Genomic DNA, 288358 nt, shown 5'->3' with positions numbered 1-288358 from the left:
TCATTCTGCTTCTGACTTAACCAGTGTCTTATACAGTATTTGCGTTGTGGATATTAAAGTGACCCCAACATTCTTATATATTTCTGTTTGTGGCTCTCAGTGGAAAGATTTTGGACACTCCTGCTTTAGACTGTTAAGAAAACAGAGGTTGTATTTATTTAAAACACATCCATCTCTCTATCTTCTTCCACTCTGGGGTTGAGTCAGGGTGGCACTAGGCTAAGAAAATCAACCTAGAGGTATCTCTTCCTAGCGACATTTTCCAGCTCCGAGTCCAAGGTGTTTCCAGGCCAGAGGGGTATATATTCCCTCCATTGACGTCTGAGTTCACCCTGGGGTCTCCTTCCTGTTGAACATGCCCAGAAGACCTCTGAATGGAGGCACCTGGTATCTCCTTTCTGGTTTCAGGCTCAAGGTGGAAAGCCTAAATGTCATTATGTGCTGCTATTTTAAAAGTTTTCAAACCATATGAACTGTGGAATATCAGGCATATCAGGCCATATTTGAACACATTTAGGTGGAAAAGCTACCATCAGGTAGCAACAAAAAGTCCAAACAAGTGTTCCAGTCATCAGAAAAAGTCACACCATCTTTGTTGTGGTTGCACTGTGTACACGTTAGCAGCCGTAAAAATAACTTTGTATCATCCCTGCGAGTATCGTATGCCTTTGTGGCGTAGAGTTCTCTGGCATCCACCCGAATCTATGTTTATTTTTACCCAAAGTGTTCATTACATAGAATATCTGATGATAATAAATGAAATCTCAGTTGGAATCGCTGAGAGCTAAACAAGGGAACACTTCCCAACAACAAAGACATTTGGTTTGGCAGCAGCACACATGAGAAATTAGAGCTCACACTCTTCCTGCTCGCATACCTCTGCAGCTTTTCCTCCTCTGCTTTCAGTGTCTTGTTTTCTCAGGCTTGTGAGGAATAAGAGACATCTGGGGAGAGCTGGGTGCACGGCAGACGCGGCGTTGGAGCAGAGGAGGCTGTATTTGTTTTGGATTCAGGTCATAGATGTGGTTTATGACAGCTCTGCTTCCAGGCATGCGACATGATAAGACATCTAATGAGTTTCAGGCTACATGAATGGCAGACGAGTCGAAGGCAAAGAGGAGGGGATGAGTGGGCAAAGTTCGCTCGCATGGCTCTGGATGTGTTGTGAGTTTGAAGCAGGATCACAGTCTCTGTTGCGTCACGTCTCTTTTTGTTTTTTCACTGGCAGGGATTTTCTTGTAGGCATGATTTCTGATAAAGGAACCCTGCTAGATTTAGAGCAGTGATATTTTGGGTACTGTGTTTGGCTGAGAGCAGCTTGGAGTATGTTGCATCATCCACCATGCTTTTTTCTCATCCACTGTCTGTGAAATGAGAGCAATTGTGACTTCAAAAGAGTACCACATGCATTTTTCCAAAAATACTATGGAATGACCCAACAACCTTGACCTTTGACATGTGACCTCTACTGTAATTTTACTTTTATTTTATTCAATTCTTCTTTGCATAGCTGCTCAAGCTCTGTCAGGTTTGCACAGGGATCAGGTGTGAACATCCCATTTAAAGTCCAGCCACAAACTCTTTATTGAATTGAGGTCTGGGTTTTGACTCGGCCACTCCAGAACTTTCACCTTGCTGTCTTTAAACCTTTTTTGTGTAGCTTTCTCTGTATGCTTCGAGTGAATGTCATGCTGGGAAGTAAATCTTCTCACAAGCCGTGGTTCTCTTGCCGACTGTATTACGTTGTCCTCTTAAATTTTGCTGCATCAATTTTACCCTCTACCTTTACAAACCTTCCTAGGCTGGCTGTTGAGAAGCATCCCACAGCATGATGCTGCCACCACCATGCTTTACAGTGGGGATGATGTGTTTGTGGTCATGTGCAGTCTACAGCAAGGGTGTCAAACTCAAGACCCGGGGGGCAAAACTGGCCTGTGGTGCAGTTATACCCGGCCCACCAGATCATATGATATTTTTATTAAAACTGGCCCACCAGTATGAAGTCTGCAGATTTCCTCCAGTATAAAAACTTAACCTGGATGATTTATGATATCCTTGTTGAGTCTCAAAAATGAGAAAAAGTAAACAGTAAAAATGATCTGATAGAAAGTCAGGAACGTTGGAGAAATTTGTGTTTTCTTTGTATTTTCAATTGTGCATCTCACACTAAAAGTTATGGTTGTGAATGTTTATTTCAAAGTGTAACCTTTACATTTCATAACTTTGACCTTTTCTCTCATATTTTTACCTTTTAGATTCATAATTTTACATTTTAGATCCTGTTTTGACCTTTTAAAGTCATCATTTTGACTTTTATTTCATTTTTTGACCCTTTTCAACTCCTAACTTTGACTTTTTTTTTAACTTGTAAAACTCATGGTTTTTAATCTTATTTCAGATTTTGGTTTTTAAAACTCATGAATTTGAAATTTAGTCTCATATTTTAAACATTTTAAACTCAGGATTTCAATGTTTATTTCACATTTTGGTTATTAAATATCAAGAGTTTGAATTTTTTTCTCAGTTTTGCTGACCATTTTAACTCCTAACTTTGACTTTTGTCTAAAATTTTTTCCTTTAAACCTCATGATTTTGAATTTTATTTCATACTTTGACTTTTAAAACTCATGATTTTGATTTTCATCTTATTTTGACTGTTAAAAATCATGGTTTCAGTATTCTATCTCATATTTGGCCTTTTAAAATCATTATTTGACTTTAAATGTCATGTTTTTTTACCTGTAAAATTTATAAGTTTGACTTTTTATCTCAGATTTTGAGTTAACTTATCATGTTGACCTTTTAGTCTAAGAAGCATTTATGTTAAATGTTGACCTCATTAGCCCCTCAGGTTAGACCCACATTCAGAATCCGGCTCCTGCTGGGATTGACTTTGACACCCCTGGTCTATAGCGTCTTGTTTGATGGCCTTAAAGCACCATTTTGGCCTCATCAGACCAAAGAACTTTGTTCTACTTGACCATGGAGTCTTCTACATGACTTTTGGCAATAAAACTCAGATTTAATCTGAGTCTTGGTGGCCTCTCTCACTAGTCTCCTTCTTGCACGGCCTGATATAGGCAGATTTGCACATGTGCTAACTTCCTTCTTTTTCTTGATGATGAGTTTAACTGAACTCCAGGGAATAATAAGTGTCGATCCCCTGACTTATATTTTTCAAAAACCTTTGCTCAGAGTTAATTGGAGTGTTCTTTTGTCTTCACGGTGTAATGGTAGCAAGGAATACTGCGAGTTAACAGTACAAGTAGTTGGCTTTTTTGAGTGTGTTAAATTTACTTGTAGAAACCACAGAGAAATAAAACTTTGTCTTTATTGGATAAGTTTGGATGAAATGGCTTCAAACATTTTGAAGTCTTTTAAATCTCTAGCTGTCTGTTTTGTTTCTGCTCCTAAATGTAAAGCTTTGTAAGAATGGAGCTCTCTGCGGAAAATTCATTCACATTAGCTTCATCGCTGTCAGACTTTACAGACATCACCATGAGCTGCTTTATCATGATTTTCTCTGGGATTTATTCCACAGGTGTGATTTATTATCCTTTCTTTAACTTGAGGATATCCATGCTCAGAATGATTTCACTTCACTTAATAAAAGTATTACTGTGGCAGTAAGAAGGTATGCTTTTGTCTTTGCTTTAGATAAGATCTTACTTGTCTAGACTTGAGTAACTGAACCTATAGTGTAATTTCGTGACCGCCTTGTCAGCTGTCAGCCTTGATGGATGCATTGTGCTTTCTACCAAACGACGAATGATGCCTTCAGCTGCACAAAAACACTTTTCAATCAAGGCCACTCCAGTAAAAACCAACCCATCTCTCCCAGGGCTCTTTTATGTCCGACTCTCAGGTCCTCGACAATCACCGAGCCGGCACATCTCCCATTATCCTCAACACAAAGACACGCTGAGGTCTCGGTGAGTGAGAGACAACCATCAGAGAAACACAACGGCTCCATCCATCTGTTGTGACCTCACACTTTCACGGAGAAATAAGGTGATTTTGTCCAAACGCTTGGGTTATTTTGTTGTGTTTGTAGAGGGAGATTAAGGCAGTGCAAAGTAATGTTTGGAGCTCACTGTTAGATTTCAGTGCTTTGCGCTGGTCGGATTCTTTCAGGTTAGAAATGGGACAGGAAAGGCACAGGTGAGGGAGGAAATCACCTGGAAATAGTCACATTTTGAAGCTAAACATGGGCGTAGTCTCAGTGATGTCACCCAGAGGTGTTATGAAGCCAAATGATGGTGATGGCTGTATCCGATGCTGACTCTTGAGGACATAAAATTAAGATTAGGCAGGCCTGAAACCTCCCAGCAAACTCTTCATCAAATCAACCACATCCTAAACTGTGTAAATGTGGGCATCATTTGAAGGGATATTTCAGGGTTTTTTAAAAGTTGGGCTATATGAGGTAGCAGTAGTTGTGGCATCAGCCTCCAGTGATTTCAGTGAGCATTGGTCCTTTAAGAGGGACTCGCTGGTTGTACCCAGGCCCGCCCACAAATTTGTCTGGGCCCCTGACAAACCCAGAGAATGGGCCCCCCAATTTTAGAATCTTTTAACCAGTTTTTGGCACCTTTTGCCATTTTCCATCCATTTAAGCACCTTTTAACTTTTTGGCCAATTTTTGCCTTTCTTGACCCAGTTTTGTGTCTTTTAACCAACGTTTGCGACGCCCCCCTTTCCCGTCCATTTTTTGCCCACTTTTGCCTTATGTTACCCCACTTTCCACAATTTTCCCAACCATTTTCACACCTTTTGGCAGTCTGGGACTAGTTTTACATCTTATAACCAATTTTTGCCACTTTCACCATTTTCCCGTACATTTTTGTTGTTGTTGTTGTTGTTTTGCCTCTCTTATCCAATTGTTGCTGCTTTTGATCTGCTTTTCACCATTTTCCTCCCATTTTTGTCCCTTTTCACCTTTATCGACCCATTTTTGCTTATTTTATCCCATTTTTGAAACTTTTTAACCAGTTTCCACCATTTTTCCACCCAACTGTTTGCTCCTTTTGCTACTGTTGACCCAGTTTTTTCCTCTTCTATCCCATTTTAGCCACATTTGCCCTTCTTGAACCAGTATTGCATCTTTTTTTTTTGTTTTGTGTTGTTTCGTTTTGTTTTGTTTTGTTTTGGTTTTGTGTAATATTTAATTTTGGGTCTTTTCGTGCCTTTATTACATAGAGGTGGACAGTGGATAGACTCGGAAACAGGGAAGCGAGTGGGGAGAGATATGCGGGAAATGGTGCCACAGGCTGGACTTGAACCCGAGCCGCCGCATTCATGGTGCGCCTTAACCACTCGACTACCGGCGCACCCCAGTATTGCATCTTTTAACCAATTTTTTTCCCTTTTCCCAAAAATTTTTTCCCTCAAAGTTATTTCAGTTCCTGGGACTTTATTTTCTGACGTCATGACGTTTAAAAACTAGAAAAGCACTCAGAGAGCGCAGACCTCCACCATTAGCCCTATCTCCCAATAGTACAGAATCCTTGAAAAAATTCCTGGATCCAGACGGTGATCCAAATCACTCCCAAAATCTAATCAGTTCTTCCCTATGCCATTTCTGACATTTCCTGAAAATTTTCATCAAAACCCGTCCATAACTTTTTGAGTTATGTTGCTAGCAAACAAACAAACAAACAAACAAACCCTGTCGATCACATGGCCTCCTTAGCTGAGGTAATAAAGTTCAGTTTTTTGTTGCTTTGATAAAAGTGGGTATTATTCAATTAAACATAAAATATTGTTATCACGGATTACCTTGACAATGCACAATAGCCTTCCTGACCTCCATGGGCCCCCCATTTTGCTGGGCCTCAGAAAGGTCTCCCCCTTATCCCCCCTTGGTTGGCCCCTGTGTGGCTCTGGTTGTACCAGCCAGGAAGCTAGGCTATAGTTTCTCCCCAGAATTTAGCGAGTTTTAGGTAAAAATGGGCCACAAAACGATGTTGGCTCAAATGTAGGTACTATCAAAAAAATTCATTTCTAAGAAATAAAATACTTCAAAAGTTTTCAACCGTGCATCTGTTATGCGATACAGCCTAGCTTCCTGGGGATACAACCAATGAGTCCTTAAAAAAGCAATGCTCACTGAAATCACTGGAAGCTAATGTCACTTCTCTTGTTAGATAAAAATACAAAAATACTGAAATATCCCTTTAATATCATCAAATGGATTAATCTGGGATGAGTTACAGTCATGAAACATAAGTGTGAGACACAAAAGTTTTTTAAAAATATGATTAAAAAATCAACATGATGATATTAGTTAAGGTACATCATCTCCATCTCATAGTTGTGACATATTCCCACATGACTGTGACTTCTTTCTAATTACTTTGATTCATTTAAAACCTGGGCATACTGTGGGAAGGTTTTCATAAGCCAGGCTATGTTTCTTTTCCTTTTTTAACTCAGAGAAAGGGCGTCCAGAGATCAGGGCTTACATCCAAAAGTTCATTGCTCCTGTACATCAGAGTTAGATATACTATGGATAGTTTGTACAGCAGGTTGGCTCTGAATCTCAAGAGTTGCTGATTGATTCACATGTTGATGTGTCCTTGGGATGAACACCAAGCCCCAAATTTCTTCTTTTTTAACGGAGGGTTGTTTTTTCCCCAAGCAGCTGCATGATAAACAGCAATATAGTCGATAGAAATGATTCTGGCAATACGTTGTGTCAGGGGAACATCTGGTTCCACTTAAGTTCTTCCAAGTGACGTTGTTATTCAAAGAAACATTTCCTCATTAAATCACTTTTCCTCATGTGTTTATTGCTACTACAGGAAAAGAAAATTTATACCAGAGTGAAGAAGACGGCACATGAACTCACTAACATACTTAAGTACAGCTTAGATGTACTGTTTGTTCCTTTTCAGCCTTAATGCATTACACAAGAGCTCAGAGAGTATGTATGACTACCAAAATCCGGACTCAAAATTGTAAACACGCTTTTACAATACCAATTCCAAAAAAGTTGGGGCGCTATGTCAATAGAATCCAAATGCAAGGCTTTGCAAATCTCATTAGCACATATTTTATTCACAATAGAACATACACAACATATTAGATGCTGAAACTGAAAAATACCAGCTCAGTTTGAATTTGATGGCAGCAACTAACTCAAAAAAGTAAGGACAGGGCCATGTGTTATGTGTGGTGTGAGTTGGACCCAAAATGCAGAGACAGATGCAGTTTTAAGGTTTTAATGGCACAGGTAAAGGTAAGAATCCACAGGTCCGGGGAGTGAGAGTCTTCGTGGGGGAGAGAGTGCTATGGTTCGGCTGCAGGTGATCGGTAAGTGAGGCACTGGAGGAAAAAGGGAGAGACATGTTAGAATAAATCCACAGGTAAGTACACAAGATAAATCCAAAAATGTTCACTGGAAGCATGAGTTAAACTTAGTCTAATAGTAGTCTTCTAGGAGGCCGAGAGCTGAGAATTACCACGGTGAGTAGTCAGCGAGACTCTGGCACAGCAGAGAGTTCTCCAGGTCCTCATGAAGGGAGACTAATTGGGTGATACGCCACAGGTGCGATACTCTCCGCTGTGCCGTGGGGGATGGTGAACCTCAAGGGAAGCATGTGACAAGTTACCGACAACAACACAGGAGCGACTGGAAGCCGGAAACCGGAAGTCCACAAAAATAAAACAAGATTTTCACAACACACCACACCATGTCTACCATTGTGTAGCATCTCCTCATCTTTTGACAGCAGCCTGTAAACATCTAGGAAGTGAGGAGACCAGTTGCTGGAGTTTTAAGGGGGGAATGTTGTCCCATTCCCTAAAAGAGTTGTTGTCTGGATGGAAGCTTATGTTGCTCTAAAACCTCTCTACACTTTTCAGCATTGATAGTGTATGTCAGATGTATAAGCTGCCCGTGCCATAGGCAGTAAGGCAACCCAATACCATCAGAGATGCCCGCTTCTAAACTGTGTGCTGAGATTCACCTGATCACAGAACAGTTTTCTTTTTTAAATGAGCTTTTAGAGACGGTGGCGTTTATGGGTTGTGTTCACATATGGCTTCTTCTTTGCATGATTAAGCTTTAACTTGCATTTGTAGATGGCATGGCCAACTGTGTTGACCGACAATTATTTCTAGTGATGTTAATTTCCAGTATAGTATCATGCCTGTTTTTAATGCAGTGCTGCTGAGGGCAAGACGATCATGAGCATCTAAAACTGATCTTTGGCCTTGGCCCTTGGGCACAGAGGTTCCTCCAGATTCTCTGCATCCTTTTATGATATTTTGTACTGTCTAGTCAAAGTCTGAAATGCACCTTTTATACCCAGTCATGTCACTGACCTGTTGGCTGTCAAACCCTTTATTTGCAAAATGCTACTAATAGGAAATGTGTTGCTGCCACCAAATTCAAAATAAGCTAATATTTTTCATTAAGTTGTAAAATGTCTCAGTTTCAACATCTACTATGTTGTTGCAGATGATGTCACACAGCAGCGGAGAACTCCGCTTGGGAGGCAAGCAGTGATTTCTGCATAGAGAAACACTACCAAAAGGGCCATGTTTTTATTTGTGCTGTTTATGACTATGCCAAGCATGCAAAGTGTTAAAATGCCAAAATTCTTAATTCTAAAGCCACTTTTGTGTCCCAAATATAGTGAAACATCCAGGCAAAAAAAAAGAATTACAAAAGCTTTTAATGAAGCCTGGATGACTGGAGTCACACAACACCCATGCGTGGCTCAGTAGAGCTGGATGTTTTGATCCCAAATGGCTCCTCATATGTCACCAATTGTGGCTTTAAATGTGGTCTAAATAAGGACAAAATATGGAGGAAAAGAAACTGTCACTCAAGCCACAGTGGCTAATATTAAAGAGTCGTTTTGCAGCACAGGCTTGTTCGTGTTGCTTACCCCTCAAGGTTTATCTAGTTGATAGTATATCACTGCTTTAATTGAAGGCATGTTTGTGACAAAATGAAGATTTCTTATGCATTAAAGGGCTCAGCAAGCCTTGTAGCTCTTCCAAGACTCCTCTAGGCCATTGGTTCCCAACCTGAGGTCTGGGACCCCCTAGGGGGGATGCCAGAGATCTCGGGGAGGTGCGAGGCTTTCTCTGTGCTGAGGTTGTCAAGATTAGATTGGCATATATCAACTAAGATCATTGCAAACCTTTACTTAAATAATTTATGCTGTAATAAACATACAGAAACCTATTTTCTTTGGGTTTTGTCTGTGAAACAACTAAAACTGATGTTGATTTTTGACAGTAATCAATCACTTTTAATTCCTGTGGGTCTTGGGGGGGCTCCAGGAACAAAGGTTGAGAATCACTGCTGTAGACTCTTGTCTTCTTTCATGCAGACGATGCTAGGAGGATCGTCTCAATGAAGGATCGTGATAATAGACGCTAGGAGGTCTGCAGGACTGAGTTATTTGTGACATACTGATCGCTCCACACCTGGTAAAATTGGTTAAACTGTTGAAAAAACACTTTATTCTAAAGTATAGGGATCATTTTCAGTGTATGTTGAAAGAGATCCTTTTAGAGCTGTAAAGTACTAACTTTTCTTCGTTCCCAGTCATTCCTGATGGCTGCCCCCACTTTCTGACGCCCAGTGGACATTTGGGATCATGTGATTGCAAACAACCAATGGTGAATATAATTTTGGCTTATGAGATTTACATATCATTGCACTCAGCCTTTATATACATTAACAACAGTGCCCCAACTTCTTTGGAATTGGGGTTGCATGACAAAATTAGAACTTCTTTCAGTACTGTGTACCATCCTTCTGTGTCACTCTTGTAAAATAGGGACTTAATGGTAAAATAAATCATTTATGTATTATCAGTTCACAGCTAACCTGCTCTAAACTAAAGAGTTATAAATTATGATTGATCACAGTATTGATTGTGTGTTTAAAACTTTGCCTACATGGAGGAAGGGGGGAGTCTAGTTTAGACCCACTGAGCACACTAAGCCATCTGTATAACTCAGAGTTGTTGCTCATCGTCAACAGAAATCCTCGATAACTTCTCATAATGAGATTTTTCAGACATCATGAAGACAAACATCTTAAGGATTCAAGCAGATTTCCCTTTGTAGCGATCCGTCTGCCTGTGGGCCGTAAACACCAAACTGGGGCGGCTTAAGACTAAAATGGGAGGATTTTTTCTGACTCATTTCCCAGGTGCTGTGAGCGTGGTGGCAGGAAGTCTTTTTTGGAGGACATGTACTCATTTTGTTCTCCTTCACCATGAATATTGAGCAGGACTTATCAGCCTCCTCGCTGTGGTAAATCCTCTGCACCTGCAGCGCCGGTCTCAGAGCGGCTCTGGTGCCGCGGCGCTTTGATCCTCCTCACCGACGAATCAGCGCAGCCAGCGACCTTGTTTTTAGTAGTGTTGGTGTGAAAATGATGAGCTATTTACATTCACTGTGTGTGTGAAGGGGCATTTGTGTCTCTGTGTACCATCTGTGCTATGAATATGTAAATAGTAAACAATCACCACTGAGAGCTGAGGGCTTAAACATGCTTTATAGACCGCTGGCTGTTTCTGCAAACTTAACGCATGTTTGAATTTATGTGTATGTGGAGAATTAATAAGCAGGTGTGCTATGATGTTTAAGGTCATTATAGTCTTTCTTCTCATCTGTTCTGGGGCTTTACTTTACATTTCCTCACAGCAGGGTCTCACAGAAAAGCTGTAGGGTCTCTTTTGACCTGGGAGGGCTGACACACATGAAGAGTTTGGCTGTTTTAAAGCTGGTATGTATGTGGTAAGAGTATCAATGAGAGGACTACATACAGCCCAACAGTGACCACACTTTTTTGGAAGCTTCCCCCGTTCAAATCCTCCACTGACAATTCAGAGAATCTCTTTATCCATACTTATAATCCTGGGAAGAATCCAGCCAGTTTGCACCAGACTGCTGTGGTGACAAGGGAGTGAAGCCGGAAGGGCAAAGCTTTAAATATAACTGCTGATCTACACTCCAACTGGTGGCATTTCCTCATGGAGCCAGCCTGGGGAAACAGACGGGGAAGGTTGCTTTAATAGATCACTTTCTTTGACTATGCAAGGGATTCTGGGTTTGGCAGATGCAAAGAGAAAGTGCCTGATTGCATTGTGCCAACTGTGAAGTTTGGTGGAGGAGGGCTAATGGTATGGGGCTGTTTTTCAGGGTTTGGGCTAGATCCCTCGTCTCCAGTGAAGGCCAATCTTAATACTTCAGCATACCAAGACACTTCAGACAATGCTATGCTTCTAACTTGCACAAAGCAAGGACTATAAAGACATGGTTTGATGAGTTCAAACTGGAAGAACTTGACTGGCCCTGACCTTATTGAGCACCTTTGGGATGAACTGAAATAAAGATTGCGAGCCAGGCCTTCTCATCTAACATCAGTGCCTTTTCTTATAAATGCTCTACAGAATGAATGGGCAAAAATTCCTACAAAAAACACCCCAAAATCTTTTGGAAAGCCTTCCAGTAAGTCATTACAGTCCCAGCTGGTGAAACAGTCAGGCAGCTTAAGACTTTAGTATTAAGTATACTATTGCCACAAAGTTGGAAGCATAGCATCGTCCAAAATGTCTTAGTATGCTGAAGCATTAAGACTGGCCTTCACTGGCGATAAGGATTCTAGCCCAAACCCTGAAAAACAGCCCTATACATTATCCCTCCTCCACCAAACTTCACAGTTGGCACAATGCATTCAGGCAGATGACGTTCTGCCAAACCCAGACTGACCCAAACATAGAAGCGTGATGCCTAACTCCACAGAACATCATTCCCCTGCTCCACAGTCTAGTATCAATGTGCTTTACTACAGTCCATCGAATGCTTGGCATTGGACTTGTTGATTTTTTTGTGCTTACATTAAGGCCAGTGGAAGTTCTGAACTTTTCAAGCTATGGATTTAGCAGAGCGTTGGCAACTTTTACCCAGTGAGTGGCTTAGGAGTTGTTGACCCTGCTCTTTTACATGGTCTTCCCTTTTGTGGCTGAGTTGCTGCTGTTCCTAAATGCTTCCACTTTCTAATAATATCAGTTACAGTTGACTGTGGAATATCCAGCAGGGATGAAACTTCACATAGCGTTTTATTGCAAAGGTGGCGTCCATGACAATACCACACTTGAAGTCATTCAGCTCTTCAGAACAACCCTTTCCCATGTTTGCAAATGGAAGCTGCATGACTGAAACAGCCAAAATATTGCAGCTCAATATTTTGGGGTTGAGATTATGCCAGCATAACTAACACCATGAAATAACACATAATCCCTTTATGTTCCATTAGCTTCAGTACTTTTGTGGTGCCAGTTTGAAAATGGCAGCATGCTAACATAATGATCTTTAACCTCCTGAGACCTGCTTTTTTGTTTGGAATGCATTTTTAGTGTCCTCCATTGATTTGGGATAAGTATCACACAAAACAAAATTTCTTTACTTTTAGGAAGCATTTTCACATATACTCTGATTTTAAAATTTTGGTGTTCTGATGATGGACCGCAAGAACTTTTTAAGGCCAAGTAAGGCAACTAAAGTTCTTGAGGTTCTGGAAAATATCCCTGACATTACTAGAGATTTTCAAAACATAAAAATTCCCCCATATGCCCCCAAATTTTCAAGACATAACCAAAAATATCTGTAAAAAAAAAATAAATAAAAAAAACCTCTTAAAAAGCCAGTTAAAACCCCAAATTCCCTAAAGTTTGCTAAAATGTTTCAGCATTTTTTTTTTTTTTTGCAAAGAAAAAAAAATCCATGAAAATCCACAAAATTTCAAGGCAAATTCCCCAAGAATTTACAAATAAATTCCATGAAAAAAATTCCAAAATAATTCTCTAATATTTTTACAAAAATCTAGGAAAATATCATCAGATATTTCCTTTCCCAAAAAATAAATCAAACACTCCAAAACATAGAAACATATGATATCGCCCAAATTTTAACAAAATTTCTGAAAAATTTAAAATAAAATTCCCTGATCATTCCAAGCAAATTATAAAGACCTCTGTGTAAATTCTGGAGAATTATCCCAAAAATCCAAACAGCAACATTCATTGATATCTTAAAAGAAAGCCAAATTGTAATGTCCTCACATGTGTGTCAGGGTCTCAAGAGGTTAGAAGTGAAAATGTTTCATGTTATTCCTTTAAATCAGCATTGTAATATGGTTGATTTGAAATAGGATGCTATCTGTTTGTGCTTGTATGCCGAGCATTTAGCTTAACCTCAAAGAGCTGCCAGCACAACTGTAGTGTTTCAGTGTTGCTATGCACATAAAAGTCATGCAAAATTGGGTGAAATAATATAGTTTATAATCATCTTGATGAAATATACCTGAGTCAAGAACATTCATCTTACATTTAACCTTTTTTTATTGCTAAATGACCATGCATATTGAATAAAATAGAATTGGTTCAAGAGCAATTAATCGATAGTATCATGAATCTGAATATGAGGGTGCAACAAACTTTATGCTATAAAGGAGGCGGCTGGGGTGGAGGAGGTTAAGCTTTGCCAGAAGCAGCGTACATCAGCAGCATTAATGCAAGCAGGGATTAATGAGAAACATCATATTTAAATGGACCAGAGTGTTAAAAGAAAGAGGTATGATTGGCTGTTGTAGCTGGGAGGTGATAATTAGGATCAGCTGGCTGTCAGCTGATCACGGCGTTCTGCATGAACTAATGCTAGGCTTCATTTGTTTTGTGACTAAGTACATAAGTCTTTTTCAGTCTAGTTATAAATCCAGAATTGCCAAGTGGCTTGATAAACCTGAAAACAGACAGAAAGGCTTGATCAGTTAGTCAGACATCACATTTTCTTCTTATTCACTGTCAATCATGTAAAAAATCCACTCCACATGTTGTGAAAGCTTCTAGTTCTAACTTTCAGTCTGTTTTCCAGGATGCAGCTCCATATGTGAGCGCCTGTTTTCCCTTGTGGGCTCAGCACAGCTACAGAGTAAAGTTATCTCCCTATAGAGCCTCTCTACCCAGCCAGCTCTCTCTGTCTCTCTCACACAGACACAAACACACATGCATGCACACGGACTGAGAAATATTCAGAATTTTCCTCAGATCCATGCCAGCGCTCAGGCAGAATGGCTGGCATGTGTTTGAGGCACGATTCTGCAGAACATACAGGCCTTGAAAGAGCTGCCAGGAGCTTGGTTTTGCATGTGGGATCCTGACGCATTGCAGAGAGAAAGCAGCCTTGGACATGCCTCTGTGCTCGCAAACAAACACACAGACACTCAGAGATGCACACCAATTACACAGACGCCGATTCTCATGATGCTCTCTCGCCATGCTCTCTCCACATTTAAACAGCCGTGCACTCAGCCCATGTATTAGATGGCGCCCTGCTTGGCAGAAGAAGAAAGGTGTGAGCAGAGGGAATCTGGAGGCTGTATGTTCTATCAAACAGCAGCATTAGTATGCAGAAGAGCCTAGAAGCCAAAACACAGGCCATCAAGACGCTTCTATAGCTGCTTGAAAAGACATGAGGGCCACTTAAAGGTGGGATACGACCTCAAGTGTCCTTTGGACTTGAAAGGCTACTTAGTGCTTTTCCATGTGATATTCTAAACATTAGACACATTTAAGTGGCGTTCACAAACACACGTGGTAGCCAACGACAGCAGCGACAGGCTCATCTGTGGAGATATTTCTCCCCTTATGAGCCAGGTAGCCACACCAGAGGGGAAAACAGTGGCATATGTACAAAAAAAGATATAAAAATTGCACTTATAAGTTTATTTCTACTGCAAAAATAAGGATTTTAGACCACTACAGGCTGACTCTGGTGACACTTTCACTTTTGGTTCTTAACATGATGGAGGGGCTTGGGTTTATCTAAAAGTTAGCAGCTACCATTAGTGGTCTGCAAGGCCATTTATACAACTGTGATAACTGTTAAACAGGCTTTAACAAGGAGGATAAGGAACATGAATAGCTGAATCCTCAGAGGGTCCTTCAGTGCAGCTGAACTTTAAACACAATGGGGAGTACTTGTAAATCAGGATGTAGCCATGGTCTGAACAGGAGTAATCTATTTTACACTTAATCAAATAGAAATATGACTTTGAGAGTTTGATCTACAAAAGTAAAGTAATGTATTCATTGTAGAAAGCTTGAAACCAAAGACTGGTCCTCAGTCATGTGTTCTCAAACAGCTGATTTGATCACACCTGAGTACTTAAATCACAAAATTTTGTGTCAGCCTTCTTCAACCTGGGTGCTGTAGCACCCTGGTTGAAGAAGGCTGACTTGAAGATGATGATTGATAATGACTATAATCAAAATAATCTAATTTGTCCCTTTTCTTGACATAATTTCAGTGTCGTATTCACACAGGATTACACTTATCTGTGGACCTCTGATAATTTGATTACCCCCCTGATGTCAGTGTTTGGTTTGGTGCATTCACACAGGATAAGTAGAGTCTGTAATCTACTCAAGTCTGCCGCCATTTCCTCTTCTTCTTCTTCTTACTATTATTGTTCAATCAATCAGTCAAACTTTATTTATATAGCACTTTTCATGCAAGAAAATGAAGCACAAAGTGCTTTACAAACAGACAATTAAAGTATGACCCAACCCCCTAACCCACCCATCCCACAATCCATACACAGCATTGGCAAAATGCATCATAAATAAAAGACACTAGTAGAACAGGAAAACTTATGTACCTGGAAACGCCATCTTAAAGGTTTAAAATGAGTAAACACTGGAGGTTAGTTTAAAGTGTAAAATTAAAAATATCATAAAATAGAATAAAAAATAAATTGAAATGAAGTAAAAAATAAATAATTAAAGGGTGCTGTAATGAGAATAAAAACACAATATGCTCAAACAGGGAAAAAAACAACACTTAAGAAAAACTTGGGGAAAAACAATAAAACGAGGATAAACTACTAAAAGATCATTCTGAAGTTAAAACAGAATCAGATAGAACCTAAATTACTAAAACAGATTAAGATGAGTTTATTAAATTCAGGTTAAAGCCAGACTAAAGAGGTAGGTCTTGAGTTTGCTTTTTAAAACATTAACATTAGGCGCAGCCCTCAGGTCTTCAGGTAGTTGTTCCACAGACGGGGCCGTAGTGATAGAAAGATGCCTCACCGTAAGTTTTTGTTCTAACTTTGGGAACTGTTTACAAAGAACTTCCTGAAGACCTGAGGGCTCTACTGGGCTTATAGGGTAGAAGCAAATCAGATAAATAAAGAAGGGGCAAGACCATTGAGAGCTTTAAAAACCAGTAAAATAATCTTAAAATCTATTCTAAAAGAGGCGGGTAGCCAATGCAGAGACCTTAAAATCGGTGTAATGTGATTTCTCTTTCTGGTCTTTGTCAGCATCCATGCACCTGGGTGCTGGAGGAGCTGGAGCTGTGAAATATTCTTTTTAGGTAGACCAGCAAGAAGAGCGTTACAATAACCTTCTCTACAAGTGATAAAAGCATGGATTAATGTCTCTGCATTGGCTTGAGAGAGAAATGGTTGCACTCGGGTAATGTTCTTTAAATGATAAAAAGCTTTTTTGTGATATCGCAGATATGTGGCTCAAAACTAAAATCTGAATCAAATAAAACACGGATTAAAAGATAATGAGTTTGCTGACCAGTTTCTCTCTTGTCCCCTGTACCAGTGACTAAAACCTGAGTTTTGTCCTGGTTGAGCTGTAAAAAGTTCTCAGCCATCCATGATTTAATATATAAAATACGTTAAAGTTACAGTTGTTACTAGTATTATTATTAGTAGTAGTTGTATTAATATAATAATTATTATTAGTAGTAATATTTTTATTATAACTAGAACTTATAACCATTATAGCTTAAAGTTAATTTAAAACAGCTAACACTGCGTTTCAGTACCACATTTACATATTTCTCTTCATAATGACCGAAAGCATGAGATCGCGTATACAAGCAGCCGCAATGAGTTTCCTCTGGAGGTAGCTGGGCTCAGCCGGGATGAGGAGCTCAGAGATTTGTCAGACAGAACGTTCATCCAATCACCTTCGGATTTTTTTTTTCCAAAGACTCTGCCCTCTCCTTAACGCTGTCTAAGGAGGTTTACCATCTGGCATGTCAGGTTATTCGCACAGGATTAGTATTACCTGTAGACCTCTGTTAATGCTGACATATGGTAGGTGTACAACATTACCTCTGCCAAGGAGGTTATGTGATCGGTTGGGTTTGTTAGTTTGTTTGTTTGTTAGTTTTTTAAGAACATAACTCAAAAAGTGACATAAGGAAGAACTGATTCGATTTTGGGAGTGATCCGGATCACCATCTGGATTCAGGAATTTCCGAGTGCTTTTCTAGTTTTAAAAATGGTATTCCCTCCCTAGCCCCAAACTAAAAAGCCAGATCCAATTTGATTTACAAATTTCAATAACGTCACATTAACAGTACAAACAAAAACTTCAAGGATGCAAAAGAAGGAGGCACTTTCTGCTCTGACACTACCCAGAGGAAAAAACACAGGTACTAGACTACAAAACTAAACCAGAATAACAAATGATCCAAAATGCAAAATTTTGAAACATACAAACTGAAGTGAGCAACACTGCTGCTGTCAGAAATGCCACCAGAATGTCTGCAGGCTGCCATGTTTGAAAGCCAGCTACTCAGCCTGGGAGCCAATAGCGAGCTAGCTCTCCAATCCTGCCAGCCCCACTACACTCTCCACCTGGGAGTGAGGAAAGATCCACGCCACAGAACACACTCTCACAGATATATGAAACATATGGGGGAGGGGCAAAAAGGAGAGTTTGATAGTGATTAAATGCAGAAATCTGAGATTGACCACGATTAATAGTGAAATTCCACTATTTTGCGTTGAAAACTTTTTTCCCTTCATTGATATTTACGTTTTTCAACTTTCTTTATCTTTGCACCAACAACTTGCAAATGCAACCCATTTCCAAAAAAGTTGAGGGGGTTTTGCAACATGTAAATAAAACAGAATGGAATGGTTTGCAAATTTTAAAACCTGTATTTGATTCACAGTAGCACCTAAGAATTGCAAATAATAAATGCATCCATGCTGACAATCAATACCATTGCCACATTTTCCCATAATTTCCATTTATCTTTCAGCAGAAGATGCAAAAATCTATTTAAAAGGAACATATCAGCTGTTAGAGATGCTTTTTTCAAACACACTATTTCCTACTAAAGGCTCAGTCCACGGGTAAATTGGAGTGGTGTTCACTTTAAAGTGAACTGGGATCATGTCCAGGTTTCAAACTTCACACTGGTGCTAGTGAAACACTACGAGCACACTCTGTGATTATGTTTTATTTTGAGTGAATTGTTCCTTTAATGTAATTGGACTGCAAACAAAGCGGTTGCTGCATAAATTCAAGGTGGAACAGTTCGTCCATGACCGGCCAGTAGTAAACAAACGAAGGACTCAGAGTGAATCACAGCGAAGGGGGGAAACTGTCGCTGCTGGAGCTCTCACACAAACAATGAGTCGATTTTAAATCAGTGCCGTTGTTTTCTGCGCTCTGACCCTGGACACAAAAACACCGTCTGTAGTGTTTGTGATCGTTTCTCGCTCTGTTTACCATGATCTCTGTCTCCATGGACACACAGGCACATTGTGCACATACACTGACAAACACTATGGATGCCTCCTCGCAGCACACAGCGCTCTGTTTTCTGGGATTGCAGCAGGCACAAGGCGTCACACTGAGGCATACGTGCTGACGGGTCACTTGATCTCATGATGAAAAGCTCGGCTTCAGAGAGGCTTCTGATGTAGAACCAGTGAAATTTAAAAGAAACATTTGTCTCATTGAAGATTTGTGTTTGATCTCTTTTATTGTCACCCTAAATGTTCTCTAATTTACACAGAAACAGATTGTCTCCACACTTTCAAAGTCCTTCTACTGGGAAATAAATCACTAAACCGACTCCATGTTCTTCAAACATGTTTTCACACGAGCTGTCATGCTGAACAGATGAGAAAATGTGTTGATTTTAAAGGGGTGAAAATAAATCTAAATATATCAGCTGTCAGCACACTGCTGAGTCATTCATCAGATATTTCAACAGACATGTTTACCGGGGGGGCAAACCTCAGATGGAGGAGGAGCAGTGCAGATTCAGTCCTGGGACTGTGGAGCAGCTTCTGACTCTTCACAAGGCTTCTTCAGGGAACATGGGAGCAAAATGACGGGGCCCATGCATGTTAGCAAAATCCATTGTGAATTTAATCTGCAGGAACCATATTTTATTTTTAACCTGAACAATAATTACTATCATCAGGGAAAAAAAATTTATTCTATTAATGCTGCAGAACAATATAGGCTTTTTCAGTGTAAACCCCTTTACTTAAAACTGAATCAACGTATTTTATATATGATGGCAATGAGCACCGTAAACTAAATCATTTTGAAAGTAATGTCAGATAACAGGATGCCAAAATATAAAGTAGAAGAAACTGTGACAACTTCAATGTAAAAGTTATTAAATGATTGTGAAATGATGCAAAAATGGGCAACAGTATTAAAAAGTGGTTTGTAAAAAGTGATAAAAACTTGGTGTGAAGTGGCAAAAGAGTTGTTAAAATTGGTTTAAAAATGCAAAAATTGGCAGAAACCGGTAAGATGATGCAAAAAAGTGGCGAAATGGTTTAAAAGTGGCAAAAAGTGGTGAAAATCTAAAGTTTCAAAAGGGTGGTGATAATGGGTTAAAGGTGGAATGAATAGGTTAAAGGTTGCAATAAGGGGCAATAATCTGTTAAAGGTGACAACACAAAAAGGGGCCAAATAAGGAAAAAAGACAGTGCCCCAAAAAAGTGGCAAAAATGGGTCCAAGTCACAAAGTCCCGTCTTACAAACAAATAGGTGTTAAAAGTAACAAAAACGGGGTGAGCATAAGTTAACACGGCAAAAATGGGCAAAACATTGGTTAAAGTGGCAAAAAAGTAGAATTGGGTCCAAAGTTGAAATTAAGTGCTGAAAATGGGTTAAAAGTTGCAAAATTTGTTAAAGGTTGCAATAAGTGGCTATAATTGGTTGAAAGTGGCAAAATTGGTTGAGAGGCAAATATTGGTTAAAAGTCGCAATAAAGTGGTTCAAATTTGTCAAAAGTGGCAAAAAAACCAAACAAACAAACGGCAAAAATTGGTAACAAGTTGCAACAAGTGGCAAAAATTGTTTAAAAGAGGCAAAAAGTGTTAAAGTGGCAAAAAGTTGTTCAAGTGTTTTACAAATGGAATAAATGTTGCAACAATAATCTTTGCAAATGGCAAAAATGTGCAAAAATCAGTTCAAAGTTGCAAACAAAGACAATGTATGCAAAACAGTAGCAAAAAGTGCCCCAAAAAGTGCAGAAAATTGGTCCAAAGTTTAAAAAACAATGGCAACTAGAAAAGCACTCGGAGAGCGCAGACCTCCGCCACTAGCCCTATCTCCCAATATTGAAGAATCCTTTAAAAACTTCCTGGATCTGTCCCCATGTGCCCCCCACCACAGTATTTGCTGATTACTCCCTCCATGGTGGGGTGGACACGTGGTGAGGCAAAGCATTGGCTTCGCTGCGAGTTGACTGTCATGACGGAAGCATTGCCTGCCGGTGCCATCAGATGCACAGAGAGTCTCACCCATGGTCTCACCAGACAACTGTCAGTCATGGCAGAAAGTGAATATTCCTCTGTTCCTCCCAGCATTGTGAGTATTCTCGCTACAATTCACTGTCTTTCTCTCTGTTAAGCTCCGACTCATCTCCTCGACCTGGCGTGCGTCTTTCAAACTCTGTAAACTCCAAAACTTTGAATAGAAACACACCCACAAATGCTGCTGGGATTGAAGTTACTCATGTCCGCCATCTCCTGGTGTAAAGTGGTAACAGCGCAGACCTCTGCCATTAGCCCTATCTCCCAATAGTGCAGAATCCTTAAAGCATTCCCAAAATCGAATCAGTTCTTCCTTGTGCCATTTCTGACATTTTCTGAAAATGTCATCAGAATCCGTCCATAACTTTTTGATTAATGTTGCTAACAAATGAACTAAGTAACAAACAAACAAACAAACAAACCTACCCAATCACATAACCTCCTTGGTGGAGGTAAAAATGGGTTAAGAGCGGCAAGAAGTCTTTAAAAGGACTAAAAGTGGCTAGAAGTGGACAAAATGAGTTAAAAACAGAAAATAAGTGTTAAAAGTATCAAAAAGCTGTGAAACTGGGTTATCACAGCAAAAACGGGTGAAAATTGGTTTAAAATGGAAAAAATTGGGTTCAAGTTGAAAGTTGGGTCCTGAAATGGGTTAAAATAGGAAAAATGGTCAAAATTGGCAACCAAAAAATGTGGCCAAAAAGGGGCAAAGAAGTGCCCCTAAAGGTGGTGAGAATGGGTCAAAAGTTACAAAAACGGGGGGGGGGGGGGGGTTAAAATTGGCAAAAATACTCAAAAACAGGTGAAAAGTGGCCAAAATTGTCTAAATGGTCTCAAAAGTGTCAGAAAAAGTGGGGAAAATGGCAAAAATGGTGCTGAAAATACACCTGACATATATCTGGAGCAGAGTGGTGCTTCTGGGGCATGCTGGAGAAAGACTGGAGCACGTGCAGTGGAAAAGCAGAGACTGACTCCTAAAGGAGAAAATTTGCTCTGGCACAGATGCAGTATGAGGAATTTGGAGGTTAGAATGAGCAGTTCAGACATGCAGAGGGAGCTCAGAGTAGAGTAGATGCTCTTTTTGACTCCTTTCAGACCAGGATGATCCTGGTCGCCTCCATTTGGAGGACATCTGGGTACGTCAAACTGTCAGGAGACTCCAAGTCAGACCCAGGACTCGTTGGAGGGATTATATATCCAGTCTAGCCTTGGAACATCTTAGGTTCCCCCAGGAAGAATTAGAAAATGCTTGGGAAAAGAACATCTGGATTGACTTGCTTGGCCTGCTGCCACCGTGACCCAGTCTTAAACCAGCAGAAGAAGGCGGATGGATGTTTCCTGTGGCTGCTCTGCAAATCTGTCCATGACTGACACCTTCTCAGCTTGTGTTAAACTTTCCTTAACAAACTTTTAACTCACATAATCGGGGAAGAAACCTGCACTATTATCCTGAGTTGTTTACAGAGGCTTCAGCTCCCAACAAAGCTTTAGAATAGCTCCATGTTTACATCTGGTTATGGGGTGTATTAAAGATATTTGCTTTATACGAGGTGTTTTTGCGTATTCTGCTATTTTCCTGCATAGGCCGAGGACAAATGATGGTCTGGCTATTACAGTTGTTATTTGTATGCATAGGCTCGCATGATTGCACCACTTAATGGCGGGAGCAAACAATGCAGCACACAGTACAGTAATGTGAACACAAACAGTCCTGTTAGATTCGCTATTATCAGCCTCTGAAATCTCTCCCCGCTGCTACATCCAAGTGTCCGCTTTTCCTGATTATAGACAGACTCACTCTGAAACATTATCCACGAAGCTGCAGCTCTCGTCCACTTTTCAATTATGGTTCCATTACCAGCTCTGTGGCAACACATACATTACTGCAATTGCACCCTGAGAGGTTACACAACCATCTTTTCTCTCATTTTGAATGTAAGATATCACGCATGCTCTTTGAAGGGTTTTTTTCTGCATTAGACATGTTTTACAGTTCAGGTCACACGTCTGTCAGCACAGCTGTCACACTTCTATTTAGAATCTGCTGGAACAATAACACTTTAGAAAGTAAATGTATTATCTACCAGTCAGAGCTGCTAATTTAATATTCGTTACAGCAGGTGAGAGACAGGACGTCAGCTCTGGGTGTATTCTGGTCTCTTTAGTTTTATTTCAACAAGAAAACGTGTTAACAGTAAGAAATTTAACTCACATCACCAGAGTCAAAATAAAGGCTTTCTTTATTTTTCATTAGGCAACATTTAAAGGTACAACATGTCAAATTTTGGTGCTGAAATGCCCAACAAGGACTGTAGCATCCACTCCTCTTGGCGGGTGTTGTGCCCATTCTTTCTGTCCAGCATTCATGAGGGCAGGCACTCATGCTGGACCTGAAGGCCTGACTCGCAATCTCCGTTCCAGTTCAACCGAAAGGTGCTTGATGGGGTTGAGGTCAGGGCTCTGTGCAGGCCAGTCAAGGTCTTCCACTTAGAACTCATCAAACCATGTCTTTATGGTCCTTGCTTTGTGCACTTGGGTACAGCCATGTTGGAATAGAAAAGGGAATTCCACAAGCTGTTGCCAAAGAGTTGGAAGCATAGTCCTAATTGTCTTTAAGCATTAAGACTGGCCTCCAGGAGATAAGGGGCCTAGCCCAGACCCTGAAAAACAGCCCCGTACATCACCATTATCCCTCCTCCATCAAACTTCACAGTTGGCACCCAACCCATCTGACTGACAGAGAAACGTGATTCACCATTTCACAGAACACAGCTCCACTTTACAACACTCCATCCAGCGAGAAGTTCAGCACTCTTTAGCTATGGAATCAGCAGAGTGTTCTACGCACCGTGCGCCTTATGGCCCATTTATGCTCAACGTTAAACACAGACCTGGATATGGATGGAGCCTTCTGTCCGTGCTCCGCGTTCATTTCGTCTGTATTTCTACACGTTTCCATAAAGCTTACGGATACGGGCCAAACAGAACAGTACCACCGGAAACCGTGGGGGCAGTGTTGCTGTCACTACCCGATATGTAGCTCTAGTGAGACACGAAGAAGAAATAACAATGGCAGAACTTTTTGAGGAAAAGTTGTGCGAGTTGGTTAGAAATGCTGCCTCTGTTTTTGTCTTTTATGCGAGAGGTACATTATCAATACCTCCTCCACAGTCACTATGTTTGTTTTTGAGTTTGTTGTTGTCATAAACTTTTGACTCATTGGCTGCCCCCCCTGGTGGATGTATTGGGTAACATCCATGCCAACGTAAAGGATACGTGGAAGTATGTGAGCAGTGACGGTAACATCATTTGAAAAGGACGTATACATTTTCGTACATAAAGGGAGTATAAATGGGCCTTTAGCAGTCCCCGACCACTCTCTGTGTTTTTACCTGGTCTTCCCACTCGTGGCTGAGTTGCTGTTATTCCTAAATGCTTCCACCTTCTAATAACATCACTTAGAGCTGACTATGGAATATTCAGCAGGGAGGAAATTCCACTAACCATCTCATTGCAGAGCTGCATAGTGGAGCAGGGGTTAGCACTGTTGCCTCACAGCAAGAAAGTTCCTGGTTCTCTTCCTGGTCATGAGTTTGTAGAGTTCACATGTGCATGAGTGGGTTCTCTCCTGGGTACTCCGGCGTCCTCCCACCACCAATGACATGTTTGTTCGGTTAATTAGTGACTCTAAATTGGCCTTGGGTGTGACTGTAAGCATGCCTAGTCTCTGTATGTCAGCCCTGCGATTGACTAGTGACCAGTGCAGCTTGGATAGGCTCCAGCACCCTGCGACCCCCAACAGGATAAGCGTTGTAGAAATGAATGGATCTTATAGCAAAGGTGGCATCTATCATAGTACTACACTTGGAGTCACTGAGCTCTTCAGAACAACCCATCCAGTATTACAAACATTTGCAAATAGAGACTGCATGGCTAGGGGCTTTATGGCAAGGGGTCTAAGTGAAACACCTGAAACATGGCTTTATTCTCATTTCAGCTTGCATGTTAACAAGTAAAGAGGGAGCGATCCTGTACCCACATCTTACCTTTGCAAGGTGGCCTGGATGAAAAAGTTTGAAGGGTTTATGGCCTTTCAAATGGGGGTTTTCCACAGGCATACTCCAAACTGAGCTGCTCCCAGAGTGCCTGTGAGTCATAGGCAAGATTTGAAAGATATGGCAGGAATCTGATATCATAATTATATGCTGTTGCATTGCATTATGACCCTTTTGAGCAAGTCATTTTAAAAATTGCTCGAGGCAGAATTGATGACTCCTGATGACATGCCAGGGACTTGTAGGGTCTTCCCATTTCCCAGGAGAAGATTTCACTCCTTATAAGTCTGGTTTAAGGGGTATGGGCCAGAGATGTGTTGAAGCTGAGCCCCTTCAATCACATTTTTGTGAACGTATCAGATCTTATATTTTCTTTTTTCTCTCTACAGAGATAAAACCAGTTCAGGTTATTATCTCCACTGCTCAGACACGTCTTGATAAACTCAGTCCCTTCAGGCCGCCGCTTCCCTCCCTGCAGAAATGTAAAACACTGATTAGAAAACACTCTCCTTTAGAAGCTGCCATTAACAATCCACCTACAGAACAATGCATGCTCATGCATTATTGCAGCGCTCATTTCCAGAGGGAGCGTGTGAGTGTTTTAACAAAGAGTAGTCAATAAGTTAAAGATGTTTCACCCTCTGTTCTCTGCGCTAATAATGCAGGAATAACAAACCCACAAATCTGAACTCAATTATTGAGCATCTCTGCCAAGGGTTTCTATATTTTTCTCTATTTCGTGCACTAAAAAAGAATGTTCTGAGATATTTATCGTCCACCCAGAGGCCGTTTTTATAGCACAAAAAAGCAAAGAGGAAAGCTCGTTACTGTTTAGGAATATCAACTAAATGCACAGACGGAGGCTGCTGCTCAGGATCAGCGCCAACAGCACTCTGAAATAAAGCATTCCTTTTGAAACGTTTCACTGAAGAAGACATTCTCTGTGTGCTTTAGTTGATCCCCAGCCACGACTCTTTTCTTTCCTTTGTTCATAATTATTTTCCCATAAGCCCCTTCCACTCTTTTTAGCCTTTCCTACACATCTTTTTCTCCATTAGATTTATTTACTCGCTCCTAACTTCTTTCCTCGGGTGCTTCTGTGCTTCCACGTGTCCTCTACATTGCTTTTCTGGAGGCCAACACAGACCCCTCTCCCTGAAAATAATCCTGTCAGTCTCAGGTCAATCCACACCGGGATCATGTCCAAGCCAGGATCTATTCAATGTAAACTTTGTTTGACTTAGATTGGGCGCTGCACAATGGGGGGAAAGGAGCACAAATACATTTGGTCTCATTGTTTATGTGAGAAGAGAGAGAAAGAAAAGCATACATTGATATTCTGGCAGGAGAATTTAAAGAAAGCTGCACATATTGAATGCAACTGGAAACCCAAAATATACAAAAACCTTTAAACTCCTGAACTCCAAACCTACTCATCCTTATGAATCACCTCTCTGTGCATGCATACACTCCCTTATGGGTAGGTTTGTATTTGCAGCTTCTACATTTTTAAGATTTTTCACATTTTTTTGTGTTTAAATGCTGTTATGTGTATGATGGAAGTAGTGCACAACTTAGACTGCCTTATAATGCTTCTGCACCAGTGATAGCTGAGGCCAGAGGTCTTGTGTTTAAGGTTGTACCTCTATGCATACATCTGTACGTCCATCAGGGACATTCTTTTGTGTTGTGATGGATGTGGTATGTCGTTTAGCATTGTCTTGCTGAAATATGTAACCCACAATTTCCTGATACAATGGCTGCAATGGCTTGCCATTCATTTTGACGTGATTCCATGATTTTATTGCTTTCGCCATAGGTGAGTACATTATGAAGTTAAAAGGTTAATGTTTGCTTAAAGGATGTGTGGTTTCATGCAAAATTCTATAGCTTTTTACCTAAAAAATAAACTTATCCTCCTCAATAGTGCCGTTGTAGCTCTGTGGCCCACTGACCTCCTGGTGACCCTTTGCTCTCACTGCAGGATGAGACATAATGCTGATGAAGTGATGATTTATGATCGGGAGTCCGTGCATTGTGTTGTATTTTGAAAGAACTGGATACTCTACATTTTTGACTTCCTGTTTGGAGCCTTCTGATTGATGAGTGTTGACAAGGTTTGGCAGCTGCTGGCCCTGAAAATTAACCTGCAGCATATCTCCAACAAAGTGGAGTGGAGTGGCTCTTCAGGGACGCTCTGGATATGCTAAGCAGTACGATTCACTGGCAGATGTATGTGGAAATGGAGGTAAGGCCTTCCCTTCACCTCCGCCAAGGAGGTTATGTGATCAGAAATGGCATAAGGAAGAACTGATTAGATTTTTGGAGTGATCCGGATCACCATCTGGATTCAGGAATTTTTCCAAGGATTCTGTACTATTGGGAGATAGGGCTAATGGCAGAGGTCTGCGCTGTTACCACTTTACAACAGGAGATGGCGGACATGAGTAACTTCAATCCCAGCAGCATTTTGGGTGTGTTTCTATTCAAAGTTTTGGAGTCTACAGAGTTTGACAGAGGCTTGCCGGTCGAGGAGATGAGTCGGAGCTTAACAGAGAGAAAGACAGTGAATTGTAGCGAGAATACTCACAATGCTGGGAGGAACAGAGGAATATTCACTTTCTGCCATGACTGACAGTTGTCTGGTGAGACCATGGGTGAGACTGTCAGTGCATCTGATGGCACCGGCAGGCAATGCTTCCACCATGATAGTCCAACAGTAGCGGAGCTAATGCTTTGCCTCACCATGTTTTCACCCCACTGGGGAGGGAGTAATCTGCAAATGCGGTGGTGGGGGGCACATTGGGATGGATCCAGGAATTTTTTAAAGGATTCTTCACTATTGGGAGATAGGGCTAATGGTGGAGGTCTGCTCTCTCTGAGTGCTTTTCTAGTTCCTGGATGGGAGCATATGCTGCTCTCAACATCTATGTACTTTTCAGCATTGTTAGTTCCTTTCCAGATGTGTAAACTGTCCATGCCATATGCACACTTGCAACCTCATACCATCAGAGATGTAGGCTTTTGAACTGTGTGCTGATAACAAGCTGGATGATTTATCTCGCCACAGAACAGTTTTCCATTTTGCCTCAGTCCATTTCCAAAGAGCTTTGGCCCAGAGAAGACAGTGGCATCTAAGGATCATGTTCACATATGACTTCTTCTTTGCATGATACAGCTTTAAATTCATTAGTCAGCTGTGTTGACAGTGATTTCTGGAAATGTTCCTGAGCCCATGCTGTGACACCTGAGGGCCCGATGATCATGAGCATTAAATACTGACCTTCAGCCTTTTGCCTTGAACACAGATTCAAAGAATCTGTGTTCATGAACTGCTGATGGTTGGAGATTCAAATAGATATTTTACATTGCGGAACATTTTTCTGGAATCGTTCCACAATTTTTTGATACAGTTTTTCATAAACTGGTGAACCTCACCCATCTTTACATCTGAGAGACCCTACATTTCTAAAAGGCATCTTTAATGCCCAGTCATGCTACTGACCTGCTGTCAACTAGCTTAATTAGTTGCAAAATGCTCCTCCAGCTGTTTTCCATTAGTACCACTTACTTTTCCAGCCCTTTGTTACCCAGTCCCTACTTTTTTGAGATTTTTGAAATGAGCTCATATCTTTCAAGTCTAAATTTGCAGATTAGAAATGTTGTGTTCTGTTGTGAACAAAATAAGGGTTATGAGATTTTAAATAATTGCATTCTGTTTTTATTAACATTTTACACTGTGTCCCAGCTTTTTTGGAACAAGGAAATACTTGAAGACCTACATGGTCTAAACATGTTGTCTTCGGGCCTTTTTGAATCATTCATCAATCATCAGGCATGATGATGGTGATGATTAGCAGGCCTCTCCTTCAACCTTGACTCGTATTGTGTCGTCTCCATTAGAGAGGCCGTGCTGCATAAATGTTTGCTCTCCTCACTGTAAATATTCTGGAAGAGTCCGGCCCAGGAGGCCCACAAAGGTTGTTTGACAGCACTTTCCTTCACTGCGGTCATGTTTCCATATGTTGCCTGTTTAAAAAACGCTGATGTTCACGCTCGGTGGATGTTCCCGACATGTAATGAGCAAAACTTCATGGTTGACCAGCAGGGTTTGGCAGCTGGTAGGACATAAACAAGCTGTAGAGCTGCAAACATTCAAACACAAATAGGTTTTCATGCCTAAGTTTGAACAGTCACACAGAGAGGATATCTCTCACTCATCATCGGACTCTTTCATACATGCTGTGAAATCGCTGCTGCAGCCACAGAGAGAGACGATTTATGTCAGTAATAGGATGATGTATGAGGATGAAATGTAATGTAATCATTTATACAGAGTTTTACTCTGAAGCTTGTTTCTAAATGGAAGTGTAGGAAAACTACAAGTCTGGAAAGTCATGAATCCAATTTTCCAGGTCAGGGGTACCAAACTCAATCCCAGCAGGGGCCAGATTCTGAATTTGGGTCTAGCCTGAGGGCCTAACAGGTCAATATTTAACCATAGAGTGTCAGCCTATATGATTTTGAGATTAAAAGGTCAACATGATAAGTTAAAAACTCAAAATCTGAGATAAAAAGTCAAACTTACAGGTTTTAAAGGTAAAAACATTACACTTAACGTCAAAATAATGTTTTAAAAAGCAAAATATGAGATAGAATGCGGAAACCATGATTTTTAACAGTCAAAATATGAGATAAAAGTAAAAATCATGAGTTTTAACAATCAAAATATGAGACAAAAGTCAAAGTTTAGAGTGAAATGGTCAGCAAAACTGAGATATAAGTCAAAATCATGGTATTTAAATCACAATTTGAGATAAAAGTGAAAGTTAGTAGTTGAAACGGTCAGAAAAACTGAGAAAAAATTTCCAAATCCTGATATTTAACAATCAAAATGTGAGATAAAATTTGAAATCGTGAGTTTAAAATGTCAAAATATGAGACTAAATTTCAAATTCATGAGTTTCAAAAGTAAAAATCTGAAATAAGATTAAAAATCATGAGTTTTTAAGGTAAAAAAACGAGATAAAAGTCAAAGTTAGGAGTTGAAAAGGGTCAAAGCATGAGATAAAAGTCAAAATCATGACTTTAAAAGGTCAAAATAGGATTTAAAATGGAAAATTATGAATCTTGAAGGTAAAAATATGAGTAAAAGTCAAGGTTATGAGATTTAAAGGTTAAAATATGAAATGAACGTTCACAACCATAACTTTTAGTGTGAGATGCAAAATTGAAAGTATAAAGAAAACACACATTTCTCCTATGTTCCTGACTTTTTATCAAATCATTTTTACTGTTTACTTTTTCTCATTTTTGTGACTCAACAAGGATATTATAAACCATCAGGGTTAAGTTTACATTTTTATACTGGACTACTGCAGACCTCATACTGGTGGGCCAGTTTTAATAAAAATATCCTATGATCTGGTGGGCCAGGTATAACTGCATCACCGGCCGGATTTGGCCCCCGGGCCTTGAGTTTAACACCCCTGTTCCGGGTGGTCTAGACCTCCTGAAGAGCTTCTTTAAAGATTTTATCAAGGTTAACGCCTCTGAGACTAAAAATGAAGCCAAAACAGAAGGAAAAAATCTGTAGTTCATCAAGTTTCCACTTGACTGCAGAGGCCAGAAGTCACATGTTCATAGCAAGACTGTCAGATCACTTTTTTTGTTGTTGTTGTCACTATCAGGTCATGTTTTATGTTTTTTTTTCACATTACATCTGCTAGTTTGGCTGTTGGTCTGTCTACTTAGCTCTGTAGTGTACTTAGACCTCCAGTAGGTGTCAGTGTAACCTCATAAAGGAGCACAAAGTCATCCTTATTCAGTCAAAAACATGCCTTTACTTCCTTTGTTCAACAGAGCAATGCAAAAACTTCCCAAGGAGCAATGCAACAAGAACTCTAAAAGTGAATTACACAGTGTCATGGTTCTTTAATCACTTGTTCATACATGCAGATAACACAAAAACAAACAGAAGGAGAGGTTAGCCTCTTCATCACGCTAAAGTAAGTGCAACTTGTCTAATAAATTAATGGTAACAATGAATACATGATTTATTCATTATAAATTGCCAAGAAAATACATTTTATCATGACATCACTACAATGGTTGTCCAGGGCTCTGATTCTGTCTGTAATACCTTAAATATGTCACCATTCAACAGCCTGCCATCTTGTTTTCATCCTGGTGGTTTGAACATGGATTTCAACACTGAATTCAAATTTTTGACTAAGAGGACTCAACAAAGTCTAATCTGCAATTTCCACATAGGACAACTGCGCCGCGCACTGAAGCCCGCAGGTTTGTTGCGATTGAAGACGAGTGACCTTGGCCACCGGATGGGTGTCTAGAGTGCTGGGTTGCGGCGTGCAGCCCTGATCATGAGTTCACACATTAATACTATGTCAACAGCGAATAATTTTACATTTTGGTTTTGATTTATCATCCATTCTGGTATAAGTCCATGATTTCATTGCTATCACCATTGTATGAGTACATTAGGAAGTTAAAAGGTTGATGTTTGCTTGAGGGATCTGTGGTTTTCTTCTTCCTAAACTCTTCCTCATCAATGGTGCTGTTGTAGCTCTGTGGCCCACTGACCTCTCAGTGACCCTTTGCTCTCTCTGCAGGATGAGATGTAATGTTGATAAAGTGATGATTTATAACTGGGAGTCTGTGCATTGTGTTGTATTTTGAAAGAAAGTTATTCTACGCTTGTGACTCATGCTCTTCTTCAGACAAAGAACATGTAGGCTCGAAACATCACTCTGTTTTAAGTGTTAATGAAAACCTGATATGAGAGCTCCTTGGTGTTTTCTCCTTGTCTTCTATATTGCTTTTGGATCCTGCACCCTATCCACTGATGTGTGTGTTCTACCTCTGAAAATAGACCTGCAGCATATCTTGAACGAAGCGGAGCGGTGTGGCGCTGCTGGACTGGAGCGCGGACAGTGGAGATGCTCTGATAGACTAGAGAGGGAGTGATTTGCTCCACAGTACAATTTTCCAGCGGATTGCGCATGTACATGAAAGGTAAATGCAAGTTTTCTGAGAAGTTGTTGGAGGTGTTGGAACTGAAGCTGGGGCCAATACTCTTCAACATTTTGCAGGATTTTGCACATAAAAAACAGCTTCTGGCTTTTGTTATACTAGTGCATGGTCTGTTAATGTTAGGACTGCTAGCATCTCAAGGAAAGTTTCATTTGCATACTATAATAACAAATATGTTCTGCATTTTCTTGACTATGTTGTCATATTTTTATTTTGTAATATGCACAAAGCTGTGTGACCGATTCAACCAGTTAGAAATTGAAGATGCAATGGGGTCCTGAAAAGGTCTGTAAAAGTATTAAATCTGCTGTTAGATTTTCTTTCCATATCCTGAAGATGCTCATTTTCTTGACACTTCTGTGTGGGCATTTTTCTCAGCCATAGACACATACAGTAATAGGTGACTAGCAGTAGCAGTTTAGTGCAGAGTATAGGCATCCACTTATCTTTTGGTCTCCATAGAGTATACCCATTTCTAAATGCCCTAATGCACATCATTCAGTAGTATGCTGTAATTCATATTCATATATATAAATTTAACCCTGGGCTGCCCATGTACATGGGGCACAACCTAACCACTAGACCAGGTACTTGTTAATTGGCAATCAGAGGCAGAGTAAGGCCGGTCAGTGTGCTTCTCTATCATGCTGCCTAGGCTACTTTCTATCAGCTTGCTTCAGTAATCTTCATTTCAAAATGACCCTTAATACTTGAAGACAAGTAGCAGAACTTTAGTGCTAATTTGCAAAAACCAAAGACCTCTTTCCCCTCTTTCAGGCTGTTTATTCTTTGCTTATTCGGCTTCTAAAGCCACATCACTACACGACTATGTAGAGGCACTGAATCTCATCTACCAATCATTTGTTTTAAGAAACTGATCGGCTTCCGGTCCCTAGTTTTCCCCTCTGAAGTATTTTATTACAGAACTTTAGAAAACTTTAAAAATATATTATTATTACTATTGTTATTAGCGAGATACTGATTTAAATAACAGGCTTTAAAAACTGGAACATTTAAACATGACAGGAAAAAACATGAATTTCCTGAGTTGCCGAGGCGTGCTTTTTAAATCAGTGCTGTTACTTCATTCGTAGTTTGTGATTACGCTCAATGAAGTGTAGAACAAAGTGGAGTCTGAGCAGAGCATTTATATGATGAATTATTCAGTCCAATGGTTACTTCAAGGAGACAACCTTGAATTCAAGTTCATGAGCTGAAATGAAAGCAGCAGAAGTGAACCAACGCTCTTCAGAGAGTCGTGCAGATGGTCTCTGATGATGCTGGGCTGTGTTGATGTATCTGTGTTCATTTGATTCTTAAGAACTTCACTGCTGTTGTGTTTATCAAAAGGCTGATGAGGCTCAGAACCTGCAGAAGCTTTGAGACTGTAATAATATCTTTCTCTTTGTGTCCTCCTCCGCTTAAATCTGTCTGCAGAATGCAATCTGCAGATTTCTTATTTTTTCTGTTTTCATCTCCAGCCTAGCAGTTGATTGGTTGAGCAGTGCCACGTGTGATAGTGCTTTTGAAAAGACAAGAAAAGCTTCGCCACTTATAATCGTCAATCATTACAAGGCATCAAAATCAGCCCTGTTTGAAAGGGAAACTGGTTCTTATTTAAGTATTTACAATAGGTTAAGATGCAGGGGGAAATATACAAGCAACATCAGTACGCATTGATTATGTTCTGTCTCTATATCACTGCCGAATCATCCACATCTGCATCAGGATGCATCATGAAAAAGATGATTTCCAACACCTCTATCACTGACTCTTCATGCCGTATCTCCTCAGACTAGTTGTTCCAAAGTCACGGCCCTGCTGAAAATCACCTGGTCACCCTTATTTTCAAGTCATGACTTTGAAGTGACCTCATCAAAGAGCAGCTTTGATATCTCCAGAAAAAGTGAAGATATGCAGTTATTAATGTTGCACAGCCCTTGTGCACACTTTTGATAGCATGACTTCGTTATTTTGAGCTCAGATTTGTCTTCAAATTTTACAACAGTTTAAAGAACTTTAGTGCTCAAACCTACCTCCTTGAGTATAGATTTTCTTTGCTTGTGCTCAAAACCTCTGCTTGCTGTCAGATCTTTAGTTGTATTTGTATTGAAAGCTTTTTCCTTTCATTCAGGTTGCTACTACTCGTTTCACGGCCACTCTGAATTTTCCCTGTGCATGTACAAAACTTTCTCTGAATGCATACAGAACGTTCTGTGCATACACAACTTTATCTAGGTTATCAACACTTTTTCTGCACATGTGCAAAGCCTTCTTTGAGTGTACACGAAACGTCAATCAAGGAATTCAGTAGGTTCTTTGCAAAGGACTTCCCGATGGTGGAGAACACCCCAGGTAGTGATTCCCACATAGGGAAATGCTACCAAAAAGGCCTTTATTAGAACTGTTTAGGACTATGACAAGCATTCTAAGTGTGAAACTATTAACATTCTTAATTCTTAAGATATTTTTGTGTCCTGAAAGTAGTGAAATATTCAGACAAAAAGTGAGGGGAACTTTTTTAAAAATTCTCAGCGCAATGGCAGAAGGCAGGAATTTAAAAAAGCCTCTGTCTAAAGCTGGATGAGCGCTGTCACACAGCACAGCACTCCAGTCTTGGTCACTGCAACAGGAAATCCATCTCTTTAAAGAGATCCAGTTTGCTTATGCTCAGCTCTGTGGAGCTGGTCGTTTGGCTCCCAAACGGCTCTTCATATGGTATCAGTTTAGTTTTTTAAAAGTAGAATAAATACAACAAAGGATGGAAGAAAGGAAACTGGAACTCAAACAGGAGCTAGCTACTGTGGTTAACATAAGAGAGCTGTTTGGTAAAACAGGCTTGTTCAGGTTTTATTTAAAGGCATGTTTATGACAAAATAAGGATTTCTGTGGAAAGAGCTCAGCTGGCGTCTTGGCTCGGTCTTGTTCACCTTCATCTGGATAGATGACCCTCTAAGCTAGTAGGTCTGCTAGACTGAGTAAATTGTTTTACTGATTGCCACCATCCAGGTAAATCTAATTTAACAATTTACAATTTAACCCATTTATGCCAGTATAGCCCTTTTTTACTACCTTATGCCATGTATGCCACATTTTTGCCATTATTAACACATTTTTGACAATTTTTGTCTCATTTTGATAAATTGCCACTCTTTAACCCTTTTTCATGACTTTACCCCGACATTAATGCAACATTTTTGCCACTTTTAAGCCATTTTTGATATCTTAGGCCCCTTATTTCCTTTGCTATTCTTTTCTTGCCACTCTTTACCAGACCATTTTTTCAGTATTTTTGGCAATTTAAACCCATATCTGAGACTTCTCTTCACTTTTGCATTTTTAACTAATTTTTGCCATACATTTACCTCTTTTCATCACTTTTCTCACCAACTTTTGTACCCATGTGCCTCTCTACAAGCTATTGTCACTTATCACCCTTTTTTGCCACTTTTTAACTTAGTTTAACTACTTTTTTCAGTCATTTCTGCAACACTTGTTGCCACTCTTTACCTGTTTTTGCTTCTTAAACCCCTTTTTACTACCTAACCTTGCCATTTTTGCAACATTTTTGCCATTCTTAACCCATGTTTGCCTCATTTAAACCCATTTTTGCCACTTTGTCCCTTTTGCCACTCTTTAACCCCTTTTCATTACTAAACCCAACAATGTATGCAACAAGTTTGCCACTTTTAACCTATTTTTGAAATATTTTGCCCCTTTTTTACCTCTGTTATCCTTTTCTTGCCACTCTATTACCTAATTTCACATTTTACCAGGCCATTTCTGCAATATTTTTGGCACTTCTAACCCATTTCTGAGCCTTTTTTTGTCACTTTGTGCCTTTTTAACCCATTTTTGCCATACTTGAACCTCTTTTCACCACTTTTCCCACCGATTTTTGTCCCTTTGTGCCTCCCCACAACCCTTTTTCAAGCATATCACCCATTCTTGCCACTTTCCAACCCCTTTTCACCACTTTATCTAGCCATTTTTGCAACATTTTTTGCCACTATAAACTCTTTTTTTTAACTTTTGACACTTTCAAACTGATTTTTACCACTTTTTGCCAATCTTGCCAATCTTTAACCCTTTTTTTGCCACTTTAATGCCAATTTTTGCCCCTTTTTGCAACTCTTTACCCCATTTCACTACTTTATAAGGCCATTTTTGCAATATTTTGGGCATTTAACCAATGTTTGATACTTTTTTGCCCTTTAACTGTTTTTTGGCATTCTTTAAACCTCTTTTTACCACTTTTCTCGCCAATTTTAGCCCTTTGGTGCCTCTCCACAAACCATTTTGTCACTTATCACCCAATTTTGCTATCTTCTAACCCATTTTCACCATTTTATCAAGCCATTTTTGCTACATTTCTGCCAGTCTTATCCCATTTTTATTCTTTATATACACGTTTACTTATTAGATACATATAAAACACCCCAAAAACCTCATTATCTTATTTTAGTTAAATGAAACGTTTGTGTGTCTACTCAGGGCTACATTGTAAGATTTCATCTCTGTACTAGACCGTACTCCAGTGACTGGGTTGTCTGTCAGTAAACAGGGTCACTGTGTGGTTCGCCTGGCGCTGCACGTGGCGTGTATTTAAGGTAACTACATCTCCCTGTCACACTGGGTCTGGCTAACAGGCGCTAAACAAGCTTCGCCTCCATGATGGAATGAGGCTCTTGGCGCTGTGCATTTCAAAGAGTTCCCCTCGTGACTGGCCGTATCCATTCGGTTTGCGCTCTGCAGGGATTTTGCCTCCCACATTTCCTCCCCGTCACTGCGAAAAGCAGAGGAAATCAGTCTGTGCCGGTGCTGAGCCGCAGCCATAATGAGATTTGAGGGACATCAAAGTGCCTCTCCTTTGAGGAGGAAAAATAGATGGGATGAAAAATAGGCCTGAAATGCAAATGTCCCACTGCGATGATGAACATGAGTCAGCTTCCTCAGGAGCGCGGCACAAAGGGATGAAACAGGCGCGGACAGCTGAGGAGTTTGCTAAATGAGTTAGGGGATGTGTTTCAAAGATAAGCTGTTTGTGTCTAAATCCTGATATAAATCTTGTTGTGATGAAAGGCTGCAGGGGGCTCCAGTCAAAGAAGGGATGCCGCGCAGAATCAAATATAACTGAAGGAGGAATCGGAGCACGCCACGGTGTCACAGCCGAGTCAGTCCGTGCTCTTAAAGAGCGTGAATGAGTCTGATTTCTGATCACTGACCTTGTTATCAGGATTACAGGGATTAGAAACACTCTGAGGTTAACACTGCATCATCATGACTCCAGCTGAACCTCAGCTCTGCTGCCATGGTAACGTGAAGAATACCATTCAGTCATACTGTTGAATCATGGGACAATAAAAGGGACTGTAATTTAGTGAGCATAATACATGCTTTGCTGTACATGAGGATCAGTATTACAGAGACCTTATGAGAGACTCAGATGTTTGGACACATAAATAATGCTCCTGTTTTCTTTGTGTCCTCTAAAACCCTATCTGCTCGAAATGACATTCAGAAGTACCAAATGCTTTCAAATTGTGTTCCTGTCTAGACTGTGCTCATGGTCTTTCGTTTATTATTGGATAGAAGACTCAATATTTATCTAATAAGCCTCATACATACTTGGTTTAGGCCCAAAATATGGCCTTTGTTAAGTTTTGGCTTTCACTTTGCATTTTGGCGCCCCCTGTACAGCATCTTTCTGTTCTACTCCTGACTTGTTCATATCCAAGGCCCAGTTATCAGATGCCTCTGAAGGTAGTCTAGCTAGGTTTTCCTATGCTGTGAGGTGCGTTTAGAGTAGGGATGAGTACCAAAATCTGATACCATCATGGCACAGTGCCTACATGTCTGATACCCACCAAACCGAATCAAAACATAGATTTCGGTGCTACATTTCAGTACCTCTCAACACCAACACAACCCCCCCATCAGTCCAAATGAAAAGCACAAAAAGCCTTGGACTCAACTGAATTCATGCAGTCTACACTGGTTTTATTTCAGCAGAGCATGATCGTCTTCGTTTCCTTTCACTGCAGAGTAATGTCTGCTCTGCTCGCATGTGTCTTTATGTATTTAGTAGATGAAAATTGACTGAGTCTTTGCTTTGAAAAGTCATAGTATCTCTTATCCTGTGCCTAGCTGGCATCTTTTTAAGATACCTCTCTCAATTATTTCTGGTACCAAGACAGCTTTGACTCATGCGCCTCTTAAGTATTTAATTGATTCATGTGAGCGTACTGCTCTTAGAGTGCAAAAATAGTTTTTATGGTGCAGATCATTTTGATTCTGTTTAAGAAAATCTCTTTATGGTGATTTGCATGGATTGTTACTTGTTTATACTCATAGCAGAGGGAGGGATGGAGAGGTCATCGATGAGTGATGGCCTTAAATGAAGAAGAGTGCAGTGCTAAATGAAAAACAGTCAAAGTAAATCATATGTTATTGTGTCTTATTTAATGTAGCAGTGCAAATGAGTACAAAGTTTGTAATTTTAGGCCTGTCATATCAGTAGTGCATTCTTAGATTTTTTCCTTAGCTATAAATCTGAATTTAAAAGAAATAAACTTTAGTAAATGGCAGAATCTTCTTTAAACTGACTGAAAACAAAATTCATCTTAACTAATATTGGTTCATAAGTTGTGATATCCCAAGAAAAACAAGTTATATAAGTTGAGATTTGAGAATTCAGCCTTAACGTTCTTATCACTAGAAAAAAGAGTAAAATAAAACACATGGTTGTATGTCCTATGAAGGCTTCCATACTGTTATACATGTAAATGCATCTTGGACAGCATTAATCTGCCCAGTATTAGTGTTTATTATCTCTGCTGTTGTCCAGAATAATGGCCAACCCCACAGGATTTCCATCTGTATGATAATTCAGTTCTTTTTTTTTTTTTTTTAAATTGGTGATGAGGTGTACATGCATACAGTAACAAGAAGACAGAACAAAAATAGACAACCAAAAATCAATCAAGTCAACAAAACAAATATACAAACCAACAAACAAACAAACAAACAAACAAACAAACAAACAAACAGTAAAAAAAAGAAATGAGTAAATAAAAAACAAGAACAGACGTTATTATGGCATCGGTGTTGAATAATTTGTGGTGTGGTAAGGTGTCCTGGCTTATACATTACATATTATTCCAATTTTGTAGGTTAAGGGGAAAGGGGGATGGCTATAAAGAAATTATAGTTGTCCTTTTATGAGAATAACAAAAAAAAAAAAAAAAAAAAAGGGGGGGGATTACTAGACAGCTAATTAAATCAGGAATAATAATTAAAAAGAACAAACATAATAATAGTGATAGACAAAGAGTAACAGTAAATTAAATAATGAATAGAATTTAAAAAATCATAATAATATTATGTGTAATTGTGTACACGTATACCTATATATATAGATATATATACACCATGTATATACATACACACGTATCCATACAGACTTGCACTTACGCATTCACACACCATCACACACGTTTTGCGTTGAACAAAGTTGTTCTGATTTTTATGAAAACTTTTTTACATAATTTTGAGCCAAGAAAAACTCAGTTCTTGTCTTTATGCCCCTCCTCATTATTTATGTATTTATTGGTTTGAGGGAGGATAGTCTTTTTCTCCACATATATATACAGTGCTAAACAAATTTATTAGACCACCTGTCATATTTGTGTCAGAGACCATCCAGCATCATGAAATGCTTTAATGCGGACTCTTTCATTTTCAGTGAGCTCTCCACGTTTTACCATTTTGAACAGGAATGAGGAATTTCAAACTGAATTTACCCAAATTTGAGTCTCTGAGACTGTCTCTGAGAAGTTAGAAATGAATCAAGCATAACATTCAACCACTACAACTCATTTTTCTGTTCAGGAATGCAAGTAAATAACTATAATTTGACATATTAATCAAGAAATAATAATGTGCTTTACTATTTTGTCAGTTTTTTTGTAAATCAGTAAATTTTAAAATTCATTGATAACAATAATAATGATATTTTAGCATTAAAAATATCATTTGGTTTAAAGAGCTTCTATATATTGGTGTATTAACCATTGCAGAAACATAAAAAATGATTTTGGTAATTACCAGTGCTGTTAATTTAGGGCAGCTGTGGCATAAACCTCACTTTGGGTGGTGGTCTAATAAATTTGTTAAGCACTGTATATAAACAATATGGCTCTTGGGTTGAACAAGGTTGAGTGCCACTGCTGTATGAGACACATAGAGCAGATTGTTGCCAGCTGAGTGCAGCTTAAAGAGATAAGGAGAGGGACCAGAAGTCAGAGCGTGTGAATGTGACTTATGCTGTAGTCATGACCAAAGAGAGGAGAAACAGTGATTGATAGCTGGTCGAATTAGTAGGACAAATGTTCAGTTGAAGCTGTGTTTGCAACAGTGAACATTCAAACTCTGCAAAACTAAAGCTCCTCAGTGTGAAGAAGTTTCAGGACAGTGTTGCATTGGTTGCATTGGCCGACGCCGTTATGCTCTATTTTCATTCCATGTCATGTCATGATCGCTGATTTGCATATGCAACTCTCAGAAAAGATAGTAAGGATGTGAGATGGCTCACTCTGAATAAATCCATCCACTAATTTCCTGTTGACTTTTGTTCACAACATTGACAAAAAACGAGGTAACATTGTAGGTGCAAGGTTTTCTTTACACCTGGAAAAATGGTGGACACAGTCTTGCTCCTTTGCCTTTTTCTTTGTTTTCCAATCCAGCTGCCCCAATTAAAATGTCTTAAAGTCAAGTAGCTGGTTAGCTTTGTACTGGGATTAAATATGTTAATTTAATGGTTTTCTGAGGAATTGAATCAGAGAAATTGCATTAGCAGAGCTGCTGGAAAAGCGGGTGGCCACTGTTGAGCTATTACGAATATTCATGGATGTCCATCCCAATGAAACTTTTAGGTAAAAGGCCTGAAAATCATCAGCTCTTCCAGAAAAATTGCCCTTAAATGTTGCTCTAAATCTGCTTATAAAAGCAGTGATAGCTAAGGACCTTCATTCAAACTGCTGTGAGGAAATGCCCCATTACTCTTACAGGTACTCTCTTTAAAGTTATTGAAATGTGAGCGTGCGTGTGCAGGTTAATGGGCTGTGCAGGAAAAAGACTGGAAGCCATTTAGCAAGCAGAGTAGAATAACAGGAAATATATAGGGAAGTAAAATCTGCAGCACATTGGTAGGAAATAAGGAAGTGTACGCTTGCTGCATGTATTTTGAAAGCATGCTTTAAAGAAACTCTTCTTATATGATTTAAAGAGGTCTCAGTGCGTGGTGAGGTTTCTAATGGATGGGAGGAGAGCTCAGGGATCAGCAGCAGGACCACCTGGGGTCAGATTTATATGAAGCGCATGCCTACGTAAAGCATGCATGCATCGTTTCCCACACATGTGCTGCTGCTGAAGATATCAGAATGTGTGGAGAGATGTGGGAGCTTCACATGCTCTCAAAATCAGTAACAGGCTTTCAAAGCCTTTAAGGAGGATATATGATGGAGATGAAGAGTAAAGGAACAGGATGATTTCTCAAGTCAAACTCTTTCAGACAATTTTAATAGTTTTTACTATTAACAGAATAATTTGTAGAATATATTTTATTTGGACTTTTATTCCCTGTGTTAATAATGTCGTCACTTTATCCTTTACTGTGTGGCATTTTGCAAAGTCTGTTTTGATTAGACAGCTATTAATAAATCATTGATTACATGTCTGACATTTGAATGATGATGATATTACTGCAGACAGGAAGGATGGATTAATGATGCTCTATGCAGTGATGTGCAATCACTTCTCTAGAACAGCTACAATCATAAGGCTGAAGAGTATAAGGAGTAAACAACCCAAGGACAACCATGAAGAGAGAAAAAGAGGAGAAATTTCTCTCTGAAGGCCCGTGTTTTGCAGCAAAAACATGGTTTGTTGAAAAGCTAACTTGCAAAACCTCGATATTTACCATTCTGATCAATGCAACATTGCTTCAGTAAAATTTAGACTGTTTCAAACTTTAAACTCCCTTTTCTGCTTAAAGTGTGAGCCCTAAAGTATGAAATTGAACTGAACCATTCAGCTAACACTGCTGGACTGAATAAACATGCAGTGACCTGAAAAGAACAAAGATTTGGCAATGCAGTGTTAACCCCTTAACGCCTGTTGTCGCATATTTGTTACATACTTTTATGATACCTCTATCTAATCAATATGCTCAATAAATTACTCAAAAAACTCCTGAATACAATCTGATAAATGGTAAAAATGCCCTCAAGTGGATTATCAGTTACCAAAAACACCTAATGAATGAAATGAGATACTAAAAATATATATGTTAAATTTTTGGGAAATTTTGATTTTTTAAAATTTCAGTAGAAATTTAAATGAACATTTCAGTTCCAAAAAATTTGAATTTTCTGGCTATTATTTATGTTTTCAGGCTTTAAGGGGTTAAATAACATCTAAAAGACATACAATGGTTGTAGTATAAAGATACATGTGTCTAGAAAGTCCAGTCACTGCTTGATCGTAAACGTAAGGTTTTGTAAAATGTGCTATATAAATAAAGTGGATTGGACTGGATTGATCAGTATTCCTGACTACCATTACACCATGAAGACAAAAGAACACTCCAGGCAACTCAGTTATTGAAAGGTGTAAGTCAGGGGATGGATTAAAAAAGATTCCAAGGCAGTTAAATCCATCATCTAAAAATGTAAGAAATATAGCACATGTGTAAATTTGCCTAGATCAGGTCGTGCAAGAAGGAGACTAGTGAGAGAGACCATCAAGACACCTATGACTACTCTGAGGGAGTTACAAGCTTTGAGACCAAAATGGTGCGTTTTGGCCGTTAGACTAGACATCAGACACTGCACATCACCACAAACACACCATCGTCACAGTGAGGCATGGTGTTGGCAGCATCATGCTGTGGGGATGCTTCTAGGCGGCTGGCCCTGGATGGCTTGTAAAGGTAGGGTGTAAAATGATTCCATCAAAGTATAGGAAAATCCTTGAGGACAATCTAATTCAGTCTACAAGACAACTAAAGCTTGGGAGAAGATGTATTTTCCAGCAAGACAATGACCGGAACCAAACAGCAAAAGCTACACAGAAATGGATTAAAGACAGCATCTGCCCCCACAGTAGTGTTAGTTATTTTTCCATGTTTTTAACGTAGTGACGACATCTTGTGGCAGTCAGAAGCATTATTTTCTACTCTCTCGTATTTTTACCAGCACTTCCTGTCTAGTAGCATCAGTGTTGCCAACTTAGCGACTTTGTCGCTATATTTAATGAGTTTTCAGACCCCTCTAGCGACTCTTTTTCAAAAAAGCGACTAGCAACAAATCTAGCGATTTTTTCTGGTGTTACTGGAGAGTTTTGGAGACTCTGATGTGAAAGCACGTATCGTTGTAGCGCCTCTCAGTGAGCAGCGGTTGCTGCCGTAGGCCCCTCCCCATCCCAAAGCACTGACAGGCAGCCCACTCCTCGCACAGCAGTCCCTCTCAGCTGCGGTCAGAGCAGGAGATGCTCACGCCTCCATGTCCAGACAACAGATTAACCGCGCTGTGAAGGCGCCTTGATCGTTTTTTTCTGTTGTCTCTTTTTGGTCCATTTAGATTTTTAATGAAGACTGTATACAAAAAAAATTGATTTGTTGTAGCCTCTTAAGTGCACCATAAGGTTTAAACTAAACCAAACGTAAGAAAACTAAAGTTCTAAGAAAAATTGAATAATAAATAAATAATAAACCAAAAATAACATTTAAACTAACTCTGCCAGAGTATCTCTTGTGTCATTTTGTCTAGCCCAGATAAAGGAGGGTTGGAATTGTGACGTTATAAAATCAGAAATCGACAAAAGCAAGTATATTTGTAGTTCTAGACATAATAAGGGTCTTATTACTCACTTTTTGTCTCTCTCGTGGTGTTTTTTCCTTTCTCCAACAGCGTCCATTAAAACAATATGGACGAATATGCAAATTAGGTGATGACATCATTTAGCGACTTCTGGCGACTTTTAGGACAGCCAATAGCTACTTTCCTTACTGAGGAGTTGGCAACACTGAGTAGCCTTATTGGTTGATTCTGTGGTCTGTGACTGCTCAGTCGAGCTTAGATTCTTTCCTTTCTGCATGCTGAAGCAATGTCTGTAAGTATGAACAATGTTTACAATGTTTATGTCGTCTTACCTGCTATGTTTTGTAAGTTTCTTAAAAGTTGTGATGTTAATTGAAGCAGCTTGTGGCTAACAGATATGCTAATCCTAACACGCTAATAAGCTAGCGCTACCCAGCTAATAGGCTAATCTTGGTTGATTTATGTCTCGACATGCCTTATTTTATTTTTGTGTAAAATGTTAATGGAACTGTTTGTATTTTTGCAGTTTCACGGTCAAGAAAGAAACATAGCACGACGTAAACTTCATGAAAGTCATCTTCTTCTTGTAGAGCTCTTTGAGGACCGTTTAGCTGGTGGGATAACTCGCATTGGAAGCTAGTGAGGCCTGCACAGTGAGTGTTCTGGTTTGGCCGAGTCAACGCCCAGACCTTAAGTCCATTCAAGAATTTGTGGCTGGACTTGAGAAGGGCTGTCCACGCCTGATCCCCATGCAGACTGCCAGAGCTTGAGCGGTTTTGCAAAAAGAAAGAATTGAGTAAAACTGCAGAGTCCAGATGTGTAAGCCTGATTGAGACTGTGACTGCAGCCAAAGGTGACTCTACCAAATACTGACTTGAGGAGGTTGAAAATTGATGCAGTCACTTATTTTACCTTTTATATTTTTACCTAATTGACAGTACTTTGTAGAAATCTGTTTTTTGTCACAAAAGTCAAATTATATTGTTTATTATTGCCTTATAAAATCTATACAGGGTGGAAGCATTTTTCATAGTCACTTCATTGAAAGTTACTGTCACAAAAACTGCTAAAAGTTAACTTTAGTTCGTTTCATCTCCCCTGCTCTTACCTCAAAGTTTCCATGACCTTTTGAGAGTCCTCTGGGGACCCTCTGAAGAGTAGGGACCCCCCTTTTAAAAACTCTGATCTATAAGTTCTTTATCATGCTGAATGTTTCACCAAAGCAAAGCCTGCCTTTAAGAATAAAAAAACAATCTCCTAAGTCCCAGCGTGCTCTGTAGTGGATTAATATGAATCGTCAGCTAACCTTTAAAGCAGTGGTGTGTGGATGAAGTAAAGAACAACATGTTGCGTTCAATCTGCAGACGGCTCCATCGTGTGCTGGAGGAGGTTCTGGTGCCTTTAAGCTGCAGATGGACTGATCCATTATTCAGAGCAGAGCCTCTCCAGTATCAGCCTCTGACAGTCATTTGTTTGATTAACTCTCACTCGTTTGCATTTGGACAAAGGAGGTATGCTGAAAAAACCTATGGGGCTAATTAGAAAGTATAGCATTGCGATCTAAAGCTCCTTTAGAAGCTGCACATTCATATTCAGAAAGGCTTAGACAGCTCATTGGTAGTCGTAGTTTTTCTGCAGGAGGATCCGCTGGAAAATGTCACAGGTGCAGCCTACCATTAAAGGAAGGGTTTGTTGTTTTACCAACAAAGTAGCAACGCAATCAGTGGAAGGTTCCAGAATTCAGGAGCACAAGAGCAGGAAATCAAGTAAAATGAGGAAAAGGTGTGACCTTTTTCTATAATGACATCTTTGAATCTGTTGTTTCATCTTCTCTCCTCTTAAGTGGGATGATTCAAGGCCTAAACAAGAGGGGTTTTTATGTAGAGGTTATTGTTTTACAACCCCAATCCCAAGAAGTTTGGACATTTTTAAAAAATGTAAATAAAAACAGCATGAAATGATTTGCAAATCTCATAATCTCATATTTTATTTACAATAGAACATAAACAACATATCAGAGGTTGAAACTGAGTCATTTTACCATTTCATGAAAAATATTAGCTCATTTTGAATTTGATGGCAGCAACACATCTCAAAAAGTCAGGACGGGGCAACAAAAGGCTTAAAAAATAAGTAAAGACTTTAAATATCCTAGCATCTACAGTCCATAATGTCATCAAAGCATTCAGAGAATCTGGAGAAATCTCTGCACAAGGGACAAGGCCAGAGGTCAGTACTAGATGCATGTGATCTCTAGGCCCTCAGGTGTCACTGCGTTAAAAACAGGCATGATTCTGTGGACTCAGGAACACTTCCAGAAGTCATTATCTCTCAACAAAGTTCACCGTGTCATCCTTAATGCAAGCTGAAGCTGCATCATGCAAAGAAGAAGCCATATGTGAACACAATCCAGAAATGCTGCTGTCTTCTCTGGGCCAAAGCTCTTTGAAAACTGACTTTTTGGAAACCTGTGTCCTGTGGGCTAAAGAGGGGAGGGACTGTCCATCTTGTTATCAGTTCTAAAGCCTGCATCTCTGATAGTATGGGGTTGCATTAGTGCCTATGGCATGGGACATAAGACACTATCAATGCTGGAAAGTAGGTAGAGGGTTCAGAGCAGCAAATGCTCCAATGACTCCGATCCTAAACCACATACCACATCTTTCACAACAGCATGGCTTCACAATGGAAGAACTGGCCTGCCTGCAGTCCAGACCTTTCAGCAATAGAGAACATTTGGCACATTGTAAAAGGAGAACTCTGGTAAAAAGACCCAGAACTGTTGAGCAGCTAGCTCCTACATCAGACAAGAATGGAACAACATTCCTCTCCCACTTCCCACACATTAACAGACTGTTGTTAAAAGAAGGGGGGATGCTACACAGTGGTAAATATGGTCCTGTCCCTACTTTTTTTTAGATGTGTTGCTCTTATAAAATTCAAAATGAGCTAATATTTTTTATGAAATGGTAAAATGTCTCCCTTTCTAGAATCTAGTCGTGTATTCTGTTTTTATTTACATAGTGCTCCAACTTTTTTGGAATTGGGGTTGAGATCTTGCACCTACTGTAGCATTTTGAAAACTAAATATAAGTAATATATTAGCAGTTGTACTTTTTTAACCTAGTCCACATTATATTTTCTTGCCAGTTTGAATGTCAGTTACTTTCTGTTAACTGACGTTGTTTTTATAATAAAATTACAAAATAACAGGAGCTGAATTTTGTAATCAATTTGATAAGATTTCAATAATAGCTGGTTAACATCCAAAAGAATCTATCAGTGGATTTTGCTCATTTGAATTTGACTACAATGATGCATTAGAAATAAGAATGACAGTGTGACTATTGAATCTTATTTTAGCAGCAGATATGTTCATGTGTTCCACTTTCTCATACATTCAAACCCAAATAAAACACAAGCTGGATTTTATTGAAACATTTTTATTAATACATTCATCATTTGATTTAAAATTCAAACTAAACTTAGTTAAAAGTTCATTTTGCTACCTGCAGTGATATTTACACGTCCTTTCTTTACCTTAAACACATTACATGCCATGAAGTGTAATCTCACATATAACCGTAGTTTAGTATGTAGTTTCACACAAAGCCCTATGAATGAGCTGACTCTGCTTATTTATGCTCTCATAGATATTTACACCAAAAAATTGACCAACCCTGTAAATGACTTTCAGAAATATAGAGTGTAGGAGTTAACATGCTTAGTGATAATATCAAACCTCAATCCCAGATCTCCTTGTGAAACATCACAGGCCATTGTTGCATTTTTATGTTATATAACAAGCCAAGTTGCATCACCACCCTAGCAATAGCCCGATACATGTTTCCAAGTTGTCTCTCCTTCTGTACATGAAAGTCTTGCAACTGTGAACTAAAGATGTATTCTATGTAGCAGGATGGTTCAGGTTTCTTGAGGCCTTGTCCTGATGATCTACGGCTCTAACTGCACTGTGATTTTCTGTTGTAATACTCTCAGTGGCTCTGTACTTAATGTGTTAAAAAGAGGATATAGTCGCTGAGAGAAAGTCTGAAAGAAGGTATAAATGTTTGTGTTGGTCTCCAGATCAGTGAAACTCAGTTTCCCTTTGTTCCAGTTCAGCTTCACTCTGATTCTCTGCAGCGGCCTCTTTACAGAAAGGACTTTATCTACATTTGGTGGAGCATATGCTCTGTATTTACCATCACTAAACCATATATTCCAGTAGCCCTTCAGAATCTCTCCTGTTCTCGACACAGACTCTCCCATCACACCCACAGCCCAGTTTGCATCACTTCTAACCTCAACGTCCCAGCTGTGAGTCCCTGAGTTGAAGCCTTCAGATGCGATGACTGCTGAGTACACCTCAGATCCCTCTGGGTTCTGCAGAAATTCACTCTCTTCCCCTTTGTTTCTCAGACTGGTCAGATCATTAGACACAATGATGTTTGATCCTACAGTGTTTGGATCCAGAATCACTGGAGAGTATGTCACCATCTCCTTCATCTTGTTCCAGATGTCAAAGGTCAGGTTGCCCAGGTGTTTGGCCACATCTATCAGAGCTCCTGAGTCCAGTTCTGGATCTTTCATCAGGTGTTCTTTCGTTCTTTCTGCTAAAGGCTTGTAGTTCCGCAGGATTGTGGCACTTCCACATTTGAGCTCTGCCTCTGTGGTTTGAGCGGTTAATGAAAGAGTTGCTATCTCTAAGCGCAAATCAGAAATCTTTGTCTTTATCGTTGCACTCTTCTGCGCCTCCTCCCTCTTCAGAGCAGCAATCCTGGCCTTCTCTTCCTCATCTAAGAATGTATGAAGTTTCTTAAACTCCTCTCTGATTTGTCTCTCTGTACTTTCAGCCTGAGCTCTGATATGATCTGCCGTTCTATCCCAGTCCACCTTTACTCTCTTTAAGTGCGCCACTTTGTCCTGCACAGGGTTCAGGTATTTCCTCAGCTCCTCCCTGTAGTCGTCTGCAGCCTCATCGATGGGTCGGAATCGATGGTTGGCGTGAGCTTTTGAATCACGACAGACAACGCACAGGGCCTCTTTATGGTTCAGACAGAAGAACTTCAGTTTCTCTGAGTGCAGACTGCACAGCGCTTCAGTGGCCTTTTCTTCCAGGGAAAGTTCTAGTGAGAAGGATTCACATAGATTCTTTAATGCCAAGTTACGGGGAGGGTCACCTGCTGAAGGTGCTCTGCACACAGGACATGAGTGACTCGAATCACCCAGCCACCACCTCTCCACACAGTCTTTACAGAAGCTGTGGCTGCATGACAGCAGAACAGGATTTTTGAAGATGCCACAGCAGATCGGACAAAAAAAATCCATATCAACACAAGAAAACTTAGCAGCCATTTCTGAGTCCTTCTTCAAGTCTCTGAAAACTCTCATAAGCAACAAGGCAAAGTCAGTTATTTCACTTTTCCCAGGTATCGCTCTGCTCCTTATTTTTCTCCATGCCAGTTGAAGTCGTTGACTTTATATCCAGTTTGTCGTCTGTGAGAGACTGCAGCAATAAGCTGCATTTCCAGGTTCATATTTCAATCATCATAAAGAGGGCGGGTGACAACACCATTTCCCATAAAAGCTTAATATAAACTGTACCAACCAGTTATAGGTGTGTTGTAACCAGAACATTCCACTGTTATTGCTCACCAGGTATTTTATCTGCTTTACATTATCTGTTTTTGTATGTGTTTTTATTCAATATATTTAAAGTACACACATCTTATACAGTAACTAGGTAATAAATGTCCTTAAGTTAACATGCAAATTCAATTCAATCTGAGAACAAACAAACAAAAAAACATCACAGTTGCAGGGAGAAAAAGTGGGAACTTGTATAATTTGTACATACAGTGAAGCTGCACAGTGTGTTTACCCTGTTATTGTTTTTATAAATCATCATGATCAATCTAAATAAGCTTTTTTGACAAACACAATTACAAATATATCCTCTTTAATGTCAGAGTGAAAATAGATTTTTTTCACAGTAATGTCGATTAAAAAAATTTGTGATGTAAAATAAGTGACTGCATAGGAATATTCACCCTCTAATTCAACAGAGGTCTAGCCAGTTGGTGCTATAGTCTCACCCTTAGTGAAATGGGGATCACCTGCGTGTAGTGAATATGTCTTAAGTGGCTGTAGTGTAAAGACACCTGTGTCTGGAAAGTTCATTTTGTGGTTAATCAGTATTCCTGGCTACCATTACACCATGCCTATAAAGGAACACTGAGCAACTCAGTGAAATGGTTATTGAAAAGTATAAGTCATGGGATGGATACCAAAAAAAAGACACTTCAGTTCACAGACAGTTCAGCTAAATCCACCATCAGTGGAGGGAAGATGGCACACATGTAAATCTGCCTAGATCAAGCCGTCCTCACAAACTGAGAAGGGGACGAGTGAGAGAGACCACCAAGACACCTATGACTACTCTGAAGGAGTTACAAGCTTCAGCAGCTTCAGCAGCTTTCACCAGTCAAAGCTTTATGAGAGAGTGGCAAAGAGAAAACTCAGATTATATCTGGACTAGAGTTCACCTAAAGACATGTGGGGGACTCCATGGGGAAGTGGAAGAAAGTCCTTTGGTCTGAAGAGCCCAAAATGGTGCTTTTTGGCCATCAGACAAGATCCATCACCACAAACACCCCATCCCCACTGTAGAGTACAGTAGCGGCATCATCATGCTGTGGGGATGCTTCTCAGCAGCCGGCCCTGGAAGGCTTTTAGGTAAAATGAATGCAGAAAAGTGTAGTTAAATCCTGGAGGACAGTCTTATTCAGTAAACGAGAGAATTACAGCTTGGGAGAAGATTTATTTTCCAGCAAGACAATGACCAGAAGCACACTGCTAAAGCTACACAGAAATGGTTTACAGGTAGCAAAAAGATTGCTGTCTTATGGATGCATGCTGCATGCGACACACAAACTTTCCAGTGATCAAGAAAACTCTCTTTCACTCCATTCTGTAAGGAAATCTTGATCTAGAAAGAGCATAGGTAACTGCCTGCTTATTTTTAGAGTAAAGGTAGCAACCAAATGCTCATCATTTCGTTGAGCAGACCTAGCATGACTCATTGAATGGTTGATAAAGAGTATTAAACATTTGCATATGTCACAGTCTTCTTTTCAACAGTTAAAGATCTGTGATTCAGTTCAGACAAAATCTTTCCCTCCACTCCTCTGTTCTTTAAATTACATGATACCTGAAATCATTCTGCATGTTGCTGTGGTCTATCACTGCACAGAAATATATGATCACCAGTGTGTAATGCCCACAAATGAATCCAAAATAAATATATATGAATCTAAAGTTATTTAATCAGAACTAATGCTGTGGCTGAATGTAAAAGGGATTATGCAGGGATTACATCCTGACAATGTGAGCGTTATGATCTATATGCAGGTCAATACAGTATATAGGATCAGAGGTACAGGAAATATAAGGGTTAATCCAGTTCATCACACAGAGATTGTGTTTTCATTGTGTTTAATCCAATTTGAAATCATGCAGCCAAATGGAAGCAAATCTCTTCTTTGTGTCGACTGTGACACTTGAATACAGTTTAAGAGGGGTTTAAGCATTTAAGTCCAAGTTTACCATCACAAATATAGACAGAATATACTCAGGCTGAATGTGTGGAAGAATTCCCCCATCTGCTATCTAAGATGAGTCACCATCACCTCTGAGGGAGATGTGTTGGAACGGAGACATTTTACCACGCCATAGGCATTAATGCAAACCCATACCATCAGAGATGCAGGCTTTTGAACTGTGCACCAATAACAAGCTGGATGCTCCCTCTCCTCTTTACCCGTAAGTTACTCTGGCTGCACCGCGCTCAGCGGCACAAGGTTTTGTTCCCGCCAAAGGTGTGCAACCTCAAACACTGGAGTGTGTCTAGTGAGCTGCACGAAGCAGCGCAGCCGTGATCAGCTTGAGACACAAGGGCAGAGATCACAGAGGAACTGCAAGTTCAAGCAGGAGTGGTATGTAAACATTGGATTGCCTTTGCGGCATTGATTTGCCATTCATTTTAATATGACTCCATGATTTTACTGCTTCTGCCTTGGGATAGTACATTAGGAAGTTAAAAGGTTAATGTTTGCTTAAAGGACGTCTGCTTTCATATTAAATTCTGGGTTTTTTATCGTTTAGTTGTAGTTTAGTGACCCACTGACCTCCTGATGACCTGTTTCTTGTGCACAGGATAAGACGTAATGTTGATATTGTGGTGATTAACAATCAGGAGTCTGTGCCTTGTCTTGTATTGTGAAGCTGGCCTGATGTGTCGCACGTTTTTCCAACTGTCTGGGTTGGTCTGCCTTATGTGGGTTGATGCGGTTTGGCGGTGACAACACTGAAAACAGACCTACTGCGTATCTCCCACAAAGGAGGGGATGGGGCTTCTGGGGCTTGAGCTAAGGCAGTGGAACTGCTCCAATTGACTAGGGAGGGAGCGAATTGCTCTGCAGTGCATTTCCCCAGTGGATCATGGTGCGACCATTGTATGTGGAAATTGGAGGTTGGTCCACAGGACACAGCATCCATGGTTTCCAAAAAACCAACAAATTTTGATTTATCTGACCACAGAACAGTTTCCCATTTTGCCTCAGTCCATTTTAAATCAGCTTTGCCACAGAGAAGACCACGTATTGTGTGCACATTTGACTTCATCTTTGCATGATATGGCTTTAACTTGCATTTGTGGATGACACAGCAAACTGTGTTGACAGAAAATGATTTCTGGAAGTGTTCCTGAGCCTGTGCAGTGATTTCCTAAGTCTTTGAATTTTACATTTTTCTGAAATTGTTTCACAATTTTTCAGACACAGATTGATGAATCTCTGCTTATCTTTACTGCTCAGAGACTCTGCCCCTCTAAAATGCTCCTTTCATACCCAGTCATGTTACTGACCTGTTTCCAGTTAACCTAATTGGTTGCAACATTCTTCTCCAGCTGTTTTTCATTAGCGCCACTTTTTTTGCAGCCTTTTGTTGCCTTGTCCCTACTTTTTAGAGATGTGTTGATGCCATTAAATCCACAATATGTGGATGTTTTTCATGAAATGGTAAAATATCTCAGTTTAACCTCCTATATGTTGTTAATGTTATGGTAATAAAATATAGGTTTATTAGATCTGAAAATCCTGCATTCTGTTATATTTACATTTTACACAGCGCCCCAGCTTTTTTGGAATTGAGGTTGTAGATCTTACTGCCACTCAGGGTTGGCACTGTGTGTTCCTGCAGACATTTGCATACATTCATTCCAATATTTGGCTTTTTATTTCAAATGTACCTGAACACTGAGGGACAAGAAAAAACATGTGAGCAAACACTGTGGCCTAAAAGCAATTAAAAATGTTTAAAGCAATTAAACACACAATCACAATGTCACAAAGCTAATTGAAAGTAAATTAAACTTTAATTGCAGTCTTTTTTTTTTTTTGCTGCATTAGATATTTTTTTTTTCAGTTTTGCCGTGCCGATACAAGCTTGCAGGCAGTAGATTTTAAAACCACCCAAACTGAGAAAAGTAATCACCATGCATGCAGAAAACACCAGAGGACAATTAAGCCGTGTTAATATTCCCACTTTGATTTAATTTAAATACTAAGGCTGCAGTAATGGCAGAGAGCAGTAAACCCAAATCACTTTCCAGATGATGCTTCCATATTTTCCTGCTGTCTGTGATGGGACCAGATCCATATAGACGAGCTATTATCCATCTGTCCAGCCCTGCACTCCATCATGCATCCGTCCCTTCTTGAGGCCAGATGTCCTTTCCATGGCAACGTCCTCCAGCTCCTTTACAGCCCCATCTCTCTCCAGGAATAACGTTCACTTGGACCATACTGAGCTTTATGACTCGCGTCCAGTGCCAACCCTCTGTGCCAATGTTGGAATTAGAGTGACATTTATAACACACTGCCAAAAGTAAGGTTGGGCTGGAGGATGGGCGGTTAATTAATGTGCTTGATTGGACACTTGAGGCGGGAGATTGGCAGCACTAGTGTTGGCTGTTTTTTTAATGTGTAATAACAATAAAGATGATCTTTTTCCAAGCAAGTTTGAAGGCTAGGGTTTTTGTCACAGTGTGGCTCTGTCACTGCCAATGCTTGTTGGATTTTTTTACAACTTTTGTAAAGACCCAAATTACTACAAGGACATTTAGATGGACAGCCAACAAATTCATTAAACTCAGAAAATGGATCATAGGCATTTTTTATCAGAAAGCAGTGGGAAATCTTTCAAATCCTATATTATATGCTGCCATAGTTTGTATAAACATTCATGTTTATTAGAGTTAGGATTAGCTACAGATACATGCAGCTACAGCTAGTTGTTGGTCAGTTAGAATAACACTTCTGTCAAATCAGACAGAGAGGGAGGATCGATTTATTGATTGTGTCATAAATTTTAAAAAAATGACAACTGGCTCAATATGCAACAGTGATTAGGACAACTTTATAGCTCTGTACATTTCATACCTCTGTTGCATTTTTCTTCCGATTTTCCCTCCACATTCATGCAGTTTGACTTCAAGGTCAAAGCCTGGAATGGAAACTACAACCTGACACATCATATCGGCTGTTTCATATATCGATTGCATGCATATATTCACATTCATCTGAGAAACTTCCTAAACAAAGCATTTGGCAAGGGCAGGACTTTCTCATAAGGTTATTGGATGAATGTCCTGCCTGTCACGTTCATTACAGGCCAGTCAGAGCCACAAGACAAAGGCCCCGTTCACACGGAAATGAAAACGCCATACTGCCGTTTCATTTTGGAAAAGTTTTCTGTAAAGACGGGATCGTTTCAGGAAATATCCGCATAAACACGGAACCACTGAAACGACTGAAAACGCTGTAGTACACATGCCAAGCCTATATGTGGCACTGTAATGCTACCACGGAAATGCGCCAGAGTAGAAGAAGAGTATCACAGAAAACTAACACAAACTTCCATTTAGTTGCCCTTCTGGTTGTTCTCCGCGTTGGATTTAAGAACATATGGTGTATGCGTTTCGCGGTGGTGGTAAAGGAGCATTAGATTTTTCTGTAAAAGCCACAACAAGCTCTGTAGTTTCTGCAGCACGAACACAACCGTGTAGTCCGCTATTATTGTTTTGGCCTAACCCGCGCAGGTGCCTCAAGGGCGCTACGCTGTGTGTGGCGTAATCGTTTCAAGAAAGATGCGGATAACAGTCCACACGGAGACGAAACGGTATTTGTTTACAGGTTTATGCACTCTTGGACCCGGTTTCAAAAAGTATTGTTTACAGTCCCCCGAAACGCCGTTTCCGTGTGGATGAAACGCTGATCCGACAAAAAAACTTGTGCGTATACACCTGAATTCGTTTCTGTGTGAATGGGGCCAAAATGAGGTAGTATGCATGCACACCTCCAGTAGTAACCCGAGTTCATCAGACAGGTGCTGTTGCAGGTTAGGAATTGTGGAGCATGTTGTTGCTGAGGCCGAACACTAGAATTACAAAAACATCTTTTCAGTCTTGAAAAGCTTCCAGTGTGGTTCATTGCTCTTGTTTTAATAAAGAAATATATAGCCCAGTTCTGGCATACTATAGCTACGTCTGAGCTAATTGTTACATCAGCAGCAGCCTTTTTCTATACCAGCTTACAACTAAACCCACCAAAAATGATCACAAACCTGTCGAAACAAGTCAGGAGAAGAGTGAAAACATTCTTTCCATCATGAAAGCTTTCGGTGCTGTTCTTTGCTTTTAATTCAATAAAGAAATATGTTCCAGTTCTGATTAAACTGTATCTACATCTAAGCTAAGTGCTCCACTGGCCGCAGCCATTGCAATCAGCTTTCATTGCAGCTAAACCCTGCTAATAGCTACTGCCTCCTTCTCCTTGAAGGACGCTGATTGGTTAGGTCCATTTTCAGACCCGGCACATTTTTATCAACTGGAGCTTTGCAAGATGAAACCTGATGACAGACGTGGAATCTGGACAGTCGATTGGCTTTACAACGTTATGGGAACTATGGAGCATGCTCAGAACACCTTGTCTATTTTGGGTCTTATAATTGCATGCCTCTGTGACGCTGGAGTGGATGTTAAAAATTTAATCCACCAAAGGATGCTGTCTCTCCCAGAGCTACACAACTCCTTTGGAGCTTCTCCTTACATCCCATATAGACTGAAGAAAGAATGCTAGTTGTCAATCTCTGTGCTCAGGTGAGCTAACATCATAGCCACACTATGAACAAAAGTATTTGGCCACACCAGGTTTTTCAATCTGACCTATTGCCGCAAAATCAAACACTGTTCTCTTTTTGGAAGTCAGATATGGAGTCTTGGTTGCTGGGAAATTTACCCCCCTGACCGCCTTGTACCAACTGTCAAGTTTGGTGGATGAGGGATAATGGTATGGGGCTTCCAGCAAAGGGAAATCTTAATGCTTCAGCATACCAAGACATTTTGGACATTGCTATGCTTCTAACTTTGTGGCAACAGTTTGGGGAAGGCCCTTTTCTATTCCAACATGACTGCACCCCAGTGCTCAGTGCAAGGACTATAAAGACATGGTTTGATGAGATCGAAAGTGGAAGAACAATACTGGCCTGCACTGAGCCCTGACCTCAACCCTATCTTGCACATTTGGGATGAAGTGGAATAGAGATTGTGAACCAGGCCTTCTTGTCCATGAATGCTCCACAGAATAAATGGGCACAAATTCCCATAAAAACACTCCAAAAACTTGAAAACTGTTCAACACTGCCCCCGAGAATGGTCGTGGTATTGCAATGCTTGGTCCATTGCCATAAACCTCAAGAGAACGGCAGAAAACGGACAAAATGAATGCCGAGTAAATCCACAAGCATTCCAAACGTAGAACATCAATGTGCCTTTACAGTAATTTTAACTTCTCTTCTTTGGAAATCCTTTAGTAAATGTTTTTTGGTGGTTCAACATGACAAACCAGGTGACTGTTAGCTTAAATATAGAACAGATTACTATCTTCCAGCCCCCATAGGTAAGTCTAAAGGAAATTCTGAGGAGTTGCAGACCCATAGAAAGTGTGTAACGTGCCATTAAGAAGTCTGCATTAGAGGCCTCACAGATTTCATGATTTGGAAGACGGCACAGAGCACTTACAGTTCTCGAGCTCCAAGTCTGGGAGCCTGTCAGAGAGGAGTTTGGGATTCAGCCTGTCTGTATTTTACGACAGTGGAGCTGCATTTAGAGACCTTCAGTGGTCCAACAACACATATCTGAGACATTAATGTCTTCAACACATGTTGGACACATTTACCCTTATACAGAGGCTTCATTTAAAAAGCTACCCATTAATAACAAATGTAACAATAAGAACATGATAAAAATATCCATGTTAAAGATGTAATCAAAGAAGTTTCAAAAAGATCTCAGTAATGGATGTTGCTGAAAGGTGGTCCTTGAGGTAAATGAACGCACAATGCTTTCATTCGATTCATGCATGCTCCGCAGCTGTTTTGAATTAATGTAGCTGCATGTAAACAACAGGCTGGATTAGATCATTGGCCATGAAAGAGCTGACCTGAAAGGATGTGGTCTCTGTACATGTAACTGCTCTGTGAGGACATGTACTTTTGAGCTGAGAGGAAAAAAACACAGTCTGCTGTCCGTGGAAACACAACAAGGTTGTAGAGAAGGCCAGGTTTGGAGAACACACATGTGACTTTTTAATTGGGACGGAAGAAGCCAAATATTATCAGCAGATTAGTTCAAAGAGGAATTTTCCACAGACAAAAGACTGTGAAGTCACAGGGCAAGTTTCTCTTCAAGGCTGTAACAGAAAGAATGATTCCTGCACGCCATAACTCTTTCAACATAGTAAACAGCGTGTGAGGACTGTATTACAACGTAACTGACAGAAATCCAAACCAAGTCCAAAACTCATGACCAGGATTTTTATCTGAATTTAACCTTAAACATACTGTGTTTTCCACGAACAATGTAGACTAAAATTCACAAATGCCAGATGCACAGTTATATTGTGTTTTTGTGTTCAATGTAAAATGTCACAGTAAAAAAAGCTGTTGTAAATGATGCTAATTATCTAACCACAAGATCATAATTTCATATTCAATTTACACACATTTCACCACTTGATTTTTCAATTCACATACAGTCTAATGCTTCTTATTAATCTAATTTGCTTGTATCTTATTGCACAAAGTTTCAAATCAAATGCATTTTAATCGTAAGAAAGTAAGCACAAGCCAGACCTATGAACAGGCATTAATGACATTAGAGTATAACGGGTATTTCTTTACCAGGTCTTGAATTGCTGCACTCCATTTTCCAAACCAAGTCTCTGCAGACCGCCACACCCAAATATAAACATGAAAAATCTGACCAGTACTTACCATCCCACCTCTTCTGGACTCTTAGACAAAGGATAAAAAATGTGTTCATCAGGTGATGTTTTTAGGTAAACAAAATGTTACTTTACAGCTAAAATAGCATTAAAATTAACCTGTAACCTCATAAGGTTCCATGTTGCTCACTGGCGAGTCCATCTTGCAAAGCTCTTGTCTGAACCGTTTTGGCCCGGTTAGAAAGTGACAGGACAGAGGTCTAGCCAATTGGTGCAAGTAGTCACACAGTTAGTGAAAAGGGGATCATCTGAGTTCCAGTCACTGGTTAATACATATGTATTCCTGGCTACCATTACATCATGACAACAAAAGAACACTCTAAGCAACTCAGAGAAAATGTTATTGAAAAGTGTAAGTCAGATGATGGACACAAAAAATTCCAAGGCACTGAGCATCCCCTTAAGTTTAGTACATCAAGAAATGGAAGAAATATGGCACGTGTGTAAATCTGCCTAGATCAGGCCGTCCTCACAAACCGAGTGACCACACAAGAAGGAGACTAGTGAGAGAGGTCACTAAGACACCTCTGACTACTCTGAAGGAGTTACAAGCTTCAGCCATACAACAACATACTAAATCTGGACTAGAGTTCACCTAAAGGCATGTGGGAGATTCCATGGTCAAGTGGAAGGAAGTTCTTTGGTCTGATGAGATTGATGGTGTTTTTTGGCCAACAGACATGGCGCTATGTTTTGGGAATACCAAACACTACACATCACCACAACCACTCAATCGCCACTGTGAAGCACGGTGGTGGCAGCATCATGCTGTGGGGATGCTTCTTAGCAACAGGCCATGGTAGGCTTGTAAACATAGAAAGGGACAATGAAATGAAATCCTGGTGGCCAACCTGATTCACTACGACTTGGGAGAAGATTTATTTTCCAACAAGACAAAGACTTGAAGCATACAGCAAAAGCAACACAGAGGGTTCAACTTTAGCATTCAAACAACTGTCTGATAATCTTAACATTACTTTTTATTACATTATTGCAGCCATTAATGACACTTCTTCTTTCCTTACATACAAAAGGATTAAACTGTGCTGCTATGAAATGTCTAAATGCTAACATAAGCTGTGCATAACAGTTGATTGGATATTTAAAGCCTGAGAGCCTTCTGTATTTTCACCAACTATTGGCCTCAAGTTAATATTCTGTTAAGAAGCAATGATATAATAAAACCTGTCAGATCTACTTGCTATTCTAAACCTGGAATAAAGCAAAACAAATGCATCTGACCTTTCCATGTAGGGACCATGTTAGATGTTTTGACCTAACTGTTGGTAGCATGACATGTGAAATATGCAATTTTCACAGTGAAATTTGGCTTAAGCACCTTTGATTTCCTCTTTTATTATTGCTTTTGACCATTGAAGATGTACAAAGTGGTTAAGTGTGAACAAATTTCTCATATTCCCTGTGTCTGTACAACTTAATATTTGTAGACAGGAAGTTCAGGATCACAACAGCGATTCAGCTTCCCCTCCTCAGTGTTGCCAGAGGAAAATAAATGCTCTGTGGATATTGCAAATTGTGCAGCTGAGTCCCACCTGCATAGCTGAAGATGCCATCCCCCCCTAATATTCTGCAAATAATCCAAAATCTCTTTTGAAGGCCAGTGATGTTTCTCATGTTCACAGAAGAACCCGGTGGGGAATCTGCTCATTTGTGTCCCTCTTCCTCCCTAATTGGTATTCTTTTGTGTTGTCACAGCAACCGAAATGGAGCCCATTTGCACTCCAAAATCCAGCAGAGGCATCATCACTGTAAGTCACGCATGTATGCATTCGACGAGCTATGGGGAGAGAAACATGATCAAAAGCAGAGTTAACTCATTAGCATGCTGGAGTTCTCAATATGTCTTCTTTTTTTGAACTTATACGGTGGAAGCGCTTTGTTCTTGAGAGGAGACTCCTAGAAATCCAAGTAGGAGTTAAACTGTGCCAAGCATGTCATCAAACAGCATCTTCATGTGTAATGTCTCCAGTCTATACCCTCCATATAGAGACATCTGAGTCCAGTCCAAGCTCTCACTCACACATAAACGCTCCAACGCTGATAATAGCAAATGGAATCTTTCATGTGTGTTGCAGCATTTGCACTTAAAATGAACCTTTATTCTCTTCCAGCTCCACCATCTCTGCAATTGAAAACCATCAAATGTAAATGTCACACTTCTGGGCATCCGGAGCCGGATGATTGTGTCCTTCTCACAGCTGGTGATTTCCTGCATATTTATCTGCTTGATTAGTGGCAGAAAAATCTGTTTGGAGGCTTCAATCGTCACATGTTCGCTCAGCACTGAATTTCTCCTGAGATTGTGCAGAGGAGGCAGAAATCTTTTGAATCATAACATTATTTCATACAGTAAGCCATGCCTGAAGTATACTGGAATTCACTCCTAATACGATGATGAAAAAAGGCGATCACTTTGCCATATGTTGAGAGATTCCTTGGCTTCATTAACCTCAGGATCCTCGGCCTATTTGAGCTTTTATGGTCATTTTGTAGAGGGAAGGAATGTTCCCGTTTTTACAGCTGTTTTTGATCTTATTGATTTCGATCAAAATAAGTGGATCATATTATCCAGCAGGTTTAAATGGGATGAAGATATGATGACAAAGGAGAATAATATCCACTTCAATCTTTCCATTGATCTGTCTGTACATTTATTGATTTCTTAGATGCCATTAAATATGTTGAACGATGCACAGCAGCCTTTGTAACCGCATACAGAATCAATATCATATACTGCCACTGTACTGTCTTTAAAAAGACTGAAATGTATCGCTTTTGAGTGCCATTTTTAAAATAATAATTGTCATACTGCCTGTGAAATGGTATGCCTAGACTATGTCTTGTTTGAATGCTGGTATCGGTATAAGGCCTGATACTCCTCTCATAACTGAACAGTATGTCTCTTGTTTTATGGAGTAACTGTTTCAATTAAATGATATCAGCTATTTTGTTCATATATTAAGTTTTCTAAGCATTTGTCAGGAAAAACTATCAAACGTTTGCTGGTGGTAGCTTCTAACTTCAGCTGGCTACACGCTACATCAGTGGTTCTCAACTGCTCTAGTCCTGAGACCCACCACAGGTTCTATCATGACAAATGGAGACACAAATTTCTGGTGTATTTGTCAGTTATTCGGTTGAATAAAGAAATAGTGCTGTTTGGATTGATTACATAAACTTACTGGGAGAAATCCCAGATAAAATCAAAAGAATTTACATGAAAATTGCCCAACACTTCTTTTGAAAATCACAGAAATTGAGAAGATTTCCGAAAGTTTCTGAAAAAAATCCTAGATGAAATTAATAAGAATTAATGTGAACATTCCCTATCACGTCTTTTGAAAACCCAAGAAATATTACCGGAGAAGATTCCTGAAAGTGTCTCGGAAAACTCCCAGATAAAATCAATATAAATGTATGTGAAAATTCCCCAACACTTCTTTTGAAAATCCCCAAAATATTACTGGAGACAATACCTGAGAGTTTCTGAGAAAACTCCCAGATAAAATCAAAAGAATTTAAATGAAAATTCCTGAACACTTCTTTTTTAAACTCAAGAAATATTACCAGGGAAAGATTCCTGGAAGTTTCTGGGAAAATCCAAGGCAAATAAACAAAAAAGTTTGTGAAAATTCCATAACACTTCTTTTGAAGACCCCAGAAATATTACTGGAGGAGATTCCTGAAAGTTTCTGGCAAAAAATCCAGGGTAAAATCAAAAGAATTTATGTGAAAATTCCCGGACTTCTTCTTTTAAAAACCCCAGAAAAATTACTAGAAAAGATTCCTGAAAGTTTCTGGCAAAAAATCCCAGATAAAATCAATAAAAATGTATGTGAAAATTCCCTAACACCTCTACTGAAAGATCCAGAGATATATCTGGAGAATATTCCTGAAAGTTTCTGGGAAAAATCTCAGATGAAATCAATAAAAAATTGTGTGAAAATTCCCAAACCTCTCTTTTGAAAATCCCAGAAATATTACTGGAGAAGATTCTTGAATGTTCCTGGAAAAATCCCTTATATAATCAATTAAACTTTATAGACATTTTCTGAACACTTCCTTTGAAACTCCCAGAAATATTACTGGAGAAGATTCCTGAAGGTTTCTGGGAAAAGTCCTAAGAATCTCTTTTTCCTTGTGAAATTTTCTTAAAATTAGGAGGAAAAGTCTCAGAGAAGAGTTTTATTGGAAATGCCCAAAGAAAACAAAAAACGATGGAAAAACTTACCCTTTTGGGGAAAAACTACCTTAAAAATCAGAGATGAGTTTGGGTAAATTGACAACAAAATCTTTAATAATTCAGGGTAAAATATGCATCTGTTTGTGCAAATGCATCAATTTTATTTCCTTTGTTGTCAAAAACTTAAACAATGGAACTTAAAAGACCTAAAGACAAAATTGCAACCCACTAAAAACAGCTCCGTGACCCACTTCTGGGTCCCGACCCACCAGTTGTGAACCACTGTGCTAGATCTTACCTGATTTTAAATACTTGGAACCACAGACATAATGACAATTATGGATGCACTTGATGATTCAGATCACGTACCTGCTGTTTGTGGTTAACAGTTTCATGGTGTAGAGTCCACAGACGTCTCTGAAACATGCATGAAGAAAGACTTCAGAAGCAAACCAGATATATCAGATGGTCGATGTTCTCAGCTGGCTGACCTGGCATGTATTTAGCTGCAGTCAACAACAATACACAAGGAAATGAATGAGGATGAAACCCTGGCTGAGATGAAGGCATAGCTGTGTTTAAGTTGTGAGCTGTTAATGTACCCAGCATCTAGTCTCATTGGCTATTGCGGGTATTCTTCTGTTAGCAGCCCAGCCAGGAGTCATAAAAATCAAACATGTTTGATATTTAATGTTCTGGACTAAGGGTGGCTCAGGCTTGATCAGGAGCAGTATTATGATTGCGCTGACACCACACACTAGAGGATTTGTTTGGACATATAATTGGTTGCAAATCAGGTCATTGAGTTGTTTGGGGGGCATATTCTATTCACAGTTGAACATAAACAACATATCAGATGTTGAGACTGGGACATTTTACCATTTCATGAAAATTATTAGCTCACTCTGAATTTAACAGAAGCAACACATCTCCAAAAAGTAGGGACAGGGCCATATTTGCCTTCGCAGCCCCCATTTTTTAACACAGTCTGTAAAGGTCTGGGAAGTGAGGAGAATAGTTGCTGGAGTCTGGGGAGAGGAATGTTGTCCCATTCTATCTGCTTAGTAGTCTGGCACCTTCTTTGCCTGATTTTTGTTTTATGATGCTCCAAAGTTTTCTTTGGATGAAAGATCTGGAATGCAGGCAGACCAGTTCAGCAACCGGACTCTTCTACTGTGAAGCCATGCTGCTGTGATGGATGTGGTATCTGGTTTAGCATGAAAGCATATGGTGCACTAAAACCTTAATATACTTTTCAGTATTAATAGTGCCCTTTCCAGATGTGTAAGCTGCAGCATGCCTTAGGAACTAATGCAACCCCATACCATCAGAGAGGCAGGCTTTTGAACTGATGCTAAGCTGGATGGTTCCTCTCCTCTTTACATGTAATTTCCACATATACTGGCTGCACTGCGCTCTGCAGTGCTCTGGTTCTACACCGACTGAAGTTGAGCAACCTTGCACACTGGAAGCGTGTCTTGAGTTCTGCACAACACAGTGCAGCCCTGATCAGCTTGAGACGAAAGGGCAGAGGTCATGGAAGAACTGCAAGTTCATGCAGAAATAGTATGTCAACAGTGGATTATTTTGTCCTTTTTGGGTTGTTCTGCTGTTCATTTCAACATGATTCCATGATTTTATTGCTCCTGCCATATTATGAAGTTAAAAGGGTACCATTGTAGCTCTGTGACCCACTGACCTCCCAAAAACCTTGCCTGTGCTGCAGAATGAAACATAATGTTGGCATAGTCATTTATTTATTTATATTTTAAAGTTAACTGGATACTTTGCATGTTTTTGATTGGCTCTATGTGGATTGACGCGTTCTTGTTTGATGGGTCTGGGATAGATGCATTATGTGGTTTAGCAGTGTCTTGCTGTAAAAGAGATATCTCTCTCTCATTGTAGCTCATCTCCTTAAATACAGGCTAAATAAAAACATGCAAAGCCTTCCCTAAGAGAGACCTTATCTAGGTGGGAGCATATGTTGGTCTAAAACCTCTGTCTTCTTTTCATCCTCATTCCATGGAGTCTATTTGTTGCATTGTGCCAAACAGTAACCTTGCAAAGCAGATGGATTTTTCACTGGCGAATACATCTTGCAGAGCTCCCATCTGAACAGATTGGGCCCTGTAAGGAAATGACAGGACCAGTCAGGACTATGAGACAGTACTTTCAGGCACGGCGGAGTCATGATATAAGCAAGCAGCAGCAAGAGGCTGGTGCAATTATGGCAGAAGACATTAGTGTGGATGCTGTTAAAGTGCCAGTTTTATCAGAACGTGACAACATTTCCTCGTTAAAGGAAAAACAAAGAACAGCAGTGAGTCCTTTTCATTGCGGAAACAATGTCTTTGCTTTTCTTTCGAGTCATGACCGGATTCGGCAAGAGTCTAATCATCGTGTTTTGTTGCTCTGATTGTGCTGAAAAAATGTGACATACAGATCGATCATCCAGTCATGCTCCAAGTTTTTTCAAAGGCTCTGCTCTTTCGCAAACATAGTCTACGAAAGGTTTTTGTCAGGTTCGCCAAACAGAGGATTTCTAGAAGAAAAAAAAGAATCTGAAGATTCTGTATCTCATTCACTTAAGCCAACATTGAATTTTGGCCTTTTTTGACCAAAAATATACTCGATTACACAGAACAATCTTACCATCCATAGCACTGTGTGGTCAGGCTTCCTTGCCAATGCCCTCAGTGCACTCTCCTTAAAGGGGAACGGCAGACTGAACTCTCAAGTGGTTGATAGATGAAGCATTACCAGGCATCTTGCACAACCTCATAGTGCAGGGAAATTAATCAATCTTAAATTTCTCATTTTGAGCCTCTAACAATCATGAAAACAAAATAATTGTGATTGAACAATTATAGGCCACATGCCATGTGCTTGTTTAGTTCTGACATTTACTGTCAATGTTTCAGTGTTTGATTTTTTTTTTTGCAACAAGAATACATCCCCAACACTTAAAAGCATAGTTTATTTCCTATTATTTATTCATCATAATCATCTTTTACATTGATATTTATATCCTTTATTTTCATACATAGCTTGTTTTTACAAAGTTTTCTGAATGTTAACACTGAAATAAAGGATTTGATGTAAATGTTGTAAAAATCAGTTAGTAATCATGTTTGATAATTGTGAACTCAATATCAGCTTACATAATTGTGATTAGCATTTTTGCCATAATCAAGCAGCCCTACAACACACTTTAAATAATTGAAATATCCCTTTAAGTAGTTCTCTGTAGTTTAGTCATAGCATGTGTATATAAACCACTAATTTGGTTATCCTAAGATTTTTAAGGTGTATTTTTTGGGCTTTCTATACCTTCACTGATAGAGAAGGGTAGTGGATAAAATTGTAAACATGGTGGGGGAGAGGCGTACAGGCCGGACTTGAACCTGGGCCACCTGTGTACATGGGGTGCAACCTTACCACTAGGCCTCATACTATTTTTAATACGATGATAGAGATGGTTTGCTACATTTTTAGTTATTCAGGCCAGATGGCATAAATAGTGGGTGTCTTGATAAGGATGCATTTTTGAAACACTGACATATTTCTGCAGGTGCACGGTCTGAAGTTACTCCTCTGGGTATTGGCTGAAATGATGCTGAAAATATCATCAGCAAAAATCATTGTGCCAGTAAACTAATTGATTAATTGACCTACTTTTCATCACTGAATCTAAATATTAGAAATGTTGCACTGCACTCTTCCTTTTATTAACTTTAATGGCAGATGCATATTTGGTTTAAATACAAATCTATACATTACTTGGGAAAAAAAGTTTTATTGCAGCATCAAATCCCCAGTCGTAAGCCTGCACTTGATCTGTTATCTGCCATTTACCTCATGCAAAGTGGACTGATCTCACTTTTCCACGGCAGGGAGGAGGAGGAGGATGGATGGAGCATGAGCACACTGGTAATGAAGTCGATAAATAAGCACAGCACAGGCGACTGAAGCCAGGGGATGTTCCGCATTTCACTTGAAGACATGTGCCTCTGTGTACAGTGCATGCCTTACAGTGGAGCTCCTGTAGAGAGCAGTAGATGGTTTGAATAACAGTCTGGCTGTACTGTACATCAGCGGAGGGAGGAGCGAGCGTGTAGTATTTCTTTTTTGGTTCTTTCCCTCCTGTCGTTGCAGCCCGTCCAAACGCTACTGTAAGGAAGGCAGCAGAAACGAGGGGACAAAAACTATTATTTTCACCAAAAGGCTTTTGCAGGAAAGAGGACGGGGAGCTGAGTGAGCAGAGGAGGAGGGAGATAATCTGACAGTGCGAGGCGGAGAAGAAGCGGAGCAGCGTAGCGGAGTAGCCGGGCTCGGAGTGAGTGAGTGAGGGGGGGACGTGGAGCCACTCAGAGCCGCAGAAATTGGAGGAGCCGTGCTGACTTTCTCCCGCTTCATTACCGCCTAATGCCCTCGTATCCAACCCGGAGCTGGTGTTCACACCGCGTGGGGGGAAACCGCCGGTAAGTGTCGTTATCTTTGAGTCTGTGGTTGTGGCGGTGCTAGCTTGGGTAGCCCGGGCTGCTGCTGCTGCTGCTGCTGGTGGTTTGACAGATCGGATCAGCAGCCAAGGCACACACCGTGTTGGGCACAGCATTGAGGCTCTAACCTCGATTATCTGCAGCCATTCTGCCACCATTGTTGACGTTACCTTATGCTGAGTGGTCGCTGTCAGTGTTGCATTACCGGATATTACTGCATAGCGGTAATGGTGCCCCTTTCTCACGCTGTGTTGTGCATGTACTATCATGTGCTGCACACAGGCCCGAACTTGGATTTATGCCTGCTGCACTCTGGCGCGCGCATGGTCCAATCACGCATGCACACGTGCACATGCTCTCAGATAGGGTAATCGATAAGGATCTTTAGCTATAATACACCTGTGATACTCCTCCTATAGACTGTGATTCAACCAACTCACTTGACCTTAATTTGCTTTCCTTTACATGGTTTAGAAGTGGTTTTGCACACTGACCCCTTAACATTTAGCATCATAACCGTGCTATTGCTAAACTGACAGGGAACGGGTCTATATGCTATTTCAGAATACTCAATTAGTCGTTCATTTATTAGAAACTTGATATTTCTCATCAGCTGTATCTTATAAATTTAATTCTGGCATTATATTAATCAGAACACCGTTGCAATGAGGTATAACTGCTGGTTACTGTAGAGCTTCCTAATGCTGTTTGCTTGCATTAAACGACGAAAAAATGGCAGTCGGGATATAATTTTTTGTAATATTCAAAGTCATTCATTCACAAAAACGTGATATTTCGTATTATCATCCTTTATATTAAATTCCATAATTTTATTTACCAAAACATAATTTCGATGTGATGCAACTGCCAGCTACAGAGTGACTGTAGCACTTCGTAACGCTGTTTGCTAGCTGCTAGTAAACAAAAAAAGACAAAATATCGAGGACAAGGATGTTATTTTTGAATATTCAAATTAGTTCATTAATACAAAATGAGTATTTAACACCAGTTTTAACTTATGAATGTATATCTTATTTTTTATTTACCGGAAGTGCAACGGCTAGCTGGAGGGAGGCTGTTGCACTTCCACCTGCTTTTAGCTAGCCACCGTTACTTGACAAAAGAGTAAGAAAGAATTGGCGTCAGCTGACATAATCTCAGCAGTAGAAAATGTAGATGCTAATGACTCAATTTAGCATCTTTTGTCTTAAGAAACAGTCTATTTTACTTGACATTTTTGAGCTAATTTCTAAAGTCAGTTCTAGCATAGTGCAATGCTACATTTGCCAGCCCGTTAGTGGCAATTTGCATAATCTATTAGCATCAAGCTAACAAACTTAGACATGCATCCTTTTTCAACGGCAACCCTGTTTGTGATAAGAAGTGATGCTATTGCACAGCTGGAACTTGGTCTATCTGTGGTTTGTTTTGAGCAGTGTTAATTTAGTTAACTAAAACTATGACTAAAAATGTTCATCAACAGCCTTTTTTTCCATGACAAAAACTAGAGTAAGACTAACAAAAATGTATCTGTGATGACTGAAAATGACAAAAACTAAGTTTAGTTTTCATCGGGATGACTAAAACTGGACCAAAATGTAATATAGTGTTTGTCGAACATTCACAATCTGTGATACTTCTTCATTGTGGGTAAATGTCTCAAAAACACAATGAAGCTGTAGCTATTCTGCCTCTCAGCTGTAGAAAACAGGGACCCTAGGTTTGGCAGGGTGCATCGAACACACTACCATGACTTGGAACCAGATTTAGGCAAGAAAATAAATGCTTGGACTAAAAGTAAAGACTAAAATATGAGGACTTTTTACAGACTAAAACTAGATGAAACGTTTGCGTTTTTATCAACTAAAACTACACTATGACTAAAATGACTAAAATGTGACTAAACGTAAAATGCATTTCATTTGAAGACTTGAACTAAAATTAAAAATAGCCGCCAAAATCAACACTGTTTTGGAGCACATTAAGAATACAGATGTTGATGGATCTGCCTTAATCACGCTGATTTTTTTGTCTGGTTTCCTCCATGTCTTTATTTTGTTGTCATGACTCTGCTTTTTCCTTCCCGTGCTTTTTCATGGTTTGTTATCATCATAACAATGAAGGTGAATGAGCCTGCATGTTAATTTGCATATGAAGCGATAGTGAAGTGTGGGCTGGTTATTCTAAGGTTTTTTTTTTTGAAGAATTACCAGTGACTTTGCTTGAAATGACCATCCCTACTATAGGTATAATGAAGTATATTTTTAATGCATACTGACCCCCTCATTTTAATAGTATTAGCATTACAATCATACTGCTCCTACAGCGAACAAGAAACCCACCAAAAGTCTACTTGTATTTGCTCATTTTCTTCTGCTGTCTGAAAATTGGGTCATTAACATTCATATAATCCATGCATCTCTGGCAATATAGCAGTGCAGCTTAGTTCTTATGATGTGCACAGACTGGCATTTAGAGTTAATGAGTCTATTTTTGCTTCCTGTTAATAATCACTGTGTCATGCAGCCCAGATGACACTGTCTGATCTTGTCTGTTGATGTGTGTTGATCAGAATTCGCCGGTACCAGAACAGAGTGTCCTAGAGAGGCTTAATGCGCGCTGCATCAAAACAGTGAGGGTTGGGGTTTAAATTACCACATACGCTAGGACCCAATGTACAGAGAGGATTGTTTTGGAGAAACATCACAGGCTACGGTGCAACTCAGTGCAATCGTGCAGTTTTTGTTCAAAGAGAACACTTGACAAGGAAGTTGGAATGTTTTCATTTTAGTTAGTGCACTTCAGTTGGTTATAGAGTTGTCATGACACTAGATTTTTTATTGATATCTTCTAGTGAAGATCAAGCAATATCAAAAATGGTTTTGATACCACAACAACATAAACAGAATAAAATGGCATCCAGTATTGGATAGTTTTTCTGTTCTCAGATTAAAAAGAGGAAACGAACTAACTCCAATGTTTCCATACAGAATTTTAAAAATATAAGCATGAGTTTCCCTGCAATTTTTGCTAGACTCATCCCTCTCCTGCACAGCTATCTTATTGAATAGATGTAGTTTTGAAAGGCTTCAATACTTTTGATGCTATCAGTCATTAAACAGGAAATATTCTGTTGTTTCAAAATACTTGGTACAGAAAAGAATCCCCAGCACTATTGGGCTGATATTTGCCTTTAACAACAGAGCTTTACAATGGATATATTTTCCAGTATATATGTTGATGTTAAAGGAGGGATTTCACATTGTTTTTGCAACATTCCCTCTATTCAACTGTCTTCAATTCTTCCGGTTAGGGATGCACCAATTCATTGCTTTAACATTGGCATCAGCCTGAATTTTCCCAATCAATGCATCTGAAATTTCAACATTATCTGCATCACGGCTACAGCTAAGTAGACTAGGATCCCTGACAGGATGACTCAATAACTAGGGATGCACAAGCTTGGATTTTTGCCGTTATCTGATACAAATTCATTTTAGCAGATATTTAAAGAAACATATAAATGTAGAACAGGCCCAGAATTTCAGTCCCTAAAAGATGCTGTAAACTTTAAAGAATGAGGATGGACAGAGAAAAAACTTTAACTGATTTAGATGTCTTGATTCTTTCTTAAACTCCAAACTTATTCGTACATACTGCCAATTTTTACAGCTGATATAGGCCAAAACTTACAGCCAGATAAATCATTTTTCTGATATTTACCTATACTGACATCATGCCGATGATGTTTTGCATCCCTATCCCTGTGTTTATTTTAGGCATGCATGCACCTGTTGGACATACTCCAATCTGCTTTCATGGTCAAATGTGGAGCAAATGTTGCTATTGTGGATGTGTTACACCAAAGGAAAGAGTTCAAAAATATTGGCATGTATTAGCAGTCAACGTGAACATCTGTATTGGTATCAACCTAAATTTTCACAATCAGGGCATCTCTAGAAATATTCTCAAATAGCTTTGATCGTTTGAGGAAGTATTGTGCTACTTCTGCACCGGCATTTTGGTGCAAAATTGGTGAGATATTCGAGGAGAAAGCATCTAATGCCATTCCCGCTTGGAGGTTAAATTCACCAGTATCCATATTTGCAGTCCAGCTATTTTCCCACCCTTGAGTTAGTGTTAGTATCATTTGCTTGAATCCCTTATCTATCCCACTCTTATAATAATGAAAGATAAATACTAAAACTTGCCAAGAAAAACTTCCTCTTTAAATCCTGGTGTCTGAGCGCACAGACTAGCTGCTGACAGGCTCTCCTGACCCTTAATCATTCACTCAGACCTTGTGAAAATCCTCGCCGCAGCATAATCCTGGTGCATGATCGACTACTGCACATCACTAACGGTAACGGTGACAGTGGGTGCCGTGGCAGCTGCTTGTGCATGGAGGGCCTGCACTGGCACATTACAGCGCTGTAATAATTAAATCACTCAATGTAACCGCCTTTTGCTCACAGCCTTTTCCAGGGTCTCCAGTCTGAGTCGCTTTCACAGTCCTGTCTTGTGCTGTAGCTGATAGAAAGTGACAGTCTAAGAGCTGTATGCTTTCGCAGTTGAATCCATCAAGCTGGCAACAGAAGCATTCCCTCTGGCACGCTGGAGCTTACTTTAAAAGGCAGAGTGTATGGATTTTCCATCGACAGGGTGGAGATTTAAATCATTTGGACTTGTTGATGTCTAAATTATTAGATTTTGGATGCCATTGAAAACTTTTTAAATGCTGCTTTCTCATTTTACAGTAGTGGCCCAACTCATCTTTCTTCTATGGGAAGTAAAAAGCACATAAAGTCATGGTTTTAGCTCTGAGTGACCACAAAGAAGCTATTAATCCACCATTATGGATAAATAGTGTTGCTGCCATTGTGATGTAAATGTATGTAATGCTAAACCCCTGCGGAGTCTTTAGATTTGCACAGAAAGGGGCTGAAATGTAAAGATAATTTATGTCACATCAGCTGGTAGGGCCCCAGATACCCACCATTCATTAATCATTAGCCATCAGTTTAAATCGAGTGTTCTCTCCCTAGGTTGATTATTAGCCACGAACAAATCTGCCGTTCATGTATAAACATTTTCTCTAAGGACACACAAGGGAGAGTGGGCTATAAGGAGGGGAATGTGGATCATTTCAAGGCAATTCTTTAGGAAATAAAGTCATCAAAACATGAACAGGTTGTTTTCTGGTGCTTACACTTTACATTTCCTTTTGTTTTTAATGGTTTTCTTCATACAGATGGGCAGAAAAAAGGGAAACATGGCTGCCTTTCTATGTGGCGTGTCGGTGTTGTGTATAATGCAGACGATGTATGGGTGTAGCCCGATGTGACCTGGTCTATATAGTCTTTCTGCTCCCTCCTCCCCTCCCTGCTTCTCCTCTCCTCCTCTCGTCGACTCCCTCCTCTTGCCCCTTTTTCTCTTCTCTTGTCGTCTATTCTCGTCTCCGCTCTCCTTTCCTTTCCTCCCCGTTTCTTTTCTCTCCTCTTCCTCTCGGCTGGGGCTCCTTCAGGGGGCCAGAGGTGACCTTCTTCGGTCTCTCCCAGCAGCGAGCACCCCAGTGGGCCTCTCTTTTTGTGACCCTGTTTCTGTCTGTCTTTCTTCCCGGCCTCCTTGCTCGTTTTCTCTCTCTCTCTCTCTCTCTCTCCCCTCCCTCCCCTATTTCTCTTCTCCCATCCCCTCCTATTCCCCATGGCGGGGCAGCAGCGCTTAATGCTTGGAAACATGCAGTGTTCACTTATATAACCTCGGCTGTGCAGCTGATGTCCTGGTCTGTATCTGCTGTAAAATGATGTCAGAGCTGTCTAGAGAGGCAGAGGGCATGCTGGGTAGGCCAATATGTCAGGAGCTATTCCTGAGCTGAGCGCGGTGAGAGGGGTGATCCTAGGATTTGCCTCCCATATCCTCCTTTTTTGACTGGAGAAAGGCGGAGACACGTCTGCTTAAGTGTTTGTTTTGAATGCCTTTTTTAATAAAGCACGTTCCCTTGTTGGGTCTTGGTTTTAGGCTGTGGTTCTCAAACTGTGGGGTGCAACTTGAGACATGACAAGGGGGGTTAGATAGGGGTGTGGCCAGGAATTTTCTGGGTCTCCCTGAAATTCTGATTGGCCACCCCAGGTGCCAATCAGAAACCATGGTTGGATTGCTTCCCTGTCAGAAGCGGGGGTTGTTTAAGATCCTCCTTGTGCCCCCTCCAATCTGAAACAACTGATATCACCATGCAGTTTGGCTAACCACATTCTTGTTCTGCTGAAAGGGAAACATAAGATGTCTCTTGTATTGATGCTAAGTTGCAATTTGATGCTTACACTACTTAGCTTATGTTACAAAATAGCGAAATGGCCGAAAAATAGCGTTATGCAAACATTCAGTTTCCCACAGATTGACTCCCCAATAATTGTAGCTCCATTAAAGCTGAGTCAATTCAGTGATAAACATGCTGTTTCTTATTCTACATCTGAAAGATGGTTGGAAGAAGAGGGCTGTGACTCTGGTTGTAGTTAAAGAAGCACCTGTAATTACCCTGTCCACTCATTACTAATAGTAGCTCCTTTAAACTCAGTCAGTTCAATGATAAATAAACTATTGTGGAGAAATTTTTCCACATACCAGCATTTCCCACAGAGTTACATTGGGGGTAGAGGGCAGAGGGGCTCAACCCATCCATTTATAGGTTTGTTTTTTGTATTTTTCTTCTCTTTTGACAGTTATTCATCAGCAGTATACTTTATAAAGATGCTCAAATAACATGACTCGCTTTTTGAAATGTCTTACTTGATATTCAGTGATCTTAGCAGTGGAGCTTTATATGTGAAGGCTTCTGTTAGAGTAAAGTGTTGTGCAGCCATCATCCTAGAGTGCAGGGGTACAGGATAATACCGGCAGCATAAAGCTCCAGAAAATGTTGAAACAACGGCATATAGAGCTTAATTTTCACCATGGGATATCACAATCTCAATTAGTGCGCTCACTGGAAGAATATACATTTTTTTTTTTTAAATAAAGGGAAAAAATGATTGGCAGTTATACATGGGTGGCTGTAAGTATACCTGGGCGGCCCAGGCAAGTATTATCTATATGTGGGAAACACTGTCAGTGAGTTGAATTAACAATTTGATTGATGCCCACACTCTTTAACTTTGGTGACGTAGAAAAATTGAAGTTGCATTTTACTGTTATGCTCTGGAAAGATCTGGCTTGTGGGGAATTTATTTTTATTATTTATTTAATTAATATTTTGTTGCATTATTGCTCTGGTTTAGACTCAGCTTACATACATTTACATTAACCGTGAACATTTTATGTTTATGATTTGTTATTAAATGTAACTTCCTGTATGTTCTTTAGCATTTCTTTGATTTAATCATAATATATTTTGGATATCATTATGCTTTTCTTTAGGATTGCCCAATGTAGGATTTTTGCTGATATCTGATATTCTGATATTTACAAATTAATTTTAGCCAGTACTGATGACCATGCCGATGTTTGTATGTACTTTAAACCTAAAACTTCAACCCTTAAACTGCACAATTTTGAAGATAAACAAATTAACATATTTTAGTCCTTAAAGGACACTTTAAAGGTTAAGGAACGATGATGAACAAAGAAATAGACATCAGCTGGCGTTGGTCTGTTAGTCCAGCCTAAAACTTTACAGCCTGTTGCTTTTAAATATTGGCTAGATTTTTCATATTTTGATTTTTACACTAATATCTGCTGATACTGATAACATGCAACCTACTTTAATTTAATTTTGTGATTTTATAAAATTTCTGTCAATGGAAGCTTTGGATAAGCTCATTCTGTTTTTTTTTCTTTTGCATCTTCATGTACTATGCATTATCTGTGCCAGTGTTTCTCAAGTGATGGGTCGGGACCCAAAAGTAGGTCGTGGTGCAGTTTCAGTGGGTTGTGAATGTTTGTCAGAAAACAGTCAATGATGTGGGGATGCCTTAAACGAGCATACATCCATATATATTCTGTTGTACCCAGTTTTGCCACGATAACAAGAAAATGTCTGAAGTTTTCTCAAGATTTCTCAAGGTTTCAACTTCCTGTTATCTTTGGATGGAAGAGCTGTATTTTTTATGATAATATGTTAATTTCTCAACAGCTGCAGAAACAACCAAAATGTATATATCACAGGAAATGTAGTGAAATAGAGCATGTGTATGCATGCATGACCTCCCTGGATTCTGTATGGTGCACTTCTTAAACATTTTTCCCGTCTATTTGTTCAGTCACCTTTTATTCCACCCGAAGTCACAACTGCTTTTTTCCTAAATAAATGTGAGTGGTTGAAAGTTTTTGGAAGTTTTGGTTGCAGTTTCTCATCATGGTGGGTCCCGAGGCTAGACCAGATGAGAGCCAGTATCTGTCCTTTCTATTTGGTGAAGTTTGTCTCACAGGAAGTAGCTTAGCAATGGTTGCTATGACAGGATTCTCTGAAAGGTGGGTCAGTGGAACAAACAGAGAGCTAACAGAGGGCCAATTAAGTTGAGAGGGCAGAACTGTAGTCGTGTTTTTATGTCACTTTTACAGGTAAAAATACGCCATTTTAAAGTTAAAGAATAATGAAAGTGCAGCCCTTGTTATAAAGTTTTGATATTTTTGAAAAATTTTAATGTATTTATGATTAACATTGATTAAAGCATAAATAACTGCTTTTCATTCTCTTGTTTCCACACCCATTACAGAGAGATGAATGTTCATGGTATTAATGGTATTTAAATAAAGTTAAACTGGGCCCTTTTCATCACCTGTGTTTTCAGGTGGGGGGTGTTCCCCTCCTCCCCCGGGGCATGTCAGAAAAAGTTTGAAAGCCACTGCTTCCAGGATCATCTTGGTGTCTTGTGGCTGTAAATATTGTGTAGGAGGAGCGTCATTATTTGCATGAACCTCACGCTAAATCCCTCAAGACTTCCCTTCTACCCTGACTGTGATTTTTCTGTCAGCTGTCGGGTCAGAGAGGTGACATATTTGCAGCTGATTAGCAGAGGTTAGCATCACATTTTTTCCCTCATAAATGCACAATAAACTCCTGCTTGTTTTCCTCCTGCCCTTATTTCTGCTTGACCTAAGTTGACTGTTGCTCATGCTATAGGAGCAGGGCCCCAAGGCGCATCAGCACGTCGTCTGTGTTTTTCCCTATGACTAATTAGATCAGCACCCATATGCTATAGACTTGTAGGTTGGTTCATAGGATCCATTCAGCCAGGGCGAATGCAGCCAACCACAAAATGTCATCTGATCATCACGGGTTCCTGCACTGGAACTGGGCTAATAGATTTTGTGGCCGTGTACAGTATAGCTTGTGTTTGTGAACATACTGCCTTTAGATGCATGATGACAACAAAGCCGTCTTCATCAAAGGGCTCTTGTATGGAAGCTTTTGATTTCATTTGGATTTATTGCGTGACAAAATTGGCCTCTTTCTGCCCATGAGGTTGCTCTTTGTCTGAGCATTCATACATTGGTATTATTTTTACTCATTAATAGTCCAAATACAATCACGCTGACCTGCTGATTTGGGTGTCTGAGAGCTGTCGCATTCACACAAACATCCTCTTGTTCCACGTGATCCAGTCCTGATTGGAAAGTCAAGCATGTGCAGCTCGTTGCAGGGAGTCTTCAGTGCTTATTCTTCCGCAATCATGCAAACTGGCAGCTTGTTTTCTTTTAGAACTTAATCTATCATGTACACTACAAGTGACAAGGATGCATCTGTATCTGTGTTTCGATTGTCATATGAGTGACTAAACTGCAGATCTAAACAAGGTCTGACAGCGTCTGGAGGCAGCGTGACCTTTACATGGTTTGTCCACCAGAGAGCAATGAAAGGTTGATGACACTGTTGTTATCAAGCTGCTTTTTTAAGTGCTTTCTTATTATAAAAATCCAATGTGCCTGAAAATAAATCAGCCCTACTTTTTCATACCATCCTGTAATTTAGGCTTTTATTCATTCTGAAGCAGGGTGAGCATTCAAGCAGGTGTTTTTAGGCTGCTGCTGCTGTCTTATGCAACTCACTAGCTCACACTTCTCCCACTTGGCTGCCTGCCTCTGTTTGTGATGCTGGAATACATGAGTTGTGCTGCTTTTAGGGAAGCAGAGGCAATGCTGTGACTTAATCACCCAATGTAATAGATGGACAATGTGCTGTGTTTTAAACAATTTGGTGAACCTGATAGATTGCACAGTTTCAAAGAGTTATTTTCTTGGAAGAGGTGTCCATTTTAATGGGGTTATGTGGTCAGAGTAGTCCATTTTCTTCATGCTGATGTCTTTATTTGCTTTAAAGTCCACAACCAGTCATGCCACAGTCTTGGATGCTCCTGGGAGTGTAGGCTCAAATCCAGGAAAACAAATTTGAATATAACTGAAAGTTAAGAAAACATCAAAATAGTTGAAATTGAGCACTTTTTATGCAGTGCATGTTTCTGGTGTCTGCTGGTAAACCATGTGAAATAGGTCTGCAGAATGTTGCAAGTCTTAGCAATGCTGGTATCACTGGCTTTCAAGCCTCCTTGTAAGACATAGATGTGGCAAGTTAGCTGCCCGAGGGCACCATCCGGCAGGAAGGAGGATTGACACAACTCCAGTCGTGCTCTGGATGGCTTTGCATTTTACCTGGGGCATGGAAAAATGGTTTGCTTTCCTTAAAACAAGGAGAAATTTCATGTGATTTAAAATCATACATTTTAACTATTATTTTTTAAAAATATATTGTTAAAATGAGTTCAAACTAAAATCAAAACGTAGTTAAGTGACATCTGTGCTTAAAAGCTGTAAAAACTACCTAAAATGCAAGTTTTGCACATGATGCTCTGTGCAATAGCATGCACTTTATCCCCCTATAGGGAAGATGGGAGTCCCTGATCTGGGGGTTCACGGCTATAAAGTGTGTGAACCCCTGGCCTAGGGTACTGTCCAGGCAGGTAGCAAGTTTGCCACAAGTCCCTGGCCAAACTGTGGATGTCCCAAGGGACTTAAAACAGTAGGCAAATTTCCAGATGTATAACCAGGGGTGAGAAGGACTGGGCTAAAGACATGCCATCTAGCTTGACCTTGACTACCGAGGTCCTGGGTTGTGGCACATCAGACCCTGTGTTCCATCCTGTTCATGCCTAAACTTAGGCACATGACTATAGTTTCAGAGTTATAGAGGCACTGAATTAGCCTAATTGATCATGATTAGGGTCGCCAACATTGAGACCAAAATCAGGATTTTATTTAATGATAGTAACTTAGTAAGTTGCACGTTGATGTGCGTGGAGAAGAGAGCTGAAGAGAAGCAAATTAAGCAGATTTAAGACAGTTTAAGAAAATGAACACTATGGGTGGAGCACTGATTGTAAACACAACAAAAACCTGCTCTCAATCATGTTTGATTCCACTACAACCAACGTAGTGATCGGGATTAGAAGTCATCGTATTGCTTTAACTGACACTGTTGTAAGAGTGTATCCGGACACAGCTTCAACTTTTTCTAGATCAAAATAGTGCCAAACTATACTTTTCTTATGTAATGCTATCTATGCTATCTATTTATCCTTGTTTACATCTGGCTAAAGAGTGTTATAGAGCCCATGCAATGCCAGTGGAGGGCAGCAGCATCACAGTTCAGACAGAGCATTTTACTGGGATTGTTGGCTTGCTTGATTGAATATTTATTCTAGTGTCAACTATCCAACAATTGTATGCTTGGTTGCTTAGTTAGCTTATTGAATACATCCCTTGCACCAGTACTAAACCTAGCAATGCAGAGATGCATCGGATTAGCCTCATTAATAGCCAGGACAGGCTGCACTGACAAACATCAGCCATTGACAAATAATGTGGGCATGGAGTGATGTGACCTGTTGAACAAACTGATCTGTTCCAGAGGTGTTAGCCCTGATTTTAATAATCAGTCCATCTCCACTTTAATTGTCTGCTGCTTCAGATGTGAATCAGTCATCCTCCTCCATTCAAAGCAGCCCTGGTAATATCCAGCCAATTTTGTTGTTTGTCCTTGTAGTTAAAAATAAGAAATCTGTGTTGAAATTGGCAGGATAAAATGTAGGTAGATAGCTTAACGAGGCATATGCTTACACTATGATATATTTTTATGTGAAAGTGAATAAAATATTATCATGCTGTGTTCAGATGTAAATTAAAAGAGCGAAAGTTTGGTTTCAGTGAGAAAATTGCATAAATACAGCTATTTAGAGGTGATATTTGACATGAATGCTCTGGCTGTTTGGTGCCCTGACATTGAGATTTTTAGCTATATATAAGGGTTGTTGCACAATAATCCATTTAGCAGGAATAAAATGTCTTTTTAGCCAAACTTATACAAAAATATTGGACGTATTAATAATTTGCCGCACATTAGTTTCTATTCTAGGTGACATTGCGTTTCTTTTCTCATGCTCATTTAGCTAATAACCATGGCATGTGACATTTTAATGAGGTTACAACAACAAGTCAAAGGCCATGATCCTCTCTGAACAATGTCCCCAGTGTGTGGCACTAAGTCATGTTAAAGAATCAATACCCTGCTAATGTAGCTAATGTGTATTTGTTTTCATTATTGATCAATTAATGTAGAAAATAGAGAAAAATATCCATGACAGAATCCCAGAGCTGAAGGTGACATCTACTGTTTATTTTTACAGGAAGCCCATGAATTATCAGCCTAAAAGGATATCAGAAAAAGAAATACTGTCATTAAATGATATGTCTGAATTAGCTCAAATAATTTAACTCAAACCGGAGCCTGACCACATGCAATCACATGCAATCTATCGAGTTATTACATATTTAAAAAAGTAGGCCAAGTCAGCTGACACCTATTTATACCCCAGTAACAGTAAAAAGTAATGTGCATCCTCCGTTCCCTGCGCCATGGAGGAAATTCCACGCTGTTTCCTGCTGTAAAATCTGGCACACAGAGTAATGAGTGTGTCCTCGCTGGCAATACAACCCTCATTAGCAGAGAAGAATGAGGCTAACCTTTCAGTGTGATGTTGGAGCCAGTTTGTGTTGCATTCAGGGGCCCACGGAGCTGCGCTACTGATAAGCATGCTGTCATGGTGAACACGACAAGAGATTATCAGCAGCCGTCTTCACGCAGGCGAATATGGGGACCTGCTGTCTTCGAGATATTGTAACAACACCCCCACACACAAACACCCCCCCCCCGACACAGAACACGCTTGACACACATGACATGAGATGTGGGCCAGCTTGCTCCGAGTTTGTGGCTTTTTTGTCGTGTTGTGTTTCTGTTTTACCCCTCCCTTTTGTCTCGTCCTTATAGATTAGGTTTCAATTCTTTCTTTAGTCTCTGGGTTTGTTTTTTTTTCAATTTTGTCTGTTGAGCTGTGGTTTCCTTGCAGATGGTTACCAGAAGCCCCCTCCTCCCTTTTTGTCTTTACTTTGGAACTGTGCTTTTGGAATTCAACCTTTACCACAAATATTCCCATTACCATATGGAATGTTTTTTGTCCATTGGAGCAGGTTGGCATGATTTCTGATACTCCGACATTTTTCAGCACATTTTAAAACAATAATCTCTGTTAAGGATGTACATGTCACATCTTTCATCCATCCATATATTGCCTTCCATTTGTCCCGGGTTGTGTTGCAGTGGCAGCAGCAGGCAAAGCAAGTCCCAGACATCCCTCTCCCCAGCAGTGTTTCCCAGCTCCTCTCTGGGGATTCCTTGGTGTTCCCAGGCCAGATGGGATATACAGTCCCTCCAGTGAGATTTCAGTCTGCCCAGGGGTCTCCTCCCAGTTTTGCAGGCCCAGAAGACCACCACAGGGAGGTCAACCAGAAGGCCTCCAGCTTGAACCGCCTGAACTGGCTGCTTTCAATGTGATGGCACTTCAAGTTGAGCCCAGCCACCTTCTTGCGGAAACTCATCTTCAGCCCTCGTATCTTTGAGTTCATTCTTTCAATTATTACCCACAGCTCATGACCATAGGTGAGGGTTGGAACAAAGAGGGACTTGTAAATCAAAAGCCCTGCCTTCTGGCTCAGCTTTCTCTTCACTCAGATAATATTCAAGTCCTAACAAAGATGTCACATTAAACTTTGATTCCCAGCCTAAAATCCGGGCACCCCTAGAGTGGGTGCTCTGTCTGCTGTGTGGCTGTCAAAATCAGATTCACAAATATATTTTTAAATTATGATGAGATGAATAGTTTTTTCTTAGATCTCTGGGCAAGAAATAGGATGTATAGGCTGGTTATGTTTTATCAATGACCATACTTAAATTAATGTTTTAATTATTCCATGTGGCTCCTGGGGAAGCTTAGTTTTTCTTCATTTGAGTAAGTAAAAATAGATAAGGTAAGCCAATATTATTAGCTATATCAGCAGTTGATACGCTATGTTAGACTTTGGAAATAAATGGACAATGCCCGAGTGAGGTCAGCTGTTTGGTTACTGAAGAAAGCTTTTGATGCTAATCCATGGTGGTGGCTACTTTGATAAACTGATAAACTAACTTTAGATCCACCTAGTAACAGACAAAGAGGTGGAGTTGAGGTGGATTTTAAGCCTCCAGACAAACAGCCTGCAGACAGCCCCTAATTTGCATAACTCACATCCTTATGCAAATCAAAACAGATGTTTATTAAACAAAAATAACCCTCTGTACAGAGAGCCCACAAAGACATAACCAGTTCAACTAAAATTGTTTGAAAAACCAGGCTGTAACCAGGTGTATTTCTGCTGTAAATATTGACATTTTAACATGAGTGTGGATGCGGCTTTGGTGCTTTTGCAGCCAGCCTCTAGTGGACACTTAAAGAACTTCCTTTTTTTTTTTTTTTTTTTTTTTTTTTTTTTTTGCATTTCTGCATTGGCTTGGTTTTTGAACCATGGAGGTTCCTGCTTGGCTCAAACTCATGGTAAATCTGTGAAAAACTGGTTATTTTATCCACAAACAAACAGAAGATTACAGCAGTGGTTTATGGGACTGATGCATTAAAATGATCAATATGAAGCTTTATCAAAGAAATTGAGTAATTCAAAAAGTAACAGGTAACAAATAAATGTTGAAAACATCTAAAAGCTGACCATTTATTTGTGCTAAAAAGCATGGTGGTTGAAGTTGAGTCAATAGACAGAACGGTTGCTATTGGAATGAAATAACGTGACCCCAGTGAGAACCAACATGGCTCTTCTCTGGAGGGTAACTGAATAACCAGAGGGCTTTATTTTGAACTCACATTATGCAACTATTACAAGCAAAGGCAACTGTAGGTGTCAGGCTTATGCAGCTGCTTTGACTCTGATGTCAATAAAAAAAATACAAAGATCAAGAGGTGGAGTTGTGCAGCAGCTTGCCAAACCGTCAGGAGTTGGAACAAGTCCATCCAAATTTCCTCATCCATGACAGATTACAAAACAGAGGGCAATAAACCTGAGTCTCTCTCTGTCATAGCCAACCATTTATCCAGCTGCTAATTCATGGGTATTTAGGAGATGGAGAGGTTTGTCATTATAACATACTAGTTTAGCTAAAAAAAAATGAGTTTTATATGAAACAGCAGCAGTGGAAGAGCATTCAGCCCACTCTGAGGGGGAATTAAAAATATTCAGTACTCGTGGCTTTTTCTCCTACATTATTGAAATGCTGACCTATATACTCGGCATGTTGGAGGAGCAGAGTGGCCATAGAGGAGTTTGGGCCTCTGCCAAATTTTTAATTGTAGGGTTTTATAAGCATCTCTTTGCTCTGAGTTATTCATTACCTCAGCAGATAATATGTTGAAGAGAGGAAAATTTCCAAGTGGAAGTGGTGTGATGGACTTTTTCCTCTTGCAGCTTATCATATGCATTTATTGTCTCAGCCAATAAAGCAACTGAGCGCTTTTCTCTGTAGACTCCAGCGATAAAAGGATCTAGGCACACACCTTGCAACAAATGAATGATCTACAGTAAATGTTAAAGCTGCAATAATAATCAAAAAAGTTGATGTAATTACATAAGATAAAGCTTTAAACCAAATTAATTTTGCATTCCACCACTGGGGGCTTGGCACTGCTCATCTTCACCCACCTCCCTGTTGCTTACCAGCTGAACTGAGCTTAGCAGCGTGTTTATTCTTGACTTAGAAATGGCGAGTAGGGCCACATTTTTGGGGGGTTAGGGGACTGAGACTGGGAGGATGGAGGAAGCTAAGGCCACAGATTGGCAGCTGATGGCAGAAAATAATCATGATTTATCAAAAGTAAGCTGCGCAAAACATGAAGGAGATACAGCAACAGAAAGGCAGCTTCTTTAGAACAACCTAAGGCCTGGTAGACTCCTAAAGAGTTTTAAATTCAGAACACCAAATCTTGCGCAAAAAATGTGACTTAAGAATAAGCTGGCAACTGGCAAAACTGGTAATAAGTGTGGCAAGCTGTGAGCTAACTGCTACAAACATTATGGTAGCAGTTTTTAGTCTAGCTCTTCTCTTTGTCTGATTGGTTGTGGTATGTTTTACTGCAGTGCTTCCCAACCTTTCTTTCTTCGCCCCCCTCCCTACACTTAACCGAGAAAAGCTGAGCTTCCAGGAGACCAAAAAAATCAGCAGAATACAAAGCAAATAAAAAACAGAAGAGATGCAAGGAAATTAGACCATCAAATCAGGGATATATATACTGGACACAAGATCTGAGTCATTATGGTGATAGAATACTGTTTGTAGCATAAAACCAAAGATGGTTTAGAATAGGTCAAAAAAGATTCAAGGAAGGTTATCTCAAGAAACTTCATAAAGAGGGCGTTCTAGACCGTAGTCTTTGATGTATAACTAGAAAGACCCAGTGTTAATCACTATGAGATCAGCATTAGCACTGTTTAGCCTGGTTACAGTGGCTAGGAAAACCTTGAAATGGGGAGGGACAACAAAACAACAAATTCACGGCTATCATGGCCATAGATTTATCTTCCATTTTGGAGGATATGGCTTTAATGCCAATGATGATTGTAGGAATATGTGAAGATTTGGCAATAAAAACCATGTTTGACAGAAATAATGCAATATTAGCATTTGCAACTAGGATGATAATGGAGTAGCAAGAATGCTATCTTTCAGAGTGTATAGTTTCTCTTGATTAAACTTGTATAGTATTGATGATAGAAGCAAAGATGGGGTTGGTAGATGAACCACCACCTCCAAGATCTTTGCCCCAAGGGTATTCTGGACCCCAGGTTGGGAACTAATGTTTCACCTTACAGGTTGAATAAGCTCGTGTTGTTGCTTCAAATCAACAAGTTGGTCCTCTTTGACGTCTAACAAACTACACATTTACAATCAAAAGCCATGGCTGTGTTTGTTGTGCTTCGTCATTCAGTAAGACTGCTTCCTGATTGGCTATTGCTCAGAGTTTGTTCCCCCATACAACAGGATATCATATCACATCAGAGAATCTTTGATCGTCCTCTGAGCCTATCAGGGAGGATAAAATTACTTACAGGAAAATTTGACATAATATTAGAACCATTCGATAATTGGGCTTTTGGTGACTGGTTTATAGGGGGGTGTCTGAACCAAAATTGGCACAATTATCTTGTAGTTTGTCCCCCACTTTAGAAGCAACATCTGGCGTCTTCATGGCATTGGCAAACATATTATATCTGTCAGGAAATGTTTTAACTAAAGAAATTTGGCTTTTCTCTGGAAAACTGCTTTGAATATATGAGCTAATGTTAGTATTTAACTCTGAATGATTATAAGAGTAGCCAGTGTTATAGTAATCCAGACATTTTAGAGAAAATTTTCTACCAAATTCTGACTTATAGTTTGGAGATAACCATTTTGAAGAAGCAACCCCTGTCTGTATGAACATGGATTTATTTTGGCTTTTTATTGACCTAAAATAGTTGCAGTAATTGAAAATGAATCAGCAGATTTGCAGTAAAAAAGCATTAGCATTGGTTAAAGCCTTTCTGCCATTGAAAAATTAAATATTTTTGGGTTTATTCTTGCACAGTACATTTGGCAGACGTGTAAATATAATCTATTTCTGTTGAATTCAATCCTTTTTCTCTTATTAATAAATTCTCTTGTCTCCACGGCCCACAAACAAACTGACTCATACTCACACATCCATTCCTCTGGGGAACTCTCATTATAAACTGATTATCTGCCGCCCCGGAGGCACAGATACTGAAATCATTATTGCCAGTTTAATCTCAAATCCACATGAAGGGAATCCCTCTGTTCGCCACAACGCCTCAGTGTTTATGACACAGTAAAAAAAAAAACTGCTGCCACTTTATTGTCTTGGGAACTGGTTGTTTAATACGTCTGCAAACTGTGTAGTGACTTAATTTCGCTCCCACTGCATAAACTGCGGCAGCTCTCACAGAGAGCGAGTGAAAGCAGCTGAGTGCCAGCGAATGTGGGATGGACTCCTCCTCGTAAAGTGCTCCGCTTTGCCCTGGCAAAAATAAACCTCACGGGTCTCGGTGCCAAGTATTCCCGTTGATGAAAAGCCAGTTGTGAGTGGCCCCAGTTGTACCCGGGCAGAGCCAAGCTGACTGGTGTTATTATGAAAGAAATGCGGCTGTGTAAAACGGCCTACTCTCTCCGGCCATTTTTACAAATTATTGTTATTTTTCCTGGTGAGAGGGCCAAAGAGAGAGAGAGGAAAGAGCAGCAGATGGTAACTACATAAATGGACACATTAGGGCTGTTATTCCACAAATCGGTTTGTCTTTGGAAAAAGTGCTCTTTGTTTTGCGCTCCTCCCGTGTGCTTCAAAGACATACAATATATTAAAAGTACTGTAAAGTGTAATAAAAACAGGATTTAGGTCTATTTGGCCGCCTTATTTGATGAGGCTTTTAGTTATAACAGCAGCTTCCTCCTGGGTCGGAAAATCTCTTGATTTAGGTCACATGTCTACTTTGACAGTGGTCGAGTCTCTCCCCCTGTCTGACCGGGGCAGGTGTGTGTGTGTGTGTGTGTGTGTGTGTGTTGAGTAGTCCCCTGGCTGAGGAATTAGACTTTGGTTTATGTTATGGCTGTCTGTGAGGTGAAAGATCACTTCAGAGTTTAGCTGAGTTTCTTTGAAGTGTGAATGACAGTAAACCACACATGGCTGATCCTCTCTGTTTCTGCACACTAAGCACTTTAATGTTTGAGGAAACTCACTTAAGCTGGCTACACACTCTTCAAATCTTAACCGTTTCTAAGAGAAAAGGACAATTTGAACTAATTTTTCTGGCACAATCCTCCTAACACACACCAGCAGTGATTCCACAGACACAAGATCTCACAAACAAACATGGAGGACGATCAACATCCTTACCTGGCTATTGTGGGCAAGGCCACTGATAAGGGGGGATAAAGGAGAGAGCTCTCTGAGGCCCTACCAAATGTGGGGGGTCACGAAAATCATGATCCATTGTAAAGTTAAGCTGTGATAACCAAATTTTGTTTAACCTAAATAATAATTCCTCTTATAAGAGCCAGAAAAAAGAATTTAATTTATCAATGTTGTAGAAAATATAGCCTTTTCAAGATGTGAACTCCTTTTCTTTAAACAGAAGAATGGGCACATTTAAATAAACCAGTAGGACAGTTATGTCAGGAATCAGGATACCAGAGAAAAAGTTAAAGAAACTGAGACAGCTTTAGTGAAAAAGAATTAAATGATTGGGTTAAAAGTGTCAAAAAATGTTTAAAAAGGGTAAAAATGGCAAAAATGGGCTATTATTAAACAGAAAAAGTGGCAAAAATGGATCAAAATGGTAAAAAGTTGCAGAAACAAGTTAGAAGTGGTAACAAGTGATGGAAATTAGTTAAAAGTTGCAGAGAATGGTGAAAATGGGTTAGAAGTGTTGCAAATTCCAAAGGAGGTTAAAATTGGTGAAAAAAAAGAAAAAAAAAAAGTCCAAAAGTTGAAAAAAGGCAGCAAAGTGGATTAAATGGCCAGAACAGGCTTATAGTAGAAAAATGTGGCAAAGTAGGTTAAAAATTGAAAAAAAGACAAAAAATGGGTTAAAAGTGGCAACCAGAAATGGAAGAGAGTTAAAGGTGGCAGACAGTGGTGGCAAAAAGGTGTTTGAAGTGGCAAAAATGGGTTTAAATCACAAAAAAGGAGATTACAAGTGGCAAAAATGTGCTAATAGCAGAAAAAAGTGGCTTAAACTGGTCAGAAGTGGCAAAAAGTGGGCTATTAGTAGAAGAAGATGGCAAAATGGGCTAAAAATGACTAATTAGGCTGGAAGTAGAAACAAAAACAGCGGTATAAAAAAAGGGGTGAGAATGGGTTAGAAGTGGCAATATTTTTCTAATCATCGAAAAAAAAGGTGATAAAAGTGGCAGAAAGTGGCGAGAATTTGCCAGCAGTGGCAGAAAGTTGTGAAAATAGGTTTAAAATGGAAAAACACAAAAACAGTAGAAAAAGGAAATGGGCTACTAATAGAAAAAACATAATAAAATAGGTTAAGAATGGCAAAACCTGTGGCAAAAATGCATTTGTAGAGGCAAAAGTGACATAAATCTGTTAAAATAGCAAAATGGGCTAGTTTTAAAAAAAAGAGGCAGAATGGGTTAAAACTGGGAAAAATGGGCTAATAGAAAAAAAATGGTGAAAAGAGGGTAAAGTGGCAAAAGTGGCAAAAATGGGCTACTGGAAAAAGGTGTTAAAAAGAGGTGTAAGATGTCACAATGGTTTAAAAATGGTACAAAAATGTGGTGTTAATAGGGAAAATTGGCAACAAATGATGAAAAGAGTTAAAAGTAGCAGTAGGTGGTGAAAATGGGTTAGAAGTGTCAAGAAGCGGTGAAAATAGGTAAAACTTGAGAGTCAGTGGCCTTAACATCCAAACCTGTATGAAGAGTGAATAAGTCATAAACCAATGTCATTTTTCTCTCTCATGTTAGTCTGAGTGCTTTATGTTGGAGTGAACGTTTCGGTCAGATGGATTGGAGCTGCCTTCATGTTACAGCTGAGAGTGCGTGGTGGGTGGATGGACATAAAGGTTCACAGGAAACACAAGTGAGTCATCGTTCAATGGTAGATTATTGATCAATCTACCAGCCTTTTTTAGGAAGTACATTGATCTGTTGTCTGCAAAATGCTCAAAGCAGCTTCTCAGTGCCCATAGCAGTATCTCCAAACAGCTTCTTTTCAAACCAACATTTCCTCAGCAGGTGCTTTTGACAAGTGAAATGTCAAAAAGCAAGCACAGAACCACAAAACGTTTAACTTTTTTCTTGTAAAGCTGTCAAAATGATTAGTCTGTTATGAAAACTTGAAGGTTGTTTGATTGATTGTTCAATAAAATCAACCATTTGATACAGAATAACTCAGCTCTGCATGTTTTCACCGGTTTTTCAAGGCTGTGACGCCAAGGCGTCTCATGATGAATCCCCCTCTTTGTCACATTCTCTTTCTTTACACATTGCGCGTCAAACCTGTGAAGACAAAAATTCACTGTAACAAAAGCTGTTTCACTTCGCCCATTTTTCTGTACCCCTGTGGACAGATAAATGAGCAACATCCTCACCAACAGAAGCTTCAGCACATTAGAGGCATGATTCACCTGCAACACGTAGCTAAAAGGAGGCAAAGTGACCTTTTTAGTTCCATAGCAACTCTGCAGGCTTCACATGCTGACTCTCCCCATCCATATGGATTTAACCTTTTAAACCTGTTATTACAAACTCCCGCTGTGCAGCCCAGCTCAGAGCCATATGTCCAAGATTTGCTTCTCATATGTGCAGATTTAAGGCCTTCCTTTATATCAGTGGTGGTTATATTTAGGATTTAAGGTGGACAGCATTGCAGTTTGGGAGTTTGGAGATTAAACCAGGCACATTTAGAATATTTTCTGACATTTTATCAGCCTGAGAAGCAGACAAATCTGTGAGCTCATGTTATATTTGCTCTGGCAGTCTGGTCCTCCTCCTGTTTATACTTATTTCCAGAAAACCAGGTGCAGCTCAGCCAATGAAAACCACTCTGTAATATGGGTGGGTTTCCTAATATTATAGATTTGAGACTCATTAGTGTTTTTGACTTGTCTGGTGTAGCAGCTAATGCACTTTCTCCTGCATTGTGTGATGAACCAGAGGATACTGTCAGTTTTGGCACCAGTTGGCCGTTTATTCTGATAACAACAGAATCATATTTGGTCTCTTCAGCACTCTTGAAGCAGTCTCTTTGCAGTCTGGCCAACATATACAACATGTAAATTAAAATGGTAAGTAGCAGCAGAGTTATATTAATCATTAAAACTTTGCCTGCCCGCTTAAAGCTTATTGCTGGTCCTTCAATTTTTTGATAACCCAACCAATGGAAAATCTGTACACCGTGTTCCAAATTATAATGCAAAAGATATTTTCTTTGATTTTCCTAAATAGTCGATGCAAATGACCGTCAGTATAATTTTCAAGTCAGCAAATGTTCGAGCATAATTCAGATTTTATCAAACAAACCTCTCAATGAAAACGTTTTTTTTTTTTTTTTTTTTTTTTTCAAAAATAAAAAGCTCGAGGTGCGCCGGTGGTCGAGTGGTTAAGGCACGCGCCATGTACACAGGCGACCTGGGTTCGAATCCGGCCCTTGGCACTATTTCCTGCGTGTCTCTCCTTGCTCTCTTCCCTGTTTCCAACTCCATCCACTGTCCTATCCAATAAAGGCAAAAAGGTCAAAAATAAATCTTTAAAAAAAAAACAAAACTCAAAATGCATTGTTCCAAATCATTATATACAGAGTTTCAAAACATTTCATTGTTTGTAAAGAACTGAAAATGGTCATTTGTTGAATTTGCAGCATTAGGAGGTCATATTTACTTAAATCAAAAGCTATTTCAATCAAAAACAAGGCCAAGTTACACGTGAACATAGGAGCCCTGATTTGATATCACCTTCACAATTCTTGCATCCCTGAACCTGTGAGTTTTTAGATTGTCATGCATAAAGATAATTTTGCTACAGAAGGCATGGTTCTTCTTTTTGTACCGTAGAAGAAAATAGTCTGTCAGAAACTCTATATACTTTGCCGAGGTCATTTTCACACCTTCAGGGACCCTAAAGGGGCCTACCAGCTCCTTCCCCATGATTACGTCTCAACTCTGCCACCTCCCTGCTGCCATCGCAGCCTTGTTGGGACATGGTGGCTGTCCACCAACCATCCACTGCTCCAATCATCTGGACCATCCAGGGTTGCACGGCACTCATCAGTAAAAAACACTGTTTGAAGATGAGTCTTCATGTATTTCTGGGCCCACTACAACTGTTTCTGCTTGTAAGCATTGGTTAGGTGTGACTGAATAGTAGCATTATACGCGACTGCAAGCCTCTGGAGGATCCTACACCTTGAGGTTGGTGGGATTCCAGAGGCACCGGCAGCTTCAAATACCTCTTTGCTGCTTTGTAATTGCATTTTAGTAGCTGCTCTCTTAATCCGATGATGGCAGAAACCTTCCTCATTATGCCTTTATCTGCACAAACCCGTCTGTGCTCTGAATCAGCCACAAATTTCTTCACAGTACGATGATCACGCTGAAGTTTTACGTCAAAAATCTAATGTTTTCATATCTTGTCCAAGGCTTTGCACTATTTGACGCTTTACGGAGAGATCCTTTTTCTTTCCCATACTGCTTGAAGAGAAAAATCTGAGAGTGGCAGCTTCACAAACAAGCAGAAGCACCCTGAAACAGAGGCAAGTAATGACTCTATATCTAGTTACATGACACTCTCATCAAAGCCTATAGGCTGTTTACACAAAGTTGTCCGGTTCCGTTTGGCACAGCACAGGTCAGGTCAGGTATAGGCCCATATGCCGGTTTGGCCGCATCACCCTTGGTCCTGTACTGCTCTGGCCCCTGGTCATCCTCAAGGCTCATACCTGACTCTCCAGGTATCCTCCCAGCTGCCCCCTTCTGACTGACCACTTTCTTCCACGTACAAAAAGAAGAACCGTGCCTTCAGTAGCAAAATGATCTTCATGCATGACAATGCACTCTCTGTGTCATTGGCTGCTATGGACATTAAAGGAGAGAAACTCAAGGTGTGGCCACCATCCTCCCCTGACCTCAACAGCATGTGGCTGCCCCTGGCATCTCAGTCTCTATCGACTGCCCTGTCTCCATAGAGGCAGAGATAGAACAAAAATAGATATAAAAAAAAAAGATGTCATATTGTAAAGATTAAGCCTTAAACCTGCTTAAAAGGAAAATATATTCAGAAAACATGCTGTGTTTAAGGAGAATGATAAATAAAATGCATGCCATTTGAATGCCAATGGTTATATTTTCATAATAGACTATGCATCACATTTGTTTTAATTATTAAAATTGAAGCAATGGAGTGATTTTTAAATTTGTTCAGGGTATGGTTTGTATAAAAAAGTGATTACTGAATCAATGAAGGGGAATTTGTTTCAGCTCAAGGTGTGAAACTGGCAAATAATCAAACGTGTAGCTGCTCTAGTGCTGGCAGTCTGCCCTACAAATACAATTAGATTGAATTTGTGTCAAAATGCCTGCTGCACGAGTGCATTTTTTTGTCTTACAAAGATGCTGAAATTAAGCTCCTCTTAGAACAAATCTAATGTAGCACCAACCAGCATTGACTGACTGACTCCTCCAGCCCACACGTAACCTAGATATTGTGATCCTTTTTTTCTGTTTTTGTGCAGCATTCTTTGAGGCATTTATTCTCTGGCTCGGATTATTCCACCTGAGCCAGGAAGAGCGTTTCATGCGTACCTGTTAGTGTAGCCAGCCAAGTGCAGGGATGGAGAGCACCGCGCTGGGAGGTCCAGAATGCCAACTTAATGCCAAACACCCTCAGGCTGTGTTTTTATGTGTGCGTGCGTTTGTCTTTGAAAAAGCATGGAGAGACTTTCTGATTTGGCAGCTGTGCACATTCCTCGTCTGAGCTATCTCAACTGCAGCCAATCAAACAAAAATCTGGCATACAGTAGACGTTAAGTCGATTCAGTTTCTCACTGATACTGAAAGAAGCTCGGCTGCCTGCATGTGTCGACATGTGGAGAGAGATATTGTACGACTCCGTGATATATAACGTTTAAAGATTTAACAGTATATTTCCGAATGAATTATAGGGTAGCATAATTGGTATAATTATGTTGATGTTGATTTTAAAAAAGCAGATTCCAGGCCTAATACTCAGAGAGAAGAATGCTTACAATATGAACCACTCAAATTAATACGTTCATTTAAATATTGATGTTGGGGGTGCAACTTTAGCTCGGTTGGTAGATGTTTTAACTCAGTTTTGAGGCTAAAATCCTCAATGCTCTGGTCACAGGCTCGATTCCCAGTCTCAGCGCATGTTTGATGCCTGTCCTCCCCTCGCTCTCTTCAGTCCTCCTCTCAAAATGAAGGGAAAAAGCCAAAAATCGTACAAAAATTCTGCATTTGTTGATATATGAATATTTAGCTGGCATTTAGCTGGATATCAGCCTATTGGATATCCAACATAGAGAAGCAGCTATTTTTCTCTGCAGTATGCTGCATATGTGCAGATCGTTGTGCAATTGGAATATGTGGAATTTGAGGGTTAGTTTGCATATGGCAGAATGACTGAGAGGGGTCTGACTGTAGACTGCATCTCTGATGGCCACTGTCACAGACTTTCATCTGAGTGACTGTTTAACTCAGAAAGGTGTATGTACAATGTATTTTCAGTTTTAGATTTGTTTTAGATTCAACTTCATTCATAAACAGTATAGTTGGTTAATGAAATAACACATTGCAAATCTAACAAAGAAACATTTAATAAATACAACTGAGAACAAGGTCAGATACGGTAAGGTCAGTTACGTAAATGGTGACTTGCTTCAGCTTCGAAGCTTCGAAAGTTTTAGCTAAAGCTAACATAGCTACACTAGCTACTTAATATCACTATGTAAGCTAATGTAGCTAGGTTTGCTTTAGTAGCTAACAAAGCTACGTAGATAAAGTACCTATACAACTGATAAAGCTACATTGTGAGCTTAGCTTTAGCTACGTTAGCGACGTAGCATAGCTAACAGAGCTATGAAAGCTACATCTGCAAAGTTGGAATGTTTTCATGGAGGAAGAGTTTTTTTTCCCCAGTCTCCATAAAATGTTTTTTGGTCAGGTTTTTGAAGGTCAGGTTTTTGGCTTTCAGCTTTTGCTATCCTGACCCTTACCTTAGCCCTTACCATAGGCCTAAAGAAGGTTTAATATGATTTTATTTCATTTCCAATTCAAGATAAAAGGCAACTTAGCTGAACAGTTGTGAGAAGGACCATCAGAAATGAATGGGTGGCCGCCAGGCTGTCTTGGAATGACCTGACAGGAAGTCACTCAAGGAAACGAACACAGTGGGCCAGTTTCAAACTTAAACACCACGTACAGCTTGCTGATCCTTTATCTCATCACTAAATCATCATAGTATCATAACAGGAAGCAAATGGACAGCTAATTAACCCCATACAGACAAAAAACATGCATGATCTAACTGCTCTGAGCCGAGCTGCACTTCAGAACAGATTCAGTGTGTAAGGATGCATGTTAGTCAGAGCAAAACTCCTGCTTGGCCAGAATGCACAAGCTGTGAGTTAGACACCCAATATTTGGTCATTTATGGTTTTTGGTTGTAAAAAAAAATTACAAGTTACATCCTGCAGACTATCTAAATGACAAAAATAGGTTGGCCACTTTTGGCTAAGTGGGTAGAAGTGGTGTGGTGGTGCAAGTGGTTGCTTAGTGGGTGGAACTGGTAAGGAATGAAGGAGAAGGGAAAAATAGCATTTGTCAAATGTTGTTGCTTTTGCTGTGCCGGTACAGCACATCATGAATTGCAGACACGATTTTTGGTCCACATTACCTTGCTAACCCTAAGCTTACTATGTGCATTTGTTTGTGTGCAGGACAACGGCGTCTCTCTGCAGCGTCTCCATGCGTTCACTGTAGAGGACAGGCTCATGTTTCCTTTGACATAGCTGGCCCGGACAGCAGGAAACTCAATAGGCAAAGTGTGAGGCAATCACCCTGTGATTAGTGTTCAGCACCCCCCACCCCACCGTGCAGGAGCTGAGGCCCCATCAACACTGCACACACAAGTTTAGGGAGTTTGCCACAGTCTCTATGAGTGCTAACACCAGCAGAGGCCCATCTGATAACACCACATACATGCATGTGCTTCACACATACGAGCTGCTATACTTAGTTAAGATGTAATCACTCCAGCTTTTACAGATCAACTGTGGAGAACACATGCTGCATTCGATGCTGTGTGTAATAACATACATTAAGATGTACACAAATGTAATTGCAGCTTATTTTTCTCCTGACAAGTCCTCTGTTTGTGCAGCTCTGTATAAGCTGTCTCAGATGACTGTTTGGTGCCTTGTACTAGGCTTGTTTAATACAAGATGACAACAAGCGGAGCAGCAGTCTCTTAAGTTTGGAACAACTTTAGTTGTCAAAACAACTCTGTCATGTTTGTCTGGGATTTCAAGAAACACTTTTATATTAGTTTCAGACTGAGATGGGGATTTTCTGTGTTATAACTGAACAAAAGGGACTTGTTTTAGGGAGGATAGATGGCTTATAGGTTTATGGATCTGTCTGATTACAGTGAGCATGCAGGGAGATGTAGTCCTTCACATTTGGTTTTAATAGGAGTGCCTTGATCGTATTTTCATGCTGCCATTTCTAATACTAATCATCTATTAGTGAGATCAGCTCATACAGCACATTTTTAGTGTTTTGATATATCAGCTTGGTCACTTGGCTTTGTAAGCCTTAACTGAAGCTAACTTAGCTATGCTAGCCACATAAATAATAGGGGTGGTTGTAAACATCAATACAGTATAGTATTGCAATATTTTGTCTGGTGATATATCATATCATCTCATCCACCAAGTATCATTTTTTTCCAAATTAATTGCAAATATGAGCTTAAGTCTATGATAATGGAAAAATAAAATCAATCAGTCAACAAACACGGCAGCACGAGGGGAAGGACACTGGGAATGCAAGCAGGGCATGAATGAGATGACACATGAGGTTTGCAAGAAGTGCTACATGGAAATGAAATACTGTGGAAATACAACAACATGAGGGGAAGACTAATGCTAAATCAGCTAAACAGTTAAAAAAAAGTATAGCTAATCAGCTAAACAGTTGAAAAAAGTATATATATCGCAACATAGAAGGTATCGCAATACTTACTGCATTGCAAAATCTTTAAAATCCCAATAACATTGAATCGTGACCCAAGTATCGTGATAACATGGTATTGTGGGGCCGATAGTGATTCCACCCCTAATAAATAATGTTACTACATAGGCTAATGTAGCTAAGTTAGCTTTAGAAGCTAACATAGCTATGTAGATAAAGTACCCAGACAGCTTACATAGCTACTTTGTGAGCTTGATTTAGCTGCGTTAGTTATGTAGCTACATTAGCTTTGTAGGTCTGTTAAATATAGCTAAGTTAGCTTAAGCATCATACAATTTAGCAAATGTAGCTAAAGTTAACTTAGCTATGCAGATAATGTAGATATGATCAGTACCTATATAGCCAACATAGCTGCTTTGTGAGACTAGTTTTAGCTACATTAGCTATATAACTACATTAGCTGTTATGTGTAGCTTAGTGTTTTGATATATCAGCTGGGTCACTTAGCTTTGTAAGCCTTAGCTAAAGCTAACTTAGCTATGCTAGCTTGTAATTAATTTTACTACATGAGCTAATGTAGCTAAGTCAGCTTTATTAGCTAACATAGCTACATAAATAAAGTTCCTGCACAGCTTCCATAGCTACTTTGTGAGCTTAGATTTAGCTGCATTAGTTATGTAGCTACGTTAGCTATGTAGGTCTGTTATATATAGCTAAGTTAGCTTAAGCATCACGAGATTTAGCAAATGTAGCTAAAGCCAGTTTAAGCTACGTTAGCTATATAACTTCATTAGCTGTTATGCGTAGCTTAGTGTTTTGATATATCAGCTTGGTTGGTCTACTTAACTTTGTATTGCACTGAAACCTCCTGTAGGTGGCAGCGTAACCCGATAAAAGGAGTTAAAAAGTCATTCTTATTCAGTCAACAACTCGCTTTTACTTTAATAATTAGTTTACTTTATAAGGATGATTGAGTCACACACTGTGTTCAGTTAGGAGAATTAATTGACACTATTAGAAATAGTCTAAAAATTGGCCCATATCAGCCCTGTTGACAAACATCAGCCTTCGGCAAGTAACCCTCTGAGGTCTAAGCACTTGCTGTTGAGTTTTTACTGTGTTTTTATTAATATCTTAGTCATTTAACGTTGTACGCCAAATACTTTCTTAAACAGAAGAATCTCATCTTTCACTTCCCTCACTTGTCATCTCAAGTTATTCACAGCTGGAATTGAAGGGCCAGTAAGAGAGCAATGGGCACATCATCACCTCTCACTGTGCGTCATTGGATTAGTCCTTTGTCTGTCAAACTTTTCCCAACCAACTGACACTCTGGAATCCCTAAGGCCCTCCCTATGACAGTTTTTGCAGGAGAGGTAAGGCCAGAGACTGGAGCGAGAGGAGAGAATTAGACCTGTTGATCTCCAATGATGGAGAAGTGTTTGAATGTTGCTGAAGCCTTGGAGCAAATGCTGAGAGGCAGCGATGAAGATGACACAGTGAAAATAGTATGACAGACATTTATGCTCAAAAAATGATATGACAAAATATCATTTTAGACATATTTTCTGCTCTTATCTATTATTTTATTCCATATTCCACTGCTTCTGTGAAGCTAAGACTTTGGTAAACCGATTTCAAGTGCGAGAGCAATTCGTCCACAAGTTAAGGTGTGTTTTCACAAGAGATTCAAACATTTTCAAAGATCGGACTACAAATTTTAGCATTTGGGCTAAAATAACTCTTTACACAGTCCTCTAGACCTAAGTAAGCATAAAGCTGAGACTGTCCTTAAAATTTTAATATAAAATTTATCATTGGGTTATTTGCAAGTACTTTAAAACAGTGAATTAAAAAATAATGTAAAAATGAAGTAAATACCCTTACACCTCAGAGGTTAATGTGGCATGAATAGATAATAGCAGCTAATGTTTGTCTGTTGAGTCTTGTCACTTTTATGTTGGCGTCTGCTCCATCTAACTGCTGATTCAAAATTTTTTTTAAATTATTAACAAAATCAGTCTTAGCCCAACTGTCTGCCTTAACAAGAGTCTCTAGTGCTTGAGCCCCTCCACAGATGGAGGTTGGAGCTCTGAGAACAGAACGAGAGACGTTACTTTTTGCAATTTAAGAAGCTGAAAGGATAATGATTTGATGTGCGCTGCACCTTCATCATAAACTCTATATGTCAGTGATCATCAACTGGCGGCCTGGGGCCACATCAGGTCCCCCACATCAGAGTTGATGGTTATCTTTCATGCAGACAGTTGAAGTTGCTGCTTTCGATTTGATTCACACTACTGGTGTGCTTGGTACTTATTGACTGTCAGTTCAATTAGCCTATATACTATATTTACACTACACTGCACAGACAGTGCTTCTGTCAGCCAGGGTGTTCACCAGGGTTGATCTGTTTTGGTGATCTGTTACCAGAAACATTAACTCTGATCTACAGGTCCCATGCTATCAGTACAGTGCAGTTTTGATCACTGGATTTGCAAAAGTGGGAGATTTTAAGACATATTGAAGAGCTTTTGTGAACAAATATAGGTTATGACACTGATATTTACATGCAGAGAAAGCCTGTTTACTGATTCATCAGATGTTGCAGAGTTTGTTTGTAGCATAAGCTGCTGCAAACTCAAGAATGCAATGCCAGACTTAGGCTTGTTTTACATACAACAGATGTGCAAACCTTCTGTCCAGCATCCCAGAAGCTTTAATGCTGATGTGGTTGGTACTTTTTGAAGGAAGGGTGGGAGAATTTGGTTATTTTTTAGGGTTCTTCATAAGGGATATCTCAGGGGTAAACCAGTCCAAACATCCAGTATAAACTCTTGTGAACTTCACTGTGAAAAAAGTGTTTTCTGTGCCTTTATGCCAGCCTTGTCTTTTGCTATTTGATAACTGATTGGCTAATAAAAGCCACACTTCAGCAGATGGCAGAAGTTCACAAAAGGGTGAGGACCAGCATTAATAGATTTGGCTGGACAGACTGACACGCTCTCTGAGACGAGTCTCCAAACGCTGCTTGTGTTCTCTCAGTCGCGTCCCTGACCCTTGTCCAGGTTGGACGGGCTCCAGCTGGTCCCCGGCGTGAGCTCTCCCTACTTTCACATCTGTAGTCTTCCTCTGCGCCAAGGCAGGCAGCGCTGACCATGCTGACCTTCTGTTTGTTTTTATACGTGAGAGAGAGAGAGAGGGAGAGCTTTGGGCAGATAAAATTAGCACGAGCAGCTATCATACAGGCAGAAACTGTACGTAGATCATGTGTTGGGGAGTTGATGTGTTGTGCGGGTGCTGATTTGTGTTGGGTATCATGTGAAAGTGCGTGGTTTACAGTCCACCGCTCCCTCTTTTTATTCCTGCATGTGTGTGTTACTGGGCTGAACACGTGTGTCGGCAGACCCTTATCTGACCCGGGGGGATTAGCTGACCGAAGGCGACCCCGCTCTCCTCTGACCCCTGCCTGCTGCAGCCCTTCCCCTTGTTTTTCCACAGATTGTCACTTAAGCCGTCTGCTCTGCTACTGTAATGCCAGACTGTACAGCAGCTATACATTAACTTAAAGGAACATACCGTCTGTTTTTTTATAGCTTACTCATCACATGCAGATCTTATATTCTTCAGCTTCCTGTTAATCATTCCCTTTGTTTAACCACGAGTCATTTATAAGCTTTGAAGCTGCTTCTTTCATTTATATTTTAGATGTTACAATTATGAGTTTTTCCTTTACCTGATTTGACTCAAATCTGTTCTATATATTTATTTATGTTGTGGACAAAAGTGGAGCTCATCCTACCTGTGCAGGACTCCAATTTCACAGACCACTGTGCTGTTAATGACAAGTTATGGGGCCTGCATGTGAACATGCATTGTAAGCTGTCCATTGAAACGATTTCAGATGAGAATTCATGACTGCTTTACTAACACATCTCTAGTTTTTGCAGTCTGCATCTGTCTCTTAGTTACTCAGCTGATACTACTGAACCTCCCGCTGTGCAGGGGATTATGGGTTGGAAATGTAAAAAAAACCCAACATGTTAGCTTGCACACTTTAAACCATGACAGGGTTTTAGTTCAACGTTGTTTTTGTCATACTACTGATGATTTCAGACATATTTTGCACCGTATCAAATTGTATTAAAGTTTTGATATTTCAAGCTGTGGAAATATACCATCTTTACAAAACAGTACACTACATGTTATGATAGCATTTTAGGTTAATTGTGATCTTCGCTAAAGCCATTTAATTAATACACTACTGAAAATTTCGAGGCGATTTCAGGCAGTAGGGAGAGTCTGGCCTCGGCTCTCCTGCCTAGAACTGGGGACTGTTTTTCCACTTCAACCAAAAATGCAATCAGTGTCTTGGACTTGAGCTTCAGCTGCATTGATGAATCAGAGGTGACATCAATGAACTGCTTCTCTTGTGCTAAAGACATCAGCTGGTCTTGCTTAGCCATGCTTTGCTGTGCCCCCCATGCGCATCCCATTGCATTGCATCTCATAGTTGCACCACACTGCATTGCATTGCAAACCGTGATATTGTATTACAGTGTATCCCAATGTGTCTCATCTCATCTTAATGCATCGTATCACATAGTATCAAATGGTATTAGATTTTATTGTTTTACGTTATATATTGTGTTGTAATGTTTAAAGCGTATTGTTTTGCATCATACTTATTTAACTGCATTGCATCTTAGGTGTAGTATGGCTTGGTATGGTGTAGTGTCCTGCCATATTGTTTTGAATTGAATTGCATAACCCCTGAAATTTTGTGAAATTATCTGCATTTTTGTGTGAAAGCGCTAAAGCACAGGTGTCAAACTCAAGGCCTGGGGCCAAACCCAGCCCATGGAATAGTTAAATCAGGCCCACAAGATGATCTCATATTTCTGTTATACGTGGCCCATCAGTCTGAGGTCTGCAGATTTTCTCAAGTATAATAATGTGAACTTATCCTTGTTAATTTAAGATTTCCTTGTTAAGTCATAAAATCTGAAAAAGTAAGGAGTAAAAATATTTAGATAAGAAGTCAGGAATGTGGGGGAAAAAAATTAAGTTGTGTTTTAATTTCACATTTTCAATTTGGTGTCTCACAATTAGGACTCAAACTTAGAATTTTGACTAATTTCACATTTTCAATTTGGTATCTCACAATTAGGACTCAAACTTAGAATTTTGACTAATTTCATACTTTTAGCATTTCAACTCATAATTTGACTTCTCATTTAATATTTGAGCTTTAAAATTTTATAATTCTAATTTTTTAGTAATATTTTGACCTTTTTAACTCAGTATTATTTTGTATTTTACCTCATTTTAAATACCAAACTTTGACTTTATAATCCCATTGTTTGACCTTTTAGACTCACAATTTAAAATTTTTAATCATATTTTGACTTTTAATGTCATGATTACAAATTGTATTTCATATTTTGACCTTTTAAACTCATGATTTTGACTTCTTTCTAATATATTTGCCTTTGAAAAACATTATTTTTCAATTTCAGTTTCATGTTTTAACCTTTTTGAACTAATAAATTTACTTTTCTCAGATTGTGAGCCTTTAAACAGATCTTTTTTACTTTTTAAATGTCAAAATAGTTTATCATCAGTGCAAATTTTTTATTTATTTTTTTCATATTTTGAAACAAGGTTGATCGTTTATGGTTAAAAAGGTGACTCTGTTAGGCCCTCAGGTTAGTCCTGAATCAAGAATCCGGCCCCTGCTGTGTTTGACATTCCTGCACTAAAGAAAGCTTCTTTATTTATGCTTAAATCTTAAGATCTGTGCCTGTGACCCTCCTGCCTGCACCCTGCAACAAATGGAAACACGTTTTGATACCTACAGCTCTGAAGACCTGCACCGAAGTGTAAAAGCAAAATATTTTGCTAGGGAAAAAAAAACTTCCTTTCCTGGATTCTTTGTGTCACCTGAGTGGCTGTCACTTTAAAATTCCCTTGCAGAGTCCTGAAAGATAACCTGTCACTGATAAGATGTAGTTAAAACATGCAGGTACATGCTGTAACCACACATGGTTAAATATAGACGGCTATGGAACACTCAGTGAAAATGCTAATGTGAACCCGTGCTACCAGGGGAAATTTCCCCTCATTATTGTGTGTAATTACACTTAAATTCATCCATCATCCCCGCTTAGTGCGACTCAATTTGAGCCTTCAGAAACTCCTCATATATGCATAATTATCATTTTTGCATTTAACAGTTGTGCCAACTGATTTTATTATTAGGGACGAGCACGAGTGTATTTCCAGCGAGTGAATAATTGATTATTGAACCATCTCTGTTGGAACACAGGCCCCTTATTATGCATAGTGGAGAACATATAGAGCACATGTGCCTCCTGTAATGGGTACGAACGCACACAAAAACACAAAATCTCATAAAAACCCACACACTGAATATAAAATGTTCAAGCATGGCATGCTCTAATGTGCTGTTCTAGTTCTTTCTCTGCTATACTGTACATGTGGGTGTTTGTGCGTATATGTTTGAGGTCTGATTGAGATGCACGCTCCAAAAAATCTGAGTCAGAGAGTTTTTTTTTGTTTTTTTTTTTTTTTTTACTGTAGATTAGAGAAAGGAAATTAGAGAGGAGAGAGAGTGCGCAGAAAAAATGGGTCAGACATCTGAGAGCCAGGCATTCCTTTTTTTCTGCAAAGGGTGTCAAGACATTATCCAATTGCACCTCTTTTTCTTCTTCTCCTTGCTTTCTTTCTCTCTCATGCATTATATTCTCTGCCCTCCCTCTTTTCCTCACTTTCCCCAGCCAAGAAAAAGTGCAAAGAGAAGGGAGAGTTATTATGCCTGGCATGTCTGCAGAGGACGGGCTTTAATTTGGACGTCGCCCAGCTGATCAATCTCGGCATTGGCTCGGTTTCAGCGCTGCGTGTGTGTGTGTGTGTGTGTTTGTGTTTGAGACCACATGTAACAGCTAAGCTTTTAAAGTATGCAAACCAGCAGATTGCTCTAAAAAGTAAGGCACAGCGGATTAATCCCGTGTGGAAATGACTTATTTTATACACAGCGCCGTGGAGAAACAATGAATTGGATTAGAGCTGGAATGGGCGTTAATGAAATACATGCTGAAGCCGTCTTTAAGAAAGTCAAAATAAAGGAAATGAAGTTTGTTCTGTGAGAGGAAAGTCTGCACAGGAGCGTCACTTCACGTGGAAAAATGGAGTCCCATAGGTGGCACGCTGGACCAGAGCGACGCTAATGTGTCACGGTAGATTGTAAGCTGATTTGGAAAGGAGCTCTCTCTCCCTGGCAAACGCACACGTACTCTGATTTACACTTAAGTAACTCAGGCTGATTTGCATAATATGCAAACAGATGGATGTGATTCAGCGGGCGGTTTGGCACCGAGTCAGCCAGCCTGTAACATTTCCTGTTTGAGGCCTTTCTCTGGCATGAAGAGCACTTAGCCCACTTCTATTAGAAAGGCCTGGTTGTAGGCATGACAGCAGCCGTCAGAAACAGACTGCAGCCCGACTCGGCTAAGAAATCATTCAGCAGTGCATCCCCTGCAGCAAGAATATTATTTAGTGACGGCAACAAGAGAAACACATTGGTTTGTTCTTTCTGTGCTGTAAAAAGGTTAGGGCTGATGTGAAATGGCAGAATAGTGAAAATGCCTGTTTTAGTTTCCGTCAGCCTGAGGGGACACCCTTAAATGTCTTGTTTTCTTGAACTGATAGTCGAAAAAATGCGGAGAAATCAAATTTGGAGTGGCACAAAATGAAGTGGAACAGGAAATTCTTGCATTTTAGAAGCTGGAATGATAATTTTTCACTATTTAGGCTGGAAAAACTACATAAAGGATCCAAAATTAGCATGAAATACAGGACTAAAGGCAAGACAGCTCACAAAACCAAATATACAGCGCTACAGACCAGAAAAAAGCAGAAAATCTCCCCATTTTAAGAGCTGAAACCAACAATTATTGGAGCTTTTTTGCTGTGAAAACAACAAAACAATGAATAAATGGTCAAAAATAGCAACCAGTTAACATCTTGAAGATGTTATTAGTGGAAAAAAGGTATAAATCAGCATCTAAAGCAAGCAATTATTGGATGTTTTTGCTGGAAATATAACAAAACAATAAATAAATGTTCAAGAAAAACTGCCAATCAATTTCCTGAACATGCTTTAATTGAAATTGGAAAAATCTTCACATTGAAGAATCAAAACAAGCAACTATTGGAGCTTTTTTGTTGGAAAAATCCAAAACAATTAATAAATGGTCATTAAAAGTGGTCAAGTAATCTGTCAAATAAACTGTTGGTAGAATAAAGGGAAAATCCTCACACTTAAGAAATGAAGCAAATTGGGGCTTTTTTTTGCAACAAATCAGCAAAACAATTGAGAAATAGTCAAGAAAAGCGCGAGAGAAAGTAGACCTTTTCACATATGAGATATAAAACAACCACTTTTGGAGATTTTTTTGGTGGTAGAAAATGGTAGAAATCTTCACTTTCCAGAACATAAACCAACACTTAGTGGAGCTTTTTTTAGTTGTAAATTTTCGAAACAATAAATGGCCAAGAAAAGCTGCAAATAAATGTCTTGAATATGCAACTAGTTGATAAAGGTGGAAATCTTCACGTTTAAGAACTAAAGCAATAAATCATTAAAGCTTTTTGCTTTAGAAATTACAGAACAATTAATAATTTATCAAGAAAAGTTGCCAATTAATTTCTCAAGTTAGTTTTGAGTTGAATTGTTACAAGTCTTCACATTTTTAAGAGCTGAAACCAATAATTATTTGAGTATTTTTGTAAGGGAAAAACAAAACTGTAAATAGCTGGTCAATTAATGTCGTTAATATGCTGCTAGTTTAAAAATCTTTAAATATATGAACTGTAGAAAGCAATAATTGGAGCTTTTTTTCTGGAATATAAAAAAACAATCAATACATTGTGAAGGAAAGTTGTAAATTAATGTCTTGAATTTGCTTTCAGTCGAGACAAGGTAGATTATTGGAGTGTTTTTGCTGGGGATAAAACCAGAAATGCTGACATTTTAAGAGCTAATACCTTCAGTTATAGGTTTTTTTTTGTTGGAAAAATAATTAAATAGTATTTTCACATTTATCAACTGAAGCCAGCAATTATTGGGGGTTTTGGGTGGAAACAAAAGTCAATAAATAGTTAAGAAAACTTGCAAATTAAAGTCTCAAATATGCTATTAGTAAAGAGAAGCTTCACATTTAAGAACTGAAGCAAGCAATATTGGCACTTTTTTGCTGGAAAAAACTAAAAAACAATCAATAAATGGTCAAAGCTGCCAGGTAATGTCTTGATTACGCTATTAGATGGAAAATGGTAGAAATTCTCACATTTAAGAACTGAAGCAAGGAAGTATTGGGGATTGTAGCTGGAAAAAAACTAAGTTAAAAAATAGTCAAGAAAAGTTATTAATTTCTTAAGTATGCTATTAGTAGAAAAAGGAAGACACTTTCACATTTAGAACTGAAGGAAGCAATTATTGTGACTTTTTTTGCAGTAAAGTAACAAGAAAAAAAGGTCAAGAAAAGTTGCCTTTTAATTCCTCAAATATGGAATTAGTAGAAAAGTCAACTTCTTCACATTTTCAAACTGAAACAAGCAGTAATTGGAACTTTGTTAGTGGAAATATTAAAAAACAATAAATTCATGGTAAAGAAAAGCTGCCAAGTAATTCCTCCAATGAAAAATGTAGAAGTCCTTACATTGGTAAACTAATACTCACCTTTTTTTTTTTGTTGGAAAAAAACCCCAAAAAACGTTCCATTGTTGCCTTAAAGTAGAAATAAGTGGTGAAAATATGTGAATAGTATAAAGGGCTAAAGGTTAAGTAGCTTACAATGGGAACACAATGCAGCAGAGAAAAGCAGAAAATCATTTTATTTTAGAGGCTGAAACCAGCTTTTTTGTCTTTTTGTTTACTTTAGAAGAGAAAAAAAGTTTGACAGTGGTATCAAAAAGTCAACGATTAATCTAATTATTCTGGCCAAAAAGGAAATGTAGCTAAATATTATAATAATAATAATGTTTAAGCAGTTCACAACGAGAATAACACGAGTCCTTATGGTACACTGTTTGTCATTGGTCGCATGAATAAATACTTGCAGATGTAACAATGACATCAGGAATCTGTTTTTCTTGTGCAGAATGCATGTAAGGAGGATAAGCTGACAAACTGTTGAACAACTGTCAACCAAAGCAAAAAGAGAAAGTCCTTCATTTTCAGAGCTGAAGCCAGACATTCATGAGTGTTGTTGATGGAGACTGACAGACTGAAAAAGCTCTGACCGTGGTATAGAGTAGTGGCTTGTCCTTTATCCTTGCAGCCTTGATTGAACAAAATCAAAAGAATATGACAACAGTACAGCTACTATGCAGACATATACTATATATAAAGCTATATAGCAAACACAACTAATGATCCTCATTCATAATGGTACAAAATGGATAAAGAGAGAGGATTCTTACAGTTTTGAAGCTGAAGCTAGTCATTTTTAACTGTTTCTGCCGGGTAAAGGCTTACGATATAACGGGTATGAAAACTCAGCCCTAAAGGTAAGGTAGCTCACTACAACGGGTTTTCAGTTTATACTGATGTCAAAGAGCTGAACCCAGCAGTTATTGGGACTTTTCTGCTGGTTTAATACATTTGAATAAATGCCTCCAAATAACTGCCAATTAATCTCTTTTTACCCAAAATAGAAAATTTGGCAAAATGTGTTAATAGTCTTGCAAAGTCAAGCAGCTCACCAGAAAAAACACACAGTGAAACTGAGAAATCTTTGCAGTTCAGGAGCTGAAATCTACTGTTTTTGCTACTTTTTTCCATAGGAATGTTTCTATATATTTCAAACCGTTGTAAAGGAGTTAGACTTTTTGCTTTTCAAAAAAATATGTGAAAACATAACTCAAGATATCTCACAAAACCAAGGACTTTCAATTCACAATGGTACAAAACAAAAGAAGAGAATATTCTCCTTTGAAAAGCTGAAACCAGTAAATATTGGATGTTTTTGTAGTTAAAAAACAAGTAAAACAACCAATAAATGGTTAAAGTGTCGCCAATAAATTTTCTTTTGCTTCTGTAAAAATGTGGCAAAGCATGTTTTTACTTAAACACGACTAAAAGTTTGGTAGCCGACACCAGAAACAAAAGTACACAAGAAGAAAACTGAAATTTATCTTAAGAAGCTAACACCAGTCAGTTTTTAATCCATTTTTTGCTGGGATTAAGATTCTGACAGTGGTCTGAAATAGAAGCCAAGGTGGTTTTCTTGTAGCTCTAAGAAAGGAAAATGTGGAAAAGTAAAAATTGAGTTAATAACGTTAGTTCAGGCAGGCCACGGACTCAGGCATTGCCATATATTTGAGATCAGCTGATCTCAGGCAAGCCCTCATCAGCTGACTGCCAGCTGATTGGCTCTAAGCATGCTATTCACTCATTGCACTCTTGCTGCCATATTTAAACTGCTCTAGTCCAGCTACGCTTTGCTGCTTCCTCTGCAAGCTGCTTTTTGCAGCCCTCCTCCACCCCAGCTCCTCCTCTATGCTTGAATCAGTGTCATTATGTTGTCATTGATTCCTGCTCTGCTCTGGGTTTATTGCTGCTTCTCTTCCTGCCTCCCTGTTGGCTGACGTTATAAAAATTAGTTCTGTATCATAAAACCAAAATAGTGAACTTTTTATTATACATAATAAGTGGGAAAGTCCTGTATCTTTACATTTTTGGAGCAGCAATTAAAGGGACTTTTTGCAAGGCAAGTTTATTTATAGGACACCTTTCAAATGAGGAGCAATTCAAATGGCTTTACAGAGTTAGAAAAAGAATATTTATAACATTTACATTATTTCAGACAGTAAAAATATGCTTTAAAGCCCCCTGAAACAATCAATAAACAGTAAAAAATAAGTGAAGCTGCAAATTGATTTCCTTTGCTGTCTTAAAAGAAAGAAAAAGTGGCAACTAATGCTGATATATCTGGACTAAAGGTTATGCAGCTCAGATACAATACTGTCATTGTTTTCCTGTCATTATTTGGTCCAAGACAATTTTAAAATACAGTATTAGTTTGATGTTTTTTAAAATGCGAAGCTTTGACAAACGACTCCTTCCCAAACGTCAGATTTGTCAAAAATGATTAACAACAGCTGCAGTCTGGTTGAAGACGCTGTCATCCTACAACAAAGATTTCTTTTTATTGTGCAGATTATGCATCAAAGTCAAACTTAAAAACATTAACTCTGCAGGACGGGCGTAGTAATTTGTTAGACGTGAAGTGTCAGCTCACAGAGAACAAAAGGAACAATACTTCATTTAGTATTATCCAGGAATAAAGGCTTTTTTTGTTTTTTAATTTTGATATAGTTTTATGAAATAGATGATTTTTGGAGCTTTGGTACATTTAAATACAACTGATCATTAAGAAAGCAGGGATTGAAGGGCTGAATCTTCTTTACTAGGGCAACCGATGTTCTGATTTGCTGAAACACAATCTTCATCAGCAGTTATGCTTAAAACTGGAGCCTTGTGGTGATGAGGTGAACCAACAATGTGTGTGGATTTAGCTGCAACTCCTTTATTTTGATGTCTTTTCTCTCATAAAACCTAATCATATGGTCACATCCAATAAAGCACAAACCTCACCTTTTCTGTAGCTTGTCCAAGAATGCAGCCTGTAACTGCCATTCCTTCATTCTTGCCTTTATTCCACTGCTCTGACTTCTAAAGCGATTTTCTCTGACTGCTGGATTCTTATGACTGTCCTTCAGGGTTTGCCGTCTTAGAACATGACATTTCGCGACACTGTTAAATGTTAGCTGCTTGACAGATGATTTTGTTCCCTGTCTGTTTCTGCAGTAAAGGTCTGTAGATGCTTTGAACCCGTTCACACTCTGGTCGAGTTTCCATGGCAGCAGAAAAGCACATTATGTGTCCTCAGACAGATTAAAAGGAACTTGTTAGCTTAGCTACATAAAGGTTCAAGGTTCATGTATTTATCATTCTACAGCACAGGGTTGCACATGCTATTTAGAACCCATAAAACTAAAGCCTCTTTAAAGGAATAGTTCAGCTATTTCACATTTTATCAAAGCGAGTAACTTGAATTCTTTAGGGACTACAGCCAGAGTAGGGGTAGCCTAGCTTAGCATGAAGAAAATAGGCCAGAGAAACAGTTGCCATGGCTGTTAAAAAATCTGTAAATAAGTTGGATGGATATGAATATGGATATGGATAGTATGGATTTGAAAACAATGTAATTACAGTCCCTGTTGGTATAATGGTCAGGTGGCCAAAAACTTTTGTCCATATAGGTTATATATTAGTTTTTATAAGTATTTTAGAGTAGTTTTTAGTCCATTTGCAGATAGAAGCTAGGTACTAGCTCTTAGCTTAATTCCCCTTATTCTGTTTTGATAGTTTTTCTTTATTATTATTGCTAACAATGATAAACTGGTGTACAGACTAAACAAAAGGAAAATGAGAAACAGAAAAGTGAGCCTTAGTTTTGTTCTTCCATGTACACATTTTCATAAGATCTTTGCATGATTTCGCCCATCTGCCCAGGAACTAGACAGCTAGTAGCAAGTAGCTAGCTAGCTATCTTTGCTACGTTTGTGCTTTTCTCTTAGTTTTTAAAAACTTTTTTATTGACTTTAGCAGCAACGTAAATGACATTACAAAGGTGTCCTGATTAAACAAACAAACAAGAAACAAAAAACTTTTTGTGTTTTTGTGTCTCAACCAGGTGACAAGCGAGCAGAAAGCTAGCAGCTCGCTATTTTAGCTTTTAGCTCCATTCTCTTCGTTGTATTTGGATTTTTTTACCCTGTTTGCCTGTGGAAAAACATAAAAATGGTAACAATAAAGTGTGTGAAGATTAAACAAACAAGATACAAGATGAATACGCTTTAGTTTCTCCCTCATACGGGCTAAGCTAGCTGCATTAGCTTGCCTTTATCTAAAATTAGGCTAGATATTCCCATACTCTTCTTGTTTTGATTAACTGAGCGATATCAGTTTTCCCTTTCCATGCTTGTTAGGACATAAATAAGCCTCCTGTGAAAATACATACCCATTTTTATTGAAAATGTGTTGTGTTATATATGTATGTAGTCTTAGTGGAGCAAAGGTAGGAAGTTGTCAATGCAAATAATGTGATTTTGTGCCACAAGGGTGTTTCAGATGAGCAGCTAGTTAACCTTTGACTCATTTCATTGCAAGTTCAGTGTACTTTAGATCTTCCAAACTATTTTCTAAGTAAATACCTTCTCTGTATCAAATTTAGCAGAAATGAAGATTGTATTAGCTGTACTTTTAGGCTAATAGAGACGTCATTACTGGCCTGTAGGATGAGATGTTTTCTCGTCTTGTTTTCTGCATGGTCTGTCATCTGAGTTGTAAATGGGCTTCAGTGAACATCTAATTTTCTTTAATGCTTTAAAAACCTTACTGTGGTCCCTATACCTTAATCTGTAGTCACCATCTGCTTAACCTCACAATCATGCTTCGGCCTAACAGTGTGGCAGTGTGTTGTCGTGCACTGAAACATGTCACAAGACTGGAGCTCATGTGTAGGTGGTTATGAAAACAAAATAATGCAGCCTCTCTCTTTAGGGCTTGATAGAGTGATGTTTATGGTTTTTTTTCTCCTCTATCTGAGCAGCAGATACATGTGTTTACTTTCTCATTTTGCTGCGAGGAATAGCTCGCCTCTGTGCCTGTCAGTGGTGATATTAATAAAGGAACTCCTTTCTATCTTTTATGATCTCATTTCCCAGCTTATCTCAGATTTGCTTAGACTGGAATAATGAGGTTTACTTGTGTTATTATTTTAAGACTGTTAAAACATGCTGTTGTCGCTATCAGTGTCACAAAGATAAATGTGGTGTAAATTGTGTAAATGTAAACTGCAATTATTTTGGATTAGATGCAGAGCAGGGCCGGGTTTTATTGGTTTTGCTTTGAAAAACAAACCATGAGTCATGGTAAGAGCTTCTTTTAGAGATGTATGTTGAATTTTCACACTGAAACCTCTACATTAATTAAAAACACAACTAAACCTATGCTATATTTTTTTTTAGGTGAGTGCTTAAATTAGTTCAGATATTTCCAACTGTTTTCAGTCATGCCTTGACAGACTTGACATGTTTATTCTTGCCAAAGAAAGACTACGTCAAAGACTACCATAAGGAAGCAGGAATAGGAAGCTGCTGTTCTGCTGCTGTATCTCAATCATGATTTGTGTTGTCTGCTTGTAATGAGTCACCTCTTTTCTCTGCTATCAGCTGCATGTTCTGTTTCCCAAGATTGATTTGTAAGTCCGTCCCAGACACTTTTTATTGTGTGGCCCTACTAGACATTTTCAATCCAAGTAAAGCTTATTTATGAAACAGTACATCACTGTTGTTATCTAATAGATGAAATCCACATAAGTTGGGAGAAAAGCCGTTAAAATTGCCCTTCTTAGTCCATGCTGAATGCTTTGCAAATAGCCTGCATTGCTTGCAAGAATGCCACATTTAAGCAGCTGTTCTCCCTCATTTTGGGGAAATTCATACAAGTAAGAAGGTGTTGTACAGTTTTTATTGGTTTTGTTTTATTCTGTAAATTTGACAGTCTAATTCATAGCAATATCAGCTTGCACATATTGTTGCTGTCTCTGATTTATTTTTTTATGTACAAGCTGCTTTAATTGAATTGAGTTTCATTAAAGTATAGTCCTCAATTTACAGGAGAGTTACAAAAAACCTGAGCCAGTGGAGGTGGATGGAGCTGAGCAGCGCATCGCTACTTGACCTGGTAATGCTTAGTGGGGACCGAGGGTCTGGGGGTGGGGAGATGGAGTTACACAGGGACCTTGGCTGATAGCATGTACAGTAAACATGCAAATGTCATGAAACTGTCAAGCTATGAGCTTGTTGTAGACCCCAGAAAGAATAGCATCAGCAATGCAGCAGTCAGAGTGAAACCCAATAAGTTTGACCAAACTTAAAGTCCCTGTAAAGTGATAAAAAATAAAAAAATAAAAAAATCTGTATTTTAGGTTTGTTGTATGACAGACAACTGTGTTTTGAAGCATCAGGCCAAGTTTCAGTCATGAAAAAAAAGTTTATAAATTAAGCCTTACGATGATGAAAATTGAAAGTAAAAGTTGCTTTAAGATGGTGTAAGCGTGTCCTTTGAATGAGTTTAAGCCACGCCCACTAACGAAAAATATGATCCTCTCAGATAAAACAAATACTTCTGATCAGAGCTCAGCTGCCTGGCTTTGTACCAGAGCAGAAAAGAAGTTGGGAATTGAATTTACTGTTTTCTGGCACAAATACATCCATTGGCCATTAAAAGAATAACTTCACAATGAATAGAAACACAGCGTGTAACTGACTGTTAACTTTCAGTGATGGCAGAGACATCAGCTAACAAACTGTGCTGAGATAACTGAGATGATTTTGTTTTCACATGTTTACAGCAACCTTATTCCAGCATTTCTAGCTGGCTTCGAGGAGCAGTTAGGCTAAGGATGTGCACGATTAGCTGGCAAACTACGGCTCCTTTAGTTGGCATCTGAATTCTGAGCTGCTTAAACTGATTCACAGTATTTTTGTAATCTTTTCAAGCCCACAGTGTCAGTCCAATACTCCATCCCTCCTGCAACAGAGCCACCTACCTCTTGTAGCCCATGTAGTCAGTCTTAATGACAGCTATTCCGATGTAGACAACTGCTAACTGATAGAACTGATAGCATCTTGTGGGCACAGTGTGGTTTAGCACTATTTCAACTGTGGAAATGGCATCAAAATTGTCCAGAGGCTGTCGGGTTATACTCAAATAAACCCAAAGCATTAAGTGGCGATACTCAGCTAACCTGCAAAGAGGACTGAAGGCCACTGGTGCTAGCACTGCTAATGTTAGCCACATTCTGCTAGTCAACTTCACATCGTTACTGTGCAAAACTGTTTTTCCGTAGCAGTGTAAAGTTGGTTTAAAGAAAGTATTTATATGACTTTAGGCAAGTCAGCTCATTTTCAATACAAAGCCAGTGTAGTCCAGCATTTTCCGCATTCACACCATCAGTAAAAAAAACTCTTTTCCCCAGTTTTTTTTTGTCACTGCACTCATAGAGCTCTCTGCTGACAACAGTACAACTTCTAACAGATAACTTCGTTATTGTCACTGCTTTCATTGACCAATCAAAATTAAGATGATACGGGACTTTGGATAATGATAGAAGAACAATGGATCCTTGTCTTTTCAAGGGTAAATGTGTTTAAAACATGGTTATTTATTTTTCAAACTGATGTAGACATTTTGGTGGAAAGTTGTCTTGTCCTGTCTTGATAGAGAGCCCCCTGGTGGTAGAATTTACATCCTAGAACCTATCTTGAATAACAGACAATTTTATCCAAACCAGGACCCTTTCGAAAAACGAATAAGAAAAGAAGCTTTTAAATCTGGCCAGACTTTAATGGCAGATTTTATAACCCGACAGCTTTTGTTTGGGATACATTTCGGTCTTTACCACAAAAGTATTTAGGTTACGATACTTTGCCCCGGCGCTGAATAAGAGGCTTTTCACATGTTGCCTCAGAGCAGCGCTGAATCCTTAATGCATGTTCCCTACTTGCAGTACTAACCTGTTCAGCTCTCTAGTCTGGTTAAATTAAAACAGAACGTACGCCGTAGATGAGTGCTGTCAGGGTTAACCCTGCCCTCAAGCAGCTGGCCTTCTTATCTGTCCCGCCTGTGTGGATGCATATTTATCCCTCCCCGAGTGGCTGAGAGCTGGCTTAGCATATGGATTAGCTCGGGAATCAGATGCATGGCCACACTGAATCTCCACAGCTCGGCGGTGATGAAAACAAACTAGTGCTGGTGTTAATTGAAGAGACATTTACCCGAGTACTTCACCTCAGACCTGGTGTATGATGGAGTTCTACCTTTCTCAGTGCTCAGATAAATAGTCGTCATTAATCTTCCTGCCACTGGAGTTGATTTGAAATGAAAAATCCCTCTGAAGAGCATATAACCTCTCCTACATTAGGACCTGTAATAGGCTGCAGTGCATTGAAAATGTGTGGTGGTACTTACTGTGGAAATCATCACAGATAAGTGGTTGGAATCAAGGGTGGCATATTTTCAGTGTTTTAATGTTTACAAGTCCTATAGAATACGATACATGAGGTGGATTGAAGCATATAGTGTGATTAGATCAAGGTTTTTTCAAAGTTGGGTCCTGACCCCCCTGGGCTGGTCATAGAAACTTTTAATATGACTTTTCTAGAGCTAATTAATCAGTGTATGCATCATTTATTGAAAGAAGTACACACACTACGGTAGCCAGTCAGAATCGAGTAGCCCCATTGAGTGCTAGAAAGTTTCTGTTCCACCTTAAAGTACCTTCTTTTCAACTTAAACAAAAAAAGATAAATGCCAGTAGAAATGACAAGACTATTTATAAATAGTGTAATAAGTAAGACTGTATTTAAAATGGTTTATTATTTATTGAAAACTTTCAGAAGTACTTGAATAAATTGAATATGTGCCATCATTGCATACCTTGCAGGAGGATAGTCCCAGTGGAGGGTAATGCTTTATTGAAGTCCTATCATGGCTAAATTCAGGACCCTCTGGATTAGATTAAACTCTCGCAAGGTGAGATTTACATCAGGCAAGAGTGCAAAAGGAACAAACGCCTGGGTGCAATCTGATGTAAACAAAAAAAATACAGCCCAGGAAAACAGAAAACCATACAACAACCCAAATAGAGCATAAAAATGGCGTTAGGGATGGCGTTCCCATCTTACTCTGTACATTTTCTGCTATTTTGACAGCATTCATCAGCAGTACTAACACAGCTGCACTAAAATAAAATGACTCACCTTTTGAATTGATATGAAAATGGGTTATTGTGAACGTTGTCATGGCATTACAGAAGAATAAAGAGCCTAAAGGGTATGAATATATAAAAGACAAGAATGCTGTGTTTATTTCCTGTGTATTTGTTGTGCAGCAAAGAGACAAAGTTTGTCCACATCTACATCATAAATCAGTTCTATAAACCTGACATCTGAATTTCTTAACCACTGAATGTCTTTTGTTGCTCTTTAAAAATCCATCAATGGTTGTCTCATTAAGATGGCTGAGAATCAGTTTGGACCATCCACCCTGGTGCCATAAGCTCATTCAGTGTAACTGAAGAATTCTAATTTACTGCATTGATCAGACAGTCTATTAATTGGTTTAACCATGTCTTGGCACTTGGCTCTGCATTGGACTGTCGACTCATTGGCATGAGCCGTCTCTTGTTACTCACTGATTGGAACATCTTTTATTGGGACTTCTTCAGTCTTTGCAAATGTCCAGGATTAACTGCTTAGATTTTGGAGGTTGTAGGTTAAAGGTCAAGCCTCACATTCATCCCATGTTTGTGACCGTGATATCTCAAAAACACTTTTAAGGGATTTTCTGCACTCTTTGCACAATGTCCACTCTTACCCAGGGATTAAATGATTGGATCCTGGAGGTCGTAGGTCAGGGAGAATGAACTTCATATATTATTGAGATGCATGGTCAAGGTCAAATAGCACTCTAGCCCTTCCTAATGGTGCACCAGTACACTTTCTCTGTCCAGCTATCGTATGCATCATGGAGGCAGTAGTTTTAGTTTCTTTCAAGCTGCGTCAAAGTAAAGAGACTCAACACATGAGTATGTAAATTCATGGACATTGTTGTGTCGCACAACATAAAACCACAGCACATGTTTAAAGTGAAGTAACATTCCTGGTAGTTGCTTAATGCTTATTTAAATTGTGCAAGACCCAGATGAAATAGCAGACTCCTGGCACTGAGAGGACTTCACAGTTCCAGCCAGCTGGCTTTAATAAACCAATGTCCAGTCTCATTACTACAAGAAGGGAAGTTGTAGCTTTCCATGCCTGTAAATGTCCCTTTTGAGTTTGTAAGAAAATAACCAGGAAAACATGTGAAGTATTAAGTCAGATACACAGTCTAAAATGTAGTAATGTGATGACTCAGGGCCTTTGTCTCTCTGTGTGCATCCAAGAGGAATCAATTCATTATCTCCTCAGTGTGAGGTAGGAGTGGCCTCGGGTGCACCGCCTGCCAAGCGAGCTGGAGAGGTGACAGTGTCATGGTGCTACTTGGCTGAGTGTCATCAGATAATGATACAACCTGGGAAAATGATCTGGCATGGTTACCTAATAATAGCTTGGGGTATTTAGGTGCCAATCAGAGTGAAAGCAAGCGTGGATGGTGAATGATCGGAATTTAATCAAATTGAGGATATTAAGAGTTGCATTTGCATGCTGGATTTCTGAGGCCCTAAAGAAAAGAAACGACATGTTTGGATGTAAAATGGACGATATTAGAGAAAATTTTATTTGTCTTTATGATAGAAGAAGTAATAGTTTAACTCTTTTGCTTTTGTTTTTGAATTAGAAATGCCACAGAAATACTGCCCTCTCCTTCACAGTTACTAGTAAGGTTGTCAGACTTCCCAGTGCATGTGTGCTTCTCATTACTCCTTCCTTTAAAATGATAAAACTAACATTAATTATCATGATAATTCTTATGCCTACCATGCTTTGTGTGTGCATTTCAAGTGATTAAATAAATTCCTTTTGTTGCCTTAAATGGTAGCTACATCCGAATGATGCAAATAGTTTTGTTTCTGGTTTGCCTCCTGAAAACTGAGTTATTTAATTTGATTCAGGTCTTTTCACCTTTTTTGTGAACCAATCACTGCCTGTCATCTTCCTTAGCCGTCTTGCTTTTCATATGTGCTCTGGCTCTCTCTGCTCCTCACTCAAATTAATGTGAGAGCTGCTTTGGTGAGAGGAGCAAAGTAGAGCTGCACATTTAACTGAAAAAAATTTGATCAGGATTTTTGCCTGCACTTGATCAAAGAAACATGGCAGAAATGAGTTAATCTCCTCTAGAACAGTGGTTCTCAAGCTTTTCAGTCCGCGACTCCCAAAATAAAGGTGCCAGAGACCAGGGCCCCCACTGTGCCTGAAGGTGTTTGAACACAGCCATGCACATTCTGAAATAGTCATGTGCAAACAAGACTGCCCATAAGGGGGTTTAAAGGGGAGAGCTTTCTGGGGTCCAAACAAACTGGGGGACCAGGGAGGTCAGCAAAATCATGGTCCATTGTAAAGTTAAGCTGTGATATCATAATTTTAACTTGAATAATAACCACTTTTATCAAATAAACATTTTTTTTATTCTGTTGTGTCATAGTGAGTAGCTTTCTTCAAAATGTAAATCCCTCTGCTTAAAATCAGAATTAAATGGATTGAAAATGGAAAAAATAGGTGGAAAAGGTGATGAAATGGGATTTTAAAACTAACAAAAATGAGTTAGAAGTGGCAAAAATTACATAGAAGTGGCAAAAATAAGCACAAAATGTCAAAAATGGGTTAAAGTGGCAAAAACAGATATAAAAATTAGTAAAGTAGGATTAAAATATGGCAAATATGAGTTTAAAGTAGAAAAAATGGGTTAACTGAGGCAGAAAAACAGGCAGCAATGGATTAAACTGCCAAAAAATGGGCATAATAAACTGTGAAATGTGGTTAAAATGGGTTAATATGGGCACAAAGGCAAAAAAGTGGTAAAAAAAAAAAAGTGGCTAAGAGAGGCAATTATGGGTCAACAGAGGCAACGATTTGTGGAAAATGGCAACGTTTGGTTTAAAAGTGTCAAAAACAGGCAGAAAAAAAATTGGTGGAAAGGATTTAGAATGGACAAAAATGGGTTTTAATTGGCAAAAATGTGTTAAAATTGGTGGGAAAAAATTAAAACAGGTGAAAATTTGGCAACATTGTTGTAAAGTGGCAAAGTGTAATCTAAAAAATATTGTTTTTTTTAAGGCATCTGGAGACCACCCATTAGTGTCTTGCGATCCCCAATGAAGTACCAACCCCAAGTTTGAAAATAACTGCTTTAGAAAACTTATATATTTTTGACCATAACAAAGACTAAAAACGTTTGTTACTTATCTTTTTCTACAAGGATAATTAGAATGAAACTAGCTAAAATAGATCTCTGATAATAAAAAGTCTGACAAAAAGTAAGTTTAGTATTTGTAAAGGAGACCTAAACCTACTCAAATGTTAGTGTGAGACTGTTGGACTGTTTACATATAAAATCTAGGTCAAAATTTTCATTATATTACTTTAAATTTATTGAAGTATTGATAATGTATAAATAGTTTTATATATTTTACTTTTTTTTTAATTTTACAATATTTGGATTTCTTTTCACTTTACAGTTTGGCTGAATAGATTAGTCCAGAATTAACATGTGACCAGTGATGTTCTTATGCATTTCCCCCATCTCATCAAATGCACAATATAATTGTGTTTAGCCGACTGGTCCAAAATCAAACAAATGTATTCTGTAAACCAAATTTACACTGCAACAGTAAAAAAACATCACACTGTAACAATGCAGCATTAGCAGTGCTGGCACTGCTTCCTCTTTATCGTTTCTGTATGTTAAAGGTCATGTCCTTATTTTAATTTCATCACACAATGGTTCGTTTATCACTAAGTATAACTTGACACAACCTCTGGAAAACTTTATAAGCTGAAGAGATTATGGATTTATAACAATTCCCCAAATAATCTTTAATAAAAGACAAAAATATATAAACAAGAGAGGACCAAGAATGGAACCCTGAGGCACCCCATTGGCTCTATGGTGGTTTTCATATGAAGACAACAGGCGATTCACAAGGAAACAGTTTATGAATGTAATATTTTTTGCTATAGTTAAGTTACTGCCAGGATGTTTTATCAATCAGAAGTTAATTTTCGTTCCTTCAAAATAAAAGCACCTTTTTAAAAAATTTCTATCTATTTGGAAAAGCAAGATATTACATTTTCCTTTACATTTTTACATAGACAGCACTGCAGGCTTTCCTAGGTTCACCTCGCCTCCTTCTTACTGGGAGTTGGGACGGCGTCTGATAAAAGTCGGAAAGTCCTTCAACATGTGCTTCCTGTTTTTATGTTTTTAAACATTCAGTCCGATCAACATGAGAACAGAACCAAAGGAGGAAATGGAGTTGCTCCTTGTGAATGTGCAAGGATCATACATCAAAGATAAATAGTATTTGAAAAAAAGACATGGTTAAAGTGTTTTATCAAATGTATTAGGTAGGTTCAAATAAAGTCAGATCTTTCAGGTTTTCTGTGCTCAGTCCATTTAGACCAGATGTACAGTTTTTATCCATTCCTCAGTGGTGGGTGGTTCCACAGAAAGCACCTTTAATAGGGATAGGAAATGGAGTTCTCCAAGCGACAGACAGTAGAGAAGACTAAATAAAAGTAGTCTGAAGAAGGTTGCTTACAGAAGCTGTCAAATTGAGTACCATTAAATAAAAGTGCCATAGAAGATCACAGATTTTATATTTGAGTATGGAAATTGTGGAACAGTGAAACAGTAAAATAAACCAAAAATGTTCCTCAAATCAACAAAATAATTGTGATTAATAAATGTGATCTCATTATGGATGAAATAGCCATGAATTTAGGTGAAAGTCATGCCCAGCTTCTGCAAAGGAAGGGAGAGTGTGCTCAATTTACCACACATGACAGAAACAATGGTAAAATCCCGGCTTTAGTAGCCAGAAACTGGAGGCCAAATCAAAGCAGACGTAGTGATTTCAGTAGTGTTACTTGTTTGTGCTGATGTCAGCCGCTTTTGTAGGCTGCTCTACCTCCTGATATTCATAGCGAGGATTCCTGCACCACTGACCCTTTTAATTTACACTCATGTCTTTTTAAAGTCTGTTTATAGGATGGGAATAATTCAGGCAATCCTCTTTGAATCAGCCCTTTGTTTCTGTAACTTTGTGAATTTTATTGCTGATGAGAAGCAGGTGTTTTATCGATTTGGGGACCATCATGAGCCAGCAAGACAGCAGAGAGTAACAGACACTACAAACACATGCGCTTATTGGAAAGATTAGATTTTGACAGCTGCGTCCATTTACTTCCTTATTTCCTGTAGATTTGTTACAGATCTGAAGTTAAGAACTCATGTAGCTGCAGCAATCTTGTATCTGTGAATGTTTCCAGTTCTAACAGGCAGATTCTGCTCCTATGTGGTGTTATTAAATGTGGTGTATAATGGTTTTAATGTGCTGCAGTAGGCATATGTTAAGGACAGGGTTATTTTCATCTCAGCTTGGAGTTCGGGTACACTTTTGTTTCTATGCAGGTATGCACGCTCTCTCTCAGGAACAATGGATGTGACATTTAAAAGCAATTCACACATTTATAAACGCATCTTCACCTTGGTATTTGTTGAGGTGTGACTGTTAATTATTCGCTTTAGCTGCCAGGTTTGTGACTTCCTGATTTGACGTATGAGATTTAATGATAGGCAGAGCTGCCTTCTTAATGTGGCTTGAAGTTTTTTTATCATGGCACCTCTGCTGGAAATTAAAGGCCTTGTTGCATGAACAATAAAGTATCCAAAGAGGGAAATACCTGTGCTACATGGGGCAGAAGTCCCTTTCTATCAGTACATTGCTCAACTGATACAGAATGTAGTCCTTGACTGTAGAACATATAGTGGGCTTCTTACTGGGGCTCGGTGATAAATGGACCACTTTGTCAAGAAACACTTAATAAATTCTCTATATTAGCAGTTTTTAATTTGCTGTCATTGCTAATATTTATATTTGGCTGTTCTGGGATCCCCCTGTGCTTCTACAAGCCTATGTGGAAAGCATCAAACAGGAACAGAACACACCCCTGCTCCTCCTGTGCTTATAAGGAAAGCCCCAGGCAGGAAGGGAAGTCGCAGGCATCATAACAACAGAATGGAATTAAGTTAGATGAAGCATAGAGGAGCTGGGGTGGAGGAGGATGAAGCAGCTTGCAGAGGGAGCAGAAAAGCACAGCCATGCTAGAGCAGTTTGACTATGGCAGAATGAGTACAAAAAGCCAGTAAAATAGCCAATTTAATAGAACAAATCAGCCTGCTGTCAGCTGATGAGGCTTGTGTCAGCTGATCTCAAATATGGCGGTGCTTAACTCCGTGGCCTGCCTGAACTAACGCTGTACGCTTTATTTTTTTAAGGTACTTTAATGCAGTGATACTCAATGGGTAGCTCTTGAGACACATTGGCTCTTTAGTGATGATTTGTGGCTCTTTTATGTCTTCATTTCTGTTATTATTCCTACAGAAAAACCTTTAAAAAGGGAAACTTTGACCTCAAAAATTATCCACTGCGAGCCACATAAACCAGTGTGTTTCCAACACTTAAACAGTAAGCTTCAATTGTCAACCCTTATTTATTTATTTTTTTGCACATTTTCATGGACCTTATTTGCAATTTTTTGCCCCTTTTTGAAAAATTTTGACACTTCTGATAAATTTTTGTGGCTATTAGCAGATTTTTGCCACCTTTTTTTGTCCATTTTAGGCACATTTTCCCGTTTTTGCCCTTTTTCACCTCATTATCCTCTAATTTGCAATCTGTAATTTTTCCCCCTTTTTTGTCACTTTTTGCCCATTGAAGCTGCCTTTCACCATTAAAGACCATTTTCCCCATTTTTGATGCTTTTTGCCTCTGTTAGTCACTTTTCACTCTTTTTTTTGCCATATTTTTGCCGCTTTTTGACCAATTTTGCCACCTGTAACTAATTTTTTTGTCTCTGCTCACCCATTTTTCCACTTTTTCTTCTTTGCCACATTTTTTCCACTTTTTAACTCTTTTTACCACAGAGGTTGTGGCTCATACAAAGATTTTTTTCAACAGTTTTGCTCTTTGGTTGAGCAGGGTTGAGTGACACTGCTTTAACGTATGTTCAGATGAGATATAGGGTGAAACACTACCATCTTTTTGATAAGGTTGTATGTTGATTCCAACAAAGAAAAGAAATCCTCAGGGAAACCTTCACTCCTCAATAGTTCTACCCACTTTTCCAAATGTTTCCAACATATTTGTGTAATTTAGGCAGTTCTTGCTCTCTTTCGGTTAAAAATGTGGCTTCAGATCATGACATTTCTTTTATTTTTGATACCACTGGTCATTAGAAAAGAGAGACTCTCATCATTTTAAACATACGGTTTTCAAAAGCGTAGAAAATGTTGACAATGTCAGTGAATGGAAATGCTGCCGGTGATTTTGTACAATATAGAGATAGACGTGCAGAGTTGACTGCAGTTCTTATGATTCTGGTTGTGACATCCATTTGTGACCTCTCTCCATATCGCCCAGCCCTAGTCCATACTATAAACTCCCTTTGATTCCTGTTGCCAGCCTAAGCCTTAAGTTAGACACTTCATTTGGCTAAAGGATTAGACTTCTAAGCCTTTTAGTGGTAAGCTGGTCACATGAAAATCTAACATCAGTTTGCATTGACAAGAAAACTCTGCACCTCCTCTGGGGATTTCCATTTTCCTTGAACCTAGAGACTCCTCCAATGTCATCCCTGACTTGGCAGTGCAAGCATGCATCAGTGGCCATGCGGATTTCCCCCTGCAGGGCTGTGGCTATCTGTAGGATTTGGCTAACCTCTGTCTTGCAGGATCACTTTGTAAGCCCGCGGACTGTTTGGCCTGGTTTGATGTTTTTCTTTTCTTGGTAACGATTTGAGAAATTCACAGATTGTCTCTTCTTTTTTTTTTCAGATTTCTGTGAGATCTACGCTGAGGTGAAAGCTGCAATCAAATGTAAAGAAAACCTGGGGTGGAGACAACCAAACCGACTCCCAAGGTAAGAAAAGAAAAAGACAACAGTATAATGGACGAGCCAGATGATGTCAATACTGCCTATAATTCAACAGTGTTAAGATTTGGCCACATGGTTAAAACACCAGTACGGCTCAAGATATACTTGCTGTTAACTATCCAGATGCAGGATGGCTGTCACAAATCCATCCTGCATGAGTTTGGCACATCAGCTGTGCACATCCTCAGAAATTAACATGACAGGGACCTGAGATGCAGCATACATGTCTGGTAGAGGCTATGCAGAGAAGGAGGAAGTGTAGAATTCAACCCGGCAGGAGCTGAAAGTGTTCAAGACAAACTGATAATCAAGTCCTCAATAACTTATCAAAATAATGTGCCACTGTCACCGACTGCAGAGAGACAAATATACCTATCTATAAAGCTAGTGACAGATATATTCTGTTTAAGAGTTTACATTCAAACCTGTAAAAGTCATAAAATAAGATCAGTGTTTCAGTTCAACCAGTGACTGTGTTAACTGGTGACTTTCGGCTGTGGCTGCATTTGTCTTAGTTCAGTTCTTCATTAGATGCATTTCTAACGAGTATATTTGGACTTCATAATGAAAACTAAACAAAAGGACGCCATCAGGACTTCATCAGCTGCTGTAAAGGATTTTATACAGACAGTTTTTTTCTGATCTGTAATCAGAGAAAAAATGTAATGCATCTAAACTTAGCACACTGAATCCGATGCGTTTATTTTTCAATCTATTTTGGAAATTTTTCACGAGACAAAAAAAGCAGTGAAGATGATTTTTTTGGCTCCTTCTCTCTTTGAAAATGCAAACAAAAACACTGGGTCTGTCCAACGTGATGGAAACCTTTTTATAGGTGATTTGCATAAGCTTATGAATCACAACATTGTTCCAAATTGAAGAGATTGAGTGCAACTTTTCACCTCAGTCTCTTTGTAATGTGGCTGTGTGCTTAATTCTTGTCTTTTCTATGATGTTCCATGGTTGACACCTACATAATGTATGGGCAAGGCATGCGATTGAAGAGAGGGAAGAGAGAGACAGAGATAAACAGGGCTACAGCCACTGCTCATACTAGTCGACAGGGGTGAGAGAAAAAAATCAACTCAGTTTGTTTTGATTCACACCTGCCAAGCATTCAATTATTTTCTAATTAATTACTCATATGCACTGAAGTCTGTGATACTGAAAAAATAAAATTGTGCTTTTCCCATCCACTTGATGATGAGATAATGTTTTGTTGGATAGCATGTTTGGTGTAGTTGCTAAAACTGACATGCTGGCTGGCTTGTTCCAAATGCAAAGGTTTAAGGTTGGAGATCCAGCTCAGAGTGCTGGTTTCAGATGTCTTGGGCGTTGTTTGGAGTTTGATTGAATTGGACTTGTTAAAACTATGAATGGCAGCCAAACTGAGCGAGACAAACTCTGGTTAATCCACATCTTTTTAATCTGACTTCCTCAGAAAGCAACATGTTTGGGAAGGGTAAGTTGTGATCCTGTCACGTCAGCCAAATTGTGACTCAAAAGCCCTGAAAAATGATCCTCAGGCACAAGTGTAACCCCTGCTGGAGGTTGACATTTCTGCTGTTAAGTCACTCAGTGTTACTGCTTCTGCACACATTAATTAACTGTGAACCTCCATCAATGGGATCAGTGCGTGTATAGTTACAGTGATACCTCTGTAGTGTCGTGAAGTCTAAAGAATGCAGGGGTGGTGGGGTTGGTTTTATTTTTCCATGCTGGAGCACAGTGTCTAATTTCCACAGGTGCACATATCAAATGTGGTGTCAGCAGGAGATCCTGTATGTGCAGTACATTTGAGCTATACAACACATATGTGCTGCTCTCTGGTTGGCTTTTGACCCATCATGACCACCTAGTAATTTGGAAAACTGTCAAAAATGCTATATGGATTGGTGCAATTTTCAAATGTCAAAGGCTTCAAATTTTCCTAGATGGCATATTAGCACAAGCGTGACGTGCATTCAGTTGTAGTGCATGCACAAGGCAATGCCAATGCCACCTCTAAACCTACCAGCCATGGTGGCATGTTAAAAAAAAGTTGAGTAACAGAAGGATATGTGACAGACAACAGCTCGTATTGAGCACTAGTATCTTCAGACTTAATCAGTTATAAATATCAGCAGAAAATGTCATGTATGCTGATGATTAATGTTGTAACATCTGGTGATATGATATGCTGATATAATGTGCATCCCTACAGGATAATAATAGCAACAAGAAGCTCCCTAAAAATGATTGGAAGCCTAAGAAAACGTAAGCATTAGATAGGTGGTAAACCTATCTCTGCTTGGGTGACTGCAAACATTTAAGTCCCCACTTATTATGTTCTTTATATACTTTTATATGAAAGTGCCATATCAGGACATGAGGCTTTTCAAGTAGTGAGTATTGTGATTAATCAGCTAAATGATAAAACAACTGGTTGGAACCATAGTTAAAAAGGTGGTTAACCCATTTCTGCTTTGGTGACTGCAAACATTGAAGTCCCCACTTTTTGTGTTTTCATTTACTTTTATATAAAAGTACCATATCAGGAAATGGGGCCTTTCAAGTAGTTAGGATTTTGATTAACTAGCTAAACGACAAACACATGGCTGGTACCATAACCACAAGGTGATTAACCTATCCCTGAAATTTTTTAACTAGTTTCAAGCAGTCAATCCAAGTCAAATGCTTTATCTAAACTCTAACACAGCCATCTGCACCTATTGCTCCAGTTAATGGCTAACACTTTGTTGCCATAATGCTCCTTAGCCTGATGTAAACAATAGCAAACTGATAGCACTGATAGCATCTCATAGGAATAGCACGGATAGGGCTGTTTTGATCTAGAAAAAGGGGATAAAGTTGTATGAAGGCTAGGCTATACTTCTGTATGATTTAAGCAGGAATGCAGTGCAAGAATGTGGATGTTCACATGCAGATTGGATCGAAGGCTGGGGGATACTAGTACTGCTAAGATTAGCCACATTCTGCAAACAAATCCATATTTTTTCCTTTTACTGCTGTGATCCCATCATACATAAACAGTGCTCAGTTTTATGAGCTAAAGATCATGCATCATAATGCATCACAGGCTTGTTTTAGGTGAAGAAGAGGGGTTATAGCGACCAAATGTGCCTTTTAACGTCAATCCCTTTTAATACTGTAAAACTGCAAAACAATACTGTTTCTGCAAAGGGCAGAAAGTCTACAGTGATGTTTTTTTCAGGTCATATGGCCTACCTCTGATGTCAGGAAACATATAATCACATCTTGACATCGCCTCCCCGCTGAAGAAAAATCCATCAGACAGTACGTTTTGGATCTCGGGCATGTCCTCCTTCAGCTTTTAGCAGCAGAGATACACGTATCCACATCCTCGCTCTCTAGTGTAGGACTGAGAAATCAAAAGAAAGCAAATGGAAACTTCCCCAAGAGCACTTTCTGGCTCTGTGTTGAACTTGCACTTTCCCCCTTCTTCATCGTTGCTAACCCCGGGCTTACATGCTGTGCCGTACTGACAGCTCACACCTTTTGCTGCACAGCGGTTTCTTCACATATTGCTTTCCAGGCTTTATAGAAGTCTCCAGGTTTAGATGTGCACTGTGTATGTATAAAGGTGAGGTAGAGTACAGCAGTTTTTGTTGGGGTTTAGGTTCGGTGGGGTATTGAGGAAGGAATCCACCTTGCTTTCAGATTAAGGAGATGATTTGTTGGTTTGGGAGGCATTTTTAAGAAGAAGGCAGCTGGACATATAGACTTCACAACCTGGAATGGCTGTGAAAAGCATCTTAAATAGCTGTAAACATGATAAAGGAACATGTAGCACTCTGTCGTTTTTTTAATGCTGCATTTTGATAGGCAACCCACCCCAAATAAGGCCCTAATTATAAAGAGAAATCAGAGATAAAGTTTGAATAAAAGTCAAACAAGACATGCTCCAATCAGAGATTTTATTTCACCAGATAAAAGCCATCGCTCTGTTGAACTCCATGAACCACAGACCCATTCGAACACTAGATGTTTGTGAGTGTTTTTTTGTGCTGTTGCCAGCTCTCCTTGGCAGAGCTCACCTGCCTGCACCGAGCCAAGTTTCATTTTGCCCTCCGGCAGGTTACACAGGGCAGAAACATGTTTCTCCTGGCTGCACATATTCTCGTCTGCAGAGGTTTTGTCCCTAGACAATCACCTGGATCAGTTCTTCTTTTATACCTCTTACATGGCTCTCAGCTTGAAGCCACAATGGTTGTTTCTGGAGCCTGTGAAATCGACAGCTACACATAAAGACGCTGAAACAACAAGTAATAATAATAATCTGTCATCAGACGCTTTTGTTTTTTGGAATGTGTCTCACGCCCTTGTCTGTGGTTTTACAGTCAATTAAGCATTGAAGCAGCGATGGAGCCAATTGGTTTAAGAAGTCACTGTGACTGGCTGTGAAAATCTGTGCAATAAAAAATAGACACAAAGGGAGACAACCGCTAATCTTTTCATCTACCTCAAGCAAAGCAGGCTGCCCAGGTGTATTTATGGCCTCCCACATATACTCACAGAGCATTTGCTAATCTCTGTTATTTGCATAAATTTGCCATCTGAGATCCATAAACTGGTTGCAGCACTCACTGTCTAACCCTCTCTATGTGTAGTAAAAAAATCTGACATATGCTCTGCAGGTGTCCAGAAAGAGAGAAAGAGAGAGAGAGAGAGAGGCATCTGCTGATGCGTCCCTCCTGTAGACTCATAGATGGAGGTGGGAAATTTCATGTTGAAAAAGAGCCTTCTGTTCCCTCTTTATCTGTGTTGTATTGATTGAATCATCTTCATATACTATTTCTACATTGCTTCCCTTATTGACCTCCTTTTAGAAACATTTTCTCTAATAGAAGAAGCTACCAGAGTTGTCACAATGCCAGACTTCTGAATTTCAATGCCATGTGAGTAAATATGAAACAATATTGATACCTGCTTCCATACCACAGCCTTAAAAAATGTCAGATTTTCATGCTAAACCTGTTTTTTTGGGATGTACAATATTATTGCCATGATGTCCATATTGGCAGATGGTAACATTTCTGCTGATATATGTAGCTGATATTTCATTTTTTTTTTAATCATATATTGGTTGACACTCAAGGAGGCCCTTTGTGAGCCCTGAATATTTTGAATTAAGCCCCAAAACGTAAAACCACTACGAGGCCGTCTACTTCCCCTCTCCTCTAAGCTCTGCTGGACTCGGTCCCTCTTTGCACAAGAGACAAAACAATGTGCATATAAAGGTATCATTATAGCTAAAATGAGTTTGGAAATATTGGCAGAAATCCAATATTGTGCATCCCTAGATTTATTGATGCCATAGATTTGCTTAGCTGCTTAAGAAACTACAAACTGAAAAGAAATGCCTCAAAGTGGTACAGCTGCTGCTCCTTTGCATTAATAGGAGCCAGCTAAGGCGGATCAGGCATCTGATCAGAATTCCTCCCTTTGGAGGTCTTTTAGGCATTTCCAACTCTGGGGAGATCTTTCGTTAGACCCAGAACATGTTGGAGGAATTTATATTCCATCAGACCTTGGGATACCTCAGTATGTGTGGGTTGATTTGACCTGCTGCCACTCTGACATGGAGAAGCATAGAGAATGGATGGGTGGACAGATAAAATTAGCTGAATAAATTCACCCTTGGTATGTGTAAGGAGCCAGAACTTAAATCAATGCAAACCTAAAATGAAATATTTAATTTAAATGATCATTGATAATCCAGAAGAGGTGTATGAAAGTGATTCTGTTTTCGGTTTGTAATGTGTAATTTCCTCATTTAGGACATTTTATGTAAGTCAGCAAGAGTTCAAAAAATAGGCTAAAAAGATTAAGTGTTTGCTGTTTTGGATCAAATAGATAGCTAGGTAGAGGCTGTGATGAAGGGTGGAGCAGAAATACTTACAGTGAGTAGAGAAGGCTGCCTCCTCATCAGCAATCAAGTAGAGCTCTGTAGCTTCCTGCATGCTTGTGTGGAGATGTCGACTAGGGATGCATAATATTACCGGTATGATATCTGTATCAGCAGAGATAAACCTAAAAAGTGAGTTATTAGTATTGGCAGATGTGAAGCTTTTCTGCTGATATTTACAACAGATATTTTGCCTTAGAATCTGCCTGTATCAGCCAGAGATGTTTGCTGTACGAACAATAAGTCAGTGGAGTTTTAGGCTGAACCAACAGAGCTAGCTGGTCTTTTTTCATTCATCATTCCCAGCAGCTTTGGGTTTGAAACCAAGACTTTATGTCTGTTTCATGTGCAAATGCTGGATATTGTCTCGTATGAAGTAGGTGGTAATAAAAAATATAGAAATTTTGAAGGTTTTGACAACCTTTGTTGCTACCTTATTGAACTATCTGTGGTAAAGCAGATGGAAAATGCTCTGCAGAAGCTTGTAAATGTGCACTCTTGCTTTTCTTGCTTCTGTTTTCCTAATGGCAAATCCAGACTTTAGATACTAGCTTGACTAAGACTCATCTCCTCTCATTTTTAAGTAGATTTCATCTGTATTTTAAAGGATCCTCCATCAAAGGGGACCTGAGGCCTTTGTCACCCGCACTTCTTTGATGCCATGTTTGGTGTTACAAGGCTTTACACCCTCCTCTGCAGTGACAGCTCCATGTATCTGTGCAGATCTATATTTGCAGCCTCACACCATTGACATTTATTAGGCACAGCTGATAAAATCTGCTGCCATTTGTGAGTTTCAGCAGTGGAAGTGACTGTCAGTGCCAGCTCTAGATGAGCTGTCTGCTACTGTGACTGTTTTTGTTTGATGGTCTCTGCCCGTGTAACGACACGGTTTAAAAAAGAGCCTCGACCCGTGGAGTGTGGGAAATATTAGCATTAGCAATCATTCTCTCTTTTTCACCAGCTAGTCCATGAATCAAAACAAAGTGGCTGCTGTCACAAGGATGAGGGGTGAGCGAGGCCGCCGCTGCACAGACACAAACATCCCGCCCTCGTGCTTCTCAGGTGGCACTGAGAACGAGCCGAGCGTCTCCCTGCACAGCTGTCATGCCCATCAGGAGAGCCGCTCACGAACACAAGCCCACCCCCCACCTGGATGCATAAAACCCAGGCAGACTCACATAATCAAATGGACAAACATGTACAAACATCCACATGCGCGCTGACACACGGAGTCACACACATTTATATTCATACAGAGATAATCTCTGAGCTCGGCTGACATTTATCTCCAAACAGAGAGCGCTGTGGCCCTTTAAAGCAGCACGGACAAACTGTGAGTGGGCTGGGAGCCAGACGTTGAATCACTTTTATTCTCCGACAGTTTGACTCACCACCTGGCCCGTGGTAATCCCAGCGCACGCTTTTGGACAGCTCCCGTACTAAACCTCAATTTCAATCTGAGTGAATTGAATTTCTCAGATGGCCATTCAAGCTCTGCCCGGCACTAACCGGAAGAACTAAGCTTTATGAGCGTTAATGCGCTGCTGAGAGAGACACGGTGACATTTCAAAGCAAACCATTACAGTCAGAAAGATGTGGATGCAAGCTGTTGCTGTATTAGAGCTGCCTCCTCCTCTGTTTGTGACATTTGAGTAAGCAGTCTTCTTGGTAATCAATAAACAAACTTAATAACCTTCATCGTGGCTCTCTCATGTCTAGACTCAACGGAGGAGCGCCAGTTTAGTTTCACTTCGCAAAAGCTAAGGATTAATTAGCATGAGGCTAAGTGACATTTCCAGGAAGTGAGGAAGCAGTAACTGAATTATGACATAGGCTAATACCTGCTTTAATCAGTTTGTCACTTTATTCCCAGCCTACTTTCTCTATGATGAGTGGCTCTACCCGGCATGTTTGTTTGAAGAGATGTAGGGGCTGGGAAATTGAGATAAAGCAGTGGTTCTCAACTGGTGGGTCAGGACTCAAGACTGGGTTGCATAGTGTTGATTTTGTCGACTAAAACTAGGACTAAAAATGTTGGTTGACAGGCTTTTTTCAAAGAGAAAGACTAGACTAAGACTAGTAAAAAAAGATCTTTGATGACTATAAATGACAAGAGGTAAATTTAGTTGTCATTAAGAAGACTAAAACTAGTAGAAAATCTAATTTAGATTTGCCACACACTCAAAATCCACAATATTTTTTTCACTGTCAAAGTGCAATACATCTGTAGCTATTCTGCCTCTTAACTGTAGAAAGCAGGGACCCCAGGTTAGGCAGCGTGCATAGAAAACACTACCATGACTTGGTAGCAGATTCAGGCAAGAGAATAAACACTTGGACTAAAAGTTATGACTAAAATGTGAGGACTTTTTATGGACTAAAACTAGACTTGAATATTTTTGAGTTTTCGTGGACTAAAACGGACTAAAAGGGTAGAACTGACTAAAATGTGACTAAAACTTAAAGGCATTTCATCTAAAGACTAAGACTGAGTCTAGGGATTAAAAATGGGGGGCACTGGTGGCCTAGTGCACACCCCGTGTGACATTCGAACCCCAGGGTTTGAATGTCACTCCCCCACTCTCTCATCCCTGTTTCCAATCCTATCCACTGTCCTCCATTATCAATAAAGGCATAAAAGCCCAGAAATAAATCTTAAAGAAAAGAAGGAATTAAAGATAGCAGTTGAAATTTCAAAAATGGTTGTGGAGCTTTTTCCAGTGGGTTGAGAATTTCGTCTAAGAAATTGGACTTTTCGACAATATTCTAAGAATTTGAGATTGTGAGTTTTTGATTTTGTCCAATCAAACAGTCTTTGCGTATATAGCGCAATTTTTTTAATAGACGTTATCTCAAGATGCTTTATAAGAACTCCTGGATTGCTTACAGCGGTGCTGGATTTAATGCCATCTAAGGCGGTAATGTTGCTAGAAAAAGCCTCTTGAAAGTGTTTGGAGCCGAGCACAATAGCCTCAGTCTTGTCTGAGTTAAGAAGCTGGAAATTTCTCCAAGGAAGGAAAAATGGTTGGGAACCACTGACCCACAGGAAACATATAAAGGCTTAAAAGAACTGGTCCAAGTACAGAACCTTGAGGAACACCATTTTTGCAAGCTGTACTTTGTAATCATCAAGATTAGAACAAAAAAAGTATTGAAATATTCACTGTGAACTTTTTGTGGATGTGCCTCCTGAGTTGGGAAACCTACTTTACTGCCAGATCCAACAACATTTCCGAATGTTAGCGACATATTTGTGCAATTTAGACGGTGCTATTTCTTATGTAGTTATGAAAAGACTGAATACCATTACATTTCTGTACTTCTAAATACCACAAAAAATTAAAATGTGGAGTCTTCATCTTTGTAAAACACATGGTATGTGTTTTCTGGTGTTCTGACAATAATGTGTTATTTCTCTATTGAAAAAATATAGCGATAAGAGTTTTTATGTCCGTTCAATCATAACATGATTTCCCCAGCCCTACCAGGTTGAATCAGTGTGTCATGTTGTGTTTGGCCCTCTTCCTCCATGATGAGTGCCTCTACCTCTCCTGCCTGTTCTGATGGGACATCGCTCTGCTTCCCGCTGCATGGTTTTATAGCGGCGCAGGATAAACAAGGTGCAGCTGTAATGTTAGGTTGCAGCATCGCAGTAAACGAGTGGGTGGTATTTTATGAAACTGTGCGGTTTCTTGGACAGCTCTCTCATTCACAGAGAGGAAGTGGTTTTTTGCAGCCTCTCAGCAAAACACTTAAACCTGTTCCTCCTTTTTGCAGCTCTCTATTGACACTCTGTTATTTCATTCACTCTCATGCCATCAGATTCAGATGAGCATCCCAGGCATTAAAAACCGGCTCTGTCTGGGGTCAGATGGGAGGCTGAGGCGGAAAACTTTCAACCACACTTGGCAGAGAGTAGAAAGTGTTTGTGGGTGTGATGTGAGGTTCATGACTGTGACGCTCATGACTCCTCAGAACTGTTTCACTGGAGTCGGAGCTGCTGCAGAGTGCAGTGATGAAATTTAATTGTGTGTGATGTTTCCAAAGGTTGGAGGTAGTTTGCTTTCAGGAAACATTTGCGTTGTTTCTCATCTGCTGTCCTTTAAATCAAATTTGCATGAATCACTTCATGTAATGCAATTAATGTACACAAATGGGTTTGAGCAACGCAGCATTTGAGAGGCTTTTACTGTCATAAATTTGACATTTTTGCTTTTAACTCAGCTGAAACTCCTTTCATGCTAGGGGAAGGCTTTAGCTCTGAAAGAACTTTGTTGTATCTGGTGAAATATTCTAAACATGTCCGCAGAAGTCAAATTTAGTAATGATAAACGAAAGTATTAAAAATTCATGTGAATTGCTGAGTGTTAACATCATGTTTTTTCCAGTTTAGAGCTTTTTAAATCCACTTTATATTAGATGTTTTCTCCAAAGTTCTTCTCCTAGTTTTGTATCTAATTAACAGGATGATTGTCAGTTTTAGCTTCTTTAAAAAATCAGCTCAGGTTTGAGCTCTAGTCCTTCCTTTTTCAAACTCCTGAGTGCAACTTTAGGGTTGGTCATTTTCGACAATGCAGAGCGCCACATCACTTGTCACTTAATTTTTTCTGCAAGCAAATAAAAATACTTTTAAGCTCTCCCACTCTCCACCATACACATTAACTCATAAACATAAAGTATGTTGACTTACACAGAAAAAAACATGAAATGTATCAAAACTGATCGCACCCCCATCCTTAACCACTTCCAGAAATCGGCCAACTGTTGCAGGAAATCCACAAAATCCTCCAATTCCTCTAACACAAATTTTGGCAGAAAATTCTCAAAAGACCCAGAGGTCTGTTTACATCCCTGCCCTGACCACATTTCTCGCACTAGCAACATGAAATTAACCTGACTGCTTCATCAAAACCTTGTGATTCTCCCAGTACCACCTGTGTAAGGATGGCAGTTATAGACTTGGCACAATGAGGTGAGTAGCAGAGGCAGTTTTCAATTCAAAGTCCCACAAAAAAATCCCACTGAAATCAAATGAGTCTCTCATTTCTCTGGTAAGAAGTGGTGACTAGTAGGGGCCAACTGAGATGGCTTTTCAGGGGGGCTAATGCCAATACCGGTATTAGGGAATAAAAAAATTAAGATCACCGATATATCGGCTGATTTAATTTTTATATAATACTCAATGTTAACTAGGTTAGCCTTACTTCATCTGGCTAACATAAACAGATTAGCATGACGGACACAGCAGGGCACATCGTGACTCACGGACAAGCGGGTTGAATCGAGACATGAAACTTATGGAGTTATTAGTCTGATGAATACTGGATACAAGTGTTAACATCGGCGTCTGTTGACCAACTTTTGACCGATTCAGGAGTACATTTTCATGGGCTTAACAGGCACATTAATCTGTCAGGCCCTAGTGACTAGAAACTTTCCCAAATAAACTGTAGATTAAACACCACATACATAAAAATACCTCAAAATGGAGGTAATCTTGTCTTGTTGGTGTTAAACCAGGAACAAAATCAAAAGAATCTCCTTCTCCACCAGAGATCAACCAACTGTAACAAGAAAACCACCAACTCCTCTATATGCAGAACTTGGTCTATAACCTACACCAGAAGCCGGTACTTCCTTTTGAAACTCTCATTTAAACCCACCTTTAAGCTGTGTGTTAGCAGGTAGCGTATCTGCTGTAGATCAGTTGTTAACTCTAAATTTACCTGGAAGTCGCTGTAAAATTTGCCCAAGCAGTGCAAGATGGCATGCATTGTTTCGATTCAGCCTTGTTAAGCACCCCCCTGGGATCACTTTAAGCCCTCCCTAGGGGTCTTGGACCCCACTTTGGGAATCACGGCTCTATGTGATATTTGCCTGTGCATGTGTAATTATTGTTTTCAGACAAAAACTCCATGTGGTTTATTTTGAAGGTATAATGCGAGACTCACAATGACCCTGTGGTGTGGAAAAGATTAATAAAGGCTGTGTCTGTGGAGTGTGGTTAATTTCCTCATGAGGAGGCAAGGGTGAAAGGCATAAAAATAACTATGTACAGTAGAAATAATCTACTTTAACCTTCACTTTATGGTCCCTAAGGGGGCATTTGTTTGCAGTCAGGTGGAAACAAGAAACATAAAGACTCAGACATAAAAAAGAACATAAAACATTAAAAACCTAAATTCAAGGGTACATCAAGCGACTACAGGATGTTGAGATAGTATAAAGCCATCATAAAAATCTTTATACAACCAAAATTAAAACCATGATCAGCCTTCAGAGTCAGAATTGTTTCTCAACACTTTTTTAAAAAGTGGAAACTTGAACTGATGCAACACATATTCTTTTTTAGGTTCAATACTGCCAAAAGTACCAAAGTTTTAAGACAAAAAAACATGTGTACAGTCAAATTTTCAGCCCAAAACAGTCGTGAGCGGGAGACGAAGTACTTGTGAAAAACAGGGTGGTGGTATCGAGAATAAAATGCTAATTTCTTATAAGGCCTTGGCACTATAGCCTAAATTTATTCCAGAGTGTTTTTTTTATTCAGTCTTTATTTAACCAGACAAACCTCATCAAGATTAAAAAACACACTTAATCAAGTATCCTGGCTAAGACAGCAGCAATTAGCGGAGTGTCAGACCAACAAAGTAAACAGAACTTAAGATATGTAGTCTAAATGCATTAGAGATAACACATTCTAAAAGGAAATTTTGTCACATTTGTTACTTAATCAAATCATCTGAAGCCGGATGTACCTACCTCCAAGTCATTTCACTTCTTCTTCAAAATGTCCATTTTTGCCCTTTGTGGTAATGGTATTGCATCACAGAATTACAAAATTAAAAGAGAGAGATGCAGTCTCTGGGAGGTATATCCCCACTCCTCCTAAAACAAGCCTGGTGGCGTACTCAACTCAGGTCTGAGCATAAGATCACAGAAAATTGTTTATAAGTCTCTCGGTGTTCCCTTTTTTATCGCAACATATGTGATTTAAAGTTTCATTTCTCTCCTGCTGAGGTGTCAAGCTGCTACTGAGTCACAATTCCTGATGTGGGGGTTCACAATAAACTTACTCAAGCATAATAACAACTACAGACTTTTATTGTGAGGAACTTGATGGAAAAAGTGTGTTTATCATTGCTTTAACTTAGCAGAGGTGTGGCTGAGTGTACGGAGCTACAGTGTTTATAGCTGCTTCTCTGACTTTGTTTGATGCTGCTGACCGCTTCTTTGACTCTTCTAATGCCTAAAACAAGTGAGTTGTGAGTTAAAACACACCTTTAAAAAGTTAAACCACTTTATACTAATTGCTGCAGTGCTGGACTCAAGACATACTGAGTTGATCTGTTGCAGCACACAGCTTGTTTTAAAAACTCAGGAAGACCAGTAGAAACACTTGGCAAAATGAGTTCAAACGCTGCATATCGCTTTCACTACAAATAAGAATCTTAGAGAGTGGACAACATATGTTTTACCTTAATGCTGAGCTTCAAATTGACTACACTAACACAAATGAGTGATGTTTGGCTTGTTACTTAACTACTCTAGCTGCATTTCCATTAACATTAGAAATGCACAAAATCTAAAAAACGCAAGAAGAAAAAAAAAACTGGAACTGGAAACACCTGAATTTTGAAAAACCTAGCAGATATTGCTAAAAACTTTCTATGCTCTCGGTCATTTTCAGACATTTTGATATAGAAATACATAATTAAAGTGCTATGGAAACACTTTTTCCAGGTTTACACGTCATAGGACGTGAGGTATGGTGTAACATGACCAGTTTACTCTGAGACAATATGAGTGGAGGGAAGAGGAGACCGAGACTTTTCTTAACATCATACTTATATCCTTATCGTGGCTTTTGCAATACATATAGACTTTGCCTCTGAACTGTCATCCGTTGCCTTCCTCTTTAGTTCAGAAATATCAAGGCAACCACTGTGGCTATAAAGCGCAGTTGTACTTAGTCAAAATTGAAGAAATTTTGCTTTTATTTTGTGAAAAACTGTAATGAAAATGCAGCTACTGACGACTTGACTCGGACTGAAGTGCTGTCTGTCACATATTGCTCTGCTACGCTAATGGCAGCATCGATTATCCTTAGGTTAAACACAACAGCTCAACATATGCATTTAAACCGGAGATGACAGTATTGGAAAAATCCTTTTCTTGTCAGATATATTACCAGTGATGGCACTCTTTTCATTCTACCATCAACCACTTTGCTCTGAAGTAGTTAGAAACACACCAACACCTCTGCACAGATGTGCAGGAAGGTTCAGGATTTTGTTTTGTGCAGAGGATGTGCTTATTTCTGCTCCGTCTCTGCTGCAGCCACTGCACAAATATTTAAATAACCATTCTGCAAATGTGTTTATTAAGCTTCTTTAGCATCTTATAATAAAGCAAATGCATACACTTATTAAGTTTCAATGAGAATTCAAAGGAAATACTTTCAGAATACCCTATTTATTGTTCAGACGGTCTTTCCAGTGTGCAGGTTGGAAATCAAAAATGACTAGATAAACAGTTTTGGGTGTTCAGGAGATCATTTTTGTTGCTCTGGGATAGAAACAGGTGAATACTGGTTAATTTGTACTATTATATTATTAAATTCAAAATTCTGGCATATATGGGCAACACTATCTCTAAACTCGTTCAAACATACTGTCAAATGTATCTGATACTATGCCCTGCATCCTTTACCCTTGGCATCCTTTATCTGACAAAATGACGCCATAACTGATACATCTGTTGTAAGCTGATCAAACCAGACTTGCCGTTGTTTGACTTCAAAACCTCACAGGGAACCTTAAACTCAAAATTTATGTGTTCAACCTTCAGACAAGCATCAAAAATTCATGCTGGATTTTGAGTACACAATCAAAATAAGAAGACGTGTTTCTTCAGCCCTGGCCTAGTTATTTTAAATCTTCAGTGCCTAATTGGACAGGCTTCACAGATTTATTGCTCGTCTCTGGATCTTTCTTATCTTTCTTACAGTTTGTCATCACATCACTTCTATAAAAATGTGTATTTCAGGCTGTACCAGAAGGGAAGTTGTAGAAGATCAGATTGAATTATTGATTACAGTGTGATGAAATGACAGCTGCAAGGAAATTTGCTGCCTGAATGCTTCGACCTTTTGCCTGTTTGGCATCCCGTGATCAAAGTTTATAGAAGTCAGAGTTTAATCGCTGAATTCCTCAACAGGCTCTCTGAAAATGCAGCCACCGAGGCAGCTCCTGTCAGACCGCCAACTGGATATCACGGCGGGAAACAGATATGATTGTATCAATCGTGATCCAGTTTCAAACTCACAAAGAACGTCTTCTTTTTGCAAACCAGACTGGACACATTGTTCTGAGTTCACAAGTTTCTCTGGGCGATCCTGTTTCCCATGAGTGACCGTTAGTTCCAAACTCTTTTCAAAGCTCTGACATTTTAATGCATTTGCATACTGGACCGGCATTAACAGTTTGTGCTGCCCTCCAGCTCTGTAGTCCTCTGCATGAAATGATTAATATCTTGTGTTTACCTGCAGCCCAGCCGCTTGATGTGAGATAGCAGGATGTTTGCATAGACTGTCATCAAGTCAATTGAAGCCACAGAGACGTTTAACTGCTCCCTGCAGTTATCACTCTACTGCTGTGTTTGAACTTTAGTTGGCAGTTACATGTTTGATATGACTGCAGGGATTATGTAATGTAGCCATTTTTAATTGCAGGGTGTGGTAGGAAATTGGATATGGATGCAAATGTTACACCGATGTGATGATTGCATCCGAGTGAACTGTTTGACAAGTAGTGTCACCAACACTCCAACATTTTTATCTGTCGTAATTGCTGTCTTTATTTCAGCAGCAATAAAAGCGTCTGTATGAAGAGCCGCTGATAACACTGACAGAAGAGGTAAATGATTGAGTTTTACTCAAATGGCAAGTTGGATGATAGATGCAGTATTTCAAGGAAATATGCACAACATTAGCAGCTTCCAGTAATGAAAACTGAAATCAGTGCAAAGGTGCAAAAGTTCCTTGAGTGCCCACTGAAGCCTGGCTGCACAAGCTGCAGAAGTTACATTCACATTGAATGTTAAAATGCTAGTTTTACCACAGAAATAAACATGTTTACATCCTGGTTGAAGAAAGGATTATGGTCAGAATAGCTGATATCTTTATAGGCACAGACTTTACAATGGGTCCATTTATTTTCTGTATAATTTGTCTGATTTGGTTTCAAGAAGGATATGAGTTATGGCTAATTAGAGGCATCGCGGATGGCTTCAAGCCAGTTTGATGTAGATATTTGGCAGTAGACTTGACAGTAAATGGACTTGAGCTTAGATGGTCCTTTTCTAGTTGTTTGAATCGTCCGACAACTAGATTCCCCAGCCTTCTGGTTGAGAGATGACCACCTCTACAGACTGAGTCATAGCCTGTTTCTCTGTGGGTTCAATGGTTTGTATGAGGCAATGTTTTTAGTATTGCATCTGCTGTGGATTGGCTTTAAAAGATGACTTCAGTAACCAAATGAGTGATATCACTTAGGCTTGGTCCGATGCTTTATGCAATCTGTGGTTGTGCTGGTGGTGGTGGTGGTTGTTACCAGATTCTCAAATGGAAAAAGGACTTTTTTTGCTTGTCTTTCATCATGATACAGTGAATATATCCAGACTTGTAAGTCTGAAAAAAAGAGCTCACAATATATATAATGTAATGTAGGATAATAAAATAATGTCCTTAAGTTCATTCTGCTTAATAAATCCTGAACTAACAATCACATTAACCATCTAATCACTGCTTTGCAACCCTTCATTTGCGTGATTTTACAAGCAAGGATCAAGCAAGATTTGTCTATTTGTAACAAGTCTATGAGAGGCTACGTCCTACTTTTTCTTTGATAAGGGATGCTAAAAAGCAAAGTTTCAGTTGCAGGACCACACCGCAACCACACCTCTTCCTGCTTTCCTATAAATTCAAACATGCACATCACCACCCCTCTTATTCTTGTATTGTGCAACCCTCCCTTCCACCTCTTTCCTCTATTTCTGTCTTCACACTGTCCATAGGGCTCTTTAAAGGGGGGTTTGTCAGATTCCCTTCGCTTCCCCAAACCATCGCCAGCAAATCTCTAAAACACTTCTCAAAGGAATCGTTCCAAAATCATCACTACATAATGGTCAATTGAATCCTGTTGATGGTGTGGTCCTAGTGAAATTCGATAAGTGAACTTGTGCCAAGACGTGACACAGGTTATGATGAGTTGAATAACTTTTGAACCATAAATATCCGCTTTTACTTTTCTTCCCTCTTGAAGCTAGCCATTGTGCCGTTCCAATGATGCTATCCATGTGAGTAAATTCTTCACTGAAGCTTTTCTGGCGAGCCTTGAACTTGGGTGACTTTTCAGGGATTTTAAAGGTTAAATTCACGCCAGTAAATCTGATATTGAATGTCTTTTTACCTGTTTTTAAATCAAGTTTTGATCATTTCCACAGCTAGCAGCTAATGCTAGACGGCATATAATCCTCCCAGAATGCTTTGTGACATCGCAGTGTGACAAACTAGGCACGTCTTGACACCTAGATCATGAAGGAGATGCCCTGAATAAGGGAGGGACAGTGAAACCGTGATGTGGCCCTCTGTGTCACTTCAGACAAGAGCTGCTTTGAAATGGCTCAAAAAAAGCCAATACAAAAAAAAATGCTCTGAGTTTTTTTTTTTTTTTGTAAATTTGTGAGTATTTTGAAAACTTTTTGTCACAGAATGGTTGTTTTTCACTTTTGGTTGCCAAGATAGGGGAGAACAAGTTTGTGCGAAAAAAGTATCAGTCATTATTGTTTCTGCTAAGTTTTTCTTTTGTCTTTATAGACCTGTAACTTGTTTTTAAAGTGACACTGCTGCAGCACACATATTCTGAAAGCCCCGGTTGTCCTGGAAAAATGATGTTTAGAGCTTGACTGCATCACAGGGTTGATGTTGTACCAGCTTTTTAAGACAATAAGGCCAGGCGAGACAAAACAGTTTAGAGCTCCAAGGGTTTGATTCTTACAACTGGCTCACATGAATGTTGGGTGTTGAAATTCATATGTAATGTCAAACAAGATAAAAATGCATATTAGAAATATATCAGACTGACCAAATTGCTATCCGAATGAGAGTAACAGTGCATTAAAAATTGAATCCCAAAATTATTCTTATTTGTTTGCAAATGAAAAAAATTAGGTATATATAATATAATTGGTATCATTTTTGCAAATATTAGCTTTAAAGTTAAGCTATTATATAGTATACAGTATAATACAGATAGATATATGCAACCAGTAAATCAGATCTTAATACTGGCCTCTGAAGACTGTAAATATATGCAGTATGTACGAAGCTTATGGACTTCGTCTCTATATTGAACTAATTTCAGTATCAGCCGTAATAAATTTGGAAAAATTTGCATACCAAAACTGGCAAAAATCCAATGTTTTGCATCCCTTAAATAACTGACAGTCCATTTTTTTACGATGAACCTTGGCAGTCAGGACTGAAAATCTGAGGCACTCTAGTGTCATATAAAAATCCTTCAGAGTTCATAAAATAATCATACCAGTAAACACAGAACATTTTATAAAAGACATATTGTAAAACTTAGTTATTATTTCGACAAATTCTACTAAGGGTTTAACTTGAGACGTATAAAAATATGTTGTCTGGAGTCTGTTTGGCTCTCTGTCCTGATAAATTGTTTGTAAGTTCAGTCTCTGCCGCCCTAGTTCAACAAGTTCTTCCCTTTGTCATTGAGCTTCAAAAAAGCCCATATATCAGAGAGTATCTGACACCCTGACTGATGACTGTGACACAGAAACATTCATACCGCTGTCCTCTCATGTGTAGCTAAAGATTGTGCAAAAAATACTAGCACAGATTAAGGTCAGGTTTTCATTTCATTCTACACAAAAATGTGTCAGTATTATTTGATTATTTTCCAAAAAATCTGAAGTGCAAACAAATAGCAGAAAAAGAGCAGATAATTTCACCTTAAAGATGAAAATTAATTTGGAGAAAATCTATCAAAGTGTTCTTGAGATATAGCTTTAGCAGGGGATGAATATGATGCCCATTAATATTAAGCTTTTTCGTAATCTAATAATTTCATTCTTGAATCAGTGTGGCTCTTTGGGCAAACTTTAAAAGACAAATCCCCAGAGAGATAACCCTAACATATTGCCTTCAGCCATGACTGTAGCCTGTGTTTAGGAATAGTTAAAGAATAGTACAGCATATCTGCGTTGGGTTCCTACATTTGGATCTGTTCATAGTGTTTACAGCAATAGATACGGCTCTTGTGAGTGTGTTTATGTGGTTGGTCATGTGAGCAGAGCCTGATGAGTCCCTCTTTATTTCTCCCTATAAGATTTGATGCTAAACACTTAAATCTGTTCACACTTCAGAAGGTCATGCTCATGTCGCATATCTTCTGTAATAACATGGGATCTAAAGCTGCTGTTTACCACAGCTGTGTTTATGTTCCACATATATAAGTTCTACCAGAATTCTTCATTACTTTTTTGTCCCTCTCTCCCTTCTTTGCGTGCCTCCCCCTCCTCCCTTTCCTTAATCTTTCCTCGAGGCGGTGTCAGTTGAGGCGCAGAACAGGTGCAGCCTGGACTGATATGAACACAAGTCGCTGCTCTAACAGTTGGCCCCCGCTGCCTTATATACAGTATGTAATGCACAGGCCAGGCTGCTGCTGCACCGCCATTCACGTGGAAAGAGAAAACAGATTCAAAGTACTCAACCACGCCAGACGCCTTTTCTTGTTAAACACTGCCCTCACTGTGTTTGCTGTCCCTGCCAGAGTTCAGCTGTATAGGATTATAGATAAAGACGGCATGTATGGCTCAGACTAAGACCTTACGGTGTCTTTTACCCCAGGCTGAGGACAGAAAAAGCTGCTGGTTTACAAGTTTAATGAGTAACACATCAGTGAGGATAAGTAGGACTGTACAGTATGTCTTAGTTGGAGAGAAAGTGGGTCGTTTTGCCGTTCACGCTCAGAGGGAGGACATGTAAGAACATGCTGGCTCATATAGTTCTATACTGGGGGGAGTTTATGGCTTTATATATGGTGTGTATGTATCTGTTGATCTGATAGTGCACACTCAAGCAAACGCAACCAAAGCTGAGAACTTGATGACTTACTGATAAATAATCACCCTATTCACAGGGAAGCCATGTCCCTCCAGAGCCAAACCGCAGTAGTAATGCTGATTGCTGTTGTATTGTTGTTCTGTTATTGTTTGCCATTCACAGTATCGGTGCATTTCACAAATTACATTCACATGGCTGCTTCATAGTTAACCAGCAATCAAAAAGACAATGGATATTAGAAGTATGATGCAATGACTTGGTTGGCAGATGGCCTGATGTGGTTCCTTTCCTGCATGTCATTTCCCCCTCTCTCTGCCTGTTTCCTGCTCTTTCCACTATCCTGAAGGCATAGGAAAAAGCTCTGAGAAAAAGTTAAAAGAAACCATACAACATGATTGGCTTTAGACAACAGCTAATGTTAGCATTTAGCCTCCTCCAAGTGAACTTGATGGAAGCGAACAGTAATTTTAGTTAAAAAATGTAATGAATACAAACAAAACAAAGTAGATTAATGTTAACATGAAATGATATAGCATAGATATTGTTAGCTACTTAGTCAACTAGGGTCTTAAGTGTAACATGTACGCAAGTATGAAAACTAGAGTTGACTGGAGGCTAACTGCAGCTGTTGTGACTCAGCAGTTTTTACCAAATGATTCATATGCTAGCTTACCTTCCCACATGACAAGCTAACCCATATGTTGACAGCTAATGATAGTTTTTGTTGCTAAAAGTTTTATAAGAACTTAGCTGGTACCATAGAGTTAGCCAGTTTGATGTTATACCTTGAAATGTTGCCCAACATTCTACAAGATTTGATAGCCTATTAGCTAGTTGAGGCTTACTTACAATAACAGTAAAGGTAGTTAACGATGCCATTGAATACAAATTAAATAGAATGAATTAAAGCTAAAATGAACTAATTTAGCACAGATGTTGTAAGCTTCCAAGTTAACTAAGGTTTTTAGTCAAATAGTTACAGCTAGTTCCGTAACATTAGCATTTAACCACTTTCTCGCTTACACTTCTGTTAGCTAACAGTACAGTTAACAGTTTTTTAAATGGAGATAGCTGGATGTAATAGTAACTATTACAGTTTAGCTGTCCATGTTAGCTAATGATGAACGGTTATCTTTTTACCATTAAATCTGACCAGTGTGCTTTTAACAACCAACTTTAAAGAGCCAAAACAGGTATTTAGCCAATTCTTAGCTAACACTATCATTAGACAGTGTTACATGAAACAATGGGAGAGGCAAATGGTCCTTAATAACAGTTAATATTTACTCAGTTGCAGTGATGTTAACAGTTGAAAGCTCATTTTAGCTGGAAATTGGTTAAAGGCTCACATTAGCTGTTATAATAGGCTATAGCTGACTCTCTGGATTTCATAAGCTATTAGCTTCATGCTAAGTAAGAATGTTAATCTTAAACCAAATTGCTAACAAGAAAAGTTGACTGCAAATATGACTGGTAGCTAGCTAGCTAAAACTACTGATAGCACTGAATCCCCTCCAATCTCATCGTATTACAACACTCCTCAGATTTAGCTGCCCATCTAGATTAATTAGCTTAATGCTGAGTCACAGTGTTGAAATATTAGCTCAAAATGCTATCAATAAAAGTTAATAATACTGTTAGCTAGCTAGCTAAAACTAGTGCTAGCTTTGAAGTCTCCCTGATCTCATATCATTACAGCACTGTTACAATTTACTTTTCACTCTGGATTTAGCAAGCTATTAGCTAAATGCTAAATTCAATGTTAACGTTAAACCAAAATGCTAACAATAATAGTGACTGTACATAAATGTTAGCTAGCTGGCTAAAACCAGTGCTAGCTTTGTATTCCCACTACTCTTTTTTTAGTTGAGAACCCAACCAAATGCTACTATTAGCAAAGAAGTAGTTGAAAGTTGACTATGGCTTGGTATAATGATTAAAACATGTTGTTTGGATTTAATAAAGGATCTCATGCCCCTCGGGATTGTCCTGCTTTTTAGTTTTAGAGTCCTAAGTGTGTTGTCAGAGAAAAGTCGGCTGTGTGAATATGCATAACTTTAAATCTCCCTTCTACACAAGAAGCTTCTCTGTGGGGACCTCTCTGAGATTGAAAACAAAGGCTTCTATAGTTGGCATGTTTACTATGCCCAAATTGCTATAAACATGGTTACAAAGCTCTGGATACAGTGAATTTATCCATAATGAAGACCAGACTCCTGTTCCTAGAGGGGGGAAAGACATATAAAGCCATATAGAGGGAAGAAAACACAAAGAAGAGAAGAAACTTGACAGACTAGAGGGAAAATAGAGCAGAAATGGCTTCTGAGTGCTGGTGGTGGGCAGCATTAACCAGTTTAGAGTGGGCATTCCAGCTCTTTTGTTGTCAGACCGCAAATATTCCAGTCTTCCCGACTCGCTCCTACTCCTCTGCCACAGAAATAAAGTGAACTTTGAAGGACTCCAATAAAGGCGGGGAAGAGTATTTAACGCCTGGGGTCAGAAACGCTGGCTGGCTACACACAGTGGACACTCTTGTGGCTCTCCACGTGGTCCAGACTGTAAGCTGTACTACGACTTTCTGCACAGTCTGGTTTGAGTTTTATGCAGCTGTGAGGGAGAGATTTGGAGGGGTTTGGTCTCCATGCTATTAAAGGCAGACGAGGGGAGAATCAAGATATTTAACATAGCAGATTTATTGGACCACCTCCCTACGCATGCTGGTTAATGCATGCACAAACATGCACAGAATACTTAAATGAATGTTTTCCCATATATATAGTGAGAGAGGACAGGCACAGGAATGCACCTACTTACCTTTTGTACTGTATTTGGATGAGTTCCAGATCAGTGAACCATGCTCTGCACCTTCTCATTAAAGATGCATTTCTGTAAGCTGTCGGGCTGGTTTCAACATGCCATGTTGAGCTGAGCTATATTGGTACATTTTCCCTCTTACTCTGAGGCCAGAAGTCTAGTAGAGTTTTATAGAGCGATAATAAAGTTTGATCACATTCACACTTCTGTTTTATTGAACTTGACAGTTGGTTGAACATTAACTGAGCGCAGGCATTAGAGCCTGAGTGTGATTATGAATGATAACAGAGCGATGCAGAAGCCTGGACTGAGAGTACAGGTATGACTCATTTCAGTCCCAAAAAAAAAACGGCAAAGTCTCACTCTGCACCATTTACTCATTTGAGATAATATCTATGCTCTTTTTGTGCAAAGTCTGGAAACTGTATTTGTTTAACTGATAGGCTTTTAAGGTGGTAAATGCAGGAATCGTGAGCAAAAACTAGCTTTTATTTTTCCTGGCAGACCTTGAAAAACCCAGAGAGGAGCAACTAATGGATTAATACTGCTAAATGCTCCAATATTCTTTTATTGAACAGTACTACAGTGATGAACAGCCTTCCCCTAACCCATGCACCAAATATTGTGGGAGTTTGATCAAAATATGACTATGATCTTCTAATTGGCATTACAGTGCCTGAATGTGTTATTATGAGGGGTTGGAGGATTGAAGTGTCTGTTGCTGCAGCTCAGAAAGCCAGTACCACAAACTTTATTAAATCAACACGCCAGATGGATTTGTTTCACACATCCATCTGGGAAAGTTTCAATAGGAAACATTTGAGAAAAGGCAGAGGCTTTGAAAAAAACTCAGAGTGTGATTGTATGAACGTTCTTTCACATCTTTACGGGCCAATCAGAGCAACAAAACACGTGACCTAGCAGCTATCAAGCTGCGCGTCGCAGCTACGGGGAATAACGCGAAACATGGCGACTATAGACATGTAAGTACTCGACTTTTGTCGTTTTTGAAAAGAAAACAACTCACTGCTGTTCTTTGTTCTTCTTTTAATGAAGAAATGTTGTCAAGTTCTGATAAAACTGGCGCTTTAGCAGCATCCATGCTAAGCTTTTGCGTCTTGTCACTTTCTAACCGGGCCCAAACGGTTTAGATGGGAGCTTTGCAAGATGGATTCGCCAGTGAAAAACAAGGAAATGGGCATATCCATCTGCTTTGCAAGGTTAAAACTTCATAATATTTAAAGCAACATTTATTCTGTTTAAATTCATGTAGAAGCTGGATGGTTAGCTAGCTAAACAAAGTGAGGTAAGGTTGCATTATAATAAGTTTAAGACCAGGTTGATAAAACTGCAAGTTGGCAAAGACAAATACAGATTTCTTCTTCTTTTCTACAGATTTCAAACAAAGAAATTATAGGTTTTGGCAAAAAGCTTGAATGAGGTCTGTTAATTTAAGAGGGAATTGGTTTGTTTTCTTGGCAATGTCTTCATACTTATATATTAGTTAAATTGTATCATTCCATATCCTTCCTTATTGTATCAGATCACAATCTATCATGTAGTATCTTAATATATCATTCTTGTATTAAAAAAGCATCTGGTTGTATTGAATCTCATTGTATTGTAACAAAGTATTGAATCATATTGCGTTGTATCTTATTGTATATTGTATTGTATTGAATCACATTGAATCACATGGAATTGTATCGTATCATCCTGTATTGTTTTTTTTTTTTCGGGCTGACCAATAAATCAAAAACTAGATCAAATCGCAGTATGGCCTGCTGCAATTTTCAAATCACAGATGGTGCAATACTTCTGTAACCAGAAATTTGTGTCAAAATGCCAGTTTTAAACAATTTTTGCAGCAGAGATGTTATGCATTACATATCATGCAATCATTCAAGTGCCATTTTTTAGAAAAGTCGACAAAAAATCTTCGTTTTTGCACTTTTTTCTCATTAAATATGAAAATGACAAAAAAAAAAAAACCTTCAACACAACAGTTCAGATCTATATGACTAAACATAATCAGAATTAGTTTTTTTTTTTTTTTTTTAATTGTTCAGCCCCCGTTTAATCTAAATTGTGTTGGTTATAATATAGAATAACTTATTGCTTGTGTTTGTTTGAAAATACATTAGATGAGGAACTTAAGGAATAATTGCACATCAAATCGCAATCACAATAATGGGGAAAAATTGCAATTAGATTATTTTCCCAAATTGTTCAGCCCTAGTATTGTATCATATCATATTGTATTGTATCATAATGCATGCTGACATATCATATTGTATCACATTGTATTGTTCTGTATCTTATTGTATTGTATCATATCTTACCATATCATAAAGTATCTTATTGTATTGTTTTGAATTGCATTGTATCGTATTATATTGAATCGTATTGTATTGTATAATATCTTATTATATTTTTATCTGTATAGATCATATCATATCGAAAAGTATCTTTTTATATCAAATTTGCATTGTTTCCTACTGTAAAGTATTTTATCACATCGTATAGCGTCTTAAAGCATCTTATATTGTATTGAATTGCAGTGAATCATAAAATGAAATTGTATCGTATCACATTGTATCAAAAAGTATTGTATCATATATCACATTGTATTTTGCTGTGTTGTCACTGCATTGCATTACTGTACAATTTTTCTTCCTTTTAATATACATGGTGATTCTATAAAGTAAGGAATACTGAATGTTAGAAATAATGGTGTTCCATTCATCAATGTAGCTGTAGCTTTAACATGCCTTTTAAACTAGTAAGACAGAAAAAAGTTAAAGATAAAAAGCAAGATTTCAATAAAAGTAAAAATGGAGTGCTGGGAGTTAAAAGCTGTTCTCAAACTTTGTTTCCCCATTTCATTGACAACCTAGCTTCCATTATCAGACTAAGAGTGCCCTAAAGTCCTTGAAAAGCGTGGGTATTCATCTTTGAGTGCATTGTTTGACCCGCTAGTATTTTATTTACTCTGTACTTTAGTGTTATTTTCACTGTTTCATCTGTTTGATCTCGCTCTACGCTGCCAGCCGAGGTGTTATCTCTATTACATAAATTGCCCACGTGCCTTTTGGCAAAGCACCTCTTGTGGAACCTCTGCCAAGTCTGTCAAGGTTAGTTTAGCTGAAATTGTGCCAGTGTGGTTTGACACACCTGCCCGTGCACATGAGAGACTGTGTGTTGATGTGTGTGGCCGTGTTGTCAGAAACTTTGTTCACTATTTGGTCGTCTGTCGGAGAGACCAGCAAGATGGAAATTCCTTCACTAGAGTCTATTTTTGCATACTTTTAAGCTGTCTTGCATTGTTTGACCTCATGCAATCCGGTTAAATGACTGAAGACAGACTGTTTACTACAGCCTTTGTGTTGTTTGTTTTTATCTGTTGGTTGCATAAATTTAAGAGATAGAGAGCTGTAATGCCCTAAGAAAACCTTTGATCCCATTATACATTACCTCAGTCAAAGCTTGTATCAATCAGACGCCACAATGTCCTGTGACCATCACCCTCACCTTGATGGCATTTTGTGTCAATACGTGTTTGTGATTAGGGATTACTACTTTGAGGCATTTATTTGAGCTTAATTAGAATTGCCTATCACTTTTGAACAATAACTTTGCTTGAAATGAGCTTCCCTGTCTGATATATCTAAATCAAAAGTATCACCCCACAGAAACAGTAGCTCTGGTTTCTTTCCTGGCTCTTTGTGTACTTTGGCTGATGAAAATAAGCTGCTTTGTTCAGTAGGTTGAGCAATGCCTGGGCTGGAACCAACAAATATTTTCAGTATTATAAAACTGCTGTGTCAGCTGGATTAGGCCAGAAATCATTTAGTCTGTTAAATGTCCAAATTATGCCATAATTCTGTTGAACAGCTTTTTGTGTAGCTAGAGTTGAATAAGTAAGATATTTAGTTCTGTCCTGGGTCTCTCCAGCTTTCCATAGAGGCATTATAGATTGTCTCCTAGGCTATGATACATATCCTGATACAGACCATGATAAGACACATATCACAACACACAGAGATTTTGTATAATCATCAAGACAGACACAGAATTCACAACAGCTGTCATTCTTTATTATAGAGCAGTGGTTCTCAACTGGTCTGTCCTTGGGACCCAACAACATCTCCTAAAATAGGAAGCTTTCGGACCCAAATTTCCAAAAATGTTCAACCCTGCCAATGACCTTAGATAGAACAAGGCCTGATGTAACAAAAAGACAAGACATCACATATTTAAAAAGCAAAACTGATCCTTTTTTTACCCTGTTTTCATGATATCATGCTTATTGGGCTGTATTTCAGAGATCTTGAGATTTTACACATTGTTCATCCTGATGAAAACCGACTAAGGTGTTGAGATCTTGAGAAAACAACCAAAATGGCTCAATATTTTAAAAATGATGAAAATTAGAACATATGGATCCATATGTGGTTAGGGCTTTAATATTTCATAGACTAAAGTCACATATATATTTTTATATTTTTTCCCGGCACACTTTTGAGACCTACCAGACGCCTTCCCTGACTCACTTTTGGGTCTGGATCCAGCAATTGAGACCCACAGATGTAAAGGATAATGATGATTTAACACTTAAAATCAGGTCTTCAGAAATCCATAAAGTAAGTCAAAATATTAGGTTTGTATCCCTCAAGGTAGTAATGAAAACAAGTACTGAAATCTTTAATTCTTAAACTTGAAACAACCATTTTACTGTCTTTCTTGCTTTTGCTTTTGAGTAAAAAAAAAAGTTTGTTTTTCACTTTACCCCTTAAATGTAAAGCACAGCTTTGTCCTGTTCCTGTGTAAAAGTTTGAAAAAATGTGACTTTTTACTGTCATTAATAAGGTTGTTCCCAGGCCACTGTTTTTGTATTCGAGTAAACATGCATTTAAATTGCATTTAATGGACTTGTCTTAAGTGTAGAAAATGTTCAGGAAACAGGCAAATTCATCACAGGGCTGTTGTGGTCGTGGGTGTATGATGTGAGGCTGGTATGCTGAGTAGAGTGTGGCTAAAGTTAGCAGCTAGTTACGCCATTTCTCTTTGCAGAATAATACTCTGCTTAATTTGCAAGTTTAACCCTCAACAGCCTACATATAACTTTATTTTTAGTTTGTAGTTCAAAACACTGCTGTGCTGCAGTGTTAGTATGGCATGCTTAATGCTAAGCTTCTCATGGTTACTTCCTGTAGAGTGCTGTAAGGAATGCTCTGGAAGGAGGGCTTCATTACAGATTCAAAAGAGCATTTGACTGGGATTTTTGGCCCCCATTTAATTAAAAAAATAAAAAGAAAGATTGTATATTAGTTTAACACAATTTCAAATCTTGCGCTGGCTAATTTGAGATCTGAATTTAGTCATTTAGCCTGTGCACAGATCAGCCCAGTGTAACTAACCTAGCTGTCGTTGCTACCTGCTATTCCGTCTGGTTTCTTGTCATGCGTAGATGTAGGTCAGCCGTGTTGCTGCAGTGTTTTACCTTGTTTTTGCACATCTTGCATAATGCATGACTCATGCCTTACTCAAGACTTTCTGGTGTTTAAAAAAACAGAAATACTCATGTTTATTGCTTTCTGTCTTACTGGCAGTAGACAGACTTTGTCATCTATATCGGTTTGTTTTTATCTGAAGTGTTTGCCACATCGTGGAGTTCAGCATCTGCTGCCATGTATTGGTTGCACTGTAAACTGCACTGTCAGCAAAGTGTATCTCCTGACTGCCCTTACAGAATTTCTGGCCTTTGTGCAATATCTGTATCAATGCACAAACCAGAGCACAGGCCTCTGGGACACTTTCAAGACATTTTAAAAATGTGGCAGACCGTGCATACAAGGACAGATAGAAGTGTAGATTTTAATGAAATGACTTTTATTTTTGTAAAAAAAAAAAAAAAAGTTAATTGCATATTTTGAGGCATGCTTTTGGTTCCATTGTTCTTTTAATGCTGTCTCTTTGTAAACCTCTTCTGAGCGCCTCTTTTCATCAGTATGTGTGTCCGTGTTTATAATAGGTGCTATATTTAACTCTATATGCGTCCTCATCTGTTTGTTTCTCTAAACGTGTTTGTGCGTCCTTGTGTGGCGTCTCTGAGTGCGTCCTCGTGTGTTTATTAGTGTCTGTGCGTCCCAGGATCTCAGCTAATGTGTGTGCGTGCCTAAGGCTGTGCGAGTACATTTATGTATGCATCTAAGAGTGCTGCATGTGTGCTTCCTCCTGTCGGGATAATTCCAGCACTCTCCATACACTCGTGCATGCAGCAGAGGGAGACGACTGCAGAGGCATGCCTGGGGATGTGGTCAGACGAGGCCTGTGTTTTGTGGAACATACTGTACTAAGCTGTGCTGCTGCAGTAAAGGTGCTATAAATAGAAGGTGCTGATAAAGAGGAAGAAAAAAGGGGGGCTCGGAGCGAAACAGACTCACCAAGCCGGTTCCTGTTCGAACGCTCAGTCAGTGTGAGTGCAAGCCCAGACTGAGCTAAACCAACACTCAGGTGCAAACAGTGTCCAAGCAAGACCTGAGTTAAAAGAAGCAATATTCTCACATTTACTCAGATTTATGTGTTTGTATGTGGGTCAGGGTTTGGGTTGCAGGACGTGATGTATTTATGATTTCATCAGGAGAAATCCGTTAAGTGTCTCTTACTGCAACCACATCTGACACCATCAGGGAGGTCGAACACAGAATTATGCCTACAAGTAGAACCTAAGCTTTTTAATGTGAATATAAAAACAGACTGGCATGTTAGTGTTGCATTCATTAGTGTGAAATCTTGTAAAATGATAAGTTTGATTACGTTTTTCTGTCCAAATTTATGTGACTGTAGCAAAGTGCTCAACCCTAACTTTGGCTTTCCAAGGATCGGGTTTGGACTCAATCCAAAGTAGGCATTTGGAAAATCTGCACAAATCCAATATGCATAAATTCATACTTGAAAATTGGGACTTATCAAGGACAGTCAGACCCAGTTTAGAATGAGCTGCCATCAAGTGGTGCTCATTAGCTCTTTGTTACAACATGGGAGGTTAGGACTCTATAGGCTCAGCGCTGAGGTGGTCAAAGTCAAGAGAGCGTGGCTGCAGAGAAATGGCAACATGGACACCAAAAGACTCGCTTTTTAATGCCAAGGCATGTTGACCTGCATTTAAGATAAGGCAATTTGGGTTAGCGTTATTTTTACAACACGTTTTACATGGAAACTTGTATGCAGATTGTTACTGTGCTTGACTATTTATATGGGGCTTTTGCCTTTTTGCAAACTAGTTAGAAAGACAGTGGGGAATGAAAAATCAGGTCACAGGTTAGACTTGCACCCACGCTGGCTGCCTCAAGGACAGCCTCTGTGCATGGGCTCCCCAAACTTAACTGCCAGGCCTCCAACGCAACTGAAACAAAACTATAATTTCTTATCATCCTGTACAGTTACCAAAAACATCAGGGATCATGCCAAATATTGGACTCTAACCCGCTGGAAAGTTTCTTAAAACAAGACTGCAAGATCTCAGGCACTGGATGGCTTACCCATAAGGTTGAAGACCCCATGCATAGAGACAGTCATCGTTGAAGTGAGTGCCCCAGGCTTTATTGACTGGGATGGTCCCAGCTGTTGCATGGATTAGTGCTGGGAGTACACTTAAAAAAAAGAATGAATAACATTTATTTACCCTGTCTGAGTTCCTCACTGTAACGTATTAAACAACAAAGATGGTCCGGTTGTGTGTATATACATATCTTAAAGTTTTAAAAGTAAAACAATAGAGTGACACCATTTCTTTATTTATAATGACGTCATGCCAGAATTGACAATTTCAAGAACTAACAATACAAATGTGCTGTGCAAGAGCTACAGGCACCCTGCAGCACAACCTGGAAAACCCCCTGGATACACCCTTGCCTGCATACAAGGGATACACCCATGCTTTGGCTCAACACTGGTATCTGGAATATCCTTCCTTTAACAAACATCTGCAACAAGTAAGGCATGAACAGACATCAGTTGCAGATTTTTATTTATTGTGTTGTGTTGGTCCTGGCCATCTAACCTGTTGGACAATCTCTGATGTTTTTGTGCGTGGGTTCTCTCCAGGTTCTCCGCCTTCTCCCACCATCAAAAAAATGCTAATTAGGTTGATTGGTGATTCTAAATTGGCCATATAAATGTGAGCATGCCTGGTTGTCTGTCTCTATATGTTAGCCCTGCGATTGACTGGTCACCAGTCAATTGCAGGGCTAACATATAAATGTGCCTGGTTGTCTGTCTCTATATGTTAGCCCTGCAATTGACTGGCGGCTAGTCTAGGGTGTACCCCGCCTCTTGCCCAATGACAGCTGGGATAGGCTTCAGCCCCCTGTGCCCCCCCCCCATGTACCTAAGAAAAGCAGAGCCCTCCAGGACCAAAGAGAGAAGAAAAAGCGACACACTGCCACCAAAAATCGACATCGATTTGAGTTGTTTTACCTATAAACCCCTACAGAAAAAGCCTTGGCATGCTTTTCTGCTCAAAAACCCTTTGTATAAAATACTTAATAACTGCTTGATCATGGTTTAAGTCAATATTTGCAAATCTAATTTTGGGTCCAGAGCAGACAAAGCCTCACACCCCACCCCCAAGATCTTTGGCACCCTCCCTAAGGGGTCCCAGACCCCAGGTTGGGAACCAATGACTTAGGATGCATGATCAAATAAAGAATGTAGGCTGTTTGAAACAAACAGTATTCCTGCATTATAAAGGCTACATTGGGCTACTGTAAAGGCTGTTTTGACTGTACTGAAGCGTTTTGCATTCACAGATAAATGTCTGTACAGCTCTCTGAGGTGCAGGGGTGCTAACTGATTACATTTACTCAAATTACTGTACTTGAGTAGGTTTTTTGGGGGGTACTTGCATTTTTCAGAGTACATTTTGTAATCAGCACTCTCACTCCTACTTAAGTAAGTTTTAACCGGAGTAACTGTACCTTTAATTGGAGTACTATATTCTTGTACTTTTCCAGCCTCTGTTGACTACACAGTAGCACATAGCGAGAATGATTCCACATCACAACGCAAAACAGCTGATGACTGCTGGGGTTCTTTTGCTCTTATTTGTAGTGGATTGTTGTTATTTTTGGTTTGAGACATACATGCACCATGGATGAAGTTATCCACTGAGCCGGAGTTCCCAGCTGTGACTTTAGCTGTACCTTAGGGATGCATTTTGTACTATTATAAACACTTTCAGAGTGTTCAAAAGAAGTCTTTATAAGTTTGATTAACACTTTAAATTTTGATGTATATTTACTTTGTTATAGAGGTGTGACTTTACCCGAACAACCTAGTTGGAGATCTATTTTCCTGTTGTTCTTGCCAGTAAGGAAAAAAAACATTTTACTCAGTATTCAGTACTTTGAGTAAATTTTAACTTAGAAACTTTATACTTTCACTTGAGTAGATTTACAGACTATTTACTTGAGCACAATAGTGTGATACTTTTTCCACCTCTGCTGAAATGGCACACACTTAGACGCTTGTAAGAAGCCTGAAAGTGGCATCATCTGTGGATAAAAAGATTAACTGAGTGAAAAAGGTGCAGAGAATCTGAATGTGATTCTTGACACATTTAAAAGAGACTTCATAAATTAGCATTACTATCATGTTTCATTGTTTCATTTTAGCGGAAGTAGCACACACAGGTAAAAGAAGGTGTGTTGATTTCTAATAATATTACATAATTAAGCGCTGTTATACAATCGTGGTTATCATTCTTGGAAGTGTGCGTGACTTTGTAGCCTGAGGTGGCTCTGATCCCAATCAGCCTCTCTAGGGTCTGCAAGTAAAGTCAAGACGACTTCATGTAGACTAAATTTGCCAAAATCACAACTTTCCTCGAAACACCTTACTATCCATACAAAATATACAGTTTTTCCCAGAGAGCCTGTGTTGTGTCGTGTCATGCTTTTCATTAAACTCCCCAGGATAAATGTTTATAGAGTTCAGCCTGTACAGTTGCTGAGAGGTCATTGAAGGCCGTCTGGTGACTCTCTTTCCAAAGGCGAGGTTTCTGATGGCTGAGCAGGAGAAATGAGAGTGGTCTTGACCCAGTGGTGGGTGAATCATTCTAAGGAAGGGGAGTTTTGTAGGTTCAAAAACAAATTGTTTGCCCTCTGATCCAGCAGGTTATAATGGAGCTTTACATGGATGGATGGAGGCGAGGGGAGAAGTGTTTGCTTAACCTTAAAGGTGAAACCAAAAAGGATGGATGAGGGGAACTGTAGCTCCCCCACTCATGGACTTAAGATTTTGTTTTTCAGGCAACAAATAAGGATGATTTCTTTCTATTCCTTAAAAGACATTCAGTCTGTCTTTTCAGCAGTTTATTGCGTTGACCTAAAGACAGCTTCATTGGTGTTTTGAGGCGCCTTACATGCCCACTTTCCTGATGTGTATATCTCTTTTTTTCTGTCTATTCACTACATGAAGAGGCTGAATCCTCAGCTGACACCCTGCCCCCTTTAAACAGCACGGTTACCTGGTTTGTGACCTTGTTTTTCCTCTCTTCTTTCTCTCTCCTGTTGTCTCAGTTCACCTCCTTTCCTCCTGCTCTCATCCCTGACCCTGATCTCCCGTCTCCACCATTATTTTGTCTTGTGCTGTTCCTCCGTAAAACTCCTTCAAACGTCCTCTGTAACTCTATAACAACACACAGGGATACACAGCCACACATGTGCACGTGTAAAGCAATGGTTTGGCTCCATGCACACACTGCACCCCCACCGTTCCCATTTGGAAACCTCCCGTTCCCCTCCATTCCCAGAATCCAGTTTCACCATAGCAACACCAGCATGTCTGCACTCACACAGACTGACACACACGGCGACACACATGTACACACAGCTATTTTATATTCACCACATTCCCTTTTTTTCCCTCTCCATCTTTTTTTATACCCCAAGCCTGAACTGGTTTTTATAGCCGCCCCCCTCCCTCTTAGTGTGTTCCTTCAGGAATTTTGGCTCGCGTTCAAAAATTCTAAATGAACTACAGGCTGCTGCAGCACCCTGGGCCCCTTCAATCCACGTCTGTCACCCCACATGTTGACCCCGGGGAGCGTTTGTGTCTGAGGGGTGAGGGCTGACAGTCAGGCCACGGACAACCTGTCCAGAGAAGATTTGCTGACTGTTAGATAGGCTTGTACATCTGCCATTTTACTACTCTTTAACTTCCTGTTTGTTTCCTGGGCAGACATAGGGGAAAACAATTGAGAGGGGAAGTTTCAGATGCCATTTGTTTTGATTAAAATGCAGAGTTAAAGTGTCAAGCTTGGGTTAAAGTGCCCAGGTTAAAGATAGTTATCTAGAAAGAGGTTGAAATTAGAAGAAAAGTAGAAGTATCCAGAAAAGTTAAAACTAAGTTAAGATTACAATGCATGTTTGATTTAGAGTAATGTTGAGGTGTTAAGATTGATGTTAAAATGTGGTCGGATCTGGATAAAAGTTGAATATATCAACAATGAAGTTTAAAAAGTAGCCGGTGAAAGACCATAGTGTCTAGAATATAGTCAGAGAATACAGAAGAATTTAAAGGTGCTCAGAAGCTGCTAGAATAATAGTACAGTATCTAGAATGAAAGTAAAGATCCAGAAGAAAATTAAGGTATTTAGAATAAAGGTAAAGCGTCCAGAGTGACTTTGAAGTATTAAGAACAACATTTAAGTATCCTGAAAGTACTCTAAGTTAACAGAAAAAGTCATATGATCTAGAATAGCTTGGAATTAACCAGAATAGAATTGATTCATACAGAAAAAAGATGAAGTAACCAAAAAAAGTTGAACAAAGTTGCCGTATAATGAATATAGTTGACGTAACCAGAAAGAGGCCAGAGTATCCAGATTAATGTTTGTGTATCCAGAACAGAGCTATAGTATTCAGAATAAGGTTCAGATATCCAGAATTAAGTCAAATATTCAACATTAAGTTGATGTATCTAAAGAAGAGTCAAATTATCTTGCAAATAGTTAAAAAGTTGATAAAGTCAGGTTATCTTGGGGACAAAGGTTGGAAGTATCTACGATAAAGTAAAAAAATAAAATGCCAGATGAAGACTAAAGTGTCCAGATTATAGTCAAACTGTAGAGAAATAGTTAGATAACCCACAATCATTTAAACATCCAAAATAGAACTTAAGTGTCCACAAAAAAATACCTAGAGTAAGGCTGAGGTATCTAGAATGAAGGGAAACGATCCAGAATGACTTTGAAATATCAGAAACAATGTTGAAATATCCAGAAAGTAGTTGAAGCTAACAGGAAAAAGTCAAACTCTGTCTAAATCTGAGCTGAAGTATCTTACAAATAGTTGAAGTAACCAAAGTAAACTAAAATGATGTAGAATAAATATGGGGTATCCAGAGTAAGGTGAAAGGTTATTGTCTAAACCAAGGCTCAATTATCTTGATTTAATTCCAACTGTCCAAAGTGAAATAAAGCACAAGTGCCTGGAATAAAGTAAAGGTTGCTGGAATAAATATCAACATAAAGTTGGTGTTTCTGGAATTCTGCTTTAGTGTCCAGAACAGAATGAATCTGAAAATAAAGTTGAAAAATATCTAGAATGAAGTAGAAGTATCCAGAAAAAAATAAAATGTAAATGCTTGGGAATTTCTTAGGAAGATTAAAGTATCTTGATTAAATCAGAGTCCAGAATGAAGTCTTTGGTGTCCAGGATGATGTTAAAGTGTCCAGAAAGAATCAGGTCGTATCAGGTATGGGACCAAATGCTGGTTCAGCACTTCACTGCATCAACTTTGGCGCTGTACTGCTGGCCTCCTGATGGCTATCGTCCAGGCCTGTCCACTGTACACAAGGCGCCAGGTGCTCGTAAAAGTGCAGCTGCCATTCACCTATGCACGTCAGCATTAGACACATGGTCTTGCCAAAATACCCCCAAATGCACCAAAGGGACAAAAAGGATTCAAGCCAGCGCCTTTAGCGTATCAGTCAATGTTCAGGCCTCAGAAGACGATAATAAGACCAGAAGGGCCATGGACCGAAAGACTGTGGCTTGCATCTGCATGCTTTGATACCAGGAACAGAATGATGTCAAACTATCCAGACTAAAGTCAGAGAATCCAGAATGAATGAAGTGTCCAGGATTCAGTTTTTTAGAAGTGTCCAAAATAAGATGGTTGTGGGTGCCAGTTTAGCTCAGTTGGTAGCTCAGACGCCCATATAGACAGTTGTCATCGATAAACTGGCCTCTGTGCTGTTTGGTGTATGTCTTCCCAGGCTCTCTCCCCCATATTTCCTGTCTCTTTAGCTGTCCTATCAAAAATAAAGCCAAAAAGCCCAAAAACAATATTTAAAATAAAGATGAAGTATTCGGAGTAAAATGTATGCATCAAGAATGGCAACTCACAATGAGAAAACTTGTTTTAACCTATTATATTGCATCATATCATAACCAGAATATATCAGATTAAGTCCTTTCCTGAACAAAATCTACCATCTTCCAAATCACTGTACAATCTCAGATTTGCCACTTAGTCATAGAGAGGAGTGCTTAACCACCATCAGATAGTAAAACTGAGAAAGTGTGCCACATTTACAAAAACAACCATGTGACTTTTGAGATATTTCTATTCTAAATCAAAGCCAAAAGAAGATTACGCTGAGTTTCTATTTTCAGAAACTTCAGTACTACATTTTGCTTTAAAGGAAAAGCAACCTTTTTAAAATTCTGGGATCATAAAATACTCAAAAAGAGCTGGTGCGTGTTTTGTTGTTTGACATTTGTCTTTGCATTCAACTCTCGCTCCGTCTTCATCCTTGCTTTACATTTTTTCTTCTTGTTTTAAAAAAAAGGCCTGGAAAGAAATTTGCTCTACAGATGTTGTCTCTCCTGGAGCCCAAGGCACGCCGTCGAATAGAGTATTGCTTTCCCCCTGTGACTCGTCTGCTATTCCCTCCACCTCTGCATGACCCCGATTTCTCATTTTCCCATCGACTCCATCTCTGCTTTTCTCTCCGATGCATCACATCCATGCTGATTGACAAACTGCCTTTAATTGATTCACTGCGCTGGTGTGGTGTAATGCTCAGATCTGCAGGGCTCTGTCAACGTTGGGTTTTCTCTGTGCTGCTGCTTTTATGTGGCTTCATATACATAAAGCTAGCGTGTATAGGGCTGTTTTTTTATGCATGTGTGAGATGCTCGTATGACAAGCCTGCTGCATATTAGCCCAGTGATTTAGAGAGTTTGGCTTTGGCGCCAACCTCATCCCCCTCCTGTCTTGAATTGTTCATCCTTCTATATCTCTGGTCGTCCATTGTGTTTGGTCTGTTTTGAATTCTCAGTGTGGTGGCTTTTCTGAGCACATGTGTGCAGCGGATGTGTTGTCCTTCGTGTTCACAGCGAGGGCTGACTCTTGCTGTTTTGCTGAAAAGTGATACTGATACTTTCCCTTCTTTTTGTGCATTATGTCATTGCAGAAATGCACCTGTAAGCACTTAAAGTACAGTTTGTTGATAACTATTCTCATCTGCATTCATAAATAACATCATAATAATCCCCAGGCACCAAAACAGAGTACAAAAAAGACAAAAAAGCATGGAGATTATGATTACCATAATTTCAATGGGGTCCCAATCCTGTTAATACACGTGGCTCTATATGGCTGTGCATTAAATTAGCATTTCACAAAGGCTTCAAACATATTTAGGCTGCAGGGGATTTCAAACAGAGTTTGTATGGCTTGAAGAGCTTTGGACATCACAAGTCTTCTTTCGAAGCACATCCTTTGTTACAGTGAAGTGATCCTGGTTTCTGTTTTCAACGACTAAAGCTGTCCTAATCCACCCATCAGCCCCCTCTGTTCCCAATCAATTTACAGTGAATGCAAACTTCAATGTGTTTATCCAGTGTAAGCCCGGCGGGTTCTACGTAGGAAGCCAAACATGAGTAACAGTCCTCTTTCTAACTTGTTTGGGAATCACATTTTTTTCCATCATTATTGCATTAGAACTTGTCCCATTTGATCTCCAGTCTAACGGCCCTATAGAGCTTATAGAAGTGTGTTTGTTTGTTTGTCGGCTTTGCGCACAAAGACAGTCTGTTTCCAAAGGTCTGAATCACCGCCCGCATCCCCAATTTATTCAGCTTTTTCAAAGAAGTCTGGTGTTGTGCTCATCGACGTTTCCCCCAGTTGGTGAAACAATTGACAAATTCAAAGCCTCGCAGGCAGGACGGAGAATGTGGACAACGACTTCCTACTGTACAAAGCTTGCTATCAACAGCCAGGAAAAATAGGGTCATTTAATGACAGCTGAAATAACAGCTCAACCCTTCACTCAACTTTAATACTGCTAGCTACAACAACCACTACTTTCTACTTTAAACTCTTAAAAAGAACTAAGAGGTTTAGTGTTGTGTTTATTGACATTTCCACCAGCCAGTGAAACAAGTGTGATATCTCAAGCTCTGAAGGCTGAACAAAAGGACTTCCACTTAATAGCTAGCAACATACAAGCCATAAAAACAGGCCAGTACAAAAGAAATTCTTAAATTGAATACATTACAATTCTGGCTTCTTTAAGCATCTACCACTTCAGTGCTAAGTCACAACTCTGAAACTTACAATAAATTCCAAGGGCAAGTAAAACCCAATAAAAGCTGCTAGCTTAAAATGTGTTCAAAAAGTGGCAAGGAATTTTTAGGGTACACGAACAATAAACAAAATAAAATATTGGGATTCTAGCGCTTGATATACCACCAAGTAGCTAACAAAACTATAACTACCACAACTACTACTATTTAGGCTAGCAGTAAACAGCTTTCTTTCAGATTAGCTGAATGTTGCTAGCTTTGCAACCTCTTATCTTTAGCCATCATAAAACCAATGAAACCAGGGTTAAAACATATTGGGTTTGTCCTGAAAACTGGGTGGCATTGTAGCTTCTTAAGCCAGCAGTTAGTTAAGTACTGTCCTTTTCTGTCAGCTGAATGTTGCTAGCTAAGCTAGTTACATTACAAGTATAGTAGTAGTAGTAGTAGTAGTAAGTAGACTAGTAATTAAGTTGACAACATATGTTGAAACCTATGAAAACAAGGAAGATGGATGGTCCAGGACACCTTTGAGAGAAAGAATGGAAAATTTCCATCAAGAAAAACCCAAACAGAGTTTACATCTTTCCTGACAGGGATTGTCCAAAGAACGGGGCGCTCAGAGACTGAAAGGAGGATAACACAGAGCAGCATGACACCAACAGCCGGTGGGGAGGAGGTAGAGACGGCATTGTGGGAGAAGGCGGAATAGGGCAAACAAGCCGGGCTGCAGGCTAGGCTAAGAGCAGCCCCAACCAAACCTGTCATCCCTCCTGGTGCTCGCTCCCTCACCAGCAGGATGGATGAGGCTGCGGATTTCTAAGTGCCGCTTGAACCACTGTTTGCTGCTACAAAGGAGACTGCCAAACGTAATTTCGTTGTGTTTTTACAATGCAGTGACTATCTATCTATCTATCTATCTATCTATCTATCTATCTATCTGTTTGCAAATGAAGACTACATGGCTAGGTGCTTGATTTTATACACCTGTGGCATTCATAATTAACAAGTACTGATAAAATAAACACTTTTGCCCATGTAGTCAAACATATAATAGCATTAAAAAAGCAAAACCTGAAATTTTCGCAGTATTGTTTACAAAATGACATTTACTCAGACAAAAAGGTATTCCTTTTGTGGAGAAATTAAAAAATGACATAAGGTGAAGGTACTTCTACACAGTGTGGCAGTCATGTAAACACAAAAGCCTTCCTGCAGGCAGTTTTTTAATCTTACTTAAGTAGGTACTACTTAATAGAAGTAATTGCAGCCTTTTATACGATTATGTAACTGCACAGCCTGACATGATTGCGATTGCAATAAGATTAATTGTGCAACACTAGCTTCAGTAAAGAGCGATTCATTATGTATTGATTGATGATATATGATTTGAAAAGTGCAAAATAAAGGCAAAAGTCCCATCGATAAAGTTCATTGAAACTAGATGGCAGTTGAGCGGTATCATTAGGCTGCAGTGACGCCTCTTACATTGCAGTTGAAGCTGTTGCATCAGACAGTTTGAAGCCCTTTAGCTGTTCTGCGACCTCACATTTGAGCAATAATGTATTCCCGCCAAGTACCACAGAATGTCCTCCAGGCCTGTTGTGGTTGTTGACTTATGTCTTTGAATAGCAGGCTGTGTTTAAACATCTCAAATTCTCTTGAAGACATCACAAGACTGAAACGCTTTTACGTCTGGCAACTATAGAGCTATTTAATATTCTAAAAAAGAGCACACAAAAGAGCCACTTGTCGTTCTATTTTTAAGGAAACTTCTAAGAAACTTTAATCAGATATCAGTCAGCTGTAATACATCGTGCACGGTTATAAATCATGATTGCATTATCTCACTTTATCAGAGATTTGATCTTAAAGCTGTCAACTCTTTGGTTCTGCGAGCACAAAGGCGAGAGTACAGTTACGCTACAAAGAGTGTGAACGTCCTGGAGACACTGGATACAGCCAAAACATTGTAGCTCTTATGTAAAAGCATTAATTATGAACCACATCAATGCTCAGTCTTCTTTCTTCTTTAAAAAGCTCCTTTATTTGGACTCTTATAGGGCATTATATTAATCTGCAGCTAGAGGAATCAGTGGCGTTGCATGGGTGAGCAGCACATTTGTACTTCATATGGTCGCTCATGTGATCTGCTGGTTTGTTAAACATTATGAGTCATCTACTGTACTGCTCCGTTACCAAGGATACCAACTCAAAAGGGACCCTTCATGCAAGATTTCTCCTAATTTAAGCTTTTCTTTAGGAAACGGGATGAAAAGACTAACCCACAGAATCATAGCCCTTCCTGTGAGCTGCATCTCTCTTCATCAGGCGGCCGCTGGTTGACTGCTGCTTTACCTTTTATCAAGTTTGACACAGTGCTGTATTTGTAGTAGCTGTGAAAGCAAAAAGCAGCACATGTATACAGTCAGAGAAAGTTTGGCAGCCATCAGTCGTAGCTTGAGTCTGCCAGTAGCGACGCTTTTTCTAGCCGGCGCCCGTCTGTTCCCCCGCCAAACCTCTACTCCACTGTTGTTGTGAGTATCTGGCAGCATAGAGGAGAGGAAGGAGGCGGGAGTTGGCCTGAACTTATGACAAAGTCAAAGCGAGTCCAGATCAGCTGCGACTAAGCTCCTGAGTGTCTCTGAAGCAGCCACAGCGACTGGGAAAGTGGAAACAAATACGGCGGAGTATTTACTCCTGAGTTTATTTACTGTACTCCTGTTTGTTTTGGTTCCTTCATGCGTAGACTTTGCAAGGTCCTTAATACAAATTCAAACACTGCGGTTGAAGTTGTGACAGGAAACGCTGCACAATGTGATCTCAGTGATTGTATTTCCCACTGTCAACAAGCCTGATTCACATTGCTCTTTTCTCCTTTCACTAGAAGCAAAACTCAGACTTAGTTTTCAATTCTTAGGCTTTAAACTTTGAAACGCTACAATAGTTCTGCTTGGCCAGTGCTTTTATTTTTCATTTACTTGTTGTGGAGTCACTTTTACACACTTTTTTAACATCTTTTAAACCTAAATATGTTCAACTTAAAGCAAAAGAAAGCCAGTTGAGCATAAGAGTGAAAGATGGTGAAATCTGATCATAAATTAACAAAATTTAGAAATGATTTTCCATTTCATTTTGAAGACTTTTGTCTGCAAAGAACCACAGAAAAAAATGTGATTAATAATGCCCCAAGGTGACTAATTCCAATCTGGCTCAATGCAGACTTTACCCGTTGTAAAGTCTAAAGTTAAGAAAACATTCAGAAACAGTCAAAAACTATTTTTACACATGCAACCCAGAAATACTGTGGGAAATGTTCAGAATATCCTACCCTGGAGATTCCCTGCATTTCATATTCACACTTGCACCTCACAGGAGAAAGTTTTGGGCAGTTTTCCTATTCACACTTTTTCAAAACTCTTGAAGAATTTCAGAATTTTCCTGGGTGAGGTGCATGTGTGAATGCAAAAAACAGGTTTTACACCCTGACTTTACCCTTAAATTTTCCTGCTACCTCTATTGTAACCCCCCCCCTTCATCTCATCATTTACTGACTGGCTGACTGAATTTTCATGGCATGTTACCTGGAAAATTACTGGAAATTTCAAAGTTGCATTTGTGAAAAAGACTAGGGGAAAATTATGAAATTTTAGGGTAAAGTCAGAATGAAAAACTTGCTTGTTTGCATAAACACATGCAGTTCATCTGAATAAGCTCAAGAAATTTTCAAGAGTTTGGTGTAAGTGTGAATAAGGCTAAATTGAGAGAAATTAACAGCCAATATTCAATGTGAATTTAGTAGACCATGTACATTTTGTTCAAGTTATATAAGCAGGAGACGTGACAAACTACACAATCTCTTTTTTCTGAATCAAAATACTGCTGACAGCGCTGCTCCTTTGAGATGCTATTCACAGCTTTCACCTGATGTCATTTTATGATATCTATTTATATGAAAAGTGTCCTATGAGCCGCCTAAGGGTTATACATGACAAGAACATGCATTTAAATCAACATGTTAGTTTTTTTGGGATTGTCAGTTGATGTAAACATCCAGCATTTTGTGGAAGCGGAGAATAAAATGCCTAGTGCTGCAGCTCCACATAGTGATCAATGGTTATGTGACTGAAAGGTATGAATTGGTTCACTGTGCTTGTCTACGTCTGGGTAGAGGAGCATTAAGGCATGTCAGTAGCAAAACCTTGAGCTACAGTGGCTATTAGTGGCAGGCAGCTGCATTATTGTTTAGAGATAACATTTAAGCAGGATTGGGCGTCTGAATTCTTTAAAGAAGTATTAATAATCCGTTAAACTGACTTGTTTTTCTTATTTTCTTCTGAGGGTGCTGGCTCTGATTGTGTTGCCAGGTAATGCCTTAAAAAGCCTGAATTAGACACAAAAATAGACCATAAATAGTTGCAAAGTTATTTAAAACCTTAAAAGTGGAGCTCAGCGTTGGTTAATGCAGGATATGGTAGTCAAATGCCCAGCTGTGATCAGCTGACAACCAGCTGATTCCATTAATCACAGCTCTTTCTCTCAACACAGCAGTGCATTTGAATATGTCATCCTTCTAAGTAATCTCTGCTTTCATTAATGCTCATGCACCATGATGCTGCTGCTGGCAAAGCTCAACCTCCTCCACCCCAGCCTCCTCCTTTATAGCTCAAAGCTTGTTGCACCCCTCATTGAGATTCATGTATCCATCCATACTGGAGTTTCTAGTCATGCAGTCACTGTAAAGTCAATGCATGCTGCTTGACTAACCCAGGGAGCATCTTTTGAGCTGAGCCTTCTCCACCAAGTAAAACTGTTTATCTGTCTGAGAGCGTTCCTGACTGATTTAAGGTTATTGAGATTTAGGGAGCAACTTTCAGCTACTGCTATAGATTTGCAACATTTTTATCTTTTATTTTATTTTATTATTATTAGTGCACCTTTAGGTGCTTCATGTCCATTAAATCTGTGCAACTAGAGATTGCCAGTTGTTCAGATGACACACAGGCGATTTTGGTTTATGTTTAATGTTGGTTTTAAAAAGGATTATAAAACAGCAATCTACAAATTGCAGCACGTCCTGTTTACAACATACTTCTTAACACTACATTATCACTAGCAAAAAGTAAAACCTGGTGATGCAAAAGATGAAAGATCCAAATTTATTTTGCAGAAGCAGTGAAATTTGAAGCTGTTTCAGCTTTTTTCAGGATGTTTTGAAACTGAGTCATGTTAGCAAAAAACTACTGCAGACAGTTATGCTTCTCCTTCCTATTCTAGGCTGTGTGTGGATTAATGTTGTAATATCATCAAAGAGCATAACGTGTAAAGGCTTTCTATTTCCAAAAGAAGGAAGACTCTCACTATGTCTGGATTAAAACTGGATAATAATAGAGTGTAGCAGATATATATTGAATGATCTGGTGTTGGTGCACACGTAGAGCTGTTTAGTCAAAACATGGACGTGTTAGTGATCCCTTCAGTCCATCTGCAGACGTCAGACACATTCACTCTCCATCGCAGACATCTTCATCGATCAGTGAAGCATACCCCCTGAAATGTTGAACTGCTCCTTTACAGCAGGTGTCTCAGGTGACTCAGCATGACATTTCCTTTCGTCCACCCCTGGAAACCTTAAGCGATAGAAAAAGCCTTCCTCCCTTCATTTAAATGCTCACATCGATGGCCTATAGCTGATTCCATGGGAGGAAATGTGACTCTGATTCTTTGATCCTCTTTTATCGAAATGTTAGGCCTACACTAAAATGCCACGGCTCTCTGAAAGACACACATAGAGCTCTGACACAGACGTACACTCGATGAAGATCTCGGTGGTACAGAGCCGCCGGTGTCGCCTCTCCGCTGGGGACAATGCACTCCCACATCAGAGTTCACAGACGACCAGGCAGTGAGGTAGACGTGCTCCTTATCTGTGTCCTCAGTCTGAGAGACAGACAGGATTACTGAGTCTGGGTCCACAGCACAGAGTGCAACGCCACGGTTAAGTACATAATGTCCTGTACACGCTATACTGTGAACAGCAGGGCAGAATGCAAAGCTGGATAGAGGCTAAAACAAATAAGGGCGTGTCTGCAGCAAGTCCCGCTGCAGAATTCAGCTTTTATTACAGGACATGAGAAAGGAAAAGTCTTATCATGGAGCAGAGCTGCTTGTGTTGAGCTAACACACAGCAGGGGAGCTGGGTAAGATGTTATCTGTGAACTGACGCAGGGTTTCCACATGTATAAGAGCGTTAGGCAAGACTCTTAAGGTGGAACGACTCAGGAGCTGCTGACTGCTTTCAGTACTGAACTGTCTCTACTGGTGTGTGCTTTAAGGGATGCTTGAGGCTGGATTTTTGCAGATATGGCAAAATTTAAAAAGAGCATTTTAGCCAAATCTGATATAAACGTATGCAGGACGGCATGCATCTGCAAAGAGAAACTTAAACGTTGCAATTACAGAGGGATGCACAGCCGACTTTCTCTCTCTCTCTTTTGCACACGCTCAAGATAGCAATCATATCACCATCACAATGTTTGTGGGAAACAGCGTATATTATTTCACAAGCTATGCCATCAACAAATGCTTGTGAAATTAAAAGCCTATCTATAGACATGCATTGCAAATGATCAGTGGATATAAATGCTGTATTGTGTTGCATCTGTTTGTGTGCTGTAATCGCCCATCTACAAAAAAGCATCGATTTAACAGAGCATATTTTGCCATTACAGTCTAACTACAGTGATTGACATGTCTTCCACCTGTACTTTTCCCCCTCTCCTCTCCTCTCCTCCACTCCTGTCTCTGTCATCCTGTTTCTGTTCCTTTAACTTCAGTCTCTTTCCCTGCCTCCTCCACTGCTGTGTGCTGCTGGATCTGCAGAGACACATAACAAAGCTCGCACATGCAGAAACATGACAGAGGAAAACCTCGTAGGGCTTACATTACATTACATGCCACCACTGTGCACTTTCTCGCAGAGAAAAATGGAAACTCTTCAGAGGGAATACATACGAAAAAATCCAGAATAACACACTGAGCCGTGCATGGATGTGAAAGAAGTTTGAGGCTTGCAGAGGCTTCAGAATCTGTGTGATATTATGTGTGTGCTTCCCCTGACAGTTGGATGTTTGTATCATAACACAGTACTGGTGCACTGATTTACAGTGGAATAAAGCTCTGTGGGAAGGCCGTCCTTTCCTGTCTGTGTTAATATTACATTAGCATCTTGCATTTTGCCAGCAAGGCTTTATATAATTAAAAAATGCTTAACTTTCCCTTACATTCATTGTTTTTTCTTTTAGATAATTATTTTTTCATCTAATTTTCTGATATGAATGTACTGAACAATATTAACCAAACATGGCAGAATAACATAAAAGAGGTTGAAAATCTCTAGTTGTTGCCAACATGTTTTTGACTTAATGCTTGACATATACTGATAATTGGGTGATTGGAAAGATAACTACAGTAAAAGAGAAATAACTTTTCCCAAATCACACATGAAATTATCTGTATTTACAGTTCTAATGCAGTTGAATCCATGTTTTCAGTCTTTTTTATAAAAATATCTTGTATTGATGTCACCAATACTCCTGTATTTGGAAAGCTAAATGGCAAATAGTCATTTTTACTTTCTTGTTTTCTTTCATTTTAGAAAACACAGGAATCTGCTGATGCTTCCAGTACATTTTTATGAGGATTAATGGGTCGACTGAGGTGCGATTAGATTAAAGATTCAATAATTTATTGTCATTGTCAGGGAAGGAAACGAAATATCGTTTAGAGCATCCAAACATTGTACAGTTTTGATGTAAAGTGCGAATAGTCCCATAGACCCCATGAATAACCACCGTGTAAACATTAGCACAATAATGACATTCAGTGCAGCACATAAGTAATAAACAAGAGCTCCGGGCTGCTGCGTCTGTGCGCGCCGCCATCTTAACATCCAAAGTTAATGCTGTACATTGCTTTGTTTGCATTTAGGTTTTTTACGGCTTCTACTCTCTCGAGCATCCCTCTGCTCTCACAGTTATGAAATAAGAACGCCCCTGCTCCTTTGACCTATAAAAAACTCCCAGACAGCGCCGTGCAGAATCCGTTTTTTAAATTCACTTCTGTGACTTTCCTATCTGTTACAAGTTAATTTTTTCTGTGTTTAAGCTAATTTCAGACCTTTTGATTAGGGATGCATGGTATTATTGGTCTGGTATCGGCAGATATCAGATATTTTGCCTGTGTATTTCAGCATATATCGATTGTAAACCTTGTCCATATAAACTAATAAATTAGTGGAGTTTTAAGCTAAACCAACAGACCTATGTCAGTTGAGGTCTTTTTCTTTATTGATCCTCATTCTTTTAACTTTAAAGTGTTTTTAAGGACTACAGTTTGTTTCCTTCACCATCTTAAAACCTTCAAGTGTGTCCTTAGGACTGAAATTTCTTGTTCTAGAAGTACAATTAAATATTGGGATCAACATTGTTATCAGCCTAAATGGATCTGTATATACCAGCATATTAGATATCTGCAAAAATCCTATATGGTGCATCCCTACTTTGGATCAACCAGAAGCTCCTTATTTCTTTGAAAATAAATGCAGATTTTTATCCAGACAGGAAGTAAAGTGTGCTCTCTTAATGCTGCTGCTGCAACCAGTGTTGCATAGTGTTTTTTTTGCCATTATCCAATATGCTGATTTGTACAAAACAATTTTAGCTGATATTTTAACATAGTTCAAACCATCTGCCCTTAGACCACATAATTATGAAGTTTGAGGTTGAGTAAATTCACAAAATTCAGTGTTTTAAACACTTAGGAGTGTGAGGAATGATGATGAATAAAGAAAACAACATCAGCTGAAGTAGGTTTGTTCGTATAGCTTCAAACTCCACTAACCTATGTGTTCATATGGCTGATATTAAAAAATGATATAGGCAGACTTTTTAGTCAAGTATCAGCCTCTAAGCATAATAGTAATTATACCACTTTAATTTGTATAGAACCTAAACACAAAGGAACACAGCACGAACAAGAAGGCAATCAAACCCAAAACAGCAAGAAAACGCATACAGAGGTTAAAAAAAAACAAAAAACAAAAAAAACAACAAAAACAAAAATCCCAACATAATTAACCAATGGGGGTAGAGATGTAAGGCCATGTAGAAAATAAAAGAAGTTTTAGAAAATAAACAGAATAACATCAAATCAAATAAAAATATGTTAAAAGGTCAAAAACAAAAGGTGAAAAGCTGCAAAATAAAACCATTTAAAAATTATTTAGCTGTGTTTCTTACACAGAGGAAGCAGCTAATGTGAAATTCCTGAAAAGTAAGAATGCTCTTACATCAACCAGGGATCATTGAATTTCAGTGAGTCATTTTGTACATGCATTCCTGCATATTTCTTAATGCTAGCAGTCTTTAACACTGTATATAATAGATTAAAACTCCTGAAATGCATCTGTTTGCATTTATTTGATTTCCACATTAAGACACCGGTAAGAAGACTTGACATCGTAAACATGTACTTAAAGACTTTTGTTTTGAAATGCAAATTGCATTATGTAAAAATTTGGCATTTTAAAGCCCTTACTTCAATTCAAGCTTTCAGCTAAAGCATACATACAGTTACATGTCACATGTTCTACCTGTGTCTGTAAGTTCAGTCTGCAGAGCCTCAGCTCAAAAAAACGTGCTTTATATCTCTTTACAGTTCTCTGTTTAGTTGCAGTTTTTGCTTCCTCTTGCTGTTCACAGTATTGTATCCCTGCTAGGATGTTGTAACAGTCGATCTATCTTTTTTCATTAGTGGGAGCACAAAAGAAAAATCAGTAATGCTAAAAGCAGTAATGTTTGGGTAACACTTCTTCAATACAATGAAGCCCTCTCTCTCTGTTGTGTCAGAATACTGAAGCTGAGGCTTTTTCCTCTTCTTTCACAGACATTTGAACTCCTAACTGCTCTTCCTGGCAGATAAACACTCAGCTGTTTCATCACGGCCTGACATTTAAATGACGGCACAGATGTGCTGCTATCACTCTGTGTGTTTTAAGGCTCAGCTGGTGTGTATTTAGGATTACGGTTTCATATCTCCTGTGTCATGTTTGCTATCTTTGAGCAGGATGGTCCCTCTGTTCTTCGCCTTGTTGAACGGGGCAAATGTTTTTTAAGCATTTACAGCTTTGAGAGTCTTTTGTTGTCTCTTTTCCTTCTTTTTTTGTAGGAAGTTGCTGGCATTAAATCCTGAATTGGCATTCATCTTCAAATAACAATCAGTTTCTTGGGTTGAATTAGATGTGCACTGATTGCATCAACTTATATCTGTAAGTTAATTCAATATTTCTTGGAAAGTGCTATGTCTAACTGGAGCTCAATCTTTTAAATCACACACTCTCATGCTGAGGTTTTATTATTCAAGTTTTCCACTATAATCTAAGAATATTACCCAGATACTGATCGTTGTGTTTTCTTGGCTCTGGCAATACAATCTTCGTCTTTGTGGGCCAGATTTAAAAGAGAAATGAAAGCTGGCAGAGCTAGCTGCTAACTCTAGCCACACTCTATCCAGCACACAGTGCCTATGAAAGTATTCATCCACTTGGGTGTTTTACCCTTTTATTGATTTCATTAATCAATCATGGTCAATTTCATTTGGCTAAAATACAACAAAAACTCCTTGAATATCAAAGTTAAAACAGGTTTCTACAAAGTAATGCCAATTAAAATAAAAATATGTGATTTAAAATAAGTGGCTGCATAAATATTCGCCCACTTCAAGTCAGTATTTAGTAGATATACCTTTGGCTAAAATCACAGCACTGAGTCTGTGTGGACAGGTCTCAATCAGGCTTGCACATCTGCTGAATTAGTGTTTGAGCTTTCTATTCAAGTCTAGCCACTAATTCTCTATAGGACTGAGGTCTGGGCTTTGACTCGGCCACTCCAGAACATTCACCTCGTTGACTATAAGATTGTCCCGCAGGATTTTCCTATATTTTGCTGCATTCATTTTACCCTCTTCACAAGACCTCCAGAGCTGTCTGCTTGGAAGCATCCCCACAGCATGATGCTGCCACCACCGTGCTTCACAGTGGGGATGGTGTTTGTGCATGTGCAGTGTTTGGAGTCTTGTCTAATGGCCAAAAAACACCTCAGTTCAATCTGAGTTTTCTCTTTTTGCCACTCTCCCATAAAGCTTTGACAGGTGAGGAACCCGGGCAACAGTTGTTGAGTTTCTCCCGTCTCAGCTGCTGAAGCTTGGAACTCCTTCAGAGCAGTCATAGGAGTCTTGGTGTCCTCTCTCACTAGCCTCCTTCTTGCACGGTCTCTTAATTTGTAAGGACGGCCTCATCTAGGCAGATTTACATGTATGCCATATTTCTTGGAGTGTTCTTTAGGCTTCAGGGTGTAATGGTAGCCATGAATACTGATTAGCCAGTGACTGAACCTTGCAGACACAGGTGTTTTTACAGCACAATCACTTGAGACACATTATGTTGAAGTATAAGCTCTCCTGGTGCTTTCTTTCTCAGTGTTTGTCTTTTTTCTGTTTATATCTTCAGCAGAAAGGAGGAATGTTTTAGTTTAGAACTAAAGTGGAGATGAGGCAGGAAAAGCAGCTGCAGATGAGCCGGAGACGTTAACAGTCACAGATAACATACCCGTAGCCACATGTGACATCATGTGGTGAGTCACATGGTTTCTCAGTGTTTTGTGTGGCAGACTGCATAAATGATTTCAACCGCTAACGTCTAAATTTGTCTTATTGTGTCATGAAACACCATAATCTGGATGTTGAGCTTGAACGTGGAACAGTGGCAGTGTTTGTGATTATGCGTGTAAAGACGTACATGATGGTATGGTGCATTCCCGTCGCTTATTTATGGAAATGCATGTGATTGCACGGGGAGAATAACTCATGTAGTTAAATCAATGTGCGCTGTGGGCGAGGCTACTTCTCAAAGGTTAATGAGACTCATGAAATTACAGCCGTTAAAGTTTGAATGTTAAACTCATCATGTGGTGAAATCTGCAGCATCAGACGGCTCTTCATGTCTCACGGCCTCTCATCACGTATGTTCTGAAGGCATTAACTAAAGAAGTGGGTGCAGCCGCGGCCCCTGCAGCGTGCTGGGTTATGTTAATGACATGGCTGCACAAAGCAACTGTCTGCTTTAATTATGGTAGAGTGTTGGGCTCATGGCTCCTGCTCCCCTTTTCTGGTTCTTTGATATTCCTTCCTCTTCTTCCTCGCGGTTCCTTCCTTTTCTCAACGCTCCCCCAATGTGGCCTCTTTGATTTCCCCTTCCCCCGCACGACATGGAGAGGTGGACTAATCCTCTGAATCAAATGTGTCACCTACTCTAAGCAGGAATGAATAGGCCGTAGATTACCACTGGACACTAATCGCATTTGGGCTCCATGATGATAGCTTGTGTTCTGGGCTGGGCGTTGGGTCCGAGGCCGGGTGATTTAGTGCATGTCCTCGCCCGTGGCGGGGCTCAGCTGTTGTCATGCACCTGTTGAGCTTCCTGCTTCCTTTTCCTTCCTGGATTGAGGAAGGAATCTCTGTGTGGGATCAGGAACACATGTCATATCTCTGACTGATCAGTGATAGTTAAAAACAACATATTTGTACCTCATAGTTCTTATATCTCTTACGCTGGCAGTAGACAATCCTCCAGGACCCGGCGGTGACTGTAACTTGATGAGGTCATGACTTCATGACTACACTCCTTTATTTTACTGATCTACTGTATTAAAACTACACAAGCTCAGAGCTTTCTGCAGGCACTGGCTGCTGGCCAAACAGCTGACTAATCACTCAATTACTGCCAGCTTTCTTTTTCCTCTCTTTGACTTAATAGAATAGTTCAACCAACAAGTCCTGGCTCATTTTTCCTTTGCATTTTATTATGATTTCATTATTTTTACATGTTTTGTTATGTTTATGAAAGATGCCTGTCCATCTCCGCCAACCCGACTCTAAGCACTCTGTGCAGAAACAGTTGATACCGATGAAGACCATCTTTCTGCAAAAGGGTCCAAATTTCTGCTTTTTGGAGAGAGTCCATATCCCTGGATCCCCGTATACCAGCTACTTTTTCCCATGGACTGGCCTCTCCATATGTCTGAAACCCCCGCTTTATGAAAAATTATTCAGTTATAAACCTGCACACTTAATAGAACTGTAATCACAATCACAAAATTGACCATCCCATCATCTAATGCAGTGTTTCCCAACCTGGGACCCAGGGGTGCTGGGCCCTGTCTGCACTGAGGTTGTCAAACTTAGATGTGCATGCTTTCTTTGTAAATCATAATAAGTAACATGATGTATGACTGTGCGTACATGCCAGTAAAAAATATGTAAAAATTAATAGGATCTTTTAATTTTTGAGAAAAGTCAACTTTTTTTGACATAACTAAAAACAAAAAAAAAATTGCAAGTTTAAAGGTCTTACATTTTGACTTTTAAAACTTAAAAATGTCAGGTTTTCAACATGTAACTTTACAACAGTATGAAGTCAAAAATTTACAAGAAACTAAACTGCAACCAGTGGTTGGACAAATTTCAAATTTTGGCTTAATTTTAAAACTATTCGAAGAAACATGTCCAATGGCAGAGAAAATGAAAATAAATGATTACTGTTTTTTCAACGAAAAAGTCTACATTTTTTGAGAAAAAAACTCACAATTATTAATATTAGAAAGTACTGGGTTTTTTTGTAAAGATTTGTTTTTTGGCCTTTTCGTGCCTTTATTGGATAGAGGAGGACAGTGAATAGACTCGGAAACAGGGGCGAGAGTGGGGGAGAGACATGCGGCAAAGGGCCTCAGGCCGGATTGGAACCTAGGCTGCCCATGTACATGGTGCGCGCCTTAACCACTCAAGTACCGGCATGCCCTAAAAGTACTATTTTTACAGGAAGAGAAGCTCAGAATTTCAGATTCGTTACTTTGTAGGGAAAATCTTAAAATTTCTTAGTTTAAGAAATATTAAAGGGGACATTTTATGCAAAAATCACTTCTTTAGGCTTTTCTAACAAAAATATGTGCCCCTGGCCTGTCCACAATCCCCTCAAATGCCAGAAAAATCCATTCCCTTCCACCTTCTCTTTCTCCACTTTTCTTTTCTTTTGGTCTTGAGGGGCCCTAAAGAGAGGTGATATACTGACTACTGATCAAATAACAGTGTAGCATGAGCACACGATGAAACCAAGTCAAAGCTGCACTGAATGAAGCAGTTTCATGTTAAAGTCTGTGTTTCAGGTGCCACATCAGGAAGAGCTGTTCTCCATGCACGCGGACTATCATCCTCCCAGCAGGAGGTCTGGGCTCAATTCCAACCTGTGGCTCATTTCTTGCATGTCATTGTCAACTCTCTCTCTCTTCACTTTCTTCCCCTATCCATACTCCCATCATGAAAGGACTAATAATAAAAGTGGGTCTTGAAAAGGTGGAAAATGTGTTTTTCTGATGCTTCTGTGGCCATAAAACAGCATAGTCTGATCTTATGTCATCAGGATAATAGTGTGAAAGTTGCACATTTCTAGGTAACTGAGGGTCCTCACAAACATGAAGAGAGCTGATCACAGGACCTATCCATACATCCGTGCTCTGGTTATGATACATGCTATGAAGCAGCGACTCATCTTTGGCTTAAATATTCATCTGATTTGCTCATACGCTGTGAAGCTTCCAGATGTTTCAGTCCATTTTGCACAGGTTCACTCCCAGTCCTAAAAAACATAGCAGTGTGCTGCTGTTTTACATTTCTATGCTCCCTTCTTGTGATTGCAGCCTCCTAAACACCTGAGGTCTGATAAAAATGTCACTTTATTCTAATCGGGGATATAAACTTCCTGTTTACTGCAGACTTCCACTGATTAAGTTACTCTAAGATGCAGCCTTGCTATTAAATTTTAACGTCTTGTTTGCAGAGCACCTTTAACTCTCCTTGTTCTCTTTCTTTGCTGATTCTCAACAGCCATGTATGATGATGAAATAATGATGGTGGATCATAGAAGATTATGCTTAAAATCACTAATAGTAAACATACAGAGAGTTGGAGTTTGTGAAGAGCTGAAGACAGATGTAAATCGAAAAACAACTGTTCTGCATTATAACGACGGGAGGAAACCTGCCATGAAGAAACGCTCTGTTACCGACTGCCACTAATGTTAACAGCATGTCTGAAAAAGCAAATTAAAATCACTCCAGGCTGTACGTGATGAGTATAAACACGGCCTGCAGAATCTATAGGCACGGCATGCTATTTGCAAAGCAAATTTCATACACAACCGCAATTCAAAGAGCTTCAGGTAACATGTTCAGGAACAGGTTCACTGGAGTTTGCGTGGTGCTGAGTGCTGAAACATGAAAGCTTCTCTATATGTTATCAGATGAATCAACATGCAAAGTAAATGCCTTCTTATCTTTAGGATCATACAGTTTGGAGTCTGTCGTATGATCAGCTGGCATGATTTATAAACCATGTTCATGTTTGATGGGACATAAATGACGGTTATGTTGACATATCACGGGATTATGTGCAGAAAGCCAGACATAGAGCAGCCTATCAGAGCTTTCCTTTTAGTTTCAAGAAACTTAAAATGCCGCAAATACGTCTTATTCACTGTTTTAACTTTGCATAAGAAAATGATTGTTTTGCATCATTTAATCACAACTCTAGGACCAATTTGGTACCAATAGATCTGGACCCAGAGGTGACTGTATTTAAAATAGAGTCTGTGCATCTAGTATGCCATTATCCAGAACAACAAGCTCCCATTGTAGCAACTAAATTGGTCCGCATTTTCCATATTTGCATCTTTTCAATACTACATGCTTTAGGAGGGAAGAGGATATCTCTTGTTTTAAAGAACTCTTAAGGATGTGTGTGACGAGCAACCCAAAGTCCCCCAAACCCTCCTGTAGCTGGCATCAGAATGACTTTAGTTCAACTAAATATCGATGTTTCAACCAGTTCAGTCAATCCCAGATAAAGGCAAGCTAACACCTTTCTTACATTTGCATTAATGATGTGTTTTGGATATTTGATACCAAATGACTGGTCTTCAGCTGACTGAACTTGGATCCATTAACAGTATGTCTTCAGTGGAAACCGGATAGGGGAACCAAACTGGCCTCCCCGATATTATACAAACAATAGCTAATACATATTAGCCACAAACTAAAAGGCTGGCCATGCTTTTTAAGAGCTTTTCTCCCTCAAATTGTCATAGAAATGCTTTTAAATATGATATGCATGTCCTATTTGGCAGGAAAAACGTCTCATAGGGTACTGGTTAGATTGAAATGACAACTCAATTCAAGAAGACAAGTTTGAGTTTAAATCTGTTTTCTTTTTTTCTAGTTTTTATTGTTGTGAAGACACAAAAAATAGTCCTGCTTGATATTGATTTTTTGGTAACACCCAATATGCTGCTATTTCCAATTCATCCAAGTGGATACCGTTACTGAGCGATGTTGAAATGCAGTTCAAACCAAAAATTTGAGTCCTTCAACACACTTTAAAGTTTACAGAGTAAGTTTGAACAAAGAAAAAGACTAGGGTCTGTTAGTCCTCCTCAGACGTGTTACTTACAGACAGTTTTATAAGCTGATATAGGCCAGTGCTGATATATTAGTTTTACATGATTGCAGAAATGTTATCTGCTGCTATGAAAAGCAACTTTTTGAGCTAGTAACTGCACTTCCCACATCATACCAATAATATCCCTATAATAGTAAAGGCTAAATGGCACAAAATAAGAGTGGTGTGGTAACTTAAAGACCATCTCATGATACAGAACTGAGCTAGATAAATCAGATCTCTATAAAGAGCCAGAATTCCCCGTATATTTGTTGCATCTTCAGAACCAATTTGGTCTGGACATGGGCGTAGCACAGAGGGGGAAAAAGGCTACTGGTTTCCCGGGCCCACAGTAGAGAGGGGCCCTTGAGCAACCTGCAATGAAATGTGTGTTTTTTATTTATTTATTTTTAGTATTTAGTGTCATTATTGAATCAAAAGTGACTAAATGAATCAGTCAACAGACTGAAATTTGTATCAGATCGAGTAAAATACAACACAGGGGGCCCCTGCTCCACCTTTTAAAATCTCCAATGGTATAGTCCAAGTAGATTTAATTCAAACACGGTATAAATATTATGGTTAAAAAATAAATTTAAATGCATAGATATTTGTAAAACTGATGCAACATATGTTGCTTGGCTAGCCGGTTAAGGGGGGCCTGTGTAATATTCTTTCTGGGGGCCCAAAATCCCTTGCTACGCCCCTGAGTCTGAATGAAGGCAGCCAAGACTGTTCCACTATGTCGTCTGACATGTTGAATATCAAACTGTTTTCAGTACGTAATGAGGGGCTTCGACTCAAAGCATTAAGGGTTCCCACTTGGTATCCAAATGCCCAAACTGGATAATACCTGTTCATTTAAGACCATTTAAGCAGGGAAAGATGTGGCAAAAATAAATAAATAAATAAATAAACAAATAAACAAACAAACAGCAGAGCAGGCATCAATGCCAACAGAATGGTATTGATTAAGCCAGAAGCAGAATAAAGGAGGAGCTGGGGTGGAGGAGGGTTGCAGGTATAGCTACATAGCCAAAGCAATAAAAAAACCTCATGTAGCAGTAAACTGCAGAGCCCTAGTGTGCATGCATGCCTGCTAGTGTTGGGATCATTGACAGTTTATCATTTTAGTGATTTGTTTACAAAATGATCATGTTGTGTAAAAAGGACTTAGAAATGGCAATTTATAGCACATACTTAACAAAACAAATCTTGCAAACATCGGCTCATTTTCCTGATTCTCTGCAGTCTATCTCTGCAAACCAGACACGCAGCCCTCTGATGCCAGAAAATAACAGTTTTTAACGCCTTCCTCTTTGGTTTCACCCTCACAACTTTATGTCCCAATTGCCTTACAGTAAAAAAACGTTTATGGTTGCAACTTGAGACCTAAGGATGTTTTATCCCCTCGATCTCACATACAGCCATGTTCAGATAAGGATTTCTATAGCTGCAGCTTCCTTCCTCTTTCCTCACCCTTAGTGTCCCTTTTTACTCCTCCTCAGCACATATTTTATGTCTTTATGCACATGCATCGCCGAGGGCACCCAGCAAGGCTATTTGTGGCTTGACCAACACTAAATTTTCATTTTGACAAGCCCTGTCGCATTGTCTCCTCGCTGTTTTCCGTGGCCTTCTCACCCCTACCGGCACCCCCTCTCCGTCTCCTTGAACCATCCAGCTGTGCGGCCTCTCATCAACGAAGCCTTGTGTCCCTCGTCTCTTTGGTCTCAGCGTCTCTCTATCTTCTTCATTTCTCTCCTTATGGCCACCCTCCTCTCCATCCCTCTTAAGTCATCTTCTTCCTGAGTGCTGTGCGTTTTACGACCGGTCGTATACTGAGTCCGGTCTTTCACCAGGACCAAACAGCCGCCCTTGATAGTGACACTGTGAACACCACTTTTCCTCTCCTCCAGCCTCAAAGGAACACCACAGAGATCACCAAAAATGTATTTCCTTAAAGCTGTGTGAGGTTTGAAGCACACATATCTGTGTTTTGTGCGGATAAATTGCTTAATTCACTATTACACCCCATGCCCACGACTTTAGAATTATTTCCTGATGTTTTAACCTACAGCCCTAGCTTTGCATGCATCCAAACCCAGAACATATTTTGTTTTGAACTACATTAAAGCTAAAGCAGCATTAAGGGGCAACTTTTTGTCCCTTACTTACATCAGTTCCATATGGGAAACCATAATTCCCCTAAAAAAGTGCTTACATGTGTGTTCTGTGTCATGCAGTTCCCATCATGTCGTGGTTCTTCAGTGATGATGCCTTCACTGACTGGCAGGGCAGACCACAAATTTGAGTTACACAGTAAAGGGCTGTTGTTGAAGGCAGCAGCTTTTATGTGTGTAGACGGCTTCATACCTGAATGTCAGTGTACTCCAATCTTACCCTCATTATGTGCATCAATCTTGGAAAAAAAAAAACATTTTTAATGACTAATAAATACTAAAATAGAAACTTAGAATAGACTGAAGATAGTGTAAAATGTCTGAATGATTTTATTTGCAAGAAGAGGGTTTGAAAATGCATTTATTGCTTAACTTGAGAGGTTCTGCTTGTCTTTCAAGTATGAATGTGCACCTTTATAGCATCCATACGTAATCAATGATACTATCTTGTGATTTGAATTTTCCCAAGATACCAAGTTTTCTCTCAAAAAGCATTTTCCCCACATTTTTGTAACTCCACAGTCAGTTTTGATGGTTTATACTACCAATTGAACTGATGAATTCCTGAGTGCATGCTTTACAGAATTAAAAAGCTGTGCAGCAGTGCCTACAAGTACCAGGTTGTAATGCACACAAGCAGCCTCAGCCTCAACCCCACTCTGCTCCACCTCTTGACCTGTGTACTCTGCCCAAATAAACTCTGCTGAACATCTGATTATTCTGTCAGGGGTAGTGCACTGATTGCAATGTGGTTGAAGTCTGACAATAATGCATTAAATAGTTATAATTGCATGAATTGCATGCACACTGTAGTTAAAATACCAGAACTGTATGTATACAAGTCACCTTAGCATCTTAAGGACACTGTTGTGCCTTTCAGTGTCTCATTTCACTTTAAAAAGTCTTGCAAGCAGCACAGTGGACAAGTCAGTGGTAGCATGCCACATGTTTGATCAAACATTTTCCTTTAATACTATTATTTTTAGCTATTTCCATTCGTTTTCCAATCTGTAGCAAACTCCTTTTTCCCTGTGGTTAAGCTAACAATGTTACTTTTGATTAAAGGTTCATTATTTCCATAAGAAATAAAATGCATTTTAATTGAATAGGAGGTAAAATGACCTCAGCTTCAGGCAGAAAAACGTACAAAGTAAAAGCATAACAAAGAACAACTGCTGGATGTCGGTTAGTCATTCTGTACATGCGCTCCTGCATGTAATTTAATGCACAATAGTGGTATTTGACAGAAAAAGCCCTATAAAGCTGTCTCTCATCTTTAAGCAGAGGTTTCAGACCACACTGGTGTAGCAGTGCAGCACTCATTTATATCATAAGTCTAAATGTTGGCATAATCAAATACATCTCTTTGACTTCAGTAGGAAAGAACTGCTTCACATTGTCAGTTTTGACCTAAAATGTGTATTTAAAGGAACAATAAGTAAATTTAAACCTACAAACAAATGTGATTAAATGTGATTGATTTTGAAAATCAATAACTTAGCAGCTCTATTGATTGAGCTTGGTTTAACACAGTAGAAATATCCTGGTCCATTCTTTAAAAGTACATTTTGGGATGCCATTCTGATTCCTGTGTTTTATTATAGTTTTGTATCAGCTCTCCAAACAAGACAGAAACTAGAAATCAAACCTAAAGTAGCCTTGGGTTATTTAAGACAACCTTCTACTTGAAACAACTGCATTTATTCAGCAAGAAGAAAAGGTTCTGCAGCTGAACCAAGGTGCTCCCAAGAGAGGCACAAACATCTGCAACGACTTCAGGAGTTTTTTTTTTTTGTCAGATCTTGTACCTAACTGAAAAAGAAAGGTTGAAAGATTGAAAACAGGAGTGAAAATCTGTGGAATTTATGCCATGATAAAGCTCAGACTGATCAGTAATTTACTCAGTGAGGACTACCAACCGTGACAACTGTTATCAGTCAAGTTAAACAGAGGTTTGTTTGTTTTTGTTGTCAAACAAAGGAAGTGTTTTATTGGATTCAAAGTTGGTAGAATTAAAAAGGAGTGTATAAAAGGCAGCTGAAGTGAAAATACTTACTGTCGTGTTTTCAGTTGCTTTAGTGCTGAAGTCGAAATGGGGGTCTCTATTTTTTTATTGATGATATCAAGGCTAGATGTTGGTGTAAGTTCTCAAGCTCATGGTTACTCTGGAATGATCCAAGTCCTTTTTGATTGCAATATCAATACGTTTTTTTTTTTTTTTTTTTCAAAAAATATTTTAAATGGATTTTTTTTTTTTTTTTACAAGACAAATATACATATAAATATAAGAGTTACAGACAACATCAAACCAACAACAATGCTCCTCTGTTTAAACAAGACAATCTGCTGCAAGAGAAAGTGCAATCAATACCTTTTTTAATGATTTGGTTAAAGATATTTTTACTGTGGACAAATTGTTTAATTGGCCACATATACACAAGATTTGTTTCACTCTGTTTTTAGATTTTTTTCCCATGGGGGGTCTTTTTGCTTTTATAGGACAGAGCAGGACAGGAAATGTAGGGGTAAAGAGTGGGATAGGACGTGTACCAGTGCACCAAGTTTTGTTTTAAACAGAACTGTTATATCTACTTTATATATTGCCCTGTAAAAACCAAGTTTCAACCCCTAACAACTTTATTTCATCAAGTTTCTTGCCAATTAATCCATTTTTTGATTGTTTAGGCTGCTAGCGGCAAACACTGTCCGACAGTTATGGATTTTTTTATATCTCACAAGCTTTGTGTTCCAAGCAGCAGGCTCTTCCATTGTCACTTTATGCTTTCTCAAACTGTGCACATCTTTATACTTAGAGGACGACCCGAATAGCTCATAATAGAGAGGAACAGAGACAGAGAGCCCGTGATGTGACCCTCTGTGTCACTGCAGACAAGAACTGCTTTGAATAATGGCACAAATAGAATCATTACAAAGAAGCGCACAGTTTTGAAGATTATTTGTCACTAAGTAATTTTTTTCACTTTTGGCCCCCACGAGATCAAAGTACAAGTTTGTGCAAAAAAAAAAAGCCTGAGTTATTGTCCTTTACTGTGTGTCATACCTAAAAATCTTTGATTTATTTGTTATTTTTCTTTTGTCTTTATTTTGTCCCATAACTTTTTAGAAAAATCAGTTGACATTACTGCAGCACACATATTCCTAAAAAATAGAAAAAAGCTTTGACAAAATGGTTAAGCTTAGGGCTTTGATAATGTGACTTGTCCAAGCTGGGTCTTCATAGCGGTACTGATAAGCTCACAGATGACTGATTTTTGAGTTTTAAAAGCCAGAGCCAGGTCCTCATGGAACCAGAGTTCAATCATCCCCTTTCAGAAGCATATAAATGGGGTCATCTCATACTTGGCCCATTGGCGGTTCAATCCCTACCTCCAGCGTTGTGCAAATTGAAGTGTCCTTCAACAAGAAACTAAAGCCTAATTACTCCTAAAAGTGTGTGCATGTGATGTGATAAGTTGGAATGTGATGGGAAGATTGGCACTTTGCATAGCAATGTCTGCCATCAGTTTATGAATATGTGTTAATGGGGGAATGTGACATGCAAAGTAAAAGTGCTCTGAGTGGATTGAAGACTAGAAAAGTGCTTTATAAGTGCAGTCCATTTAGAATTTTAAAGAGCTATGGCACTCTGGTCAGGGCTTTTTCTAGCTGGACATGGCTGACATTTAAACTTGAAATGCAAATATTTTGCTAAGATGAATAATGAGTATATATTTTGGGGCTTACAGTTCAAGATACATAATACAGTCCTGCAGAAAAACAAAGGGAAAAACCATATTGCAAACTTCCATCCTCAAGCCAACAGAAATGGGTGCTTTTCAGCCAGTCTCACTGCGACTTTCACACACATTTCTCTCTTGTTGTCTTCCTTGTGCTCTCTTGCCAGACGAGTTTGTGTCCCCTCGGGCTGCTGGCACTGGTGCTCATAAATTGCTGCAATTGTTTCACAGTATTTTCTCATCGTGTTTTTGGGTCCTGAAGGTTGTTGGTGTTCTTTCTTCTTCCAAAGAAGATCAAAAGGGGCTTTGGCTGTTAGATCTAATTTAGTGCTTATTTGGGCAAAGGGAGGTGGTCCTGGGTTTAAGTGCAGGAACGCGCAGGTGGCGACAAGCTGGATTAAAAAATTAAGTTCTACTAAGGAGCCTTGTCTTCCTGTGAACTCTGCAAAGCCATTGGCAGAGGATCAAGCCACGACACGTTAGTTTCGAGCCCCTTTCCACAGAAAAAGGCAGCATGAATATCTATGATGCAATGTGAAGTCTTGGCGAGCATCCTTCCTGAAATAAAACAAGTTCCTCTCTTTCAAACTGAATTACTGGTTGATCAAAACCGACCATCAAGTTAATCTCTTCTACTTTAAGAGACTTTTTCAGTTTAAAAGCTGCATTTTAAAGAAAAATCAAAGTTTTTCTTAAGGCAACAGACATGTCTAGAATTCTCTACCAATCCTATGGTCGATTATGATGGTTAGCTGAAATTGCAGGTGTAATTGAGGCCTTTGTAAGACGCTGTGACACTTTGAACCCCCAGAGCAAAAGGCTCTTTATGACTTACCATGTTTAGTATTGCACGACTCGGTCGGCATCGTCAGAACACACATATCCCTGAAGGCAGAACAGCAAGTAAGGATCTGATTTTTTTCCATCCACCATCACTCACTGCTCTGACAGGCCAGTGAATTCCCCACACCCCCTCCCAGACTGCAGTTCAAAGCCTTACGTTTGCCACCAGAGAGGGGGTGTATCGGTGAACTTGGGGCCCACTGCCAGAATTTACCCTCAAGATGTTTTCAGTTGAACGCCCTCTGAAGTGGGAAGACTCTCTCTGCTTCTGTTTTAGACTTCCTCACACCCACAGTGAGTATTTTATCTGGTGAGATCGGACTATCAGTGGTTTAGATTTGGCATTTTTTGACACTAAAAAGGAAGCAGTGGAAGCTCAAGTCATGCAAAACATCCCTCCCCTGCAGTCAGCATCAAAGTCTTGAGAAACGTAGGCTTTCCTGCCTTTGCTTGAGTGTCAAAAGTGGCACTGCCTTTTGATTTGTACCAGCTAATGATGGACGTCATAATGTGGTCTCTTACAGTACAACACTGACATCTTATAACTCTCCTCAACAAGGGCTTGCGATGAGATTGTAAGAGCATCATAGACTGTTGAAAGGCAGGATTTACAGTTTTCTTTGAAAATGTAAAGATGTGGCAGTGATGTTTGGTCTTGGAGGAAAGGCTTGGTTAGATAGGCATCAGACAATCAGTCATGGTAAGCACGAGACCCAGCCTTTGATGCCTGTTATCAAAGCCTTGCCCTCAGTCCTTCCTGGAACACCTCCAGGCTGATTAAGAGTTATAGGATAATAAGATAATCCTGTTTAGGGGTGTCTGTACATTAGATGGAAAGTTGATATGTACCAGACTCTTAGGGGTTCAAGTTTTCCCTGTAGATCAAAGATGCATGCAACTAGTCCTTCCTTGTCCATCCTTGAATTTCTCTATTTACCAATTCCTTTCATTGATCATCAGTAGTCCACTTTATTCATCTATAAATCCATACTTTGCAATGAAATACATACATGCATAGACTCCATTATCTTGTCTGCCATCAGCTCATTAATCCACCAATCCTCTAGTCCTAAATCTATCCATTCTATATTCATCCATTCTTCCACAAACCATCCATCAGTCCATCTCTTTGTCCCCCATTCATCAACCTTCCATAATCAGTCACTGTAAACTATCCATTCATCCACCAATCAAGCCATCTATCCATCCACCCCACTGGCTTTCAAATCATTCCCCTCCATCCATCTGTCAACCATCCATTTATCATCCATCTATGACTTACAAATCCTTGGATTTCTTCCAATCAATCTGCAGAATTATTGTTCTATTGATCGATCCACTGGCAACCCATAGCCCACCCATCAGTTCATGGCACATCCTCCAAGGACCATATTTAATTTCCATCCGTCTGTCTATCCGTCCATCCATACTTTAATTTACCAATCAGATTCATCCTGGTCCATCAATCCATAAAACATCAATTACTCATAAATACAAGGATTTATTCCAATCAGTCCACAAATCATTGATCTGTTGGCAATCGATCAATCCGCTGGTCGTCCAGTGACTGCCCATCAATCCATGGGCCGTATTTACTTGAATTCTCTTCCGTCCGTCCATCCATCCATCCATCCATCCATCCATCCATCCATAGAAAGCATCCATGTATCTATACTTCCAGGAACATCAGTCATTCCTAAAACATCCATCCACCAATAAAGCCATTCATCCATCCATCCAGCCATCCATACATCCAATGGATGAATGGAAACAAATTGGTGAACCATCCGTACATTCTTCCAAAAACATCCATCCATCCATCAGTTCACCAATTCATGGATGTCTTCTTTTAGCTCATGGATTGCCAAAACCATCCATCCTTCCATCCATCCATCATCCTCTTACACTGTCATTATTGAATAATGGACTTCTATTATCCTATCTGTGCAAACTCGCTTTCACTCTTGCTTCCAGACTCATCCTTAGCAGTACCTTAAACTTAGCCATGTGCTTAGCTATGTGAAACGGAAAGAATCTTAAAGAAGCCTCTTCAATCTTACAATCCTCACAAGTTCACACGTTTCTTCAGTCTCTTGTTTTGTTTACTCAAACTTCCTGATGTCACGTTGTTCAGAGGAAGAAGGAAGTTGCCTGTTTAGAGCTTGCTCAGCCTGGTATACATGATGTATACCATGAAGCTTCCTCTCAAATCTACCTCTTAAGTCATTTTTTAACTGAGTTGTTTGTTTTGGGGTATTTTTTTCTGACAAAAGCAAATTTGATGACACCAGTTGTGAAAAATTGTTCATCATATACTTGGGAACATAATGTGACTGTGCACCAGTATAGGCTTTGATACAGTATATAAGATTTCTATCCAGTCAGTGCAAATATAGCACCAGTATGTGATCTGATGCCAAGCTGACCCTACTGAAATTTAACTTGACATAGGACACTGATCAGCATAAAACACTCACATGTGAGAAGTCTGCATTCACTTATACCCTATATGGCTTAAGCATCAACAGATAGGAGGGAAACTTATGTTTTTCTATGAAAATACAGTGGAAGAAGCATTATGCATAGAAAAAGTACAAATTTAAGGGCCCTCTTGCAATGTACTAACTGACTTCCATGATGCTAATACTAGTACTGCTTCTTATGCATAAATGCCTATCTAGGAATGGCATTGTAAATCAGATCAGGATATAAATGTTATAGCATATGGCAGTGGAAGTGGACTTACAGTAGGTAACCCTATGGTGGACCCTTTATTTCCCTCTGCAAAGGTACAAAAGGGAAAAGCCTGCATGGTTAGAATAAGCTCTCCAACATGGGTGAAATTGTGCCCTTGTAGACTGAAAAAAAGTTTGACAATAATCCTTAAAATTCTCAAGACATTCGGCCAATCAGCAGCCGTTGACAGGCAGAAAATTTCTGACATTTTCATACGTCAGCTGCTCCCCAACAGTTTCATGCAAACACCAGCTGGGTAATTCATATTGGTTTTTGACAACCCGGTGCTGGTTAACCACCTGTCAGATTCCTGCCGTGAAAACCAACACTGCATGGGGACTGAGAAATTCATCCCCTCACAAATGCTCCTCTTCCTCCTCTCGTTTCCCAACACTCAAATTATACTATTGGTTAGTCTTGTCTCCAGCAGGAGGGCATCATATGACCGCTTCTCCATTCAGGCTCCTTATTGTCTGCCCAGTTTCCACTCACTGCGAGCTACCTCTCTCCCTGTGCCCTGTCTTTTTTACCCATGCAGGTCTTCAAGAGAAGAGCCCTCCAGCTAATTAGAGACTTGCCAGTGGAATTTCACTCTGACAAAGGAAGCTATTCATGTCGGCAGGATGGTGAAGAGGCCGCACTGGCAGCGGCGATAGTGTTGCTCAGAGGAGTTAGCGAAATGAAGAGACTTCACTTTAAAGCTTGCACTCTTCTCAAGATACTGGAGCTCTCCACTCAAAGCAAAGCTGCTCAGTCTCCAGGCTCTCAGCTCGACTCTCTGTCCTTCTGTTTTGCCATCTATCATCTTCTGTTGCTCTGCAGAGTGGAGGGGTTAGATCGGACTTGGCCCCTGTCACAGACTGTCAGCAGAGAGGCTAAATAGTTGACCTCCCATCTTTACATGTTGTCTTCAGTGAGTTGATGCAGTGTCTTTGTGACATTTCTGACCCATATCCCTTTTTCATTTCAGACAGGAGTACAAAGCACAGACGAAATCCATTTAGCTGTTAATCCACAGTCTGTCTCATGAGGTCTATAGAAGAAGTGGACATCTTATCGGTTGGTTTTCTAGCATAAGGAAGCTTTGGGTTTGGCTGTTGTGTCTCTTCTATCTGAGCTATTTGGAGCTGAAACTGACCATATATAGATGTTTCCCTCTGAAAATGCTCGATTTTCTTTTTCCTTTTTTATTTCTCCAGCTTTGATATTATTCCAATAAAAGAAAGAAACCATACACATTAGATAAAGGCACATCTTAAAAATTATCAGTTAAAGTTAAACCCCCTCAATAATTTATTTCAAAAAGTTAAGTCAACACATTATTGAAGTTGCTCCAATTAAATAGTAATTACATAGCAATGTTAGAGTAATAATCTAGTATTTTTTAAGAATAAGGTTGTGATTACATAAGAACTTGAAATTTTACAAGCAATAACAGGGAAATCAGTGAATATTCAGACAGTATTTACCTAATTATAATTCATTAAATATAAATAAATTCCTCATAACAGTGTGGTATGTTTTCTAGTAATAAGATGAAATTTATCCTAATGCTAACCATCTAAGCTCAACCCTCATCATGTGGCAATTCTCTGGTAATTAAGTGGCATTTTTTCGTAACCCTAATTGTCTTAGCCTCACCCCTAACCCTTGTAGTGTTGTGGCAGTTCTCTGGTAATTAGGTGGTATTTTACCCTCACCCTAAGTCTCTAAGCCAAACCATAACCCGTGTAATATTATGGCAACTTTCCTGTAATTTGGTGATATTTTACCCTAACCTTCTATGCCTAAACCTAACCTTAACCCTCCTACTATTGTGGCAATTCTGGTAATTATGAGGTAATTTACCCTAACGCTCTAAGCCCAATTCTAACCCTAACCCTCCGAATATTGTCTCAATTCTCTGGTAATTAGGTGGTATTTTTCCCCTTACTCTCTATGCCTAAACCTAACCTTAACTCTCCTAATATTGTGTCAATTTTGTGGTAATTATGGGGTTATTTACCCTAACCCTCTATGCCTAAACCAAACCTTTACCCTCCTAATATTATGGCAATTCTGGTAATTATGAGGTAATTTACCCTAACACTCTATCCTAATTCTAACCCTAACCCTCCTAATATTGTGTCACTTCTCTGGTAATTAGATGGTATTTTACCCTAACCCTAACTCTCTAAGGCTAACGCCTTACCCTAACCCTCGTAATATTGTGGGAATGTCCGGTAATTAGATGGTATTTTACCCTAACCCTCGTAATATTGTGGGAATGTCTGGTAATTAGATGGTATTTTACCCTAACCCTCGTAATATTGTGGGAATGTCTGGTAATTAGGTGGTATTTTACCTTAACCCTCGTAATATTGTGGGTATGTCTGGTAATTAGATGGTATTTTACCCTAACCCTCGTAATATTGTGGGAATGTCTGGTAATTAGGTGGTATTTTACCCTAACCCTCGTAATATTGTGGGAATGTCTGGTAATTAGGTAATATTTTACCCTGATACCAACTCTCTAAGCCCAACACCTGACCCTTGTAAAATTATGGCAATTTTCCGGTAATTCGGTGATATTTTAGCCTAACCCTCTATGCCTAAACCTAACCTCCTAATATTGTGGCAGTTTTCTGGTAATTATGAGGTAATTAACCTCAATACTCTCAGCCTATTATGGAAATTCTTTTGCTATTAGGTGGTATTTAACCTAATCCAACTAAACCCAATCCTAACTCTGACCCTCCTGATATTGTGTCAGTTCTCTGGTAATAAGGTGGAATTTTACCATAATAACCTTCTAAGCCTAACGAGTAACCCTGGTAATACGGTGATAATTTTTGGTAATTAGTTGGTATTTTACCCTAACCCTCTAAGCCAAACCCAATTCCTTGTAATATTATGGCAAATAAAACTTAATACATGCACATAAAAATGACTGCATTTGTCTGGTTTATTTATCTAATACATTATATATAACATATCAGAGAAGGAAAATAAAGACAGTATCATTTCAGCATTACTTTCTGGTGACCATGTTAGCAAGCAGCTTACAGATTTGATAGACAACACCACTAGCTGTATAAATTCCTAAACAATACTCGTACCTATATATGCTAAGAGAAAATACTGAAGTCCTAAAAACACACAAAAGAGTCGTCACCTTCATTCTGTAGAGAGAGGGGGTAAAGTAACACTGCCAAAGACTGAATGAAGAGTTGCATCAGCTGCATCGTAAAATCCTGTGGCATTTGTGGAGTCATGGTCTGGTCAATCTGTTGCTTAGAATTTAACGGCTGGGAAACAATGAGGAAATAAAGTTTATTCCTCTGATTTCACAATTTTTTCTGTGTAAAGGCGTTTAAACTTTTCTCCATTTTGCCTTCAGAGCTTTAGCTTTTGAGCAGTTTTACATTGATGCCTCTGTTATGTTTTGCAAGCATCTTCGAGTGGATACCAAAACCAATACTATTATATTTTCTTTTTTGTTAAATCAGCTGCTTTAGCAGTTGGTCGGTCACTCAGCTTCCTCTATTTTTCTGCTGCTTGCCACAACGTTTTTTTCCATCTGCTGACAAACGCAGTGAGATGCAATCACAGCATGGTCAGGAAGAATAAACTTTCCCCATAAGTTTCTTATTTGAAAATCCCGAAAATGTGCCACATCCCTGCGCATATTGATGCTATGATTTAAACTTTCAACCACTGTGACAGAAAATTACCCGTACAGCTCACTCCTAGCATGCATTTGATGGTATGTGTGTGGAAAAGGGGATGAAAAAGCCACGGGTGGGTTGCATTTCACATGCCACATGGAGGGAATTCCCCTCCGTCAGAACATAAAGAATCAATTTTCTTGTAGAAAGGCTGCAGAGGGGGGGGTGACGGAGGGGTGGGCGGCGTGAAGAGTCTAATGGAGGAAATGCAGAAGCCTCTAAACATGACTTATTTTACAGATAGATAGACCAGAGACTCCTGAAAGAGCTTTATAAAGTCTGATGGATTCAAAGAGAAGCTGAAGCCAGTGCCTGAATCCTTTATTCTTTATCGGACCTACAGGGGACGGCTATGTTGTTACTCAAAGAAGTATGGTTGTGAACACTCATGATATTTTACTTTAGAATTATTCTCATGAAGACTTTATGCATCACAATTGCTACTTTCAAGTCTTCTTTGATGGATCCTTAGATTCAGTTTGTGTATTTTGGCTCCTATTTCTAGGGGAACAGAAAGTAAGGTTCACATAAAAGCTTTATTACTTAAGGCTAGAAATATACAGTCATGTTCATAAGTTTTAGGCATGTAGGGCACTTCATCTCAGGGCCCAACTCAGGACTGGCTTGACCCGGAGCTTGTGGCAACCCTACCTAGGGCCCTATGATTACCATGTTAATTGAATCGCTGACGGAATCGTGGAATTGGCCGATAAAAACAGAATTTACAGTTTAACGTGGAAATCGCGGAAATTGAATACATTTGACTGAAAATGCTGTGTTTTTTAGAAAGAGGAAGGTATATCAGAGGAATATGTTCAGGGGCTCACTAAAGTGTGGCACAGCTTGTGCCTCACTTCAAAAACGCCCACCCCGCCCCCTCCTAAACAATAGCAGCATGTCAAAGCAGCTGCACGAAACACCTGCAAACATTACTTAACACGTGCAGCAAGATCAGCCGTGAAATTTCCTCGCTCCTGAATATTCCACAGTTAACTGTCAGTGGTATTATAACAAAGTGCAAGCAATTGGGAACGACAGCAACTCATCCACGAAGTGGTAGGCCATGTAAAATGACAGAGCGGGGTCAGCAGATGCTGAGGCGCATAGTGCGAAGAGGTTGGCAACTTTCTGCAGAGTCAGTCGCTACAGACCTCCAAACTTCATGTGGCCTTCAGATTAGCCCAAGAACAATACATAGAGAGCTTCATGGAATGGGTTTCCATGGCCGAACAGCTGCATCCAAGCCATACATCACCAAGTGCAATGCAATGCTTCAGATGCAGTGGTGTAAAGCACACTGCCACTGGACTCTAGAGCAGTGGAGATGCCTTCTCTGGAGTAATGAATTGCGCTTCTCCATCTGGCAATCTCATGGACGAGTCTGGGTTTGGTGGTTGCCAGGAGAACGGTACATGTCTGACTGCATTGTGCCAAGTGTAAAGTTTGGTGGAGGGGGGGATTATGGTGTGGGGTTGTTTTTCAGGAGCTGGGCTTGGCCCCTTAGTTTCATTGTAAGGAACTCTGAATGCTTCAGCATACCAAGAGATTTTAGACATTTCCATGCTCCCAACTTTGTGGGAACAGTTTGGGGATGGTCCCTTCCTGTTCCAACATGACTGTGCACCAGTGCACAAAGCAAGGTCCATAAAGACATGGATGAGAGAGTCTGGTGTGGATGAACTTGACTGGCCTGCACAGAGTCCTGACCTCAACCTGATAGAACACCTTTGGGATGAATTAGAGCAGAGACTGAGAGCCAGGCCTTCTCGTCCAACATCAGTGTGACCTCACCAATGCGCTTTTGGAAGAATGGTCAAAAATTCTCATAAACGCACTAAACCTTGTGGGGGGCTTTCTCAGAGGAGTTGAAGCTGTTACAGCTGCAAAGGATGGACCAATGTCATATTAAACCCTATGGATTAAGAATCACTTTAAGTTCATATGCGAGTCAAGGCAGGTGAGCGAATACTTTTGGCAATATAGTGTATTTAACTTTGCCCACCACACTAACGGCTCGATCAGAGGTTGAAAAAGATGGACACTGTGTAATTTTGTCATCATTACTGCTTTAAACTTGTAGCATTGTTCTGTTGAACAAAGTCAGTAGAAGCATAATGTTGACTGAATGAGGATGACTTTTGTGCTGTTTTTGTCAGGCTATACTGCCATCTATAGGACTTGTCAGTGCCCTACAAGGCTAAGTAGATGGACCAACCATGAAACCAAAACACCAAATACTGTCAGTCCTGACTGATCCCTTAGATGATGATTATCTGCAGATAAACCCGCCCCCCTATTTTTTCTTCTTATTCTGCCCTTCTTATTCACACTGAAAAATGTAACATACATGACTTACCTGTATTTAAACACACATGGCTGCAACATGAGATACAGACACTTCCTCATTTCACAACACACACACACGCCTCCATATATAGAAGGTCTGGCACACTCACACATATGCTCATGCACATGCATAGCTTGCAGCACATTCTGTCCGATGGGACCATGAAGACATTAACAGCTTCCCTTCTCTCTCTTCCTGTGTCGAAGCACTTTAAAGTTGAAGCCATTTGCTCTGCTTCTCACTTTCCCAGATTTCCAAACCGTTTCTGGATATTTCTCTTTGTTACATTCTTGTTTCTTTCGTCTGTTTCTTTTTACCGTTTCAGCCCTCGTTGTGTTGTGTGTTATCGCTCGAATCCATCGAGACAGCCATAATGAAGTGCAGCAGGGATAAATTGCCTATAAAAGCTCACATTAACTTTGCCATTACAGTGTCATTTCACAATATGAAGTTGCAATTATTGAAATAAGCAAATAACACAGGAGCAATGAAATGCTATTAAAAGCCCTGTCAGGTTTTGATCGTGTGATTAATAGGATGTGAAAGATGGGATCTTAAGACGAAAGGTGTGTTGATGCAGAACAACATGTGTTGACATATCAGCTCCTCAGTTGATTATCATTGCACTGAATCACTGCTCCTTTGCATGAAGCTGAACTCAGCTGAATTTCCTCCTGTTGCCGAAGTCACTTAGGTTTTTTAACAGTAGTTAGGTCTTTGTCAGTTTGTGTTTTCAGGCTTTAGTTCACTTAAAGTCATAATCTGTTTATATATTTCGGCTCCACTGCTGAGAAAAATACAGTAAGTGAAGCATATGTTGATAAAGCTCAAAAATCACATCATATGTAATGTTAGAAACTGCATTTTTTTCAATGCCAAACATGATGATTTTATCCTGAAATGTATGCAAAAAGGTCAAATCAGCTCTTTTGTTGCACGTACATTTTGCAGGGAGCATTACTGGTGTTTTATGAAATTACAAGACCTTATAGTAAATGCACTGATTGCATTTATGCGTAGCTAAATCCAGCAGAGTTTGCTTAGCGAGGTAAAAGAGCTTCTTGGTAGGTGTCTGCTTGATGCATCTTCGGAAAAGAAGTGTATCGGTGCTCCAAAATGGCTGTAGGAGTGTTTGTAAGTTACAGTATGTGAATGTTAATACGCATTAGTTAAAAATAGAGCTGTCGAATCTTGTTCAGTGTAACCCGTGGCACCAACATTGAATTTATAGATGCTGCTAAGAGGAGCTGGGAGGAATTTCTTGCATGCTAAAAAATGCACTCTGATGTAACTCCCCCTAAAACCACACATGGTTATTTAAATATTTCAGGTCCACTGGGAGTGACATGAAAAAGGATTGCAATAATACCAGAATGTCTGCTTCATTGTGAAGTAAAAATCATATGACATTTAAAACTGTTTCACAGCTATAGAAAAAAAAATGGTTCATGCCGCCCAGTATGAAGCTGTGATTCCAGAGGTCAGAGTCCAAGTCGTTTTCTCCATAGTGGATTTGTTTGGCAGCCATAATGTCATAACCAATGAAGACTAACCAGAAGCTACTGGCACTCTGTATGCATTATGTTAAAAAGACCCTATACTATTGATGCTCCAGGGGGAATTTTCTTTTTACAGTTAAACACTAATTAAAGAAATAATAACTGCATCTGAAGTTTATAAAAAATTACAGCCAGAAAAAGTCAAAATGGCACAAATGGTGGGCGTCCCTGCAGAGGCTGCAGCCCTTGATATACTGGCCACAGGTTCGGACCCTAGTCCTGGTGATGTTGGGTCTCCCCTTCTCTTTTTACCCATATTTCCTGTCTCTCTAACCTTGCAAAGCAGATGGATACGCCCATTTCCTTGTTTCTCACTGGTGACTTCATCTTGCAAAGCACCCATCTGAACCGTTTGGGCCCGGTTAGAAAGTGACAGGACCAATCAGCGACGAGGGGCGGTACTTTCAGGCTCAACAGAGTCGTGACGTAAACAAGCAGCAGCAAGAGCTGGTGCAGTTATGGAGGAAGAGCTTAGCGTGGATGCTGCTAAAGCACCAGTTTTATCAGAACTTGACAACATTTCTTCATTAAAAGAAGAACAAAGAACAGCAGTGACTTGATTTCTTTTCAAAAACTGCAAAAGTTGAGTACTTACATGTCTAAAGTCACCATGTTTTGTGTTATTCCTCAGTAGCTGCGCACACGCAGCTCGACAGCGGCTATGTCACGTGTTTTGTTGCTCTGATTGGCCCGTATAGATGTGACAGACAGAACGTTCTTCCAATCACACTCTGAGTTTTTTTCAAAGCCTCTGCCTTTTCTCAAACATTTCCTATCAAAGCTTTTCCAGATGGATGAGTGAAACCAATCCATCTGGCATGTCAGGATAGTGTCTCTCAGCTGTCCTTTCAAAATAAAGGCAAAAGCTGAAAAATAATCGAATTCTGATGACAGGATAAGCCCTTTTTCATATTACTTCATCTGTATGAATGCTTATAATCCTCTTCAGTTAATTTTTGGTTAGAAATATGACTGTATCTTTGAAACTTTGTATCAAAACGTATTTAAATATTGAAGATTTGGCAGCCTTATGAGAAACAATCAGGTTATGACCTTTTTTATTCTAATGAATAAGCTCAGATAACCATCTTGTGGCTCAAGCTCCATCCTTAACTCCATGTTTTGCCAGAAAAAAGGAAAATAAGACTTTTCAATTCCTCTAACCCTGTAGGAATCTGACTTTTCACAGTACCTGAGTGCTGCCTTCTTATGTAAGTTGACATTCTATCAAACATCAAAGTCACCAGGTTCATAGCATGCATGCTAACCTCTCACTGATGTCTGTCAAGGTCTCCAGTTCCAGTGCTGACATTAAAACCAGTACTGCTAGCTGTAGGAGGATGTATCTGCGCCCATTATAGCATGACTGTGACCCAGGCCCATAGATAAATGTTTGCCTTTCATGTCCGTCTGTGAGGTAAACAGGCCGAGGCTTCTGAGGCCAGAGCCAGACTTTCCCAGAAAGGGGGGCGAGAAATAGATGGAGATGGGGAGGAAAAGGAAGAGGGAAAACAGAGAGAAAGGAGAGCACAGAAACAGGGAAGAAAAGGGGGTGAGAGAGATGAAGAGAAAGAAGTCAACAGAGGAGAGCGAGTGAGAGAGGAGAGGACAGAAGGATAAGGGGGATTTCAGAGGGGAGACAGAGGGAGGGGCGTTCTCGCTGGCCTTTGTACTGTACGGCCTTGTTTGTTTTCTATATGCTATATCCCCTCCCTTCCTTCTCCCTCTCCCCCTCCGCCTTCTTTCTCAGCTGCTCACCCACCCTAACAATCCGCTTTTTATTTCTTCCAGGGCGGAGACAAGGCGGACCACACAACGCAGGAGGCCTGGGGAAATCATTAACGGCGCACAGACACATGCGGCATGACTGGTAGGTTACGTTCAGCCGGTTAAGAACATGTGTGTTTATTCTACGCGTGTTCACATCACAGACTCAGCAGTCGACTCCATTTGTGTTGTGATTTATTATCTCATCTTCCTTTATTCTCTTCTAATTGTGCACAGTCATTTTTCACATAAGCAGCTCCCCCTTTCTGTGGTCCCTCCTCTGACACTCACAGCTCTCTAGCTCACTACCAGGAAGCTTCACTTTATCCCACTGATGAGTTTCCACAGGTATTATAAGGATGCAATTTCCGCCGGATACGTGGGCGACATTTTCCCATCCCTTTCTGTAATCCTGTTATGAAAAATTTAAGGTTTCTGCTCCTTAAACCCCTAAAAACAGGGTCAGCCAGAGTCCAGCTGTTGCAACTGGGATAAGGGAAGCTCCACATCATAAAACTCGCTCATCTAGGTCACCTTGAGTTGTTACTAACATCCATTCACAAGGAGATTAAGCTTCTTGAGCAGTGATAATGGCTGTGATGATTATTTTTCCCTGTGTTTTGCCTGTCAGGCTTCATACAAGTCCATATTAATAGGTTAATTTAACAGCTTTATTTGACAGTGCAGGGATAACAAGATATCAGAGAATGATGGGCCTGGACAGAGATGTTGCAATTTACTTTGAGTGCCTTCAAGACGCCAGGATCGATATTTTTTTTATTAACATTGTATGTAACGACAGTGAAAAATGACATTGTGAAAAGAGCCTCTTATTGTGTTGAACCTACAGAATGTAATCATCTGAAGCTGCAGCTGCTTTCAGCTCCACAGAGCTTTTTGTGGAGTGTCAGCTTTTTGTTTAGGCGTTCATTATCTGGGAATTCTCGTTGCCGTGGTATTGATCCTGACCAAACTGGACACTAGATATTTCTTGCACTATTAATCTGACATTTCAGAGATAGTGTTTAGGAAAGGAAGAACCAAAAAATGGACCAAGAAAAGTTTTCAGTGTGGTTCTTCTTGCTCTTCTTTTCACAAGGAAATGTCCAGTTCTGTAAAAAAAAACACCCCTATGGCTTCCTCCATGCTAATCTCCACCATTGTTTCACAGCTTGCCGTCAGTCCAACTAAACCACATCTATAGCTACCACCTCTTCTTCTCTAATGATACTCATTGGTCGAGTCATTCTCTGACCTTTAACAAGTATATCAGCTTAAATCCTTGCCAGATAAATCTGCCTGGTGAAAGACATAATTGCTAACATTTAGCAGCTAAAACCCCAAATATTTCACTCGGGAGTGGACAAAAGCTGATATGGGAGTTCATCTTGTAGAAGATGGTTTACAGAGGTCACAGCTTGATTTGTACCTCAGTTTTGGGGCCACAGTTCAGTATGAGCTTGGTAAAACTGGAGCAAAAGCAACTAAAAGCCCAAGTTACATTTGTCTAATGTATTTTGAACTCCTGTAGCTTCACTTAGAACCACCCATGACAGTTGGACAGTTATAGTATATTAAACATGAGTATTTCTTATGTGAAGATGACACCTTCATCCAGGTGTATTTACAGCCACCCAAATAGTGCTGCACATTCATTCTAATCATAGTTGCAATTGGGATGCAATTGTTTTTGTATATTCAGTAGGAAGATTTTTGCCAGTATCTGATATGCCAAAACGTACAAAATAATTTTAGCCGATACTGATATTTCAATGCAGTCCAGACCTAAAACCTCAGTCCTTAAAACATACTATCAAGTGTAAGAAATTATGATGAATGAAGAAGACTGTGGCTGACACAGGCCTGTTGCTCCAGTCTAAAGTGTATACAGAAAGTATGTACAGCTGATACAGGCAGATAAATCCCAATCGGAAATACTGTTGAGAATTATAATGTCTGCCAATACCGATATCATGCCAATAATTTTGTGCATCCCAGTGTTAATTTTGGCAGCTATTTTTAATTCTAGTTTTAGTTTTAGTCTTTAAATGAAATGCATTTTAGTTTTAGTCCCATTTAGTAATTTATACCCTTTTTAGTTTTAGTCGATGAAAACTCAAAACATTTTAGTCTAGTTTTAGTTCATAAAAAGTCCTCACATTTTAGTCTTTACTTTTAGTCCAAGCATTTATTTTCTTGCCCAAATCTGGTACTAAATCATGGTAGTGCGTTCTCTGCACCCTGCCAAACCTGGGGTCCCTACGGTTTACAGCTGAGAGGCAGTAGAGATACAGACATATTGTTTTTTGACAGATTTACCCACAACGGGAAAATATCACCAATATTGAATGTCCAACAAAAAACTACATTGAATTTTAGTCTAGTTTTAGTCATCTTGATGAAAACTAAACTTAGTTTTTGTCTTTACGGATCTATTTTTGTTAGTTTTAGTCTAGTTTTTGTCATGGGAAAAAAAGGCTGTCGACAATCATTTTTAGTCATCGTTTTAGTTGACGAAATTAACACCAGTGCATCCTCAGTATTAAGAACTTAAAAAGTTTGCAGAAATTCCTGCAGAAAGGTCTTTATGTGTACAGTAGTTCCTCTATTAAACCTTTCAGAAGTACATACTTAATTTCAAAAAAGGAAAAATTTTATTTTTTGGCCAATATCAAGTTATCTTTAAACAAGTACAGTAACAGCATGAGGCTTTTTTATGCTGCTCAATGTTTGTATGTTTTGAGTCGAGAAAGAAACTCTTCAAAAATATCTTTTTTTAAAATTTTTTTAATGCATTTTCCTCGATAAACAATCTAGTAGACTCATAATAACATTTTTGTGTCGCATTATAATTATAATTATAATTTTAAATGCAAAACACAAAATAGTCCAGTATTATTGTAATTGCTCAGTATTACCAAATTGTGCCGCACTACACCCAAGTATATTTGCCAACCATTTTCTTGCTTAATGAAAAAACAATATAATCACCATCCACACACAAAAAGGTGGTATTCTTCATAAATGTAGATCATCAGCTATAATTTTGGAATATTAAGCACAACATTTCAAAAGAGGAGTGATGATTTCAGAGTCTGTTTACATATCAAACCTAAAGAAAGAAGAAAACAAGACTAAAAAATGACACATGAAACACAACATAAAAATCTCCTGATTTGAAAATAGAAGCTTAATAACATGTAGAACTGACACATTAAAAGTGCGTCAGACTTGTTTACATCAGTATTAGACCACAGACTGGTCTATATGACAGGACTGGACATTGTACCAGGGGTTAAGCTTTGCTGAGGAATCCAGGGTTCTCTACTCTTGCAATGCTTATATGCTTAAAAATGTTAGCTTCTGTGCTAACTTTGACTCTTTATCACTAGCTTTCCCTACTGCCTTCCATGGGGTTTTGCCCTGATGGATGTAAAGTAAAACCTGATCTATGCAGCCAGACTGTGCACATCTTGACATACAAATCGCAGTGGTTCGGGATGAACTGAAATGCTGTTACAGGCCCAGCTAGTATAAATTTGATGCTCTGGACTTGTAAGGTGATAGTCGTTTAATCTTCTCAAATTATTTCTGCTGTTAAAGTAAAAAGAAAGTTTGCAAGATTGCAGACACAAAAATGTTACAAGCTTCGCTGCAATTCCTCCGGTTAGCATGCCATAAAAACATGGTTGGATGTCAATTTGTAGTTTTATCATTATTTACACTATTTAACACACTAGAACTGTCATCAGAGTGCAATGTTTTTGTCCTTCAAGCTGTATCCAAACTGGACAGTCATGATATATAATGACTGCAACTGTGATCCAGTTTCAGTTTCTTTACCTAACTTTTTTTGATAAATCTTTGACTTTTTTGGTTAGAAATGTAAGTTCTCTATGATTGAAATAGAATGCAGTTATTGCAACACGTTTGCAGCTGTTGTCAATTCATTTGAGTGACAGGTTGCATGCACAGCCCTCTAGAAATGATCCAAACTAACAGACCCTCATTTGTTTGGGTGTAAATGTCCCAGAAGAATAGATTTGATGCATACATGACATTACTTCCTGAAACCTGTGTATAAGCATCATAATGTCATGTGTTGTTTTAAAGGTCATTAATGAAAACGCTGGTTATAAGTAAGAGGCTTTTCCCAGGGGAAAACGGCAACACAGGAAATTGAAATAAGCATGTGAGCACCGGGGTCAGAGAGCACCATATGCTAGTCTTAGATTCCAAGAATTTAACTTTTGTTAAACTTCCGTTTTTGAGCAACTCTGCATAAAGCACCCTTGGCAATAGTGGGCCAGCCAGCGTGCCATTACCTCTCCTCTGAGCACAGCTGGGGGAGAATGGGGAAGCTCATAATTGAGGATTAATCCTGCTTTAAGTCCTTGCAGCATTAAGGCTGCAGCAGAGGGAGATAATGCACAGCGGAGTGAGACAGAATATCCCTCTCATTTGTTTGGACAGATGTTTGGAGGCTTTAATGGTACAGATCTCATACTGGACCAAAGGGGACTGGTGTCAGTTTCAAGTTCAAGTGCCACTTCAGCGAAGAAAGTAAACTTAGTCGTAATTCAAGGTAGGGAAAATGTAAGAATTGCACATAATGTTTAAAATGATTGTTGTTTCCTGAAATAATTTAGGGGTCAGATAAGCCGTCTGCACCAAAGAGAGGGGTTGTTAAGAAGCAGCTAAAGCTATTGTTGGTATTTAGCTGTGATATAAGTGGTCGTGATGCTGTTGTAAATATTTGACACCCTCAGAGTTGACACCTGGCCTCTCTTCAGTAAGAAGGTCAGCGGCCTAAGCTGACCCCGTGGTAAAGCTTGCCTGGAGTTAACCTCTGCTGTTACATAATCAGATGCTGTTCATTCACTCGTGTCTTGAGCTGTAGCCACTCTCACACAGTCGGATCATAGTGGGATTGTTCCACTGTTATTCTAGTTTGTTGTTCTGCACCAAAGTTCCCTAAAAGGAAAGTCAAAGAAGAAGAAGTAGGTCGTTGACTGAAAAACCTGAAAATGTCCTAAATTGAGGTTACAAAGGAGCTTCTTACTTTCTGAGAATAGAAGAACGACATCAAGCAGACCTGGAGAGAGAAGGATCACTGTAAGAGCGGGTGAAAAGAGGAACTTTAAGGATAAAGCATGATGGGACTTGCGTACCCTTAAATATCCTAATCAAGTCATTTTCTAACTGTAGTTTAACTTTACTGTGCATTTAAACTGAGTTAGACCAGGGGTTTTCAAAGTGTGGGAGAGTGAGCCTCCCCTAAGAAGAAATTATTCATTCGGTGGACCCCCACCCACAAAAAGGACTGAAATTGAAAAAAATAAACATTTCAAACATTTATGTCTAATCTTTAAACATTTTGAACATTACTATATTTTGGTTATTTTGGTTTGCAAATGTCCTTAAACATCAGCCTTTTCCTCTTATTCAGTTATAATGCTATTAAATATTCCCTTTTTCAAATTTTTTGGCCATTTTACAACTTCTTTTTGTTTCTTTTTCCCCACTTTTTTCCGCTTTTATCCCATTTTTGCCCTTTTATCCCATTTTTGCCCTTTTTCACCTTTTTGCCCATTTAAGCTACCTTTCATCATTAAATATCCCCTTTTTTCCCCAATTTTTTTCCTCATTTTTGCAATGTCTTTTTGCCACTTTTTCCCAATTTTTGCCACTTTTTTGAAACCATTTTTTTGCCACTTTTGTCCATTGAAGCTACCCATTGCCATTAATAGCACTTGTTTCCTTTTTTCCCAATTTTTGTCTCTTCTTTTTGCCATTTTTTCCCCATTTTGCCCATTTTCACAATTTTTTTGCCACTTTTTGCAAATTTAAACTACCCATTGCCATCAAATACCACTTGTTTCCTCTTTTTTTGCCAATTTTTGCCACTCTTGACTGCTTTTTGCCCATTTTAGTCACTTTCCACTCATTTTTGGTCACTTCTCATCCATTTCTGCTACTTTCTGACCCCCCCCACATTTTCGCCCCATGTTTGCTGCTTTTTGACCATTTTGCCACCTTTAACCTATTTTTATTGCTACTTCAAGCTGTCTTTGCCACTTTTCACCTCTTAGATCGTGGCTCTTGCAGAGTTATTTTTCAACAATTTTGCTCCTTGGTTGAGGGTTGAGTAATACTGCTCTATAGCATAGTCCCTATAGTAACTACAGGTTTATCCATTTTGCTCAATGCACAGCAGAGGTTCGCAAAGCAAATCACCTTTTTTCAGGTTTATGGTTCTGCGCCTCCCCTGAAGATCGGTGGCGCCCCCAAGGGGAGTCCCGCCTCACACTTTGAAAACCACTAAGTTAGACTAATATGTTCACATGCATTTTAAAGATCCAGTATCAGTCAGATTTGTATGTATTTAAAAGTTATTTAAAAAAAAGTCTGTCAAAGATTAAGTAGACAGTAGAGGGTGGAGCATAGAAACTCAAATGTATCATGTATAATAGAGTTGTATTGTTATATCTTATGAGGTTATATATCACTCAATTTAAAATTCAAAGTTGTAATTGCAATTTAAAAAGTGTTTTGCAGGGCTCTTGACCATCGCACAGGTGGCCCAGTTGAAAGGCTGTTCCCAAGTACACGAACAGCCTGGGGTCAAGGCTGAAAAATCTGACCGAAGACCTGATTTGTATTAAGCTTGGGTACTTTTTGGTGCTATGATCCTTGATATAATAGAGAGTGAAATGTTTGAAAACATTTTACCGAACAGTGCTGTTGTGCTTTGACAGCCTTATCTCCAACACAAGATGGTACACAGCAAAAACGCCAGTGTTAGATTAACACTGAGTGTTAAATCTAACACTAGAAGAGTGTTTATATGTGTCCACACTTTTGCGTGTTAATTTAACACTAGAAAAGTGTTACTTGTTTTTTACACTGAACAACTGGTACTCCAACACTGTATGGTGTTAAAAATTTACACTGATGGACACTTAGTGTTGATAGTGTTGTACACTGGTGTCAGTGTTAAAAAAATCAGCTCTACCAGACTACACGTAACTCTGGTGTGAAAGCACTAACGAGTGTATTACAGTTAACTCCAGTTGGTGTAAAATATTACAAGACATGCAAGTTCCTCAAAAAAAATTTATATTGAAAATCAGGTACACCTGATACCTCTGATTGCCACCTCACATTGTATAACTGTAGCGATGTGAGGTATTTTATGGCAATCATGGACCAAAGAGGCAGACTCAGAGCTCAAACGTGCTCTGAGTTGTCAGACTGCACTCTCTCCATTTTTTTTAGGAAGCCATTACCACAGTCAGGAAGTGACCAACCTAGCAGACAACTACACTCATAGTGCAGAAGTGTTAAATGTTAAAAACTTAAGGACTCAAGATAATTCAAGAAACATGTGCAAGTGAATCCAAGCGGTGATCCCTGTACAACAGGCAACTTCTAAACACAGCAAAACATCTGAATACATCTAAAATATCTAAAACACAACTAAACACCCTGCACAAAGACATGATGGGAAAACTCTGCCTCTCAGATTTAAAAATGCAGTAGGCGGGGCTTGGATCGATTGACACTCTACAGAGTTGGACTAACACTGGTGCATTAACACTGTCAAATTACTCCAACACTGAAGGCTATTTACTCTGAATGTAATTGAAATTACACTCTGAGTGTTAAAATCAACACTGAAACATTTAACTTTCAGAATTCAACACTCCAGTTTTTGCTGTGTATCATATCCATCCCAGTTCCTTCACTAATTCATTAAATCCACATTCTGTCAGGTTTTCCTTTATTGCAGCTTCACAATGAATGAAGGCTGTTTAGCAGCCTTTTCTTTTCAGACATTTACATCTGGGCCACCAAATTTAGAAACCCTCTGCCAACCCAAATAATTGGATTTGGGTCAGATCCAAGAACATTAGTAATGAACCAAAAATAGTTTTGGATGCAGTCAGCCCTCCTGCCACTGTAACTACACTGTACAACTGTGAAATGACTGTAGACTCTGAGTGTCAAAGCAGCTGTCTCATCAAATTTAAGGACTCCCAATGATCACTTGATCTGGACGTCTCTGGTTACTAACCCTGTGTCCAGAATATACAAAGTAAGTATGTGTTTAAAAGCCATATAGCGCATTTAGCTACTGTAGGAGACGGGCTGTACTGTACTGTGGACCTATACTTTCTGTCAGGGAAGAGAGCGTCTTCATGTCAGCCTTTTAAAGTGAGGTGCTGGGGTGATTCATGAGGCTGGTAAAAGCTGTGAAACGTGCCCCCGTCACTGACTCCAGCTCTGACCTTTAGAGCTGTTTCCAGGACGGCTTTTTCTATCAGAGCTGCACTCACTTGGACAGGATATTGAGTCTCTTTGGTGTGGAGATGAAGGCCAGAGTCTGAGTTCTCTGTAGAAGAACAAGAGATTTCATCAACTGGGGAAAGAAACAGGGTCAGTATGGATTAAAACGTGTATCTTGATATGTTTTAGCTGAAGGGCTTTACACAATTACTCAAAATCAAATAATAGTAAGGCCTGTTTGATACAACAACAAAAATATAAGCCCTCGACACACACTGTTGGACTATTTTTCCCTTTAATAGTTAAAAATTGTGGCTGGTCTCCTACAAACTAATTTGCTCAACCACTTTGGCAACATTTGGATGGAATTGGCAAGGAATGAGGTAAAAACCATGTCCTGGGTACTGGGTATTATTCGTATTTACATTTGCTTGGTGTGCAGGAGATGTGAATGCAACAATTCTCCAGCAAGGACTACAAAAAGTGCAGAAACTTCATGGTCCTGACTTTTATTTTCTAATGAAAAATAGATCCATCTAAATTGCATGCATGCAGTTGTAACAATTGAAAACTGGATACTCATTTGAAAATATACAGATATATTTAAAAAACGTCATATTTCCCAGACTTAGAAGAAATCCTCTGAGGTTTTGTACCCAGGCTTGTTTTTAGCCCCAGGAAGTGAGTCTTTGAGAGCCTGGATGGGGGCGGTGCAGACTTCCACTCACACTTTCAGGTTCAGGGGTTGCATGTGTGTGTACAGGGGGTGCTATATGCAGCTGTGCGTTCATCTGAATGTCTGTTAGCGCTTGTGCGTCTTTAAGTAGGAGCGAGGCGCTGTGTTAGGCGGGGGCACAGGCAGGCGAGGCGGTGGGATCCGTCTCCCATCACTGGGCTAGAGGCTAGCATTCTTAACACCTCATAAATCTCACCTGGTGCTACAGGAGCGCTGCTGACATAGCCTCTGCAGTGGACACACTTACACATGCATGCACACTTTCCATACGCCAAGTGTGTCACATGCACACTTTTAGTGGGTGCACGTTGTACGCAGCCATGTGTATATATAGTGTTTTTTTATAGCGCACACGCTATAAAGTACAAGCTCAAGAGTCAATGCTGTCAACAGCAGCGCTGAAATTGGAAGAAATAATGTGATGTACAGTCTGTCTGCTTCACATTTCACCCAGCGAATGCTCTTCAGACGTGCACGAGGAGAAAGTAGAGCAAATCTGGGAACAGTCTGAATTAATTCTGCAGCACAGTGCTTCATGTAAGACTAATCCCTCCTCTGATTTGTCTGGATTTTCATCACATTCCAGTGACTTTTACAATTGTGCTCCCTGATTCAGCTGTTTTTGTGACTTAGGTGTCAATCACTGTCCCAACAGTCTAAAGTCTTAGCATGTAGCTTCCCAGAAACTAAAGCCATTTACTAATAGGTGTGCAAGGTTATTTCAGTTAGGGTTTACAATTTACCCCCACAAAATTAACTCAGAGGTTTTCCTTCATTACAAACAGAATACAGTGAGAGGTTGAGCCAGTCAGAAAGGTCTAAAGCAGGGGTGTCAAACTCAATCACAGCAGGGGCCAGATTCTGGATTCAGGACTAACCTGAGGGCCTAACAGAGTCACCTTTTTAACCATAAACTGTCAACCTTGTTTCACCACTTATAAAACATGAAAAAAAGAGAAAAAAACAATTAGCACTCATTATAACTGATTTTGACTTTTAAAAAGTTAAAAAGATAAGTTTAAAGGCTCACAGTCTGAGAAAAGTAAATTTATTAGTTTAAATAATGACTACTAAAAAAAAAAAATTAATGGCAAATATATTGTAAAGAAGTCAAAATCATGAGTTTATAAGGTCAAAATATGAAATAAAATTTATAATCAAAATTAAAAGTCAAAATTTGATTCAAAATTTTAAATTGTGAGTCTACAAGGTCAAACTATGGGATCACGAAGTCAAAGTTTGGAGTTTGGCCACAAGAGGCTACAGTTAAGAGTTTAATCCTGCAGTGAAAAGAATAAATTAAAAGGAAAAATGACAGCCCAATAATGCAACATTTTTATCCAATTAATTTATCTATAAGCAAACATAACAAACCAACAAAATAAAAGTGGAATATATATTGAACTAGGAAGTGAAATAATCCAAGAAAAACTTTTTCCACCTGCGAAACTTTCCCTCCATCTTTGAGAAATTAATCTACATCAGTCTTAAATCAGTAAATAAAAATGGATCTCCTAATTGCCTCTCATAGCTTCCATACTAGACAAAAACCTTTTTAAATCACCTTTTTTGATTGTGTTTCCCTGTGTAAACACAGCCCAGGCACACTGCTCTGCACAAAAACAAGACGTGTTCTGCTTTACTTACAAAAATATTATGCCTCTTTAGTGGGAAATTTCACTTCATCTCTTCCGCATTTTCTTATTTTTCTATCAGTTAAAAACCCGGATCTACTTATCCCTAATAGTGAGGCAAATTACCCAAATAATTCCTGTGAATGTGAAACAAATCGCTGGTATAACTGCAGTCATAAGACAACAATTACCGGCGTGTGACATTAGGGCTCTTGGTTTGTTATCTCTGCTGTTGTGGAGAATGTGTGCACTCAGTGAACTCCTATAGGAAGGAATGCAGGGAAGCTTGAGCCCATTATATATATTCCATAACCTTGTGTACCCTATCTGCTGAGAGCAGCTTAATGCACGTGCATGTATGTATGCTGTAGACTCCCCTGACCTCGTGTGTTCTTTGTGTGTCACTGTTTGTGATGATTGCAGTGTTTTGACATGAAAGCCTCAAACGACAGCAGGGGATTTAGACTGAATGATGCCTTGGCATGTGAAGAGGACTTTTTGGAGAAGAGAATAACAAACCATCTCTCTTAAAATGGCAACTCTGTGCACCTGTTCCCTCCTTTTAATCCAAGATAATTAATAATGACTGATGTGCCCACTCAGCACACATGCTCATGCTCTAACACACACAGACTTGACTTTAATGACCACAGGGCCAGGTTCAAGGGAAACTATGACAGGTAATTTCCATTCAAGGTAAAATATATCCACCTGAGGCGTGTTTTCAATTTAGCTCAAGTAGCTCCCCTCTGACAGCTGTTTATTCACTCAGAAACGATGACTGCCCAAACTGTATACCACCTTTATTTCTGCAGATAAGGGCTAAGGACTAAAGACCTAGAATAACATCTATACTGCCTTTTCTTTCTGCAGATAAGGGCTAAGGACTAAAGACCTAGAATAACATCTATACTGCCTTTTCTTTCTGCAGATAAGGGCTAAGGACTAAAGACCTAGAATAACATCTATACAGCCTTTCTTTCTGCAGATAAGGGCTAAGGACTAAAGACCTAGAATAACATCTATACAGCCTTTCTTTCTGCAGATAAGGGCTAAGGACTAAAGACCTAGAATAACATCTATACAGCCTTTCTTTCTGCAGATAAGGGCTAAGGACTAAAGACCTAGAATAACATCTATACAGCCTTTCTTTCTGCAGATAAGGGCTAAGGACTAAAGACCTAGAATTACATCTATACAGCCTTTCTTTCTGCAGATAAGGGCTAAGGAATAAAGGCCTAGAATCACATCTATAAAGCCTTGATTTCTACAGATAAGAAAAAGGAATAAAGACATAGAATCACATCTATAAAGCCTTTATTTCTACAGGTAAAGGCTAAAGCATGAAGGCCTAGAATTACATCTATAGTGCCTTTATTACTGCAGATAGGGGTTCAGGAATATGGACCAAAAAATCCATCTATACTGCCTTTACTTTTACTGATTAGACTTTGGTAATGCAGGCAAAACATCACGTCTATTGTGCTTTAATTTCTGTAGATTAGGGCTTGGATAAATGGAATTTAATTCACATCAACACATCTTTATATTCTGCAGATTTGGGCTGGGCAATAAAGGCATAAAATAACATTTATACCACCTTTATATCTGCAGATTAGGTCTGGGCAATACAAAGGGAAAAAAAAAAAAGCGGATCTCTACCACCATTATTTCTCCAAATTAGGGATGGGAAATATAGACCAAATACCATGTCTACATGTTTTCAGTTTAGTTTTTGCTTTTGGTGGTACATGGTATATTTTATTATCTAAAAAAAGGATATGAAGCAAAAATAAAAAAATGGTTGTCACAAAAATATAATTATAAAATCTGATATTATATTCTGTGAAGTCAAAGGCTATTGAAAAAAAAAAGATGTCCTAGGCACCCAATTTAAGGCAATTTTTAATTTTAACAATCAAAAATTGCAGCCAGAGTTATCCTGCTGTTTAGGTAACTGTTGAATATTGGATGTTAAAGACCTCTGTTTTTGTCCCTCTCACAATGGAATAGTTTTCTAGTGACTTAATTTTGAGGGTTTTTTTGTCTTAAATGAGCAAAAACACTGGCAACATTTCTGCACAAGAAGAATTTTTTATGCCTTCAAACATGATGTGTCTGGAATTGATAAAATCTCCATTATTTTACGGAGAGATGGTGTCAAAAAGAAAATTAAAAAATAGTGATAATCAGTAATATTTAACTGACAGAGGGGAGCACTGTCTAAATTGCACAAATAAGTTGGCAACATTTGGATGGAATTGGTAAATCCTCATGACTTGCCAGTTCCACCCACTTTTCAAATGTTGCCAACTTGTTTGCAGATTGGAGAATATTGGACAATAAACTGTCCTGTAGTGAGTTTCTGGAACTTCTATGTATGAAACTAGACGTTGTTGACAATTCTTTTTTTAAGTTGCCAGCAATCACAGACACATTTCGTAAACAGCCTAACTTCTACAAAAACATTAGCAACATTTACTCGTATTGATGTTGCCATCATTTGTAATTGTTTGCCAACATATTTGTGCAATATGGACGTAATTTATTAACATTATAAACAAGAAATGCCCCATAATGTGTCACTGTGGTTCCATGGGGTGTCCATTTGATTTGATGTGAACTACCAATAAAATATTTAATTAAATAAAATGATTATTCCCCAATCAGACTTAATGTCTCAAATAGATTATGTTTTGGTAGTTAAGCATATTTCAATATTTATCCTGTACAGTTAATCAGAATAAACTATACCTATGTAAATTCTATTATCCACCCTATGTCTCTCTTGAAAACCTATCAGTATATCTTAAAGACTCCATATATTGCCCAGCCTTATTGCAGATTGCTTGTTTTTACTTGACGATAAGTTTCCTCGAAGTAAAGTCATGACAGGGTAAGTAGGGCATCGGCTCACACTTCTTGTCCTCGTCACTCTCACTCACAGCCGAAGTGTTGAGAGGACGGCACACGGTGTTACTGCCAGTCCTCTCTCTGTCCTCTTTTCACATGACTCTGCAGAACACACAGGACCCTGTGAAGGCGCAAGACACCAACTCATCCACAACACTAGTGATTCAGAGGATAAATAGGACTTGATCCGTTCATTTTGTATTGTAGCATGTCAATAATTAGCTGTAGCTAACACCTTAAAGCTCAGGTGTCAGTTTTCTTTCAGGACTGGCAGAGACAGTGAATGCATACATATTCTTTTTTCTTTTTGCAGCTCTGAAAATCATTTCATTAACACCCAAGTAATGAAAAAGTTGAGTATGTTTGGATCAACACCTCTGGGACGTGAAAGAGACTGCGCTTCATTGTAAGAACAAGAAGGGGAAACATGTTCACTAAAAAATGGCACATGTCAATAAATCTATATCTGTAGTGTGACTTTAAGACGCTTAAATGTACAGATTACTTGTGTTAAAATGTAAAGCTTCAGCAAACATTAGCAGTGAATCGCAGAGAGCCTGACTCGAGCTCACATGTGAGACACACATGACAAACCCACACTTTTTAACCACACGCTGAGGCGAGGGGGCTTGTGGCCAGTATCAGCAGCGGTGCAGTGTGTACTGTTATGTGTTTGAACTGCCAGTCTGAGCCTCAGAGAGTCAAACAGACATGCAGACACACCGAGGGGATCTTGGCTTGATCAGCTTCAAAGTGTCCTTCCTGCTCTGTGTCAGAGCATCATCAGCTGAGCTAACTAGCTGTCTGCTGCTCCCCCTTGTCCTTAGCTCATTGATCAGCGGCTCCCCCCCTGGCTCGGAGCTGTTTGCCTGCAGCTCAGAGGGAACGGTTTCCTGGCAAACAGAGCGGACCCGGGCAGCAGAGAGCATGTTCTGTGTGGCCGGCCTCTGACAGGCGTTAGCTTAACGAGAGATGGAATACATTAGCACAGAAAGTACACAGAGCAGACCCTGCAGCTGACCACCGCACTCCACTGCTGCTGCTGCTGTTTCTGAGCTGCTGTGGTTATATGCAGCTGTCATACACAAGTGAGGCCCTATTTTATGGTGGTTGAAGAGCAGACTCATTCATTTCTCCTGCGGCGTTTTGATTTGTATTTGTGGATGTCAGCTCCCCCCCGCCTCGCCCTGACTTTCTGATGCTTTTTTTGGTGGATATTTCTGCTTTCTATTCCCAGAGCTGGTCAGCATTAATAAGCTGTTATGTTAGCCACTAACAGAGGTGCCTTGGCTGCATCGCTCCTCTCTGGCATCTCGTCAACATGTATAAATATAAGCAGGCTCAAGGTTCCTCATTTAATATACTGTTGGCTGAGCATTAACTGTACCTCTGCATGGTGTTTGAATAGAAATCTGGACATAGCAGCAGGAGGCTGGACTTTAACACTTAAAGCTAGGAATTTAAGGGTTAAGCTTGCTTTATTGGATATTTTTCATTTATATTTCATCCTGTGAAAAGACCCGAAACAGTGATCAAATCAGATTGCATGGCCTTGCAATCTTCCCACCTGTAACTTGGCACTCCACCCCCACTCCACCGGTTCCTACTGAAGAATACAGATCAGACTTTGTCCATCAGGTCGCATCTTCCCGATGATGAGCCCTTTTGCTGCATCAGCAGTGGTGTGCTTGTTGAACATCAACACTGCTAAAAGTTCATTCCACATTTTTTTGCAATGTCTGTCAGCAGTAGGGATGTGCCTGGTTAGGATGCTTAACTTAATTCTTATATCAAATTGACTGATGCAATCTTTCCCAGTCAGTTTTGATAATTATGTGTCCGTTTTTTAAAACATGGGCCTGAAATCCCAGTCAAATGCTCTTTTAAAACTGTAATGGAGCCTCTTGCCACCAGTGGCTGCTGTAGCTTCAGTTGATAACCACTACCTTCCTGCCACAGCTTTCCCCATGGCACTACGTCAGACGTAATCATGAGAAACTTAACGTTTAGCATGTCGCAGGGACAGCGTGGTATGGCATTGTTTTGAATCTGAAAATGGAAGTAAAAGTTGTATGTAGGCTGTTGAGGGTTATACTCACTTCTAGTTACTCATCTGAAGTGATTAGTAACCAAATTCAGCTTGATATTAATCTGCAAAGAGGACCAAATGCTGGCAGAGCTAACTGCTAACTTTAGCTTCGCTCTACTCAGCCCACCATCCTCACATCATAGAACTACTAACACAGCAGCCCTGTGAATAAAATGGCTGTTGTTGAAAATGTAGTGAGGATGAAAAGTAATCTGAAAAATATGGGTTTTTGTACAGTTTGAATCAATTTAAAACCATCAAGATTCATATTTGTGCTTTAAATTTTTTTCCTGCACCTTTAGTCATGAGCATTTATTGATCCCTTTCTTAAAATTTTTAATGATCTGAAACCCAATGGATACCCCTATTGATACTTTTCTATTTGTTATAGCTGGCTGTGGATATATGTCTTCCTTTTTAAACACAGCTGGTACACTATATGTAATAAAGTTTTTAACCGCCTGACCAACAGCAGGGACATGTATTCAAATACATGTATTCTAATATGGAGTTGGCCCTCTTTTTGCAGCTATCACAGCCTCCACTAATCTTTCTGGAAGGCTTTTAAACTTGAAGTCACTGAGTTTTTAAGAACGATCCATTTTGTATCACAAATGTGTTCAAATGGAGTCTGCATGACTAGCTGCTTGGATTTATAAACCTTTGGCAACAAGTCTGATATCAACACTTGATTTCTATAATCAACAGATGTGGCCATATACTTTTGTCCACATACTATATGTCTGGACAAAACAGTGGCCCTGTTATTAGTGCTGTTACAATGACCCAGAAGTGGGTCATTGTAGAACCAGGTTTCAGTCTCCATCCATATCACTCAAACAGTTGTAAATAAAACAGTTTTTCTGGACTATTTTCATCTGTGGATTATTCCACATACGGTACCCCAGTGAGAATTTCAAGCAGCAGGAGTCTAAATTTAGGATAATCTCAAAATAAACTACAGTGTGTTTGTGCTCGTTTTAATGAAGGGAGAAAGCTCCCAGCACAGAGGAGTGTCTTTTTGATGTCTTTTCAACATTTTTGGACAACAATGAAGCTCTAAGGGAAAGCAAAAAGATAATAGACAACACCTCTAAGCAGGATCAATGTACTGCTGTGTTTGCACTTTTCAAAGGATTAGTAGATAAAGAGACACTCATCGACTTAGAACTGCAATCATACATCAATCACTGAATTTCTTTGGTTTATATTAAACAAGTCATCTTCAGGCTCATTTATGCTTCCTTTATGTATGAACATTGATTCCAGTGTTTCAATTGGTACAGTGTTACCACTTCTCCCTCACTGGTGAAAAGGTGATTGACACAGTTTATCACAAACTTTGCATTCAAAGTAGCCCTTTAACATGAGTTAGAGTATCTTTAGTGGTGTTGTACACATCCTGTGATGCCACTATTGCATGTGCATGTCAGCTTTTGCAGTTGTAAGAATTTTTTTTGTTTGTCATAATCCAAAATACTTTGTTTTCTTCGTCTGGATGCTTGTAGCACTGGGTCTCTGTCTTGGGGTCCCCAGACTTCTACAGCTTTGACTGTTAGGTATGCTGCTCGACACTGCCCCCCTGATTTCTAGTGGTATTCCAGCATTTGAACTGTGTAAGCTTCCAAAAATTTGCTAAATTATATATGAAATGAAGCAGAGAAGGCTCCGTCCACATCCACATAAGAATATCAGGAAAGTAGGATGTCATATTGGATTTCAAAACAAATGTGTTTCACTATTTATTGTCATAACCACAACACTTTCATGAAAAAAATAATCTGCTGATGAGACGACAACGAGGCTATTTGAAGCCATCCCCTGAAACACCCCTAGCACACAGTTTCATTGCAGCCCATCCTGCATGAGTGACATGCACACCAATCTCCGTCTGTCTCTGCCAGCATAATCACTGATAATTAACGATGCAGTAATTATTGTTTGTTTTGCATTTCCTTTGAAAATCTCTTTGAGGTCAGAGACTCGAGCCATTTTCACAAAGTCCACTCTGTGAGCCCGATCACATCAGATAATGAAGTGGAACAAATAAACCTCCACCCCCTCCTCAGCCTCTATCCCTCTATCTCTCTTTCTCTCTCTTTCCCTCCTGCTGTGGCGGTGTCAAGTGTAATGACTCGTCCGCATCCTTCCCTCCTTATCTGCCCGCTCATCTCGCTCCTCCTTGCTTGAGCGCCATCATCTCACATCACTAACGGAAACACACAGACGCTCAGCAGGAGCGTCTGCTTATCAGGTCCACCAGGATTATAGAGCGCCCTGAAAAGTCACTGTGTGGATAGTTTGGAGTATTTTTGCAGCTTGCTAAATGCTCTTATGTGTGCGTTATTTTAGCATGTGTATGCCTCTTCTAAAATTTACAATCCCCTAGGTATGACAGAATGTAAATATTCTCACGCTGTATTTTATCCTGCATCGTCTTGAACAAATATTATGCATCTAAAAACATATGTTTGGTGTAACTGCATAAAGAAATCCTTGTTTGGCTGCCAAATCATGTCACTGCTCTTCTCCTCCTATTAGAGTGCAGAGTGAAGATATTCAGACATGTTTTTCTCCCCCTTACATATACAGTTATACCTTCAGCCACCTCTGATGACATCACAGGGTGGGTCTCTGCTGATCAAACAACCTCTCACGATCACGAACGGCAGCCTGGCCATCGTCCCATCAATCAGCTCATAAATGTCATTAGGAGGATGTGAGACGTGGCAGATGAAACATGTTGAGAGGACTTTTATCCGGCACAGTGGGTGGTAGAACTTTTTCCTCCCTCTCTGGGTCGGTTATGTAAGTTAGAGCCTGGTTTCTTTAACTAGCAGTTGGGGCCTAATTTGGTTTGAAGGCCTGTGTTTGGTCACATCCCACATGACCAGTTTATCCAAGTGTGAACTGTGAATCAGCACTTAGAAATTTGACATGATTTCCTGCACGGTAAAGTTTCACTAACCCAGTTTAAGTCCAGGAGTCAGGTTGGAACAATGAATAGGTTCAACGCTTACAGAAGAACCAGGCTGTATCATAGCTATTAAGTCCCAGTCCCAATACACCTCTTGTCCCTATCACTTAGCCTTTCCCTTATGTTTTGCACCTTCGCATCTAGGATGTAGGGTGTCTTAATTATGGCCTACTAGGGTGAAATGCACCTCAAACAGAGATTTTAATGAGACCTATTAAAAAAAAATAATAATATGAAAAATCTTCCAAATGCCTTACAAATCATCAGCAAGATAGGGATAGAGGCCAGGGGTAAAAGTTAGAAATGGGACTAAGCCAAAGCCAAAAGAAGATTTCAGAATCAGCATCAGATTTGGCTTTTATTACCAGTTAGTTTTATTGTCATTTAGTAGCCAAGCACATTTTCACATACAAGGAATTTGCCTTGGCGCCTGTGGTGCAAAAAAAAAAAAAAAGACACAGAAGAAGAACAAACTCTTTATAGGCTAGTGAAAATATTAGGGTCTAGACTTGAATTCATTGTTTGTACAATGGTGCAAAAGGAAAAACTCTATGGATGCTCAGAAACACTGCTGATTAAGTCATAATGTTTTTTTTAGGATAAAAATTATATAAAACACAGTGCGAGGCGTATTCAGAAGAAATAAAGCAGATATGCCTTAATGCAAGGGTGTCCAAACTATGGCCCTGGGGTCAAATGTGGCCCTTGGCACATTTTTAATTTACCTGCATCAAATTCTAAAACATAAATTAAAAAATGGCCCACATGAAGCTTGAACATGAAGCTTGTGCTTCACTGTGTATTTTATTTGTGTTTTCTACCTTGGGGGCTTGTCCGCAAAGAGACAACGCTATGAATTCTCTGGTACATTTAGTGTCATTCTCATTCTGACCAGGACGGAGCCAGTGATAGCCAAGGCCAACCAGGGCTACCCTGAAATTTGAATTGCCTCCTTGAAATCCTTGAAATGACTGGCTATTTGCCTTGTAAGCTATTAACTAGTGTGTCCATTCACTAAGCACATCTTTACATTAGACTGGATTTACTGACTACAGTGACATAAAACTGAGGTTTAATGAAAGTAGCCCCACAATCCTCATAATTTTCTGTATGAAGCCCTTAGTGGATAAAGTTTGGACACCGCTGCGTTAATGTAAGACATGAAGTCTGTTGTTTTGTCTACTGAGTCTACGGTTCAGTAAGAGTCCATGGGGAGAGGGCTGGAGTACTGTTCATAATGCTGACAGCAGAGGGGAAGAAATATTTCTTTTTGTGGGCGGTTTTTGGACTGAAGCCTCCTGCCAGGGGGGAGAGCCTTAAGAAGCCCCTATCCAGAGTGAGAGGGGTGGCTGCAACTTAACCTGCACGCCGTGGAGTCCTGGAGTTGCACCTTTCTGCAGAGCGAATGATGCGCTGCAGTCTATTCCTGTCCCTCGACGTGGCTGCAGCATACCAGATGGTCATCGTGAGGATGGACTCGATAATGACGGTGTCGAAGGACACCATCAGCGTCTTTTGCTGGTTGAATTCCTTCAGCTGCAGCAGGAAGTACATCCTCTGTTGGGCTTTCTTGATGAGGGAACTGAAGTTCAGCTTCCACTTGAGGTCCCAGGTCTACACAATGCAACCAGACTAGTCGATTAAAGGAAATCATGATTTGCATTTAACAAGATTTGAAATTATTTGCCGAGGAGCATCAATGCATTTAATGGGATCCAAAATGCTGCACTTTATAAGTCTATACAGTCATGCTAAACGGTACACGCAGTGCTTTTCTCAGCTGCAGTTGCCAGAGTATCAACCACAGGTGATTGGTTTTGGTGATAAGTAACCAGAGGCATTCATTTTGATATACTGACTGTGCATTTTAATGAAAATTGATTGTCAATCACTCACAGCTCCTCTAATTCTTTGGCATTTCCATCTACATAGTTAGGGGAGTCTTGTTAGGAGAGACAAATTAAAAAGAAAATCATAGTTGGAGGCTGATTGGCGTGCTGCAGCATCCAGCGGTGCTATTAGAGCTACACAGCAGACTTACTGCACACTCACGCCGTCACACAGCGGCACAGTCACACAGCCACACACTGCATAAACCAAATACCCTCATACCTAATGATCTGGATTATTAGAGCCCACCCACCGCATGGGTCTGGTCCACTGTCTATCTGTTTGATCAGCTAATTACCACCATTATGCACACATACTACACACATACACACTGAACACACTCTACCCCAGAGACTGGTTTAATGCAGTGAGCCGCTGGGCTTTGGTTCCCCCCTCTCCCCCCTTCTTTTCTTCTCCTCACTCTATTCCCCTGGTTTCCTCTTTCTTTTACTCCTGGCCTCCCAGCAGCCTTGGCAGCTCCTGAGTTATTGAAAATAAAACAAGGGCTAGAAAGTAAGAGAAAAAAATGGGTAAGTGGCCCTGAGACTTGTTAAATTTATATCAGTCTGCAGCATGGCTGTCTATAGGATTACAGGCATAGTGCTTACTGCAGTGTATATTTCATGAGGAGGGTGAAACAGGAATGTAAGGGTTTCAAGGGGCTGAAATACTGCATTTTATTGTTAAAGAGAAAGTATGTCAGATGGCCCTCATAAAATAATGTATAGACTGTCGATGAAATACTCTCTTTAAGTATTTATGTGCCTTTTTCAATAGACATCACCCTTTGCTTGTATTTTTCTCTTTTCTTCTCATGCTGTAGTGCTTTCTAGGACCTGAATAGTAGCCCCCAGCCAATTACAAAGCACAGGTCAAGGAAAAAAACTGATCAAGTCACTTTCTAGCCTTCTACTTTTGTCACTTAGAGAGGACAAACACAGCTGGAGGAGATAAATTGCAGCTTTTAGCGAAGATGCCGAACCTTCCTGCAGAGTTGTGTGGAGGTGTGGGTGTGTTTATTTGTGCTGAAGAATGAAACTACCACAAAACAATATGAAAGTGATGTTTTCTCTGGCGCTTTCACAGCTTTATGCTCGCTAACACTGCTCCCACTCTTCACTCGCTTTATTGCGTGCTAGACCAAGGCCACTTTGCCTTTCTTTTTACTATCAAACCAGGGAAATTGGGCCAACTTTGAATGCTTTATTTACAAACAAATACTAACTGAACTGCTTCTCTTTCATGCTTCTTTTGCAAAATCCTGCAGTATTTATACTTTACTTTGATCCTAATAGTTTCACTCAACTTTTTTTTACCATCAAAAGTCTAGAAGACACCAAAAGAAAGCATTGGTCCAGCATTTTAATTCATTACAAGACATTACAACATTATATGTTCTTTAAACGGCTTATTTTCATGTCTAGGTCAGACTACATGAACAGATGTACAGTTTTACTTATCCATATTGTATTTTTTCATCCAGACATTCTCCTGAATGAACATGGAAGTTTGATGGTAATGCTAACAGTCATTTCAACCTGGGTGTGTGTTGGCTGCATCACAGCTGCGTCACAGTTTGATTTTTATTTCAACGTTCATATTAACAAGTCAGGGCTTTCAGACTGCCTGCCTGAGACGCATCTGATTCCAATGTCTCACATATAAAGAATCTAGAGATTAGAAGGCTCCCCTTTTTTTCCCGTGATTTGCGTACATCTCTCAGCCAAAACAGACAGGAACACAATAAATAGAGGGCCGTATTTACCTTGTTTTAGGAGATATTTATGTCCATATCAGTAGAATATGATTGCAGTGTGTTCCATGGTTGAAGGCAACAAGCTGAAAAGCATCATTCTAATAAAGTTATTCTCTTAAGTACAACTGTTGCTGGAGCTTTCGGATTCCACACGGTACAGCCACATTTCCAGTTTGCGCCTTTCAAGTAAAAGCATGCTTAGGCATTTATGGGAATCAACAACCGTCGACATGTCATGCTTTGCTGAACCGAGCATGTGCACAGACTTTGAAGCAGCAGAAGAGAGACAGAATGACTCATAATAGAGAGAAAAAGACACAGAGAGGCTGTGATGTGCCCCTCAGAGTCACTGCACTTTAAATAATGACTCAAACTCCTTAGATTTTTGCATCTGTATCAGCTGAAATTAATTTGTAAATTTTTGCATATCAGCCAAAAGCCAATGCTGTGCATCCCTGCTCAGTTTTACAATAATATGAAAACTTATGAAGACGCAGACACCACACTGCACGAACACTCCTTGTTTGAAAGCAGACACACAGCAAACATGCACCCATTCTGAAACAGGCCTAATAGCAGTTCCTCACCAGGTTACCACAGTATGTCTGCTATTTCCCACTTATACTTTTTTAGTCTGCTGTGCTAGTCCTTCGATGACAACATCACAAAGGCAGGGAGCTCGACACCAACTTCATTATTCTTCTTTCACTTCCCCATGTCGGTTGTCTAGGCTGTGAGTTTAGTGCATGCGGGGAAAGTATTCGGGCTTAAAACTAAAACTAGTTGGAGCACATTTAGCACATTTTTAACAAATTTTATTCTTTGTTAAGTTTAAGGAATGAGGATATCAAAGAAAAAATCAGCTGGGGAAGGTCAACTGAATCTGTCAGAACTCCTAAAACTACTTTTATCTGCTGATAGTGATGATCTGATTGTCTCTAGTAGTTTTAAGCATGCCGTTAGCTTCCTAAAGTCAATTATAACCTCCAGGGTAAAGGTATATGTTTGCAAAAGTTAAAAATATGTGAGAGAAAGGCACTGATGGCCTAGCTTCTATCAACTCTTCACTGTCCTAGTTAAATAAAGCCCAAAAAAGCCCAAAGTTTCTTTCATTTGTGTCAAAAAGATTTATTTTCTCAAACTCTGTGTTACCCTCTTCCTCCTCCGTACCTCTCCCAGCTCGCCTGTCCTTCCCTCTCATCCATCCATCTTTTCTTTAACAACCATCTCTCGTGTATCCTGTCTTTTCATTTATCTTTTTATGTTTTCCCGTCACATCTGCCCCCTCCTCCCTTCTTCCCCTGGCCTCAGTGTCTCCTTCATTTCTCCTTTACCTCGCCGCAGAAACACTGAGGCACGTTTCCTCTCTGTTAATTATCATAATCAATGACGGCCCCGTCGCTGCTGCGTTACCCATACTGCTGCACTCCGGCCCACATGCTTCCCCTCCCTGACTCGGGGGAAACGCATTACCACCTCCTGGAGCCGTGCCTGCTCGGAAAGATTAAGGTCATTACCTGGCAGCGGGGCCGAGGGCTCGATCTGTACATCATGGCCTTAAACTTTAACCTATATCAGGTAACTAGCAGGCTCAGAAGAGAAACAAGCAGAGGCATTAGCAGCCTCTCTGGCTGTTGTGTTTCCACAAGGAGTTAGCCTCCCAGTGCTAAGATATACCTTTTTATATCCTCTTTTCCTTCACTTTATATAAAGTTCACATGTTTTTCTTGGCTTTTCCTCCAAGATTTATGCTCAAGCATCAACACCAGGAAGGGCAGAGCTGGAATCCCCCCTCATGTGTGGCGTTTGCCTCTGCAGCCTTGTGTTTGCTCATCATATAAAAGCCAACTTTTACATTTCCTATATTTAATTTCGGCGCGTATAAAAGACAGCTGAGCAGAACGAAGCAGATCTTGCATCCAAACCACACTGTTAGCTTTCTAATTTTAGGGAATCGTTTGGAAATATTTCTTCCCCCGCCTCGCCATTCAATCTCACATCCACAGAGCTCTTGCAGGTGGTCTACGATAAAGTTCCCACTATGAGCTAAGTGTGAGGTTTAAAGGGCGGGCACTTGGAAAAGCCACAGAAAGTATGAAAATACAGCGAGATCAGGACTGTAAAAACCTCTTTGACCCATAGGACTGGACTCAGAGTTTTAATTTCCTGCTCTGCTCTTTTTTTTTCAGCACGTGCTGGACATCTTTAGTGGCTTTTTGCATCGCAGCAGCCGTCCCTTGTCTGAGGTTTTCCAACATTTAGCACCTCGTACCCTGAAGTACTTCTCTCTGAGCCTATCAATGAAATAGCAGTGAAATAAAACCACAGTGAGTAGGTGTTAGCTGCATGTTTTGACACAGCCAGTCACTCTTGGCAGCTGTCCTCTGCAGCACAGCCCAGGTCTGACGTTTGCTAATGCGCTGACTCCAGCACCAGTGTGTGTTTCTGTATGTGTGTGTTTTCCATGCCATCCACTGGGGGATGTTTGTATTTGTGTCTATGTGTGTGTTTGTGTGTGCGTAGGCGAGTGCACAGTCGCATAACAGGGATGCAAACCTCTAATTGCCCATGCAGAAAGGCCAGAAACTAGAGCCAGGAACCTCAGCGAGCATTTCAATGTGGGTGTGTCGGGGGTATGTACCAAGCTCAGCCAATCAGCTCACAGATTCAACAGGAAGTTGTGGTTTGGAACACGTGTTGTTGCAGCAGCAAGGGAGCTGAGAAGCTAACAGGCTGGGATGAGAGGAGAAGGAGCTGTTGGTGCAGCGCCTGCAGCTCATCAGACTCCTATTTTATTAACAAAGATAATGAAATATTAAAGGTCGTATGCAAGTTTGTAACAATAGAAGAGGAGTGAGATAATGCCAGAAATAATTGGACATAAAAATAAACTTAGAGCTGCAACAATTAAGTTTCTATCATCAGCTAATTTGCCTAATGACTTCAAGGCGAGGCCTGATATCATAAAAAATTACATTAGGAGTTAAAAAGATCGAACAAGACAAGATTTAATTTGTAATTATGAGATAAAACTTAAAATATATGCTAAAATTTAAAATTGTGAGTCTTCTAGGTGAAAATATAAGTTTCATGAAGCAAAATTAGGAGTTAATAAGGTCAAATTATGAGATTATATTCAAAATTATGAGTTTAAAATCAGAATATGAGTTACATTCAGAATTGAGTCTTAAAGGTGAAAGTATAGGATTAAAAACAAAGTTAGGAGTTAAAAAGATCAAAATATGAGGTTCTATTCAAAATTATGAGTTTAAAAATCATAATATGATTTAAAAATTGGAACTGTAAGTCTAATAGGTGAAAATATGGGATCAAAACCAAAGTTAGGAATTTAAAAGGAAACAATATGAGACAAAATTCAGAATTATGAGTTTATAAGTAAAAATATGTGCTAAAATACAGATCTGTGAGTCTTTATGGTGAAAATATGGGGTAAAAAAACAAAGTTAAGAGTTACAAAGGTCAAAATATGAGGTTATAGCCAAAATGATAAGTTAAAAGTTAGAATATATCTTAAAAATTAGAATTACGAGTCTATGAAGTGAAGAAATGGGATAAAGAAAACAAAGGTAGGAGTTTTAAAAGGTCAAACGATTAGATATAATTTGAAATTATGAGTTTAAAAGCCAAAATATTATGAAATTTAAAAATGTTAATCTAAAATGCCAAACTATGATGTAATCGAAATTATGAGTTGAAAATGTTGAGTATAAGTTAAAAAGTCAATATCATATGTTTTTAGTCATAATTGTGAGATGCAAAATTACCTTTACTCTTGATTTTCTGAGATTTTATGACTTTACAAGTATATTTTAAATCATCAAGGTTAAGTTTACAGTTTTATACTGGAGCACACCTGCAGACCTCATACTGCTGGGCCATTTATAACAAAAGTATAATCTTGTGGGGCGGCTGTTACTGTGCCACGGCTTTCTGCAGCATTAAAGGATGTGTCTGGTACAGGTCAAATGAATAAAATCAGCTGTTTGTCTCCTTTAAATCTGATTATTTAAAGTCATGTTTGGCTGTAAATGATTAGCTGGTCTGAAGCTTGAATTTGACAAAAGAAGTGAGATTATTTTAGATCTGAAATGATGATGATGATGGACCTTCATATCAGTTGTTTTATTTCCTAGGGATGTAATGTGTTCTGGAAGAAATAAGCATCATCAAACTAGTTGTTGGCTCTCCTCCCATAAACTGATCGATAAATTCTCCCAGCTGTGCGATGGTGGGTGTGAAATCTAGAGTAAAAGACAGAAACTTACCTGCGTGGGGAGGTGGTGGGAAATTTAGAGTCACCTTTCACAGCCGACCATTGTCCAGAATGAAACAGGCATCTCCCCGCTAACATCGTCCCCGCGCTCTTTCATTGTGAGCTAATGGAGTGGTGAGGGATAAAGGCTCCTACAAACTCACACACACAGACCCACACAGTCACCCAACACTCACAAAAGCCATCACCAGCCGCCCCGCGTACTCAGTTCACCTGAGAGAAGATTGAATGACATCAGCCATTATCATTGAGCCCAGATAGCGTCACACTATTACTGCAGGTGATGCACAATGATGCGGGTAACAAGCATAACAAAGCATCACAAAACAACAGCATGGGCAGAGTAACCTTGACATCCGCAGGAGGGGACATGATACGCAGGTTGTGAGGAGGATTTCATGAAAAAATCAGCGCTTGTCCCACCTCAGGGGGGAAACAGACACCGCTGGCATTAACAGCATCCTTTAGAGGAAAAAATCCAGTCCAGATCAGATGAATACATGTCAATCCAATGGCATATTGTGACAAATTCATACCTTAATCGTACAATATTTCTCCCTCTTGCTCTCCCTACACAGCTTCCAAAGTCAGATCAAAATAGTCACTCGGTACCAAACAAGCGTGTGATTTTCTGCCAGTTTCCTCGACTCCAAACACAGCAGTGATGTCTAAACCGGTGTGAAACTCTCCTGCTGTTTCTCTGCTTCCTGGTGTCTGACACCATCAAATGTTACATTTCTCCCCTGTGGAAGTTGATTGAAGCTCTGCATTTACTCTTCCTGCCTTTGTTGAATATATACCCACTATGTTCACAGTCACACAGCAGCTGTTTTCCTCTGACTAAGGCAGCATGGCTAGAATGCTGCTAGAACATACTGCTGTGCATCACTTATGGGAATCATTTAAGCCTAAAGATTCTAGATAAATATATTTTTTCTCTGCTTCTGCTTAAACTTAAACATCTGACAACGGCTTGTTTCAGCACACATTTTCTGAAATGTGGAGAAATGGAGGAGGGGAGGGAGTGGATTTTTCTAGTACTTGAGGGGATTGTGGACAGGCCAGGGACACACATTTTTTTTATAAAAGCCTGAAAAAGTGATTTTTGCATAATATATCCCTTTTAAGTAGCTTTAGTGATGTTTCTGATAGTTGCGATAATTCTGGAGGGACATATGACTCAAAAGCCAAACAAAACGTTTGCGTGCTAGCTCAGGTTAGCGCATGTTTGTGATGGTTCCAGAGCAGAGAAGATCAGCCCGCTAAAAACAAAACTGGCAGCGGGAGATAACGCTTACATGATGTTCTGTGGATAACGAAAACTTCAGCGAGCCGACAGCATTTGTTGAACCAGAGGAAACGCCAACGTCATGGCTAACAAATGCTACGAGAGTGGAACCGATGTATGAGGAAAGAGCTACGTGTGATAAAGAGACAGATACGACAGACTTGAGGACAGATCTCTCCATGGGCTCAGGTGTTACTGTTAGTCTTAGAATAACCTTGTTTTGGCGATGCTACATAGCTCAGTGTTATACATATATTTAATTACCCTCACTTGCATTATCATCTCTTGCTGTTTCACTCAGATCTAGGATTTAAATCACTGTTGAGCAGCACACCATAGAAATCACAGCATGCCACTGGAAGCGATACGTGATGTATTTGTTTATTCAGCCATAATGATTTGCAAGTTCTCGAGTAGAGAAAGTACTGTAAAATCCCACCTCTAATTGCTCTGTATATACATTCCTAGTGAACAGTAGTGTAATAGCATTTGAGCTCCATATACGGAGGAAACCACTGGGGAATTGCAGTTGTATAAATTAAGTAGCAGAAAAATCTTTCTCGGCCAACTGGAGCTGACAGTTTAATATCAGAACATTTCCCTTAATATTCAGCACACTTTTGCTCACATTAGACACAAACACCATGTATTAACATAATATGAGCTGCAAAAATCGGGCTGCCAATCCCCTCATGTGTCACACTCATCAGTATTGTGTTAATTTGGTTACGCTCTTAATCAGGTACACCTTATTCCTACTAATGAGGTTTGTGATCTGCTGTAGAGCCATGTACTGAGACTGTTGGGTAAAGAAAAAAAGAGTATTTGTAAGGATGATGGAGGAGATCAGGCACCTTCCCCAGCAGAGATGGAGGGAAAAAAGGCGTTTTATTAAATCAGATCTTCAGTTTATGCTCCGTGTGCAGCCACAATAGCTGCTTTTCCCTGGAGGAGCTTTCTGGCTGGCATTTCCTGCTCCGGGATGGCCCTGTCCAGATTAGAGGAAATTGATTTAATGGCTTTGGTGTAATGGCTCAAAGGGCTCTGTCCAGTGTGGATACTCTTTCCCTTTTTTTTTTTTTTTTTTTTGCTTGTTTTGTCCTTTAGCGGCTTGTGTTTTCAGCTTTTTTCCTTCATCTTCTATGCAGCGTTTGTGTCGATACTTGTATGTATAGGTATGCGTGGGCGCCTGTAGGAGACAGTATAGCAGGCAGGCAGGTGGGCAGGTGTTTGGTTTAATAGAGAGACAGACCCCAGATCAATAGCAGCAGTAAACCAATACGTAGAGCCTGAGGCCCAGCAGGGCGTTCAATTAACTGGAGCTGGTACACACAAACAGAACCAGTGTCTCTGTTCACCATCAGTGTTTCTAAAGCGCTTTAAAGCAGATGTCCAAACTTCTAGGAATGGTAGAACATAATGGGAAGGTCAGTGATGCTTGACCAGTTTCATAAATGCTCTCTGGTTTCCACTCTATCACAGGCCGTCTGAATAGAGTGGTTTAGGTCGTATTGCCAGCTCAGAAAGGTTAATACAACTGGTTTGTTTCAGTCCCGAGGGGGTTAGCAGGAGTTCACGTCTTTACCTGTACTCGCTGTGAAGGGTCGATGTGTCTCTGATCCCGACCGAACAACAGCCTCAGAGGGAAAATCCTCAATAAAAAGTAATGTTGCTGTTGAGAAAAACAGGGTTGAAATTTTTCATGTGGGCACAGAAAATAAAACTGTAGTCGAAGGAAATCTCAAAGTTATAGAAAGAATAGTTGAAGTTGGTCAAGGGTCGACTCTTTACAGTATTTCTCTGCGCTGCTGAACTGAAAATATATACATTTACCACTAAATACTCAAATAGAGAAGAAAAATCCCATTAATAAGTTAGAGATATATTTGTAAATCCAGTAAATGTGACAAAGACTGCACATATTTAAAAGAGATAGCAAGTAATTAACATTGAGTGTATAAAATAGTTCTTTTTGGTGGGAAAATGTAAAGGTTAAAGATCAAGTATTCATAAATATAATCTGAATTTCAAAGAAAATGCTCTTTTTTTACAGCAGTTTATCAAAACCATAAAACCAAAGATGCCAAGGTTTTTGATCTGCCTGTATTTTTTATGCTAAAATGTCTGTATCAAGTCATAGACATCTATGTTTTTTATTCAGCACAACCAGGGCTTTCAATAGGTATGCTGCAAGGAAATTGAATCTCATAGAACTTCATGCAAATCACAGCAAGATCAACAATAAACAAGCCTTTTTTACATTTGCATTTAGTTCCTACAGGAGAATAAATAACTCTCTGATAAACCCTCAACAAAAATGATCACTATTATTTATTACATTCCACCTGGCAGATAACCGTCTTGTCTTCTTTTATATCTTGATTGGTCTCCATAACTAAGAAAACAAAAGAAGACGAAACTGGAGCATTGTGATTGGCCGACAGGCTGACAGGAAGTTGCTGCATTTTACTTCCAGTGTCAAAATGGAGGAGAGATGTCAGATGAAACTCCACAAACTTATTTGTTCAGATGGCCAGTATTTACAGCCGATTTAGGCAGATTTTATAGCCAAAATATCGATACCGGTACCCATATTTCACTTTGAAGCTAATATCATGCCTATTCTATCCTGCATCCCTACTTGTAATGAACAGATTTTTCCAGAGCGCTCCAACAATATCCTTAGTGTCATTTAAACCCATGATGGATGGGCACTAAGTGTGCATGGCATGTAGACAAAATACAATCAAATCTGAAATCCATCCATCCATTTTCTATACCGCTTACCCCATTGGGGTTCGCGGAGCCTGGAGTCTATCATTGGGTGAGAGGCGGGGTGCACTCTGGACTGGTCACCGGTCAATCACAGAGCTGACACGCAGAGACGGTCAACTAGACACACTCACACTCACAACTACGGTCGATTTTAGAGTGATCAGTCAATCTAATGGGCGTGTCTTTGGTGGCGGGGGGAAGCCAGTAAGAACCCACAGGGAACATGCAGACCTCCACACATAAAGGCCCTGAATGGGAAGTGAACCAGGGACCTCCTTGCTGTGAGGCAACAGCGCTAACCCCTGCAGCCCCAATGTGAAACCTTTTCAACTTAATTGACTTCCTATATCGTTTCTTTAATCGGTTATGATTGCAGTTCCGTTGTGCTATATTCCATGCATTCACAGCAGAGAAAGAATGCAGATCGTCCTCTAGATTTTAGATGGAGATCACGTATGGATAAAGTGCTGCACTGATAAACATTATCTTAACGTTTGCGTCATAGCTTCGCCTCAGTTGTGGGTTAATTTGACCTACTTCTGAGCCGCTTTGTCTCAGACGATAACGGTGTCTCCCCATGGTGTCTGTCTTCAACACTATAGCTGTGAGTGATGGCTTGTCTCGGTTATGAATGGTACGCTCAGATATGTGCCTCGGTCTGTTGTAGCATACACTTTACAATACTTTCAGGTGGGTTTTATGGGTGAAAACATGATGTATTTTAATGCCGGATAGGACACTTTTTCAGGTGGTTTTATGGGTGAAACCAGGACATATTTTCATGCCAGATTGGACAGAATCTCCTTAGATGAGATAAATTGAGTTTATTTGAATGTTCAAAATAATTTTAAGGATTAAGCTAATAAAAATAAATATTAACCAACCAATTTTGCCCTAATTAGAGGTCTTGTGCCAGTTTTAGAGGTCTTAACAAGTAGTTTTCCTTATTAACCTCCTGAAACAGCTTCAGGTACCAAGTGAAGTCTTTCTTAGCTTAGTGTTTTTGGTCACCCTTAATGGTTTAAGTCGGCACTATAAATCAGGACTCTGTAACATTAAATCACAGTTTGGATGTTTGCCAGCATTTCCAGCTCTGCTGATAAGATCAGATCATAGTTCATTTGTATTGAAGTTAAGGTAAATATTGAAGGATAATTCCTTGTTCAACAATAATGGTCACAAAGGATGCCTCTCCCTTGAACTTTAGCTTTGTTTGCGTATAACTTAGATATTAAACCTTTAAAGAAACACTTCAGATTTCAATCCAACTGTCAGGCCTTAAAGCAACAGAAAATAAAAGAGAGATGTTTTGGCAAAACGTCAACTCTCCTAGAAAAATATGAACATAGAGAAGTGCACACCAATAATAACATGGGTACTGTCTGTGTTCAGTGCCTGGATAAACCTCATGGTATTGGACATTAAGCCTGTAGAAATTATATCCCAAAAGAAGAGGATTTATGAAGCCATATTTGTTTTCCTTGTAATGAAAGTTAAATCTGTTAAGGAAGTATAGAGGAGCAAAGGTCACACACGAGATGGAGCTATGGTAGTGATTTATGAAAACTGTACACAGGTTTATGATAAGTTAGATAAACAACAGAGACGGAGTAATTCAAACTTTTTATCCTGACACGCCCAGCGAGTGTTTAAGTTGGAACTCGTATGTATATGTGGACCTATAGAGAGGGTGTGGATCTGCTATCTCTAGCATGTGAGGAATGTGTGAGAGAGCGCTCGGTTTTATGAGAGCCTCTCTCAGCGCTCGATGGAGATACATGACAGGTGGGAGGCAAATTGTCGGCCCGGGTCAGGGGCCTTGCAAGGACAAAAGACATTTCAAAATAAAAGACCACAGAGACCTCCCCTTGTTCCTTTCATAGCACTCTTTATAACATAAACGGCTGCACATTATGTTTTTTCATGGTACTAATACATCTGCTGATTTTTCTTTATTTTGATACATTTATGATATGTATGATATGGTTCCTCATATTTAGACTTCTATTAACCTGACACCTGAAAACCTCCCATAGACAGTGCTTGGAAAGGGCAGAGCCTTTGAAATAAAACTCGGAGGGTGATTGGATGAACGTTCTGTCTGTCACATCTTCATGAACAAATCAGTCGTAGCTGCTACCGCCCCTACTGCGGAGTCAACTCCATACAGAGCTGCATAACCTGAACCATGGCGACTGTAGACATGTCAGTACACGACTTTTTGTCATTTTTGAAAAGAAAACAACTCACTGCTGTTCTTTCTTCTTCTTTTAGCGAAGAAATGTCATCAAGTTCTGATAAAACTGGTGCTTTAGTAGCGTCTACGCTAATCTCTTCTGCCATAATTGCACCTGTCTCTTGTTGCTGCTTGCTTACGTCCCGACTCAGCCGTGCCCGAAAGTACTGCCCCTCAACGCTGATTGGTCCTGTCACCCAAACAGCGCAGACGGGAGCTTTGCAAGATGGATTCACCACTGAGAAGCACAGAAACAGGCGAATCCATCTGCTTTGCAAGGTTAGACTACTGTAGGATGCTAGCAAAAATTAACAGTATAAATACCTGTTCTGATACCGTGCTAACAAAGAAATCTTAGGTAGCCGATATTGGGTAATTTGTCGTTACACTCTAATTTCCCCTCTTAGCTTCATCCTTTGCCCTCCTCATCCATCTCTTACCCTCTTATTGTAACAATAACTGAGATGAGCTAACTGGCTTCTCTTTAGCTGAAGGCTGGTGTATGAACTAGTCCCATAAAGCTGCATACACTTTATGAGAGAAAACCCCTGTCAAAGTTACACAGTGCTGAAAGCAGGCAACCAGGGCTCTCTGTGGAAATGGGATGGATTCACCTCTCCTTTTTCAACAATATTATAGTGTTAAAATCGACTAATGTTTTGTTTTGTTTTGTTTTGTTTTTGAAGATTTTTATTTTTGGGCCTTTTCATGCCTTTGTTAGATAGAGGAGGACAGTGGATAGACTCGTAAACAGGGAAGAGAGCGGAGAGAGACATGCAGGAAATGGTGCCACAGGTCAGGCTTGAACCTGGGCCGGACGCATACATGGTGTGCACCTTAACCTCTCAACGCCCTAGACTAATGTTTTAAGGTGGAAAAATTAAATGTTATTGCATAAAAGCTCTGAAAATTATTGATATAGGGACAGAATCGTAAGGCCAAAATAATCCATGTGTGGTTGTAGTTCAGTCTAATATAACAGACATCCAACAGTCCATGCAGAAAGAAATCATCTCACTCCACTGTATTAAGGTTAATAACTGTTATTGAAATCTGGCTGTGTGGTTTATTTCCTGCTCCGCTTGCCTTCCTTTCTGCATGCATTTATACGCTCATAATGACTCATAATAGGACCTTGCAAATGATTGCTATCTTGCATACACATGCAGTCATGTGTGCACAGACATGTACAAATTAAACATTTATAAGCTGAACATGCGATCTAATGTTCTGTGTTTGTGTTTCTCTAGTTGTACATCCTGTTAGGGGGTCATATAAACATGCAAACATGAACGCATCCCTGCACTGTGATTGAGAAAATGATTTATTTTTATCTCCTCTAATGTAAAAATAACACTGGATACCATAAACGACCTCATATTAATTATCCTCCATGGCTATTAGGTGACAGACTACGGTGTTCACAGGCATTAAACAGCCTTGCATGGCACCCATTCAAGAGCTATTAATTAAACATAGACACAACAATGACATGTGCCCGTTCTCCAAACACCGTGCATGGCAGTTAATAAAGATAACCCTGGGCTTTTGACTAATGAGCAAGGTAATTATATAGCCACATACAATGTGATTAGCTGTACCGTACAGAGGTCAGTGAGGGGACATACACATACATGAGGGACTGGGAAGCAGCAGGATGGCTCCAATCCTCTTTCCCTGGTCCCCTAAGGTCCCATGTTATTTTAATGTTTCCCATCTGACAGCAGCCATGCATGTCCGGCTCTGTTAGTGAGCGGCAAGGAGAAGCCGGCATAGACTCCCTGTCTCCTGTGTTAGCTCGCGTGATCGTTGTGTGTGCTTAATCGTGACACATGAGGGAACACGCTGTGCTATCTAGGTTATCTATTTAGACTCCTTATTTAGTGGCAGAGAGCCTCCAGGGACCTGATTATGAGTCACCACACTCCAGTTTGAATCCTCTCCTTGTTTTCTTTTTGGTTCTTTTAGAAATAATTACAACTTTCTGTGTTATAGCAAAGGTAATCTGCAGGATTCGAGTCAACCTTGCAGTCAGTCAAATTTTAATAAGTTTATGCAGAATTATTTACATTTTTATGCTGATGAGCTCTCGTTGCCGGAGGGTTTTCATGCATGCATAACATGGCAACCTTGTGGCATGCATTGAATGTGGATTTTACGTACATCCTCCCATGCCCTAAATATTTTTTGAGAGGATTATACCGCATAAAGGAAATCTGCTTCATACATACTGTATATTTCAGCTGATCAGAGTCAGATGTGATGTGGTTTGTTTGTTTGGCCTATAAAGTCATACTTTGCTGATTTTTTTTCCCCTGGATTAATGCTGGTAATAGGTTATGGTTCGCCGCTACTGTCATCATTATATCAACTTCACAAATAATGCATAGGCTTTCAAACGCTCTGTAAATAACATCCCAATGGGGTGCTGCATTCAAAGCGCTGGCTCGAACTTCAATGACATCAAAGCCCACACGTTTGCTTTATAGCCCAATTACACTGAAAGATAAAAAACTCTGCAATGGAAAGTTTCCGCTGTAAACAAGCCACAAAACTACTGCAGATTGTGTTGATTCATAATTAAACTCATTGATATGACAGTGATTGATTTTTAAACTTTTGTTTTGAAGGATTTATCACCAGCAGCTGGAGCAGGTTGGATTCGAATCTAAAAGGGAAATAAGCTAAATATGTCATGTTGCTGCTGGCAATTCATTAATAATTATTAAACGCTCTCTCTCCAAATCATTTATTCACTCTATTGCTGCATATCCATGGGACTTTAATATTTCACTGTTTCACCAGAAGTGGTGTGATGCAAAATAGGCACTGTGCAAACATAAAAGAGAATGTTTAAAAAAAAGAAAGTTCACTCACACAAAAGCCTGCCTCATTTACTTACTCAAACAATCCTTACTTATACATATTTGCTGTCGGCAATGCAAAGGCGAAATCCACCTAAAACTTTCTGTAGCTACTCCATCATCTGATGTTTGACAAGTCTCTGCCTCTACTGTATCCTTTTATGATAATTTCTTTCACTTGTACTACCAACAAGACTATCTATATTTATTAGAGCCTGGGCACCCTTTCAAAATCCTTAAGGTTTCTACTTCCTTTTAAGTTTTTGCACATTCGAGCCCCTTATACTACCTTAGAAGTCTTACAGCTTTGCCATTTTGTGTTTTTTGGCCACTTCCAAGGGTCCTTTTAGGAATAGCTTGTCCAAGGGCGTTGTTCCAAACTGTATGAAATTTGACACACAGCTTCAAAAGACCTTAATGGTATAAAGTTATTAATATTGTGTACAAAACTCAAAGGGCATGGTCGTGGCGAGCCCTCAAATTTGCATATTATTAAGGAATAAGTCCCATATATGGTCCAAGATTTTCAAGGGCTTGAAACACTTGTACTGCCACAGATGTTGGTAGACACAATGCCAGGGGAGAAATTAGAAGTTTCATATTGAATTCTTTGGTGGGTGTGACTCAGTGGCGCCCCCTAATGAAGTTTTAAAATTCAGCCGCTACAGCACACTTCACTTATGATTATGAAACTTGGCAGGAACATGTACAATGACAAGATGTACAAAGAACCCTTTTGAAGTCGTCGCCAAATAAACAGGAAGCTGGCATATTTGAAACAAAGTGTGAGTTTTAGTTTTTTGGGGCCATTTCCAGGGTTCCTTTTAGGATTAACTCAACCTAGGATGTTGCTCTAAACTTCTTGAAATTTTGCTTGTAGCCAGAAGAGACCTAATCATTGAAAATTTATTGATATCATGTTTAAAACTCAAAAGGTGTGGTCATGACATGCCCCTAAATTTGCATATTTTTCAAGAAAGAAAAAATGTAGTCCAAAACTCAGCTGTGCAAGGTCCAATCTGACTGGGGTTTTCAGGGTCTTGATACACTTGTACCACCACAAATGTTGGTAGACACAAGGCCAGGGGAGAGTTCAAAGTTTCAAACTGAATACTCTGGTGGGCGTGGCTAAATGGCTCAGTGGTGCCCCCTTAAAAAGTTTAAAAATTCAGCCCCTGCAGCACGCTTCACCTAGGATTAGAAAACCTTGCAGGTGCATTTACAATAACAAGATGTATTGCCAAATTCAAAAGGAAGTTTTCCATTTGGAAATTTTGCTTAACAAGACTGGCTAAAATTAGTCTTCCTAATGGCGGAGGTCTGCGCTCTCCGAGTGCTTTTCTAGTTTGAGGTCTGGGAATCCAACTGGACATCCAAAGATTAGTATCAATGCTCTTAAGAACATACCAGGGATATGTTATTCCTCTTTGACAGAATGAGAGTGACAATGATGTTGAACACTCTCTGCTTCCATGTTTTAACTGATATTAAAATATACCCTTCAGATATCCCCAAATTTAGCGGATTAAACAAGCTTTTCTCGTGTGATTCTTGGATGAAATGTTGACTTGTTCCTGCTTTAAAATAACTCATGCAATACAAACTGTGTTTACGCACCATCTCATGATACAGGTCGAAGTCGTGGGAATGTACTTTGCTCTCTGAAAACTAAAGTACTTAACCTTGGCCATTAGGATGCCCATACAACTAAGGAATTCTGCATTGGCCTCATAGTTTGACCTTGGAGGATGAAACCGATTTACAGGCAAAAATTCAAAGAAGATTCAGACATTTCTGGGATCGACAGACACAAAGGCATAAATGACTGACTTAATTAAGCAAGTAAGGACAATCACAATGACAAAACTGAAGCTTGTAAACACACAATGAACATAAAACTTTTGGGACATTTATTGGCTTGTTGCCAGACAAACCTTGAAAACATGGCATTGTCCCAGACGTGCAGCCCCAGATAGAGGACAGACAACACAAACACAGAACACTTTTGACCACCTCAATGACAAGGTGACTTTAATACTTTGTCTAAAACTCTGGCTTCTATGTCTGCCATATCTTCATTGGGATTTTGGTTTCGAGGAGGACTCTCTAGATGTGATATTTCCTAACGAAAGATTTTGAGTAGAGGAGGTAACTCTTCCACCAGCATCTTTGTCAATGACTGCCTGCAGATAGTCTCTCGTAGACCGTTAGCACCCACGCAGAGCTTTGGTCAGCCTCCAGCTCTCACTCATTGTGTTGAGGTTTGGGCATCAGCCAGGAGATCACAGACACAAACAGCTGTGTCAGGTGTCTGGGTTAGTCCCCCCTTTTAAGATCAGGTACGAGGCTGAATCATTCACATGAGATCATTCCTCCCTGGCACTGACAGGAGTCAGATGTGGTGGCTGAGCTGATTAGGGTGCCTCCTCTTGGAAACCTCCTGCTGGATGTTTTCCAGACACGCCCAGCTGGGGTAGACCTGGAACACGTTGATGGGATTAAATGGCCTGGATTGTTTAGAGAGTTGGCATAACAAATTTGCTGAGTAGGTGCTGCTGAGGCTGATGGGAATGGCAGTATTTTAGCAGGAGTTAAACAAAGATTCAGAGGAGATTAGGGAAACTAAATCCAAAATTTACCCAGACTTTTCTTGATAAATTGGACTGTATTTGCAATGGGACTAAGATTAAAGCAAGAGCTAGTGATGAGACCTCTCCATAGCAATTTTGCATACAAGAAAAAGTTCATCAGTGACAGCATGTCAAAAGCACAAAGCAAACAGGCTTGAAATGTCAACTATATTAGTGTGTGCATGCTGGCCTTTTGCAGCTGCTTATACAAACAGTGCTTATAGAAATATCAGGTATGCACAATAACTGATTTTGATTTATGTTTTAGCAGGTTTTAGGACAACATGTACATCAGCTACATTCCAAATAATAACTTTTGTACTCCAAAATATGAACAATTGCAGGGCAAATTGTTCTGCAAAACAACAACAAGTATGCACAGCTGGCTTGTCCTTGAGTTTAAGTGACAAATAACATTCAGTCAATCTGTAAACATGACCATAGGCTTGACAGTAACACCTGCTTAGGTGACGTTTGTGCAAGCACCTGCTGCCGCCTCTGCAACAGCAAGAGGTTGAGCCATCCGGATGGGCTGTCATTGGCTCATGACAGTTGGGGTGGGAGGTGAGGGTTGGATTGGACTGACATATTTATCAGCTATTCAGTGTGCTAACAGGCTGCTACCTTTGCTAATATGCACATGACATGATGCGTGCTGTCATAGAGAGATGATGCAGTATGGAGCAGTAAATTAAGTGTGTGGGCAACGTCAGATGGAGCGAACCTCGCCTGAAGTCAGGCTTAAGTTGCATGTTTGCTCCATTTACATTTGGAAATAAGGACTCACACGGTGCACCACATCGCCTTTTATGCTACCTCATCTGTCTTCTGCCAGGCTGTTCTGTTGTAGTATGTTGTAGTGCCTACAGTGGTGAGCTTACAGCATGTATTTGTTTGTAACCTTTTAACAACTCACACTATTTGTGATGATATTTTTTCCACAAGTTCAAGTGAGTTCCACTATTGCTGTGTTTTGTTTTGCTGCTCTGGCATAAACTGCTACATTGCTAGACGATAGGCTGTGGCAATACAACACTTGGTCCGTATCTGTACGCTTTGAGAGAATCTTCAGAACAGATTAGAAGGATGCAGAGTATGAGGAGAAAGCTCTTCTGAGAATTTAAATGAGCTTTGAACCATGAACCTCTTACCGTTTTTTCTTCTGGAAGCCTTCTAATGATGCTATCCATGCTTTTGCAGCCCTTAAAGAGGCTTCTCTACCGAGCCTTAAACCTGGGCGACTTTCCGGGGCATTTGAAGATTATATTCAAGCCAGTAACTCTGACATTGCACGTCTTTAATCATTTTTTTAATTTCTTTTCCTAGCAGCTAATGCTATCCGCTGTATTGTCTCTTTTGTATCCCACAATGCATCATGGCTGGGCTTTGTCAAACTGTGCATGAATGTTATAACAGAGGTGGCCTGAATAGCTCATAATAGAGGGAAAGAGAAACAGAGAGTATGTAATGTGGCCCTCTGCGTCACAGCAGGCAGGAACTGCTTTGAATAATAGCACAAATAGAGCCAATTCAGAGATGCACAAAGACCTTTTTGTGTAAATAGGTGAAGATTTCGAAGAGTTTTTGTCACAGATTGATCTTTTTTTTTTTTACTTTTTGACCCCCGAGATGAGAGAACAACTTTCTGCCAAAAAAATCTTTCAGTTTTTTTGTTTTTCATTTGTCTTTTTAGTCCCATAACTTTTAAAAACCCAAGTGACATTACTGCAGCACATGTGCTCTTAAAGCCAAGTTTGTCCTGAAAAGTGGATGTTTAGAGCTTGACTTTGCACCACAGGTGTGATGTTTTACAAGCTTTTTAAGACAAAAGTCCAGTCAAGAAAAAATGGTTACAAAAGAGTTAAAGTCATGTAGCATGTGGCCAGCCTATGTGGTTTAGAGAAGTCTTGAACTGGACCACACATATTTGGACTAAAATTTGGTCTAAATTGTCCATTGTATGCTCAAAGTGGACCTTATTGTCATTTCTTTTTTCAGGTTTTTCCACCAAGGACTGTTAGAAGACTGCAGACTGCAATTACATTTTCCTCCAGATCTGAATCTTGCGGGGCAACAGCTATATTTCCGGCATCAGGTATGAAAAATGTCTTTTTTCTTTGTGGCGGTCAGCAAACCGCTTTCAGATGCACCAGCTGCAGTTGTAACATGGTACAACAAGTACCAGTAAAAGCTGATGAGATTATAGTGACATGAATGAAATAACTATGAATTGATGCCTTTCAAAAACGCTCATGCTGATGCTTACGCTCCTTGCTCTAACTTTACAGCCATACAGCTTAGCATAGGTAGCAGCAAAAACCAGATCTAGACTATTGGATAGTTCTCCTCTTCCTTATTCTCACATTTCTTTACTCTGAGACAAACAGGCTCTACAGTGAAACTGTAAACACTGACCCAAATGGCCCCTTAGCCTCCTTAATGTACTGTTTTTTTTGTTGTGGTTCTTATACATACGTGGGTCAGTTCAGGACGGTGACCAGTTCACACTGGAATCTGATACTGGCTAAACTTTAAAAAAACGGGCTTGCTGTGTGAATGTAGCCTTGGTAACCTGATGTAGGCCTCACAGAATCAATTCATATGGACTAAATAGAGGGTGTGTTATAGATTATGTTCTATATCTGATTTGTCCTCCAGCAACCTTTTTTTGTATATCATGTTTCCATTTCCAAGCATTGGGGAGCGGTTACATAATATCACGAAACAAAACAGAAATTTAAGAAGTCTTTTTAAAGAAAAGAAGAAAAATGCCTGTTCCCGCCCTGGATTGTCCCATTTTTATCCGTGAGGTGTAATCGTGGCAAGCCGGTCACAAAAGGAGCAGAAAGATGGATCATCGTGTGATCGAGGAAAAACCACAAATGAAAAGTAGAAAGCCCCCGCCGGAAGAGCACACCCCTAAATTCTATTATTGAAAGCTCTGCGGTGACCTGTAGATCTCCTGATATGAGCTCTGCTGGCATGTTAACATTAATCGACGGCCCATTAGCGTAATGACAGGTCACATGAGCTCCGGGCAGCTGCTGCAGGCCTGCTGCTGGTGATAAGGCTGCTGAAACAGACAGTTTGTTTTTGGCTGCAGCTGGAAGAGGAACTGCACAATAATGGGCTCTTTTAGCTTCTAAATCCTGGGGCAACACAAACTGACAATCATCCACTTTAAAGTTTATTTCATTCTTAAATCTTTATTCTTGATTCATCCTTTTATCTGGATTTTGAGGGCATTTTTAATGACCGCAGATTACAATCAAATTAAATTATTCAGACTGTCAACTACAGTAGTAAGATGGTTATAAATATAAAAGACTTTTTATTTTTATAGACCTATTAAACCAAATAAAAATTGAACTCCCACTAACCTTTTAGAAAATTAAAATTAATTTGCTACAGCTCTAGCAGTCATTCTTATTAAATAAAGCTATGGCATCTATCTTCGAGGTCACAGAGTGCATCTATGGGTGACATAATCGAGTCGTGTTGCATGCATTATAAAATATATAACACACCGAGGGGAGGAGGCGACTGCAAACAGGCTTGGGTGGTTTGATGTTTGTATAATCCAATTTAAATTGATCTTAAATAAACACAAAGAGCAGTGGGGCATTACAAACAGTAGGTTAGTTATATAACACCAACTGTACAGGAAAACAAGGGTATAAGCATGTAAAGGTATCAAAGGAGTTACATCACAACAAAATGTAAGTATAGCATATAAAATATGCACTAATTCACCCAACAAATAAAGTCTGGGCCACACTGGGGTTTGAAAGCAGCAGTGGAGGTAGAGGTGGGAGTAAAGCAGGAGATGGGGATGCAGAAAGAGGGACAAGAGAGACAACAGAACAACAAATGGAAGACAAATTCACGACTTTCATGCCGTTAAACTTACCTCCCATTTTGCAGGATGATATGGCTATCAATACGCTGTAATCATAACTGTGTATGGGAAGGCTTCTTGTTGATGAGGAAGCAGTCATCATCCTTGAGTGCAAGAGTGCAGGAGGATATTGATAAGGAGCTGCAGAAAGTTAGGTTATCTATGAGTGGATCTCCCTCATGGATGGGGTTTGTATAAAAATTAATAAATAGAAAAGAAAAAAATGTTATTGGGTGGCTGCAGATATGCCTCAGTGGCCCTCTGAGGCAAAGTATCTTAGTATGGGAAACACCGTACAAATCAAAAAGTGAGTGAAACTACTGATAGGAACACTAAACAACTGAAATGTTTAGTATCATAAGGTGAAAATAATCTCTGACTTGATGCCAATGGCACAGAGATGCTCTTATTTTCCACCACTGTGAGAGCAGGACAATGCTAAAGTGAGCATCTGGCTGCTGCCCTGCAAGGGTGTATGCCCCTGTAGGTGCAAAAACTACAATATAGAACGCAAATAATGTCTAACCTAAATGTGTTAATGCTTACAGCCCTGAAAATGCCAGAAAGAGTGTGCACAACTTGCACAAATACCAGTAGAAAAGAAAGTAGTCCATTTCTACTGCAGCATTTTGGGGGTTAAAATGTGGAAAAGTGCCATACTAAAGATATTTCTCATGCATTTAACACGACTTTGTGGATAAAATCCAATTAGAATAGTATCAAATGTTATAGAAGTCAAAAATTGTGGCAGTGTATTAGAAATTAGTACATATATCTTTTGTCAAAGCTCAAAGAAAACAGGGACATTTTTAAGTACGCTGTTTATGATGCTTAAAAGCAGCTAGGTTTGAGGAATGAACAGCAAATTGAGTATTTACCCTCGGTCTTCTAAATATCTTTCTACATGGTTATCTGGCAACTTAATCGTCTTTTTTTAAGAAGTTTTATTCACACTTTTAAATTTACTTCATAGTTAAGAGTTGCAATATAAAAACTGGGGTAAAAATCCTCAAACCAAACAGGGACCAACCAAGGCCAAAGGAGGCCACTGAACACACCATCCTCAGGTAACTCAGTCCTTTAAACTGCTCCATTCAGGCTTTGTTAAAGGGTTTAATAGAGCTGCTGTAAGTCTATACTGCCTCCACATACTGTACATACTCTAAACACACAACAGGAGAGTGTGTATGTGTCAGTGTTACAGACCGGATGACCCTGAATGTCTTGCTGCTCCGGCTCCATCAAAGGATTAGTCATTAACGCTCACGCAATGTGAAGCCACGACACGAACATGCACTGTACATATATGCACTCTGTGAATGTGGCATTCAGGATGTTTATCATCGAATCTTCAGCGAGCGTTTCACATGTTTGCCTCCCACCAGAATCTCTCGCCTCATCTTCTTCTCTTCATTCAGTCAGCTTCCTCTTCTTTGTCTTTTATCTCTGTCACTTCTGTGGGTGTTGAATCAGCTGTTTCAGCTGCAGAAACAACTCAGGAGTAGATTTAGGGACTGATAGTTCTGAAAAAATGGTATTTAGTAGGTTAAAAATTCAGCAGGAATCTTTTTTTTTATAGGAGAAGTGGCAAAAGTACACCAGTGAATCAATATTCCTTTTCAAACATCCTGCGGCAGATCATTGATTTTTTAAGAAGGGCCACATTAGAAAGAAAAGACTTCAGAGGGGTGATGCATCAACATTTCCTCTATCAGACCTTTAGTAGTAGAAATGAAGTGCTTGAACAGTGCTCCTTTTGGCCCTAGAAGAGAACTATCTTGTCGCTTTAATGACAAATAATGCTTAAATAAAATCTCCTATTGGATTTGACTTTCTAAATCCTGGTTGCTAAATCAACAGTAATTATAAAAATAATAATTGAATTCCTTATGGAAACTGATTTTCTAATGATAGAGGAAATTTCTTTGGGGCCAAACTTCTGGAGTCGAGCCGCGAAGGCCGGCTTCAACCTTGTTAATCTTGAATTAATCAATACAAAACACATTTACTGTTTATTTGGTGTATTTGTACTCAGAAGCTATTTGCCATCAGACATGCACAACTATAACATGCCAGACATCTACATACTGTTAACTAATTGCACTTGTGTCTCCTCCTTTAGCAAGGGTGTCAACAATTTTACCACTGAGGCCAGCATACAAAAAATTATGAGGCAAGGGGCCGCTTTCATTCCTTTACCTTTATGACCAGATTTCAGGTGAGCACAGGTTGGCCTTGGCTATCACTGGCTCCGTCCTGGTCAGAATGAGAATGACGCTCCATGTACCAGAGAATATACAGTATGAAAGCGCAATCAATAAACTGTCCTGTTAAAATGTTTGTTTACAGAATTATCACAACAGCACTGCCCAGTGCTGAAACTAAAATATACACTAATCCAAAAACATTCATACTGTCTTCACAAACTATGCGTTTTTCTGTTTTCTTATTGATGGATGAGTTTAGTTTTGAGTGACCTTACTGGACGAGCCCCCAAGGTAACAAAAACCATACTCATCTGTCAATAAGAAAACACAGATAAAATGTACAGCCAAGCACAAACTTCATTTTCTTATGTGGCCATTTTCATTTATGTTTTAGAATTTGATATGGGACAATTAAAAATGGACCAAAAGCCACATTGGGCACCAAGGCCATAGTTTGGACACCCCTGTCTTAAAGGGAAGATATTGAAAACCCACCCTTTTCAAGTATTTTGTTTTCCTTTTTTTAGATTTTTGTGGCCCAGCTGAAAAATCAGCTAATTTTTTCCTACATGTCTGCCTGTATTCTGATGTAAACTCTTCGTGCTGTAGATTACCTCTCTGGGAACACAAACCTGAAAACCTTTAAAAATATTTAAATTTTAAGTTGAGACATTTAAGGGTTGAAGGTGTTCAAAATAGCCTGATTTTGACCTGCTTTAGCCAACTAAATTGGTCTTCCCTCCAGTCGGGTCCAGCTTTAAAATCCTTTTCTTCCTAGCTAGATGGCTGATATCACTTTGCCACAGGAGGAGATGATAAACCCTTGTTAATAGTGTCACTGTTTATATCGTCAAACATGGCATAGATTTTGGCAGTATACAGCTAAAGTGCCTTCAGTTTAATTAATAGATACAATTTATTTCCATTAATCTCTCTATATTTGAAGTCCCCACTTTTTATGTAGCTAAAGGTCTTTTATTATGAAATTGTCATATCAGATTTTTTTCACGTCAAGTTAATGTTTTTTATTTTCATTTTTTTTGCCACAGATTGCTATAGTCCTCTTTCACACTGTCAGTTATGTCTTTACATACTTAAAGCTGGTTAGACTTGTTCAGTGCCAAAAATAAAACATGTTCATTGCTTAACCACAGGCAGAGAAGCATCTGTGATAGGGTTGTCAAACGTTTGGATGCTTTGATATTGTCTCGATACCAGGTGAATTAAGACAATACAGTTTCTAAAAGGAACCAACACCTAAAAAAGACATTTATTTCACAAGGGACGACAGTAACAAATCCATCAACAATTGTATGAAAACTCTTTTACACTGTGTAAACAGCTTGTTTTAGTAGTGAAATGTTGCCACTGTTTTTGAGTGAATTGAAAATTTTTTGCAGTTCCCCTGAAATTTTTGATAATTGAAAACAAAAAACAGCCACTATTTGGTACCCAGACCCTGTTTTTTATTTTTGGCCTGGTATCAATATAGCACCTTTTTTTTTTTTTTTTTTTTTGAATGATATGGAAGTTTAAAATTCTGGTGTCACGCCCGCCCTTATCAGTGACAAACAGCCCCTCAACGGTGCTTTATTTTAGCCCGTCTGCCGTGCTTCCTCCAGCATCAATAAGCTTCATTTCAGGGATCATTGCAGGAAAATCTCTCATCCAATACAAGCCTTTGCTCAGCTTAAGTAGAACAAATCCTCCACACGCTGCTCGAGCTGTGTGTCCCATGGCAACATATCATCATCTCCCATTATATCTCGTCTGTGATGCAGCACGAACGCCACGGTCAGATGTAGACCACAGATCCCAGTAGTCCTGCGTTCCTGTGCTGGGCTTAATGGGGCTAGGCAGAGCTTATCCACTATTTATGTCACTGGGGCTCTCCTGGAAGAAAAAAATAGCCCTTCAATGAACTTTATTCCCACAGATATGAGTTAACCGCTTCTTTGAAACAATAAAGGACACTTTTGATCTCAGATTTTCAGTCTTTATGTCGGCATCGGCTGCGTCCCGTTTGACTAATGGCGGCTGCAGGCAGTGTGCTAGATAATCTATCTGCCTGTACAAACTGTGTGGCAGAATAAGCAGCTACTGATTGTCTGTGAGTGACAGCGGCTTTGAGGTCAGATTACTAAATGAGGGAATTATTTTAACAGCAGCAGCGTAACCTTGGTGTAACAACCAGATTCTCCCTTCTCTTTGTGTTTCTATCTTTGGGTCAAACGCTTGGGAATTTGCTGTTGGTATGTTTGCAATGTGTGGTATGTTTTTTGAAACATTCACATGTTTTTCCCCCTTCCCTCACTTGCCTTCTTGCTGGGAGTATATGCTCTGTGTAGGCTTGTGAACCAGCAGCTGAAGATCCCGTAGTTAAGTTGAATTTGATTCACAGTGCTGATGTGGCAATACTTATTGTCTGGCAACTCAGGGAGGTAGATGTAGGCAGAGTTAAACCACACTTACATAAGTAATTAGAACCTTTGCAACAACGCTTGAAATTTAGATCAGGTGTCTCCAGTTTCTCTTGATAGTTGCTGAGATGGAACTACACCTTGTTTGGAGTCCAGCTGTAGTTAAATAAATTGATTGGACATGATTTGGAAAGAGCAAAAAGCAAGCCACGAGGTCAGAGAAACTGCAGAGCTCAGAGACAGGGTTGTTTTTGAGGAACAAATCTGGGGAAGTCTACAAAAAGTAATGTCTTCTTCACTAAAGGTTCCCAAAATCCCTTTGCCTCCGTAATTTGCAAATGGAAGAAGTTTGGCACAACTAGAACTTTTCCAAAAGCTGGCCACCTGGTCCATTTGAGCTATCAAGGCCCTTAGTAAGAGAGGTGACCAAGAACCGGATGGTCAGAGCTCCAGAGATCCTGTGTGGAGATGGGACAGAGTTTCTGCCGTCACTGCATCGATCTTGGCTTTATGGCAGAGTGGCTAGACAGAAGCCCCTCCTCCTTCAGAACACATAAAAGCCAAGCAGAGAGCAACCATTGGGCTCTTGTGGGACTTTTCCATTATACTGAGCGGCTTTGCTCTACTTGGTTTGACTCGGCACGGCAGGAGATTTGCTTTTCCACCACAACGCACCCTGATATAGATCATGACAAGCATTGTTTTGTTCAAGAAGACAAAGAAGCAGCTATTGTTTCTATTTCAAAGTTTCTTCTTCTTCTTCTATTGGTAATCCAGCAGGTGTTCTGAAAGTTTGCTGCAGCAGTTGCTATGCCTGCGAGGTATCTCCAAATGATGACGAACCCCAGTGATGTCAACGCGGCAGGCTTGGACCTTGCTCCAGAGTAGGACCATTCCAGGCATGGCTCGGCGTAGACCTGCACGGCCAAACTGGAAAATCAGCACAGCTAATTTGGATTGCTGCGGCCAAAAGTCCCAGTGGAAAAGCCCTATTGGTCACCTCTCTTACTAAGACCCTTCTCCCCCAGTTGCTCAGTTTGACTGGACGTTCAGCTCCTGGAAGAGTCCTAGCTGTGTCAGGCTTTTTCCACTTGAGAATTATGGAAGCCAGTGTCACCTTGGGAACCTTCTCCAGATCTGTGCCTTGCAACAATCCTGTCTCTGAGCTTTGCAGGCAGTTTCTCTCACCTCATGGCTCAGTGTTTGCTCTGACATGTATTGTCATCTGTGAGGTCTTCTATAGAGAGGCGTAGAAACATCTCAGCGAAGATCCGGAGAAACCTGAGCTAAATATCGAGTTTTTTTGCAAAGGGTCTAAATGTCTATATCAATGTGTTACTTAAGTTTTTGTTTTTCAGAAAATAGCAAAAATTTCTTAAATCAGTTTTCACTTTCTCCTGATGGGTTACTGAGTTTAGATCAATAAGAATAAAATTGCAACTGTAGCATCAGGCTGCAACATAACAAAATAGGTTTAAGTGAAGGGTAGGGTTAGGGTTAGGGGTTTGAAAACTTTCTAAATACACTATTAATGAAATGCTTTGTTTATCCATCCTAAAACCATGCCTGCATGCCCATATGTGCATTAAAACTGGTTTTGCGTGCTCCACACTTTCCTTTAGTTGATACTACTGCAGCTGTTGAAAGACCACATGGGATTTTAAATCCAAGTGATGAGCAGCAAAATCCTGCTCGTTCCTGGCAAAACCACATCCCACTTGTTGAAAATATTAGAGCATTTCTGTCTTTATTCAATAAGGAAAGCTGAGGCTAAAGCGGGGGATAACCTGGTATCACTGGGCCCAGGTTAGAACCATCCGCTGAAGTCCTTCTCCCAGGGAACTTTCCAAACTCCTTTGGGGGGATCTCTAGGCGTTCCCTCACCAGATGAGATCAAAATCCCCTCAGCGTGTTTGGAGTATATCCCAGGGTCTCTGCTGGTTGGACATGCCTGGAAAACCTCCAAAAGACAGCCCCCCAGGAGGGATCCTAATCAGATGCTTGAACATCCTCACCTGGTTCCCTTTGATTGGAAGAGCAGCAGCTCTACTCCAAGCTCCCTCCAGATATCTCAGCTTCTTGCCCTATCTCTGAGGCTGGGAATATGAAGACCTTGAACAGTTTTCAAAATGTAATGAGTCTTTCCCAAGGTTAAAAAAAATCCTTTTTTCCTCCACTACAGTTAAGAAAAGAAATGCTGTTTGAGGAAGCACAAAGACACTTCTCCGTTTAATAAGAAATGATACACTGACAGATTATAGCTTAATTTGTGTGACTCAAACTCTCAGAGTTTCTTGTTTTATTCAGATACTTTTTTCTGTATGATCACAGAGAGTCAACCCCTCCTCACGTCTTTTCACAATACTACAATTTTCTGGAGGTTTCTTTATGCGGCAATGAAAGAGAAATGGAGAAAAATCTGTGGAATAACTCCTGTTCCTTATGTAGGATGGTAAAAAACCTTAGTACAGTGTGTCCCTGCTTAATTTGCTCCTTCAAATAATCTTTTTTATTTTCTTTTATGTTTTTTTCTCCTTGAACTCAAGGATGTGATGCTAGCTCTGATAAAGAGCAGCACCCTAACCCTGTCTTTAAGCTATAATCATGTTAAGTAGCACATTTGTTCCATTGCTGCTAAAGTTTTATGGACTAAATCGATGTAGCAATCCTTCATTGTGATCAGGTCAGATGCTTCTGAGAAGAGCGTCGTCCCTGACCATTTAGAACACCCACTGGGATTGTTTGTTCTTATTTGTGCTGTATATACTTCATATTTTTGAGTTTGTATGTTGACATATATTCCAATAAAGTTTTATTTAGGTCACCAAATATATACAATGAATTCTTCCCATATAAACAATGAAAAAAGGACTCACAGTCTTAACAAAACTAAACAAAGACAGAGCGATAAGACAAAACATTAAGCAACCCACATTTAACCCATAAACAATTCCAACCTCAATATCCTCAGATGTAAACAGCTTTAATTAAATGTTAATGTAAATAAATACCTCCATCATATAAAAATTAAAATGCCTTTCATCTCCAAACCTTCATTCATTGCATGTTTACCCTTTCAGAGACTGTATTTACACTGTAGTTTCAGTCAGGAACACTCCCGTCATACATTTAACCATTTGATTGCAAAATAGATCTACATTTTTCCTTAGCGGAGAAAGCTCTGCTCTAAAGATGCCCCCTGGGTTAGTCAAGCAGCATGCTTTGACTTTCCAGGGAGCACTTTGAAACCCCCATATGGATAGATACATTAATGGCAATACATATTGAATGCAGTAAATTTAGTTAAAATCCGTAGTAGCTTTCTGCTATAAAGGAGGAAGCTGGGGTGGGGGAGGTCAAGCTTTGCCAGTAGCAGCATGGTTTAGTAGGGATTAATGAGAAATAAATCATATTTAAATACACTGCTGTTTTGAGAGAAAGAGCTGTGAATTCCCTCTGGGAGCTGGAAGGTGATAATTGGCTGGCCATCAGCTGATCACAGCTGGGCATATAACATTGAGCTTCATTTCTGGTAATATTGTCCCTCTCTCTTTATCGGTGGCTGCCAAAGCCTTATCAGTGTTGGAATCTTTATTATGCTCTGCTGTGACTTGGATTCTAACAATAAACTATTGTTAGAACACACAACAGACATACTGCCTAAACCAGTGTTTCCCAACCATTTTTCCTTCGAGGCCCCCAGGACAAAAGAGAGAAGAAAAAGTGACACCCTGCTGTCAAAAATCAACATAGATTTTAACTGTTTCACTGATTAAAACCCTAAAAAAAGCATAAGCATGCTTTTCTTATCAAAAGACCTTTGTATAAACTACTTCATAATTGCTTTACCATAGTTTTTGTCAGTATTTGCAAATCTAAATTTGGCAGTTTCAGAGCACACAAAGCCTTGCGCCTCCCCTGCAGGGTCCTGAACCCCAGGTTGGGAACCAATGGACTAAACGATACCTCCTCTTGTTAGAGGGGGTTTCTGTGTGTACTGCAAAAAAGTGTTGCTGTGATTTAGGGCTGGTACCAACACATCTGATACCTACTGTACTGAATTGAAGATTAAAGGTGGTGCTTCATTTTGGTGCCTGACCACCCCAGAACAATCCCTCCCACTCCAAAGGAAAGGCATGAAATCCATTATGTGAAGACATTACACCTGCTTCCTCTACTCATATGTTCTATTGGCATCTTATATCTGAATCATCCACGATACGGAGACAGCTTTTATTCATCTGCCAACTTTAAAACCACATTTTTTCTCTTAAAAGTATCAATTCAGGCACTATTTATGCATCAGCACCTTTTAAAAAGCATTGATTCAGTGCTGGTATCGGTAAAACAAACCATAGGATACCTAGCCCAATGATTATTGAGTCAAAAGCGGCAGCTCTGTACACTTGCTTGTAGCTCTGTCCCCACTTATTATGTGGTTAAAGTGCTTTTATTTTGGAACAGCTGTATCAGAAAATGTGTTATTTTCAGTTGCAGCTTCACAAAGCATTATGGGAGAGAAACTTAAACCATACAGATTCATTTAAAAACACAGTAATGTATAGAGGCTGCTTTCTCTGGTCTCTTGCATAGGAACAAGTTGAACATCTTTTGTAGGGCTGCAGCTAACCCTTCTTTAAATAATCTATTTAATCTATCTGGTTAGTCTAAACTGTCCCTTGAGGCAATGCTGAATCAGCTGAAAGTGAAAATGACTGACTTCAAAGACGAAGGAAAACAGATTAATAAGAAAAATGTTTGACAGGTTAGATTAGGCCAAACACTTTCTATAAAATAAGGGTGTTAGTATGGATTAGTCTTGTGCACCTGTTAATGCAGACAGGTTTGAATATCAGGAAGTTGTGACAGACGGCGTTCCTTCCCCTATTGTGCACATGTATGTATGCATGTGAGCGCCTGCATGCATGCACCCATACATAATGTAAATCAAACATACACAGATCATGGTGTGAAGCCGACCATGCAGCAGACACTCTATCTCCGTCTCCTTTGTTCGTCTCCTCTGGCGTCCTTCCTTCATGCCTCCTCTCTCCGCCCCCCTCTCTGTTGACTTTTCCTCCTCTTTGATGCCGAGGAGCCTGTGGGTGAGGGCATACAGGGGTCAGCGGGGCAAATTAACACAAATAATAGAGATTTTCTTAACGGGAGAAAAAGACATTGTGTGTGGGTTGCATGTGATTCTTCAGCAGCCTTAAACAGCCTGCAGTGAAGCGGTGAACTTAAGCGCACTGAACCTTTCCGTGGGTTCATACGGTGCGTGCAGGCATGTTTCTGTATACATGTTTGTCTCACACATGTGCAGGCGTCTGCACGAGTCCATGTATGTCTGATATGAGCAGTTGAATTCATGTTTGTGTACAGCATGCTTCTCTGAACACAGGTTCTATGGAGTGTGAAGGATCCTCGCCGCCATCTGTAACGGCTGCTCTGTATCTGGTCGAACAGGACCGTCCCGCTATGGTTCATTCTCATTCTTCTCCCCATCGAGCTGCACATATGTATCCCCCCACCCCCAACCCCACCCCCCGAGGGCAAAAACTGCTCAGACAAGAAGTAACTAAGCACACATAATGTGCACTTGGTCCAAGAGGCTTTTTATCCAATATACAGGTTAATTAAAGCATAAACCCAAGATTTTCACTGTCAGATTTTACCTGACAGCATCATTCTGTTTCAGGAAAAGGCAAATCTAATTACTTTTTCTGCCTTTTGGCTCAAAATGTTAGCGTTTCACAGTAAACCTTTATAACTTTGCTGTAAAGCAGCAGCCAGGAAGATCACTGACTGTAATATTCAATGTCAAAACACTATGCAGGGTAGAGTTGAACAATACTGGGGAAGTGGATGTGGTGTTTTAAATCAGATAAATGATGTGCCTTTGTTATGTACTCTAACTAAATTTTTAGCAGGAATGCACTCACTTAAAATCAGCCTAATGTAATTGAGCATCTGCCTCGAGCATCATGCTGGTGTATCTGTGACGGCAGCTGCTTTACTTTAAACCTAAATTCCCAAGCAGGCGATACACAGACTCTAATTAATGCATTTAATTTGTAGATTGCATTAATCATAAGGTGTTTTGTCATAAGGTGCACTCTAGTGAAGCTACTTTAGCAGAGCTGCAGCCAGGTACTACTCACTGTAGCGTCTTCCTGTCTTCACAGTGACGGAAAAAAATGAATGAAATAAACCGCTTTCTCCTTAGCCATGCATTGTATTGAATTATTTTAGGGTTTTCAGTGTTAACACGTCAGCATTAACAGAATTTAGCTTACTGTAGTGAAGCCACCATAGCAGGGTGGCAGCCTGATGCCACACTCCTTGGTGTCTTCCTGCTCTGATGATGAAAAATTAAAGCATAGTTGTGCAACAGAATGTCCTGACAATTAAAATCCAAGCCTCTAGATACCAAACATTTTAACTTTTTACTGATCCCTTTGCTTTTTTCATCAACTGTTTAATCTGTAGCATTTCTTTTTTTCCTCTTGGTTAAGCCTTTGTTGTAACTTTCATCCTGCAAGATGACCCTTCAAAATAAGAGCAGCATTTTATCCAAACTGGAAGTAAATCACTTCTGCCTTTAAACTGTAGTAAAAGCATAACAAAGAACAGTTAGTTGAACAACATTTGAGAATCATTGTTAACTTCTGCTGTTGGTAGCATAGTGGTTTTGTCCCGGTGGCCCACGCCCCGTCGCGGCTTTCATCGAAGAAGGCGGCCCAGGTTCCAATCAAGCCTGCATGTCATTCCCTATTCTCTGTCTCCAATTTTTGACTCTAGCAGCTGTCCTGTTTTGATAATGAAGGCAATAATAAAAGCCCCCAGATAATTCTTAAAAATGAAATCAGTTTGTTGAGAAAGTCTTTTACTTTAATTCTTAAAATTATTTTAATAAATAATATCTCTGTCTTTCTAGTATTTATTTGTTATTTTGGTATTTTTAATGTTTAGTATTAATAGTATTTCTGTCTGTCATAAATATTTATCAATAACTTATTCTTTGATTATTCTCCAATTTTTTTTTTTTAGTTAGTAAGTTTGTTTTGTCTTTGATATTGGGGCAGTACCTCTTTAGAGGTGTAAGGTTGTGTGTTCATGAGGATATTTTTTTTCTATAATAGTCAGTAACGTTGTGATTTTATTGTTATTCTTATTCTTATTGTTATTCTGACCTCTTGGCCAGGTCGCCCTTGCAAATGAGATCCTGATCTCAATGGAATTTATCTGGTTAAATAAAGGTTAAATACAAAAAATAAAAAAATAAATTATTATTATTATTACTATTATTATTATTATTTTCATTATTATTATTATCATGATAATTATTATTATCAGCATTATTATTAGTTTTGATGTTCTCAACTTTGGCAACAAAGGTCTTAAACATTCCTGCCATTGAAGCATTTTTTTTAACTTGAACTTTGTGATGTTTTATTTATTTTTAACATTTCTTTGGTCTATTTTTAATCTCTATTAGATAGTGCAGCTGTAAAGAAACAAACAATTGGGGAAAAAGAGTGGGGGAATACATGCACCAAACATGCAACCAGTACATTTTGGACTCTGCATATGGGTTCCTGTTGTACCAGCTGAACTAAGCAGGTGCCCAATTATTAATGCTAACTAGGCCACTTGCACAGAAAAATAACTAATAACTTCTAAAAAGTGGAAATACTCACTGGACTTCAGTTGTTTTGTACATGCGCCCCTGCTTATTTCTCAACAAACAACATTGTGAAACACTTTATTTGACACAGTAAGGCTGTCTGCTATCTTTCAGACCACACTGGTGTAGCTCTGCAGCACTCATCTGAATTACAGAAGTAAAAGTCAACATAAAATACAAATCATGATTTTATTTAATTCTCGAATCAATAGACTGCGAGGGAAGAATAGAGTTAGCTCATGTTTCTGTTTATCTAGTGCAAAAATCGTCACCATCATACAGTAAATTCTCCTTCCTAATCATATTTGTGAATTCATCATTCATTGTTTCAGCAGTCTAGTTCCCATGTAGCCCTGCAAACTACAGCAGAATTAAATCAGGAAGATTTGTTAGCCTTCAAAGTCAGTGAAAGGTTTTTAAAAAAGGCACAATAGAAATGGCATAAAGAGGACGGTCACTCTTAGAGTGTTGTGTGATTTGATGTAAAAAGCTGGACTGACACCTGGACAGACTCGGGCGTTTGTCTAAATCCAAGGGCAGTTAAAGACATATTCATGTGAGAGCTGAAAAGCCTCACAAACGTCTCCGCTCCGCTCTGAATTGTGCTTTTCTTATTGTTGCTTGACTTGGGTGTTTGACCTTCACAGTGCAGGATGATGTATGTGTCACCTGAAGCGGAGTGCTGCCTCCACATTCATCTGCTGCAGGAAAATGTCGCCGTGTTCACCTTAAATCAGAGCGTGCATACGCTAGGAAATGGACTTTTCATCTTATGTGGAAGACACATGTCTGCAGGGCATCTTTAACAAAAGCAGAAGGATTAAATCCGCAGCCCAACAATCCAACATGACATCAGTCTAAATACAGGATAAAGTAAGACGTATAAATTCTTGGTGTGGCTCTAATACAGTTGCAGAGTGATCACACATACTGTATCCACCACAGATAGCCTGCTGTATCGCCTCAACACTTATTTTATAGAGTCTACCCCATCATTACCCGGATTCCAGCTCACCAAGGCAGAAACACAAAGCGGAGGTGGCTCTGACGGGCCGCTGACAGCTTGCCCGGCCCCTCCTCCGTCTTCTAAAGACGCAGCCTTCTCGGCCTTTTGCCACATGAAGTTCACTTCGTCACAGGAGGCGGGACGCTGCACGCTTGATTAGGAAATAATGTGTGTAACATGTAGGATTAATTGTGTTAAAATGCTGTCATGTTTAGTAGACCATCAAGTGAAATAAGTGCACGTGAATCTTGGGTTGCCTACTTCTCATGTCTGCTCTGTGTAGAATGCTTCTTAAAGGGTTAATCCGCTGCTTTAAAGTAAGGTCCTGTTTTTTTGGAATTTCAGTGGGCACAGGGTACAAGAACTTTTGGAGTAGCTCCAGTAAAATGCTTAAGCCCACAGCCCACAAAACAGGCTATAATGGCTGCAACGTAATCCCTGCAGGGAAATGTACTCAATCAAAGTACCTCCACTTGAAGAGCTTGTTTTTGCCAAACATGCTTAGATTTTTCCTTTTTAGTATCTGACAGCATTACTCAAACGATTCATTTTGAGTTGGACATTTTTGGTTAAAGAAACTGCTACCCAGAAACTGCTGTAAAAAAATTGTCATCAAATCTGCCGGGGACTACATTGACAAAACCTGTAATTTTACCACACAGAGCTCAAGCTTTATTTGTTCCTTTTTGTAATTGTTTGTGACCCAGGGGGTTTTAAATTGCCAGCTCAGTTTGATATCTTTATTTTTGTCATAACAAGTACCCCCCTAGTATTTTAAAGTTTAGTCAGTGGTAGACCAGAATCGTTTGAGCTGTATGGGGTTGAATCACTGCTTTTGTCAGGTCAATTTGGTGGCATCCTGAGGGGCAAAGTAACAGCCAGATCTGGTTCAAAGAGCGTCATGTTCTCTACTTAAAGGCTTCAGTGTATTGGGGTCATTTTCAAAAATATTTTGAGTCAAAAGACAGACTCTTAGTGTTGGCAGAAACTTTTGGTACAAATCTGTGCTTGTCAGAAGTTGTGTTTCCATCCAAATTCATCACAAGAATTAAACTATTTTTAGAAATTTGTCTAAAGAAAATGCTAATTTGTGCATTTTTGTCATCCACTATTGTCAGCAGGACACAGCTGGAGGTGCTACTAATGAGAAAATAAAGAAAAACACTGCAGAAGAGAAGGGCCCAGCACCTTTGCATGTGGTCAGTAGCCTTTAGGCTATCTTGGGAGCCACTTCAAACTACTGTTGAACACAGTATGCTATACTACCATCCATCCTACTCCTTCCTCTTTCTGTTTGATTTTCTTTTTTGATTCTGCACCCTGATCATCCAACAGATCGTTTTATAAAGTTGCTTAAATAACATCACTCAGCTTGTCAAGAAGTTGCACATTTAAATTGATACATTTATTGGGTGTTCCAGTGGATGTCTCTTGCACATGCTAATATTTAGTCTCCCTAAACAGTATGTGAGTTTGCACTTTTTTAAATTTTGAAAGTGGAGAAACAGGAGAGATTCCAGATATACCCTGTAACAAATCCATTGCATGGGATGTATTTCATATAGATCTTGGACACCACCCACACAGTAAAACACTAAAATGTTGAAATATCAGTGTCAAACATTTTAGAGTGTAATTTTAACCCAAGTGTTCAGTTTTTGAGTTATTTGATAATGTTAATGCATTCAGTGTTAGTCCAGCTCTGTAGAGAGTCAGTTGATCTATCTCAGCCTACTATGATTTCAGACCTGGGGCTTGAGTTTCCCAACATGCCCTTGGGCTGGGAACTCTGAAGAGTTTCAGAGATATTCAGATGTATTTGTTTAGATGTTGTCTGTTGAACAGTGATAGCTGTGGGGATTCTTTTGCTCATATTTCCGATGGATTATAGTTGTTGTTGATGTTACACACTTTTGCACCATGAGTGAAGTTATCCACTGAGTTAGTCAAGTCCTGCCTGTAGCAGGGAATGATCAATAGTAAAAGGTGATGTTCTGATTTTCAGTTTATAGAGTGCATTTTTCTTCTTTTCTTTTGTTTTGTGCCAATACTGAACTAAAGTTATCGTAAGACACTTAACAAAGATGGCAGGCCTAGACTGTACTCTCTGTTGTGGCTTATTATAATAGACCAGGGTTAATCATTAATATCATACCTAGATTATACCTTATTATAATAAAGACTAGCATTAATCACCATGAGCACAGCACTGGTAGGATTTAGCCCCATTACAGTGGTGACATAAACCTTCCCTTTCTATAGGGCAGGACTATCAAGCAGACCGGACTCATCTTGCCAAAGCTACACTGAGGTTAGGAAGGGCTAAAGGGAAGGTTAGGGGCTGGGGAAAAGCAGGAAGAGGAGAGGGACAAGAGGGACAAGAGCAACAACAAAACAACTAATAGAAGATATTTCTTCTCCATAAGACACCTGACTTTGTCGCAAGTGTTGAATTTGAGGTGGCAAACTTTGTTAAGTATGAACAATGCATTACACTGCATCAATAATAAAAACTATAATACTTCATATTTACACTCAAAGTGAAGGAAATAACACAGTATTGTGTTAAAACCACACTTTAATGTGTTACAGAGGCAACACTGAGTGTTTAAAAGTAACATCTGAAAAGAGTTGGAATATGAACACTTTCCAAAGTGAAAATTTAACACAGGACCTCTTAGAAAGATATAAATCAGTGTTAAATTTAACTGTGTGGGAGTTGAATTAACACAGATGATTTTGCTGTGCATATAAACTGTTTGGGAAAGACACATCCTTAAAAAATGTCTATGGATGACTGGACAAATGTCCTGACTGTCACTTTAATTACAAACCAATCAGAGCAATAAAACATGACATAATTGGTATGCTGTTATCTTTGTTCACTATCAGCAGAGCCAGTACGTAGATTAAACTCTTACTAAAGCTAGACAGAAGAAGAGCAGACAAATTTTTTCTGCTTGATAAACTTCTGGTGTATTCCTAGTTCTGATAAAACTGCCGCTTCATCCAGGCCTCACTGGCCACCATTGTTTAGCAGCTTGCAGTACAACTTAACCCCGCCTGTAGCTACTGCCCCATTCCCTTCAAATGACACTGATTGGCCCATCCATTCTAAGATTGAAGCTTTGCAAGGTGGATGTTTCTGATGACAGACTTAAAAGCAACAACAAAAGAATGGAAATGAGGTGTGGGGGTCATTGCTTTGTGCTTGCAGACTTTTGAGACAGTACAACAGAATCTAGTTGCCTATTGTAGTGTCACTGCTCGTGTCACAGGAAAGGTTTCTGTATTCCGGCTTTTATGGTAGACACCAAAGTATGTTCAAATAGATCCCATGCTCAAGAAATCACAGAATGGCCCTTTAAGGCTTCAGATTAATCTATCAATGTATTAGAAAGCAGTGTGTAGAGTTAAAGGGAAGTAAACTCTGAGATTTCAGACCATAAATCATCAGCGCCTTTGTTGTAGCGCTACCTTAGGCGTTAGCAGGACAGGTGGAGCCTGTCTGAGCATAAATGAGAAGATACTGCTCCTTTTTCTCCGTCACCCTCACACCATTATCCCTATCTCACTGCCAGACAAAGACATGTTTAGGTAGCAGCAAATTCATTCTGACATCGGACATAAAACACATTTCTAAGCTCTTTTATTCTTCCCTTTTTTTAATCATTCACATGCAGACAAACAACTTGGACATGTGATGCGCTCACCGCCACATGGACACAATTTCCCTCAAGTTCTTTAGGCAGATACGCACTGGCGGCAAACTCCGGATGAACTCATACGCTCGGCAGGAAAACAACTCTCTCATGCGCGTACAGTGTTGTGTCTGTTGCCTTAGGACTGAAGCTGGGTGTACTCTGTCTTTGTGTGGGAACATGATGCAGAGAAAATTAGGAGAACGCATGGAAAATATGAAATGATTGAGTAACCGTTTTATTTGATTCCTCAGGGCTGAGTTTTCAGTGGGAATGTCAAACTTTGCGTCCAGTCTTGGCTCCCCCTGCATCTTTCCACGTCTTCTTTCTTTACCGTTTGGTTCTGTTTCGCATCATCTCGTATCGTTTTTGAGTGGAATAACTGTAAACTGTCATCTTGATCTACTCTGGCACCGCTCAGATAACCAGTGAATCTGAACAGAGAGGAGCGTGTGCTCCTTTCAGGCGTCCTGCATGTGTAAAGCACATGTACGGTGAAATGAGAGTAAATGCATGCCTGTGTTACAGTCACATGTGGGCAGCTGTACCATGCGTGTGCGTCTGTTGTGTATGATGAAGGTTTGGCACTAATCATATCCAGGACCACACAGGAACTGGAGCGAGGGCCGGTGGGAATCAAGGGGCCCAAGACCCTTGGTTGTGCCAAGAAAATCACCTTCCAGCCTGTTAGCTCCGCCCTCTGGACCCCTCAGATGTCCCCGCCTCCTTAACCACCTTCTCCGCTTTCATAGATCCTCTTGTATCCAGTCAGGAAAAGATGGAGATTATAGTGGGAGCTGTGGGGTGCAGTTATGGCCTCGGGGCACCAAGGGGCCTCACCAGGCCTTGTAGGCTTCATTACAGCCCTCTGAATGGGCGGGGGGCTGGGGGGCATGTTAGAAATGACCATGTAGGTCCTTTTGTGTGAGCGTCTGTGGTCCCTTTACTGTACGAGTTTTATGGCTCATTACAGAGGTGGCTGAGATGTGGAGATGAATGGACGGGGAGAGGAGGAGGGGAAAGGTGACACGGGGTAGAAACTGAGTGTTGTTGGACACGCATGTGTCTTAAAAATGTCTCTTACTGTAGACATGGACATGATGGGAACTATAGTGCTGAAAACAGGTCACACTAGTCCTCTGTAGTGAGGTCAACAACATTTAATACTTTCTGTTATCATGAGGTTTAAAACACTGCAACCCTGGTTAATTTAACTATCCATCTCACAGTGTGATGATTGATTAAATTCACATGTTAATTCATGTCAAATAACAACACAATTATACAGTCTGTGGGCAGTAAACCGGCCCTCTCCCTACAGACTGTCAGAGTAAACCTGCACATTTGCACAGTTTCTCCTTGTTTGTGCTGTTCATATGGACGTTTGGCTTCTCTAATGATAGGTGTTCAGGGCAAACATCGTTTTTTTAGAGCAGCGGAATGGAAACTACAGGTCCCATAAGCCTTTGCACTCTATTTGGTTCACAAAAATGGTGGATGCTACAAATGGCAAGACAGGATCAGTCTATAGCAGGGATATCAAACCCCTGGCCCAGGGGCCAAATGCGGCCCGTGGCACAGTTATACCCGGCCTGCAAGATCATGTCCTATTTTTATTATATCTGGGCCATCAGTATGGGGTCTGCAGATTTCCTCCATTATAAAAATGTCAGCCTTGCCTTGATGATTAGAAATATTAAGTCATAACATTTTTCAGAAGTAAAGAGAAAAATTACTAAGATTAAAAAGTCAGGAATGTGGGAAACTTGTGTTTTTATTTCATATTTTAAATTTTGCATCACACAATTACGACTTTAACTTGTGATTGTGACATTTTATTTAATATTTTGATCTTTTCAAGCCATAGTTTTAACTTTTATATTTCGATCTTTAAAATATTTTTTTGAATTTGATCTCTTGTTTTGACCTTTTTAACGTCATGATATTGAACTTGTTCTCATATTTTGACCATAAATAGTAATGATTTCAAATATGTCAGGTTTTTACCTTTTAAAGTCATGATTTCAATTTTGTATCTCATATATTTGCCTTTTAATTTATGATTTTGAATTTGATCTCATGTTTTGACATTTTTAACTCCTAACTTTGACTTTTAGAGTCACAATTTAAACCTAAACTCATATTTTAACTTTTTAAATTCATGATTTTGAATTTCATCTAATGTTTTGACCTTACAACTCATAATTGTCGCATTTTTTTCTCATATTTTGACCATTAACAGTCATGGTTTCAAATTATATGTCAGGTTTTTACCTTTGAAAGTCATGATTTCGATTTTTGATTTTGTATCTCATATATTTGCCTTTAAATGAATGATTTTGAATTTGATCTAATGTTTTGACATTTTGAATTTTTATCTTTGACTTTTAGACTCACAGTTTGAATTTAAACTAATATTTTGACCTTTTGAATTCATGTTTTTGAATTGATCTCTTTTTTTAACCTTTTTAAAGTCATGATTCTGAACTTTTTCTCATTTTTGACCTTTAAAACTCATGATTTTGAATTGATCGTTACGTTTTGACCTTTTCAACTCAGGATTTTGAGTTTCAGACTCAAAATTTAAACTTAAACTCATATTTTGACTTTTTAAAGTCATGTTTTCAAATTTTATCTCGATTTGGACCTTTTTAGAGTCATCATTTTAAATTTTATCCCATCTGTTGCCCTTTAAAACTCATGATTTTGACCTTCAATCTCATATATTTCTATTTTAAAACATTCCATTAACTTTTAATCTCATTTGGTGACCTTTGAACTGTTAAGTTTGATTTTATATCTCAGATTTTGAGCCGTTAAACTTTTAATTTTGACTTTTTTTAAATCTCAGAATCATTCATCATCAGTGCTAAGGTATTTTCCCCCATAGTTCATTACTGGTGAACATGAGGATGACAGTTTTTTCAGTGTTTGTCCTGTTAGGCCCTGAGGTTAGACCTAAATTCAGAATCTAGCCCCTGCTGTGATTGAGTTTAGCACCACTGGTCTGTAGGGAGGCCGTAGCGACTTAAGTTTTTGGGATGTTGGAGGCTCCAGTGGCCGAAGTGTTGAAGCACTTTGGTTTCCTGGTGGCAAGAAATGAGAAAAGGTGAAGGCACTTTTTTTGCCATATTGCAACATTCAAAGTGAAACTGTTGTTTAATAAAGGCTGTCGCCACTTTTATTCCAAGTATTTATTTGTTGTTTTGGGTTTTTATGAAAAATATCGTACCATGGACTTGGTACCGAGGTATTACTAGCACTTTGATACCGTTACATCTCTGCCAACCTGTGGTGGGTGACTAGAAGAGCCGCATATTTTTAATCAAAATCAAACTACGTGATTTATACTAGTCAAGACTATCCTACTAATCATGGTAACCCTACTCCATCATTATCAAGATATTAGAGAACTTAGTTGTCATATTCTCCTTGCATGAAATGGTGCAAGAAACATGTGCAGTTAGCAAACAAAGCCCTTTAAAGTTTGCTGCCTAACAACATGCTGCTGTAGATGAATTACATACCATTTTAGAGACCAGACTTATCTTCTGTAATTCAGATAGCAGACACAAATGACATTTAAATGCAAGCTTGTAGAGCTTTCATTTTGTCTGCAGCGTGTTTGAAAGGGTCGACTTTTAAATCAGGACTTGAGATAATTGCTTCATGATAAAGCACTGGTGGAATAAAGGAGCAGAGATGTTGCCTTTTGTGTTTGAGAGGTAAGCATAGCTACAATCAAAGTAAAACACAGACAATTTCTGACTGCTCTGTTTTTAAGATCTAATATGCTCCCATGATGCCTCTGTACAGCCTCAGGTCAAACCAGGCTCTCTGCTGGGTCTTCAGTAAACACCCTTGTGAATTCTCCCCTGTCTTTACATCTGAACATCTGTGCTCTTAAACTGGAAGAAGCAGCCGGCACGCACATGACCTGAATAACAGCCTGACACCACTCACTCCTTTTTGGGCGCGCTCCTCACTGCTCCTGAGATCTCAAACACGGTCAGAATGGCCTCCGTGTCTTTGCAGGGTGTCATCCTATACCAAGCGGCGGGAGGCCATTTAGCGTCATGTGTGCATGTAGCGGGCGCTCGCCCAATTTCTGCTACCAGAGCATGTGTAGAGTCCTGCAGAGCGCGGACCTGCTGCATCCAGACAGCTGATGGTGTAGCCCCATACTGAGCACAAGCTAACAGCAAGGAAAGGAAAGGTCAGCTTAAAGTTCAAAGCATCACTCGCCGGTTTTTCCCCTGCCAGGGGTTATATATGTCCCTGTGCATTAAAAAAAAAAAAACACCGGCTGAATAATCAGGCTACTCTCTCTCACCTTGGACCTCCTTCAGCTGCAGCTGGAGCCATAATTTCACAGCTTTTATGCTTTAAAGGGAACACTCATTAATTAAAATGACCTCTAGACTAAAAGCAGAAGTGGTAGGGGTTGTTTTCTGCCACTCATACTGGCACTGATAATCTCTGAGTGAGATTAGCAGACAGACAACAATCATATTTTGTGTTTGGACACAGCAGGAAGTTTAGTTGTTAGAGCTCAAAAGTCAGCAACATGAAATTCAAAACCCTCCCAAGGAGCAATGCAGCAATTAAGGACAGCTCAATTACACAATGTAAAGATCCTTTAATTACACATGTTGATATATAAGAATTAAGTAGGACATATATTGACAGACTGAAACAATATCAAGCCTATTCAATTGGGTAAACAGTGCAAAAGTCTAATAAATAAAAGGCCAAAATTCAAAATAAAAAAAATCTGATTATGCAACTGATGCAATTATCTTTATGCTCATAGACAAAATTTCACCTTCATACAGCTGTCTTTATTTTTTACTGTAGAGGGTGTTTGAAGGGAAATTACAAAGTCCCAATAAAGAAAATCAGTGTGGCATTTTTTCTTTTGTGCTATTGTTGAGCTCTTGAAAGTCAGTGTTACATAGTGAGAGAGTGACTCATGCATTATATTATAAAGGCCTTTGATTTAATAACTTGGCAGGAGATTCATATTATGTTGACTTTTTTCTTGCAAATGAGGAAAAGATCATAATTTATTTTTCAAAGGTAATTTGAATCTGATATATAAGCCTCACTTTTAATACCTTTTGTCATCTAGAAAATTGTCTGCAGCTTATATACTCAAGCTACATGTATGCAACATTAAAGTGCTAAGACACTTGATGTAAGTATCGCAATTGCATTCAGTTGCCAGCATCACACGCTGCATGAGACCTAATTCAATGGAAAATTCACCCCATTCACTGCTCAAAACTTGCTGGAATAAATGATGACAAAGACCAGATTAGTGGGATTTGCAGCAGCTTTTTAACCGCTTTTCATCCTCAAATGGTCATACCTATTCATTTAAAGAAAGCAGGATTTATACAAGAAATAGGTGGTAATACCATATCTCAGGGTATTAAAAATAACCAGTGTTGCTTTAATTACCGTCATGAAGACTGTGATGCATAATAACAGTACTTTTAGGCAAGGCAGGTTTATTTGTGTACCACATTTCAGCAACAAGGCAATTCACAGTGTTTCACACAGACCTCAGAACAGAACTGATATGGTCCACTCTCTTGGTCTTAGTGAGGACTCGAGCTGCAGCATTCTGGATCAGCTGCAGCTGCCTGATTGACTTTTTGGGCCGACCAGTAAAGACACTGTTACAGTAGTCAGCTCGACCATAGATAAATGCATGGACAAGTTTTTCAACGTCCTAATGCGACCTTCCTCCTTTAATCTTAGAAATATTCTTGAGATGATAATAAGCTGACTTAAGCTGTAATTGATTTTTTGTGCTGAAAGCCTTGGGAATATGTGTCTGTTTCCACCTGCATCATCACTTCCTGTGTGAAGATGCTTTAAAAATGACAACAGACCTCCTGTTAATGATATTTTTCATTTTTCATTTGCCATATTGGCAAATGAAAAATGGATGTATAGATACCAGGAAGGGCTGGCACAGCCATTTGGTCTTCTCTAGTCCAACTGTTTCAGAATGATGTAGCTAATTAAGAGTCCTCTGCCGCACTGTGCAGCAGCAAGGCCAGACACAATTTATATAATTGAAAGTTTTTAAAAATGTTTAAACTAATCTTTCCTTTTATTTGAAATGCAGATGAAGTTAATCAGTAGATGGTATTTCTTTTTTAGGTGCTGAAATATTCTGTAGCTTCCTGTTTAGTGAAACCACGACTGGATGGGGCTTGCCATTGATGCACAGCGAAGAAAAAGTAACAATAAAGGCCTATCTTTATCTGTCAAAAAGCACAAGAAGCATTACTTCACATTACCAGATCCAATATGATGATAGCTGTTTATTATTTCTCGTATTAAATCAGGGAGAAGAGGGGAAAAGAACACATGGTGACTGTACTGGGTTTTTCACTAGTTTTGGTATCTTATTTTTATTTTATCCCCCTCCCCCCTTACCCTAATCCTAACCTTTAAGGTTCAGGTGCCTACCCCTAACCCTCGTCATGTTTTCCTTAGTTTGTGGTGTCTTTAGATTAAATTTACACCCCTCAAATTTTAGATTTTATTTTTGAAATTGTTCTGTTGTGAAAAATGGCCACTTACAATGTTTTCTGACTCCAAGCGCATAAATTACATCATTCAGTACATCATTCTGGTTCCATCTTGGGTAATCTACATTACTTCCTGCCCCACAGTCAAGGTGGCCCACTATGGAGGTCTGCAGCCAGATCCTCTTGGAAATAGCACAAACCCCCATTCTTCTCAAGTGTAAGAAAAAATAACTGTCTGTAGTTCAGTGCTAAAACTTCACACCTTAAATAGCACACAAAGCTCTCAGAAATGAGGACGAAAAGAAGAAAACTTTGCAGAATACTTCTATTCTGCTGAAAGTGCTGATAGATCAGCTGTGAATATCAGCAGAATTTTCTTTCTGCTGATATGATGATTAACTCTCTGAGCTATGTGACCTGCTGACACCAATTTCATGCCGATAATATTCTGCATCCCATATTTTAATGCTCATGTCTCCTCCGCATAAAGTCCATCCCAACTTGAATGTGGAGGCTTTTCCTTGCTATTTATCCAAATAAATTCACACATATTTATTTTTATCATCTTGTTTGCTCTCTGGTTTATACGCATGACGCAATCTGGTTTGTTTTATTTGAGCTGAGGCCGGTGCCTGGATCGCAGCCCTGTTTGTAAACTCCAAGAAAAATGAGCACACAGACGTAAAGCACACACAGATCTCACTGTGCACGTGTCGTGCACTCACATGCAAACAATTGGTGTTGTTTCACAACCGCTGTGGGAGATGGGGATCTGTTTCTGAGTGTTGTTTTTTAGCTGAAACAACTTTCAGAATCAATACTCGTGTGTACTGATGCATCATAAAAGCTTTTAAGTCGGTATAATTATTGATTTTTTTCTCACTTAAGGCAAAATAGACAGAAATAAGGAACAAAGTAAAGGTTTGGAGGGAATGAAAAGCTTAAAAGTCTAATATGTGTAAGAAAAATGCACAAAATGAAGTAAAATAGCAGATATTGAATCAGAACCTTGATATTTTCTTTCTGAAGTGATACATCTTCTTTCACTTTAACTGCAAATGTTATTTTCCTTTTTTGCCCGCTGTTTTACCCACTGGAGCTGTATATTTTGTGGGCACAGCGAGTGTGTGTTTGGTTCAGTGAAAACATCTTATTTCCCTCCCTAACATACGCTGATATTTCCAGATATTTTTTTACAAACCTGTCCTTGCTGTGGCCTTTTGGGGATTTCCCTGCTGCTCCGTCTCTAATCTGGGGAGAAGGAGTCCTCTCCGCGGGCTGTTGGCATGGCAACAGCACCTGTGTGGGTGCGGCGTGCGGGAGGATGAAGCAGGAGGAGACGGGCGCCAAACGGAGCACAGCAATTGCCCAGATTGCTGGCACAGTTGGACAAAGTTACCCATGCAGTCGCAGCAGCTTGTTTGTGTGTGGGCATGTGCGGGGTTAATATACACCAACACACACGCAGAGGTGCTGCAGGTTAGATTCGGCACCCGAACACTCACACAGACACGCAAAACCTCCTCCTCGCCAGCTCAGCCTGCTTAAAGTTGTAATCGCAGGCAGGCACACACTAACACTTTAATAGAGTAATACAAAAAAAACACCCACATGCTGAAAATAGAATTCCCTACTCTGTAAACCACCTAATTATACCACCTGCACACACTGACACAATAACACACTCCCCTTTTGTCCCAATAAATTTTGGCATGGCGTATCCATCTACGCCTGAGGTTTCAGCCTCATATTTTGTGTGCAGGATGTGTCTAAATGAATCCTAATAGTAGCAGATTATTTTTTGCAAGCAACAGTATGACTCAGCACCCATGTATGGGCATTATTTGCTGATTTAATTATCGATATCATTTAAATAGGTCACTGTTTGGGTTAGTCATTTAGATCTGCCCGGAAGACATCCACAAGTAAGCAACCCAGAAGCATCCTGATCAGATGCCGGAACCGCCTCGACTGGCTCCTTTCCACACAAAGGAGCAGCGGCTCTACATGGAGATCCTTCCTGTTGTCCGAGGTCCTCACCCTATCTCTGAGGCCCACCCTCCTGTGGAATCCCATTTGAACCTGCATTCTCATTCTGTTTGTTTATTACCCAAACCTCATGACCATAGGTGAGGGTTGGAATGAAGATCGACAGGTACATTGAAAGCTTTGCCTTCCGGCTCAGCTCCCTCTTCCCCACAACGGTCTGGTACAGTGTCTGCTGATGCTGCACCAGTCTGCCTGTCAATCACAGTCCACTCTACACTCCTGATCAAGACCTCAAGACACATACTTGAACTTCTTCACCTCCCCGCCCGTAGAGAGCAATTCACCATTTTCCAGCAGAGAACCATGGCCTTGGACTTGGAAGTGCTGATTCTCATACCAGCTGCTTTGCACAAAACCGCCCCAGTGCCTGCTGGAGGTCCCCAGCTGAGAAGGCCAACAGAACCACATCATCTGCAAACAGCAGAGATGAGTTCTAAAAGCCCTGAAAGAGATACCCTCCCCCACCTGACTGTACCTTGAAATCCTGTCCATTAGAATCACAAAACAGAACAGAATCAGGGCATGGTGGAGGCCAACACATACCGAGAATGCAGGTGCAGCTCTCACTGTGGTTGTACAGGAACCTGTGGTCTCACCACAGCAGCCTGTGAATTCCCACAGTAGCCCCCACATGAATCCTGAGGGACACAATTTTAAACCTTCTCCAGGTCCATTAAACCTGTCGATACTGGTATCGGCTTAAAATTGTTTTGTAGATATTGGCATATTAGATATTGGCATTTACTGCTGTGCATCCCTACAATGGCAGTTTGGCTGAGCAATTAAATTGAAGTTTAGATTAAATTGCAATATCCTACTGTCATTTTGTTATTTTTTTCTTTTTTGGAGCAGCAGTTGTTATGCTCTACTTATCATCCAAACATTCAAGTGTGCTTTTTATAATTACAATAGTTTGTAATGAATCCTAATTTTTTTCATTTCCTGGGTGCTGTATAAGATTTTTAAGAGCCCAAAATTAACTATTTATCTAAATTTCTTTATTTTTATAAGGTTGCCAAATGATGTAAACTTGTTATAAGTTGGGAATTCATTTAGCCATGTGGCAGCTCTACATCAGTGGTTCCCAACCTTTTTCCTAAGTTTGTGCCAACCTTGAAATCTCTGGCACCCCTCTAATGGGTCCCAGACCTCAGTTTGGGAACCAAGGCTCTACATCATAGAGAAGGGTACCACTTCCCTAACGTCTTTTTGCCCTGCAGGCCTCTTTGTCAGTTACATGACTGAAAGTTATGAATACTGAAACCAGCCAGTAGAGGGAGCTCTATTTATGTCAGCTTCAGTCCCACACAAGTGTTGCTGCGTCCATTTTGATGTACCACCTATGCTAGGTGTATATTTGTCTGTTGCGGAAAGTTCATATTTGATTAGATTTTTTTGTACAAAGATTTAGGCTTTTGAACCTTAATTCAGAACGGACACTGGCTAGAAACGAGCTGGGGGAAGAGAGGGAAAGGAGAACCCAGGCCACCCATTTTAGGGGCAACAGCCTACGCATTGGGTATCCAGATACAGCCATGAGAACCCCTGAAACCTAATACCTGAAAAAGTTTGTACCTCTCCAGAATTGCTGGATGAGACCAGCTAAAGGGCTAAATCAGGCCCTTTTTCTACCACCTGTGCTCTTAACATTTCCTCATCTCAAAGGGATTCAGTCGACAACATAGCTTGTATTTTTGTGCATACTTTGCAGGCAGTGAAACTCGTCTCTCACCAGTTAAATCTTCAGTTAAATCAACACTACATCCTGCGTGTGTTACCATCAGGGAGTTAAAGATGCTGATATAATGTAATGAGTGTTTGTGAAAACACACAGACAATGACTGTCCACAGAGTGAAACTGTTAACCCCCCCTCCCTTTAAAAGCCCGTTAACATGTTTTTTTTTTTCTTCTAAAGCAATCAGCAGCTCTTTAAATCTCTCATCATCCCTGAGCTGTCCTGTTACAACCACCAGCTAACTTCCATTAGCTGTGAGGAAATGAACCACTGAAGGGAAGCGGACATCTCCGGGAAAAACAATCGTAGAAAACACACATACATACATTTAGAGTTTCACACTGAGAGCAGTTTTTCTTAAGGTGGGCCGACGAGGAAACGTAAGGCAGGAGAAACAGCTGAGTGTTTATGTGTGGGAGGGGGCCTTGGGTGGAACGAGTTCAGGGTTAGCTGAGGTCGAAAAACTTACATTGAGCCGAACAGAAAGGCGGTGATCTACGGACAGAATCATCCATCTTACACATCAGCCTTTGCATTCACAGGCCCACCTTAAGAAAGGGGGGAGAAAGACGTAAAGAAAAAAAGAAAAGTGAGCTGGATTTGTTTTCCAAACGCAGTCACATTCTTGGCAGCACCTTCGCCTGTCCTTGCCAAAGGAGGGTGGGAAGAGGAGGGATGAGAGAAGGTGGAGAGAGAGGAGAAAGTGGACGTGGGAGAGAGAAAGAGCAGTTTGTTTTTCTTTTTTTCGCTCTCTTTCAGGACATTAAAAGTTAATATGTTAACATTATCTATAGATGTACTTTAATCTTTGCCCTTGGCTGTCTATAAGCGGACACATGCATGTTTTTATCTCCCTCCATGTTCAGTACATGGGTCCTGTTAAAGTATACATTGCCTCATTTAGCCCCTGCAGACAAGATGTTCCATTTTATGTTAAGTTGTAACAATCAAGCAGACAAGTCACAGGATGTCCCAGGTGTTTCCCCACTAACTATAACCCACTTTCTCTAGCTGTATATACACCTTTAAAAATAAATGAAGTACGCTTTCATTTTCCTCTCTGAAGTGTGGAACATCAGCATCCCATAAACCAGTTTAACCCTGCGTCTGATGCATTAAGAAGTTAGAAACTTTGCTCTTGCATGCAATAAGGTAAGCTCTGCCACTTTTTCTGCAAAAACAATCAAGTGTTGAACAAATGGCAATGTTTCCTGCTGTAGAAAATCTGTGCAAAATGTGCATGGCATAGGAGAGGTGTGTTTGGAGGGATGTTTAGGTCTTAAAGTGTATGTTGATTCTCAGATTGTTTAGCTCTGCAGTCTGTAGGGGTGGGGTTAGCAAGGCTAATTTTTGTACTTCCTTGCATTGAGGCAAGGGTGTAGACTCTTGTTTTTAGATTAGCCTTAGCTTTAGCCTGCTTGTACAGAGACACATTACTCTGTGATTGTTTTTCTTGGTTTTATGTTGATTAAAAGTTGGTGAATTGGTTAAACTGATGTTTGTATCTTGTCAGGCCAGTGCGACATGATGAGGTAATAATGTGCAGTTGCAACTGTACTGTGTTACATTGCAGTTTGCAATTGCAAATACAATTTAACACATAAATGGCATCATGAGTGTGCTTGATCTCTAGATTAATCTGCAGCCCCACGTTATCCATCCCGCTGGTGAGGGAGCGGGCACCTGCAAGAAAGATGCTTGGTACGGCAGGTTTGTGTCTAGGGGATGCTAAACAGACAGTGTCCAGGGTGCTAGGGGTCCATCAGGATCCTGGAAGCCGGCTTGTGAAGATGACTCTGGTAGATGTCTTTAAGGGGAGGGAGGGGAGAGCCAACAACCCTCACTAGTCTTAACAGAGTTGGGTGTCTAGTCCGCTCTGTATATAGCATGGCCTCCTAGCTCCACGGCTAGGTCCAGAATGCTTGGATGACCAAGCAGTGTTTAGAAATCTGCAGTCTTAAGTGCTCCATCTTGTTAGCAGGGGAGCGCGCATTTGCGAGAAAGATGCTTGGTATGGCAGGTTTGTGTGGGGTCGCTCTTAGCCTAGCCTGCAGCCAAGCTCGATTGCCCCGCTTCCACCTTCTCGCACAAAGCTGTCTCTGCCTCCTCAGGTGGACCTACTCTCCATACTGGCTTTATTTTAGCCTCACTTTTTGGTCCAAATATGCCTTAACTTGTTCACATGTTCAAGGTGTGGGATATATTTCACATTTATCAGGGTAACACCCCATAGACAGAGTTTAGGAGGGACAGAATGTCTAAAAACGAACTCAGGGGCTGACTGGCATAATGTGTCAACACATTCATTACTGGCAAATTAGAGCAACAAAACATTTGATATAGTAGTCACGCACCTCTGCTGTGTGTAAAATGCTGCATCCATGGTGATCTTTTCATTGGCTGGCATTGTTTACAGGATTGCAGTTGCTTCAACTCAACCATGCTCATTTCTTCATAAATGATGTTGATTGGTCCGCCCATTTTCTGACTGGGAGCATGCATATCTGCTTGAAGCTTTGCACGATGGATAACAGTTGTAGAATTAAGGCAGTCCATCATCTTTGCAGGATTAGCCCCACCAATAGCTCAGACTGTAGCTGCTGAAAATAGCTAAGGCCATAATGCTCTACTACCTGTATATACACCAGCACATGGCAGGGCTGAATGATTTGGGAAAATAATGTAATTGCATTTTTTTTTCACCAGTATTGCAATTGAGATTCAATATGCAACTATCTCTGAAGTTCCTTGTATTATATTTTTACTAACAAACACAAGCAATAAATCATTCTACATTATAACAACACAATAATAGATAAAACTAGAGTGGAACAATTTTGAAAAACATCTAATTGTGATGATTTTGACTTGTATTGCAAGGAATTGGATAAGAATTGATGTATTAAAGGGAGTTATAATTTTTATGTCATTCTTATATTTAATAAGAAAAACATACAAAAAAGTAGGATTTTTGTAGACTATTCTAAAACATAAAAATAAACTAGAAAAGCGATCAGAGAGCGCAGACCTCCATCAGCCCTATTTCCCAATAGTGAAGAATACTTTAAAAACATTCCTGGATCCAGACAGTGATCTGGATCACTCCCAAAATCTAATTCGTCGATTACTCCCTCCTCGGTGGGGTGGAGACACAGTGAAGCAAAGCATTGGCTTCGCTACGTGTGGACTGTCATGGCGGGAGCACCCATGGTCTCACCAGACGACTGAAAGTCATGGCAGAGGGTGAATATTCCTCTATTCCTCCCAGCATTGTGAGTATTCTCGCTACAATTCACTGTCTTTCTCTCTGTTACGCTCCGACTTGTGTCCTCCACAAGGCGTGCGCCTTTCAAACTCTTTAAACTCCAAAACTTTGAATAGAAACATACCCAAAATGCTGCTGGGATTGAAGTTACTCATGTCCGCCATCTCCTGGTGTGAAGTGGTAATAGTGCAGACCTCCGCCATTAGCCCTATCTCCCAATAGTACAGAATCCTTTAAAAATTCCTGGATCCAGATGGTGATCTGGATCACTCCTAAAATCTAATTAGTTCTACCTTATGCCATTTTTTGACATTTCCTGAAAATTTCATGAACATCCGTCCATAACTTTTTGAGTTATGTTGCTAACAAACAAACAAACAAAAAAACAAACAAACAAACAAACCAACCCGATCACACAACCTCCTTGGCGGAGGTAAATATTGCACCTTCTGCGATTTGAAAGTTCTAGCAGGCCATATTGCAATTTAATCTAATTTTCAATTAATTACCCAGCCCTAGTTTTAATCCAGGAAATGAAGATAAAGTGGTGGGTAGACTGTGCCAGGTCAAACTGGACTCTCAGCACAGCCATGTGGACCATAATCTGCTTTAAAGATTGTAAACAGGTGAAGCTAGCACAGCTAATGTTAACCTTGGTTGGCTAACCACTTCATAATTGTTTACCAGCAGATGCTGTGATCCTGTGTTTGATAAAATCTAATGAATTTGGACTGTTTCCAATGTGTTTCCTTACCTTAAGACAAGCCAATTAGACTGCATTTCAGACTGCATTTAATTAGAAATTAGTTCACTGACTCAAGGATCATGTGACAGAGATTTTTGAAATAACGTAATAATCATAAAAAGCTGAGAATGGTTTGTTGTTGAAAGCTTTATATTCACCGAGTGTAACCTTAAAGGATGCACATGAGGAGGTAAACAAAGGAGAAAAACAGACACACATGGCAAACACAAACCATCTGTTATATGTACATGAGCCTCTCATGATGTCATCGTAAACATGTACATGTGGTTGTCTGTGATGGGACCGTAAAGCATAAAGAATGAGCCACTCTGTAACGCTGGGATGGGGAGGGACGGGGAGGCAGCAGCATCCATAGCCGTGCCCTGAGAGTATGCAGATGTAGATTTATTACTGTGAATGCTCATCAGTGTCGGTGCCAGGCGCCAGTGCGCTCTACCTTGCTGTACCACTGACCTTCTCCTCAGATAACTGCCGGTGAAGCCGCTGAGCAAGGCAGCAGAGCTGTTAGTAAGGCAGCGGTTCTGATGAGGTGTTGGTGGTGAACAATGGTGCCAGTGTGGCTGTGTTTTGGTTAATCGGTGCAACTCTTTTATCTGGATTTCAGCAGACAGATCTGAGCATGCCCCCCTCTTTCACCATATTTATCTTCTCCTGCCTGTGGGGTTTTGTTGCAATCGTTGATGGATTATACAATGATGGGCCCCTGGGCACAGGCATGTAGAAGGGCCACTAGACCCTCCTGCACGGGGGTGAGACACGTACTTTAAAAGAGATGTGTGTGTGTCTCTTTGAGGTATTTCTGCATGCTTTCACGGTTGCTTTTTTGATTTATTTTTGACAAGGAGAAAACATGTTTTAACTTTGGAGGCCTTTTCACCACAAAGCCACCTCAGTAATCCATCTCTAGTTTGAAGTTTGTTGTCCCAGTCATTTTGGCATGGCGTTAACCTAAGAGCACATGTAACAAGTGTTGCAGAAGCTCAGCTTTCCCAGGAGTTTTGTTTTACGAGCCTTATCTCCTTCTTTATCATCATTAGTTCTGTTGATAACGAGGGTCAAAGAGGAAGGAGAGGACAGCTAGATAAACGCTGATGTGACAATGTGAAGAAAAGCAAAATGACGTTTAAAAGAAAGAAAAGAAAACTGTTGAAATGATAAGACTGTTAGTGAAAGAGAGGCAGCAATGATGACATCATACTAAAAAATCAGTGCTTATTTGCTGCATTGTATATTTACTCAAGAACACTAAGAACACTACTAACATGCTTTCACTTGGAATATTTCCATTTTTCTGTGTGCATGCCTCTGATTAATTACAATAAAATACTTTTCCTCATGTGTTTCTTAACAGATTCAGGTTACAACTGATAAATCATGTTTTATTATCAATTAAGATGAAGATTTATTGATCCTTAGATATAGGTGGGGATCTCATGCTCACTTCAAATTAGCCCCAACTTAAAACAGCAATGATATTAAGTTATGCAAACTTTATTGCATAATTGAGAACAATTCACTTGCATAACACAGCTTTAGAATAAAAAAGAGACTTGCGCAAAAATGTTTTCTCAGGTTAAAAAAATAAAATGTAAATGAGCTACAATTAGGAATGGGAATAAAAGTTAAATGTGTTGACTAAAATATCACTCAAAACTCTTTTTCCATGAGGAGGTGTTAGCATTTAGACTGAAATGTTAGCACTGGACTGTCCAGTGTTCGAAACCCTTGATATTTATATGCTGTGGGCATATTATCCGTCAAAAACAAAGGCAGAGATGCAGTGAGAGATCAGGAGGGCTTGCACATTGTTGTGAGAAGCAGTATGACAGAGAGAGCATGAGCTGTTAGGCTGGTTGAATCTGTAGCTTCTCTGTGTTTGCCAGGGGTAGTACGGGCATCAAATTAAACCAATGTGCAATACCAGGTTGAAAAGCAAGAGGCATCCACTGTAAACACTCCCAAACATTTAGTATTCACATCAATTTGTCTGAAACTATTTCAGTGTTAATAGTAAATTGATAGGAGTCTTTTACATTTATATGACCATTACAGACTGGCTGAGTAAATGAGGTTAAAGATTTTTTTTTTTTTTTTTTTGACTAAACTAAAGGCTAAAATGTGTTCTGAGTTTTCATCAACTAAAACAGTTGTTTGTGGCGCTTTGTACACTACTGATTTAATTTAAACGACTTAACTTGAGACATAACGTCACATTACAGGACCTGAGACTCAATAGCAGTGTATCGCTGAGCTCAAACATTATTGATTTGTAGTTTTTTTCTGCTACTGTTGGGAACAGCCATACATCAATTCTCAGCATCTATCAATGCAATGTTTAATTATAATCAAAGCTTGCCATATTGATTATTTTAGCTAATTAAAGATGTGTCGTATGGTGACAGTATGAAGTGTTAGGATGGGAGTGAAGTCAAGTGAAACATAAATGAAGCCTAGCATTAGCATATGCCTAGACCTGATCAGCTGATGCTAATTATCACCTCCCAGATCCCACAGCCAATCACAGCTCTCCCTCTCAACACAGGGTGTATTTAAATATGACATACTTCTCACTAACCCCTGCTTACATCAATGCTGATGCACCACACTGCTGCTGCTGCTGGCAAAGCTTCACCTCCTCCACCCCAGCCTCCTCCTTTATAGCATAAAGCTGCACTCTCATATACACATTTATTCGACTTTATGCTGTTTCTTTTGAACTAATTGTATTCTATTCATCAGTACACATTGCCACAAATGTATCTATCCTTATAGGAGTTTCTAGCTATGTGCTTTGGAAAGTCAAAACATGCTGCTCTAGTAACCCAGGGAACATCTTTAGAGCAGAGCCTCCTCAAGATCCAATATTAGTAACCGACATGTGTCAGTTTAGCTTTGATTATCTGCTCGTTAAATGTCTAGTCAGTCTGATAGGGTTGTGGGCGGGGCATGAGTTGAGACAGCTGGGAGTAAAAAAGGAGTTGGAGGGCTTGGCACACTTTGAAGAGAAAAGTAGCAACAAAGCTGTAACATGCTGACACAGATAATCGGCCATATGTTGAATACAACAACAAACAAAATCCATAAACATCATGATCAACATCCCTAGATGCTTTGCAGTATTTCAGAATCACCATGTGAATCAACACCCCAATATTATGATAAGATTAAATCAGTGTCATTGCATATTGCCCCAGCTCCACTGTATACATTGTTCTGAAATAGGTCATTATGTTCTGCACATAAAACACGATTTAAACTCCTAATGCATGCTTCTTCTGCTTTTTACACCTTTGTTTTCTACACTTGCAGTAAAAGTTTTGCCCCTGCAGATCTGATAAAGTTTCTGCCTGTGCACAAACAGGCAGTATCTTTCCATGTGGCCCTGTCTACCCAGCATGTCCCATGTGTCCTTGGCCGGTATCTATAGGCACACCCAAACACACATATAGTACATGCAAACAGAATAAGAAACATACTGTTACCAGCCGAGTCAGGGTAGGACACCGTGTTCCCGTTTCCAGTCCGGCAACTCTCAGGGATTTAGAGTGTGTACTATATAAAGGCTTTAGACACACACTCTTTAATGAAAGCTCTTTGAAAAAATAAGGTTGTGTAGTAACAAGCACCCTGCTCTTACTTACTGAGCGGAAGAACATGTTTAAAGGCACGATTGTTTGCTTGTTTTACATCTGAATTTGAGATACATGAGACGCTGTGAGTGCTGCTGATCACGGCAGAGCCGTTCAGTGTCAAACTAGGTAAAAGTTCAGCCGGTGTACAGCACAGACTCATGCTCTCTCTTGGCTTTTCTTCAGCAGTTTCCTGTATGCTGAGTCACGTGTACCTGCTCCCTCTATACAGTCAGCATTAAGCATTTCTGTCTTTCACCAAAAATGCATAAATCTAAACTGGTGTTTACACATGTGAGTTGAACTTTAACTTCTTGTGTGCAGATGTCTGTGTTTGTGCACACTGAAAACCACAAGGTCACGTTTTAAAGATTGTCCAAACTGATAGCATTTAGCCACTTTGCTGTGACCCATTAGCACCTATAAATAATCCCCTTGACACTAATTAGCCCGGCGAGAGAGCAAGCAGAGATGTTGCAAGAAACATGATCTCTTTGCCTTTGACTGCTCGTGCCCCTCAGGGTTCTAACTCCCACCTCCTCCTTTTCTACCTCCATTTCTTGCGTGATCAGGCCGCATCAACAACTGGGCCCAACCCTGCTCCCTTCTCTGAACCACTAATTGCCTCAGCCACCCTTGGGAGTCGAGAGCACTGACCCCACGTCTGCTGCCATGGTGTGAATTTTAACAAGGGTTCTCCTTGGGGGCTTTAGTGTTGAACTTTGCTCACTATGGTAGAGCATACATGGGCATCTAATGCATCAGTGCTGAGGTTACATGGGACCCACTGTGATTTCTACGTCTGCGTTTAAACTGACTGGCCACTTCAGTAGGTGCACCTTAATAGTTTTTGTGCCGGACCCCCTTTTAACTTGCCTTAATTGCCTTCAAATTATGTTTTTTCCCGTCTCTTTTTCAGACATATATTTAGTTTTATCCAAGATTGAAACATTTTTCATGTAGCGTTGAAACATTTTGGAAATTTGGGTCACATGTGTTACTAAAAAGACTGTAGTGGGTCTTAAGTCTAGACCAGTTGAGAAACATTGGTTTACTCCCAACTCTTGCTCTACCATGAAGATGTTGCTGCAGAAATCATGACTCGTCAGACAAGGCATAGATGTTCCTCTTGTGGAAAAATTACTTTCAAAGAAAAACTTATTTTCTAACAGAAGGGGCATCTGAGTTTGTTAGCTTCATGCTAACACATTATAGAAATTGACACTAGCAGGCTGACATATTTAGCATTGGTTCAGGATAATAGTTTCAAAATAAGAAATAATTTCCACTTAATAATACTAAAAAGAAATATACTTAAAAATGTTCGATAAAATAGATCATTTCTTCTGTTTAGGCTACAATATGTAGAATTTTTGCACTGAAATTACTATATTAATTTTGGAAAATGACTTGTCCTATGTGCTATATAGATGTAGTTGAGTTTTTACATTGCTTTAAATATTTCAAAACAGGAGAGTTATACATTTTTATGGTTGTAAAGGGTCGTGTCTTGTTGTGGACAGAGCCACTACTGTGTCAAGGAAACACTAAGTGTAACATAAAAGACCGCTACAGGAACCTCCACTGGAAGCTGCTGTTCTGTTGCTGTATCTTATTCATGTTTCAGATTACTTACTTGTGATTGTCAATAATTTTTGTCTCAAATCAGTTCAATCAGCCAAACTCACCCTTATAACTTTTTGTAGCCACACCAGAAATTTTCCGGTCAAGTAAAGATGAGATCTGCTCCCCAGCTTGACCTCCTCTGCTGGTTACTTCTTGCTTTGAATGGAGGACTCTGCTCCGTAAAACTGCTTTCCTTGAGCTGTTTTTACTTAACAGTAAACCATTGTTTTGGTTTCATGGACAAATTTCATGTAATGAGGGGAAAAAGCGGTTAGAAGTGGCCTTCTTGCTTAACACTGCAAGCTAACTAAAAGCATTTTGAAATCCCCTGCACATAGCTTTTCTCCCTCCATAATCCAAAACCTTGGATTGCTGTTTACACTGTATTGTGTTTTTTTAATGAGGGCCCCCATTGTGGTGGAATTTACATACCACGCATTTAAGAGAAATGAAGTTAGTTCCATAGCACCTTCAGATCGGATACTATGATTATGTCACTTGATATTTCTGCTTTCTTCTTCTTTGATATTTAATGGCGGTAAGCAGACAGGTTTCAGGTGAGCTGTAGCCATCGTCTGTCAATAGAAAACTAATGGAAAATGTAGTTTTTAAGTACAGATATCTTTTATTTTCCAGTAGATTTGTGACTGAATATTTGAAAAGCAATTCTTTCCCTAACCTTGCTGAGGCTGTGTGAACTGTAGCCTCAGTTTCCTGCTCTTAGCATACAGGAGATGTACCTGTTGGTCTTCTGCTGCTGTAGCCCAACTTCTGCAAGCTCAAACATGTGCATTCAGAGATACTCTCATGCATGTCTGTTGTAACAATTGTTTACTTGAGTTCTTGTTGCCTTTCTATTAGCTTGAATCACGGCAACTGACCTCCGACCTCTGTCATCAACAACGCATTTAGAGCCAGAGAGCTGCTGCTTCCTGGATATTTTATTTTTCTGAACATTCTCTGTAAACTCTACAGATGCACGTTGTGCATGGAAATCCCAGTAGATCAGACGAGTCTATCTGGTGCCAACAAACATGCCACTGAAACCACCTTTCTTTTCTGTCCTTTCCCTCAGTTTGAGCTTCAGCCCATTGTCCTCACCATGCCTGCAAACCTAACTGCATCAGTTTCTGACATGTGGTTAGCTGATTAGATATTTGTATCAATGAGCAGTTGAACAGGTGTTCCTAATAAAGTGGCCACTAAGTGCACATGGAGAAAGGTTTTGAAATGTTAAAGGTTTTTGCTCAGTTCAGTACAGTTTGAATAAAATGAGGTGAAGATTTTTATCATGAACTTCTTGTGAAGTCTTGTGATCTACTTCATGCTAGAACATGCCAGCAACTTCAAGTAGCATATAGTTCTCTTCAGAAGTATCTCATGGACTGAGCTGCCCTTGGCTCTCTTAATTGGTAAAAAGTCTTGAATCTAACTTCCTTTTTCTCTAAATTGGCACTGCTGTGACATTTACATGGAATGACATTTGCTCAGTGACATGCTGAGGGGGAAAATGAGATAAGTCAGAGATTCAGACGTTTCCAAAGCGGTGAGAATCGGCTGAATGTTTCTTTAGTACTTTTCAATGCGCTGAATCAATTTGCAATTACATTTTAGTCTCTGTGGGGGAATCCCACTCGTTAGTCCTTAAGGAAGCCTCTGTGATTAGATTCTGAAGCTGAGAAAGTGCAGATGGAAGGATCTTAAAACCCGGCATCAAGACTGCTATTAGGTTAGATAAATGGACAGTTTCACCGGCACACCTGTACCATTTTTTCCAGAGTAGATTTAATGAGAAGCACTTTCATTTTAGGACTGGAAAAAGCTGTGTTGGCAGTATAACATTACTGTAACTCCTCTACTATTTACAGTGGCGTGTAAAGCCTTGCAGGTGTCACAGCATCAATATGATGCTAGGATAATCAAATGTTGATACCTGTTTTGATACATAAACAAGAAATGACTATCAAACTCTTTATTCAGTCATGTTTGATTTATAAACTGAACATTAAAGGGAGAAGTGCAAAACTGCAATCAGTGTGAAGGTCAAGGCATAAAGAAAAACTTTTAAGAACCAGGAGACATTGCTGTCTCTCTCTGTGTCTGTGTAAAACAGACTCTAACTATACTGTGTAAATCTTCATGAGCCACTAAAGAGACTTAATGATACTTATTTTCCAAGCCGTGAATTTGTGGTGTCTGTGACAGAGGGCAGAGCAGGGTTGCAACAGACAGAGAGAAGCACATCTTCTCCATCAGTTTGGTTAAATCCAGAGCCTTCCTGCACGTCCGCGCAGAGGTGTCGGCATGTTCTTTGGAGTGTACCACCGTGATAAAATCAGAAAGTAATTGTTATTTATCTTTATCGATGCTTTGTTTGTCAAAGTCAGTTAACTACTGTTTATGATAAGAAAACATGCGTCAGAGGATATAAATGACATATTTAAGGATCATTGCCCTATCTTTAAAAATGACAGTTTGACTTGCATATCCTTTGAATTTGTTGTGTTTCTTCTATTTCAACCTCTAGTACATGTGTCTATGTGCACAAGATTTAAAAACAGTCAATAGTATTGATAGAAAACAGAACTTAGTTATAGTAAGTATTGGTTTGTGAACTTCTGGTCCAAATTTGGTGACAGTCTGGTCCAGATTTCCAGAGAAAAATATGCAAACTGGAAATGAACGCTTTTGGAGAATTCTCAATGTTAGCTCTTATTGGATATTTTATGATCCAAAAAAATCCAAAAAGTAATTTTACAGTAAAATATATTTAACAACAATCCATGTCATTGCAGATAAGGCTCTGCTCAAAATATGTTCCCTGGTTTAGCTTGCTTAGACTTTCCAGGAAGTGCATGGCTAGAAATACCCAAATGGATGGATACATTTATGACAATACATACTGAATACAATAAAATTAGTTCAAAAGCAATTAATCCATAGTAGCATAAATCTGAATATGAGGGTGTAACAAGCCTAATGCTATAAAGGAGGAGGCTGGGGTGGAGGAGGTGAAGCTTTGCCAGCAGCACCAATATGGTACACAAGCATTAATGCAAGAAGGAGTTAGTGAGATGTATGTCATGTTTCAATAAACCGCTGTGTTAAGAGAAAGAGCTGTGATTGGCTACTGGAGCTCAGAGGCGATAATTGGGATCAGCTGGCTGTCAGTGGACTGTGAAATAAGGTCATGATGTTCTTTGTTCTCTTATCTTTTAGTGTTATAATTATTTTGTTGTATTCAGTTTCTCCTCGTAATTATTGTTGTCATTTTTTTTACTATTTCTATGAAAATCTGTACAATATACAGTATATTCAGAAAGAAGTCGGACCCCCTTCATTTATATAAAAATTATGTTGCAGCCTGATGCTACACTTAAAAATATATAGTTTTATTGTCTTTAATCTACACCTAGTACCGAGTCATGACAAAGTGAAAACAGAATTTTAGAAATTTTTGCAAATGTATTGAAAATAAAAATCTGAAATATCACATTGACATAAGTATTCAGACCCTTTGCAAAAGCACTTGGAAATTTTCAGGTTCCTCTCATTTCTCCAGATCTTTGCTGAGACTTTTCTGTGCCTTGACTGGAGTCCACCTGAGGTAAAATAAACTGATTTGACATGATTTGGAAAGGCACACACCTCTCTATACCGCTTATACTGCAGCAAGCCACAAGAAAGTGATAAAGATATTTTAGCTCCATATTTCTGGAGTTTTTATGTTGTCCATTGTTGGAGCCTGAAGTTGAAGTTGACACAAAAACCTGCAGATTTAACTAGGACTTGAATGGTGAGTTTATGTTTTTCATGCATTGTTTTTACTAATGATGGCTGACAGGTGGATTTCTGTAAAAATAGGTCAAACCGTTTCAATATTGATTGTTTATAGGTTTGAATTAATAGCAAGGGATATTAAGACAAAAGAAACCCAAAAACATCTGAATTCAGTTGTCTTTTGGGGGCCAGATGGGAAGCTTTGGGGAGGCCTGATATGGCCCCCGGGCCGCCAGTTGATGATCACTGATGTTTTTGATCACTGTGGGAATGGAGATTGCATCGGTGGGGACTTGGCTTGGAACTTGGAGGGTATTAGAGGAGGCATTAGATCACTGCCTGGGCACTGCTGCAATGCAATGAACCCTCAGCTTGAACTGCTTGTTTGTATGCATACGCCTCACTCTAATCTCCTTAGTGCATGACTTTATCATTACTGTTTGTGTGTATTTAAGGCTTTATAAGCATCACATTGCTCTAATAGCAGTACACTAGTATAATGCGTCTAAGCAACAGACCTTTGCTGTCAGAAGCTGCCTGTCACATCATACAAATCAAAGTCTCTGACGTATTACATCAATGATGTTGACACGGGAACTTTTAGAGGTCAGAAACTATACCTCAGTCTGAGAGTGAAGTGTCAACATTCACAGTTAGAAGCTTCCCGGTACAAATGTGTTTTCTTTTGGCTGCTGAGCAGCTCCAACAGAGCAGCCAGGGTTTTAAGGGCCTCCATCAAGGGCACCTCAGTTGTGGTAATAAGGGAGGGGCCCTTCCAGATTTATGCCGCTGCCCTAGGGATCGAACAACAACCTTGCGGCCAGCTAATGCAGCCTCTCAAAATGTACTGATATCATAAAAAGGGGATTTATGATTCCACCAGCTTGATGAGTTGTGTGCAGGCCATGGCGATGCATTTCCCAGTGTGGGTTTGATGGATGTGTGTACGGGGGGTAATGACTTATTTTGTGTGTAAACTCGGCCCAAATAGTTTCAGAACTGGGTTTGAAGTGGGAAGTCATTATTGCAGGGCGGTTTTTCAAACACAGCAGTTCCTCCAAACCTTGGATCAATTATGCAGCGGGTAGCCAAGGCTGCAAATATGCCAACTATGTCACTTCCTTGAAATGGGCCATTTTTTATCAACGAAAACTTGTTTTAAAGCAGCAGCCATGCAAAAGGCAGTGAGCTCACAGCTTCAGTGGCTACTCTTTCTGCTCCCTGTAGTGAATCTATGATAGAGCCTTAATGAACTCCTAAATATTTATCCCACAATCATGAGCTCAGTCTCTAAATAATGTTCCAGAGCATTCTTGCTGTAATAATACCTCTTATTGATTTCTCTCCATCAAAATACTTCTCAAACATCCTTGAACTTAATGATTTCTTCCAGGTGTAGCTCTACGCTGTATCCTCGCCTGCCTTATTTTAAACAATTCATGCGCCTCTTTTTTCTCCTGTCTTTCTGAAGAACACAGGGACATCGATCTCTCTGGCCTGCACAGAGCAGAGAGAGCGCAGGTCATGTTTAATTAATTCTGAACTTCTCCAGGCATCAACATGCATTCACTAGTTATTCTTTTGAAGCATTTTAAAGGCTGCATTTCAGAGCGTGCAATTAAAGGTGAACCCTGCTGGAGGGAAAATGCCGGTTTTTGCAGGCCCAATTAAAATTTGGAGGCTGTCTTTGGAAGGGGGAAAGATTCAAGGTGCATGTGTCAGGGCTACGTGAAGAGCTTATCTGTGTGTTTGGGTGTGTGTGCTCTACAAAGACCATACTGTGAAGAATCAGAGAGCTTGCATGTTGGAATTTGCAATCATAGAAACATCATTCATTTTAAATCAGTAGTTTCTTAAATGCTTCGGGGCTGAAGAGACAAGAAGTTAGAGTCATACTTTAGCCAGAATTTACTGAAAGACTCACAAATACAGCAAAAATATTTTTTGGTCCTGTTATATATTTTAGTTAATTTTATTTTGAAGGATTGGTAGCATAAAGGCAAGGCAAATCGAACAACTCAGTTATTTACCGATGCAAACCCAAGTGTTACAAACATTATAAGTAATAAAATGCAATATTAATTTTTTTCTTGTATGGTTTGTTTGTAAAAGATAAAATGTTAGAAATGCCATATAAGATAACTTTTGACTCTTGACCTCCAATTTACACATATTACTGATGCTCCGCATCCGCCGGCAAAATGTACCTGGGAGAGAATTACTCCCTCTCTAGTTAGTTGGAGCAGTTCCACTGCTACAGTATGGATCCGCACGTTCCAGAAGCATCACTTGGTGCTGCTTTGTTGGAGATACGCTGCAGGTCTATTTTCAGCACTGGCCAGTACCAAACAATGTAGATCTAAATAGATCAGATAGATTCACGTATGTCGCTAGGCAGTCAAGGTCAATGTCTTTCTCCCAGGAGTTTTTACCCCTGGTAATTCGCCCCAAGACTTGACAGTTTTTGGGACCCTTTGGACACCAACATCACGACCATCGGCTTATCAATCCTCCTTTCTGCCCAGTGGTGCCGTCAGGTGTTTTATTCGCCATATCTTTGCCTTACTTCAGCCTCAATGTTTGGTCCAAACATGCCTAACAGTTCTGTGCAGCATTACTGTATGTTATTAGGGGAATAATCCTGCCTTTCATAAGGAAACCGGCTCTACAAGCTTACTTTTATATGAACAACAGGAGCTGGCTCCTGTTTTAGAGCCAGTCCCTTTCCTCAATTTCTGTTGTTATTTGATCTAAATAAAAAAAAAGCCAAACTAGTACCAAATGAAGAGCCATTTAGGAGCCAAGGTCAAGCTTGACAGCATCTCTTTTTTCTGGATGGTAAGCCCTGGTAATACACCTGGAGACTACTGGCAGCTTTTGGTTCCTGGAACATCCACGTAACAGCCAGGGGCTTGTCAATCCATCTTCCTGCCTGAGGTTTGGTTTTGGCCGGAATATGCCAAAACGTTCTGCACAGTAGTGGATATTGTTAGGCAAATAAACATGCCTTTTGCAAAGAAACTGGCCTTACAAGCCTACTTTTATATGACTGACAGGAACTGGCTCCCAATTTAGAGCCATTTTCCTTTCTTCCATTTTTGTTGTTATTTGATGCACATTTAAAAAGCCAAACCAGTACCAAATGAAGAGTTGTTTGGGAGCCAGAGACCTGGTCTTATTATTGAGCTAAGCCAGATGATGCAGATCTCTAAAAAGACAGCTGTAAATACCCAGTTATGAACAGGGTTTAGTATGCGAAATCGTAAGAATCTGTGCCAAACCAAACCGGACTGCTTGGTGGCAATAGCTTTTAATGCATGTTTACCCCGATTTTCCCATTTGCCCCAAATAAGCAACTACTTTCAAGACTCAAAAGAAGCTCCGGATTGTTTTTTTCCCCAATTTTTAATCAGAAACAGCAGAAAACTTTGGCGTTTTGATAGTGCTTCTTTATGCAGAAATCACATCCTGCCCCCCATCTGGAGTTCTTCATTGTGATATGGCTTTATGCTAACAATCTCTTGGCCTGACATGTTCCTACCAAAAGACTGTGAATATTCTGTCACGTAGGTGTTTCACCATGTTTTTAGCTGATTATGTAAAAATCTACTTTTGACAGGTTTAAGACAAACTGTATTCAAACGGAAAGGCTGGTGTTTGTCTGGGGGCCTAAAACCACCCAAGCTAAGCTTCTCCTCTCCAACACGACCACTTTCAACGCATTTAAAGAGTTTTTCTGCCTTAAAAAGCCATCCATCTTCACACTGGCCTGGTTTAAGTCCCACACTGTTTAACTGCCTCTGGCTTGTCCTTGGATAGACTCTTTATGTCAGAACAGACATTTTGACTTGTCAAAGCAGGAAAGTACAGGTGGGGAAATAACAACATTTATGTCTCTGCTCCATTATTTGCCCTGCTAAGCCATGTAAGCATGCAAAAGAAACACATCCCCGTAACTGACTAAGCTTAGTGGAATGCAGCCGTCGTTTGTGTTGTTACATCTGAGCTTTTCCTGCTTTGACAAGTTGAAATATCTGCCGTGAAAATGCTTCTATTGAATTCAGCCTGGGACCTTTGATGAATTTCATCCCTTTTCCGTCTGCTTTGAGAACTTTTCGGATCCTATAATTGCAAAAAATGTCTCTGAACTAATCTTAACGTAAACATTAGTTTTAATTGAAGCGTCTCGACTGCCATTGGAAGGTTACGCCACAAGTTAATTTAAAGAATCACATGTTGTTGCAATAGATTTGTTCCCTTAAAGCATAATTCACACCACAAGATGGATATTCCTGTTTAATCGCCTCTTAATGTGACCATAAATGGGTGTATAATAAATCCGGATACTGCACAGTCCCAGACATTTATCTATATATGTACATTCGTGCTCAAAAGCAGCTCAACGCCCTAAATCTGCCTTCTCACACGCCCTGTTCTTTCCTGTTATTCATCTTTTAGCTCCGATAAGACGGTTTATTTTGTCTTCATTCCAGCACTGCCCTAAATCGTGTATTTTTTTACCTTTCATCACCTTTACCTCCTAGTCCCCCCTCCACAAAGAAGTGTACATTTTATCTCTCTCCAACTTTATCGCCGTTTCTTTCATTGCTTTTCTTTCTTTCTCACTTTCCCTCCTTATCGCCTCTGCCTTTTCTCAGCACAAGTATGCTATCTATGTTCTCTTTTATTGCCCCAGACCACTTGACAAACCATATTTCCATGCTATGACCTTTAATATAAGGGGATAGTAATATAAACATAACTTCCTGAGAGAGAGAAAGGGTGAACGAGTACATACAAGGACACAGGAGTTGAGAGGGGAACTTTATGGCCTACAAAAAGGCAGAGAGTTTTCTTAAAGAGATTTGTCGACTTTTCCTCTTTTCCTGGACATATGTAGATGCAATTTCATATGTTTAAGAGGTTTTCTACTTGTTAAGTTTTTTGACTGTTTTTTGTATCACAAGTAAAAATATAAATACAGAGACTTATTTCGTTTTTCTCTAGAAACCCCTTCTACCTAAAGGAAAAATGTCCACACGTCTCGGGACGTACAGCCATGTACTTAGCATGCCACTCTTAGAAGATGAGGTTAAGCTTAGCAAACCTCTACACTTTGTTTAGCATCATAACAGAGGGTCAAGATCCATTAATTTTCATATCGTTTTTCCTGACTTGTGTTGTATTTTAAAATTTACTGGTTGCTATGTACGTTCTCTTTCATGTTTGGTTTTGCAGTAAAGATGCAAGGATTAAATAGAAAGTGGTCGATTTGTTCTGGAATACATTTTGCATGCTGATGCATTATGTGGAATTTGAGGGTCAGTATTTGCAACCAACTGCAGAGCAGCATATATACTGAGCGCTCTGACTTGGCATTACTCTACTCTTGTGAGTTATGTCACTCATAAGGAGAGCAGTTTCAGAACAGGCTGTCAGATGTCTTGTTCTAAGACATAGATGAACCACACACTATGCACTAGGGATGCTTATATCACATTTTGTTCGTCAGTAGATAACCCAAGTATACACTGCATTCCAACTTATGCAAGTGATATTTTTTCAGATTTTCTGTAATAGTTGATGCAAATGACAGTCACTATAATTTTTCAAGTCATCAACTGTGAGAGCATAATTCAAATTTTATTGAAAAACCTCCCAATGATAACTTTTTTTTTTTTTTTCAAAAATAAAAAACTCAAAATGCCCTGTTCCAAACCATTATGCACAACAGAGTTTCAGAACATTTTTAGGTTGTAAAGAACTGAAAATTGTTATTTGTTGAATTGGCAGCATTAGGGAGGTCATATTTACTGAAATCAGGAGCTATTTCAATCAAAAACATCTGAACAGGCCAAGTTACATGTTAACAAAGGAGCCCTTCTTTGATTTCACCTTCACAATTCTTGTATCCATTGAACTTGAGTTTCTGCTTGAATTTCTTTGCAATATGTCAGAATAGCCTTCCAGAGCTGCTGTTTTGATGTGAACTGCCTCCCACCCTCATAGATCGTTAGCTTGAGGATGCTCCAGTGGTTCTCAGTAGGGTTGAGGTCAGGGGAGGATGGGGGCCACACCATGAGTTTGTCTCCTTTTATGCCCATAGCAGCCAATGACACAGAGGTATTCTTCGATGGTGCATTGTCATGCATGAAGATAATTTTGCTATGGAAGGCACGGTTCTTCTTTTTGTGCCATTAAAGAAAATAGTCAGTCAGGAACTCTATACTTTGCCGAGGTCATTTTCACACCTTCGGGGACCCTAAAGGGGCCTACCAGCTCTCTCCCCATGATTCTGGCCCAAAACATGACTCTGCTACCTCCTTGCTGAGCCACACCAGTGGTTCTCTACTGGTCTAGCCTCGGGTCCCACCAGTTCCTCTACTTACAAATTGCAAGACTCTAGAAACTCCCCCTTCCTAAAGGAAAAATGTCCACACATGTCTGGGGACAGATGTATTTAGCACACTACTCTTAGAAGTGGAGATGGTTAGGCTTAGATAGATGTAGTAGGGCTGCAACAATGAATCAATAAAATCCATAAAAACTGACAATTAAAAGGAGTCACTTGGCGTCACTTCACTCATTTTTTCATTTCTCACCCATTTTTGCCTCTTTTTCTCCCCATTTTTGCCACTCTTCACCCAGTTATGCCATTTTATGCCTACTTTGCTCCTTTTCACCCATTTTTGCCACTTTTTTGATGCTTCTTGACCATTTTTGCCACCTTTAACTTGTCTCTATTGCCACTTATCCCATTTTTGCCTCTTCACTTAGACTGTGGCTCTTGCGAATGTTTTTTCCAGCAATTTGGCTCTTTGGTTGAGCAGGGTTGAGTAGCACTGGTCTAAAATGTGTATTTACTTGACTTTAGACTAGTTGGCTTAATGGCATTTTAATTTGTATTTAATCAGTTGGGACATTACACACCATCCCTTATATACCCCTTTTAGGACCTAGGTTTGTAGCAGACAATTAAGGTAGTCCACTTTCTGCTATAAAACTCTTAAGGAAGGGCTTTGTTGTTCTTGTTGAATGTTAAAGTGCTGTATGAAAGATTCATATCTAACATTTAAGAAAGGTGAAAACATCCTATACCCACTTTGATGTTAATTAAACATAGGTCTGCCTGTGCCTTTTGTGAACACTGAGCCAGGGTTATTTCTGCTTCAGGGACAAAAATAAAGAGGAACATTACAACCCTCGGGTCATAAAAGATGTTTCTATCTAATAGCAACATGTGTCTTCAAATGAGTTTGGCCATTTGGTCATTCGTGTGCCGCTAATTAGAATTAATTTCAGTATCTTAAGAAACAATGAGCCTCCTTTTTCTCCTCTGTCCTCTGTGTCCTGTGTGATGAACAACTCGCTGTTTGTGCTGCAACACAAACGGCAGCAGTGAGCACAGTGGCACTTGTAGTAACAGTGGATGTGATAGAGAGCAGGCCTTTGATAAAGCACACACTCCATTAGTGGTGGGCCTTATATCATCACTGCCCCTCTTTACCGAAGCACCACAGTTGGTGCTGCATGGCCAGGGCTGACCCAGCTTTATCACCATTACTGTGATTGTAGAGACGCTGTTGTTCACTTTTTTTTAGGAGTGTTTGAGTGCCTGCTTGAGTGAAAGGCTTGTTCAAGCCTCATAAGGTTCATAATTGAAGTTTAATTCAATAGAATAATTTTGAATACGTGTAAGAATGGAGAAAGATGGATGCTCATGTAACGCTTGAGATGATAATTAGGTGATGCTAATGCTCCAACAGACTGCAAAACAAGTTTTAGCAATAGTTTCTCATGAACCAGAAGCAGGTTAACTATGGTGTGAGAGAGTTCACCCTCTGTGTCATCCACACATCAGACAATCAGCTTCATCCTTTAGTGTTCCTTCAAACAGGCAATCAAGTTTCCTATCTCAGCCTTTTGATTGGCCTTCAATTAAAATGTCCTGCTCTTTATATGCATATTTAAAGCTTTGAAACATTGTGAAGGTTGCACTTCATAAGCCATACCACACCAGAGTGCACTTAAAGTCTGCATATTTTACTCTTTTGTATATGAAATGACACACAGTGTCATGATTATTCATAAATTCAGCACTTGTGCAGCCAGAACATTTGATGCTTCAAAACTTTTCAGTACCATGTGATTCTAAACAAAACAGACTCCATTTTAATCATCAGAAGTACTCTAAAGTACAAAGGCTTTCAAACATTGCATCTATTTTGAGGTACAGGCACCTACAAGAAGAATGAGTCCATCAAAAATGCAAAAAAAAACTCCAACAAATGGACTGAAAAAAAACAACAAACACATGGAATCAGTGGCCAAATTCATTGTGTGTTGTTACTGTGGTACAAAAGTAGTATTTTTTATTTTCTAGTTTTGTATTGAAGTTGAAAAATAGAGTATTACAACCTTACTCAATTCTAAAAGAAGGTGATTTTTCCTGCTTCTATCAACCACTGAATTACCTCAATTATCTCTCAATTCCTAAGACAGTGGTTCTCAACTAGTCTAGTCTCAGGGCTCACAACCAACTTCTTAATGAGCAATCACAACCCTTTTTTTGTTTTGTTTTTATTTAATTCCAGATTTGTTCAATTGATATCAGCTTCTCTTAAGCTGCAGCCCTCATCCACTCACCCCCAGCTAATTCACTCAATGTACGTATTAGTTAACAAGCCACTTTTTGCAACCCTCCTCCACCCCAGCTCCTCCTTTTTCTGCTTCTAGCTAAATCAGTGTAATCTGTTGCCATTGGCTGTGTTTCCATTACAGTCTTTTCGCAAAAATAAAGTGATATTTCTTAAATTTTAAGTACGATTAAGTACAATTGCACTTTGAATGTGTTCCCATTGAAGGGAGTTTTGGGAATGAGCCTCGTAAAAAACCTGTTTCGTGTTGCCATGTTTATGATTACATCTACAGCAGTTACCTTGACAGTTTTGACCAAATTGAGGCAATGGATGATAGTTCTGAGGTAAAGTCTGCATTTATGGCAAAAGCCAAGAATAAGGGTATAAATATGATGTTAAGAAAAGTCTCCTCCCCTCTTCTGTCCACACGTACCTCTCCATGTTGTCTCGAAGTGAAATGGTCACATGGCACCGTAGGTTACGTCCTATGACTTGTAAATGTGTTTCCATTGCACTTTTGCGATATATTTCTACACTGAAACGTCTGATAAACCTCCTCATGACAGCGTAAAGTTTTTTTATTTAACGATATTTGACAGTTTTTTGTTTTTGTTTTTTTTTAATTCGGGTGTTTCCATTACCAGGGATTCTGCTTCTCTCTTTTGAAAAAGACAGTGCAAGCAAAAAAGATTTAGAGCTCCCCCTGCTGATTGGCTGCAGTATATTTCCTAAATGCTGCTCCTCCATGTTTACAGATGGGACATGATGTCAACTTTGAAATTTAAATTCATGTCAATACATTTTTCTCAAACATGGTTACTGTCATCAGAATAAGTTCTTATTATGCTGTTTATTGTCCAGCTGTTAATTCTCTAAGAATTTAAGTTTGATTTGTTATTTGATGTGAAAAGAGCAGTCATGACTGACAGCTCTGTTGACAAATTCAGCTTCTGCAGCAATCTTTACTTAATTGGTGGGATAGAGGAGGAACCGGTTTTGGAACCAGATGTTTTTTGTTATGAAATAAAACTTTTTCTGATTTTGAAAAAAGTGTGAACTATAAAGCCATAGCTCTGCAATCTGTAAAATGGACAGAACAAATAGTAGAACTATTTCGAGGTATTTTCCATGTAATATTCTTTTTTAAGTTTCTGCAAACCTCTTAACAACCACTACTGACGTCATAAGTCAGGCTTCAACTTTGCACAGTAAAAGGGGATGGAGATACACTGACCTGTATTTACAGCCTATATAAATAACTAAGAAAACCTGAAAATCCTTGTGTTTAATCCATTGAAGTTTAATATTTTTCTTCATAAATTACATTTTTAAAATCTGTCATCAGAGCTGGTGTCAGTAAATTTTTTGTCAA

The 288358-nt window shown here is 39.5% G+C and overlaps 1 protein-coding gene and 1 long non-coding RNA gene across 2 annotated transcripts; one reads left to right on the top strand and one right to left on the bottom strand.

Moving 5' to 3' along the window:
* Positions 1–47576: 47576 nt before the first annotated feature.
* Positions 47577–48977, bottom strand: LOC121528654 (E3 ubiquitin-protein ligase TRIM39-like). The gene has a single exon (XM_041816190.1). It carries the CDS (start codon positions 48975–48977, stop codon positions 47577–47579), a length of 1401 nt encoding a protein of 466 aa, XP_041672124.1.
* A 17419-nt stretch (positions 48978–66396) lies between these two features.
* On the top strand, positions 66397–220227 carry LOC121528021. Its single transcript, XR_005993469.1, has 4 exons — positions 66397–66712; positions 121584–121668; positions 195683–195761; positions 220132–220227. It is a non-coding gene; the product is annotated as an uncharacterized LOC121528021 (long non-coding RNA).
* Positions 220228–288358: the final 68131 nt, after the last annotated feature.

The sequence above is a fragment of the Cheilinus undulatus genome, linkage group 20 (genome assembly GCF_018320785.1).
Source record: "Cheilinus undulatus linkage group 20, ASM1832078v1, whole genome shotgun sequence".
Lineage (NCBI taxonomy): Eukaryota > Metazoa > Chordata > Actinopteri > Labriformes > Labridae > Cheilinus > Cheilinus undulatus.
Note: the sequence above shows the minus strand (reverse complement) of the source record. Positions and strands in the feature narration are given on the sequence as shown.

Excerpts from the sequence above, each read along its gene's own strand:
- LOC121528654 (XM_041816190.1), bottom strand. The coding sequence starts at position 48,977 with ATGGCTGCTAAGTTTTCTTGTGTTGATATGGATTTTTTTTGTCCGATC.